At 39.5% G+C, this 243,793-nt stretch overlaps 12 protein-coding genes, 1 long non-coding RNA gene and 1 pseudogene across 18 annotated transcripts; 8 read left to right on the forward strand and 6 right to left on the reverse strand.

The window, feature by feature from the left end:
* The first annotated feature begins 2,764 nt into the window (after window positions 1-2,764).
* Window positions 2,765-38,964, forward strand: LOC116051230 (SLIT-ROBO Rho GTPase-activating protein 3-like). Of its 2 annotated transcripts, none has more exons than XM_031301475.2 (22): window positions 2,765-3,267; window positions 11,370-11,565; window positions 17,451-17,613; window positions 19,852-19,914; window positions 22,865-23,056; window positions 23,338-23,466; window positions 23,596-23,817; window positions 23,949-24,050; window positions 25,945-26,142; window positions 26,248-26,332; window positions 28,024-28,051; window positions 28,982-29,084; window positions 30,534-30,594; window positions 31,901-31,978; window positions 32,321-32,455; window positions 32,529-32,634; window positions 32,707-32,934; window positions 33,830-33,903; window positions 34,209-34,389; window positions 35,151-35,297; window positions 35,472-35,787; window positions 36,255-38,964. In XM_031301475.2, the coding sequence occupies exons 1-22, from the start codon at window positions 3,201-3,203 to the stop codon at window positions 36,717-36,719; spliced, it is 3,339 nt and encodes a 1,112-aa protein (XP_031157335.1). In that variant the 5' UTR covers window positions 2,765-3,200; the 3' UTR covers window positions 36,720-38,964. The 2 variants fall into 2 exon arrangements, with proteins under 2 accessions (XP_031157335.1, XP_031157337.1); XM_031301477.2 differs by lacking the exon at window positions 28,982-29,084 and adding an exon at window positions 30,084-30,114 and having other exon boundaries at window positions 2,766-3,267.
* A 6,186-nt stretch (window positions 38,965-45,150) lies between these two features.
* LOC116051605 lies at window positions 45,151-54,042 on the forward strand (annotated as a pseudogene).
* A 7,172-nt stretch (window positions 54,043-61,214) lies between these two features.
* Window positions 61,215-64,651, reverse strand: LOC116051231 (green-sensitive opsin-like). The gene is made up of 6 exons (XM_031301478.2): window positions 64,156-64,651; window positions 63,886-64,054; window positions 63,506-63,671; window positions 63,124-63,363; window positions 62,921-63,034; window positions 61,215-61,380 (listed from the first exon to the last, which is right to left on the reverse strand). Exons 1-5 carry the CDS (start codon window positions 64,538-64,540, stop codon window positions 62,936-62,938), a joined length of 1,059 nt encoding a protein of 352 aa, XP_031157338.1. The 5' UTR covers window positions 64,541-64,651; the 3' UTR covers window positions 61,215-61,380; window positions 62,921-62,935.
* Window positions 64,652-87,734: 23,083 nt separating this feature from the next.
* LOC116051377 lies at window positions 87,735-99,458 on the forward strand. Its single transcript, XR_004105337.2, has 3 exons — window positions 87,735-88,242; window positions 92,278-92,285; window positions 99,448-99,458. It is a non-coding gene; the product is annotated as an uncharacterized LOC116051377 (long non-coding RNA).
* A 14,687-nt stretch (window positions 99,459-114,145) lies between these two features.
* Window positions 114,146-120,519, forward strand: oxtrl (oxytocin receptor like). Its single transcript, XM_031302086.2, has 3 exons — window positions 114,146-114,476; window positions 114,609-115,721; window positions 119,536-120,519. Exons 2-3 carry the CDS (start codon window positions 114,797-114,799, stop codon window positions 119,772-119,774), a joined length of 1,164 nt encoding a protein of 387 aa, XP_031157946.1. The 5' UTR covers window positions 114,146-114,476; window positions 114,609-114,796; the 3' UTR covers window positions 119,775-120,519.
* A 2,087-nt stretch (window positions 120,520-122,606) lies between these two features.
* Window positions 122,607-124,734, reverse strand: zgc:172270 (uncharacterized protein LOC100136849 homolog). Its single transcript, XM_031302088.2, has 3 exons — window positions 124,383-124,734; window positions 123,953-124,140; window positions 122,607-123,140 (listed from the first exon to the last, which is right to left on the reverse strand). Exons 1-3 carry the CDS (start codon window positions 124,608-124,610, stop codon window positions 122,990-122,992), a joined length of 567 nt encoding a protein of 188 aa, XP_031157948.1. The 5' UTR covers window positions 124,611-124,734; the 3' UTR covers window positions 122,607-122,989.
* Window positions 124,735-131,043: 6,309 nt separating this feature from the next.
* On the reverse strand, window positions 131,044-136,751 carry si:ch211-213o11.11 (probable G-protein coupled receptor). The gene is made up of 2 exons (XM_031301482.2): window positions 136,041-136,751; window positions 131,044-133,516 (listed from the first exon to the last, which is right to left on the reverse strand). The coding sequence occupies exon 2, from the start codon at window positions 133,401-133,403 to the stop codon at window positions 132,123-132,125; it is 1,281 nt and encodes a 426-aa protein (XP_031157342.1). The 5' UTR covers window positions 133,404-133,516; window positions 136,041-136,751; the 3' UTR covers window positions 131,044-132,122.
* A 120-nt stretch (window positions 136,752-136,871) lies between these two features.
* Window positions 136,872-140,777, reverse strand: LOC116051236. Of its 2 annotated transcripts, none has more exons than XM_036002106.1 (6): window positions 140,489-140,777; window positions 140,005-140,151; window positions 139,755-139,911; window positions 138,738-138,913; window positions 137,792-138,020; window positions 136,872-137,671 (listed from the first exon to the last, which is right to left on the reverse strand). In XM_036002106.1, the coding sequence occupies exons 2-6, from the start codon at window positions 140,110-140,112 to the stop codon at window positions 137,475-137,477; spliced, it is 867 nt and encodes a 288-aa protein (XP_035857999.1). In that variant the 5' UTR covers window positions 140,113-140,151; window positions 140,489-140,777; the 3' UTR covers window positions 136,872-137,474. The 2 variants fall into 2 exon arrangements, with proteins under 2 accessions (XP_035857999.1, XP_031157343.1); XM_031301483.2 differs by having other exon boundaries at window positions 140,005-140,182; window positions 140,489-140,774.
* Window positions 140,778-140,911: 134 nt separating this feature from the next.
* Window positions 140,912-148,183, forward strand: rrp9 (ribosomal RNA processing 9, U3 small nucleolar RNA binding protein). 2 transcript variants are annotated; one of them, XM_031301480.2, is made up of 15 exons: window positions 140,912-141,148; window positions 141,305-141,399; window positions 141,522-141,634; window positions 141,717-141,784; window positions 142,297-142,338; window positions 142,455-142,581; window positions 142,759-142,883; window positions 142,979-143,071; window positions 143,193-143,293; window positions 143,388-143,522; window positions 145,654-145,716; window positions 145,831-145,988; window positions 146,252-146,331; window positions 146,482-146,555; window positions 148,032-148,183. In XM_031301480.2, the coding sequence occupies exons 1-15, from the start codon at window positions 141,065-141,067 to the stop codon at window positions 148,132-148,134; spliced, it is 1,461 nt and encodes a 486-aa protein (XP_031157340.1). In that variant the 5' UTR covers window positions 140,912-141,064; the 3' UTR covers window positions 148,135-148,183. The 2 variants fall into 2 exon arrangements, with proteins under 2 accessions (XP_031157340.1, XP_031157341.1); XM_031301481.2 differs by having other exon boundaries at window positions 140,914-141,148; window positions 145,831-145,976.
* Window positions 148,184-148,963: 780 nt separating this feature from the next.
* Window positions 148,964-181,000, reverse strand: grm2b (glutamate receptor, metabotropic 2b). Its single transcript, XM_031301479.2, has 6 exons — window positions 180,233-181,000; window positions 176,028-176,655; window positions 161,220-162,057; window positions 155,138-156,201; window positions 151,464-151,674; window positions 148,964-149,988 (listed from the first exon to the last, which is right to left on the reverse strand). The coding sequence occupies exons 2-6, from the start codon at window positions 176,535-176,537 to the stop codon at window positions 149,915-149,917; spliced, it is 2,697 nt and encodes an 898-aa protein (XP_031157339.1). The 5' UTR covers window positions 176,538-176,655; window positions 180,233-181,000; the 3' UTR covers window positions 148,964-149,914.
* A 3,813-nt stretch (window positions 181,001-184,813) lies between these two features.
* Window positions 184,814-225,361, reverse strand: LOC116051242 (testis-expressed protein 264). The gene is made up of 4 exons (XM_031301499.2): window positions 224,883-225,361; window positions 215,270-215,491; window positions 194,238-194,403; window positions 184,814-185,984 (listed from the first exon to the last, which is right to left on the reverse strand). Exons 1-4 carry the CDS (start codon window positions 225,135-225,137, stop codon window positions 185,704-185,706), a joined length of 924 nt encoding a protein of 307 aa, XP_031157359.1. The 5' UTR covers window positions 225,138-225,361; the 3' UTR covers window positions 184,814-185,703.
* A 1,520-nt stretch (window positions 225,362-226,881) lies between these two features.
* LOC116051243 (glutathione peroxidase 1-like) lies at window positions 226,882-228,641 on the forward strand. Its single transcript, XM_031301500.2, has 2 exons — window positions 226,882-227,523; window positions 227,944-228,641. The coding sequence occupies exons 1-2, from the start codon at window positions 227,293-227,295 to the stop codon at window positions 228,292-228,294; spliced, it is 582 nt and encodes a 193-aa protein (XP_031157360.1). The 5' UTR covers window positions 226,882-227,292; the 3' UTR covers window positions 228,295-228,641.
* A 901-nt stretch (window positions 228,642-229,542) lies between these two features.
* On the forward strand, window positions 229,543-231,302 carry brk1 (BRICK1 subunit of SCAR/WAVE actin nucleating complex). Its single transcript, XM_031301501.2, has 3 exons — window positions 229,543-229,792; window positions 230,329-230,411; window positions 230,825-231,302. Exons 1-3 carry the CDS (start codon window positions 229,675-229,677, stop codon window positions 230,849-230,851), a joined length of 228 nt encoding a protein of 75 aa, XP_031157361.1. The 5' UTR covers window positions 229,543-229,674; the 3' UTR covers window positions 230,852-231,302.
* Window positions 231,303-232,035: 733 nt separating this feature from the next.
* rbm5 (RNA binding motif protein 5) lies at window positions 232,036-241,873 on the forward strand. 3 transcript variants are annotated; one of them, XM_031301487.2, is made up of 25 exons: window positions 232,036-232,276; window positions 232,530-232,570; window positions 233,509-233,686; window positions 233,796-233,954; window positions 234,105-234,174; window positions 234,602-234,675; window positions 235,697-235,780; window positions 236,049-236,109; window positions 236,900-236,965; window positions 237,070-237,230; window positions 237,412-237,509; window positions 237,707-237,794; window positions 237,882-237,950; window positions 238,365-238,434; window positions 238,720-238,820; window positions 238,918-239,065; window positions 239,549-239,637; window positions 239,751-239,927; window positions 240,089-240,229; window positions 240,342-240,428; window positions 240,577-240,762; window positions 240,874-240,948; window positions 241,061-241,161; window positions 241,336-241,465; window positions 241,577-241,873. In XM_031301487.2, the coding sequence occupies exons 2-25, from the start codon at window positions 232,554-232,556 to the stop codon at window positions 241,700-241,702; spliced, it is 2,556 nt and encodes an 851-aa protein (XP_031157347.1). In that variant the 5' UTR covers window positions 232,036-232,276; window positions 232,530-232,553; the 3' UTR covers window positions 241,703-241,873. The 3 variants fall into 3 exon arrangements, with proteins under 3 accessions (XP_031157347.1, XP_031157346.2, XP_031157345.2); XM_031301486.2 differs by having other exon boundaries at window positions 232,114-232,189; window positions 240,345-240,428; XM_031301485.2 differs by having other exon boundaries at window positions 232,115-232,189.
* Window positions 241,874-243,793: the final 1,920 nt, after the last annotated feature.

A 243,793-nucleotide genomic window follows, 5' to 3' on the forward strand; every position in this document is an offset into this window, starting at 1 on the left:
TCGCCACTGTAAAGTAAATGGAAAAGTAAGAACAACAGCCAAACACAGACACTAACAACTAACTACAGACAAATGTAATGGAGTAAAAAAAATACAATATTTACCTCTGAGATGTAGTGGAGTAAAAATGGAAATACTCAAGTAAAGTACAAGTAACTAATTTGAACATGAGAACAGTACTTAGTTACATTCCACCACTGTTGATTAAACTGCAACAAGATGTGTACAATTTGTTTGTTTGTTTTGTATTTATTTGAATTTACTTTTTTTCATTATGTTTTAGGTTTGGGATGGGTTAACAGATTAAAACATCACATTTAAGAAAAAATGAAATTTACAGTATTTTATGATACTATTTTAAGTGTAAATCTACGGTTAATTACTGGATTGAGTTGCATTACTTAATACTGTAATTCTACTATATTATCATTTTACTATAATTTACTATGTGCTGCTAATTTACTGTGTGCTGTGAAATGAATTCAAATGGTAGCCAGTAGGCCTATATTTACTGTACATTTACATTCAAATCTTTTACAGTGAACTTTCATTGAAGTTACCTCAATGACAATATCACTGATGTAACTCTCAGAAATATACAGTATATGTACATGTATATATATATATATTTATTTATTTTTGACCTTTTTTACCTTTTTAACCTGCATACCACATAGTCTCAAGCTCTATTTCTCTCTATATCTCAGTTGCTTTTAAACACTGCAAATATGAAGAATTATCTATAACAAGTATACTATTGTATTTATAATTTGCAATTTTACTTACTGTATCTCTCTGTAAATTAGGTTATATAAAACATTAGCCCTCATTAAACATTATAATTTGGTTAATGATTAAAGTGTTAACACATAACTCAGTGTAAAGTCATCTATTCTTAAATTATTCTTAAAAATTGCATGGTGAACGTTAGGCATGATCCTGAATAACTCCACTAAAAGACTGCTGTAATTCTTACATTTTAAAGAGTTGTAGGAATCTTTATTAGCTTCCTGCAAGAAACTGATCTTTTTTTAAGGTGGACCATGTGATGATCATTCCTCCTGTAAAGGCCTATAAGTGGATGCCGGTAAAGTTTCCACGGCCTAGTTAGAAACAGCTTTTTCACATTATTTTTCAAACCCACCCCAACTTCTATCAGGCTTACTCTGAGGCCAATGATTGGTGAGTAACATTTGCTCAGGAAATGAGTGGAGATTGGATTGTGACAACTGAACGGTTCTCCTGCAGATTTCTCCTGGGCTCTCTTCCAGCTTTAACAGTTGTCACAGGCTGACAGTAGCCCACAGACTTCCTGATAATTGGGTGCAAAGGGGGATTTCTTGAAACAATTCAAATTGCAGTCTCAAAACAAGAGTGCTCAATTATCCCTGTCCTATACATCAGTTGCTTTGAGGCAAAACTACATGTTGGATAGTTGTAAAATCGAAGACATAGCACACAGTTGCACTTGAGAAGCCACAGAAAGTTATTTGACAGCATTTGTCAGAAAACTGTGCTGCAGTGAAGAGCACTGAGAGGGAAAGAGTAGGGCAGTGACACATTGTCCATTGAGCCATTCTGACTTTCTCTGGGGAGATGATCCATCAGCTTTGTCAAAGTGTTGCAGCTGTGGGGTGGAGAATGGCTTCAGATTTGTAACACCTCAGTTTCTTCCACTCAGAAATAAGTTTCTGTTATGTCAGTTAGCTGTCTCGTTCACACCTGAGAAGAATCCCCAACAATGATTTTGTGATAGTAATATGAAACTGATGTACACAGCAGGCTATACAGTAATATCAGGAATACTGTGATGAGCTTACAGCTCAACATTGGCCCTGTTGAAGGCTGATCTTTAGTGGTTCTTGGTCAGAGTTTTATCCAGAGATGCATTGATTAGTTGAGTAGTCGATCGAAAGAAAATATAGTCTGCAACTATTTTAATAATCAATTAATTGTTTTAGTCATTTCTTAAGCAACAATGCCAAACATTTGCTGACTCCAGCATGAGAGTAAACTGAAAATCTGGTCAAACAAGACATCTGAAGTCGTCACCCCGGGCTGTGGGAAATTATAACAGCATTTTTGTATTACTTTTTATAGACAAAACGAATAATGATTGAGAAAGTAATCTTCAGATGCCCTCACTGTATGGTTAGTTGTAACACATTTTGAAACTGAACTGCTCCTACAATCTTCAAGTACATAGGTCCCAATCACTAGCCTATCATTAGCCTACTTATAATTATGAGACAAACTTATCGTTTTTCATAATTATATGGTATCCTCCTAATTTTCTTCAAATGATGAGGGTTCCAGTAACACATCTTAAAAAAAATACAATAATGCATGTATTGTTTTTATTTGCATTGCAGTATAAAGATGCCAGTATTCCATCCACTTTCTAACAGTCTTATGTTCTATGTCACAAAACTATATTGTGGATGACCGGATGTACAGTTTATTAACATAAGCCAAGCATTTGAATTCTAATAAGAAAAATGGCTGAAATTGTTGGACATCTAATCCTTCTGCAATCAGCTTCATGTTACAGTTGATGTCCTGGAAACAGAGCTATCAAATCCTGATCACCAACACACTATTTAGGCTATATTTCTTCAACTGAGTAACGGTATGATAGGCTATGTAATTGGCGAAGGTTTTCATATCAGTTCACTCAAATCTTAAATCATCCAAGAGAAGAAAAGTGGTGAAGAAGGGAGGGGGTTGGGGGAGGAGTCTCAGATTGACTTTCACATCCATTCAGCCTTTTCTGCAGCAGCATTGAACTTGCAGAGAGAGGGAGAGAAAAAAGGCAGACTGGACAGTTGCAGGAGTGCAGAAGGAGCTCGGTGCTATTATCGCCGAGGCTGCCATAGCCGTTCCTTTCGGAGTTTACTCCTGGCTTTTATGAAATGTACATCAAACGTGAACTGTTTCCCGATTCATTGAAGAGTACTGGTGAAGAGGAGTGGTCGGAGATCATTATGCGCTTTTAGGTTCGACGTCGCCTAGAACGCAGCGCAACAACATCGCAGAGCCTGTGTGCGTTTCATCTCTGAAGTTGTGTCATGCAAGCGATGATACGCATCTGATTGTTGTTTAACTATCTGGAGAGGAGTGCAGACCGCAGGCAAACGCTGCATTGTGGCAACCGAGACGCTGATTCCTGCTCGAGGATTGCACAATCCGTTCTCCCCAAAATGTCATCTCATGCGAAAGTCAAGAAGGACAAAGAGATTATTGCTGAATATGAGACCCAAGTGAAAGGTTGGTAACATGCAGGCCTGATCGTATTGTTAGTCTGGGTGACAAGGCACTATTGCGTAACTTTACCACAAACTGTAGGGTATGGCTTTCAGTGTGCCGTGCTGTGGGGCGGGACAGATTACATAGTTGTAGATGCTTTTGAACATATATATCTTTGGAAAATGGCTCATACATTCACGTCATGATACGACTATTAGGCTACTTGAATCCAGTTAGACAATAATTAAGATGTAATTTGGCTGAACCTGGTTTCTGAAGATGATTGTGCTTATTAGCATGCCAAGCCCTGCATGTGTGGCCATGTAAGCTATGGGAGCTTGATGGTTTCAAAGTGCAGCTGGTATTTATGTGAAACTGATGCTGCACACCCTTCAAGGGAATGCACCAATTCACCTTGGACAATTTTTCCAGTAGACTGGAGGTCATGCACCTCAGGTAGTCATACAGAATACTTGGAGACATCTGGGTACATTCTTTACAACTTCTTCCTAGAAATGTAGGTTGAAATATAGGCCTACAAGACATTGTGGTAACCTATGTCCTTTTGAAAGACAGTATGGTGAGACATGAGAATTTCCCTGACACTCCAGGACAATGTGTAGCCTATAGTATCAGAAGGGAAAGGGAATGCTTGAGAAGATCACACAGCAAACAGTTCAGAAAGTCCATAAATAATGTATGCTTTCTGTATGAATTATGAACCATGAAAGGATTTTACTGTCTGCTGCTAAATATGTGACTGGATGAACCACCCAGAGAGAGAAAAGAGTCAGGAACAGTGCTGTATTGGAACAGACAGTGCGTGATGTGCATATAGGTGGGTTGTCCCCTCAGCCTTTTTTGGGACATCAGGCAGTGTGAATTTAAACACTTTTTTTGCATCACCCTCTCACAGTTGTGGTTTTCCTCATTGTTATGCATCATTTTATTCTTTTAGAATAAGTTACAATTTTAAACAAGGATAACTCACTGCTATACATATTAATCCTAGTGTTTAATGGACTGTAATAACTTTTGTCTGTGATTAAGCTAATTATTTCTGTATAAAACAGACTCAGCCCACTCAGATTATTCTTATACAATAACATAACAATAACAGGGTGCAATAACAGCCTCTGCTCAGACCCTTTGGTTCAAAATCACCCAACAGGATTGCAGTACTCTAAAACACCTAAACAACAAAGTTGACTTTGGCAGGGAAAACACCAATTGAAACTTCCACTGTGAACTCATGGTGTGTATTGGGGCCTAATACTTCACATAGCAGGGGGTCCCAAACTTCTTTAGTCTGAGACCCGAAAGCGATATTTAGTGTCTCCCCAGGACCAAAACCTACAAAAAAACATGAATTGCCATGACATCTACATTTATAAAATACTGATAAAGAAAACAAAAACCATGAATTATAAATACATATGAAATGTATTGCAATGCACCTCTCCACATAAAACACATTAAAGCCTTTCCTCTGCATTTTCGAATGGCTTTGGTGAAGCCAACGCTTATAAACTCATACTTGTATTTTTCATTTCGATATCATGCATGCGGTTGAGAGTGAGGGAATCACAGAAAGTCACACTCAACGTTACCTCAGCCAGAGAGCTTTAACACATTTTCTTCTATTTTAATTACGAAAATTAATTCACATATCATAGCATTGCTATGCACTTTACTCTGCTGATTGGCAACGGGTCTGCAACGCATTTTGGGCTCCGGCCCTAAAAGACTGCTATATTGGATATTGCCATCTCAAGGTGTTCGTCAACCTGGTCCACATTCCAGGTGCGGTCTATACTGTAGCAGAGTTAGCATAGTTTGTATTAGTTTGGTTCAATGGAAGTTGACAAGCCTGCTTTGCTCTTCCCCTGCTGCTATCAGTGTGTCAAAATCCCTTTGCTATGGAAAACAAGAAAAACCTCAAAACCAACAAGCTAATGTTACACACTAAAAATAAAAAAGTTTTGATGGAAATTTGAATTGTGCAATAAGGCAAGCCTGCTTGGTTCTTTCGGCGAATGATTGTAAAGAGTTACAAAGAATATGTTTACAACATTTACTATCTAACTGGGAAGTTTAGGGACTGATTGGCAAGGATTTCTAATATGAACAAAGTACACACTGCGATACACTGGTAAGAGCAAATTACATGTTACCATGTATCCAGCTAATTAAATATCTCACGTTACTGTATTGTGTGAACTACATTTAATATTTTATGTGCCGTTTTCTTTTGCGGGGTGCAAATTTTCCACCAAAACAAGTTCCTTTAGACTATTTTGCAGAGCCTCCTTTGCTGCATCCGGAACTCAGCACCGCCCAAGGCGATAGTAATTGGTTTATAAAGAAATGCAAACAATTCAGAGTAGATTTTTTTTTTTTCCTATTCTAGAATGTTTTTGTGGAGGAGCCAGACCTTACTCCACAGCACTGTGAAGATAGGTCTGGCAATGCAAGACTAAGAATTTGTATTGATTGCATGCCATGTGGACATGTAGCTCATGTGCTACAATTAAAATATAGATCATGCAGAATCTAATAAGGGGACACTGTATTTTAAGTTCAACCTTATTGTACAACGCTACAATTGTAGTGTAATTAAAGGAAAGTAGGGCAAAACAGCTACAGCTATCTTATTTCTTGGCCGGTGCAGTGACTTTCTGAAGTCAAGAAGAAATACCGGTAGTTCAGTACACAGTAAACTAGTTGTTTCCACACAGTTTTTTGTGCAGACTGAACAAACAAGATATGATGTGTTAATTAATGAGTTGAAGAGGTGCTGGTCGGCAGATTTTGTTATCTTTGGACCAGGCTAGCTGTTTACAGTGTTTTTGCTAAACTAAGCTAAGTGGCTGCTGCATGGTTGTAGCTTCATATTGAACATACAGACATGAGAGTGGTATCAATAATCTCATCTAACTCAAGAAGAAAATGGAAAAGGCTAGTTCCCAAAATGTTGTACTTTTACATTAAATATTTTACATTACTTTTTAGTTTTTATTTGGTGGTTATTAACATATTCCTGCATAAATATCCTGACCTGGAATTAACAATAACCAAATGAAGATCTTCTTATTAATTTAATATTACACCTAAATACGCATTAAACAATATAAAAATAAAAAACAAAACACCATATGTTTGTACAGTATCTCTGTCCAGCAAAAAAATGTTTAATCATATTTCAAATCCATGAAAGCACATACAAATTGGTGAAACAGTGATGAAGGCAATGTTAATATTGATGAAAGTCATTAAGTTATCTGTGCAAATATCTGTAAATATTTCACCAAAGTCAAACTCTCCTTTTACAGACCTAATTTAGACCTTACTCCTGTTGTACATAGAGTGGAAATGATCAAACCTTGTCAGCATGTGTCTGGAATGAAGGGTATGATTAGCATTTTGCAGACAGAGGTGTGGTTTACTTTCTCACTGTCATTCTCTTTGTCTGTTTATTTGTTTGACTCCTTCACTCTGTCACTGTTCCACTCTCTTTCTCTCTCTCTCTCTCTCTCTCTCTCTCTTTCTCTTTCTCTGGTCTATACACACTAGGGCTGCACAATTATTTGCAATTTCATCGAAATCAGTATAAACCAATGTATGGATTAGTGCAATATCCAAATCGCAGGGGGGGGCGCAATATTTGTTAAAGGCAAACAATGTGTCAAACCATTCTGAATTAAGTATTGTGGTGCTGCAGAGATGTCACAGCCTACAAATTATATCCTACACACTAAATAAAAAAACTTAGTTTGGTACAGATCCTCGCAAAAATCACACTATCACACTTAAATTTCAATATTTTTCAATGAAAATAAAAATAATGATACAAAAATGATAATTCCCTCCAATATCGTGAATCGTATCGCAATCGCAATATCAGTCAAAATAATCGCAATTAGATATTGTCCTCATATCATGCAGCCCTAATGTACACCAGGTTTTGGACTGTGAGAGAGTCATCACAGCTACTTCTCTCGTCTCAGTTTCAGGAAAAGCTTTTAAGCTGACATCTTAAGCTCATTTGCAAACTGGGCTTAGATCAGGTTGGAGCTGTGGGGGCTTTACTCTGACACTGACACTGGTCTCCAATAATGCTTAGTTGCTAACTGCACTGCAGTTCAATCAGGCACAAACCTAATGCACCTTGCAGTGTTTTTTTTAACATGTCACATTTCAGCAAACTGCTGGGTCTCAGTCACATTTTAACTATGATTGTTGGCGTGCTGGTGTGTGTTTTGAGCTTTACAGGTCTGGGCCTGTATTTGATTATTGTCACGTGTCATAGCTGATTCATTGATGACTGAATAGTCACTCTGATACTAATCGTGATTTTCATGATCGACGTCATCATTTAGTCATTGTCAGAAGCTGAAATTGTGTTTTTCTTGTTTGTGACCAAAACATGATTTGTCCTCCTAAATCACAGGTTTGTTTTAACAGTGTGTGGGTTCAACTAATAATTTTCCTTCTAAGGAGTGTAGTTGACCAGCCTGAGGTATCTTTAAGCTTGCTGTAGATCCTGAAACCAAAAGAAAGGGGATAGGGATAAAGGGGGATACCCTTCATCATACATCATACATTATACTGTACTTTTAGCTGTAGGCCACATTATCTTTAATGCCATTTGATCTGTTTGGAGCCAAGCCTTTTTAGTCTTATGCACAAATTGTTCTAATAGGGTATATTCTATTTAGTTTAGTGTAAGACATGTGGCAACGTTGTGTAACATTGACTTTACATTGATAGTTTTCCCTCAAACATTATACGAAGAATTGAAATAGAAAAGCATGTCATATTTGCAACATTTGTAATATTGGTGATAATCCGACTGTCACAAAGTAGCATCTCACTCCTACTGCCACCATATTCACTGTAGAGATGCATTTCATGAGGAGTATGTAGACACAGCCCTTTTGTGTGTATTATTCATAATGAAAGCATGCTTAGACTGATACTGTCTTGAAATGTCAGGGTTGCGTTATGGCAGTGAAACAATATCTTTGTTTCCAGTGTCTTGGTAACACTGTTGCTGTGATGACAGATGATGTACATACATGAGAGAGAGAGAGAGAGAGAGAGAGAGAGAGAGAGAGAGAGAGAGAGAGAGAGAGAGAGAGAGAGAGAGAGAGAGAGAGAGAGAGAGAGAGAGAGAGAGAGAGAGAGAGAGAGAGGAGAGAGAGAGAGAGAGAGAGAGAGAGAGAGAGAGAGAGAGAGAGAGAGAGAGAGAGAGAGAGAGAGAGAGAGAGAGAGAGAACCATAGCGATTACTGCATTCAGAAGACGAGTGTTCACAGAACACAGCCTTGATTTGTCCCAAATTATGTCAACGTGTCAGTCTGGGTTAAGCCACATGTGACTAGCCACGCATGGCTAACTGCAGACACAGCCCCGGAGACTGCTGCTGGCCATTGCAATAGCTGTGCTAGGCTAATTTGAGCAGGCTTCTGTGGTGACAAGGACTCCTCACTATGTGATATTTAGTGCTCTCTGTTGCAGCAGTACGGGAGCCCAACTGGTAACCCTGCAATGAAACAGTGACCAATAGCCCCCCCCCCCCTTTCATTATATTATCTGTCAGAGATCGAGGCATGTAGCCTCTACAGACATGTTGTGTTTGAACTTGGTGTGCGGACGTGGTTTGTGTTTTGAATGTGTAGAGGAAAGAGGAGGTCAAGGCTTCACAACAAGCTGAGCTCAGACAGGTACTTTCCTTTTCTAAGACATAAACCTTGAGACGTGACTAAACGATATGGGTGATGTGAACGATGTTTTAGTATTATACAGTATGTGTATGTGTGTGTATATATATATATATATATATATATATATATATAGAAATTGTTTTAGTATTCTGTATTTGGGTGGCTTGATTTTAGTTTTATGTATTCAAAAACATGTCTCTATATACAATATGATCTGTATCATACTGCATCAATATCCTAATGCTCAATCACAACCAGATTAAGCAGCTAGAGGCATTCATTTCATTTTACTCTGCTTCAAGACTCTGCAATTAATGTATGCTCAAAGTGCTTGATAAAGTCACCAGGATGTTAACCATGTGGGTTAGGAGAAAAATCAACATTACAAATGGGTAAAGTCCTATTTTTGACATTTCCACAAGCCTTTGGGGTGTGGAACATTTTATTAATTTTGTCTGCACACTGTTCCCAGGCAGTGGAGAACTTGGTATAGCATACAACTCTGTATTTCATTTAAAGACATCTGTACTATTGTTCCATCAATGAAAAGACCGAGAAGAAGCTACATTAAGCATTGAGGCTTACTTGTCCGTATATTATTCACTTGAACTCCTCGCCAGCTTCTTCGTAATTATGCATTACTCTGCTAAGGCTTGAATCATTCATCGAATGTAGCACAGTATTGCACAGTCCCTAGTAACAGTTTAAGTTCTAAAAATAACATGCTCACAGGAGAGCGAATGCAAATATCATGAGTCTATTTGATGTCTCGCTGATAAAATTATGCAGTTAAATCAAATTAGATTTGCTCATAATATTGTCCGCTTGTTCTTTTACACTGTCACTTTATGACTAAGAATGATTAAAGTCACACAGGCCAACAGATTGTGTTGTTCAGTGGTCTATTTTAGCATAGGAGTACATTGTTCTTTCTATATTAAACTTGTTTGCTTCCTCGTTCATCAGCACAGGCTGTTAATTGAGTATTTCTTAGCAGAAAAAGTTGCCCTTGTCCTTGGCCATTATGCTAAACAGACTGACTGCTGCTACTGTCAGAACAGGGAACTGGCCTGCTCTCATTGAGATGCCTCCAGAGGCATGTAACTAGGCAACTGGGCAACTATGGGGACCATGAGGGGTACATCTCCAAACAGCAAGGGACTACATATTTACTCTGTCTTTCTCGCTCTCGCTCTTTCATTCACATTTTCGCTCACACAATCGCAGATGATGGGGGAGGCATTTTTTAGATCCTTTACTGTAGATACAGAAAGAGCATTTAGAAGTGAATAAAGGGGCGTTTCTTCTGCTGGGCCATCTTTTCCATTGATACATTTTTTACAGAGTTTCTTTCAGTGTGCAGCAATCATGTGCATGGTTGAAACAGTCTTTCATAATGGAATCTTCAGTCATCTCAATGTTGCTCAACTGTTTCTAGTGTATGAGTGAAGCTTTGTTTATTGTGTGTGTGTGTGTGTGTGTGTGTGTGTGTGTGTGTGTGTGTCTGTCTATAATCCACAGATGTGAGCTCAAAATGATGTCCTGATGATACAGTATGTTCTTATGGTGTCATTGCTCTGTTATCCAAATTGATGATTGAACAAAATTAATTATTCAAGTTTTTGTTTTATACATATGAAGAGTTTGGTCTTCTGTAATGCATAGCAGTGAATCAGTTTATTGCTTTCAGCATCCATTTGATTTTTTTTAATGTACATTTGAAATATTGTGACACAAAAGACTTTGGAAAATGTCCTCGTGAATATCCCGATAGTGTATCAAATATATCACTCAGCCCTAGGCTCTGATATGATTTATGGTTTTATAATTTGTATATATAATATTTGTAAATGCCATATCAACCATATTTTCGAAATATATTTTTTCTTCATTCTCAGACTATGAATAGTTTCCAAGCAGAAAACCAAAGCAGTCTTGTAATCGAAAGAATGTCCGCAATTTGGTTTTTTTTTCAAGACAAACTCCTCTGAAGGATCGCTCACCACAATGCATTTCGAGAAGCTGACCTATTTTATATTTTCCGTGCTGTCTGCTGCAATCATCAGACATGCATCTCATATGCACGTGTGCAACCCCAGCATTTGGACACCCCCGCACTCCATCCCGCTACATGCACATATAACACACACACATAAACACAGTGGAAAAATGCCCTTTGACATCACGTTTAATCCAGTTATGATGACTTTGTTATTTTATTAGTGCCTGTGCTTGACTGTATCCTCACATAGTTGTATATCCACTGCTAAAAGAATGTGGGTTCAATTTTGACCTGCAGTGCTGTTTGGCAGGCAGAAGTGAGGCCCAGCATGTAAGCCAATTTCCCCTGAGAGGCTTTATTTATTCTGAAGGTGGTATCTCCCTTTTTGATATGCAGAGATCCGTAACCAGCTGGTAGAGCAGTTCCGTTGTCTGGAGCAGCAGTCTGAGTCCCGGCTGCAGCTGCTGCAGGACCTGCAGGAGTTCTTCCGTCGAAAGGCTGAACTCCAGCTGGAGTACTCCAGAGGCCTGGACAAACTGGCTGAGCGCTACTCCGCCAAGATCCGCACCTCGAGAGAGCACCATCACTTCAAGTGAGTCTCACCACTGTCTGTCTGCTAAGCACTGGAACGTCTGTATCCAATGTGTTTGACTGATAAACAACTGTTACATATTTAATACTGATCACTGGCACGGCACAGAGAGATGGAAAAAGAGAGATGAAGGCAGAGGAGGGATAAGCAAGAAAAAGGAGAGAAGGGATAAGAGCAGAATAAATGACCTGAAATAAAGCCAGGGCCAAGGAAGCGTGTGGCCTCAGGCTGCTGTGTTCCTCCCAACTAGGTCAGACTCTTTATATACTCCCCCTCCTCCAGCCCCCTGTCTTTTCTATGTGGCTGTCATTTAATTTCCATTCTTACACGTCATGCTGGACTGCTACCCAAATACTAATATTTTCTCAATGGACAGAGAAAACAAATTAGAGCTTCAGTTAGGAGTCTGAAGAAAGCAACAATGTGGGCTATTTTACTCAGATTGACCTCAAATGTTTGAAATGTTTGTGTACGGGAGATCTGTGGTCATGAAACAAACATACCTTGCAGCATGTTGAGGAATTGCTGCTAAGATGCTCTGACCAGCCTGCAGCTGGCTCTGACTTCCAGATCATTTTCTAACTGTATATGCTGCCCATGGCCATGTGGTTAATTTGAATTAGTAGCCACAAATAAAGAGGAAATGAATGATCAGAATTAATATGAATACATTTGAGTTTGTTCAATGACAATTTTAAGCCTAAACGTTTGCTCTTCACCTTGGAAATAGACCAATGAAGGCTGCCAAATGTGCTTGAAACCTCCTGAAAAAACTAATAAATGGACAGCGTTGAGTTAAGATGAATTTGTCAAATTACAATCTTCTTGAAGAATCTGCTCTTCTCTAATACCCAGTGTAGCAGTATTGAATTAGCAGTGCAAGAAATCAAACGTACAGTAAAGGGGCTATAATTGATACGTAGGCAGTTTCGCACCCTTTCATGTGACCTGGCTGGGTCAGGCATGCGTAATAAACACGTTAGTTTATTCAGGAGAGGTCTCTCCGTCTCTCTTTCAGTCTCTCTGGCCAATTGGACATAAAGCGTAATCGTGGCAGAGAGCTCCCGTCACTGGGACGTTGATAAATGGAGCATTCCCTCAAAGGGAGACCCCTGAAAGAGACTCACATTGCATGACTTCTCTCTGCACCCTGCTGTCCCAGATTCTACCCCGTCACATTAAATGGTCATCATTATATTTGTCTGTCAACGGCTAGATTCACACTCAAAGCCTACATGGACCGACAAAGTCTCTATCATTAATAATATCATGTGGTCGTCTGGCTCTGCACTCGCTGTCTGTTGTTTCAATTAAAATTTTTTTCAACTGCAAAACCTTAGTGCCCTTCTTTCTTATCTGGGATCTGTTCAGATTTTCATTTCTGATGACAGATCTAATAGAGCAGCTGGCAGGAGATTGTCAAGGAACATTTTCAAAACTGCCTGTAATAGACAGATGCAGCAAAAAATATGATTATAAGAGAATATGACGCTGTGTACCTGTTTTGAAAAGACAATATACGTATATCCAACATGTTTTACAGTAGTTAGTACACGCAGTATGTTTTTGTATGATGCAGAGACCTTGTTGTGAAACAGGTATTGTTGTAGTTATTGTAGGCTGTCGCGTAGAAAACCTCCTTCTGTCGTCTTCCATGAGCAGTTCTGCATCAACTCTTTTGTGTCCCGAATACTACTATAGTCTTATCCTTATTCAAGAGCAGCCAACAGCCAAAGACGTACAGTCTGGTTCCTGGCATCCAATGTACAGGATCAAACACCGGCTCTGCTTGAAACAAGGTCCTATGGGAATAGCTTGTTCATGTTTTTCTATCAAAGTGTTAAAGGATGAAAGGAACGGAGATGCTGATGCCCAGCTTTCTGGATTACTGTACCTTCAGCATCACAAGTGCAACTCTTTAAACTTGCTGTTGACACCAAACTTTTTAGATTACTGTTCTGTCATACTAAGATTGTGCTATTTTTTCAACATCATTCATCCAGATAGAAGGATAGAGTCATGCACTGAACTACAGAGTCAACACTATGCATGAAAAGCCAACATTAGTTTCCGAGAATATAGATTACAAATGTGGCATTCAGGCCTGGAAAAAATAACAGATAAGGTACATGTAAAAGTGATCTGAATGTGGTTTTACCGCCGAAAATATTATATCAAAGAAACTTGTTTCTAAAATATCAGTGCAACTCAACAGATTTTGGTATTAAAGCTGTAGTGCATAACTTTTTGATATTAATGAATGTCCATTACATTCAAGCCATTGCCAAATGAGTTGCTACAAAGCTAATTAAGACTATCAGCTCCACACAACTCTCTCTGTATTTCTCAGTATGGCTATGTTCAGAAGATTGTGTCATCCGGCAACTTTCGTACCCAGAAATGCAAGTGAAGATAATTACCTCTTCTGAAGAGTCCATCATGTTTTTTTAATCCTCCTGTCCTTCTTGGCTATTAGCAACTGCGTGGAGGAGGGGTTTGGGCAGTGCACGATCACAGAAGGCTTGTATCATGTGGACGCGCCGTTTTGTTGTCATTACTTAGAATTCCTCATGGGGGAGACAGAAACTACGCACTATAGCTTTAAGGCCAGTTTCTGCTTTAATTTCCGTATTGTTTTAGATACATGGAGGGAACTGCAATGTGGCCCATATAATCTCATTTTAGTATAGCGCGGACGCTACACTAGCTTCACCAAGACAGCAAAACATCATAATTCACTTCAAAAAGAAAAGTAAAGTATGAATAAACCTCTCCAAGGATAAAATGATGAAAGTTTTGAAGCAGTTGACAGAAAACAAGTCAGGACTTACTCTTTCAGTATGATCTTCAAAACTGAGATGAGAGTCAAAAATAACTTCTGCATTTCTGACTACAGTTCAAGCTACAGTTGAAGATGCTGCCATGGATTGCTTTTTCATCAGATGATTTGCAGAGAGTCCAACAAATAATATAAAATCATTGCTTTCTAGACATCATTTGTTGTTGTTTCAGTGTGGCAGATTGCAAATAGCTAGTGAGGCGTAAATGTAGCTAGCCCACTAACCATTCATGAAAATGAATAGGTCACTTCATAATCATTGCATCACTCATCTTTGCTCAAGAACACCTTCCTTGAGTTTGCTACCTGAGGTTTAAGAAAGTAAGGATGTTGATGCAGATGGAGCTCGGCCTTTGTGTGCATTGGTTTCTTGCCAAAATAAGGAGGAGTGGGCAGCCTTAAGCTAGGGTGACCAGATTTCCCGGAAGTAAAACCGGGACACTTTGCGCGTGACCATAGTGCTCGTGCACGCCCACGCTTTTTAACATGAACATGTGCCAGCCCAGGTCAGACATAGACACAGACAGATTAGACACAATTTTGCCAACAGCACACGTAGGCCTGCTGCTCACAACATCATGGGGTATCTCAGTTAATATTCATGAATTTTCTTGGTATGTAGCCTACATATCTAAGAAATAGTATTTAAAGACATTGGGTGAGTTTCGTGTGGGACCAACTTTATTTTTCAGAATTAAAGTATTCTTTTGGGAAATGCACCCACTGAACTTGTGAAAAACTTTGTGAAAAGGTATTTTTCATTGCATGGAACTAAACAAATTATTTGGAACTGCTGCCACAGGCTTGAACTAAAGTTATGGTAAGACTTTACAGTAAGGGTACATGAATTATGAATGAATGCATTAATTCATGATTTGTGCATTACTTTATTGCTTTATATCTTATGAATCATCAGGAATTGACATGAGTTCGTAGCCTCTCATTCATGACCTCATGCATGAACACATCAACTAAAGCATTAGGTAAGGTGGCTACATCATTATGCACAAGTTGTGTTCAAATCAGAATTTGCACAGTGATGACCAAATTTTTTTTGCAGAAAAATAATCATGATCATGCTTAATAATTCATAATGATGTACCACGTACCTAATGCTTTCGTTGTGTTGTTAATGTATGAGGTTACGAATGACTATGTACATGTCAATTCCTGATGATTCATGGGATATTAAGGAATGCCGTAACACATAAATAATTAATTACATAATGCATAATAATACATAGCCTACGTCAATTAATTCATGCATGAATTCATGATAATTCATGTACCCTTACCGTAAAGTGTTACCAGTGTTATTCTAACCAACAACACACACACACACAAATGTAATCTCATTTGATAGAGCATGCAGGTAGCTTCCCTATTGGAAACATTAATTCTGTATATTTGTTAGAGGAGTGAATTTGCTCAAGAATCAATTTGTTGGCTGAAAGCCTACTGTGAAATTGCGCACAGGTGTCAGCAAAATTGGCCCGTGTGATGAGTAGCGTTTTTAAGGTGGCAACGGTCATGCGGTTCCTCTCCTCAGTCCATGTGTTGTTCATGAGCGAAAAGATCCGCTCAACGGGAGCATTTGTGCCCGGTAGACACATGGCGAACTGACAAAGGAGACCTACATTTTTGAACGGAATCTCCTTGCTTTTTAACATTTCCACCCAGCACTCGTCCGCTGACTTTCCAGCGGACCTAGAGGGACTTGTTAAAACGAGACAGATAAGAAGAGGCATTGCAACAACGTTTACAAATATACATTGTAATGCTGGCTGCACAGATTATGCAGATGCAGACCGCTACGATTGACTGACACACACACATTGTTAAAATCATACGCTGGACGCTTCTTTCTACATGGGTTTAGTTAATGATCAGGCTATAATAAGACCACGTCGGCTATGTAATCGCTGACAACCGGGACAATTTCATAGTGGTTGGTGAAAACCGGGACATTTTAGCGTCCCGACAGGCTTTTGTCGGGACTCGGGACACGCAACTCAGAATCGGGACTGTCCCGGTCAAATCGGGACTGTCCCGGTCAAACCGGGACGTTTGATCACCCTACCTTAAGCAAGTTATATTTACAAGTCACAAGCAACATAATTGTATTCAATATAATATGTTTCAATGTTTTTTTTAGATATTATATTTAGATATTCGCAGAGCTTTGCTGCCATTACTCCTTCTATAGCTACTGACTGATTGTGTGATATGATAAAAGATTATTTGGGTGCAAATCAGCAGAGATGGCTATCAGTGTGTGTGTGAATCTCCTTCCTCCTATCTACATGCAAATGGTTAAAAATCATTCATCTTAACTTCCCTTTTCTCCTTTCAACTGCCATTTAAAAAAAGTTGGATTTGGATCGGATCCCAGCGTAGGTCAACTATCAGCTAAGAACAAAAGGTTTTACACAGCTTTTAAGCAGGCTTCATATTAAAAGTAGGATGCAGCATTTTTATGTTGTAGTCACAATTGGTGGAGATCAGAAACAAAAACAGTTAAAAGCTCTCTAAATACAAAAGATGGAGACAAACAACAAAGTCTATGGTGTGAGGATAATTGAACTCACATGCTCCCTCGAGCAAGGAGGCGAGGGCAGTCAGCATGCCTTCTGTGTGTGTCTTCCTCTATGTGTGTGCGTGTGTGTGCACAGCTGCCTTCTTTTTATTGCTGATTCATCTCTACATGTGTAGTGACCCCTTGATCTCTAATACGTAAAGCCCCAGAGCTGCTACAAATGGATCGAATGTAAGATCTGTGCGGCCTGTAGGACAGTCTTCATCCTGTTTTATGTTAAAGTACACAGACATGAAACCTGATTACCAAGTATTTTCATAAGAGTTTAACTAAGCACAAAACAATTTGTATTTTCAAAACAACAACCCAATGTTCTTACTTATGGGCAATATATTGTTTGGTCTGAATATTGCAGTTGTATTTAGTGTATGTCGGGCAGCTTTGAAGAAATTAGTAATTGAAACTGATAGACATTTTCATCTTTGTGAAGTCTTTCCTTGGCTGTTTCAGAAAGGACCAGAATCTCCTGTCCACTGTGAACTGCTGGTATTTGGTCTTGGACCAGACCAGGCGGGAAAGCAGAGACCATGCCACTCTCAGCGACATCTACAACAACAACGTCATTGTCCGTCTGGCACACGTGGGCGAGGATGTCATCAGACTCTTCAAAAAGGTCAGAATCTGAATTAATTGGATGAGGGCATGTAACCCTGACCGTTACTAACGCACACTGTCACAGAATTTATCTGATCAAATCGCATGACTGATGCCCACAGCTGGGAACTTGACGCCACACCAACAAAAACATGTAAAAATATGTTGAATTGTATCAGGACACATTCAATTTCATACAGAATATTTCTTCTGAGGACTAAGCTAAAACATTTCTCACTCATATGATTAGTTTTACTGTGTCATTGTCTCTTGCTGTGACCAATGATGTTTAATCAGTCCTACAATACACAGTACATTGTTTGCATGCAAGGTTCTCCCAACTACTTCATAGTCTGGTTTCAAATGATGGCCATTAGGTAGACTATTCCCACCCATCACTGAGGTTTTTCCTACCTAAAATTGCACCACTTTAGCCTTACAGTAGACCCTGGCTACCATGTACCATGTGTCTACAGTAAAGCTTAAAGGACAATTCCGGCGCAAAACAAACCTAGGGGTTATTAACTGTTGTGTACCTACTCTGTCGCTCTCTGGGACATGTTTTCATGCTAATCGAATGACTTTGGAGCTTTAACGAGGCTACCGCGGACCGCTGGTTAGCTTACAATGCTAGTATGTAGGGCATGGGGACACTCAAATTAAATCGCTATTTAATACCGCTAAAAAGGCTCGAAACATCACCACACTTTAACGTTAGCATAATTAGGGACCCTAAATGTGAACCGAAGCATTGACAACGTTGTAAGTGTACAGATAGTTTATTAAAAAGATAGATTATAAAGACAGTCGCGTTCATGTTTACTTGCGGTAGACAGCTTGAAAACCAGTCATGACTAGTCGAACGCCGTGCAACGTGGAATCTCCATAGACAGTATGGGAATTCCACGTTGCACGGCGCTGGAATTGTCCTTTAACACGGTTGGTGAGAGATTCCGTTTCTCTTTTTAACCTCCCCCCATTCATCAAGCGCATTGTCATTCTCAAAACCATGCTCAGTTTGCTCCCTATTTAGATCACTAACCTTTCTTTTATGCTCTTTACACCTCATCACTCTTTCCCACTAATTTCATTTCACTCCAAATTTACATTAACTAGGACTCATTCAGTAACCTGCAGAGAGAATCAGATGTACCTTGTTTATTGTATTCAAAATGTTAACCTCATGGAATACATTTGTGTATGATACACAAATGGTAATGCCAATGAAGCAGGTACTTGTTTCATTGGCACATTTAAAGGACACATTTGTGTATGATACACAAATGTATTTTTTTGTTGTTCTTGGTTTTACTCTCATATCTCATAAAGCATATGTACTGTATGTAATGTATGGTACATGTGAGAGTAGCAGAGTGCCAGTGGTTCAGGGGCGGTGCCTTGGGGATCTCAGATCAGTGTCATTTGACAGCGGCATGAGTCTACAGTAATTTAGGTCCTCTAGGGGCCTCTGCACTGTCACGATGGAAGCCTTTATGAGACTGTGATGACTTGCGGCCAGCATAAAGAGGAAGAATAATAGCTGCCTGCAGAAAAACAGTCTCCCTCTGCAAGAATTTATCTTAAATTGTGACAAACATCTCCAAAACAATAACCCTGTTATGCTGTAGCATCCTGGTTCAGCTGCAGTGCAGTCTCTCTGTTAATGAATGACACATGCGGGGAAGGGAATGAATCAACTCTGCCGTATGTTAAGCCAAAGTTTAAATGTACTGAATGTGCTGAAATTAAATTCTTGTCATATGTGAAAATGCAAGGTTGCTGTTTTGACAAGTGGTCCCTGAGAGGTGGCAAAAAACAGGATTGATTGGGCTAAGCGTCCCTCCATATCCTCTCAACAGGATTTCCAGAGTCACTCTCCGCTGGCCCCATTCCTCCTCCTGGGCTATAAGCTCTTTCATGGGACATGTCCAATTCATCATAGGCTCTTAGACCCTGTTATTGAGCTGAAACTGTGACACAACTCCTTGGGAAATGTTCTGCAGTTACTGCACTATACTATTAGTGCATGTGCACTTTGGACATTGTATTAGATCTTTTCTGGTGCAGAGTAATGACAGCATTTCAACGCCTGCTGACATCCCTCACATACAAAATATAACTGGCACACAGCCTTCAAGTTTTTCACTGGAGGGGTAGGCAATTCTATTAGATAACCCAGTTTTTAGTTTTAGATGTTTGAATATGTGTCCTTTTTAAATGTGCCAATGAAACAATTACCTGTTTTTCTCTTTTACAGAGCAAAGACATTGGGGTGCAGATGCATGAGGAGTTAGTGAAAGTCACCAATGAGCTCTACACTGTGAGTTAGACAAATATCATTGTCCCTACCTAACCTTTCTTTGTCTACACCAGGTTGCCTGTTTTGCCTTCCCTCTATGTTAGCCTGTGTATCGTCAATCCTGAGCTTTTTCCACGCCAAAACCAGTAACCTGTGAAGCAGCTGGCCTGACACTGCACATGGCAGATATGCCTTATCAGCAGTGCAGTCTCTAATAGGTCATTTCTTCCATCTCCTGAGGTCGTGAAAGGAGAAAATTTGCATTCTTCCTCCCACTGTAAATTTCTACATCAGTTGAAGGGGAGAGTGTTCTTGCCCCTGGCAGTGCCTCAAGCGGACGCAGCACTCTCTGCTGCAGAGGAGCACACAGCAAACATGAGCTGCTGTAATAGTTTCAGCTAACGTTACATGTAATCGTACACAAACGTTTGTCTGTTGTCACTCCTTCTATTGTTAGGTTGTACTGTAAATACAATAGACCCCCCCCCCCACTACTTTTAGTAGTATTTTTAGGCAAGCAGGGGAACTGCAGGTTGTGAAATGAAATATCCTACATCATATCCAAAATCCAGGCCTTAATTGGCTGTAACCTCAGTTTAATATAGCATATAAACTTTTAAAGGTCCCATGGCATGACAATTTCACTTTATGAGGTTTTTCAACATTAATGTGAGTTCCCCTAGCCTGTTCCCCCAGTGGCTAGAAATGGTGATAGATGTAAACCAAGCTCTGGGTATCCTGCTCCACCTTTGAGAAAATGAAAGCTCAGATGGGCCGATGTGGAATCTTCTCCTTATGACGTCATAAGGAGGAAGGTTACCTCCCCCTTTCTCTGCTTTGCCTGCCCAGAGAATTTGGCCTGCCCATGAGAAAGAGAGAGACATCATGGCTTGAAAACAAGCGAAGCATGGCAGATGGTCAAGGCCACACCCCCACCCTCCACCTTGCCCCCCCCCCCCTCTCCTCCTCAATAGCATTTAAAGCTACAGACACAGAAATGGCACATCATAAGTAAAGCTCATTGTGGGACTGGCTCTAGTGGCTATAATTCTGCAACAAGGCTGAATTTCGGGAAATAGACTTCAGATCCAGTATTAGGGGACCACTAAGGCCTATATAAAACCATCCAAAGAGCAGCATGTCATAGGACCTTTTAAAATGAAGTTTGATAGGTCTTAAACATTTCCATCACAAATAAGCTGAGTCACACCTCGATACTCCAATATTGGCATTAGTTTTCATTTTGAGATGCATTGTAATTTGATCATACTGTTATAGCGACTAGCTTAGGTATTATAGAATTTAACTTTATACAGGTGAAAAAAGACTAGACACTCCCATTCTGTTTAATTAATTATTTTATTTAAAAAAAACTCCACTTTTGGCTATTTATTGCACACTTAATCATCTGCATTTCATCTAGAATGGTATTGAGTAAATAATGTAAGTGATAAATCAAAGATAATATGTGCTTTATATTAAAAAAACATATTATAATTAAAAGACTTTGGGCAAAGTTAGGTCTTTTATTTTAGACACATTTATCATGGTGCTGTAAAATTGATTGTGACCTATACTATAACTATAAATAATGATCGCCCCAAAGCTAAACAGTCTTCATAATGCTTTTAAGTGAAATATTTGAAGTTTGGAGTTAAGACAGAAAGCTGCTTAGTGCTGATATGATCTTTTGCAGAATTTAGCATAATTAATTACTGTAAGTAGGATTCTGTAACATGGTTTGTGTTTGTTTACATAAGTAACTTATAAAAGAGATGTGAAACATCATTTTCATTTTAAAAGGATGTTTGTTACAGGTGAATGTGCAGCAAAAAAACATGTAAAAAAACACACTAGAAATATTCTCACATGTAACACTATACAGCACTTTACTGATATTGATTTTTTTCCTCTTTCTGATTCATGCATTATTAAATGCCCGTCTGCAGCTCCTGAACACAGCATAAGGTATTGCAGTAGTCTGTTAAGATTTGGGCTACATAAAGTTATATAGTTTAAATGAACTTGTATAATTAGTTTGTATTAGCAGTTATGACTTAAATGCAAAATTAGGTATTAGGTATTTTTTTCAGCCTGCTGGTCTCTGCTATTGATCTACAGCTGGATGTTTGTGGAAATCAAGTAGTTTCTTGTTTCGCAGGTTGCAGGAAAGGTTGCTCACTGTGACTTTGTAACCTCCTTCCTCCCCTGCTGATCGATCTCGCTATCATTTGCACGTCCGCTTCAGTCAGGGTTGCTAGGAAACCAAAAATTGAGAGTGAGTGATGAAGGAGCAGATGTTGTTTGATTGTACTGCTGATGCAGGGTTACTAGTTAAACATTTACATGTGGTCTCTTAAATAACACCACAAATCATGAATCTGTTTATGACACTTAAGGACAAATTCCTCTAAAGCAATCTGAACGGTTGGAATGTACATTGTATTTTGAGCAGTTTTATTGAAACCTTTTCACATATGTTTTTGTTTCACACCCCTTTGGTTTTATTCCAGTAGCCATGACTGCAGTAAAAGAGATGGTCAGTTTACTTTGTGTAGACAAGTGATGAATACACTTGCCCTTTTTGCACTTTTTGACACAATGTTATAAATGCTACTGACCTTAACCCTTTTTCTTTTTACTTTTAATATGTACAGTATCATATTTAGTATTTTCTGATTGTTTAATGCTTGTGAATTAATTGTCTAGCGTTTGCTAACCAGCTTCCCTAGAATTGACCATTGAGGGACAAATAAAGTGCTTTGAATTAAACAGAACAATTTCAAAATGAGGCAGATTTTAAGTAATATTCACTTAAAAAATTACAAGTAATTATATGTGACGGATAACAATATTTTAGCATGTGGTTCTGCATACATCTTTTCCTCCACATCCATTTTAACAAGTTCTTGTTTGACTATGATGTCCTTGGTCCTTAGTAGAGTTTGACAGGACATGTATGTTGCTACAGGTGATGAAGACGTACCACATGTACCACACTGAGAGTCTCAGTGCTGAGAGCAAGCTGAAGGAGGCAGAGAAACAGGAAGAGAAGCACATTGGTAAGGCCAATGACATTGGGTCCAGCCTGCTGCGGTATGGTCATGATGAACGTCCACAGCGACGGAGCTCTGTCAAGAAGATGGAGAAAATGAAGGAGAAGGTCTGTTTTGGTTGACTGGTTTATAAATGATATTGTATGTTTTGCAATGCATTTGTAATGAACGTCTTGAATGTCACCAGTTGCTGTTTGCACAAATGGCATTGGAAAATGAAGTTAATGCTACAAGGAGGCCATATCTACATTGTGCAAAGTAATACATATATATTGACAGAGTATGTAAGATAAAATCAGATTGATGTAGTAATGCATTATTTGAGTACATTAGGAATCAATTTTACATCCTGACATTGATGGGACTACCTCTTCCCCTCTCTCCCTAGAGACAAGCCAAGTACTCTGAAAACAAGCTGAAATGCACAAAGGCCCGGAACGACTATCTTCTCAATCTGGCAGCTACCAATGCCCTGGTGGCCAAATACTACATCCATGATGTCTCAGACATGATAGATGTAAGTAATTACTATCTGAGCCAAAAGTGCAAATGTTGAAATAACTACCTTCTCAGTGCTTCTTTTTCAAGCTCTAGGCATTTTATTGGTTTATAATTACTATATGTATGTTTTACGTCTTGTCCTCAGTGTTGTGACTTAGGTTTCCATGCAAGCCTGGCACGCACCTTGAGAACCTACCTGTCTGCAGAGTATAGTCTGGAGACTTCTCGCCACGAGGGTCTGGATTTGCTGGAGGGAGCAGTAGATGCCATGGACATCAGAGGAGACAAGCTGAAGTTTATGGACACACACAGCCAGATCTTCTGTCCTCCATCACGCTTTGACTATCAGCCACACATGGGGGATGAGGTGAGTCACTAGAGAATAGTTCTGCAAGAATGGTTTGTTTGTAGGTCTAAGCTCTTGATAAAAAAGTGAATCTCATCACATTCTCTATGTTTAATCCTCCTGGTAAACTTCCCTTTCTTTCTTAATCCCAGGTGTGTCAGGTGAGTGCACAACAGCCTGTCCAGACAGAGCTCTTGATGCGCTACCACCAGCTGCAGTCTCGCCTGGCCACGCTGAGGATAGAAAATGAGGAGGTGAGGGAGGGCACACAAGTCTCAGAAGGCTGAAGGTAGCCAGTGTCAGCGTTTCATTTCAAAATGAAGCAAGCCCAATGCAAGTGTGCTATGCACAGTAATGTTTTTTTCTGCTGACTCAGAAGAGGACATATGGGCACATATACTCAGTATACCAATCATATACTGAGTCATATGTTCTCATTTACAGTAAATGCATGGTTTCCTCCAGGGAGTTGTTAAGCTGAGGTGTTAAGCCAGTCAGATCTTGATCTAAGTCATCCATTGAACCATTTAGTATAATGGGTCAATAGCCACACTCATTAAATATGTGGCTTTTGCCACGTGAAATAACACCTCTGCTCTTTTTACCGTGAAGGTTAAATTTCTTTTTAAATAAAATGTTTTAATTTTGATGATGTTATGAGAGATGGTCTTTGTGACCCACTTCTGCAGGAAAACATTGCAGGAAACTTGTGTATGTGTGTACTGTATATACAGTGTGTATATGACTGTATATGTGGCATGGTGATTGAGATGGGAAATGACTTTAGATGACAACGTTGAAAAGAACCATCTTGTGTCCCAGATGCATCTACCAAAGCACAAAGAAATTCCAATGTGAAAGCTTGATAATCAGTTAAAGCATGAACATCTAGAATGTTGGTGAAAAACATAAAAAGACAAACTGCTGTAGAGTAACATGGAGGTGTCCACATAACGTCTGAGTTGTAGACATTTGAAAATGCAGAGGCCATTGCATATCACCAGGTTATTGCGAAATACTGTGGCAGGAAATGAATGTCTTATCTTTAAAACTATCAAATCAAGTGAGACCACATGTAGCAGAAAAGGAAGATGCTGCTCTATATAGTCTACAACACACTGTTAAAAAGGCCCTGAGACTTTTTACAGACTTCCGGTGATCCAATATGTAACAGTTTTATAGGAACAGTTTGACAATGACATTCCAGGTGCTGGCAGGCAGATTTTGATACCAGGCTGTTTCCCCCCGTTTCCAGTATTTATGCTAGGCTAAACTAGCTGGCAGCTTGTGTATAGTTTCATATTTGGCATGATAATGTTATGAATCTTCTCATTCATCTTTCAGTTAAAGAGAATGAGGGCATTTCCCAAAATGTCCAACTACAAAAACATTTGAAAAGCTGCTTCTCTATTAGGACCCTCTAATTGGCAGATAATCTCTATCATGTTACCGCAATTACCCACAGTTTATCACTGTGATACCTTCTTTGGCTTTGCTCTGCTTTAAACTGGAAATAGCAGCCAACACCCTGATCTCTGTCACACTAACATGTAACAGCAAACAACCAGTCTTCAGGACTGTCACACTGCATTTATGTTCATTTTTAATCTGACACTGACCTGTGGGGTCAACTCTCATCCAGTCTCCTGCCTCCAATGGGGGGGGGCGGCGACCCCAGCATGCTCCCTGGCCTGCTGGCCTGGAGTAACTAAGGCCACTGTGACTCACATAGACCTGTTTAAAGGTCACCAGGGTGTGTATGTGAGTCAGTGGATGTCTGTTATGAATATGGAAATGCACACTGCCTTCCTGTCTGCTTCACATGAAAGGAACATAGTAAATCTTTCATGTCACGATGCCTCATGCTAGGTAGCTAATTACTCTGTTGTTTAGGGTGTCAGTCAAACTGCTGTGAAAATGGCCTGCAGTGATTTAATCTTAGACTGTGCTGGCTTGTTTACACCACGCAGCTTGTTTGTGACAGTAAGAAGATGTATTGGAAGTATGCGCATTAGTTGTAATTACAATATTCCTTGTTGTTTTAATCTAATTAATTTCATACCGATTTCTTATATTTATATGTAACAAAATGTGTAATTAGGGATATTGTTAGAAGTCACAATCGTGTTTGTATGCTGTGTGTGTCAGGTGAGAAAGACTCTTGACGCGACCATGCAGACCCTTCAGGACATGCTCACAGTGGAGGACTTTGATGTTTCAGAGGCCTTCCAGCACAGCCAATCCACAGAGTCGGTCAAATCGGCTTCCTCCGACTCCTACATGAGCAAGGCAAACATTGTTAAGAGACGTGCCAATCAGCAAGAGACTGAGGGCTTCTACTTTACTGTAAGTTCTCAGATGAGAGCACAATGGCACTGCAGCATGGGGCACATCCATTATAACTGGAAATAACCATGTCACTTGTTGTCTTTTAATGTATTTCATCTGCAGAAATACAAGGAATACTTGAATGGCAGCAATCTCATTATCAAACTGCAGGCCAAGCATGACCTTCTGAAGCAGACGCTAGGAGAAGGTGAGACTTATTGTGCTATACAGTACATTAGTGGAATGGAAATTGCTGGTACTAGTTGGTTTCCTCCATGTTTTTGGAAATAGAATACAGAATTATGTTGCACTGAATTTATCATTTCCTTGACAACTTAACCATGTTTGAACATTAAACAAACCCTACATTTCATGATGAAAAGTACTTTGCTTGAAGGCTATGACATGCCATAGTAACCACCTGTTGAGTCAAAGTCAAAGTATCTTTATTAGTCTCCCCAAGGAGAAATTCATTTTGGACACAGAGAAATTGCTGCAAGAGTTACAACAGACACACAACACGCACAGGGTTAAAACAGTTAGAAGACAAATGTACATTGAACATCTAGGCTACTCAAAGAGCTGTGCAAATTGCAAATTACCATTTTCTATAGGCTACTTGTGCAAAAAAAAGCCATCCTTCCTACATTCCTCTGTTCTACCATACATGCCTTACAGTCGTTCCTACTTCCATAAACATCCATAAAAAATTGTTATTTTTGACATTCATATCCATACATACATTCAGTCACAGATATACAGAGATCAAAATGAAGGCCGAGTTTGAAGATGGGTGTGGTCCGAGCAAGGGCGTCAGAAGTAGGCTGGTAGGAAGAGCGAAGGGGCAACTGCCCCCCATTTTACGCCCCTAGCCCGATCCCATCGCAAGGTGGTCTCCATTTCTTTAAACATTTTTTTTTTTTTACATTTAATGCACATAAACCTGAGCCAAAAGTTTTAAAAGGCCTATGTCAGTGTGTTGCTACTTCAAAATCTTACAAGCATCTGCTTTTGGTTATATATTACATTTGGGTCAGTACATCGTTTTTCAGACTATATGGACATATACTGTATAGCTCATATAGTCAATGATACAACCTTTGTGGATATACAGGAGTGTTTATGGTTGAAAATGATTGATTGAAATTGAATAAAAAATTGTGTTATAATACTGAAGTTGTCATTCACTTGACAGCTTGTCAATGTGTAGACCTAAAAGAAGGTCACAGGGTAGAGAAGACAGAAAAAAGCAACCTTGAACTAGTACTAATGTACTTGAAGGGTATTCATATATTCATCATATTTAATATGCATTTACCAGGTCAAAAGAGTAAATAAAAATGTGTATGTTCCATTGTGTTTCTACTTCAGACTCAAACAATCTGCTTCAGGGTTGGAATTGTGTGTGTTTGACGTAAAGTAGGATTGTGAACATGACGTGATCCTTGAACAAACATTCCTGATTGACTAATCAAAGTGAGGCCTTAATTAGTTTGCGTAGGAGTGAGGTGTGTGTGTGTGTGTGTGTGAGAATGTGGTGCAGATATCATGAAATCATCAGACTGTACAAATCAGCTTCCACAGACCTCCCACTCTTGTTGCCCCTGGATACATTTTCACTTTGCAGAGCGAGTATACAAGCTATCCCCTTCTGGGGCTAATGTGCTGTTTCTAGGGCAACCGCTGAATGACTGCTGCCTGGCAGTGAGTCAAATACAGCCATGGCGCTCACCCCATTGAGCCTGCCTGAATAGATGCCCGTTTTCTCATAACACCCCTTTCCGTCTCCATCTGCCAGCCTTGTATAGTCGGCCAGCACTCAACCGTACAGCTAACTTCTGTGATTGTAAAACTAGTGTATACTAATTTTGGCCCTTTCTCTGCTGTTTTTCCTTTTAGGGGAGAGGGCTGAATATGGAACAACAAGGTAAGATGTCCAGTGACAAGAGGGTGAATAAAGTAGGTGATGGTGTGTAAAAGCCTTCCTGTGTCCCTGGATGTGGCAGGAATGAGATCACAGTGTGGGAATATGAGTGTAGTCTTAACTTCTCTCTTTATTTGTTGAACGAAGGGTTTATTTCTAATTAGAGAAGGCGGTGCTCTGAGTTGTTCTTCCCAGTTTTGATCTATACAAATATGTTAAGACTAAGAAAGGAAACGCCAGTGAGATGGATCATGTCCTGCTGTTGTTCTATTTATAAACAAGAAAATTAACAAATATTGACAAGCCAGGCTCATGACTAATTGAACACAAGTGTTTGGCTTTGACCTATTTTGAACTATAGCACATTCCGTTAAATGCAATCAAATCTTAATTGAATTTTGTGTGTGATAATTACTTGTAATAATTTTTCTTGACATTGATCAAGTTTGCTACATCCGCTCTGTCTACGAGTCAAGTTATAGGAATAGTTTGACATTTGGGGAAATATGCTTATTCGCTTTCTTGCCAAGAGTTAGATTAGAAGATCAATACTGCTCTCAGGATTTTACACTGTATATGAAGGTAGAACTAAAAGACCATTAGCTTAACATAGCACAGAGATCGGAAGCAGGGGGAAACAGCTAGCCTTAAATACCTAGTATAAATTTTTTTACCTTTTGTACAGATGAAACAAACGATCCAGGCAAACTGTTTCCCCCTGTTTCCAGTCTTTGTGCTAAGTGGTATTGATTTTCTCATCTCATTTAAATATTGTGTTTTTGAGGTGCAATTTACTGTGTGAAAGACATGGCAACAAAAACATTTTAGAAAAAAATGACTGCATTTTAATGTGTAAAATTGCATTATATTATTAATTGCTTTATTATTTATATTTACCCTGTACCAACCGTACACCCCCCACCATCTCCCCAGGCCCCCCACTCTTCCCCCTAAACCCCAGAGAATGCGGAAGTCTAGACCTCGCTCCATTTTTAACCGTAAGCTGTTTAACGGCAATATGGAGGCCTTCATTCAGGTATTAGCCCATCTGTGCTCTTTGTCTCTCCATGAGCTCAGCTGTCTCGCTAGCGGTCCTTGGGGGTTTTCTTGCCTTTGACCACTCTTTTACCCAAATGTTGGCTCACTCATGCACTTTCCTCTTGCTCATTGCCTTGTGTTCACAGTCTTGTAATTTAGGAAAGACAGGGTAAGATGAAAACCTATCAAACAAATTCTGGAGATGGTTTGATTTCATAGGCACTGCACCGGTGCTGGGCCTGCTCTTAACATCCTTTCTCCTGTGATCCCCAGACTCCAGACACTGAATTAATTTGGCTTTATGTATGTCAGTTGGCCAGGCACCAGCCATGTCAGGCTATGCAAATAAACACATGGCCACATCCACTCTAATGCTCAATCGAACAGGGACAGGCAGACAGAGTGTGCATCAACAGCATTGGAACAGTACAGCTAAAACGATCAGTCGATTGGCAGAAAAAAAAGCGATTAAAATAATTTTTCAAGCAAAAATTCCCATTCCATGTTCCTACGTTTTGAAGATTTTTGACTTTTATTCATAGAAACATTTACTGAATATCTTGAGCTTTTAGAGTGTTGGTTGAAAAAAAATAAGTCATTTAATGATGACACTTTTGGCTTTAAGAGATTGTAATGGGCATTTGTTACTAGTATATTCTGACATTTTACAGAACAAATTATTCAACCAAATAATCGATATACTAATGGACAGATTAATGGATAATCAATAATGGGTTAGTTGCAGCGCTTGGAAAATGCCTGACTGTATGTATAGCTCTGATCCCCATCCTCTCAGGTAGCATTCTCCCTTCACCAGACTCCCCCTGCCCAGCGATGTTCTCCTGTTTCACACCCCACAAGGCACTGATGCTTTGGCTATTCTCTCAGGACAGGCCTCCTCTTTTCTCTCTCTGTATGGTCTGTCTCTCTCACTAACATGTTGTGGTTCTTGTTGCCTCTCTTCCTCTGTCTACGTGCCTTTCTGCTCTCTGCCCAGGGGACGACGGAATGTCCGTGCGAGGAGTCAGGTACTCTGTCTTATAGCAGGGCGGGATAATCGCACTGTGTTCAGTATGCTAACCAACATTTCTGTGCCCCTGCCCTGTTGGCATTCCTGTGAAAATACTGTAGTATTATATAACATATGTATGGTGGTGCAAACACTAACACTATTTTGTTCCACTTATTTTTGTTCTATAGACTTAACATCAGTTATTTAAATAATCATAAAATTAACAATGTTACTTTGTGTAAGCTTAGTTTAGTTTATTGGGATCCCCATTAGCTACAGCAGGGCTGCAACTATTCTTCCTTGGGTCTGTAATTAATTAATTTGAGGGGCTGCCTCTATAAGCTTCTGATGTTATCAACCTGCTGGCATGACTATTTGTCTTCTATTGTTTTCTGGGTATGTGCTTCCAATTTATCATTTAAATGTGTCCGGTAGGACTCAGGGCAGCCTATACCAGTGGTGGTTGAGAGCTGCGTTCGATACATCAATCTGTATGGTAGGTTCCTGTTGTCTGTTTATATGTTGTCTTTCCACAAAATGACAAAACCTGTGCTGTCTCATAATCTGTCTATCTCTCTCTTTATACAAGCTATAATTTTTTGGTGTGAAACCTATTAATTTGAGCAGTTGTGTCAGGGAATCAAAAAAAGTATACAAATTAAAAATGTATTTAACAAAGCATACTATCTACCATATTCTCAATAGGAATGTCCTAGACTGAAAAATAAGTCTTTAGTCTACAAATAGCTATTTTCCACCATAGAAACCTTTCCAGGTACCAGAAAGGTAATTATTACCTGCACCATATTTCCTGGTACAAAAAAACAGTCATTTCTAATAGCCTAGGAAATATTGGGGCAGAGTTTGCAGTGCTGGACATCACTGATTTTTACAAACACAAAACAGCTTCATTCATACAATAGGAAAACACTGGGTGCCACTTGTATCAATATTAGGACAAAGGGTGGACACAACACAATGACTTGTTTTGTCCTGATGTAGAAATGTTTCAAAAGCCACTCATTTTTTAATCTGTTACAGACTCATTTGCCTAATCTTCATGGTTCTTTTTAGATGCGGTTGAAAGGCAAACAGAAAAACGCTAAAGGGGACTTTTAGTTCCTGTTGTTGTTCCTGTGGCTCTATAGTTCCAGGAAAAAAATAGTTGAAAAGAGCCTAAATATTAGCATTTTTGACTAATCAATTTGTTGAATTAGCTGACAAAATCGGTCAAATTGTTTTTTCAGTGTTACTGTCCCATCACTGCAGAATACAGTAATGTTGAGGGATCTTATAAAATCAAGTGCTCATTAATGACAAAAGCGTGTTTATGAATATTACAGTGAAGACAGACATGTGATTATCATTTCAGCTAGTAATGAGTAAAAACAAATACTGAATTTACCATAAAAGGACCAGAAAAACAACTAATTCAAAAAAGAAAGTTGACCAAGACCTTACTGACCAATTTCCTAGAAATCTTCTTGCAAGGGGCCGCCTTAATCTCATGACACCTTCTTTCATTTATGTGTTGCTGCTGCACACTGCTCTGCTCTTTCATATCCAGTCTCACAGCATTTTTCACCATTTCGGTCACACACACAGTATATCCCCACACTCACATTGTAGCCTAAACTAACATTTGTTGTTTGCTTTTTTAAATTAGTTTGTTGTGCTTTAACATTCAGGCTTTAAATGTTGTGCCTATACTGTGAGGACTGGTTACTATTCTTTAAATGTGCAAAGAAATTAAATTAAAGGACATTTGTACATTTTACACTAACGGGTCTATCTGTCCACAGGTCTTCAGCAGCAAGGTATATTTCGAGTTCCTGGCTCCCAGGTCGAAGTCAACGATATTAAAAATGCATTTGAAAGAGGTTAGTCCCAGTGCGCTTGGCCATCTTCTCTTGATTGATTTTAAATTGCGTTTTGTCCACCTCAAAAGCCACAGTCTCTTTCACAGGCCTCTAAAGTGTCAATAAAGAGCCCATATGTTCATTGTAACCCCTTAATGGACATGCAAACCATTTTAGATGTATAATACCTAAGATCAACTTCTCCGAGTAATAATGAATGAGGAAACCTAACTGCACTCTTAATGTTTATATCAACCTCCCAACTTGAAATACGCATAAAAAAACTGCATCAGTGCCGTGTTACATGAACACTGATAGTGATGAATGATTAATGAGTGGAATAAATGTGTGCTATGTACATAGGAGAGGATCCACTGGTGGATGATCGGGCTGATCATGACATCAACTCTGTGGCAGGCGTTCTTAAGCTCTACTTTAGGGGGCTGGAAAACCCGCTGTTCCCTAAAGAACGTTTCCTCGACCTCATATCTACAACCAGTGAGTCACGTTCCAGATAAAACATCTGATAAATGTAAGCTTTTTGTTGAGTCTAGCTTTCTTTTTATTTCAGAGCTTGACTCAGGAGCAGAAAGAGCTCATCATCTTCAGCAGATAATTGTGACTCTTCAGCGGCCTGTGATCATCGTCATGAGATACCTGTTCGCATTTTTAAATCAGTAAGTCCTGCCACAACCCATTTCACGCATTCGACACTCATAAAGTGATACTAATTGCTTCTGTCTTTCCAGTCTTTCTCAGTACAGTGATGAGAACATGATGGACCCCTACAACCTGGCTATTTGCTTTGGCCCCACATTGATGCCAATACCAGATGACCAGGACCCTGTGGCCTGCCAGGCGCATGTTAATGAGATCATTAAGACCGTTATCATCCACCATGAGGTCATCTTCCCGGCCCAGCGTGAGTTGGATGGACCTGTGTATGAAAAGTGCATGGCTGGTGGGGAAGAGTACTGGTAAGTGCAAGACAAGGTGTCCAACATACAGTATGTGTGGGTGAATGAGAGGCAAATAGTGAATATATGTGTGTATAGTTTATTCTATTGTGTGTCTGTTTGTGGGACACTTATTAAAGAGCCCCAATTATACTCATTTTCAGCATCCTATCTGTACTCTTGGGGTCTACTAGAATAGGTTTACATGCTTTGGTGTTCAAAAACATATCAAGTTTCTCATACTGCCCATTGCTGCAGCTTCTTTGCCTGAAACACTTTGCCCGCCTTCCCGAAAAGCCCAGTCTGCTCTGATTGGTCAGCTGGCCTACTCTGTTGTGATTGGTCAACCAAATTCAAACAAGCCACTGGGCAGCCTGTGCTTGCTCAGGCAGCACCAATGGGCAGCACATATGGAAAACTGGCTTGGCTTTCTCAATTAATGACATCATTAAGGGATTAATGACATCATTAATTGAGGAACAGTTAAAAAAAGTGCTGTCTGTGGGTGAGAAAGCTCCATTTACAGTGAAGTGTTTTTTTTTTTTTTTACTTTATACATCTATTAAATACACGCAAAAAACTATATAACACACTAAATACGGGAATAATCCAAAAAAGCATAATAGGGGCTTTTTAAGCAGCAGCATTTTATTATATTTGTTTGTTAAGCTTTGTTAAAGTTTAGTTTGAGTAGACTAATAACCATAAACATGGCCATAGTTATACAATTTGGTCTTAAAACTGTATCCCACTGTGCATGTATTCTTTTGAGGCAAATTATGCAAAATGATTTGGTAATTTGGGTTTTGTTTTCATTTTCTGTATTTAGTTTTTAGTGTTGTAAAGATTTGAAAAAGGTTGACATTTTAACATTTGTATTTCAATCATCTGACTGTCTCCATATTTCTCCATTCAGTGAAAGCCCCCACAGTGAGCCAGGAGCTCTTGATGAGGTAGACAATGGTACTGGACCCAACACTAGTGATGAAGGTGAGACACAAAACACAGTCAGTCCACTGCAAAGACTGCAGCCGTACCTACAGAGCCCCCCTGGGGTCAGCTGAGAAAAAAAAACCTAAACCGTGCGCACGGATTATGAATCCGTGCGAACAGTTTATGAAACCGAGGGAACGGATTTTTATTCTGTGAGCACGGTTTAGTTTTTTTTTTTTCTCAGCTGACCCCAGGGGGGGGCTCCGTACATATCTGTACAGTAAGTGAAGAAATAATCAGAAGTTTCAAATTGGATTCCGTCACATTTCTTTGTGTTGCACATTGTATTCTTTGAATTGCAGAGTTGGAGCAGATCGAGGCAATCGCAAAGTTTGATTATGTGGGCCGAAGCCCGAGAGAGCTTTCCTTCAAGAAGGGAGCCTCTCTGTTACTCTACCTACGAGCCTCTGAGGACTGGTGGGAGGGCCGACATAACGGTGTGGATGGGCTGATTCCACATCAGTACATTGTTGTACAAGACATGTGAGTAGGACACATGTAGGACAATTAGATTTTTGTTATATCGAACAGACATTATTTTAGTATATAACTGCATCAGAAAAGTGACCTAGTCAAGATGTCAGTTACCTGGTTCTGCTGCAGGGCAGCAGCTACTTTGGGCTTTGTCATTATTTATGTTGCTCTATTTTCCCAAAATGCATGTTTCTATTCTTACCGTCCCCGCGAACTGTGATGTGTTTTCAAGAAGCTTGGCCTTATACGTTTGCAAAACCTGCGCCTTTATACGGGTCAATGCAAAGAAAATAATCCTTTTTTCCTGAATGATTTTCTTGTTTTCTTGACACAACTAGTTGCAATGAAAAGAAAACAAATGGCCCCCTATCAGCAATTGGCTGTAGAGATTTAAGGAGGACCAGCACGTAGGTCACTTCCCAAATAAAAGCTTTAATTTCTTCTACGGCCTTATACCTGATAACCTCTCCTGCATCACAGAGCAAGTAACCAAATTAAAGCTAGATTCAGAAGAGAAGTGATGGATGTACTGCCAACAGTGGCTTCCAGGGACTGATAAGTGATTAATTATGCCTGTAAAAGTAATGAGGCTCGCAGTGCTGGTGACATTTTTGTGTTGTTTTTGTGGCAAGAATGTAATTGTTAAGGATTCTTATGTGCTGTTCGAGAGAGTTGCAAAATTCAATCTGTCAAATTAAAAGCCAATATTACCATTTCCCTAGGTCATAAACCATTAATTGAGATCAATCTCTTCTGTCTGTCCATATCAGGGATGATGCCTTCTCAGATAGCATTCCGAGGACGGATAGTGCGGCCAGCAGTGGACCACACCACGATGAAAGAGCCTCGTCCAGGAACGACCACCAATCTCCTTGCGAACACACACCTGAGCGCCGCTTTGGAGCAGCATTTGGAAGGTTACTTAAAACTCCATGGGCACACACAATACAGGCAGTGAATGCATACTGTAGACACGAGTATAGCTTTTTAATGACCAACAAAAATTCAATCTTAGCATTTAAAATCCCTGTGCAGGTATTCAGAGTCAAGACATTTAAACTGATAAAGGATCAAACTGTGATTTTTCTTAGGGTGAGGGTGCGATCAGATGGAGCTGCAGGTCCGCGCCACAGGAACAGCGCTGACAGTCACAGCCCCACCAGAGCTGCAGACCAGCCTCCTAGGGTTATGCCTCGGCCCTGCAGCCCACATAAAGTAGCAGTTAGCAGGGGCCCAACAGACAGTCCGGAGAAATGGCGTCTCGCCACATTTGGCAGTGCTGGCTGCATCAACCACCCAGACAGAAAGGCCTTCGTGGACAGCCACTCTCAACGATCTTCACCCAGCACCATTCGGCACGCAAGTTTAGGAGATCACAAAACCCTTGAGGCTGAAGCACTCGCTGAGGTGAGTGTCAATACTTGAATAGACTTTGAAATAGACAATTTAATACAATATTAATACACTAACTCTCCTTGAAATAATTTTGTTTTGTACTTTGGTATATCAATTAATGTTGTACATCTTCATTAAAAAGAACACTGTCCGGCAAAGAAAGTAAGCTAATCACTTGCTGCTTATTTTAAACATTACTGCTCTATGGGCACGGTATAACTGAATTTAAAGCATTTATTCATCCAAAGCCCTTTACTGTTTGCCTATCATTTACACAGTCACTCACACACATCTGGTTTCTGGGGCGAGAAAGAGGACAATATTTAGAAACCAAACTAAATCAAACTAAAACTGTAAAAGTGTGGGGGACATGTCTCCCCCACCCTCAGTGGAACTTGGTTTTAGTTACTCCTCGCCTGATTGTTTGATTTTCATTTCTAAATGCCAACATACATTTCCCTTCTGCTTATGTTTGTCAGGACATAGAGAAAACAATGAATACAGCTCTCCATGAGTTGCGTGAGCTGGAGCGACAGAATGTAGCCAAACATGCCCCTGATGTTGTTTTGGACACATTGGAGCCCCTCAAACACCCCGGTGGAGCCCAGGATCCGCCTGGCAGCCCTCTCCACACCATGGTGATCAGGGATCCAGATGCAGCCCAGCGACGTAGCAGCAGCAGCTCCTCCTCCGAGACCATGACCACTTTTAAACCTGCTATATCAGCACGTAGACCAAGTGCACCTCTAAGGCCCCCGCCTGTCAGACCTGTCCGGCCTGCTCCTGTGATTGGACAGGGCCAGGGACCACAGCGCTCCAGCAGCTCTAGTTCCTCTGGTCTGGGCAGCCCAGGCATCACACCCACTGACAGGGTCTTTCCCAAACCTCCCTCCCCATCACCATCCACCTCCTCCTCATCCTCGGACAAACAAGGTAACATGTAGCTCCAGTCAGTCACAAGTCAAGTAGGAGAAGAACACTGTGGATACCAAGTGATTGTGATTACCATCACACCCCTGCACCTCTTTTTTGACAGCAAAACAAACATTGACACCTGGTCTGTATGATGAATATTTACCACTGATCTTCTATAGTGTAGGACAGCTACTGCTGGTTTCTGACAACTGTGTGCCCACACATTAACTTGTTGGTGGACAACTTGATGTACTGTATTTCAATATTATACACAACAAAAAGGTTTGAATCTACGAGCATACTTTTATAGAACACTACCGTGCTGGACAGCCATGCTGGATAAAAAAGGGATGCACTGGAAAATGCTTCTGTTTACTGAAATCTGACAAAGAATCACCTCATGTTGTTAGGTTACAAAGATGCTGTGAGCTTGGACTTTGTATCTGGTTTCATGTTCCATTATGAGGGAACACTTATGGGAACATTTCACCACTAATTATGTAGACATCCAGTGGTTGATGTAGTCTATTAAAACTACAACTCCTTGGGACCATTTTCCTCAGAGAGCCAGTCCCACAATGCCAGCATATACCAGCAAATTTTTGGGTTTTCAGCATCAGGAGAACACCGTGGCTGTGTCTGAAATCACTCCATTTACTATATATTGCACTATATTTACAGTTAAACGCCATTTTATTTCAGTGTATGAATTCTGAGTGGGAAGAAAATAAAAGTCTTATAATGTTATGAAAGTGTGCATGGCATGTACAGTAAAGGCTTTTCTGCCAAAAATCCCACAATGCAACGCGTCACATTTTATAGATGCAAAGTTACAGTTACACCTGTTAGTGATTACGCTAAATGATGCTGACTCATATGTGTTGGAAATCTCAATTTATTGTTCATTATAGAGTAAACTATTGAGTGTCTGTTTTATGGGGAGATGTGATTGAGGGAGATTTCAGACACAGCCAATGACTGATTGGTAAAACTAGAGAATTGCAATAAATTGCAGTTTATTCTAAAGGCCACTAGATGCTGGCTTCAAGGACAGTTTGTCTGTATTAGAGCCACTATGTGAAAACAAATCTGGTAGTATAAAAAACAGACCGTGGAAAACAGCAGTGCTTGCTACACCCCACACCAATCCAGCTCCAGGATACTGAGTACCAAAGGCTGAAAGCAACTACACGACATTGGTCACTTTTTCTTGGATTGGCTAATTTTTCTGTAAACAAATTTAGCAGAATCATTTGAAAAATTCTACAATTATACAAACATATTAATGGATTTTAGGTAAATTGAAATATCCTTCAACTTTTCTCTTAAATTGCTCAATTATTATTTTTGTCCCTGTAAGAGTAAGAAGTTCCAAAGAAACGGTCCCAGTAAAACTCACCAAGCACCGTTGTAATCAGAACAAGTGGTGCTGCTGCTGTCTGACCACTTAGTGACCAGCCTGAATGGCAGTAGCAGCATCACTGGCTAATAGCTTGGGTTCGGGCCAGGTTAACTGATAGCAGTGCAGCAGCGCAATCAGCAACAACCTGAGACTCTGCCTTGTTGCATTTTCTTAGCAGTGGACCAGGGCAGGAGACAAGAGTCAGTATCTTAGCCCAAACTATGTTTTTTCCTTCATTCATTAATCGCAGAACAGGTCAGTGGACGTCAGAAGTAGACCAGGCCAGATGGCTACAATTACGCAGAGAACATTGACAATTATTGTGGACATTATAGACATGCCACCCCTATAACTAATACAAGGAAATAAAGATGAAATCAGCAAACTGTTCTTATAATATAGTCATCTCTCTATATAAAAGATTAGCTGTGTTACCTCAATAAACAAGTAAAACGTTCAACAATTCAAGTGACTAATGCACTTATAAACACTACAGGGAACTGTGCTGCATTTGTAGGTTCTGTGTTTTCATTTTGATGAAGTTGTACTAGGAACATGATATAGCACATCAGTATCATTGAAGCTTACTTAATGTCTAGATTGCACACGGTCAGATCAGGCTGTGTGGGTGTTTAGATGAACTTGTTTACTGTTGGTGGTGTTTGTCGTCTGTCTTATAAGGATGATCAATATATCTTTAAAGTGTAATAGGTACATTGGATTGAATATATACATACAGTTAAAGGATACTTGTATAAATAACATTGTATAATAGGAACAGGATATATTATCATGTCTAGTCTGTTGATTTTTGTAACTCTTATCCTTGCACAAACATTAACAAACAATAAATCAGTGAAACCTTGCTGAAATTTCTCGTCTTATTGTCTTGTGACGTACAATAAAATGTGAAGTGCTTTAATGTAGATGACTGAAAATGAACAGTGGCCAATGATTCGTGATGAGTTATTGCAGTGTACCATATTCATATCCATAGTCCTTGTTACACTGAACATCTGTGGTTAAGAGTTGCATGAACATACATGACTATCTGACTTCACACAGCACAGTTCACTCATACAGTACATGCACTGACTAGCGTGGCTTTGCAGTGCCATCTACTGGTCAGCAGAGATTTTTCGCTCATTCTGTTAAAAGATGGGTATCTGTTCCAAATCAAGGAAATACTACCATAAAATACACCATGAGCTGCCAGATGAAGATTAGCATACATTTACTCAAGCAACGTATTTAAGTACAGTTTTGATGTAGGCCTACTTTCCTTGAGTATTCCATTAATTGTTATTTCAGAGGCAAATATTGTAATTATTACTCAACTACATTTATCTCACAACTTTCGTCACTACTTGATTTGCAGGTTCAAATTTCACGTGCAAAAAACATGGTCAACACATGAGGTTTAATACAGAGGTTTAAAAAAAACTATCAAACTACTGTATATATAAAGTATTTAAAATTTACTAATTTAGGGAAACTACTAAATCAAAATGTTGCTTCACATCCATGCATTCATGATAATACTCTAAAAGGCTGTTCTGCATAATGAGTACTTTTACTTTTAATACTTTAAGTATATTTTGCCGACAATACATTCGAATGCTTAACTTTGACTTGTTATGCAACATTTGTAGACTTTTACATCAAGTCCATCACTGATAGTCATGCACTTGTTGACATTTCTTACATACTCATCCAGACTTACAGTTACCATGTGTGCCCTGTGGATGGAGGCATTGTCATCCTGGAACTCTGAACAAGAGATACATTATTTACCATGGGATAAAAGTGCAGACTCAAATTTGCACAGGACAGCAGTCACATCCAAATAAGGTGTTTTAAATAGGCCTATTATATTATATGTTTTGATGTAAAATCTTAAAAATCTTCGAAAAGTCATTAACTATAGTTGTCAAACAAATGCAGTGATGTAAAAAGTACAATTGTATGTAGTAGTAGAAGATGAATCAACTCAGGTAAAAGTACCCCAAAATTATATTTAAGTGCAGTGCTTGAAGGTCCTATGACATGCTGCTCTTTGGATGCTTTTATAGACCTTAGTGGTCCCCCAATACTGGATCTGAAGTCTCTTTTCCGAAATTCAGCCTTGGTGCAGAATTACAGCCATTAGAGCCAGTCCCACAATGAGCTTTCCTTAGGATGTGCCATTTCTGTGTCTGTAGCTTTAAATGCTATTGAGGAGGAGAGGATGGGGCAAGGTGGAGGGTGGGGGTGTGGCCTTGACCAACTGCTTGTTTGCAAGCCATGATGTCTCTCTCTTTCTCATGGGCGGGCCAAATGCTCTGGGCCGGCAAAGCAGAGAAAGGGGGAGGTAACCTTGCTCCTTATGACCTCATAAGGACGAGATTCCAGATTCGCCCATTTGAGCTTACTTTTTCTCAAAGGTGGAGCAGGATACCCAGGGCTCGGTTTACATCTATTGCCATTTCTAGCCACTTGGGGACCATAGGCAGGCTGGGGGAACTCATATTAATGTTGAAAAACCTCATAAAGTGAATTTTTCATGCCATGGGACCTTTGTGTAAATATACTTAATTATTTTCCACCTCTGCTTTATTCTTTGCACGACCTCAGTTGCAAAATACATGTTAGGTGTAATATAGGGTCCAACAACGGTGTCCCTCAGTGTTCTGAATTGACTCCTCAAACGTTACACTGACATTTTTTCCTCTCAACTGATACAAAGCTGCTTTTTTATTTTTCCCTACATCTTGAACCAATGTAATCGTCATTGTTGAGTAAAGCACCTCAGCCACTGTTCTTTAAACAAGTTCATGCTTGTATGTGTTTTTTGACTCTGTAAGGCTTGTGAGGACGTGCAGCCCTCCAACCTCACCCCCGCCCCAAGCTCAGCCACAGATATTTTAATCATTTCAATTGGATGCCTTAGAGGTCAATGTCCTTAGAGAAATCCTGAGCTGAGAGAACTGATTACTGATTGATTATTACAGATCATCTCTAGCTAAAATGCATGGTTTGGATATAAAAAAGAATATATAAAATAGATATAAATGTCTAATATCTAAAACAGATGTACACGGGCTTCTCTGTCTTATTTTGTTTTCCCTATATCCTTATCAAGATAATTAGGGCCTGAGCGCCGACAGCGGTGAAGGCCCTATTGAAACTGAAGGAATTCTTCTTTCTTCCGGCAAATGAATCGCCTTTTTGAGTATGGAGCTAAATCAGGGCCAAATGTTTTGTTAATTTGAAAAAAATATATATAGTTGAAAAACTAAAGCTTGAAATTGAAAATTTTAGTTTTGGTCTAAAACTTGACAAATAAAACCATGTATTCAAACTAAAAATAAGTGTACCAATTTTTCTTTCAGTTTGAATAAAATTTAGATTAAATTCTGGAATTATTTTGAATAAATTATTAATTTTCATTTTTCACTTTTATATTTGTTTTCAGTTCCACATTTATGTTTTCAGATTCAAAACTTATTTTTTTTACGGCTTCAATTTTTTCATTTTTTTTCAGTTTCAGACTTTTGGCACTGATTTTGCATAGGGGGCGTGGAATTATGAGTGACAGCCTAACAAAGAAGGCAGAAAACTCTCATGTTGCCTTCAGGAAATTGTGTTACTGCGAGAACTATGACTGAATGCTTTCTATCCACTATATATGTGATTTTTACTAAACAAACTGATGCCAGTGACAAAGTTCCATTTAAAAAACTGTTTTGGACAACACGTGGTACCAATTACACTATAAGAGCAATAAACTGTGCCAGATTGTGCAGTTCAGCAGGAACAATGACTTCTCCCACTTCCACGTACGACTTTGAATGTATGCACCACAGTAGTCACTCGTATGGAACGCCAAAAAGCTCACATTACTTCACTTTCCTACCTGTTTTGAACGGTCAGGACGTAGTTTTTTACGTCATCTAATGACAAAACGGGAAAATAGGTGGACAGCTGGACAAAGCTGGAAATGAAACATTGCTAGCACTAAAGTTAGCATTAACTAATGTTAGCTTCACACTAGCTGGTGTTTTTACACTAATTTCAGTGTCCAGCTCAAGTTTTTTGACTTTAACATGTAGTGTCTTTGTTAACCTCTGTTTGTCAGAATGACCATAACTCGACAGTGGCTGCGATGCTTCATTTCCAGCTTTGTCCAGCTGTCCACCTATTTTCCCTTTATGTGTTAATGACAAAAAAATGCCACTGCGGGGATAATGTTCCAAAGTATCTATTCAAAAATGCTAATATCTTTCACGTCTTACCTGTGCGCTGGTGCCAGGGTTGCCTTGGTGGAGCGGACGCCATGCTGACTGCCGAGTGTATGGAACGCCAAAAAGCTCACATTACGTCACTTTCCTACCTGTTTTGAATGGTCAGGACGTCGTTTTTTACGTCGTCTAATGACAAAATGCCGTAAAAAGCGCCGTGGAATGCTCATCTAATGCCGCTTTTTACGTGGCTCAATACGCGTAACATAACGCTTCAAAAGACACATAGTATATATGATAATGAGCTCCACCCTGTCTTTTCCAAAGCCAATACATTTGGACTGTTATCACCCAATCAGTAAAGAACAACAACAGACCACATTAATCCAACCCAGCACAAGTATGAACAAAGCTCGGTGGATTTACTCCCACAACTAAAGCAGGTTGTTAGAGAAAGTTTAAAGATATGTAGGCTGGTGAAATCACCTTTTTAAAATATATATATATATATATATATATAAAAACTCTTTAAATAAGGCTTTTTGGAAAATGTATGGGAAATTTAATTCCGGAACCTGAACCGCAAAATAAGGGGGCGGTCACTTTTGAGCTCTATTTAAGGATAACGCTACAGTCTGTTTTTAATCAAGAGAGAAGAACGACGACGACGACTACTACTAGCTACTAGCTACTAGCTACTACGGCTACTGTTACTACCATAGACAGTATATAAGGGTTACTACTACTTTTTTTTTTTTTTTTTTTTTTTTTAGAAAGGTGATTTCACCAGCCTACATATCTTTAAACTTTCTCTAACAACCTGCTTTAGTTGTGGGAGTTAATGAACAGAAAACCACCTAAATGAATTTCAAAGAATATGTGTTTCACTTCCTTTAATTGTTTAATGCTATAGCCTGACAATACCCTACACCCAGTCTCAACTCTTCAAAAGTCTAAAATGTAGCAGCTTATAGGCTACTGATTGGTCTTTTTAAAAGTCCAAGTAATAACAGTTTGTTGGTGGAAACATCCCTTGTACCATTTATGGACAACTGGGGTTAAGATATGTTCTTTTGTTAACTTTTAATTTTAATCCAACAACTTTACTTGAGCTCTTAAATGAAGCCATTGTGTAGCGATACAGGTGCATTTCATAAAATTATAGTATCGTGGAAAAGTTTATTTCTGTAACTTTATTCAAAAAGTGAAACTTTCATATATTCTAGATTCATCACAGAAAGTTTATCAGTTCAGGTTTCTTTTTTTTAAATCCTGATGATTGATTCTTCTCACGTCCACATTTCTGTATTATACATTCTTTGTTATAATATTCTAATATTTTGAGGTACGGATGTTTCATTTCCATGAGCTGTACGCCGTAATCATCAAGACTAAAACAAAAAAAGGCCTTTTATGCGTAATGAATTTAGAATATATGAAAGTTTCACTTTTTGAAAAAAATAAAAATAAAAAATAAACTTTTCCACTATATTATAATTTTATGAGATGCACCAGAGTCATTTTAGGTGGCAAGTTTTGAACCTACATCTGTTCACAACTCCATCCTTGATTAGGAGAGTGAGAGCAGATGGGAATAAGCACAGACTAACATTTCTTTTAGTAACATTTTAAAATATGTGCTTAAAATGATTAAAGTGGATGGAAACCCAGCTTTTCACAGGCCAGGAAGTCCATCCACAATGTCATGAAGGTGGCTGAAAACATAATCAGATATGCTCTTTGTGGAGAAGTTCTACCAGACCAGGTTTCAAGGTGCACCATGTAGGAACACACTTGCTGTTCTGCCTCCAGTGGTCCAATCGTCTGTGCTGCTGCATCCAAACCAAGACCTGCAGAATGAAAGCTGATACACAAGTTGTGCATTTGCTGAACAGTCAGTTGCACACACCAATATAGGCTACTCCCAGTTGAAAGCCTATAATTTCACTATTTACTTTATTATCATTAGGCCACTTACTTGTACTCTTACCTACATCTCCTAATAATGTAGGAAGTAGGCCTAAGCATGTTGGTGAACTTGTTACATCAATACATTGTTGGTACGGATGTATACACTTTCTTTAAAGCCTGTTAAAAACGAATTTCTAGTGGGTGAGTGTCCCCTAGTGGATATATTGCATTATGTGTGGATTGTGGCTCTTCAAATCAACTGGATGGTTCTATTGGTTCTATTATGTTAATAAAAGTAGGGGGAAACACAGACGTTATTTACTTAATATGTAGCTACAATGCAGCGATATCAATCAAAACTAGCTCATTCATTTTGCTAGATGAAAGTCCGTGGTTTTAATTGTTGGAGGTTGGTGCACTTATTTTACCAAGAGCGAGTTAGGACAATATCAGTGGCCTTTAGTTAATTATATCTGCAGCAAACCTTCCACAAATGATAACCTATTCAATGAAAACACAATACAGTTTATTTGCCTACAATTTTAGTTTACCGATTGCCAAACTAATAGAAAAATAGACTGTACAAAAAAAACCTCTCCCAAATCCACCGAGCTTTGTTCATACTTGTGCTGGGTTGGATTAATGTGGTCTGTTGTTGTTCTTTACTGATTGGGTGATAACAGTCCAAATGTATTGGCTTTGGAAAAGACAGGGTGGAGCTCATTATCATATATACTATGTGTCTTTTGACGCGTTATGTTACGCGTACTGAGCCACGTAAAAAGTGGCGTTAGATGAGCATTCCACGGCGCTTTTTACAGCGTTTTGTCATTAGACGACGTAAAAAACGACGTCCTGACCATTCAAAACAGGTAGGAAAGTGACGTAATGTGAGCTTTTTGGCGTTCCATACACTCGGCAGTCAGCATGGCGTCCGCTCCACCAAGGCAACCCTGGCACCAGCGCACAGGTAAGACATGTGAAAGATATTAGCATTTTTGAATAGATACATTATCCCCGCAGTGGCATTTTTTTTGTCATTAACACATAAAGGGAAAATAGGTGGACAGCTGGACAAAGCTGGAAATGAAGCATCGCAGCCACTGTCGAGTTATGGTCATTCTGACAAACAGAGGTTAACAAAGACACTACACGTTAAAGTCAAAAAACTTGAGCTGGACACTGAAATTAGTGTAAAAACACCAGCTAGTGTGAAGCTAACATTAGTTAATGCTAACTTTAGTGCTAGCAATGTTTCATTTCCAGCTTTGTCCAGCTGTCCACCTATTTTCCCGTTTTGTCATTAGATGACGTAAAAAACTACGTCCTGACCGTTCAAAACAGGTAGGAAAGTGAAGTAATGTGAGCTTTTTGGCGTTCCATACGAGTGACTACTGTGGTGCATACATTCAAAGTCGTACGTGGAAATGGGAGAAGTCATTGTTCCTGCTGAACTGCACAATCTGGCACAGTTTATTGCTCTTATAGTGTAATTGGTACCACGTGTTGTCCAAAACAGTTTTTTAAATGGAACTTTGTCACTGGCATCAGTTTGTTTAGTAAAAATCACATATATAGTGGATAGAAAGCATTCAGTCATAGTTCTCGCAGTAACACAATTTCCTGAAGGCAACATGACTGAGGAGAGTTTTCTGCCTTCTTTGTTAGGCTGTCACTCATAATTCCACGCCCCTGAGTTGAAGCTACGCAATGCTATGCAAAATCAGGGCCAAAAGTCTGAAACTGAAAAAAACTGATCTGAAACTGAAAAAAAAAGATTTGAAGCCGTAAAAAAAATAAGTTTTGAATCTGAAAACATGAAATGTGGAACTGAAAACAAATATAAAAGTGAAAAATGAAAATTAATAATTTATTCAAAATAATTCCAGAATTTAATCTAAATTTTATTCAAACTGAAAGAAAAATTGGTACACTTATTTTTAGTTTGAATACATGGTTTTATTTGTCAAGTTTTAGACCAAAACTAAAATTTTCAATTTCAAGCTTTAGTTTTTCAACTATATATATTTTTTTCAAATTAACAAAACATTTGGCCCTGATTTAGCTCCATACTATGCTTTGCTGTCCTGTAAAAATTATGTATCTCCAAAACATCCCTTTTTCATGAGTTCATATAAACAGGCCTGTTGTCAGCTTTTTAACAGTGCGTTTTTCAGATAATCCAAGGTTTTTTTAAATAGTCTATATAATTTCAGAAGTATGAGAATGTTCTCCCTTTTTCCCCAAAAGAACACATAATCCTTCGGTTTATCTGAATAATTCAAAATCACTAAATGTGGAGAAACATACTTTCACCTGCAGCGACAAAATTCTGCAGCAGATATTTGTCTTAGTTTCATGTTTCTGATGAAGCCTTATTTAGAAAAAAGATCTTTTGAAAGCAATGTCTTATGGTCTTACAATAACAAGTAAACGACCTATTCGCAGACATTCTCTCAATTATGGTATTTATAGTTTATTGCAGTATTTATGAACAAATATAGAGGTACGGTAAAACCTCAGACTCCTCCCTGGGGATGATATCTATTTTCAGCCCTCCCCTCCACTGGAAGAGTCACTCTCTTTTTGTCCGTCTACATCAGTGGTGTTTCGACCCTGATGACTAAAGCTGTCGATACTGTGTGGAGCTGGACTTGAGATCTGTGATTTTTAAATGTATATGGTTATATTTGCTAAACAAGAGACTTACATCTTCAAATTGAATCTGTACTGTACTGCTGTGGCCACCCTCCAGCGCACAGTAAGCAGCTCCGTTAGTTGTCTTCCGACCTAAATTATTCAGGTTTTGTTTTCAAACCAATTATAAATCTCAATAATCAGACCAGTAGGCTAATTTATTAATGTGTAGTATGCAGTAAGCTGCTCTCCCAGACCTGATATTGGATCAATGAATAAAATATAAATATCAACATATCAATAAAATATCAACCGATACTGATCCTTTTCTATTTTTGTTTGTTTTCCTAGATTTTTGCCATCTGTGCTTTTGCAACATGTGGAGGATACTATGGTCATCTCCAGGTTAAAGTGGACTGTTCAGACAGGAGGCAGAGTAACCTCAGCATCGACATTGATTTTGGCTATCCTTTCAGGTGAAGTAGTTGTTTGTGCTTTCCTTTGCATACGTCCTTTGATCTCATTAGGTAATTCACTTTGTTTGTATTACATTTAGTTTCAACAGCAATTGCTTTTATTACAATAATGAACAGTTCAATAGTTTAGTTAAGACCGAAAAACAATTATCAATAATCCACTTTAACAGCAGAAGCCTATATGCTAACTTTCACAACATTAAACATTATCTAAATCAGTTCAAACAGCCTTTCAATATAATTGCTATATCGGAAACTTGGATAAACAGTGAAAAGGGCTCAGATTTTGAAATTAAAGGATATGAAATGTGTTGTATTAACAGAGAAAGCAAGAATGGGGGTGGTGTGGCTTTGTATGTGGACCAGAAATTCAATTACAAGGTGGTGGAAATAATGTCAACAGTGGTGGATGATTTACTCAAATGTGTTACAATTCAATCAGGAGAGACTGTTTGCAGATATGCAAAATGTTTCATTGAACAAGAGCATGATTTGAACATAATATTGGAGATTGAACTCCATCGTTATATTAATACATTTGTATTAATACATTAGATATATTAATACATTTAATATATAGGGGTAGGGAACCATGATGTAACCCCCCGATGGAATCCAGACACCGGTGGCGGTGGAGAAGACCGGAAGACCAGGCCGAGGGGGCACTGGAGTGACAGCCGTAGAACCACCAGGACGGGAGGTGGAAGGGGAGGAGGAGGGACGACGCCTTTCTGAAATGACAGCTGATAGCACAGGGAGAGAAAGCGCTTTTAAACATGTTGAGACGCTGTGATTGGCCTATGAAATCTTTGGCCTTTCCTATTTGGATTATCAGAAGGAGAGCGCCTCAAGCGCTGATTCGCTTTAGAAGAGACTGATTATTGTTAGGTCTTCCTGAAAGAATTTACGCTGAGCTACATTAGAAGTTTGTAGGGAAAAAAAGAAAAATGTTATTGTAAGTTGCATCTATGGATCACCAGGTTCTAATATTGATTTATTCAAGGATTGGATGGAGGAAAAAATTACAAAAACAAATCAGAAAGCGATGTTCATCTGTGGTGATTTTAACATTGATTTGCTAAATCCAAATAAGCACAATATGACATATGAGAGGACTTTATCAGTACAGTGTATTGTCTGGGCTTTTTTCCCAAAATTACCAGACCCAGCAGGATTACTTCCCACAGTGCAACATTAATTGATAATATTTTTTCAAATGACATAGATAACAATAACAGATACAGTGAGTGGACTATTAATAAATGACATCAGTGACCACTTACCAGTTTTTACAGTTTACAACAGTAACTATACATCTAAAAAGGACAATAAACCTCTATTCAGAACAGCAGAGTCTATGGTTGCACTGAGAGATGATCTGCTTTCACAAGACTGGGAAATAATATATCAGGAAAAAGATATTGATAAAGTATATGATGAATTCCTAAGAATATTTAAATTATTATATGATAAGAATTGTCCGATAAAAAAATAATGCAGAAAACAAAAATATAGTGATAGACTGTGGATTTCAAAAGGATTACAAAATGCCTGTAAAAAAAAAAGAATACACTTTATAGAGAATTTATTAAACACAGAACTATAGAAGCAGAAAATAAATATGAGAAATATAAAAATAAGCTAATTAAGATTATGAGAACTTGTAAGAGAAAGTAAAGTGAAGTAAAAATAATATGAAGGGTATATGGAATTATACTAAATAGTATTATAAGAAAGGGCACGAGACAGTCTAATTATCCCCAGTATTTCACTTGTAATGAAAAGAACATTAATAATATGGAGGACGTGGTCAATAATTTTAATAAATATTTTACAAATGTTGGACCAGATTTAGCTGTAAAAATTCCTATTCCGTAGCTAATCGATAACAGATATAATGATCTTATTGAAAGAAATCAATGTTCAATGTTTCTTAAAGCAGTAAAAGAAAAAGAAATAATAGACATTGTTAAAAAATGCAAAACTAAAGCATCCACTGATTGTAATGAAATAGATATGAAGATAGTACAAATTGAGGGGATCTCAAAACCATTAACTCATATTTTTAATTTGTCATTCCAAACTGGTAAATTTCCAACTAAAATGAAAACAGCAAAAATCATACCTTTGTACAAAACTGGAGATAAACACCACTTCACAAATTACAGGCCGGTCTCTATACTGCCTCAATTCTCAAAAATTCTAGAAAAACTCTTCAATGACAGATTGGACAAATTCATTGATAAATACAAATTACTTACTGATAATCAATATGGATTCAGAAAAAATAGGTCAACATCACTAGCTTTAACTGATCTCATTGAAGAAATCACAAATTCCACAGACAAAAAGAAATATGGAGTTGGGGTATTTATTGATTTGAAAAAAGCATTTGATACAATTAATCATGAAATATGAATTAATAAATTGGAACGGCTTGGGATTAGGGGGGGGTAGTGTTGAATTGGTTAAGCAGTTATTTAAAAGACAGGCAACAATTTGTGAAGTTGGGAGATTATACATCTGAATGTTTGGACATTGCGTGTGGTGTCCCCCAGGGGTCAGTATTGGGACCAAAACTATTTATCCTCTATATAAACAATATATGTAAAGTATCTGAATTACTGAAATTTGTATTATTTGCAGACGACACAAATATCTTTGGTTCTAGTCAGAATTTACAGCAACTCCTGGACATAATCACTTCAGAATTCAGAAAAATAAAACGTATAATAAAATAAAAATAAGTTATCATTAAATGTGAATAAAACCAAATTCATATTTGGCAATCGTAAATCAATCAATCAAGTTCAGTTACAGATAGAAGGTTTCAATATAGAAAGGGTATACGAAATGAAATTCCTTGGAGTGATTATAGATGACAAGATTTGCTGGAAGGTTTGGGGAAACACATCAAAATTCATTGAAATCGTTAATTATACTTCAAAAAAGAGCAATAAGAATAATTCATAACACTGGACATTTGGAACACACCAATTCACTATTTTCACAGTCTAAAGCAGGGGTGGCGAACCTGTGGCTCTTGAGCCGTATGCGGCTCTTTGCCTGCTCCTGTGAGGCTCTTACTGTGTGGCTGGGGGCTGTGTCATTGGTTGATTGTTGTTTTTAACTTTTCTGAAACATACAGTATTTCAGATAAGTAAAAAAAAAAAACACATTTGAATGCATCTGCCAATACTGCCATTACATTTGCCAATTATTTTAAAATGGAAAATAATGCAGCAGAATTTTGAGGACAGATTCTGCAACCTGAGGAAAAACAGCGGCCACAGATCACCTTCCTCGTTAACCCGTTCACTGCTGAATCCGATTGTTTGAAAGCCCCTTTAGTGACAAACGAGTGAGAGAGTTTCTTCGAGTGGCCACAACCGAGTTCAAGCAAGACCTGAAAAGGATTGTAGATAACAAAGACTGTCAGGTTTCCCACTGAGTCAATCTAAGTGAGAAAAAAAACTATGAAAACTGCTATGTATTATGACATTGTCATCACATCTGGAAGACACTGTTGCTGTTGTAGTGTGGACGTGCATGTGTTGTGTGGCTTTTTGCTATGGTGCGTTTTTTTTTTGTGGCTCTTTATACCTAACTGGTTGGCCACCCCTGGTCTAAAGCATTAAAATTACTTGACCTAGTCGAATTTCAAATAGCAGTAATTATGTTCAAGGCGAGAAACAATTTATTGCCTGGCAATATACAGAAAAGATTTTCTGAGATGTTTGAAGGACGAGAAAAGAGTGATTCTATTTCTCATCCGTATTGCTATTTTAAGTGAAAGGACTCATTTAAACAGAGCTATAATAGATCATCGTTTAGTTTCAGTGTTCACAGTGGAAACAAAATCTATTCGCCCATGAATTAAATAAAATTACAGTTGGATATTACTCATCAGCTCCATACAAAAAGTCAAGCCAAAATAAAATGGTAATGAGTTGAATTTCACAACAGTAAAATATAAAGACATTGTTTAACTGAACGACTTCTTGGAGAGTGACTGGCCACCATAAATATTTCATTTGGATGATGAATGGTGTGGTGTGTCTGTGGGTGTGAACTCTCTGGTCTTGTGGTCGACCACCCCAAACCCTGTCTGTCAGAGTCAGTGATGGCCAAGCTGAACTGTTAATTAGTAAGTAAGTAAGTAAGTAAAGTTTATTTCTATAGCACATTTAAAAACAGCTCGCTCTGACCAAAGTGCTGTACATAGCGCATTAGCCACAGGGTCATAAAATAAAAATAAAATACACTTACAAATCAGTGATTTAGGCTAAAACGACATCAAAAGACAAACACTTATTTACAAACATAGCAGGATAAGACAATTAAGATGCATTAGTTGTCTCATTAACAGCTCAGTTGACTTGACACTGGTGTTGATGTGTTAGTTCAGTGGTACCCACTCTAATACACAATGTAAAAAATCTCCCCACAAATATAGTAACAAATATTTAAAAAATTATATAAATGGTCAACCCTGCCATTGAATGCCATAATTCAGGGGTGGCGAACCTGTGGCTCTTGAGCCGTATGCGGCTCTTTGCCTGCTCCTTTGAGGCTCTTACTGTGTGGCTGGGGGCTGTGTTATTGGTGGATTTTTTTTTTTTTTTTACTTTTTGAAACATTTCAGATAAGTGCAAAAAAAATGGAATGCACTTGCCAATACATTTGCCAATTATTTTAAAATAAAAAATAATGCAGCAGACTTTTGAGGACAAATTCTGCAACCCGAGGAAAAAAAATCTGCCACAGATCACCTTCCTCATTAACCCTTTCACTGCTGAATCAGATTGTTTGAAAGCCCCTCTAGTGACAAACGAGTGAAAGAGTCGCTTCGAGTGGCACAACCGAGTTCTAGCAAGACCTGAAAAGGATTGTGGATAACAAAGACTGTCAGATTTTCCACTGAGTCAGTCTAAGTAAGAAAAAAAACCTATGAAAACTGCTATGTATTATGACTGTCATCAGACCTGGAAGTCACTGTTGCTGTTGTAGTGTGGACGTGCATGTGTTGTGTGGCTTTTTGCTATGCTGCAGGGTTTTTTGTGGCTCTTTATGCTGAACTGGTTGGCCACCCATGCCACAATTAATCCTCATTTGGAGATGTTGCTACAGTATGCTTCCTTTTGTCACATAGAAAAGCCAAGTTGCAGCACTGCTTTTTTTACTGGCAGCTTCTTCATGAATCGTGGCATTTGTCCCTTTGTATGCGACACTAAACAAAGGTTTCTCTGCTGTGTATCTATGGTTTTTGAGGTTGAACCATTTTCCCTACAGACTGAATCTCCTTACATTTCATTTTTCTGTCTTGTAGACTACAAGAAGTGCATTTTAAGGCTCCCTTGTGTGAGACAAAGAGGGAAGAGATCCTTTTCCTGGATGGCGACTTTTCCTCCGCTGCTCAGTTTTTCCTGACTGTTGGTGTTTTTGCTTTCCTGTACTCTCTGCTGGCAACCATCGTCTATGTCTTTTACCAGAACAAGTACCTGAAAAACAACAGAGGCCCGCTTGTGGTCAGTGAGTTTATACCTTCAACAAACATTCCTCCAATCCTCTAATGTCCACATCTGAATTAGATACAATATGGTGTGATAATGTTTGTGTTTGTATGAGATGAAACACACCAAATTGACTATTTTTCCATTCTACTCTTTTGTCCTGAGCAGGATTTTGTCGTTACAGTCATCTTCTCCTTTATGTGGCTGGTCAGCAGTTGCTGTTGGGCCAAAACTCTTTCTGATATCAAGACGGTCACCAACCCAACACAGGTGCTTTTGCTCAGCAGAATAAATGTATGGCCACCCGGGAGCCTCTCTGTCACAACTTAATACATCTGTGGTAGGTGTTCGCTCAACAAATGAAGCACTGAAACCCAAACTGATAAACTTTATAATAACCATAACTAAAGCAATAATTATTTTACTGTTAACAAACAATGAAATTACAATTAATAATGTTTACTGATTACTAGTAATACTGTCATTTATGTTATTTTAACAGTTGATTGTTGCACACGTCATACAATTTGATATATTATATTAAGTATGTGTTAATGATTACCAAATGATCTGTAAACCTTTAAGAATTCATTTGTAAACAATTAATAAACATTATTTGGATCGTTATTATAAAGGTGCAACAGAAGATTACAATACCTTGTTAATGAATGCATTTTATAATTTGATAATTAACTTAAAATCCCCATCCAGACACATTTTAAAGTATGTAAAAAATACTCTGTTATGATTCACATTTTGTTTAACATGCTTTTCAGACACGAAAAGTAAAAAACTCTGAAAAAGGAACCGGAAGCACATCTTCTCTTTCTCCCTCATTGAGCAATTCTGGATCTGGCTTCGTGCTACCCAACACCACTGCTCACGCAGACTCATTCAGTGACTACATTCTAGCATCTACCTTAGTTTTGTTTATGTCTTTTGTTACCTTGTTAGCTTGTAACTGGCAGTGGCTGACACAGTTACGATTACAGTGTGTTTTTCGCTCCCGCCGTCTCCCCGAGCTGACATCTTGGTGCAGCTGCTGTGGCCGAGGCGTCGCTCTCCAGGAGGTGTGTTTCCGCATCCCTTCCACTACCTACAGCTTGTGGCTATCCGGGGTGCGGTCTAAACAACCCACCAGGGGCAGTGGGACTGCTCAAGAGCGCACGTCTACTATTGGCTGGGAGTTGTGATCTGTGCAGTTGATATAACTCCCGGCGGGACAGCCAAGGCTTAACGGTCATGGCGGAGACAGCACAGCAATGTTGTTCTGTGTGCGCGGTCAGAAAAGCGTGCATGGACCTGGATCGGGGAGATGGTGGTGTGAGCCTCTGTCAGCCGAAAAAAGGGGCCTTCAGAGGTAGGATGGAGGCCAAGCTCTACCGCAGTGGCGGGACCGCTAGGAACTCCATTTCCATGTCGCCTTGAGCCCTGATGAATGGTGCATAGCGAGACACCGGAGCCGCCCATCTCCCGTGTTCGGGGAATGCTACTCAGCATTTACACAGGTCGAGAACAAAATCCTTAGTGGTGGGCAGAGAGCCCGCCTGCTGCGGAGGAGAAAAGCCGCTGGTGCGGTGCTCCCCTTCTGGAAAATGGAGACAGCTGAGTGGCAGGGCTCCGTAATCCTCTGCTGTTTCGAGCTCCAGTTCTCCCAACAGGGAGGAGCGAGAGCCGGCAAGAGAATCGTCTTCGGGGGGATTGAGTCAGCGGACTCGTGCCCGCCAAAGAGGTCCCTTCCGGGATGGCCAGGTGTCGCCGCTGGTGGTATCCTTACCTTACCTGACTGTCCGGCCAGCTGCCATCATCTGCCGCTTCGGTTCCTCCGTCGGTAAGCGGACGCAGAACTGCTGAAGAAAAATAGGGAGCAGATCTATGGTCGCGCAGTTGTGATACACAGTAACTGCGGACGTAATAGAGGCCTGTGCAGGGCACCAGGGCGCGAAAGAAATCTTCACGATTGCGCGTGCGCGAAGGGATAAACCCAATAGCAACAGCCCTTCGAGGGCAAAGGCTATACGAAGAGAACAGGATAATCTTAACTGTAAAGGCTGAAGGGATAATCCCTCAGGTTTAATCTTGTTAGGACAGTTAACATAATTCTAACCAATGCCCGAAACCTCTTACCACTCTGGTACAGCCTGTAGAGTTTAAACTATGTCGATGAGAAAGATTTGGGTTGCTTATGTGTGTTAATGAATCTCATCAGTAAAGTATAGCAGTACTGCTATTAAATTAAAGAGTTCACAGAACGTGAATTAATGATCTTATGTTAATCATTTGACTGAGTGGTGGCCACAAATCATTGCTTTATTTAGGTAAATTATTTATGGGAAGAGTCAGCAGGCTCCAACTACACATATTTCTCATTGAATAAAAACTGTGTTCATGACCCATGGTGATGATGTATCATAAACGTTTTGTTCATCGTCAATTTAAAGGGGCACTCCACCAATTTAACACATTAAAGGGAAAATATGCAGTTTGTTTAGCTTAATTTACATTAACTGAACAGCTTCGGAGTTATATGACTTTTTTCGGGTTGAATGGTGGTCGTCTCGCTTCCCCCTAGCGCCTGTGAGCGGAAAAACCACCCTTGCAACTTTGGGCCGGCGAGCCGCCGGCCTCAGCGTCAGGAAGTATTGCGTGAATGTAACGAATTGCTTCACGGCACTGCACAGATACACGCCCCCATCCAAGAACCGGCTAGCTATAAGAACAAGATAGCGATGAAGTTTTTCACACTATCGTCATGGCTGAGCTGGCAAAAAAAGAAGCAGAAAGCTAGGAAAGCATTGTCGGAGGAACAGAGAAAGAGGAAACGGAAGACTGACCAAGCGAGGAGTTAGACACGAGTAAACATTGGACCTGCGTTTTCAGAATGGCGAGAACTGAGACAAACAGAAGCCTGCAAATCTGATGCTGACCTGGCGTTCTTGCTGTTGCACTTGTAAGTATCTTTGATCAGAAACTTTATCTGCCACAAAGTTTCTTGTCAGCTTGATGTTGACAAACGCAAGTTGCTTCTGCTCCGACAGCGTTCTAAGGCCATTGTAGGAAAAAAGAATAATGTTACGGGGGAGAAAATGGGAGGGGGGAGAGTCGCCAGCGAGTTTTTACGACAGCGTTGCCAAATATCTATTCCGAAGCTGTAGGTGGAGCTCTATAGAGAAACCTGCGAGCAAAAAGTGAGAAAACAGCGAAGAAATTGCCAAAACTACATAGCGCCCCTTTAAGTTACTCACCATGAGTACTGCTCTTTTTCTCTTTTGTTTTTGAGATTGTCCTCGTCGACTGTCTGAACACTTACAGATTGTAAAGCCCTTTGACGAAGGAAATATGATTTGGGGCTTTAAATATTTTATTTAGTTTACTTCAAAAGTAACAAAAGATTAAATGCCAAAAAAAATTATTCTCAACATCATCTGCTATTGTTGTAGCAAGCTGATAGCTGACAGTTGTGTAATTTTCTCAATCTGTAATAATCAGACTGATATTCTTCTCTGCTTTTGTTCATTTTTCAACAAGGCTTGAAATGTCATGCCTGGCACTAGAACTACTATATTGTTAAATATTGTTGCTAAATATTTTAGTCAGTTTAGTTATTTGCCATTACATAAAGGAGGACATCAAATGACACACATCTAATAAATGTCAAGGATAACACCATACACACAACACACCTCCGAAATATATCCAGTGCATCCCTACGTTTGTTATTAAGGCCTCTGTATGCAGCTTCTCCTATCTGATCTGAGCAATTAGTAAAAACAGAGCCGATGCTTGTCTCAGCTGGTCCTTGACAGAGACACTAAGCACATGCAGGTGTCCAGGGAAGGCTCTTTGAAGAAAATTACAGTGTGTGCACCCACAGCATAACAATTAGGGTCAGGTTATCGGCAGGCTACATCATGAGATAGATGACCTATCGGGTATGGAAGAAGGGTGTAATTACAATTTTTTCACTTCTTTGTAGACACCTGCAGTGGGCATTATCTGCCTGTATATCATCTGAATGCTCTCCAAGAGCCAAGAGAGGATCCAGCTTGTTTAAAATGATTTAAAAAAAAAAAAAAAGATAAGTTCTTTACTTTACACATACACCATAGTTTACTCTAGAGCATAAATTATGTGGGATGCACGGAATGCTTAAATGATACATGAAACCACATGCACGTTGCAATGCTCTGCAGATGTTGGGGTTAATGTATTGACGTTGACCTCAAAGGGGTAGTATATCATCACACCAGAAATGTAGAAGTCTCTGCAGGGTTCCTACAGCGGATGCATGATAAACAGTGTTAATCATATTTTTCCACCTGGACAACAGACATTTTTTTTCATTAAATTGTCACCAACATATATATATATATATATATATATATACTGTATATATATATTGACACCGCTCCGGCTGGCTTGTTTATTTTCAGTAATTTTACTTTTTCTCACGAATACATCGATAATTTAATTTGATTTTCATACTCCGTTCATTAGCAAAGTTCAATAATTATATATAGCTACGCATTTTATCATCCCTCCACCGTATTTTGTTTTATACAGGGTTGGAGTCTGACATGATGCCTGACCTGCGTCTTCGACCGGAGGTACAAGTTAAGTTTACCGCAGTAGCCTAAGCCTACAGCCCACTAGGACTACCTACCCACAACAACTTCATGCATAGCATAGGCTACATCTGCTGGAGTAAGGATGAGGAAATATTTAATAAGTGAACTTTACCGGCTATGGGGGAACTATGCACCTTCTGTGGAGCTTCTGTGTCAATGCGACATTCTCCGACGCCCAAAGTATGTCCACCGAGGATCTCGTCGCAACAAAATCTACGTGGCTTGCAAGGATGGCAAAATATTCCCCTGTCTCTGGACAGCGGAGCGATGATTTCTTCCACCTGAACCAAGCAGTCCCGCATGGATTTGTTTGCATCTGTAAACCCCCGCTCATCCGGGAGGGGAGGTGGTCTCGCACTGCTCTATCGCGAGAACTGGAAGTTTACATCCCTGCCCGCTATTATAATAAGAGCTTAAAATGATTAAGTTTGTATCTAGTAAAGTGTTCAAATTCTAAGCTCTGACATACTGAAGTCTGCCATCTGTCTTTCTGACTATTATGTCTTATGAGTTATCTGTTGCTTTAAACTTGGTTCATGTTACCCAAAGTCAGTAAAACTACTGTCAAAGGATTAAATCTAACACAACAACCTGGTTGAGCAGCAGTTTTTGGAATGCCCTCTGTTTTTATTTACCATGAACCGCCTTGCACGGGAGTAAGGGATTAGAGTGGGACACTGTGACTTGACGCCAGGGCCAGAGTGGGACTCATTTTCAGCCCTGGAGTGTTATGCCTTAGACCTGCTCGCTTTACTTCACAACTGACTTTATTAAAATAATGTGATTAAAACCTTAGTACATAAGTCAGCATTAGCGTACTGTTCTCTATAGCCTTGTAATTCAGTGTATTTTTGTAAAATATCACCATTTCCAATTCAGTGCGAATACAGTTAGTGTTGCTTCACAATGTAGATTTATTAGAAGATGTTGTTAACATCTTTACAATAACGCAATGATACAATATCAGAATCTATGCTCTGTGCAACTAAGTGTTCACAGATACCCAAACCTTGAAATGAAATAAAATAATTAAAAATATTACCTTCATCCTATTCACTTTCAGTCGTGGGCTTAGTATATTACTATCTTACTTTCGATGATAAAAGGCATAATGGGTCACTAGTAACTAGGGCTGGGCGATAAATCGATTTTATCGATTAACTCGAATGTGTAGTTAACGTTGATTTGTTTAAATGAAAATCGATTTTCTCCTTAACATCCGCCGACGCTCCCCTCTGGGCTCCCATAGCTCCGAACGGGCTCAGCCCTCGCCCCGCGCGTTTGCCATAGAGATACACAAACAACATGGCAGCGACAGGGACTAACATTAATTCTTTTCTTAACTAGTAGTTTCATTACTTACTTATCCGTAATCTCCGCCGAAATGACCGGCAGCTCGCGGTGCTCTGTCCCCGGCTGAGAGTCACCTATTCTCGGATAACTGAACCACCAGCTACCGCTGACCTAAAGGACCACCATGCGGGGCACCAGAGGCGGTGTTGAGGAACTCTTTTGCGGCTCAACACATCTACTAAATGCCGCTGATACGACCGAGCTGTGATGGAGGTCTGTAGCGGCTTAAACAACTAGCAATCGCCGCTCTGTAGCACGGAGCTCCTCTTCGACGTTTGTTTCTACCGCTAGTTACTACGAAGGAGCTTGCTACAGGTATGCTACATTCAAGAGACCATGGGATGTTAATGTACGTTACTCAGCAACAGGTGAAAATAGGGGCAATGTTGCGCAATAACGTTAAAATGATTTGAACTTTTAGCGAGGAACGAGAAGTGAATTACCTGTATGTGTGAAAACAGCTTTATCTCACGCATCCGTTTGTTTGTTGTTGAATATATAGCACCCCCCATCCAAAAAAAGGGAAAACACTCAAACCAATTTATATTTCCACAAAATTGGCATGAATAATCATAATGGTATACATGCCCCATGTGTGTGCGTGTGTGTGAGTCAAAACAAAATAAAGTTAAAACTTGTTTTGAACAATTTCTTTGTCATCTGCAGATTGTTTTTAAGTAGGGGGAGAAGAAAAACGATTTAAATCTTAAATCGGATTTTTTTGGAAAAAATCTGGGATTTTATTTTTAGGTCATATCGCCCAGCCCTACTATTAACATTTGGGCATGGAAAGTGGGTATATTGTAACTAATCTGATCATGTTTGCTTGTTCACACACTGTACCACAGCTTACAGTAGATGTGCCCTTCACACTGACAGCATCTATGCACACTACTGGTTCTGCTTCTGACACTAAATCCAATTTTAAAAATTGTCATAACTCTCAGCACAAATCTCCTCCTCTCTTCTGGGATTGTTAATTATCTCTGGGCATTTTTTTAAATATAGAACAGGTCTACTTTACACCATACTATTTATTAATAATAATTCTAGTTCTTATTATATTCACTCAATGAGCAACCCTGCCTGCCCACTTGGGAGTTATGGGCTCATGGTTTGTGCTTGGTACTGGCTCTTCATTGTCACTGTTAGCAGCAAACTGGACTAGTGACTGCAACTCAAGAGCTACAAGAAAAAGTTTAATTCATAAACATGAACGGTGGTTTGCAGGCCACGCTGTATTGTTTTGTTTGACTGCTAGCATCTTGCACCGCTCCTAATAGCTTAGCTTTCTCATTGTCTTCACTTGGCTTCACTCTCAAACTACGAGCTGGTTTTAATGAAGAAGTTGCTCAGTTTAGCCGCGTCACTTTCTAGAGCTTTACTTTTTTAATTGACGCCTTTTCTGCGTCGTTTTTGCGCTTATTATTTTTATAGCTTATTTTTGCTCACAGTCGCATCCTCTAACAAGCACCACTGACTGAAGTGTACGAGGTGACGGTTTGTTTGTTTTTGAGCAAGGTGCCGCCGTCAGAGAACCAAAAACATAATCATGTCATAATGACCTCTGCGAGTTGGCTGTATGAATGTAGAGAATGGTGGGCTGCAAGAAAAAGAAAAAAAATAAACCAATGAAAAGAGCGGGCTGCGAGTGCAGGCAGCCTAGGGACAGCATCCATTATATATTTTAAATATGATTTCAACGCAGTACCATAACTGAACACTGCCGGCCCTCGCAATCAAAAAACAGACTGGCCACCCGGCTAGCCATTTCAGGCCTGATGCAAAAGGGTAGTTACAGTATTGACACTATGGACCTCTTTCTTCCGATTGCGAATGACAAGATATGAATGGAAATGTTTTACATTTCTAAATTGAATTCAAAAGCAAATACGACCACCGCAGAGAAAAAAAAAAAGGATCCCTCCTCTGTTCTTCCTGTTTTTTTCAATTACTGACTTAAAAGAACTTTTGGGGCTAAAGAAATGTATCTAACTTGACTTGACATACAGGGAAAACCACACTAGCTGGTTTACAAATATGTTTCTCAAATCTGTGAATGTGTAGGCTACTTTGGTTTAAACAACAGGTAATCAAACCAGCATGTATTGTGTTAAATGAACACAGGAGTACATTTATTTTTATTAATGCATGTATTGTCTAGTCTATCCCATATTTTTTTTGTCTTTTTCATATTGCTTGCTTTCATAATACATTAAAATTATGCTACTGGTAGACCAGTAAAACACTTAATTACAAGAAAAGTGACTCATCATAGCGACAGTGGTGTCACATTTGAAGTGTTTTGAATGTCATTAAATCCTGCATACGAGTCACAGTTCATTCACACTTACTTGCTCACTCTCTCACTTAATCACCCGCTCACTCACTCACTCACTCACTCACTCACTCACTCATATGCCCTTGCACACACAGACACAAATGCTGTGCAAGATAACCTCCATAGCAAATGCTTTTCATTACAGTTGTTAGTTGAGACAGAATCCCTCAGCGTGTTTGGTCCAGAGTCCGTTCATCATATCCATTAATCTGTTTGGCAAAAAGAAAAAAATCTTTTTCAAAATCTGGAAGGGATCATTAAGAAAAATGTCCACAGATTTGAGGATGACATTGTGATTAAGGCGTGACACCCCAGGCAAAACCATCATTTTTCAATTTTGAGTTTCGGGGCTATTTTACTTCCATAGCATGTCTTCTTTCAGACTATTGGGGAAAAAAACATCCAAAATACACATTTATGTGTTTATTTTACTACACTTTGTGTATTTGCACCTGTGAATTTCTCGTGAATTCAGCAAAAGTTTGCATTAGATAATGCCTCATTTACATATTTTATCAAAACATTTCAGAAAACTTTTAATGCAAAAATATATGTCTTAATGTAAGTAATTAACTGGGAAAGGGCCATGTTGATATATGTTAGTTTCTTTTTTTATCCTATTCACCTGTAATGTCTTGCAAAATGTCTGGTATTTTATAATCTATATCTTCAAAGGTCATTTTCTCGAAATGGGTTTTCTCAAACTCTAAGCCAGAAATCTCCACTTCAGTAGCACTTACATACCCCAAACTTTTCAGATACATTCCTATCTATATTGCAAAGGTTTTTACTGAGGGGTTTGTTCAGATATCATTCATAGCCTAATTTATGTAACATTCTATACCTAAAAACGTGGTGAAAATGGATTTTTCATGGCTGTTGACACCATATTCTGATTTATGTAGTGATAAAAGGAGATATCTAAAATCCCCTCGTAAAAACCTTTTGACTCTAATATGTCAACAAAATAAAAGAAGAATTTTGAACCTGGCTTTTTCCAATGTTCAGATTTCTGCTCTAGAAATGAATGCAAATTAGCGCATATATAACAAGATAATGCTTAATTTCCATGTTTAAACATAAAATTCCAGAAAACTTGTAATACAAAAGATATTTGTCTTAAAGGGATGGTTCAGAGTAATTTCACCCTAGGGTCCTTTGCACCATGACCTTGAGCCAAACACCCCCCTCAGAAGCTTTTTTCCCTTGGTCTAACATTGGTCGAGTTAGCGCTATCAGCCGAATGGCTTAGTGCAGGAGCTAATGGAACCAAAGGTGTATCTCGTAAATTACCCCACTAATAATGCCCGGAATGGTACCAAACTTCTACAGTAGTACAAATCGGTTCTGTGCTCATAAAACGAGGCATTGGAAAGTTTGTAAGTACACCAGGAGTTTATTTAAATAACACTTGCCTGATGGCTTTGGTCTCTACGAGCAGCCGACAGTAGTCCCTGCTTAGGGACCGTCTACAAACTACAACACCGAAAAGAGATACAAGAAAAATATTTATTAATTTAACTTATTTTTTAAAAGTAAGTGCTGTAGTACAACTAGTTATAATTGAGGTAAGTTTGAAGACACTACCTTATTTAATCATTAAATTAATAAATATTTTTCTTGGTTTGGCTCAAGGTCATGGTGCAAAGGACCCTAGGGTGAAATTACTCCGAACCATCCCTTTAATGTAAGTAATCAACTGGGAAAGTTTCATGGTAATATCTATTAGTTCATTTCTTTCCTATTCACCTGCAGTGTCTCCCCTTAAGACACAGAGGACACTTCTGTCTTGCTGGCAGAGACTGAGGTCTCATCATCCACCGTGCCACCCATTCCAACAGAGCTCAGCATGCAGTTACGGAACTGAAAAATAGAGCAAAGACAGGTTCACTGTTCTGGATTGAACAAAGAAGAAAAAGCAAATACTAGAAACTAGACAGTATTGAGCATACCTGTTTGTTCAACAGCACGTAGATAATAGGGTTGTACAATGCTGAGCTCTTTGCAAAGAAGGCGGGTATAGCTGCTGTCAGGGGGGAGAAGTAAGCTCCCTTGTTCAGGAAGATCCAACCGGCGAAAGAGGCATATGGCACCCAGGCTACCAGGAAGCCCATAACCATCAAGAAGCACATGCGTGTCACTTCCCTCTCTGCCTTCTGGGTGGACTCTGACTCCTGCTGCTTGGCTGCAGCCTAAGGTAAATAAAGTAAAATGTCAGTTCATTCAATAAGTTCTACAATATACAGTGGTGGCATTTTTAGTTTAGTTAGTTTATTTGAATGTTAATAATAGATTCAAATTTTTTTTAAAACAAATAACTTAAACTTCACTTACAGCTTTGACTGTCAGCACAAGGCATCCATAACTGAAGAAAATGATGGAGACGGGAGTGAAGAAGTGGACGACAAACATGTAGATGACATATGATTCATTGTTGAAGCCTGGAGCCAGAGTGTAGTAGTCAGGTCCACAGGAGCACTGCATGCCCTCAGGAATGTACCTGTGTATGGTTTAAGGGTTGGGTTTAAGAAGAACAAATCATGCAGACATTCATCAATGTTTTATGACAACAGAAATTTACCTTCTGCATCTAAAACATCTGAATGGTGTGTTTGAGTAGTTAAGAAATATTAGACATTTTTGCATACCAGTTTAAAATATGAATTCATATTAACTTAAAATCTAAGGTAAAAGAAAAATAATGTGGACATTACCTGGACCAGCCAAACAGTGGGGGTGCAGCGCATGCAAGAGCCATGATCCAGGTGAAAACCACTCCAGCTCCTGCATGAGTTCCACTGAACTTGAAGCTTCCCATGGGTTTGCAGACGACAATGTATCTCTCAACAGCCAGGACTACAAGGGACCATAGAGCAATTTCACCTGCAGAAGAAAGGTATAGATTAATTCATATTATGCAATTTCTTTTTTCAAACACACTGAAGACACACTAAAGAAGGTTTCTCCTGATACGCCATTCTTACCTCCAAGTGTGGCCATGAATCCCTCAATAGCGCAGGAAGTGGCTCCGAGAATGAAGTAGCCGCTGAAAGCAGATATGATGGTGATAGTGAACCCGAACAGGCACATGATCAGTCCAGCCACAGCAAGGTTGACCAGGATGTAGTTGAGAGGTTGCCGGAGCTTTTTGTTCGTAGCCGTTACATACAATGTCAGAGCGTTGATGGGAGTTCCAGTGCAGATCAAGAAGAACATGTAGAAAGCTAGAAGCTTGAACATGATGGGATCTACCATATAATACTGTTCATATTCATAAGGACTTCTAACAACCCCAGTCTTGTTGGACATAGGGATGTAGAAGTTCTTGCCTTCTGTGCCATTGGCCTGGAATCCTCCCTCCCAAACCATTTTCAGTTACCTTCTTTGCTCAGGCTTCAATCGATGGACAGTAGCAATAGTGTGCACAGTCACACAGTAGTCACTAGTAGTGTAAGCCAACTCCCACAGCTTATGTTGTCCGGTTGTCTGTTTTATACCTTCCCGAGTTTATCCACAAATTGGCAAAACAAGATTACAAGAGGATTGTGACGAAGTGGACAGCTCAAGTTTTATTGATATTTGACCTTAAGAAAGTGACCTACCTTTCTACATTTGACATGTTTTCTTAATCTATATGTTTTTGGAAAATAAAGGAGAAAGTGTTGCATTACATTATAACAAGTCCTACTATGAGAACAACTTTTTGTCTTTTTATGGTAGGCTATGTTTAAATTCTCACAATTATAGAAGTTAAGTAGAAATAATTCGTATTTTCTTATTAAATTTTAACTGAAATATTAGGATATTAAATATATCTTTAAGATAGTACTAACTACTTATCTTACTCCTGTTGAACATTAGAGTGGAAATGATCAAACCTTGTCAGCATGTGTCTGGAATGAAGGGTATGATTAGCATTTTGCAGACAGAGATGTGGTTTACTTTCTCTCTGTCATTCTCTTTGTCTGTTTATTTGTTTGACTCCTTCACTCTGTCACTCTTCCACTCTCTCTCTCTTTGTCTCTTTCTCTGGTCTATACACACTAGGGCTGCACAATTAATTGCAATTTTATCAAAATCGCAGTATGGATTAGTACAATATCCAAATCGCAGGGGGGGCGATATATTTGTTAAAGGCAAACAATGTGTCAAACCATTCTGAATTAAGTATTGTGGTGCTGCAGAGACGTCACAGCCTACAAATTGTCCTACACCCTAAATAAAAAAACTTTGTTTGGAACAGATCCTCGCAAAAATCACACTATAATCATTTACATTTTTTAAATTTTAATATTTTTCAATGAAAATGAGAATAATGATACATAAATGATAATTCCCTCCAATATCGTGAATCATATCGCAATCGCAATATCAGTCAAAATAATCACAATTAGATAGTTTCCTCATATCATGCAGCCCTAATGTACACCAGGTTTTGGGCTGTGAGAGAGTCATCACAGCTACTTCTCTCGTCTCAGTATCAGGGAAAGCTTTTAAGCTGACATCTTAAGCTCATTTGCAAACTGGGCTTACTGTAGATCAGTTTGGAGCTGTGGGGGCTTTACTCTGACACTGGTCTCCAATAATGCTGAGTTGCTGACTACACTGCAGTTCAATCAGGCACAAACCTAATGTCTAATAATATCTATACTATCTTTAAGCTTGCTGTAGATCCTGAAACCAAAAGAAAATGAGGCGATACCCTTCATCATACATCATACTGTACCTTTAGCTGTAGGCCACATTATCTTCTAATCTATCTCTAATGCCATTTGATCTGTTTGGAGCCAAGCCGTTTTAGTCTTATGCACAAGATGTTCTAATAGGATATATTCTAAACCGTTTAGTGTAAGATTTGCTGTTGCTAAGGGAACATGTGGCAACGTTGTGTAACATTGACTTTACATTGATAGTTTTCCCTCAAACACTATACGAAGAATTGAAATAGACATAGCAACATTTGTAATATTATTGACAATTTGATTGCCTCACATCTCACTCCTACTGCCACCATCTTCACTGTAGAAATGCATTTCATGAGGAGCATGAAGACACAGCCCTTTTGTGTGTATTACAGTATTCATAATGAAAGCATGCTTAGACTGATACTGTCTTGAAATGTCAGGGTTGCGTTATGGCAGTGAAACAATATCTTCGTTTCCAGTGTCTTCAGCGCATTCAGAAGACGAGTGTTCACATAACACAGCCTTGATTTGTCCCAAATTATGTCAACGTGTCAGTCTGGGTTAAGCCACATGTGACTAGCCACGCATGGCTAACTGCAGACACAGCCCCGGAGACTGCTGCTGGCCATTGCAATAGCTGTGCTAGGCTAATTTGAGCAGGCTTCTGTGGTGACAAGGACTCCTCACTATGTAATATTTAGTGCTCTCTGTTGCAGCAGTACAGGAGCCCAACTGGCAACCCTGCAATGAAACAGTGACCAATAGCCCCCCCCCCCCCCCCCTTTTCATTATATTATCTGTCAGAGATCGAGGCATGTAGCCTCTACAGACATGTTGTGTTCGGACACAACGTCGACCTGGCAAGCCAGAAAAGCTTCCGTCCGCCGTTGAAGCTCTTTAGATGGCAGGCGGGCGCAGAACTGGCAGGAGGCCCGGGGAGTGAGTGCCGTGCCGGCGTGAGCGGCACCGAGGCAGGTCTCGCAGCGGGGGTGGAGATCCGACGGCAGGATGTAGCCGGTCCGGCAGCAGGGGCAGAGGCGAACGCCGCTGGAGATGGAGGTGGAGGTCTTCATACTGCTAGCTTGAAGAAAAAGTGGGAGATGAACAATGGGTCCACTCTGTTTATATACAGTATCTGCGGACGTAGTTGAAGCCCATGCAGGACGCAAGGGCGGGAAAGAAAATCTTCTCGACTGGATAAACCCAATAGCGTAGCCTTAGAGGGCGAAGCCTATACGAAATAGAACCACGTTAGTTTGAAACTATTTTCAAAGTTAGTAATCTAATGCAACCTGTAATGCATTGTACTTACTCGAATCCTGTAAGGGTCGCATTTCGCTTCCCCGTAAACAGATCAGCGTTGGCAGCACGCCAAGGTATTAGCTCCCTCGTATCTTCGTCCATCCCTAAAACAGATTGAAATACCTCGATTAGATAAAAGGAACACTTACCTTGCCTGTCAACAGTACAAGTGATATCTAACGTTACAATGACACAACACCGTATTCGCCAGCATATAATCTAAAATTGTCACGAAGCTATTACTAATGCTGTCCATTGCTACCGTTCACATTTATAACATGCTCGTCCCAATGGCTAGCTTAACGTGCTAAGTAGCATTAGCATGTAACGTTACGCTAATTAACTCAACCAAATTAATATGTCAGCTTCAGTCAGTGAGGGACATGTAAGTAATGCATTAGACGACAGTAAAATGTTTCGTATTACCACTGTTACTTACATTTGTACGATTGAGTTGTCTTCGCTGTCTCGGTTGAGTCGTCCGCCATTTTTTCAAACTTTTTTGACAAACTTGCCGAGGTCCCTGGTCCCTCCCCTTCCGCTTTGTAGTCAATATGGTGCCCGTTTAGTGCGCGTAGGGTCCATTGTTCTACACTGAACTTTTTGACCATTTTTAGGGGGTCATCCAGGTACTTTCAGTGCACTGACTTTTTGCGTTATCTACACTATATACTTAAAACTAAGTGTTTGTAGGCGTAAGTAAGTAAGTGTGCAAGTAGGCGGTTTGAGACACAGCCAAGGAGAGGGTTATTAACTTTTCCTGCTAAAGATTTCCCACCGTGGTCAGAAAGCACAGGGGAGACACTTTTTTTCTCTCACTATGACTCTAGAGTTGGTACTCGCTCCGAAGCTAATCGCCGTCACTCTCTCACTTCTCCCTCGCTCTACCACACACTCCCCACACACATGCCGGCTCGACGCACATACCCGCGCACAAGTATAAACATCAGGCCACTTACGTAGGTTACGGTGAAAGCTCTGCGTGGAGCCTCCGCAGAACCATAAAACAGCCTTTACTCAACTTTCAAAGGCCATTTTTATACAACGCTGAAGTTGGCTTCCGATTCGCAGCTTCCGATTCAGCAGTTAAGGGGAAATTTAAAACGCACTGAAAATGCAAACGCAAGACTTTTGTGGAACTCCAACAGGGAATAAAGACTAACAAGACAGATAACAACATTGAACACTACACAAACAGCAGTTTATTTTTTTCATTTAGGCGATTCATTTTTCATAGTGACACAGGAGGTGCCGCATCCAATAAAAAAGGTTCCGGATCCAATGTCGTAGGTGCCGGAACATGTTCCGGCTCAAATTAAGCCCTGCAATTACCTATTTTTGAGGGGGAAATAAACTTTTTTCGGCGCAAAAATTTCACCGCGAAAGCATGAACTGTCCTCTGGAGGACATCCACCAGACCAGCGGGCGCCTGTGGATTGTTGTCGGCCGCAGCAGGTGAGGAAGGCGGGGAGGAATTAGAAGGATGCCGGTCGGCCCTGCTAGCCTGGCTAAGGCAACTAACACACAGTTCGCCACTGCAGAGACTACTATTCACCAACGCCAGATGGATCGCACACAAAATGGATATACAGTGAGGAAAATAAGTATTTGAACACCCTGCTATTTTGCAAGTTCTCCCACTTAGAAATCATGGAGGGGTCTGAAATTGTCATCGTAGGTGCATGTCCACTGTGAGAGACATAATCTAAAAAAAAAAAATAATTCAGAAATCACAATGTATGATTTTTTAACTATTTATTTGTATGATACAGCTGCAAATAAGTATTTGAACACCTGTCTATCAGCGAGAATTCTGACCCTCAAAGACCTGTTAGTCCGCCTTTAAAATGTCCACCTCCACTCCATTTATTATCCTAAATTAGATGCACCTGTTTGAGGTCGTTAGCTGCATAAAGACACCTGTCCACCCCATACAATCAGTAAGAATCCAACTACTAACATGGCCAAGACCAAAGAGCTGTCCAAAGACACTAGAGACAAAATTGTACACCTCCACAAGGCTGGAAAGGGCTACGGGGAAATTGCCAAGCAGCTTGGTGAAAAAAGGTCCACTGTTGGAGCAATCATTAGAAAATGGAAGAAGCTAAACATGACTGTCAATCTCCCTCGGACTGGGGCTCCATGCAAGATCTCACCTCGTGGGGTGTCAATGATCCTAAGAAAGGTGAGAAATCAGCCCAGAACTACACGGGAGGAGCTGGTCAATGACCTGAAAAGAGCTGGGACCACCGTTTCCAAGGTTACTGTTGGTAATACACTAAGACGTCATGGTTTGAAATCATGCATGGCACGGAAGGTTCCCCTGCTTAAACCAGCACATGTCAAGGCCCGTCTTCAGTTTGCCAATGACCATTTGGATGATCCAGAGGAGTCATGGGAGAAAGTCATGTGGTCAGATGAGACCAAAATAGAACTTTTTGGTCATAATTCCACTAGCCGTGTTTGGAGGAAGAAGAACGATGAGTACCATCCCAAGAACACCATCCCTACTGTGAAGCATGGGGGTGGTAGCATCATGCTTTGGGGGTGTTTTTCTGCACATGGGACAGGGCGACTGCACTGTATTAAGGAGAGGATGACCGGGGCCATGTATTGCGAGATTTTGGGGAACAACCTCCTTCCCTCAGTTAGAGCATTGAAGATGGGTCGAGGCTGGGTCTTCCAACATGACAATGACCCGAAGCACACAGCCAGGATAACCAAGGAGTGGCTCTGTAAGAAGCATATCAAGGTTCTGGCGTGGCCTAGCCAGTCTCCAGACCTAAACCCAATAGAGAATCTTTGGAGGGAGCTCAAACTCCGTGTTTCTCAGCGACAGCCCAGAAACCTGACTGATCTAGAGAAGATCTGTGTGGAGGAGTGGGCCAAAATCCCTCCTGCAGTGTGTACAAACCTGGTGAAAAACTACAGGAAACGTTTGACCTCTGTAATTGCGAACAAAGGCTACTGTACCAAATATTAACATTGATTTTCTCAGGTGTTCAAATACTTATTTGCAGCTGTATCATACAAAGAAATAGTTAAAAAATCAAACATTGTGATTTCTGGATTTTTTTTTTTTTTAGATTATGTCTCTCACAGTGGACATGCACCTACGATGACAATTTCAGACCCCTCCATGATTTCTAAGTGGGAGAACTTGCAAAATAGCAGGGTGTTCAAATACTTATTTTCCTCACTGTATATGCTACAAATACACAGGGAACTGCTGCGTGATGATTATTACCGAAGCCTGGCTGAACACTCACTCATCCCAGACGGCAGCTCGCAGCTAACAGGGTAGGTGAATTTAAACAATGTCTGAGTTGAAAACGCATCTTGTTGTCATGTAAAGGCCCTGTTCATGTTGCACAGACATTTTAATTGCATTTTGTGTCTGTTAAGAGGCACAAAGGCACTCTTAATGATATGCCCCCAAAACTGCCGTTCTAGCTAAGTGGGAGCTCTCAGCATTAGCTGCAGCAGCTCCAGTTAGCTAGCACCGATTCGGCTCGTTTTTTTTGCTATCGACAGTACTCACATACTTATAGCGATCAAGATTAACGTAAAAATTGCCCGGAGTTCTCCTTTAACTACTACTGTTAAAAAAAAGCTAATACAGGCTACTCTTTTTGCACTTGCGCTTTTTACTTCTCCTGAAAGTGACCAGCCCCCCCAGCTGATATAGATTGCACTTTGCCCCTGGTGTAGATTGCATTTGAGGTTTAAAAAAAATGTCATATTGTATTCTATTCACAGACTTTCAGAATCGGGTTCTCATGTAGGGGCAGTTCTTTTTTCCATTGAAGCTGGGGTAAAGATGCTAGATACAGCTTCCTGCACAACGGAGCAGTGCAAGTGGCTGATGCCATCACATGTGAAAAAGGTAGGGTGACACGTTCACAGCAAACCAAATGTGGGACAGAGAATGTTATTTTTGGGACACTGTGTAACAGTAGGCTAAATTATGATGTTAATAAATTAATGTTTATATTGTGCCCCTTTGGTTATGTCTTTGCTCTGGTTAATTCATGACACAATATACAGTAGACAAGTAGATTGCTTGTCTTCGTCTACATGTCATCTTCTTTGAGGGGATTTTCATTATATTCCATCATACCTATATGTCGGGGATAATTAAAGTATTTCTATTTATTCTATTCTATATTCTGCCTAAATCTGTGTAGCTTGTGACATTGTGGTCAGTCACAATTTCCCTGTTGGGCAAAGAGGAGCTAAGACAGCAGAGACCCACATAAACACAGTTTGGCATCTCAATCCTGTGATGATGGCCTTACCTGTTTTCCTCACAGCCATCGGATAAACGCCAGATTTATACTGCATATAGATATGTTATGGACCACAGAAATGTGGACTTAAAGGTGCAATATGTAATACTGACAGCTAGTGTTTAAAATAGTTACTGCAGTGCAAATTCAAAATACTGGAGAGAGTCGTCTCCCCTGCCCCCTCCGCCCCAGATTTGAAGTTCACATAGGTAGCCAGGCTGAGACTGGAGCATCCAACAATGTTGCTAGACGCTTGTCTCACATAGCCAGACATTCCTCCACAGCGGAGTAGCTAATGTTAGATGCTGGCTATACTGACAGTCATCAAAGCCCGTGCTCACGCGGAGCTCTGTACCCAACTGACACGTTTTTGGCTTAGAATTACAGTAGGAACCGCTGAAAACCCCACAACCTCGCTGTCCTCTCCACACGCCAGACAGACACACTTCCTTGGCTTAGAATTACGATACTGCTAAAAATACCACTACCTTGCCATCCTTTTCCACCCGACTGAAATACATGCTTTATTGGCTTAGAATTATGGCAACAATCGCTAAACACACTGCAAACTCACGGTCCTCTCTTTCCGATTAACAGTCCCCCCCTCTTGGCTTCAAATAACTCACCTTTGTCGGCTACGGCTGCTGAACAGGCTACACGTTGTAAACAGCGTGGACCGCTTGCCTGGTCCTCCGGTAACGTTAGCAGTTTGCAGGGTTAGCATGGCGGCGTTAGCCAGGACCCGTCGGGATCACTTTACTGGCTGTGTCTCAATTGTTTTTGCAAGTAACCAACTCAGGTACTCTAGCTCTATAATTCAATGTGAGTAGCTACACAAATGTTGAAATGATATAAAATGCCCGTCCCTAGTAGCTGTGATAAATTAGCCTGAAGCTAATGCTTACCTTTTCAGGAGGAAATTAGCCAACTTGGCGTCCTTTTGGGCTCTAAGCTGTCTCCATCTTTCAAAAAAATCTCCAATATTTACCCGGGGTTTTTTGCGTCTCTGGTCACGCAGCTGTTAGAAACATGCCGTGTTTTGTTAGGTTGGGTAGAATCTATCTCCGTTGATCCTGTTTGTTTGTTTGCTGCTTTCATGGCTGTAACGTTACAGCTGTAGCGTGCTGGGTTTACGTTTTTACAGGTATATCTGGCAGCCCTGCCTGGCTGTCAAACTGGGCAGTTGATAACAATACACAAGCCAAAACACAAACATAAATTCCGTCACGGAACGGAAATTTCAAAAGGAGAAAATACTGGCATTAACGTTGTCAGAAAAGATAGTATTTCAACTTAGCATGTTTCCTTAATATCTGATGACGCATTGGTGTAATTTTTGGATTTATTACAGTAAATATATTACATATTGGATCTTTAATGATCTTCTTTGTTAACTTATTTTCAGATTCCTGCTGCTCCAGTAGCTCTGATTGACTTCTCCTCGGCAAAATCCAAAAAACTAAAGCTTGACAGTTCCACTGATGGCAGGACAACTGAAAACAAGGTTGGGAAATCACTTCCATGCCCAAGAGTGAAAAGAGGGTCAGAAACATATGCTAGGTTTTTTGAGAACTTAAGCAAAAACTGTCCAAGGAGTGCAGCCCTGATGGCTAGGGAGCCTTACCACAAAGAATTCATCCCCAAATCTAGCATGCTTCCTAAAACTGTTCTTGAATACAAAACACCAGAGGCTCTGCATCGACCCCCCAAAGAGCTTGGTGAGCTATGCCAGGATTTCCAGCTAGAAGAGCTCACCCTGTCCCAGGTCCAGGCTGTAGAAAGGGCAACTCGAAGTCAGAGTGCAAGCAAGATTTGGTTTAGGCAAAGAGCTGGACGCATAACTGCCTCTAAGCTGAAATATTATTATTTATCACAGCTACTAGGGACGGGCATTTTATATCATTTCAACATTTGTGTAGCTACTCACATTGAAAACACGACGGCGAATATGAAAACACGACGGCGAATATGAAAACACGACAGCGAATATGAAAACACGACAGCGAATATGAAAACACGACAGCAAATAGGAAAACACGACAGCAAATAGGAAAACACGACAGCAAATAGGAAAACACGGCTGCAAATAGAAAAACACGACGGCAAATAGGAAAACACGACAGCAAATATGAAAACACGACAGCAAATAGGAAAACACTTCAATAAATCACAAAACACAATGGCATTAACTTCTACCGGAAAAGGTAGGGCCTATCTAGCAGTGGACGGACCCTCCTGATTGGACAGACGCACTGTCTGTCTTTCGCGCTCCCAAATCACCCACAATCCTATGCGCGCGGCTTTGCCAGCTCGTTAAAAAAAACAACAACAATGGCGGACCTAAGTGGGAGTTGGAGCGGCATCGCTGATGGGACAATTAACATTTAAATGTAAGTATATTTAGTGTTTGCCGTACATTTGTTATCACCGTTAATGTGTTACATCAATGTCAAGTGTTACGCATTAATACTGGTACAAATTGCTATTGTAATTAGGTAGATACACCCCGAGCTAACGTTAAGCTAACTGAACCTATCATTTAACATTAGGCTGTTAGCTAGCTAGCTGTGTTGCTGTCTTTTATGCCATTTGTGTTCGTAAAGTTTAATGTCCGGTGGCATTTTCATCTCTTTTTGTAAGCCGTTACTGTATATGCGTAATGTTAGCAGAGATTTAGAAATTGGTTTGTTTATCAGTTGTAGCTGCAGGATTGGAGGTAAAGCTGCACCTTGTTAACTTCACTAGCAACGTTAAATGAAAGCTAAAATGTATGAGTAGTTTCCCATGTAACAAGTATAACATTCCGTTATAGCATTTATAATGGTAAAGATCTTTTTCTTGTGTTTGCTGTCTTTTAACAGGGACTAAGGAACAAATGGAGGCTGCACTACAACGCTGAAGTTGGCATCCGATTCGCAGCTTCCGATTCGGCAGTTAAGGGGAAATTTAAGGGGAACTTAAAACTGTCCGATTCAGCAGGGAAACATAATTTACATTGCTAAGTGACTGATCCTCCGTTTTTTGAACCTCTTACTGTATTGAATGAGTGTTAGTCATTAAGGTAAATTATTAATTATGTCTAAAACACACTTTTAGATTTGTGAAAGATTTATTGTCTTTATGAGAACACAATAAAGGGAGATTTCACCGTTTTTCTAAACTTGTCAAATCAGGACTAAATTATCCCAGAGAGTCTAAGGAGTCTTAAAAACACAGTTTGAGATTTGTGAAAGCTTTATTCTATTTGTGAAAATGCAATAAAGGGAGATTTTACTGTATTTTTCACATATAGACTACATTGGACCAGGTTCAGATCCAAAACCACAATACTTAAGACTTGTCAAATCAGGACTAAATTATCCCAGAGAGGCTAAATAAACTGTTTTATTTTATTGCCACAGCATGGCCTTTGCTAATTGACATTCAACGTACAAGTCCACGTCTCTCCATGTCATTTCTTATATCCATGAGCAGGTCTTCCTTCTCACTTCAAAAGAAAAGTAGAAAAAGTTTTTTTTACCTTTTGGAAATCAATCCAAATATCCTCATAGATTTGCCAGTGGTTTAATTTACTCTTCAAATCCTTCTCCTTCAACATAAATGTTGTTTTCTCACCTTTCCTCAGAAAAAGAGGCAGGACTGAGTATTTATTAAGATTTTTTTTTTAATTCATACTTCATAGGCCATTGTCTCAGGTGAGGAGCAACCCCACTTCTGGGGAACGCTGGGTCCCGATCTTCTTTGATGATGAAACCCAGCTGGACAGGATTGTGAAATACCTGTCAAACTTCCTCGACAGCTGTGACACACTCTCTGATAAAGTGTGCACCATGGTGTCTTCTGACAGGATCAAATACATCCTAAATGTGTTGCTGTCAGAGATAGGTCCACAGCAGTTCCACATTATATTCATGAAGACACATTATATTCATGAAGACATTTTTTTCTATGACTTAAAGTGGCTATATGTAACTTTCAGTTTGTGTTAATTCTAGCGGCCACTTTGGACAAAAGTGGTAGTATTTTCACCACACCTGCTGTCGTAAAGGTCTTTTCTTTACGGTGCTGTATTGCCCACTGTAGATTACCAAGTTTGCGTTACCGTGTTTACACAAGTACAGGGGAAGACCTGCTCATGGATATAATAAATGACATGGAAAGAGTGAGTTAATTCTTGTCCAGTTTTGACAAGTTTAGGTATTGTGGTTTTGGATGTGGACTTGGTCCAATGTGGTCTACATATGCAAAAAACAGTAAAATCTCCCTTTATGGCATTTTCACAAATAGAATAAAGCTTTCACAATTCCCAAACTGTGTTTTTAAGACTCCTTAGCCTCTCTGGGATAATGTAGTCCAGATTTGACAAGTCTAGGTGGATCTAGACCTAGTCTAATGTGGTTTATATGTGAAAAAAAACTTGTGTTCTCATAAAGACAATAAAGCTTTCACAAATCTAAAAGTGTGTTTTAGACATAATTATAAATTTACCTTAATGACTAACACTCATTCAATACAGTAAGAGGTTAAAAAAACAGTTTTAAGTTCCCCTTAACTGCCAAATCAGAAGCTACGAATCGGATGCCAACTTCAGCGTCGTGGCTGCACTAGCGTCACCAGAAGGGAGAGATGAGGAGGAGAGGGAAAGCAAAAGACAAGCAGGGAGACAGAGGCCAAAAAGAGATGTTGAATAGATTATTTGCTATATTAGAGATTGCCATTCAAAAAATAAATGCATTAAATTAACTAGTTTGTCTGTGTCTTTTAAGTTTTTGGGTGTGTATATAATATAAAATGTTTTTCAATGTTTTTTTCCATCAAATTATGACCTGGACACAGGAAACTTCTGAGTAATTATATTCAGATGCTACCTGTTTTAATTACTAGTTAGGTATACAAGCTCTAAAAAGACATTAATGAAACATGTATCTTTATTATAACATTTATTCAAACATTACTATATACTGCACACAAGTATATTCAACATGAAGCGGCGATCAGACTCAGCTCCCGATGATGGTGTTGCTTCCGGACTGCAGACAGAAGGAGAAAGATTAGGTTAGTCCAGTAGTTATCCAACCTGTCCTGGTAAGATTAGAATTGTATCACAAGTATATTTAAGCATACTGAAACATGAAGGTACTTCATGTAACTGTGTAGTGGTGTAGTTTCTTCATCATGGTCTTAACTGACAACTGTTGACCATTTAACACACACCTACCTTTACTGTATTAGTGGGTGTTTATCAATGGAGGTATTATGACTTTTCATATGTTGGTTGTAGCTTGTGTGTTTACAGTACTATTTACCCTTTCTCACTTGCAGTTTAATGCATATCATACTGCCTGTGGTAGCTCATTAGCTGGTAGCGTTTACCTTGTAGTTGCTTACTGCATTTGTCTGAAAGCTAGAAGCTACTGGACAATGAGCTAATGTTGCATACATACAGTAAACTGCAAGCTAATGTAAACGGTTAGCTACTGCAATTCTCCTTACCGGTAAGTGTTATGACTACTGTACAAACATGAACTCCCACGAGTTTTTAATTTATTGACATGGGATAAATAAGACAAAAGACTATTGCTTACATTAAAGCCTATCGGTGTCGGTAACGTTACCTACCTTTGCACGTTGCGAGCAAAGTTCCTGACAGAATATTCTCCTCCTGCAAGCAGACTGACGCCGATTCACCAACAGCACAGTTCATAGTTCCACATCCATTTCGTCCAGTGTTTTGAAATGAGAAACAGCTAGTCCGTCTGTTAAAAGGCACTTTTATTTTTTCACCTCTCCTTCCTGTCAAAAGACAGACAGTGCGTCTGTCCAATCAGGAGGGTCCGTTCTCTACTAGATAGGCCCTACCTTTTCCGGTAGAAGTTAATGCCGTTGTGTTTTGTGATTTGTTGAAGTGTTTTCCTATTTGCCGTCGTGTTTTCCTATTTGCCGTCGTGTTTTCATATTTGCCGTCGTGTTTTCCTATTTGCCGTCGTGTTTTCCTATTTGCCGTCGTGTTTTCCTATTTGCCGTCGTGTTTTCATATTTGCCGTCGTGTTTTCCTATTTGCTGTCGTGTTTTCCTATTTGCCGTCGTGTTTTCGTGGAGCTTGATCAAGGTCATATGCTACCCAGAAGCATATAGGTTCCACAGCCGCTACAAGGTATTTAGGGTTTGAATTAGGGTAAGGCAGAGGTAAGATTTGGGGTATGTCCACATTAAGAACTGTAACTAAAAAAGTGTTCTATGAAGTAGGAGGAGAGTCCATACCACAACTATAAAGCTGTGGTCCATACTCTGCCATCTACTGTAGGCCTTCTTCAGTTAGAACAAATGTTTACTGTTTTCATAGTTAATTCATGGTATGGACAGCCCTGAAGGGTCAACATTAGTTATAGAGTTATAAGGTTAGGGTTATGCAGGAGTAGAACTAAGTATAGGGGTTAGGGTAATGGCATTTAAATCACTGAACTGGCTCTACACATCCAATACTAAGTAATAATTTCCTTTTCATGTTTTGCATGTGTACTGTGTACAGTTATGGGTGCAAACATGAAGATCAAGCCAGAAGAGTGTATGAGAAGCTGATGGGTCGGGAGCACGCAGGCTTCTTCTGTATGGACAGTGGTCTCTGGCTGAACCCCAAGTGGCCATACATGGGGTCCTCCCCTGATGGGATTGTCGCTTGTGACTGTCACGGAACTGGCATCTGCGAGATTAAGGTAACATTAGAGTCTCTGTTGTAGTAAGGTCCCTAAATCTCGAGGTCGAGTCTCAAGTCCTCAACTGAGCAAAAAGGCAGAAAATATCTTTGGTAATCTATTGTTCACATGTCCTTCTCACTGAGATTTTAATGCCCACACTCTCACCAAGATGAAGCCAATCTGCGCTTGTGTGCTGGGGGAAAGGGCTTCTGCCTCATCAATGATGGGGATAATGTCACGCTGGACCGGAGTCATGACAACTGTTCAGGCACAGCTTCACATTGTAGATGCTGAGTACTGTGACTTTGTTGTGTGGAACCACAATGACATTTTTGTTGAAAGGATTTTGCCTGATCTTGAACTTTGGGATGATGTGATTCCTAAAGTTGAGTGCTTTTTTAGAAACTTCCAGTATACTTCCAGAAATACTGGGACAGCAAGTTACAAACTTACATGCGTAATGTGATGAAAGGATATGAACTTAGGTCCAGGCACTCTTCAAAGTGGGCTGTGTGATATATTGCTGTTATATCAATACTGTTGTATGAGACAAGATGACATTTTGAATATTGTTATGACATGAGTGTGGTCTTTGTGAGTTCTGGCTGTTGTATAATTTGACTTGACATACTAGTCATTATATTCACATTACTTATCAGAATAGGTTCATATCTTGTGAGAGCACCAATTGTCATCAAGTTGTATATTGAGTAGCACTACACAATTTGGAAGATGTTTACTGAAAAGATTAAATGCCATTGAGAAGAAGAATAATACATGGTGGTTTATTTACAAGATTAGATTTTTCAACAATTGTTATAATAACTACAAGAACATGGTGTGCAATAATAAATTGGAATCCATTTCATTACATATATAATACATATCGCCTGTACAATTGGACTAGTGGATAAAAATATTACATTTGAAAACATATTTACAGACTGATGTGTGTCAGGGCTCAGGTACTACTTATACTCCACCCTGTCCTCCTACTTATCATCAGCAGCAGAGCCAAGCAGCAGGGATCAGGTACTGGACACTACTACTATACTCCTCCATCTTGCCCCTTCTGTGAGCCAAGCAGGTGTTCCAGACCAACATGTGTGAGGGCTCAGGTGCTGGACTGACTGATTATCCCTACCCCCCTCCCTCCTCTCTTCTCTTCCCCCTCTTCCCCTCCTCCTTACTCCAATTGGACGACAGAAAGATTGGACTCAGCAAATAACCCCAATCTTGTCAATCAATGCTAGTGCCTCACCTGGTTTTGTTGCCATGTGTTCTATGGGCATAGCCCTCCTTTGCAGAATCTTCTTCTGACTAAACCGAAGACTCTCTCAACATGAATACGCAAATTAGCTATTTTTCTAGTTTCTGCCACCTCATACGCTGACAGCTCTTTTCTCCCCTCGGTATCTGTAGTGAAGCACAGTAAAATCCCACACTCTCACCAATATTGAACCCACGGTCTGCTAGGACAATATCTCCAGATATCAGTTTTTTTAGGAGGCCACTCTCTATTGTGATCGGTTTATCGCTGACTCTCCCTCCCCAGGCACAAGATATGTAAGTGACATAGTCTTGGGGTGCAACACCAATCAGAAATTTTACAGTATGGTGATGCTTGTAGTTTGACCACATTTGTGCTTGGACTAGTAAATTAGAGGGCTTCTCAATAAAAACTTCGAAACAGTCAACTATCACAGCAACTTTACATCCAAATGCCTGTCTGAATCCCATTGGCATTGTAGTTTGAAGTACATGTCGCTCTGGCCACTCAATTTGGAATTCTAACCTTTTATGAAGTATGTCAATTACCTTATGCCAAACTCTAGAAGCAGTGGGCAGAGAGATCTTCAACCTGAAAGCTAAATATTTCAGCGGGAGATTTAGTCAGCCTCAGCAAAACTAAAATGAACTGTTCAAATTTAGACAGCACAGACATAGGACCACAGGTGATGTAGGGTTCGCTCAGCTCAAAAATCTGAATTAAAACTAAGAAGTTGGGGAGCCCCGTGTAACTTTTCAAAGGACTCCTGGTTGAACTGTGTGTCCAGTGCTTTGGTTCAAAGATCTCCCAGCTCTGTTGTGTTCTGTCTCAGAACATCCTCCATCTTCTCAGTGTCATCCATCGTTAGCTCAGTCTGGCATCCAGCATCTGCATAGCCTGCTATATAGCAGTGGGGAGCATAATTAGTTAATTCATGAATATGAATTATGTGAATTGTTGTGAAGTTATCTTTTTGACAACCTTTTTACAAACATGCAAGTTCTCTGGTCCAATTATACAGGGTGATTTTCTGACAATCACATTTGTAACATTTAATAATAATGCTGGTTACACATCTTAGTACAATAATTTACCTTGATAATTTAATGTCCCATTCCCACTGATGCCCTCTGATTTAAAAGAAACAATCTTTAAAATCAGGTCTCACAACAGACATATTGAGTATTGTTTTACTAACTAGCATAACTACTCTTAAAAGCATTGAATCTCTATTTAAGAAAGCCATAAAAACTTTTGATAATAAGGCATTATTATTTCACCATTGCGATATCTTAGAGAGACATACATTTTTAAGTTTTGAAAATTTTAAACATTTCAGGTATGCTTGTTTGATATATAAAGTGTTATATAATCTTGCCCCCCCTCCGCTGCATGGCTTCATTTGAAGACTTGAAAGCGGAGGAAGTACATGTGCCTCTGTAAAAGGGGACTGTGTGATACCATTTAGACGTACCACTTTTGGACAAAACGTATTGTCAATAATAGGACGTAAACTCTGGAATAGCTTGCCCCTCCCAATAAGAGAGTGTCCTACATTCAACACTTTTAAAACTCATTTAAAACAGTGGCTTCTAGAAAACCAGAGATGCACTCACTTTTAACAGTCACACATTTCTTTACCCATACACTTTTACTGGTAAATCGTATGCAGTATAGAGGTGGATGAATAACGTCTTTGTCATGTATCATGCATCATGTATTTTTGTTTTGTTTTGCTTGTTTGTTTTGTCAATGTCACTATTATGTGCACCTTTTAATGTATAGTGAATGAGCGCTGTATGATTGCTGGTTGTCTCTGTTAGTCTTATGTCACCTGCCTAGGAACTGCAGATGGAAAGTAGTTATTTTAACTAATTCTGGCATATTTACATGGTGTTTTTATACAACGTTCATAAATATGCATGGTCCCTATCAAATAAACCAATCAAAATAAAATAAAAATAGATTGTGGGTTGTTGTCAGCTGGCTGCTTCGGTTCGGAGCTCTCAGCTGTCTGTGTCAGAACCAGGCTCATACCCGGGCTCTCAGCTGTCTGTTGGAGATCCAACATAGCCTCTGCACATTCTGACCGTCTTTGTTGGTCTTCCTTGAGCTTCATCCTCTGCTCTCGTTGAAGAGATGCCTCTGATTTGGGCTTAGTTTTTTGGTAACCGAGGTTGACCGTCGGAGCCCAGTCTACAGACTCAACGTCACCCAAAGCGCTAGGGCAGCTTAAAAAGTCCCAATGAAGTCCATATTAGACTACCGGGAACTTAATAATCATTACTAAGTAAATGAACATTTAACGACAACCTAATGCTATATAAACACAGCCACAAAAACCAAGTTAGCTAGCTAACATACCTCCGACGAAGTGGTCGCTGCAGACACGGGCATTAGCAGACTCTGCTCCTCCCGACCATTTTTCACGGCGTTGTTCTGTGAGCTTTTTACATTTCTCACCTTTATGAACGACAATCTTTGCTACTCCATAAATCCCTTTTCCTTTTCTCGGTCAGAACGATTGGAGCAGCCGTAAACTACGCAAAACATGGGCATTTTTTCAGATGGCAGATCCTCAGCTACTTCACTTCCTGCCCTCCATCTCAATTTCGCGCTCTCGTGAAGCAGCAATGTGACGTCACGTGAAACCAACCTATTGGCTGTAGAGATTTAAGGAGGACCAGCACGTAGGTCACTTGCCAAATAAAAGCTTTAATTTCTTCTCCGGCCTCTTGCCTGATAACCTCTCCTGCATCACAGAGCAAGTAACACAATTAAAGGACAATTCCGGCACAAAATGAACCTAGGGGTTAATAACATATCAGTCAATCTTTCTCTGGGATATGTTTTCATGCTAATCAAATGTGTTTCTAGCTTGAAACAAGCTACCGCAAATTGGTGATTAGCTGCTAACGCTAGCTTTCGGGGCAGAGGGTAAATCGCTATTTTATACCAGTAACAAGGCTCAAAATAGCACCACACTTTAACGGTAGCATAATGAGAGTCCCTACACTGTGTTTCCTGTTTTCCCGCGGCCCGCCACGGTCAAATTTCTGCCGCCACAGTATCAGAAATAGGGCAGACGCACAACTGGGTTTCCGCTATGTACACCACGCACCGCCGCTCCTTCAGCTGTTTATGAAAAGTCATAAAGTCGTAATTACATGACTCTGCAGAGCCGCGTGCTCTACTGAACTCAAGCGAACTGTCATCCGCTCTCTCTTCCCTTAGGGTGAGCAACTGGAACAGTGACAGGACGTCATCACTCGCAAAGTCATGGCAACCAAATAAACAACAGGGCGAGTACTACTTGTCACCTAATCTTAGGCAAAGTGACAAACAGCGACGAAAGCCGCGACATGAAATCTGCACTCACACGGGTCCCGTGAAATATGACAGCTACAGTTTATTGGAAAATAGCATTGTGGACACTGAATTTGATGAAGAAGCTAACATTAGCGAACGCGGCGGTGATGGTCCCTCTGCCTTTGACTCCCCGCTGCAGGAGACGCTGTATTCCTCCGACACGCTGTATTAACGTTACTGTTTTAAAACCGTTTTCCAGGTTAGTGGGAATGCATATCGCCCAAAACCAACATGAAAAACTTAGCTAGTAATGTTCACTCAAAACCAGATGTATGTACATTTGCGAAAGTAGCGTTATCAGCGCCATGGCCAACCCGCAGAAAGCGCACGCTGTGATACATCAGCTTACGTCGTATTTACCAAACCTGCAGTTCATCGGGTAATCGGCGCCTTTCTCCGCCCACTATACCGTAAATTGCGCTCCACCTGCTCCACCTGTACGGTCCAAGCAGCACATGCGGCATTTCAAGACCCCAAACATGCGCTCAATCACCCCCCTCGTCTGAATGTGTCCCCGGTTGTAATTTTGCTGAGCTGATGTTGTTGGTTTGTGTAATGGGGTCATTAGCCATGGTTGTTATTTTGCATTAGTGGTGGGGAAATGTATGTATTGACTAGTGCGCTGTAGCAAAGCGGTCTCTGTGGCACGCAACAACAGGGACATGAAACGCCACAACAACGGGACGATTGAGCTTAGGAAAAGAAGAAATGGGAAAGGTACTGTCACACGCAAGACACACCAACAACAACGGGATGGTTGTGGTTATGGAGGAGAATAACGCTGAAAGGAACTGCAACACGCCGGATGCGATCCCCGGTCTCCGGGGTGAAAGTCCTGTAGTCCTATTGTTCCTTTATTCTTATTGTTATTTGACCCATCCACCACCCCGACCAACCCTACGCGGATTTTATGCTTTTCATACTACTCCCTACCTTTGTCGTGCTGTGGTTACGAAACATGCTTCCCATTTAAATACATTAAATTAAAAGTCATAATCATCACACGAAAAAAATCAATCAATAGATTCAATAACGTAACAATTTCACGAACTGCCACGAGACTGGGCTGGGAATGTAATGTGAAGGCTGAGTCGGAGATTCAATGTCATCTTTGATTTCTTCCAGTAACTGTTATATTGCATGGCTGCTTAATCTGTAACGCTTAATGATTTTGTGTTTACTCAACTGAAAAAGTGTGATCCTTGTGGCAAAAGTCCGTTCAGCTAGTCTCTTTGACCTATGTCTTCGTCTTGCTTGGATTACTGCTGCCATTTCACCTGGAGGCATATGTGAGGAAACCTTGAGGCTAGTTTACACCTGCTTTTAAGAGGCGGACAATTTTCACCGCAAAATAGAAGCACGCTGTCACAGGAGGTTTTTGTACATACCGCGGAATACATAATTAGGCGCACTTTACACTTCCCCTCCCATCTCTTTATGGAAAACTCCCACTTTCCCCTTGACTCTCCCGTGAGTGCATATGCACATGGAAAAGCGCAATTTGCCATTTTCAGTTTCTGCAACAGGCAGTCTGCGCTTTTACCTCAGTGTGGCCTGTTTGTACATACCTCGCCATGCTTTTACACGTACGCTGCAAAACAAATACGCCTGAAGTCGGTGCAAAAGCGTTACATCTGGCCCTCAGCATTTTGTTTTGTTGTTAAACTGTGTGTAAAATGAGCGGTGACGTTAAATCACCCTATGGTACCGTCTATTTGCTGGATGGTTTGAAGGTAACGGTCGGTAGCTAACATTAGCAGATAAGCCCGTACTTTTTGACGTTCTTTGACGAATAACTTTACATCTGAAGCGTTTAAAGACTCTATTTGTCCATTGTTTCTTTCTAAAGAAACACGACAATGTATAAAAGGCTCCATTACCTTGTATCTCATGGCTCTGTAGCAGACGTTTTTGTAAAAATAGGCTAACGATTGTGTCATAACCACGTGACTTACTGTTGCATAGTAGAGGAATTACCGTATAGTACAGGAGAAGCTTGCAGGCAGTTTCGACTTACATTAGCTGTTTAAATTTAATTACTAATGTTAATGTAATTACCCTAAATAGAATCTAATTCTGTGGGAAACACTGATGCACTATTTTTAGACTTTTACATCAAGTCCATCACTGATAGTCATGTACTTGTTGACATTTCTTACATACTCATCCAGACATACAGTTACCATGTGTGCCATGGAGGCATTGTCATCCTGGAACTCTGAACAAGAGATACATTATTTACCATGGGATAAAAGTGCAGACTCAAAATTGCACAGGACAGCAGTCACATCCAGATAAGGTGTTATAAATAGGCCTATTATATGTTTTGATGTAAAATCTTAAAAATCTTTGAAAAGTCATTAACTATAGTTGTCAAATAAATGCAGTGATGTAAAACGTACAATTATATGTAGTAGTAGAAGATGAATCAACTCAGGTAAAAGTACCCCAAAATTATATTTAAGTGCAGTGCTTGAGTAAATATACTTAATTATTTTCCACCTCTGCTTTATTCTTTGCACGACCTCAGTTGCAAAATACATGTTAGGTGTAATATAGGGTTTATGTACTTCAAACCAACAACGGTGTCCCTCAGTGTTCTGAATTGACTCCTCAAACGTTACACTGACATTTTTTCTCTCAACTGATACAAAGCTGCTTTTTTATTTTTCCCTACATCTTGAACCAATGTAATCGTCATTGTTGAGTAAAGCACCAGCACCTCAGCCACTGTTCTTTAAACAAGTTCATGCTTGTATGTGTTTTTTTAATCTGTAAGGCTTGTGAGGAACACGTGCAGCCCTCCAACCTCACCCCCGCCCCAAGCTCAGCCACAGATATTTTAATCATTTCAATTGGATGCCTTAGAGGTCAATGTCCTTAGAGAAACCCTGAGCTGAGAGAACTGATTACTGATTGATTATTACAGATCATCTCTAGCTAAAATGCATGGTTTGGATATAAAAAAGGATATATAAAATAGATATAAATGTCTAATATCTAAAACAGACATACACTGTCTTCTCTGTCTTATTTTGTTTTCCCTATATCCTTATCAAGATAATTAGGGCCCGAGTGCCGACAGCGGCGAAGGCCCTATTGAAACTGATGGAATTATTTTCTGCAAATGAATTGGCTTTTTGAGGGGCTTAACATATTCAAAAACTTACCAAAATTGGCGGTCGCATCAAGGCTGGTGAAAATTCACGTATTTTAAGGGTTTCGGGAATGCGCACAAAAATGGCTCGCTAGCGCCCCCTACAAAGTTAAAAAAATTGAGCGCCTGCAGTGCGTTTATCGTAGACTCACGTAAGTTGGTACACATATGTAACATGTCAGGATGTACAAAAAACGTCATTGGAGCCATACCCTATACCCAACAGGAAGTCCGCCATTTTGATTCCAATGTTCAAAATTAGTGTGATTTTTGCCATTTCCACATGTCGTACTTTAACGAACTCCTCCTAGAGATTTCATCTGATCAACTTCAAATTCGGTCTGTGCCATCTTAAGACATTAAAGATGAAAAGTTGTTAAAAGAAAAACTTTTCGTCATAGGGCGTGGCCGTGGCGGGGTGGCCATTTTGTGCGTTTCGCCATCAAAACAGGAAGTGGGTGTAACTCGAGTGTACATTGTCAAATTGGCTTGAAACTTTTCAGGATTCATAAGAGTCCAACCCTAAGGACAAATAAAGGCCGATATTTACTTAAAGTCATAGAGCCCCCTAGTGGCAACAGGAAGTAGGCCTAAAAGTCAAGGTGCTATACGTTAACGAACTCCTCCTAGAGATTTCATCCGGCGGACTTCAAATTTGGTCTGTACCATCTCAACACCTTAAAGATGAAAACTTATTAAAAGAAAAACTTTTCATCAAACGGTGTGGGCGTGGCGTGGCGGCCATTTTGAGTGTTGCGATGAACAAAGACATTGTTGTAACTTGAGTGTACATCGTCGTATCTGCCCAAAATTTCTCACGATTGACAAGGGTCCAGGTCTGAGGACATCTACAGGCCAATATTTACTTTTGGTCATAGCGCCCCCCCGCTGGCGACAGGAAATGCACCTTATATGACAAACATCATCCGATTTACATGAAATTTATAATGTGTGGTCGACATGTGATACTGAGCCGCCCCCTATACTTTAACCACGCCCACGTACTTAGGCCACACCCCTTTCATAACATTTGAACCGTTTAAGGTAGAGTCTTGTGTGAGGTGTCATTGAACTCAGCAGAGTTTCTTCTTCATTGGCGATGGTTTGGCCCGCCCCCTATGTTTAAGCAACGCCCCCTTTCATAAATGCTGACCCATCCAAGGTAGAGTCCTGTGTGAGGTATCATTGAACTCAGCAGAGAGTTCCTTTTTAATTGGTGATGGTTTGACCCGCCCCCTATAATGTAGCCACGCCCCTTTTCACAGCTAATGAACTGTATGACGTAGAGTCTTGTGTGAGGTATCGTTGAACTCGGCAGGGAGTTCCCTTTTCATTGGTGACGATTTGCAGTGTCTGAGTGCCGCGCAAATGCCCGGTCGCAGGGAGCGGCATCCACCAGTAACCCCGACACGCGCAGAGGCGCGAGGGCCCGTCCATCGCTGTTTGCAGCTTTAATTCTGGTTGTATTTCTTCCATGGTCAGCTCTCAGAGATTTAATTCATGTATGTGTGTTTATTGAGATTAAAGTGGGAATAAAATCAAATTATGACCTTTCCCAGGACCTGAATGACCAAAAGGGGAACGGACCACCTGTGGCCTTAACAACCAGCTTTCCGGCTGTGGTTTCCTAGTTCAAAAGGCCTTTTCATTAGTGATGTGATATCACTAATGTAAGTAAGGCCACCAGAGCCGCTGTTAACACAAGGTTGGGGATTGTGGTATCAATCCTCTCAGGGTTTCCAAACAATGCATCACTTCGATCCCAGGGTATTAGGATAAGTGTTGTAGTACTGTTAGAATGGCCGCATAGCACTTGGATAATTACAGCAGGAGGCTTGAGGCAGAGGTATGGTGCAGATCAACAGGTGTTTATTTCCCCAACAATTAACACAAACATGGACGCCATGATCACAACCAGCAAACTGAACACCACAGGCAGCATGTGGTCCAGACAGCAGTAGTGCTAGATGGAAACTGGCAGCCTTTTATATCCTGCCACTGACCTTATCTCGACCCTACCATAGTACAAGTTAAGTCTGAAATGTACTTAATTTGAACAATTATACAAAATACAACAACCACATCAAATACATTTCTACTTCTCTACTGTTATCTCAATGTACTTGCATTATGTTACCTAATACAATCAAACATAGTTAGTTTAGCAAGTACAGTCAATTAAAGTACTCCAACACTCCTTCGCTACATGAAACATGGTATCTCCCGGAACCTTTAAAATGGGGCTCGATACACTGGGGACTCTTTTAGCCTGAACACTCTGGAGAGGAGACACAACAGAGGTGAGTTACTTGAACACAAACTTTACTATTGTACAAACAGCAACTGTTAACCTGCATTCAATTAATCAGGCAAAGACTATACCATACTGCACATGTGTAGGTAACCAAACTAGCAAACTGAGTACATGTGTTTCTCTTGACAGGGCTGGCCTCCAATCAACACCAGCTGCAACCTTCACAAAACAAATTGTTAATATTTTACAATAAACATTCAAAACTGTTGTGCCTCATTTTATTTACCCGTAACATAATGAGCTACAATGTACTAATGCTACAAAATATTAGTGATGAAGAGGACCTTCATTACAAGTACACAAATGAGTAAATAAAGTAAATAGAGACTTGTTTATTGTGGCACCTCTTGATATGTTACAGTCCTTGTTCTGTAAAGCAGTTTAGAGTAATGAGCCTCGGGCCAAAACATAAATGTTCATTTACACAGTATTTATTAGGCGCTTTTAATTATCTACTTAACTGATGCTTCTGGCATATTAACTATAGCCATGCAAGCACAAAAAAACATTGTCAGTTTATGTATATTAGTAGTGGGAATGAAAGCAGTCCCTTTGAGGGCTTTTCTGATACTGTAAATGATGCTGAACAACTTTAAATAGAAAAACACTGGAAACAAGGTTTGAATGGATCTATTTGTAGTTTCCAATATAGCACACTGTATTTTAATAATTACTTGATATATGTTGATCCCTGTTTCTCTCTTTATCATGCCTATTGACAGAAATCATCTTCTAAAACAGGTTCAGCAGCCTAATATTCCAAAATGCCCAGTTTAAATACATATCTGCAATTTAACAGATTTTTTTGGCCACTTGGGGGCATTGGACACAAGCTCTAAACATGACACTGATTGAGATACTTTTAAGTTGATATGGCAAACTTGTAGCAAACATTTGCCCATGTAAACATCCAGCAGACACTGATGAATAAATAGACAGGTGATAGAGTCTCTGTGGGCTCTTCACTACGAGTGCTATCCGCTTTGATACAAAGCATGGTTCACTTGGGGCCCCCTCATCATCACAGGGTACATGTATTTGAGTTGTGAGTGACTCAACCCCTCAGATTTATCTTGTGACCCTCATGTTAGGAACCATGACTCTTAATTACAAGTACTGATTTAATTTGTCCATAGCACGAGATAAAGCAAAAAATAATTCCAGATATTTAGCCATGTAATTTGTAAACGCTGCTAATGCAGACTCATTTCCTCCAGGAAATCTGTTTGTGGTTTGATCAGGTCTGTTTGTGTGTTAGTCAGAGATAGGTATGTGTTTGTAGCATTTGTTTGACAAAGGCAAGCAGTTGCTGATTTCAGTTGTGGCTCGCTTGATCTATTGGCCTGTGTTAAATCAACCAGTTAAACCCATTTAATGTCATGTATAATTGATTCAACCCAGTGGTCATTTGACATGCAATTGATAAGATCCAAAATCAACAAATAGCTAAGACTTAAAACTGTAATGTGCACATTACCATGGGTTTTTGATCTTGTTTTTTTCAATATGAAACAGGGTAAGAGGGAAAATGGGTTTATTAATCTCATATAGTAATATGATATGGTGTACACGATATCATTCATGTTGAGATTTAGGCTAAAAACTGTTCATCTTGTGTTCACTCAAGCTAAACAAACTATTTTTCTGTACAATAAGTTACATGAATAGAATATGATGCTTTCATTTTTCCTGCAATCAGATGACATTGTAGAAGAATGTTTCTGTGACTAAAAGAAACAATCCATGTTACACCGGGTCCAGTTTGAATTCTTTCTTACAGTCCAACTTGGTTCACTCGCTGGTGCAAATACCCCAGAGTCATCTCAGTGTCCTAAATGTGATTAACTCCATGTTTCTGTTTGATCAGTGCATTTTCAATGTTCAACCTGGCAGGAAAAAGCAATTCACACACAAATGGGTTGAAAGTAATTGAAATGATTAAGCTTGTATTCAAACTAAAATGCTTTAAACTCTTTCAATTTTCTTTTTTTAAAGTGTTGCCATGTGACATAATTCCCAAAAGTTGTATTCAGAAAATAAGTAGAAATGTAAGGTACTTTGAACAATGTGGACCAATGAAACTTGCACTTTATGCAATTTGGGATTTTATATCAAGTATGCATGACTTTCTATATTTACTGTACCAATCATGTTCTCTAACCCCTCCACATCCCATCTGCCACACCATTAGGTTTCATTAGAGCGTACTGTTTCAACTGAGCTGAACAAATGGCTGACCACAGACCAAACATGTAATGTGACTCTGAACATACTTCTACATTTCCTGCATGCTCACTGTTACCCTTCATACCTCATAGTCAAACACAAAAACTGACAAACTGCAAACATCATCTTTTGCACTAATAATGCTTGCAGGATACGACAATAGGACATTAACACGAGGCAAAAACCAACAGATCCAGCAGATTGTAATCAGAGTATTTTGCTACAAATGGTCCCTTGTTTCTTGTTCTTGTTTATTCTCAATATTACAACATACGTTTTTATGGAAAAGTTACAAAATATAAAATATTTAGAACGACCTGAAACTGGAATGCAGACTTTGTCTAGAGAACATCTTTCTATCTCACTTTGACAGGAGGTGACTGCGATAAGGCAAAAAAACACAGGCAGTGTATTTTTCTGTTTCACCTGGTCTCACCTGTTTCTGATTTGACACTCAGGATGATGTCTGACCTACAGGCAACTAGTTACATTCCCTTGTCAAGGCTGTATTTTATATTTTATGGGTGGTTAGAATAACAGCATGATTTTCATCCACAGTCTGGATGAAAACAGCTTACAACAAATGTCTTGTTACGTTGTCTTTGTGCTCTTCAGATACACTCCTGAATACTGTATGTTTCCTTTCATCTCTGCTCTCCTAACTAGCTGACTGGGTCAACCTTAAAACAAAGGTGCTGCCGGCACTGAAAGTCTATCGTTTTGTTTAACTTTAATTCAATCAGACAAGACTGCAAATTAAATTAAAACCTTATTTTACTAACGATGATGGATTGAAGAGGATGCTGAGAGGTACTGGTTTAATTAAACAAACAGCTTCGAAGGAAATTATAGCCAGACAGAGACAAGATGCAATGTAAAAGAAGATCCAGCTGACACAGTGTAGCACAATGAAAAAGTCCCATCCTGAGATATTTCCAGAAATGAGAAAAATGTCAGAAATACAAATAGGCCACATTGTTAACAGGTTAGTTCAATAATGTGAGAAATATGCTTATTTACTTTTTTTCTGAGCGTTAGATGAGAAGATCAAAACAATCTCATCTGTGTTACAGTGAGTAAGGAGCTAGAGCCAGGAGTCGGTTAGCCTAGCTTAGCATGAAGACTAGAAGCAGGGGGAAACAGCCAGCCAACACCTACCAACACTTAGTTTAGTTTATTTGCACATGCAAATATATATAAAAGCCAGAAATAATTGTGCAAGAGAGGTTAGAAGCCAAAATTGACATCGACAACATTTCTTTCTGTCATCAATATGGCCTAAATAACCACTATTGCTCCTTAGTAACTGTTGTGGAAGTCCCAGATACGTCGAAAAATCAAACAGCGTTGTGTCTGGATTAATAAAGTCTTTCGGAGGAAACAAAGAGCATGGTGTAAATGTTACATCTGGATTAATGCCACTTCCAGCGCTATTTGAGGTACAGATTTAGCTGTTTTTTAATTGCAATAAACATAAAAAAATATGCCGAAATAACAACATCATGCCGATTTGTAAAAAGTAGCAATTCATACTTTGTCTGGTCTGTCCGCAAGATGACAAGCACACTACTTTTAAAATACTTGTTTTCTGAATAAGTTTGGCTCAATGAGGGCTTTGTTAATATTGTAGCTGCTCCATCAACACAACAACAGACAGAATCACAGAACTTACCAGCTAGTCCAACTTCCCCGCTTACTTTTCCCCAAGAAGTCTCTGTACAAATAAAGAGGTATATAGAGCTCTGGGTGCCCACAGACAGCTTTAATTTGTTCCTCCATTATTCATTTAACAACATCAGGACATCAGGTGAATCGAAAAACTGATACGCTTTCACGACACAGTGTCACATGAAATTTCTCTTTCGAGGTAAAATTATTTCCACTCGTGACGTGAATGTCGCGTCTTTGAAGTCTATTCGTCTTTGGAGTGTCTTGTGGAACTTCTAAAGCTCATTAATTAACATTTTGTTTCTCGTTAGTTTAAATTCTATACACAAACAGAAATGACTACTCATGGTTAAAGGGGAGTTATGGACTTAAACAATGTCTTGACAACATACCCAGTACGTCGGTGCAGAGTGTTGTTCAGCAACCAAACTGTGAAGGCAACACTCTGGAATGTCACTGCGCCTCGCTGTTGTAAAGAAATAGTTCCAGCACATACAGTAAGTCCCAATAAAACCATAAATAGTTATATTACATTACTGTTTGTGTACAAGTTAAACTGAGATATGTGTAAATTAGTGAGCTTTAAAGAGTTGATAGTGTAATTTTTAGATGAGAGCTGTTTCCCCTCTGCTTCAATACTACCTGGGCTGACAGCTAACTAACTTGCTCTCTGAAAGAAAGAGAACAATGTGTTTCCCAAAATGTTGAACTTTAAAATGTGTATAACATTTTTTTTCTTTAATTTATGGTAGATCATATGAGTATAGATTACAAGTCTTTAAACCAATAAAACATGCAGGCCGATATAGATGTAGCATTAACCAGCAGCCACTGCACCAGGATTCCAGTTTTTGTTTCCATTTTATCCTTTTATATCCTACCTCAGTCATTTGCCAATAAAGATCAAGCTTTTGTGGCAAATGGTAAAAGGGTGTTTTTTTTCTGGTTTCATAACAGCACCTCAGACAAGTGTTTAAGTGGTGCTTTGACTTCAAATTAGCTGCAGCTAAAGGGTACATTTAGTGAAAGAAAAATCGACTGTTCAGACTAATTAGAGGTGAAGACACTGTTATCTGAACATTGAGACCTGTGCAAACAGCCCATGGGACAGAAGCACTATGCTTTTACTTGTCGAAGGTGAATGGGAGAGGGAAACACAGGGTCAATGGTGGTCACAACGTGTACTTTTCTTATCTAATTGAATAAAAAGAAGATGAATTTTATGAGGACAGTTGGAAGCCCAGAAGAAAAAATCTATTTCCTCTCTTCAGCACTATTACTGAACTATCAGCAACCAAGAAAAGCATTTGATAAAATCTTTGCAGAGCATAGAACTGCAAAAAGTGAAGTTGTGAGTTGAAAATATTTAACTTGTATCAAAATTGTGCCAATAACAATTTGGAAATTAAATGTGAGCCTCTGCCTCCTTCAGCCCCTGCAGTGTGAGAGGTGCAAACATCCCAGTGTCTGTTTCCAATCAGAAGGACATGGTGCAGGGATTCACCCCCCCCCCCCCCCCCTTATGCTCCCATGCTCTGCTAGATATAACCGGTAACAACTGGAAGGTGCTGAGGTAACTGTTAGGAGATGTAAGGGTTTGATCAACAGATCTCTCAGAAGGCAGGAATTTTGGCCTAAGAGGAAAAAGGAGAGAAAACAGTTAGATAAATAACTTGTGACCGGAGGCAGACGTCAAAGTGCCAAAATACTCTTGGCAGGTCAAAGTGATTAATATTTAATTCAGTAAGTCTCAGGATCCATCACTGGTGGAACTAATGCGTTTATGGAAAAATGCAGGTTATCTGTATCCTGGAGGTGAGGGATATATTGGATTTGGATAGAAAGAGAACATTTCTCCTCTTAAAACTGTTCATGCAATTTTTGAATGTCGCCTTGTTCTTGAGAAACTGATTTCATGATACTCTGTATCTACACAGTGTTGTAGAGGGCACAGTAGCTAGTTTCTATGGAGCAAATGGTTCATTGAAACTTTACAGTACATATAAGTACTTAAGTACTTAAAGGGTAACTACCGTTTTTTTCAACCTAACCCTAACCCTTTCCTGTGTTTTTGTGTCTAAGTGACTGATGGGAACAACAATATTTGAAATTGGTCAGTATTAAGCAAGATCACTGCAGTCGGCAGCGGCAAAACAAGCTACAATGTAAGTTAATAGGGCAATTGTCCAGCTTGTATTTACCTTCACAAAAGTGCTTGTTTTGCCGCTGACAGGCTCAGATTAATATTCGAAGTGTCTGACAACATTATGGAAAGGATTTCTAAGGAGGTCGACCTTTCTGTTAAGAGTAAGATCCTTTTTTTAAACATAAAAACATCTGTGAAATTGTGTTTGTTTAACCCACCTGACCCCATGTAAATAAACAGCAATTTTAGCATCGTAAAATACACTTCATTCAAAGTCGACAGAAACAAAATAAAACTATGAAATGATGATGGGAACAACAATCTTTGACATTGGTCAGTCACTTACACACAAAAACATAGGAAAATAGGGTCCAGGTTGAAAAAAACGGTAGTTACCCTTTAAAGCTGCACTAATCAATATATCTATATTATACCTGCAATAACTAATTTTTTGGCCACTTGGTGGATAATATTTCATCACCTTTCAAGTTGATATGGTGAACTTGTTAGTGAACAGTTGCTTATTTACATATCCTTACTGTTAGAGAGCAACAGTAATTTGGAGTTGTGTTTCTTGCCACCTGGCAAACGTAAAGCCAATATTCTCTTTTAGCTCTGATTTTGGTCTCTCCCGACTAATAATCTGGCTCCTCAGCTGCTAAATGCGTCGCCAAGATTGTTAACTTTAACGTTTGGTCATTTAGGCTGACAACGATGCTATGAGAGCAGTGAGAGTGAATCAACAGTAAAGTTAGACCGGACAGCTAAACAATTACCCGAAACGCTGTATGAAGCTCAATACAGCCAAGCGGAGCTGCATGTTCAGCTAATAAATCTCTGAAGTCGTATCACTATGAGTGAACCCTTTTACATTGTCTCATTGTTTTCACATTATCATGTGATACATTGTTATGATAAAATTAGCGATTATAGCTTTTCTTTTAAATGGATCAAATGACTACCTGTAATGTGAAAGGTGTTGCTATTAGTGATGAACCCACAGAGAAACTCTCTTCAGTTCCCCTTTGCTCTATAGCATTTTGGAGTCTTTTCGTGTATTGTTGTGGCTTTACGGACTTACTGTTTAGGTTCACTCTCACTGCTCTCACCAGCTTCGTTTTGTTAGCCACAGTGGGCTGTTTTTAAGTCGAAAAGCTCTAAAAAATCCACTATATGCTGAATTATGGACTTTTTAACGGTGGATCTTTAACTACTGTGTAACTGCTACTTTTACTTCTTCCACCACTGTTAAAATGGGAGGCCAAGGTCAAGTGTGTTTTAAAGAGTTAAGGTGATACTTCCTTTGAGAAACAGAATGTTATCTCAGAAGCCGGCATGTCGTCAGGGGCAGCAATCAGTCTCCATTTCAAAATGCATGAAAATATTTCGTTGTTTCTATAGACTGTGTTTTTGACACATTTTGACACTGGGATTATCTCACTGCATGAGAACTCACTAACCTCCATCTGTTGAACATCTAACTGGAAATTCTGTCATTTAAGTATAAAGTCCAGTTGGTCTATTATGTAAATGGCCAGGGACAGCACAAATTGAGATTTGATATGGATAGACTTTCTGAAATCTCAAGAGTAGCTTGAAGCCGTTTCAACATTACACTGCTGAGAGCTTCTTCGGTATTGATTTCATGGATATCATATGTCTCTGTTTAATATGAGATACAGATGTAGGATCTCTTTCCCACATTTGATATGCCATTATACATGAAATACTGCAGCAGGGGATTGTTTATTTGCTTAGCCTCTGCTCTTCCTGTGGACAAGACGTGGGCAGCCACAGTGGACAGTAGCATCAAGCTGCAAGTCTCATGGTTAAAAAGCATTGAAGGATGAAGGATTAAATGTGTTTAGACATCCACCCCAACTACCACAGTTTACTCTGTTTTCCTGACCTTGTGTAAGGATACTCAAAGAAAATAACTTTCTCAGATGTTGATTATATTTATAGTAAATAATTCCTTTATGCTTAATGTTTTAATAACTAAAAATTAAAAAAATGTATAATGTTGGAAACACAAATTTGCTGTACACCCAATTTTCCGTCTTAGCCACACCAGCAGTTTGACAATGTCAGTCTGTCAGTTGGTCAGTCAGTCCACCATTTTGGTCCACATTGAATTATCTCAACAACTATTAAATTGATTGCCATGGCATTTGGTACAGACATTCATCAGGATGAATCCTAATGACTTCCCCTGACTTTTCCTCTCCCACCAGTGTCAGGTAAAATGTCCAATTTATGACCAAATACCTGCAAAACTATGATGACATTCCCATTTACCTCAGCTGTACTTTGTGTTCTCCGACCTGACAGTGTTTGTTGAACTACCCCATGCTTTTATCTAATGAAACATAAAAAACACATCTAAGTCCTCTTCCATGTCCAGATTTCCGAAGCTGCATTAAAGCAACTCGAAATGCTCAAGCAAACCTTTTTTCATTGTGCACAAAGTAATTACTTTTGAAGCCTAAAAAGGCCATTAAGATAGTTTTCTTTAGGCTTCGGTGGTCATGTTGAGGAATACAAATCATGTCAGACCCCATTCAGCTGGCAAAAAAAGGAAACACAGAGCCATAATAAGCATCAGATAATAGCTAAACACCTAGCTTGTAAATTGAACCAGGGAACCAGGAATTGAAGGTTGAGTTTTCCTTTATTTCTCTGCTCTTCCAAACATAGTGTGTTTGCAATTTTCCTGAGAGCTTTGGGGTGCTGTTTATTGTCTAAATTTATTTGCTCAGCTCTAAAGCAGCAGAACTGGAAAACCTGATTATGTGTGTTTATTTATTGAGATGACCACCAGTCTGCAGAAATCTGCTGGGAAGAGACTACACGATACCAGGATCTAAAACCATTTTGTGATCTTCTTCTTGGTTAAATTATTGCATGCTAACTGAAGAAGATCATTTAAATCAAAGAAGGCGTTTGCTTTGATCTGTTAATGAAGCTAGATTAGGGCAAAGTGTGTTCTCAAACAATGTGTACATGCAAACAATCATAACTATCATACAATATCTATTTCTATCAAGAAAACATCCAACTTTGATATACTTTTGTTAGTAAGACAATTACAAATACAGATCAGTTGTCAACTACCAAGCTGATTAGTAGATGTATCGGTGAGTGTTGACATGTTAGGTCTGGGCTTGGTAATACCATGTCTGTGATTTGAGGCTTTTTAGTGAAGTACTATATATCTACAGCTCTTATCAAAGGGTATATGAGTTAGTATAGTCTATGTAATTAAATAGGAAATAAATCATTGTGCAGTTACATATCTAAATAACTAAATAAAAAATGGAACCAAGCAATGCAATCATGACGTGAATTCTCACTTGGGTGATAAATTACAGACTTTTCAGTCAATATGTAGGTCTAAGACAGAGAAAATTTGGAGCCGTTCGCCAAACGACCAACCAATCAGCGTTGGTTTTGAGGCGGGTTTAGGTGTGACGCCACGAGAAGCGAGAAACAACATGGCGGCTTCCACGGATGAGATGAGCGTAGCTATCGCACAAGTTTTATCCAAATTAGAAAGTATTCCTTCATTGAAAGAAGAGCAAAAAATGGCACTGGAGGCTTTTCTCTGAGGAAAAGATATTTTTGCTCTTCTCCCGACTTCTCCCGACTGGTTTCGGCAAGAGTTTGATATATCGTTGATCTGATTGATTGATTTGGCCCGTCTATCACCAACATAGGTGGGGATAGACAGATGGTTTATCCAATCAGCTAACCAGTATTTTTGCCCCTTCCCAAAAGTTCTTCAACGGAAAGTTCCCAGATGGATATGCCGAGCAAATGCGAAGCAATCCATCTGGCGGAGTCAGGTTAGGTGTGTCTTATCTTTTTGTATAACAGCAGCATGTGAATACGTAATTCTTATTTCCTCCAGTCTTGTGTGATGTAGTGATAAGTTACAGGCAGAAAAATAAAACAAGAGTTGATGAGAACAACTTTTAATTAAATCATGGTGATGTTTTGTTCAGCATTTTTGGCCAGCAAAAAGGAAAAACGAAATATTTCATCCCTGCCTATAAACAACATTTATTGTATCATTATCACGGTATCTCTCTTCAATATTGTAGATAAACAGTATATTTTACTGCTACAGCATTTGATTTGTGGTCAATTAACTTGAACTGTAAATGGAAAAACAGCAGAGGTGTCGGACTGGGGGTGGAAAGGGGACTGAGTACCCAGGGCCCTCATGTGAGGAGGGCCCAAAAATATGCTAGAATGAATACCTGTGGATGTGGGGAGGGGAGGGGCCCATGGAGAATGCCTTTCTACAGGGCCCAGAATTTTGTGCTACGCCCCTGAGAGATTCGGCAACAGTTTTGGCAGGGCTGTAGTACTTGAGTCCAGACTCAGACTCAAGTCTGGACTCCAGACGCTTTTCTGTTGTCTCGGACTTGTCTTGAACTCATTGGTATTTGGACTTGGACTTGTCTCAGACTCGGCCATTGGACTCGCCAAATATTCGAGTTGGTCTTGACTGAGTCCAGCACTATATGCTTTTTTTCTAAAGTAACTTCCTCATTCAAAATAAAACCATTGATGAAGCGTGCTCATTCCGAAAACAGGTATAAGAATGGGCATTGACATTGGTCCCCTGGTATACACCTGGCTGCATAATATACCTCAAACATCAGGCATCAATCCTTTTCATTTTGGCCACAGACACTGTCAGCGAGCCCCAGATCAGAGGCATTGGTGGCTCACAAATCAGAGCTCAAGCTCTATGTGTGAACTGTAAAAGACGCAAGCCGAGACGTGAGCCACATTGCAGATATCTATCAAGCTAAATATCTGGGCCTGTTGGGGAATCTGTCTGAGAGCTATAGCCAATGAGCGGCAAGACACGATTAAGGGGAAGCCGGTAGGGGTTGTCTGTAACAATAGAAACTTTACTGTATGTGTTGCATTTGCAACATGGACCAAAGTTGTTTTTGCACCTAGAGGAAACAGACTAAAACTAGTAAAGATGTGTGGAAACCACATATAGGTGGAAAAAGATTGGAGAATGATTACAAGGACAGTTCCGTGGATTGCTTGATCAAAAAATCCTGTCTCACGCATGGTATTACGTCATTTCCTGAGTCACTTCTCGCTTGTGTTTTTGTGACAAAATATGAAGCAACTGTCTCTTTTGGATGTTTGTGGTAAAAAAGGATGCAAAGATTGTGACTACTTTTGGTATCATTCTGCTTGTTGCACAAAACGATGAATCAACTTGACGTCAGTAATAACAAACACACACATATCAAACATATTTTATTATTTAATAATCATTTTTGTTCACAGACAGATGTTAAGAATGATATGAAACAGCCTCACTGAAGGATAGGCTATAAACAGCAGGGTAATGGGCACCATATGTAGCAGGCCTTGAGATTTCACTGAAGATTAACCACTTATTCCCAAAATGTTGAGCTGTAAATTGAATTTTCCTGTTAAAATTTAATCAGCCCAGAATGTTAAAGAGGGTGTCATAGATCCATCAGGATCTTATTTTTAGCTTATATTCTGATAAAAGTCTTCTCACTGACCAAATCCGGGTATTAAATTAAAATGCTGCTACTATATTGCTATGAAAGTGTATGTGTCTGCTCTATGAAAAATGTTAGTGTTGGACTTCAGTTTGTCTGCAATACATTGGGCTTTTAAAACAATCTGAAGCCAACATATTGACTAACTTAATGTTACAATAACTACATGAACAAGTTGTACTTGTTGAATGCATGCAGTTGATTTGTTTCATTGTCTTTAAGGACAAAACAAATGTTTTTCATAAAAACAAATCATTTCCATTAAAAGTAATGGTGCAGGCAGCCATAAAAAACTATTGGCTTGCCTTGGTTCACTCAATGAAGTGCTGGAACAGGCAGATACAAAATATGTAATGTTTTCATACATGGAAAATATTTCTTTACACATGGGGACATTTTCAGAAGAAAAAAAGTGCATGGTTTCGGTCGCCCCCATGAGGAATCTAAATAATGACAACAAAACTGTCGGCGTGTCCACATGATACAAGCCTTCCGTCGCGCACAGCTTCCACGCCTCCTCCACGCAGTTGCTGGTAGCCAAGGAGGACACGGAGTATTAAAAAAACTTGATCGACTCTTCAGAAGAGGTAATTATCTACACTCAATCTTCTGAACATAGCCATACTGAGAAATACAGAGAGAGTTGTGTGGAGCCGATTGAGTCTTAATTAGCTTTGTAGCAACTCATTTGGCAATGGGTTGAATGTAACGGACGTTCATTAATATCAAAAAGTTATGCACTAAAGTTTTAAAAGCTAAAACATGTATGTTCTGATTACACCTACTTGCTTATCAACCTACCAAACTATATGTGCTGTCATCACATTATATGACATAATAACTTTAATAATACATTTTTCACATACAGTACTCTTGGGCTGGGTGAACCAGAGTGTGTTGGTTTTCCATTTTGGTACAGTCTGACTCTGAGGAAAACATCTCAGAGGACAAGGTTAACGAAGTTAGACTGACCTCTGAAAGACACCCCTTAAGCTTTGACAAACACTGATTATACAGAAAAAAGATTTTATTTTCAGTACAGCTGGTTATCAGCTGGTCGCCAAATAGTTAAAACTTGGCCAATACAATTAATTTATTCAATGGAACATGCACCTGTGTCAGTTCATGTAAATGTTGGAAATAACAGTACCATAATATTAAGGCTGAAATATGGTACATCAAAGGTATTAAATCCAGAGTTTTGTAGAATACATACAGATGTGAAGACAATTCAAAATGTTTTGAAGTGAAATCGAGTTATTGGGTAGCCTGTGTTGACCTAAAGACTTATAAAGAACATTGATCTTCATAATGTCAAGTAATCCGAGTGATGAGCCAATTAACTGGCATGTATACTACTGTATGCAACTGTAACGAAGACACATTATTAAATAGGTTCAGAATAATTATGATTTAAGAATGATATAGATAAGTTATTTGGGAACAGGCTGTACAGTGTTAATGAACATAATTAATAGCTGCTACTGTATGGTTTCAAATTAATTCTGAATCAGGTCCTAAATGGCACAAAAACAATAATACTTCATATCATGCACTATATATATTTAGTGTTCTCTCAAGTAAGGTGCTGCATCAGACTGAGATGTTAGTAAGAATCATTAGATTGTAACTACAGTACCACTGTCAACAACTATTGGAGGAATTTGTACGGTGGCCAACAGGGGCAGACGCCCTGCAACTTAAGAAAACACACGCAAATAGACAAAACACAAGCAAATTAAGAAAAGAACTTCATTAATTTGACAACACATGTGCAGCATTCAGCAAACGTGCTGCAAATGCACACAACACAACCAAATACATAAACGCACTGCAAATAAAAAACGATGCAAAAAGAAAAGCACGCAAACCCCGAAAAAAGAAGCGATGCATAAAGAAAAACAATTTCATTAATTTGACAACATATGCGCAGCTTCAGCAAACGCGGTGCAAATACACACAACACAACCAAATACATAAACGCACTGCAAATACACACAACACAACCAAATACATAAATGCGCTGAAAATACACACAACACAACCAAATAGATAAACGCGCTGCAAATATGAAACGATGCAAAAAGAAAAGCACACAAACCCAGACAACAAATGCAACAAAAAAAACGCTACATCCAGATTACACAACGGAAGTTCTCCAGACCCCTAGAGGGAGCAGCTAAGTGGAACAGCTGGATTTTCGACCCCACGGGGAGAGAGCGCTCTGCCTTTTTATTAGAGTCGGGTATGGCTGCAGCCTGGAGAATTCCATAGACTGTATATTAAATTCATATTATTATTAATAACATAATATATTATTAATATACAGTCTATGCTCCCGTCTCATGCCATCCCGGCTGGTGCTGTCCCCGAGCTTCGGCTTTTTAAAATAAAAGCTTGCGTCTGGTCCGCTATGTCTTTTTACTTTGGTGTGTTGGATGTTTGTGAACTAAACAGTACAGCAATCATGCTAATGAATACAATAACTTTTTCGGCAGATGTCTTACTTACAACACGTTGGAGTTAGCAAAGCAGTTTTGTGTTTATATGTGCGAGCGGGATTTATTCAGTTTGATAAATCCCACGGTAAATTGGCTGGTTTACTAAACAGGGAGGGACTATAAATCTTGTCTGTTTTTTGTATTTCAAGAGCGAATTGCTCCACAATATGAATACAGATTGATCACTTATTTTGTTGGTAATCGTTGTTGTATAATCACAATATTACACTTGTGGAGGCCTATACTTCAGTAATGCGCCTTTCGGACCTCGAAATTAAACCCTCTCATGTAATATGGCTTAAACAAACGTTAACATTAAACGCTGATGCAGTTTTAAATGTTTTATCACCACGAGTTTACAGACGTTTCTGCTGATTGAGTATCACCTGTGACCTGAGCCAAGACACACCCACCAAACGAGAGAAAACATATCTCAAACATAGACTTAATATTTACAGTCTATGCTGTTTCTCTCTCTCTCTCTCTCTCTCTCTCTCTCTCTCTCTCTCTCTCTCTCTCTCTCTCTCTCTCTCTCTCTCTCTCTCTCTCGTGGGGTCGAAAATCCAGCTGTTCCACTAGCTGCTCCCCTTAGGGGTCTGGAGAACTTCCGTTGTGTAATCTGGATGCTGCGTTTTTTTGTTGCATTTGTTTTCTGGGTTTGTGTGCTTTTCTTTTTGCATCGTTTCATATTTGCAGTGCGTTTATGTATTTGGTTGTGTTGTGTGTATTTGCAGTGCGTTTATGTATTTGGTTATGTTGTGTGTATTTGCAGTGCGTTTATGTATTTGGTTGTGTTGTGTGTATTTGCAGTGCGTTTATGTATTTGGTTGTGTTGTGTGTATTTGCAGCGCGTTTATGTATTTAGTTGTGTTGTGTGTATTTGCAGTGCGTTTATGTATTTGGTTGTGTTGTGTGTATTTGCAGTGTGTTTGCTGAATGCTGCATGTGTTGTCAAATTAATGAAGTTGTTTTTCTTTTTGCATCGCTTCTTTTTTCGGGGTTTGCGTGCTTTTCTTTTTGCATAGTTTTTTATTTGCAGTGCATTTATGTATTTGGTTGTGTTGTGTGCATTTGCAGCACGTTTGCTGAATGCTGCACATGTGTTGTCAAATTAATGAAGTTGTTTTCTTAATTTGCTTGTGTTTTGTCTATTTGCGTGTGTTTTCCTAAGTTGCAGGGCGTCTGCCCCTGTCGGCCACTGTAGATAGGCTCCTTAAAGCAAAAACAAACATGTACAAATTTCCTTTTGTCCCTTGTGCAATTAAAACTGTGAACTTGCGCAACCCTTGAATGCGCAGTTCTTATTAGTGTCACTTTAGACCTTCTCAGTGACACTTTAAGAAATTACTTTTCCAGACAATCTCAAGTGATATTACTTGACACTGTTCACTTTTAAGTGATGAAATTGTTCTTATCAATCTATTGGTTGTGTGCTTCTAAAATGTTTCTTGCCTTGTTTATTGTGTTTTTATTGTTTTTTTACATTGTTTTTTGTACCGCCAACTGCGTTGAGGGATAATAAAGAATTCTGAACTCTCTGAGCTCTGAACTATTGGATGGGTTGAGATCAAATTTGTTTTTTGCTTTGATGGATAAAGAATATTTTGTAGATCAAGCTTTCTAACTCAAACTCAAATTCCTGGTCAGCTTAGCTACAGTAATACTTCTCAGATTGAGCTCCATTGCTAAAGGAAAATCCTCCTCTTCTTTAACACTCATTGCCTGCGGATTTCTTTAAGAATTCAAATGTAATCTCCATATTGTTTCCATTTTACATGCTCTCAGTGCAACAATCTGTAAACACGATATCTTCTTTCCTTGGTACAATACACAGATGTGACTAAAACCAAGTGAGCAGCCAAGAAATGTTTCAGTGATGTGCACTGCTCAATGTGGCAAAGTATTCCACCGCTAAACTGAATAAATCAGGTTAAAATTATGTTAGAATAAAATGCCCTCAATGTGGAGCCAGAGGCCAGAGGTCTTCTCTTAATTGTCACGAATAAAGAAGAATAAGTCAAGTGTTAAATCAAATTAAATCAACATCAGCTCTATTTTAGTTTATTTTAGCTCTATTTGGTTTCTTTTTTACCATAGTTTACCTACACAGTCTATCCTAAGCAAGTTAAATATCTCTACAATTTCCATGTCAATAGCCATTTTTTCATTAGAGACTTTACTAACAAAAAAATAGTCATTCCTTGAACGTGGGGTGAATTCTTACAACAATACATAACATTTTCAATTCAATTTGTTTTATTTGGAGATTCACATTACAAGCTCACTCTTGCAGTTGTTGCTATTGGCTGCCCAAAGCCATTTTCCATGAACTGTAATTACCACATTTCACGGAGGAGGGTACAGTACTCTGTGTCTCTCAGCACCACCAACACATCTTATCCTGGCTCAGCCCCATCTGGTATAATTTAATGGTCGCAAAGCAGACTGTTTGAATTTAAACTGGATACATTTTCCCTCTCCCCTCCTCTTACACTGATCTCATGGTTTTATTAAATCTTCAACCATGTCTCAATATCTATGATAATTCATCAAGTTGTGACAAAATAATGGTGGTTAGATGGCTGTAATTATAATAACAAAAGGTCAGTTCCTATGGCCACGTTCCCATTTGCATTCGCAATGGGAAAACCGGTTTTGGGGGAGAGTAGTTAGTAGAACTGTTTAGAAGTGGACTGTTCCTATATCTACGTTCCTGTAACTACTTGGTCGGAAAGAGGCTATTGTTGTGTTAAATTTCTCTAAGTATTAGCATAAAAAAATCCCTATGGACAGTTTTCAGTGTCTGTGGTGTGGCTGCCCACTGCCCCCAAACAATTATTTCAAATGCAGAGGAGGAACTTCCCCATAGGTACTACATGAGTATTAACATTGGACAGAAGAACTCTCTGAACTGTGGCATTAGTGTGCGGAGAATCTGTAACCATGTTACTTGAAGAATTACTCTAAATTGCAGGACAAGACAATTTGCATTTCAAATTTCTTTTTCGGGTGTGTTGCTTCAGGTACTGGTGAGACATGAAATACAATTCAGGAAGTTCAGTTTGAGTGAGAGGATCATGAATGTGAAGGCTTATCAGACACCAAAACACTGCAGAGTGATTTATAGTAATCACAGAAATTACTTACAAATGTTATCACAGTGGCAACTATTTTATCTTTCTTATCAACTTTAGGGCTGCATTTGTTCAAACAGAACTGAAGTTGGTTTAAAATGAGTGTCTGTATCAAGGGGAAGATGGTCATCATTTTACGTTGGGGATTTAGAACAGGTTGTAGTGTTCTACTGTAACACTATGTAACTAACATGGAGCAGAAGGGCATGAGCTCGCTTGATCTAGATTTTTAGTATGTATACAGACTGTGAAAGCGGGGCCTCATGATCCTTTTGACTTTTTGAGTTTTAATCTGTAAGGTTATATATTATGTTGCCATTACAACAATTTAAATTCAATTCAATGTTATAATGTCAAAATATTACAGAACTAATCTCAGGACACTTTAGAGCACACTCTAAAGTGTATAATTTACAGAGACCCATCAATTCCCCCAAGCATTTGGTGTGATAGTGGTGAGGAAAGACTTTATTTTAATAGGCAGAAACCTTGAACAGAACCTAAGGGGGTGGCCATCTGTCTTGAACAACAACTTTCCTAAAATTGAAAATCACATTTATTCCACACAGGTATGGACAAGTGCTTTCTATGAGGTTATCAAATCAAGCATCGGCCACTTTAATCTCCCTCCAACTCAGTTTGACAAGGCACAACCTTGAAATAAATGTACTCAGGGGAAGTATTAATCCCATGTCAAGTCAAATTGTCCTGAAAAAAATTATGTGATTTGGGGCTACATCTGCAGTTAAGGTAAGACAGCATGGGAAACAAGAACTTACAGTGTTTTGTAAACAATCCAAACATTTGAGTAAAATAGGGTATGATGCTCTCAAAGCCTCTCCACTAAATCCACTAAATTTTGAGTGGTAAAGGAATCATACCAGAGAATAATGAGCTCACACACAAGGCACACTTTTGCAAAAGGCAAATCACCAAAAGGAAGAATACAACCCCTCTGCTTGGGTATGTCAATGATTCTCCATTAATTGAGCTAAGCTGCAGATGCTGCGAGTAGTATGCTATCCTCTAAGAAATAGTGCCAGAGGCTGGTAGCGTATGGATTCTCTGAGGACTTGGCTTTCATCCCTCTTAATGTAAATTGTGACCAGATGCTGGAGCAGTTGTTGAAACCGTTGTTCTCACACGTTGTACACTTTTGAATATCTAATGAGAAACGTCTAACTCTTTTTAGCCCTTAAGTCATAGAAGTACAGAGTTATCTTTTGTTAGTAGCTCTGCAAGAATGACATTTCATTAGTTAAGAATTTACAATACTCATGTACTGTTACATTCATAGAAACAGATGGTCCATCCATCCATCCATCCATCCATCTTCATCCGCTTATCCGGTATTGAGTGACCGAGGAAGAAATGTAGTGACCCTGCCCGGAGGAAGCCCGGGGCCCCCGTCTGGAGCCAGGCCCAGATGGAGGGCTCGTCAGCGAGCGTCTGGTGGCCGGGTTTGCCACGGAGCCCGGCCGGGCACAGCCTGAAAAAGCTACGTGGCATCCATCTCTCCATCCCATGGGCCCATCACCTGTGGGAGGAACCGCTGGGGTCAGGTGCGCTGCCACACGAGTGGCAGTGAAGGTCAGGGGCCTCGACGGACCAGACCCGGGCAGCAGACGCTGGCTCTGGGGACGTGGAATGTCACCTCTCTGTGGGGGAAGGAGCCGGAACTGGTGCGGGAGGTGGAGCGCTACTGGTTAGATCTGGTGGGGCTTACCTATACGCACAGTCTCGGTTCTGGAACCATACTCCTGGATAGGGGTTGGACTCTTTTCTTCTCTGGAGTTGCCCAGGGTGTGAGGCGCCGGGCGGATGTGGGGATACTCACAAGCCCCCGGCTGAGCGCCGCTACGTTGGAGTTTACCCCGGTGGACGAGAGGGTCACCTCCCTACGCCTGCGGGTTGTGGGGGGGAAAACTCTGACTGTTGTTTGTGCATATGCACCAAACAAGAGTTCGGAGTATTCGGCCTTCTTGGAGACCTTGAGTGGAGTCCTGTATGGGGCTCCAGTGGGGGACTCCATAGTTCTGCTGGGGGACTTCAACGCGCACGTGGGCAATGATGGAGACACATGGAGAGGCGTGATTGGGAGGAACGGCCTCCCTGATCTAAACCAGAGTGGTTGTTTGTTGTTGGACTTCTGTGCTAGTCATGGATTGCCTATAATGAACACCATGTTCGAACATAGGGATGCTCATAAGTGTACTTGGTACCAGAGCACCCTAGGCCAAAGGTCAATGATCGATTTTATAATCGTTTCATCTGATCTGAGGCCGTATGTTTTGGACACTCGGGTGAAGAGAGGGGCAGAGCTGTCAACCAATCACCATCTGGTGGTGAGTTGGGTCAGGGGGTGGGGGAAGACTCTGGACAGACCTGGTAAGCCCAAACGGGTAGTACCACCAGCAGGTGTAGCCAAATCAACTAAAATCCTAAGAATTATCACTTTAAAAATGTAATTGTGTTTACTACTTACTTGTGGAAATCAGACTAAAAACGTGTATGTATTTTTTATCATTTACAGGCATAGTCTAAAATGTAAAACCATCCTGCCATACACACAATACATTTAAGTGAAAGAAGATTGTCTTTTAGAGGCAGCGTTTGTTTTGGTTTGCGGTGTTCACACAAACCTTGTGTTAGTCATGCTAACGTGATTTAGTTCTGCATGTGATTTCTGACCCTACCACCACCACACACATGCTTTCGGTTAGGAACAAGAGAGTGACTGCTGGTTTATACCTGTGCGAGTGCACAGAAACCACAGGTCAGCTGTACCAACACACTGACTTGTTATCCTTGTTATGCAGTGGCCCTAATCTGCTCAGGCATTCCCACAGCATGCCCCTACACTTACATCACCAAGTCAAACGACTGTCACAACACGCCAACTTGATTTTAAAGTATACTGATGAACTGAGAAAGTGTATAGATGCCAAGTGCACTTGCACTCATGACAGACAGACTTTATGTGTGGTCAGGATCCTGTCTCTGTCTATTTACATGTCAGTCTCCATGCTGACGAGCCTTCATTGTGACACTCATCTGTTTCATGTCAAGGTATTTGTGTGAAACAAGATATTTTTTCTCTATATATTTTCCAGTTCTATGGAATAGAGTATGTGCCCTGGTTTACTAATGTAATTTATCTGTGCTGCTATTGATGGAGTTACAGTAAAATTACCATGAGTGTATGGCAAATATAACAAAAACATATGCTACATACACTGTAAGCTGGCAGGTTTCTTATAAACCAAATAAAGAATGTGTATGTTTGAGATATTTTGTTATAGTGCTGTTATGTTGTATTCAGGTTTGGTTATTTTCAAATAATCTGTATCAATTTATATTCCATGTTGCAAATAGGACAGACTAAGAGTGTAGCTATTGTATTATTGTACTAGTGTACTATTATACTAGTATCACAATGTGTACCGCTCAAGCTTGTATTTCTTTTACATGATTATTCTCTATGTGCCTCTGCAAATTTCCCCCCAGGAACAAATAAAGTGTTTTAAATGAAATTAATTAATAATGTTTAATTGGTGTAGTTTTTGATATGAAGAATTTACTTCTAATCTAAAAGTACCTGTGAAGGTTGATTGTCACTAATTCATTTTCAAAGGTAAATGAATGGTTATAGTATATTTGTCTGCAAACTCCTTTTGATGCAGATAAATGCAGTAGAATTCAAAAACAAAGTATGCCATCGCAAAAAATTACATTTAAAAATCCCTTTTAACCAATTAGAATGTGCTATTACATTAAGTCTTTTCACAGGAGAATATTAAGCAATGCATCATCTCTGAATATAAGATGAATTGCCCATTGGAAGTAATGTCTGGCAGATCTTCGTTATTAGTATTCACCTGTCTCTGCCAACGTATTAAGATGGATTATCTCTCATATAAAGATGAGTCATTCTTGTACAGGAATAATCGCTGGCCATAGCATTTGAGGCAGGTTTATTTTTAAAACAAAGTTTCTAATGAATACCAAACCCTAATGTAAGAAGAGCTGGGAGTCGAAACAGAGATGGTGTTATCGAAAGATTTTCCCCAGTAAAAATGTAAATTCTATCTTATTATGTGGGTATTCGTTTTTGTCTCATAAAAGTCCAAATGTTTTTCTAAAGGTTAGGTTGTGGTTTCATAACTAAAACCTACTTTGCAATAAGTTTACATAACATGTCATAACTTTTACAACCATTATGTTAAAGTAGGGTGACCAGACGTCCCCGGCTGGAGTTGTCCCCGGAAATGTCCCTGGTTTTCACTGTGACTGACAGACCCGAAAATGGAATGAAAGAAAGAAAACATTGACCAAATTTGGTCAATGTTTTCACGCTACACGTGCTGGCTCAAGACAGCCAGAGGCTGAGAGAGGTTTTTCTGACAACTTTTTTCTGAGGCTGAGAGAGGTTTTTCTGACGCTGAGGCTTTGGCTTGAAGCAGTTTCAGCTGAGGGACATTTTTCTGAGACATGACACCTTTTCATCTGACAATTGACTTTCATAGACTTGACAGAGATTTTTCTGAGACTGACAACTTTTGGTCCGAGGCTGTTTTGTCTGAAGATGGTCTGAAGAGGTTTTTCTGAGACTGAGTGACTTTTAGGCTAGTCCGATGCCGATTTGCCTGTGACCTGATGCCTTTTCATTCGAGACCTGATGCCTTTTCGTTTGAGTCTGACACCTGAGTCTGAGATCTGAGGATGTCCTAAAATGAACACTGTGTGAGTGCTTATGGACTGTCTACAAACTACAACACCGAAAAGAGATACAAGAAAAATATTTATTAATTTAATGATTAAATAAGGTAGTGTCTCCAAACGTACCTCAATTATAACTTGCCTCCTGCTAGTTGTACTACAGCACTTTAAAAAAATAAGCATATTCATAATTTTGGGAAATATTTTTTGCCAAAAACATTTCATATTTTAATAATTAAATACAGTCGTGTCTCTAAAGCATCGTACAAATGAGCTGTGTCTCCTTAAAATATGTACACAATATGTGCCAATGCTTAGGGGGGTTGCCCAGCTGTATACAGTATCAGGGTTCAATCAACCTTTATGTACAACACAGTAAAAACCGAAATTATATGGGCCGTGGTGCAAGATACTATTTATTTAGGCATTACATAATGTCTGACACCTAATACTCTATTATGTTAGCTATGATAAATCAGTGATGTCTTAAGATGAATGAATGATAAACACTTTGCACAGCCCTTTGGCAGATACAGTCGGAGCCAGCCTGAGGTATAAACTAGGGCCAGTGGTGGCCTAAAGGTTAAAGAAGCAAGCTTGTGACCGGGAGGTCGTCGGTTCAATCCCCAGACCGACAGGATAAAATCTGGGTGGGGGAAGTGAAAGAGCACCACTTGTCCCTCCATCATTACCACAACTGAGGTGCCTTTGAGCAAGGCCCTTAACCCCAACCACTCCAGTGGAGCTGCTCAGTGGCCAGCAGATCAGACTGTGGTTGTACTGGGCAGATTCCAGGTATGAATGTGTAACTGTGTGAATATGATTAGGGTGTTCCTGCAAAAGAGAGGTTGTCTCTCAATGAACCTTTCCTGAATAAATAAAGGTTTAAAAAAAACAACAACAAAAAAACTTAGTGGCTGCCTGGGGCCTTGCAGTCATAGTTTAATATAACCAACCACATGAGCATCCTGGAGGATTAAAAAACTGATTTTTTCTGCTTTTGGTAGTTTTTCCATGTTCCATGTATGCTGGTGCTTCATGTATTGTGTGTGAAGATGTGTGATGTGATACTACAAGTGGTAGGGTCCTAAATGAACATGCAATTTTCTGCTAAGGTCTTTGGTTATTTTACATGAGAGATTTCAGTTTTGTGTTTTTATCTGAGTTCAGTTAGGAAATGGTACATACCATCCAATCACCAATCAAGATGTAGCACCAATAAATCAAACTGTGACGACAGTTGCTTATTTATATTGCCAAGTCACTGTCAATCTAATCTTTTTTTTTTTTTTTTTTTTAGATTATTTTTTGGCCATTTTAGGCCTTTTATTTATAAAGGACAGCTGAAGACATGAAAGGGGAGAGAGAGGGGGAATGACATGCAGCAAAGGGCCGCAGGGCGGAGTCCAACCTGCGGCTGCTGCGGCCAGGAGTAAACCTCTACATATGGGCGCCTGTTCTACCAGGTGAGCTACCCAGGCGCCCACTGTCAATCTAATCTGATCAAGCCACACCTACACAGACAATTTAGTTGTTTTTTTTGTGTAAACTCATTTATAAATTATACCTAAAGATTTTTTTTCCCCAAACCTTTTGAACATTTTGATCATTGCTTATTTAGTCATGACTATTCAACATACAGAAACATATATGTTCTTAGGGGCTTTAACGGCACATATGTCCAAAAGAACAGAAAAATGTTGACACGTTTTACATGCAACTTCATCAACTTGTTTTTATGAAATTTTTGATGATATATTGTCCACAAATGTCTATTTGATTCACCAGAACATGCATATGGAAAGTCTAGCAGTTCACACATCCCTGATTCAGGAAAAAAAATGTACGTGTCTGGCATGTGTCTTGAAAAAATACCGCAACATCTCAGAAACTATCTCTCTACTTTTCTATTTAGTGAAAAATGGGCTGTGTGCTGCAAAGTCAGTAAATTATTACCCTTCATTTTGCTCTTTTATTCATTTCACTTTGCTTTTCAAAAATATCTCTGTATCAGTAAAATACACTTTCACCTCATCTGCAGATCCTTTTCTCACTCTTTGATCTCTTATTGAATTTTTGTCCCACACATCCTGGGTTTGTCCCACAGTCCCCTCACCTGAGAATCACCTGGAAGGCTTTCACATTAGTGTCCAAGCCATCTCAACTGTTCTTGCAGCAAAGAAGTGCCATCTTTACTCCAGCAGGTCACCTTGGAAACAAATAGTCACCTTAAGAACCTCATGCCTTAAAGTAAATCAATTATTATTTATATATTATTATGTTATATTGTTTTTTTAGTAAATATATTGAAAAAACTTCAATCCAAATGTGCTACTTAGTTGAAAAAGACAGTGATTCCCCAGATTTGCATACAAGACACTTCTCAGTAATCAATTTTTTGTAGCCATTCAAAACTGATTTAATTAAATCTCCAAATACTTTCACCTGGGAATGAGTGTTGCATAAGCAAAGTAAAACTATTTCAATTGAGTAAGTAGTTTCATTTGAGAAGCAGGAGTAAAAATACAGCCTGTTATATACTTTAAGGATTGTATGAATCACAAGGTATTACTGTATACAGTTCTATTATCTAACCCACAGATGGATGGCAACAACCCAGGACATCAGTGGGTTATGCACTCAATTATTTGCCATAGACATTAATACATTTAGAATTTTAGCCTTTTCATTTAGCCATCTAGTCATTTTACAGTCATTTCACTGTGATCTATGATACAAACAATGATTAATCAAGCAGAACAAAACCTTTTTTCATTAATTCCTTTTCCTTTTTTAATTCATTAAAATGAACAAACTCTTGTATTTATTTAAATAATTTCTTCTTGGTTTGGTTGTAGTTTATAGGACTGTGAATGAGTGCCTCACATCAGGGCTAACATCACTGTTTGTGCACAGACTTGTACTAGATGTTACATTACTTGATATTCCATTTATCTGCCATTGTGTCTGGTTAGATTGTATATAACACAAACACAACAAGACATCTCACATGAGGGCTATTCAGCTGAACAAATTACTGACAATACAGCAACTGCAAGTGTGTCAACTAAATCCAGAGGAACAAAACATTTTCACACTGTACATGTGATGTTCCCATGTTCATTTAATTTTCCTCAACCAAAAGTCACCTGTCTCTTTGTGGCTGAACAAAAAATAGAAATATCCAGTTAGTGAATCTTTACAAGTTCACAAAATAATAACAGGCTGACCAGTCTGATATTAATGTTTTATTCATATAACTTATTCCAGTTTCAGAAACATTTAAAGATAATGTTTAGTTTTTCTGTTCAGGAGGCGGTTACAGTCAGGTTATTGCGCAAATGGAATGAAAAAAACACAAAGACATGATGACTGTAAATTGGATGTGAGTAAAAAAGATTGGGTTTAATTCAAAAACAACTGACAAATGAACAAAATGAACATGTTGAATAATGGTTGTTTCGGTGATTTGAATTATCTTTTGCTTCAAAATACTGCATGGGCCTTAAACGGGGGAGGTTATTTTGAGTATTAAATTTACTGAAGAAAACATTCCTTCATGACTTCTGGGAGGAATTTGGGTTGAATATGGCCCTACTGGGAGTTTGTTATCTTTGTCAGCTGTATGGTATGGTTCTGTTCAGACACAAACAAATATTACAATCCCTCCCATTAGCCCATATTTGCTGATATTTTGTGCAACTGAATTTAATGACTCGCTGCCCTGGCACACTGATGTTTTTTTTTTTATTTTACCTGTAAACCAAAGCATACTGTTCTCCAGTATGCTCCAGATACCATACTTTTCCATATTCGGTGGCTTTCTTTGGAAAACAAGTGACCGTCTTACACTCTGTTGGATCAGAGTGGAATATTCCTCCTTCTGAATCTAACAAGGGGTCACTTCAAAAATTGAGATAGTAAAAACATTGACTCACTGCGCAATACAATGTAGCATCGCTCAAATATTGTTAAAGGTTCATTTGCTTTTACAAAGCTACTCCACAAAGTCAAAACATACACTCGATGTAGCTACAGGGATAGGGACACAGGGGGGAGAGGGAGAAAGAAAGTTATAAGGTGCATTCTGCTTAAACTCAACCCAGGCAGTTTGCTTTAGAGGAAAATAGGACGAGGGGAGGGGATTACTAACATTGGTAGGATATGCAACAGAGCTTCAGCAAACCATATCAATCTGGACGCAGTAATGAGGACTACGGTTCTCCGAGATCCCAAAATAACTGCAAGGACATAATTTAAAAGGTAGGCTTCCTTTGAACCGATTCACTTGTGTATCATGAGGTCATATATTTTTTTGTGAAGTTTTCAAATAAGGCTTGAGATGGGTGTGCAATGAATCAGAGTTTACAAGTGTTACACTGTGTTCCTCTGCAGGCGACAGCGCTGACTTTTGGATTATACAGTAATTTTACCTGAGGGCAACTAAAACAAAAAAAACGTTAACAGAGTGAGCTGGCAGTAAAATTGCGCAGGGAAACCGCACCACCATTCAGCGGATAGCGGTCCACAATCTGTTTTGTGATGTGACAGCTGGATGCGCCAAAGTGGCGCTTTTGGGCACGATGGAGGACTTTTTACTAGAGCAGAATAGTTGGGCGCAAAATGTTTCCTGGAGCAACTCAAGTCATGGAAATGACATCCATTTAGGAAACACCACAGTGAATCCTTTGAAACGCAATGAAGAAGTGGCCAAAGTGGAAGTTACAGTCCTGGTCCTGGTGCTGCTGCTCGCTCTGACCGGCAACCTGTGCGTCCTGTGGGCCATCTACACCACCAAGAACAGCCAGTCTCGGATGTATTACTTCATGAAGCACCTGAGCATCGCAGATCTTGTCGTTGCAATCTTCCAGGTCTTACCGCAACTCATTTGGGATATCACATTTCGCTTCTGTGGGTCAGATTTGCTGTGCAGGCTGATCAAATATCTCCAGGTCGTGGGTATGTTTGCGTCTACCTACATGCTTGTCCTGATGTCCATCGACAGGTGCTTAGCAATCTGCCAGCCACTTCGCTCCGTGCACAAGAGAAAGGATCGCTTCTGTGTGATGGCCTCTTGGATGCTCAGCCTGGTTTTCAGCACTCCTCAAGCGTACATATTTTCTTTGAGGGATGTCGGGAACGGTGTATATGACTGCTGGGGTGACTTTATACAGCCATGGGGTGCCAAAGCATACATTACATGGATGAGTCTCAGCATTTACATTTTCCCAGTTGCAATTTTAACCATCTGCTATGGTTTGATATGTTTTAAAATATGGGATAATTTCAATTTAAACACTAGAAGGGAGCACTTCCTGGCTCTCACTCCAAGGCCCTCCAAAGGCGCTCGTCCCCTCTGTCGTGTGAGCAGCGTGAGGCTCATTTCAAAAGCAAAGATCCGCACAGTGAAAATGACATTTGTAGTGGTCCTTGCCTACATTGTGTGCTGGACTCCCTTCTTCTTTGTCCAGATGTGGTCTGCATGGGATCCTGCAGCACCAAGAGAAGGTAAAGGCATACTCAGTGTTTTTTTTCTTTCCCAACGCACAACAGATGCAGTTTGAATCATAATTCTGGTATATGTCTATGGTGTATTCACCAAAAGCAGTGCCTCATATGTTATATGGTTTATGAAGATATTATCAATATTGTCAATCTCCCACCTCACAAAACATACATAAGTAATCCTCTTCACTTTTAAGGCAACACAATGGCAACTTCAGACTTCCAGAGTGAACACAGATGAATGGGAGTCATTACAGTCTTATCGGTTCAGAGAAAGTCTTCAGAGCCACTGGGAGAGTAAATGTACCAGGACATCAAAGGGGTTCTCTCTCTGTTTCCAGTGGTGGTTTATATAATTTCCATTTAACTGCATAGTTTGTTCAGATTTACCCCTCCTATCTTTTGAGTATGCCATTAAAGTAGAAAATAGCAGGGGATCAGATATGCTCCATACTGTAATCTTTCCAGTGGGGTTATCTGAGCAAAATTGCACAAGTGTTCATTGAGAGCAGTCAGGGATTCAGATATATGTTAAATAGGCCAGACTTAGCCAAGCTAATCATCTTCATATTCTAACTAATCATTTAAGTATTCTGTCATGCAGTTTTGCACAAAATTAGGAAAATAAACACATTAAAGCCAATAATCCATGCACTGTACTACAGAAGTGTATGTTGTCCTAGGGGCCCCCATTTTGTTTGGAGGGATGGACTCAACACTAGGCTATTTCTTATTACCATTTAGCATTGTAAACATTTGTAACTTTTCAACATGTTATTTTGCAAAGCATTCAAAAGCCTCTTAATGTGTCATTAATGTGGAAAAATGTATAAACTAGAAGGGCACTTGGAGAGTGCAGACCTCCACAGGCATACTCTATTTCACAGTATTAATGCAGTGGGAATTTTCCCAGTTGGGAACTAATTTTTTCAGATTTGGAGATACAGTACATGGTTTTCACTGGACAGCTACACTATCATAAATTGGTTACTATTTAAAATAAAACGTAAATCTAGGCTTGTGCCGTTTGGTGATCAGATCGTATATCGACGATTGAAGGGATGATCAGCAATTGGTTTCTCCTACGCCGATATTAAAGCAATTTTAACTAACTTACTATTAGAACTAAGATGTTATAAAAAATAATATCTAGAATATGCACCCTTCTGTTCATTTAGAGCCTGTTAATCCGCAAGAGTGACGAGTTTCTCTTGAGAACGATTCTCAACATTAATTATAAACCTGTTTGCCATCTCTTCTTTTATGGATCTGACACCTGATGGGCTAAGCTACTTTCAGACAATCACACAGCCTCCCAGCATCTGTAAGCAAGAAGGAAAAAATGGTTTACATAATGTGAGAGAAGGAAGAAGCAAGGGGAAAAGGAAAGATGTTTTTTTTTAAATTTGAAATATCTCAATATGATTTAAGGATTTGAAGCAGTTTCATGACAGGTGAACTGGTAGTTTGAAAATGTAAATGTCATGGATACAATTTTAAAGAAAACTTAAAAAAAGAAGCTTCTGTTCAAACCCAGTGCAGATTATTCAAATGTCACTGACCTTCTGCTCATCTTTATTACAGTAACGTATTGCATTACCTTTGAAGTAATGCCACTCAGGTTAAGACTCCATATGGATTCACTGAAGTGAAGGAGAAGCTGACTTTGTTTGTTTAACTTGTTATACTTAGAATTATCTTTAATATAGTGTGTATACTTAATCAAATAAGTAATAGCAGTATCACCACAGTCCTCCTTTTGAAATCAACATCACCCTCTTTTGATTTTCCAACTTCAATCTCAGAAGAGCTTGTACATCATGATATTACAGAAAAACAGCAAAGAGTAATGTTTTTCTTTCATTTCTGGCAGAACAAGAAAGTGGTGAATGTAGCCTACTGTAAGTCCAAGTGAAAGAAAAAAAAGGCTGCTGTCATTTTGTGGTATTTCCCCTTAGAGAACTGTGTTCCCCATGGCACCAAGAACTCACAACTCTGGACGGGGTGTTTGACTTATCTGTTGAACACGTCCATTTGCTTGGCACTTCGCACAGCACACCTCTCACAATAAAGCAAAGAACTATAGAGAGTCAGAGCACAATGAACAGAGCAGGTCAGCAGTTTCACAAGAAAAAGACATCACACTCTAAATCTCTCTCACTCCATTAAGGATTAGAAAATAGACTTGGAATTTTGGATTTTCCACTGTGCAAATTGTGTGTTTCTTCAATGTGCTCTGTGCCTTTAACGATTGGAAATTGAATCCCTTGAATAAATGAGAAAAAAGGTATATTTTTTCCATCCAGCACAGCCTCTTCTAATCAAAGCCATTTATAAAAAAAATTGTGTCAGGCAGCTGACACATACATCAACCTTCCATTTTGTTCAGATATAATCCCAAATGTTTGGGGGGTTGTCTGAAATGCTTCAGCTTCTTATATTTTCTATAAATTATCTGCAGCTGCTTTAAACTGAAATGTATTTTGTAGAAATGAAACGGAGAGTCCAAACTCCAAACCTGTCCAGTGGAGGCGTTAGGCTTGTGACATCTTATTGTTGTGCAGTGTAGTTTAACAAGATCGTACAGCCATGCTAGTGGCTTAGCCTGTTAGCATGATATCATACTAATTAGAACTAAACATAAAGTGAGGCTGAGGTCATAAAGTAAAGTATTGGAAAAATTAAAATGTTGACATGAAGAATGTGCTAGATGAAAGGTTAGGGAATAAGTAGTCTGTATCGATGTGATGCTACTGTCTAACTTTGTTCTCTTCGGGAAACAACAACACAAGCTAGCAAGCTACACGCTAAAAATGGCAAAATTTGAAGAAAATTTGGATTTCAACAAGGCAGGCCTGCTTGGTTCTTTTGGGGAATGATTGCAAAGATTTTCAAAGAATATGTTTACGGCATTTACTATCCTGGGACGTTTTAGGACAGATTGGAGGGGATTTGCTATGGACAAAATACACACGACGATACACTGGTAAGAATAATTTACGTTTAACCATGTATTCAGATAATTTACAATATCTCACGTTACTGTATTGTGTGAACAGTTAACAGAGCCATCGTCTCTGCGTCCAGAGCTTAGTGTCACCCAAGACAATTGTGATTGGTTTAAAGAAATGCAAACAACCCAGAGCGTTTGTTTTCTCCTATCATGGAATGTATGTGTGGTGGAAACAGACCTTACTCCACAGCGCTGTGAAGTAAGGTCTGGCAATTCGAGACAGGAATCCAAGTTATTGTTATTCATCCTCAGGTGGGACCATGAATGTCTGTACCAAATTTCATTTTCAAATTGTTGAGATATTTCAATAAAACCCAAAAGTGTCAACTTAATGTTGGTGCTAGAGGAAAAGTGGAGATCACCAAATTCAATAGAATAATCGCCTGGGAATCATGAATGAACCAAAGTGGCTGACCATCCCGCTATGTTGCTATCAATGGCTAAAACACTTAAAAGTGCAGCTTAAAAGACCAAACACACATACACACACACACACACACACACACACACACACTGAGTTTGGACGTAAGCCCACAGCCAGGTGATTACATCTTACTCCTGTGCTACTTTAGAAGCTTTTTAAAGATCCATCCATGTATTCCTTTTCTTAACTGCTTATCCTATTCATGGTAGTAGGGTTTTGGAGCCTATCCCAATTTTGAGCCCCAGTTTTGGTGCGTTAGCGAGTAAATAGGGTGTAAATAGGATTGACTCAAAATAAATACAGCCTTACATTCACACTGTCAGAATACACTTATTCATCAAAAATATCAAGCATATGTTCTCCTCTGTCTCTCTCCCTAGAAATGGCCTTCATCATCGCCATGTTGCTGGCCAGTCTCAACAGCTGCTGTAACCCCTGGATCTACATGTTCTTTGCTGGGCACCTGTTCCATGACCTGATGCAGTGCTTCTGCTGCTGTAGACAGTACCTGAGCACCTCCTCCTGCAGCAGTGATCGACAGTGCAGGCCCAAGAGCAGCTCTTCCACTTGCGTTTTCAAGAACACCAGCAGCAGGAGCCTCACGGGGGCGGGACACTGAAGAGCCAGCTCAAAGCCATCCAGGCTTCCTGTAGTCGAGCAATCCAGCAATCATGCAAGTCCCCTATTTCAGGCATTTAACCATCTGCAGCAAAACTGCTGTGAACTGAGCTAAATAGACAGTCTAAACCTCTTGCATAAAATACCCTGCTTCAAGTTGTTTGGTTGCTTCTGTCCTTTAGTCTTGAATATTTAAGTCTTACAGTTCTTACAGTCGTCATGATTTGATCTAAAATCTCATCTTTATCACAATAATTATATTAATGTTGCACAAGGACATTCTTTCTACAAATCAGTCAATTCTTAACTGCATTTTGCTCTATGAAAATGGACACTAATTCAGTTACTGTAAGGATTATTTACTCCTTTAAAGCAGCATTACTTTATGTAGCATTTTATAGTTATATTATTATATTATATGGGTGGTTAAATCAAAAATATTGATATGTATGAATTATAATGAGGTTGTTGAGATAATACCCACTCTTGTGGTTTGGCGTAATCCAAATATCTCAATTATAACAACACAAAAAAAATCATCAGCAAAAAAAGTTCCAAAAGTATTGCACTTTGCAAGAAGGAGGCTCTTTCAGCATGTTTTCAGTTCATTTTCCAAACAGTGTTTGTCCTTTATGATGTAGACTAATATAAAATACACTTTGTAAGTAGTTTCCACTGTTCCTTGTTTGTCCTTCATATTATATTATGAAATTCACTTTGGAAATAGTTTCCACTGCTCCTAGTTGTTTGTCTCCATGTTTTATCAACTCCATATCTTATGTTCTACGTGGTTGGTGTTTGGGTGTAACCGGTATACCTTTTGGGCTCACTAAAGCACATTTAATGTAGCTGATGCTCAAACTACAACAATAGTTCCCCCTTTTGGCCACACTGATTATTCCAACAAATAGTTATAATAGTTTCTTATGCTGTAGATTCGTGGCAATGTGAGAATTTTAGTGTCAGGATCAGATAATGTGCATTCTTGGCTTATTAGGTGTGTTTTTTGTTTTTTTTTACTTTATATGGCATGGAAGGTTGTCAAATAAAACAGTGTGGTTCCAGGCAACATCCACAGAACTCACTTTCACATACAGTTTCATTGTCAATAGTGAGTCTAACATTTGGCACAACCACAACAATTATGCTTGAATCTATCTGTCATAGCATGTGGGAGAAATTACATTTATTTAGTGTAATGAGCTATTCATATTGTACTTAAAAGTTTATTTATTTAAAGGCTCACATCAGCATAGAGTAAAAGAGTGAAATTAATGGTAAGACAGTTTTCAGATTTTGCTGTATCATTCTAAAAAAAAAAAAAGGACAACATAATTGTAATTCAATCCAGTATTATACACTAGATCAGCTCAGAATTTACACCAACAGAAAATGACAGTTATAAATCTTGCACCTTTGCGGCCTGATGTTTAATTGATCTTCTGAAAGTCAGTGAAATGTCCGGTCTTCATGCCAGAGTAAAGCAGCTGTACAGCACTTACACCGCCTTGTGTAAAACCACCCTCACACCACCCAATTTGAGCAAAAGCTTAATACTTTACAATCTGCTGTGCAAGTGCACAGTCAAATCAACCAAATATTAGGCCAAATTATCTGAGGCCTTGCTTCACCAACCCGACATTAGTGAAAGATGTCACTGTGTAAAAGAAAAAAATAACTTTGTATATTTATTTTGAGTGATATTCAGATATCTCCAGCAAAGAGTTATATCATGTTAATGGCTATTTTATGTGGCATCTATAGGACACATACATCATTTCAAGGCTTCAGTAATCTTAAAAGTTGCATCTCCCTGGTGTTGCTGTCCCTCCTGATCAGATTCTACTGGCCAATGTTAATTTCAGCCATGGTCCAGCTGAAGCAACTGAAGGAGGAGACTGAATCTGAGATAATGAAGCAAGAGAGGCTAAAATAAGAGGCCAGTGTATGGCTATAGTCAGAGCCATGGAGGGCAGGGGGAGGGAGTGGCAGTTTATGAACTGAAATGCCACTTAGTGTTTTTCCAATCTAGGAATGCCAGTAGGCAGATGCCAGCGATGACTATCTCAAACTTTTAAAGGCACTGCTGACATACCACATCAAGTATAGGACACACAGACACACACACGGACGGACACATGGACACATGGACACACGGACACACGAACACACAGGCACACGGGCACGCACACACACACACACACACACACAGCCCTAAGCAGCCATACTGCACAATAAATAGTCAGTAAATAAGTGTACGATCTATGTTGATAACCTCACCATATATGTAGATCATACACATGATGGATGTTTATTTAATTTCCACCCACAAATTGACAAAAAAAGTACTAAATACTCAAATGTTGCCTAAATAAAAACCCAAGTCATTAAACAACTTAGCAAGAATGTTTGCCTTCAACCTTAAAACAATTGCATGAGTAAATATATGGAGGTAATTATATTGTAATGTAATGATGTAATCTGTTTTAATCAAAATTATGTCAGCCATATGTTTTATTGACATTGCCTCCTTTAAGAATGGATGTAATACAAGTGTTTGTTCTTTTCTGCTGAAGTGAAATATTCTAAGGTTTGAAATCAGTAACTTCTATATTATTCAAATTAGATCCTATTGTTGTTACTCTAGCTTCAACTCTAAACTGCCTTTTAAAAATGTAACATAATATAAACCCAAACCCAATTATTATGACATAAAGATGATTTGACAATCAATGAGCATAACAAATTATGCTGAAATTACTTCAAATTAGAAAAATCATAACCCCACTGTGGCATCAGTGTTAAAAAAGTACTGCATGAGTAACAAAAAGGGTCACTTTCATCATTTTTGAAATTAATCACTGTCACATCCATATGAACTCTGATCCTATTTTGGTCTCATCAAAGCGATTTAACACACAGGATAAAATCAAGAAATATATCACCTTCTTTTGTCTCTTTGTCAGGTCCATATTATTGTTTGAACATGTCACAATCCTTGTATAATCATTAAAAGGAGCAGCAGGTGCTGTTGGCATGTTTTTCACATTTAAGATGCCTTTGGTAACAAAGGCATCTTAAATGTGAAAAACATGCAACTATAAACATTTTATTCTGAATAAAAATTTTAAAAATCAAATATCAATGCCCTCTTCGGCTCAGTCCACTAGAACACCATTGCACATAACGAACAGTAATAGTCTGGATGTGTGAGTCTCATTCTTTGGCCAGGTGAATGCTGAAGCCTCCACAGCATCTCCCAGCACTTGTGAGGAAGGGACGCACAATGACGCCCAGCACAATGCTCCATAGGCTCTGCAGCCAGCGTGCGCCAATGAGGATACAGTGGCTACAAGGACCAACCATCCTGTCATAGAAAGAAACACAACAATTACAAAGAATTTTGAACCCCCCCCCCTTTTTTATACTTATAACTTTATTATAGCTTAATTTGGGTCAATTCAGAATATGAACCCTTCTTAGTTCTCTCCAGCCAATTCACAGTTAATCTTTTTCCACAGCACAGCATTTAACTTAAGGTTATGTCATTTAAATCAAAAAACCCTTTTCCCCTCCTCTCATACACTGTCCATCTGTTGCTATCATCTTCCCGCCTACATCCTCTCAGATTCCTCTTTATTAGTCAGATACTGGAGTCCAATTAAAGTTCTTCTCCAAAGATGTAGTATTGCACTACCACAAAGCTGAGGGACTCACAGGAGACAAATGGATATAAGAACAGTCAAATTCAGTCCAGCAGAGAGGGAAATATCCTGTCTTTTAGTTTAGGATCCTTCAAAAACACGAGTTTCAGCTGTACTTTGTGTTTAGTGCTAATAAGCAACTAAAAATATGCTAGCTTGCTAAACCAAAAGGGTAAACATCAGAAACGTTATAGCCGCTAAACATCAGAATGTTAGTCTTGTCGTTGAGAGCATGTTAGCATGCTGGTGTTAGCATTTAGTTCAAAGCATCATAGTTCATAGTACAGCCTCACAGGGCCACTTGTGAGCACCACAAACAATCTTTGATTCACCCTCATGTTATTGAGGTGGAGGCAGAAATGTCAGAGTGGGATATCTCAAAACCTGGCAGAATTAAATCCAAACTATCTTTGTGACTGACACATCTAGCAGTAGGTGAGAAACAATGCCTACGGAAGGCACGATCTAAACCTACCAGATGTGGAAGCAGCTGAGGATGGCAAAGAGGAGACCAGAGATAATTGAAATGGGAATGGCCAGAAGCACTGTGACTATCCTGTAGATCCAAACCCTAGACACCTCAAACAGGGCATTACTCCAGGTCCACACTCTGTCCCCACTGCGCACTGATACTGGCTCCGCAATCACATCCTCAAATGTCACCTGGAGACACAAAGAGAAAGTGGTGCTGACGCTACAGAGGTAAACCAATAAGTCATGTTCCTGTTTGACTTGATTCCCCTTCAAGAATAAATTACTGCACTGCAATCAACTGAGCAGTCTCTTGGTTCTACATGGTGATGATTTTGTGTATTGTTTTATCAGCTTTCAGCTAATTCACTGCATTGGACAAATGCACAAAGGGTCCATAAAACAAAGTTCAATAGAGCTACTGCATGCAATACCTTGAGACAGTCATTGATACCACGGGGGTCTCTGACATTAATCAGAGGCTTGGTATCACTGATTTCCACTAGTGTGGACGTATGAATGTCTTCCTCTTCTTCCAGAGCGGGAGGGGCCCTCCACAACGTCTCAGGTTCCTCCCCATTATCATATTCATCAGGGTCACTGGAGTCCTCCAAGTCAATCTCTACTTCCGCTGAATCTTCCCCTTTCATCATGGTGTTCATCCAAACATGTGAAGAAAACACAATCCAGAGAACAGAGTTTGTGCCTGTCACTTCCCTTACAGTTCAGACTGAGGCCGCTGACCAGACCCCTCAGCTGACTGTGCAGTGAGGTTATATTGGGAACATTACTGTGCCCTGGATGGTATTTGCAGATGGTCTTTCAAGTGAAGATCATTTCCCTGGGCTGTGGGAGGGATAGGAAGGATAGGGTGGGATATAAATACTGTAAGCATAGAGATGGCTCTGTATACACTGATACACCCTAATGGGAATGCAATCGTGCAGACATATACACAGACAACATGAGACAAATCTGCATGCATGAGAGCAAATATAGATTAAAACAAATGTTTAGAGACTTCCAACTGAAATATTAAGTGATACAGGTATACTTGTAGTCATCTACTTACTGATTTCATTTATTTCCAAGTCTCATTAAACTTAAGAGTCTCAGAGAAAGGGTTGACTTGGAAGACAATACTGCCTCCCTCTGGCCTGTAAAGGAAAGGAAGTCTCTTCTTCAGAGCAATCAGATTTGCCTGTGCCCCATTCCTGTGCGACATATTGCAAGTAAGTATACAAGATTAATTTTCTCAAAAATCAGATGGCGCTAAACTTTATGAAACACTGGAGCATTATCAATATTTTTTTTGGACCCTTCCCTTGACTAGGAAAAAGAAATGCAACACTGTCCTACAAAAATATCTCAAAATAATATGACACTATTTATTTGTTGAATCGAAAAATTATGGAAAACATAACAAAATGATAACAGTCATTCTTCATTTTTTAACCAAGAGCTGTCACTTTATATATACTAAAAATCAAAAAGCCATGTACTGACATTTTGATCCTATTAGCTTAGTTGATTTTGATGAGGAAAATAAACCCCTGCTACAGAGGCACCAGTTGGCCTCATAAATCTTATTGATCCTTTTCATTCTGTCTGCTACAGAAACCAGTTTATTGTTCATCTGTGAGGGTCCATTCTTCTCTTAGTTTGCTCCTTCCAGTTCACCAACAGCATCAATCACAATGAACCAACAGGAGATATGTTGCATGTTATCACAATATCCTGTTCTAGGCCCAGCATGGAGAGCATTCTCAGGTCTCTGCACTTTGTCTGGTGTAAAGCATGTTTCGCAACATGCTTTTAAGAAAAAAACCTTTCACCTCTCAACCTTTGGACCCATTAACCAGTTATCCTCTCTGCTATTAATAGGCCGGCTATCGCTCAGCTACCCACCAAACCTTCATCACAAGACCATCTCACATTGCTCTCATCATCACCATATAATGCCCCAGTACGACAGCTAGCAATGTGATGATCTGGTAAAATAATGTAAGTACCGCCTATAGAAATGTATTTACTACCCATCCTATCCATCTGCAAAACTTAAGTATTGAGTGATTGATTGTTGGCTACATTACATAATCTTAAGAGACACCCAAGAGTTTGACCTATGCACTACTAAAAGCAAACAAAATGGAAATGTTTCAAACAATGACTGCACATAATACATAACAAACCACTACCAAATATGTAACAAACTGTACATTTATTTTGAGTTGAACTTATTGAGCTACTCTACAATGACCACAGTCTCCATGGTAATGAAAACGTCTGCTGGATGAAGACAAAGAGAGAACACAGTGTATTGATGACAGAGAGTTTCCTGTGTCTGTGCCGGAGACGATGGTATGCTAATGGCTCTCACACCTCACCAGATGGGGTTTGTTTGTGACAGTGGCTGCACAGGTGAGGTCAGAGAGAGAGAGAGAGAGAGAGAGAGAGAGAGAGTGTGTGTGTGTGTGTGTGTGTGTGTGTGTGTGTGTGTGTGTGTGTGTGTGTGTGCGCACGTGTCGGTTTTAGGCTACTAAAAGACATAGGGAGTCAGCTGTTAATTTATTTCCGGAAAGTAAATTTCTTTTAAGCTTGTTTTTCATTGGCCAAAATTAGCATCCCTACTAATATGTTAATATGAATTACGGATGCACCTTGCTAACCAAGCTAGCTAGCTAGCATTAGCTGGTTAGTGCTTGGTCCTCCTCCCCGGCTCCACCCTCTCGTCTAGCGTGGAGCGTGGACGAGAGGCTCCCAAAAACCAAGATGGCAATGGCCAAAATGACAAACTCTAGGCTTCAAAAGGTAGCCCACAAATCAATGGGTGAAGTCACAGTGGCTGAGTCTAATATTATGCTAATTTTATACAGTCTATGACGAGAACTCAAGGTTTCTCTAACATTTGTGGTCTGTGACCGTCATGACCTCAGCACAATAGTAGAATATGACAATAATCAGAAAACTGTATAGGGCACTTTATTTAAAGGGGACATATTTTCAGATTCATACTATTTTGGTTTCTACTTGAACATGTTTACATGCTTTAATGCTTTATTTTTTTAACATTATTTTCACCTGTTTCAACTCTACAACGTTGTGTCAGCCCTGGTGTATGGTCTGACTATACCGCTTATCTATTCTGGGTATAGTAAAAAGAAACGCTCTGGCTTGTGTGTGTGTACCAATCACAACCGTTCTGGGAAGTGCTAAACCCCAGATGCAACAACGATGCCCTTGCAAAATAGATAACAGTAATAATAGTGGAAGCGGAGGGACATCCGGATGTCAGGCTTTATCCCAACAATGTACATTCATTGAGCCAGACTACAAAGTATCCTATCAAGTATTCATATAGGAATAATAGTTTAACATTTGAGGAAATAAACGTATTTATTCTACTTCGTTTAAGAATGCTTGATTCTGATTGGCTGGGAGGAGGGCATTAACCCGGCAGGTTGTCCGCTGACTGAGGACAGCGTCATCAAATAGTAGATCAATACGCCACTTGTATTTTTTTTCTATCACAGAAATTTCAAACATGAGGTCCATTGTAAAAATAAACCTTGTTTAAAAAGGTTTCTAAAATGTGTCCGAAATCTATCGGAGGGTCAGTTGATATATAGTTTCGCAAGCGAGATACAATGTAGCAACTACGTTATTAAACTAACGTTAGTGATCAGATGCAGCCTTGTGTGGTTGCTATAGAAACTAATTAACGTTAGCTACAGTTGAGCTAACGTTATTTGCCGTAGTTCTAAACATTACAGTGTTTTAAAAATGGACAAATTCATTTTCAATTTTAATATATTTGGAGTAGGGAAGACATTTGAGGACTGGTTAAAGAGCGACGAGGATGACGGAATGAATGAATTGAAGACGGGGCCCTTGAATCAAACTCGAAAAAGGTAACTGCCTTTGCTATCAAGGTTTTCACTGAGTGGAAGAGCCACCAGAAGGATAGACTGACAGTGACAACTGACCCGGACACCTGCAGCGCTGAAGAACCTTGTGTGGTTGCTATAGAAACTAATTAGCTACAGCTGAGCTAACGTTATTCACCGTAGTTCTAAAGGGGACTACTTTTTGAGGGAGATGAACTCAAACAGAGTATACATTTAATAAGCATGCAATACGAATACGAAAAAGCATAATTATTAAAGTATTTGAATTGTTTTATTATGTTGGCAAGCAAGAAGTAGAATAAACGGGATAATCACCTCAAGGCAGGGTAATAAACAGTTTGATATGCCCGGTTTGTGGAAGGTAAGCCGTCCACAAGCCGGGCATATCAAACTGTTTATTGCCCTGCCTTGAGGTGATTATCCTTTACTTGCTTTCTTGCTGAGTTAGATTAGAGGATTCTTCTCTCAAATCTGACCGTTAAATATGGAGATACAGCCTGCAGCCGGTTAGCTTTGCTTAGCAGAAAAACTAAAAACAAGAGGAAACCACAATGTGACAGAGCCAGGCTAGCTGTTTCCCCGTTTTTAGTCTTTATGCTAAGCTAAGCTAACCGGCTGGCTGTACCTTCATAATTATCAGACAGATGTGAGAGACAGGAATCAATACTCTCATCTAACTCTCAGCAAGAAAATGAATAATCGTATTTCCCTAAATGTTTAACTGTTCTTCTAACATTTTAGCTGCTGGCTGGCTAACTTAACAAACAGACATGAGACTGGTGTTGATCTACTAATCTAACTCTCGACAAGAATGCAACCAAGCATATTTCCCAAAATGACGAACTATTCCTTTAAACCGTGTTTTTCAGAGGGCCTGTAATATGCACGTGTCTCATCACGGCTTTGGGCCCTTAACTAGTTTGTGGAACCTGACTGAGTGCTCTGGTCATGAGTTTGTGGTCATAGACAAATGGTTGTGCTGTGTGAAGCTCTGTGAAGATGGTTGAGCAGCTGCCATGTTATAGGCTATGTGTATATGCAATTCTGAGGGAATTCATGCTGTTACTGTTTAAGAGAAGGTCTGATAAAATAATGTGGTTCACTCTGTCGGACAACACCATCAATAGCACCACCTCCCTTTGATTCTTCAGGAGTGGTTCTCTCATTATCACTGGCAAACAGACAGCACAAGGCACAGCACACAGAAGAACATGAGGTCTTTTCATTTAGCCTATCATGAAGGACAGCCGAATAACAAATCACAGTCGACTGAGCTCTAGCCATGAATTCTCATTTTCTATAGAGTGGGCTTGTGTTTGATCTGCAATGAATATGCTTTGTAAAAGAGATGCACAGTTGATGTGATTGTCTTGATTTAATAAAAGCAGCCACTGAGATGGAAGGTCCTTCACTTTAATTAATAACTTATGAAGACTGCTTATATAGGCTAAAATATTCATTAGACCAAATTGCACACTTTGAAAGCTGGGTGATGATGGTGTATTGCATATTACATACAGTATGTCATATTCAAAAGATGTGTGTCTAAATCTTTCTGAGAGAAAAGGGGCAAAAACTTGGTTGCTTTTTCAGTTTATGTATTTCTTATGGAGTAAAAAGTTTTCTTCGTATTTTTTAACACTTCCTTATCCCTTAACATCCAGTTCTCTTACATTTCCCTTTAAAGTAGCTTTACTATAATGGTGAAAAAAATATTCTATCCCACATTGAAGCAATTTGATGCTTAGACTGAGCTAATTATTTCAAACCCATGACTATGTTTTTATGGCTGCACAACTCCATCAAATGGGAATATTCTAGGTGTCTTGTGCATTATTGTATACACATTCCCCCGAAGGTCAGCCAGACTTATTTGGTTCCTTTGCTAACCTTTGGAACATTACTAAAGTTAAAATTAAAGACTGCAGGCAGGAACAATGTTTTGGGTGCATAGCAGGTTTTTGAAATGATTGGCCAATTGCTAAACAATTCTAGACAACCTTTAAGAGTTGACTAAAGTGGACATTAAGAATACGGTTAAAACTTTCAACCTTTATGAGAAGACCAGCATAGAAAAATGACTTCATATTATCCTTTTTTTAACATACCAATAACATATCTTCTATATGATTGTGGAGACTGTGATGACATGTATGTGTGTTTGTGGATGTGGGAGATACTTGTGCACAACAAATCTCTATGCAGGTGTATCATTTGCACGCAGTGTGTGCATACATCACTGCTTGTTCTAGGCTTCCTGTTTTATTATGTTGGCTTTGATAACAGTATTTGTCTGTACTTGTTATGAAAGTTGCATCGATACTCTGCAGCACTTACATGTGTTTACCGTCAGGAACCACATGGCACTGTGTTGCCTTGCTTTTACTAACATATCCGGATGTCTATAAATGATGTGCGTGCGGTTTTAGGCTACAAAAAGACATAGGGAGTCAAAAAGAACATTTGTTTTAAGTTTTTCGTTGGGCACTACTTTCTCTCTTGACTGACATTAAAGCAGCGGTTATTTTACTCATTTACACAGTATGTTTATAATTCTAGATGTGTTTACAGGGTTAGTGAAAATGTTGCTCAGCCTGCTCTCTTCAGTTGTCGCCTATTATCATGTCTATCTGATGATATCCCCTAAATCTAATCTGTGGGAGAGCTGCAAAATATTTACCCACATCAACATTTTATCATCTGTCTTCATTCACTGATCGTAGAAGAATGATGCTTTACCCAGTTTAAAAGAAAAAACTGCATATAGGTCTACCATCATTGTATATGTACAATATTTGATAAGTAAGTCATATTCATAGGTAAATGTATGAAAATATAAACAGTTGTTGATCTGCCAGTGTACAAATATTAAGAGGATATTAGAGACAACCACTTCATCTGATGAAATGGCATTTTCTCCTTATATAATCATGTGTTAACTGGGTTCAGTCTTAGTCACAGGCCTTATAAATGTAGGATTGATACTTCATTTTGTTATATTGTATTCTATATATTATAAGTGGACACCTGGAGGACACAGAGAACAGGAGTCAAAGCTTTTCTGCACGGAGAAAAAATGTCAAACATACAGAGATGGTGCATATGCAGGTGTTGCTAATGGCTGTTTTTGAGTATTTTTGTGATCAGAGAGAGATAGGAATTTCCCTTTTACATTTGAGAGCATTTAGCTGGCACAATTTTCCAAAGCAACTGAGCTCCATGATACTTTGACAGGACACGTGATGGACTTTGATGATGGGGAGGCTGGCTGTTGATCTCATGGTTACACCCGGCTGCCCCTTCACTGTAACAGGCTTTCCCTGTAAGATTAATGATTATACATGAACAGTGAGTGTAGTAAATTATTATCTGCTGTCAGAAAATACAACAATATTGATGAAAATAACCTCATTTACGAGATTGACTAGCCAGTCATATGTGATACTTGAACTGTCTTGCCCTGAGGATACATCTAATCTGTTTAGTACAGACCAATGTTCTAACATTTACATATTGCTTGCTAGTGATGTACAGTAAGATTGAATGCTAATAAATCTACAGTATATCAATTATTAAAGTAACCAATGTTTATTTGCACATTTAAAGCGATAAGAAACTATCATTTTTTGAACAAAAGTAATGTGTCTCTTTTTTGAGTACAATAAATAAAGTTCACAAAAATTCCTGCAACATCAATACAACACAACAACACTGAATTACCTGTACAAAACAATATCGCTGCTATATTGAAGCCTCATTTTAAACTTGTGAAAAATTAATGACTGCCCACTCTCATCCTAATTATAAATTCTGATATAGTATTTACCTGAAGATCTGTATACTGATTATGTTGTCATGACTTCAAGTATAATCCAATATTTGTGCTCATTACTTTTTAATAAAAAAAATAAAAAAAATAAAGTAGCTTTGCTTAAGTAGTTAAAACAAAGGGTTGAGATTATTAACTTTATCGCTACTAGTTTTACCACAAATACAGAAACAATAATTCAAGAAACAACGTCTATTAGCTTTCTATTCCAGTATTGTTTCTAGGTATACTCTTTAGATAAAAGGATAAGAGTAGGCTATGTCAAGTTTCATAAACAATTAATTTCCTGATGCTGTATGTTAGCTTTCACTGTTTGCTATTACAGTTTACAGACATATTGCAGTCATTAAGTACTCTGGATCACTTTTTTTTAATCTTATAGCTGTAATAGTCTAGCAGGCTGCCAATGCTACGACACAACAGTGAGGTATATGTATCTAACTGAACTCTTCAGGGATCTGTCCCGGTATCCTGAAACCAGTCTGCCCAGTTTGATCCAGAGTGCTTCTCATACTGGATGTGGTAAAACTTGCACGTGTCTCTACTGTGCAGCTGGTCCTATGGAGGAACTGCAGAAAATTCTCATGGCCTGAGCCCTCATGGCTGGAGACGGCCAGCTCCACTGGCCGGGCTGAGTAGCAGCGTCTCAGCTTACAAAGTTCCTCCCGGATCTGCCGGTTAAGAAGCCCATAAAAAAATGGGTTAATAGCAAAGGAGGAATATGCCAGCCAAGTGACTGTTTCCTTCAGGTCATCGGGAATCTTGGGAGTTGCATGCAACATCAGATGGAGGTGAAAGGCAAAGTAAGGCAGCCAGCAGATCAGAAACTGGCCAACAATAACCACCAGAGTGAGAGCAGCTTTACCTCCACCAAAAGGCCGGTCACGCATAATCCTACGTGGGGTGTTGCGGGTTGTAATGATGGTAGTCTGGCTGTTTATTGAGTCAGAGCGATGTTTCACTTGACTGTTTGTCCACAAGGGTAGAGGTCCATGCTGGCGGGCAGCCACACGGGCCACTTTGTATACATTACAGTAGACAGCAAAAATCACAACAGCAGGTAGGCAGAAACAGGTGACACTAAAGAACACAGAGAAGACTCGTCTGTGGTTACTGTGGCTCCAGTGCAGTGAGCAGTGTGCAGCACTGATGGAGCTCAGGCTGCCGTAAGATGGCCACCCAAACACAGTAGACAACGCCAGCACTGCAGAGGCCACCCACACCATCACTATCACGGCTGAAGTCAGCTTCAGGGTCATCTTGACCTCATAGCGCATGGGGTGGACGATATAGTAGTAACGTTCCACACTGATGGCTGTGATGGTGAATATAGAGGCAGCTATGAGGATTACATTGAGGAAGATGTAAACTTGACACTCCAGTATAGTGAACACCACACCAGCAAAGTATGGAGAGTTGGACACAATACCAAGAGGCATGAGCAAGCTGGCACACAGCAGGTCCACTGCACACAGGTGGCACACAAAGGCAAATTTCCTGAGATGAGGAGCTTTTATGACAACGACCAGAACAGCAGTGTTGGATAGAAGTGCCAGAACATTCAGGGTCACCATGAAAAATATCCCTGTCAGGTCCTTGAAGTGTGTCTGCGGGTTGGGAAGGGTGCCCAGTTGTCTGCTGGGAGCTGAGGGCATTGGTGCCCAAACAGTGGTGCTGTCATTGTACTCAGGGTTCAGAAATGAACTGTTTTCCTCCATGATTCATAGTGAAGGTTTCATAGTAAAAGTACACATCTGTATTCCGGACTTCCCCATTGTTCAGTAATGAGGCGGAAGCATCCTTCAGACATCAAAGGAAATAGTCTTCACTCCTGTGTTGGAGAAAATAAAGTGCAATTAAATATTAACGTTTATGACAAATCATGTTTAATAAAGACTACATTAAATCTTTAAACCTGCAATAACTAAATATTTAACCACTTGGGTGCAGCGAAAACAAGCTACACCTTTTAAGTTGATATGGTTAACATGTTAGCAAACAGATTCCTATTAACACATCAAGCAGATACGGAGCTACATTCACATTCATTTGGAGATAACCCTGATGACAACACTATGTGTTCATCAGGCTTGACAAATCTCCTCCAGAGCTACAGAAGATACAGTTGTTGTTTTTCAGGCGGTATCACTTACCATGACAAGTAAACTAATATTTTGATATATAAGTAGAGGATCTCCCCTTTAAGCCCTGTCCAGTTTAGTGGTTCTGGGAAAGGCACAGTTAATATTCGCTAATGTATCAAAACAGAAATTTGAATTGATTACACTGATGCCTAATTAGGCCTACATGTTAAATATAAACATTCAGAGATCCTCACTGCAGCCTCGTGACCTTCGAAGGAACACACACATAAATACCTTAAAGGTACTGGAAAGTAAATCAATAACTGTTTGTGAGAATATTTAAGAAGGGATGCTCACTCTTTTAGTGAGCGAGGGACATGATCAATAGGAATAATTCATGGAGGACACCCTGTCTCTCCTCCATCCGTCCCCATCCTTTTGAAATATAAGATAATGAGTTTGCTTGTTGTAGCCCAGCTGCAGGGAACTGGCTGCATTGATTAGTATGTGTTCAGTGTCACCCTGCACAGCATCATCAAATAGGAAACCTCTTACCAGGATAAGTTTGACCCCTGACTATTGAGTAGTTTATTGTAAAAAACAACAACCAGAAAGCATTGACTGGATGTATATTCTGTGTGTTTACTGTGCATTTTAATTTAACAAAATTCAGCAAATGCACAAACTGAATTTCAAACATCTTCTCTGCATTATTGCTTTTCATCTCTTTGTAGCGCCTTTAATGTGCCACTACATACATCCACCATCTTGTGCTGATAATCATAATCAGGTTTCAGACTGTGGAGCATGCTGTGTCCTAAATACATGTGATCACTCGCTGCCTGTGATCCAGTGATGCTCTCCCCTGCTGTAATCTTCTCTGGCGAACAGCTATTGGCATGCCATATTTCAGTCAGATTTATCCCCAGGAAGGACTACATGTACATTCTCATGCATATTATGTAAGGGTGTCCGCATTTGTCATAATGTTGCTCTTGCAGCACATGCTACATCCTTTGTCTGCAGATTTTACTCCTGAAGTGGATGACCATTTTCAGCGTCTAGTTATTTACAGTTTATTTAATTATTTAAACATCGAAACATGCAGTGGATTTTGCCTCTGTTGTAGATGTTCTCTTTCACTATTTTTTCTACATTATAACGAGGATGACGGAATTATGCAGGTCTTTAAATCCCTCATAAATCCATGTTACAGAGTATTTTGCCCTGTCCAGAGAAACCCCATAATCTCACTCTATGTTATGACCTTCTAAATCATGTTAATAACCAATTGCAAAATGAAAAGAAAATATTGAGCATTAAATATCTAAAAGATTTCAATGTCTAAATGGACTATTGTAATACAAAATGTGTTTCAGTAGTTTCAGTAGATGCAATTTAAGTGAAAGATGAGGATGTGTTTTGCATTGCTCTACATAATTAGCCTCATTGAGAAAAAAAAGACACAAAAAATAGTATATGAATTGCAGTACATTTCCATTACTGTATATACTGTAGCAACATGTTGATGTACATATGCTAATATTGTAATTGTAGAGTGCCTCAGATTCCACCAAAGACGTCAAAGTAAAATCACAATTAAAGGCCCTATCCTACATATCCAGGTATGAGTAACCATTTGAGGGCCACAATGTGTGATGGGTGGACCTTTTTGTCCGGTCTGTTATTTGTAATGCTAAAAGTTCATGTTCAAAACCACCAGGAATTGTTTATATTATTTTAGATACCACTGGTTTATATCATCAGTTACCTCAGAGTGTTCTTAAATGTCTTACGGCCCTTGTCTTAACCCAATAGATTTCATTTCTACAATTAAAAATTTATTACTAATCAAAATTTCACCAGATTGCAATATGCCAGGATTTCGAATCAATATATGATTTGTAACATTGACCTTCAATTTTGTTGACTCAAACATCTTCCTCAATCTTTCACATTCTCAAACACATGCATGGTACTCAAACTATTCTGTTGGTAATTCTCAAGCCTCTTGTATATTTTAATGTCAGCCTCAGATATACATAACAGATAAATGATGAAAGAATTAATAAGGAATCTAAAGCTCTCAGGAATTTGGAGTGATAAGAGAAAAACATTATAGAGCCTACTTGTATTCTTTTTAATTATCAAATGCACTAAACATGTTGTCAGCATTTATATTGCTGTATATGAACCCCACTCATTATCTAAGCTTAGTCTTATAACGCCATAACCACTTACTTACACAAAAACATACCAAACAACGCTTACATTTTGACAAATTGGCTGTAGCTCCTCCAAAAGGTTTTCTCTGACTTTTGTAAAGTTGAGTACTTCCAAATTATGGTGATGACTCTTCTGTGAATCTTTTAAATCAAACTCAGTGCTCAGGTGTTGTTTTCTGGTGTATAAGAGTGCTGGTCCACCTTACAGAGATCTATTAGGAGCTAATGCAAAAACTGTGGGAAACAAAAATCGTAGAGTATCCCCCAAAAAAACAAAGACATATGAGACTTGGTAAAGGACCCCAGGGAGCGCTGACACTGACAGAGAGTTGATGTGCTGTGCTTCCACTGAGACAACACAGCTGGCTGAGCTAAAGTAGGGGGGGGGGGAGGAGCCAGCAATTGGTGATTGTTCAAATCACATCTTTCAAGACAAGATGACTCTATCAAACCACCACCCGCTGACATTAACTATGTCCCACACACACTCTCTTTCATCAGTCAGTATGTGGCAGTGACTGTCACACACTGTCCACTATGCCTGTCTTTACAGATGTTCCTCTATTCTCTTCTACAGCGCTTCAGAGAATACACACACACACACACACACACACACACACACACGCACTAAAGGATTGGTTGGATTTGCTCAGTCAATTCACCAATTTACAATCTTCTTAAAATGGAGTTAATTGTATTCCTAATTGATTGATTTTTTTTTTTTATAGTAACCATTTAAAAACAGTAGTTTGAGAGTTGATCATTGGTTAAATAGGAGTGTAACAAAAGGCTCGGCGCTGACACCTATTGGTTGCTGGGAAAACAAATGTATGTAAATGATGTAAGAAAGGGTCCAAGTTAAGATAACAGAAGGATATCAGTTCTAAGGGTTTATTGGCCCTCGCGTAGGTAAGCACAACAAACAGAGAACTGATGTAATAGATGTTGTGGAAGCAGGGAGATTAATTATCACGTACAGCATATTTTGCAACTGCAAACAAAACTATTCTAGAAACACAGTATCACTTGGTGTAATGCAGTTTGTCATGAACAACAGGGTACAAATGGCAACCCTATTTTTTAAAAACACAAAGTTATAACAGTATAAATGTTAAAGAACATCTTCACATACTTATTATTTAGACACAGCCACTTACTAACACAAATGAAATAAGAACACTTGTTTGTTTTTACCACTGACGAGTACACGTGACATTTTATAGTGCTGTTAAACGTCTTGGTAGAGTCACCAGATTAAGCTTCACACGTTTCGAACACACAACCGACAACAACAGCTGTAAAAAACGAAGAACTCTAAAAAGTGTTAAAAAAAATAACTAACTAGGCTACCTAACTTCAAGCACGAGATACCAATACTGAATAAACTACAGGACAGGTGGATTAAAAAACCTGCAACCTGTCACACATTTCTATCAGGCATCATGAAAAACTGGTGACCAACAGATGAAGGCACCAAACGTTATACCTGAGAATCATTTCTCATTTCTCCATTTTCAGGCAGGAGTGAAGCATCTTGGCAAAAGCTTTGAATAGCTTTGTTTTCAGCTTTACCCATACCCAGTCTCTTCTTTAATAGTTTGTCCTCATTATTCAACTTTGTGCGGATTGCAGTTTTTATTTGGCTGCTATCAACGCCGAATTTGAGTGTCACATGATCTGCAAGAAGAAGCAAAACAAACTATTTTAATCACCATTTTGCATTATCACATTCATAAATAATGAGCATCTACCAAGAAGGTCTGTGTGCTTGAAATTAACAAATGTTCTCTATCTTACCAATTATACTTCTCAAGATCTCAGGGGGGAGTTGAGGCTTGTGGCAATCTTCCCCGGTAAAGGTGTTCCTCCGGCCCTGCAGAGAGTGTGTGGCCAACGTTTCTCTGTCAAAAAGTATCATCAGCAGTGCCGACGTGTACTTTTTGTAGTCTGCGATTTCTGCAATACGCTCATAAAGATTTCTTGGTACACGGAGATTCTCTGAGAGATACAACAAGTTCTGATCGTCCTGTGGGCAGAGAAGAAAAATGTTAACTATAAATGTTTTAAGATGCTTTAATGGCTAAATCTGACACCATCACTTTTGTAAAATTGTCTGATACCTATTACCTGGAAAATCTTGAAACAGGAGCACTGGTAATTAGCTCTCCAACGATAACAGAATTTAAAGTGCTCATATTATGCTCATTTTCAGTTTCATAATTGAATTTAGAGTTTGTACCAGACTAGGTTTATGTGGTTTAATTTTCAAAAAACACTATATTTTTGTTGTATTTGTTTGTTGTCATTGCTGCAGCTCCTTTTTTCACCCTGTGTGTTGAGCTCTCTGTTTTAGCTACAGTGAGGCATCTCACTTCTGTTCCATCTTTGTTGGGAGTCGCACATGCACAGTAGCTAGGTCAGCACAGCTAGCTAGTCAGTTGCAGAGTATACGTAGACGTGTGTTACAAAGTGACGCAAGTTCGTCACGGAAGTAAATGCTGGACTACAATAGAGCTGTTAGAAGCAGTTTGTGAACAGTGTTTTCTGTTGGAGATGGTAAATCCCTTTGGGGTGGACTTTGTGCTTTTTCACTTTGTAAACCTATAACGTGCACAAAAAGATATATAACACAATAAAGGGAAGGGGTAAAACCAAAAAGCATAATATGAGCACTTTAAGTGAACTGAGCATTCTTCCCAAAATTGTGCCGTTATTAGAAGACATGGAGTATATGAGCACTGACCTCTGAGATATTATGATCCTCCCTCATCTCATCCTCAGGATCAGCCAGGAAAGAGATAGTTTTATCTTGAGAGTTCTGCGGTGTTGCTGCTGCCTCGCCTCCTTGGAGAACATGATCCAGAGTGACTCGCAGTTCATGTGCTGTGTGCCTCATCTGCATCATGAGAGTGTTCATCTCTGTAAAAAGTGTCAAACCACTTTAGAAATGCTGAAACAGAGTTAAGTTTATTCATACAATAGTTAACATTAGATGGCATGTAGCTCAGGGCCTTAGCTAGGATTTTAGTAGAACCCCTCCCAATGACAAAACTTTTGACATGCCAACAGCCAAAAAAAAGTATCTAGAAAATCACAACAATTTCACATTTTCATCTTTCATTTAACTGCTCATTATATGTTTATCTCTCTACATGGTGGTCTTATCCCTACACGTATTTACAGGTATGTAAAACATAATAAATCCTTTTTATTTAATTTGGTAATACTTTTTAACAGGTCTGTAATTTTCTTAGAATTTGCTAAATAATTTCCTGAAATTAAATATGCAGTTTGATACCAATTGTAAGGCCAATAGGAATATCCTTGGAAGAGGACAATTTATTCACAGATAAAGTCATTCATTTTTTCAGTAATTACTGAGTTAATTCTCAAAATACATTCAATGGTATGCTCGCCTGTAGACGGGTATAAGATCTTTACATGATCTGCTGTGCACTGACTAAAAAACTCTGTAGGTTACACTATTAACTGTAGTTACATTGACAATTAAAAGTGTCCTTTTATTTAGTACCAAATTGAATTTTTTTTTCTTTTTTCGTAGAAGCCTTCTTGCATTTAATTCCAAAATTACAGACACAAATAATAAAGCATCACCTGTAACAAAACAAAAACAAATATCTAAATATGTCTAATATTGTCTAAAACAATATCAGCATCAACCTTAAAAAGCCCAACACATGTTTTACGCCTTCCCTGGCTATATTAATTCATTAATTAACAGTCATCTTTTTCCACCCACCTTTCAGCTCCCTCAGCTCTCTCTCGGCCAAAATTCTACATCTGCGTTCATATTTGAGTTGTGCCTGCAGTTGCTCTATTTTCATGAGGAGACTGATGGTGTCTGTTCTGATGCCTGGGCTTGCAATATTTTCTTCATCAAATTCAATGGTTTCATGCTGCCAAATGAGAAGAAATCACATGAACAGATTCCATGTGTAGTAAGGTAAACAACAGTTGTTTTTTATGCACAATGAAATAGCATCTCTCACCTCGTTGTTTGGAAAAGGAGGTGAGTAGCTGGACTCCTGAGCCAACCTGTACTTATCCTCCATTGGATCACAGTCAAATTCCTGGGCATCAGGGCCGACTTTTATCATCTTGACTGGTGGTTGTGTTGGACCCGCTCCTGCGTCTCTCTTGGGTGGCATGGGGTTAAAAAAAAATAATCTGGCAGAGTAAAGATTGATCAGTTGACACATCAAGCATTGCTTTTCTGCACAAGATGGAGTCAAACTTTTGAGTAAAACTTTTTCATTCGCTCAACGTTGTTTGACTGTTCATTTTACAGTAAGTCATTTGAGACAAAGATGAAAAGTTAGTTCACGTCGCATCCCCCTCCCCCTGCCTCCTCAACCCCTCCTACTAGCTTCCAGATTGCCTCCAGCTAGAGCCACTGAGTGATACAAACTGTCTTTTCAATACATTATCAAATGCATGCGATATGTAATGTTAGGCGGTTCAGAGGAGGCTCACCTGGCCGTTCAGCTCTACTTCACGGATAAACTGTAACCACACTCAGTGAGGACAGAGCCAGCACAGTAAATGCAAATACTGCGTAGTAGAGGAAGTAGTAGTACTACTGCAGTAGTGCAGTACATAGATCCTGATGCAATTACGGCTAATTTTTAACAGCTGCGCAAAACGTTTTCGGTTAAATATGTGTGAAATACTGCTCCTGCATTGATCTTTTAGTGTGCATGGTATACATTTGTAAAAAAATTATTGTGTTGTGAAAATTATATTTTTTACAATTATGTGCGGAACAAAGCTGCGAAAACTTATTCCCCGAGGGAAGTATTTTACCTCAGTACAGTTTCCTGCTCATCTAAATTCTTGATTGAACCAATGGAAATTCTGAGTTTTAAGAAAAGGCGGGGCGCTTTGAAGGAACTGTGAAGATCAGCCAATCGCCGTCTGTCTTTAAACGTGACTTCAGCTTCCTAGTTTGGTTGCAGTGTACCCATGTGGGTTCTATATTGACTTGCTGCCTTTAAGAAAGTTGATGAGTTAACTATATCTACAGTTTACTTTGAAACGCCGCTTGTCACAATGTCTTCGCCTTTCTTTATGAAGAAAAAAGAAAACCCCAAATTTGCCAAAAAGGGGAAAAATACAGCAGTGCTGAAACGAAAGGTAAGTGAGCTGACTGTTAGCAAGTAAGCTAAACCCGAGTAACGTTAGCAAACCAGCAGGTTCACACATGCGATTTACCAGCTCTAGCTAGCTGTCCTAACTCGGTCATTCATTGTATGCCATTACAAACGCTCCCTTTTCTTTCTCCTGCTGCAGGCTGATGGGGACTCAGGTGGAAAGAGCAAACTACGAGCCAAGAAACCCAACTCCAAACACAACGAAGAGATTTCCAGCGACTCTGAGACAGAGAGGTTAATTTCTGATGTGCTTACTTGGGGTTATGCATTGATGACCGCTGTTTGGTCCCGATTTTAAAGCACTTAACTAACACAGCAGTTGTAAATTGGTTGTGCTTTTGTTTCTTATTGTTCAGTCCTGTAGTGCCCAGAAAAAGACATTCCAAGGAAGAGATTGATTATGAGGAAACACCACAGGAGAAGAAGCTTAGATTAGCCAAACTTTACCTCGAACAGCTAAAGGAAGAAGGTATGCTTGTCCAAACATCATAACTTAGAGGTCTAACATTACTTTATGACTATGTATTTATTGTGTGATCTGAATGCATCAGAGGAAGATAAAGCCGAAGAAGACTCATTTGAGACTGATCTGATTGCTGGAAGACTTCAAGAAGATGTGGTAAGACTGCTTTATGTATTAAAGTACATCATAGTGGCATAGACATCAGAGTGTAATTGCCACTAGTGACATGAGACATGACCCCCCTCACTTTTAATTATCCTGTCACTGTCCACCACCACCCCTGTACTTCTTGTGCGTTTATTTTAGTGGCCGTAATTTCAGTTTGATCATTAAATTTAATAAAACAGCTAACATAACACAGATGTGTGGATCTCTGAGCACATAAAAATGTTGATATGCTCAACTGGGTCACGTGAATGTATTAGTGTTTGCAGCAATATCATTTTTATTTCAAATTATTTCACCCCTGGTTTTGCAAGTGTTTTGGTGGGTTTGGTATCAGGTGTTTTTTGGGGGTTTGACTTCATTGTGTCTCCTCACCTGGCTTCCAAACTAAACCTGTGTCCTTGATCTTAGACACAGTATTTCTTTTGGGATTTAATGTGAGATCAATTGCCATTCACTGGTCTATGTTTTTGATTTAGCTGTGTATGTGATTTGTCCCTCAGCTTGAACAAAAAGGAAAGCTTCAGCGGCTTATTGCCAAAGATGTAAGTATGGGGATTTGTATCCCTTCAATCTCGACAACATGTCTTAATATTTCAAGGGGAAAAAAGCTGTTTATGATCAGTCTGACTCTTTATTTAATTTCTGGTCTGTCTTTTAGCTCATTCCGCCGGATGCTTCAGAAATCAGGGTGTTAAGAGGACACAAACTTCCAATTACCTGTCTGGTCATCAGCTCTGATGACAAGTTCATCTTTTCTGCTGCCAAAGACTGCTCCATCATTAAGTGTTAGTATATATTAAAATCCTGAAAATCCATGGTTTTTGATACTACAGAGAAGTATGTATGAAAATTGAGGGGGGGAAATGGAATGGATGTGGATAAATATGAAAATTGTCTGTCTGTTGCTGAGATTAATGGTCTGATTTGGCAGTTTCAATTCATGGTTTTTCTTATATCTTCAGGGGATGTTGAGACTGGGAAGAAACTGCACATAATACCTGGCGGAAGGAAAGGTACAGAGGATCGGCATGTTGGACATACAGCGCATATCCTGTGTATGGCCATATCATCAGATGGAAAATACTTGGTAAGTAGTATTCTCTCAGCATCCTGCTTTGGCCAGTAGTTTGCCAAAATGCGACATCACATTGTAACAGGACCCTCTTTCTCAACATATTTTAGGCCACTGGAGACGTGAACAAACTGATCATGATCTGGGAGGCAGAAACATGTAAACATCTATATAAATTCACAGGACACAAAGGGCCTGTTTCGGTACGTTCTCCCTCTTTCTCTCCGTTACATGGAAGAACCCTTTTTTTATCTTACCAGTTGTGTAGCTATTGTAGTGCTGAGGTCATCCTGTGAATCATATTAAATGTCTTTTCCTTCTCAGGGTCTTTCATTCAGGAAGGGAACTCATGATCTGTACAGTGCCTCTCATGATCGCTCAATAAAGGTGTGGAATGTGGACGAGAATGCGTATGTGGAAACTCTGTGAGTAACTAATCAGAAAATAATTGATCTCACTCCGAAGCAGCTGCATTTGTCTTGAAAGTGTGAATTTAACTGCGATTGTGACTCGCTGTAGCTTTGGGCATCAGGACGCCATCACAGGACTGGACAGTCTGAGCCGTGAGTGCTGTGTGACTGCAGGAGGAAGGGACCGCTCAGTGCGGGTGTGGAAGATAGCCGAGGAATCTCAGCTGGTGTTCCACGGCCACGAGTGAGTCCGTCTGTCCTTTCTCTGTTGTTTTTGTGTCTCGCTGTTTGCACCATTGAATTCATGCCTTGTCTTCTGTCAGTTCCATATGAAAACACTGTGCATTACAATAATTAAGAGGCACATTTTAATACTGTCAAGTTAGGAAGTATTACTTTTCAAAGTTAATCTTTTTCCCAAGTGAGCAGTGAAGGCTTTATCAATCAAAAAAAGTAGTGAGGTGATAATGTAAGACCAGTTTTTGTCACTTAAATGACATACTATAGACGTATATTTCATTTATAATTCATAATGTATGCACGTAATGATTGAGTCTTAAGAATTAACTTTTGAATATACATATTTTTTTAAATGAGCGTGACAATTGTCCAAGAATCTTACATTGTTTATGTTTATTCCTTAAACACTGACATAAATAGAAGAAATATTGATACAACAATAAGAACATAAACAGTTAAAAACCATGAGATGAGAGACACGCAGGAGCCGGCCCTTGAAGATTTTCCTGGGAGCAATGGTGAAACTGAAAACAGTTATTACAAATCTGAAAAATATACCGCAAACGAGACGAGTATTGTAAAAATGAGTTGCTACAGTATTATGAGTATGACCAGTGAAAGAATAATAAGTCTGAATTAGAAGTACAAAAGAGTAATCAACCCTGCAAACGTATATACATCCACAAAAGTAAAAGTAAGAAGAATAGATCATCAACAGTTACGTAGAAGGTTATATTAGTAACACATTAAATCCAGACAGCTAGTATAGAGATTGTGAAGTTGCATTAGGAAGTAACCTATTCTGATTTCCTTTTTCATTTAACGTAGGGCATTAATTTAGAACGGTAAACAGTCAGTTTCACCTGAGGCCTGTACTACGAATCAAGATCAACATGCCCTGGATTTATTTGTTACCCGGCTTCACCAAACCTAACAACCGCGGTACCGCATGAGCTGTGTCACGACGGTGGTTATCAACTAGTTCAATCAACCCAGGTATTCCAAATCCAGTGGCGCGCGCATTCACATAAAAGAGGCGGGTTTTGCACAGCCTGACCAATCGCAAACATCTACCAGAGCCAAGAGCAAACTACAATTCTACATACATCTGAAGAATACAGACAGGGTTTTACAGGCAAAACGTAATAACAGTCACTGCTTCCTAAAACGGGAAGGAAAGCTGGCAAAAAAAGCCAACGCTGTAAATGTGTAAATAATGCGTTCATTAAAAAAAACCCATCGGGGAATGTTAACGGGGTTGTCGCTCTCTAAATGGTCTAACTTTTCTGAGTCTCTCTCTCTCTCTCTCTCTCTCTCTCTCTCTCTCTCTCTCTCTCTCTCTCTCTCTCTCTCTCTCTCTCTCTCTCTCTCTCTCTCTCTCTCTCTCTCTCTCCTCTCTCTCTCCTCTCTCTCTCTCTCCCTCCTCTCTCTCTCTCTCTCTCTCTCTCTCTCTCTCTCTCTCTCTCTCTCTCTCTCTCTCTCTCTCTCTCTCTCTCTCTCTGTGTGTGTGTCGAGTGCCACAGCATCTTCTAAGAACGGTGACGCCGTTAACAATCGAGTATTGATTGGTCAGTAGGCGGTGCTTTTACACCAGTTGATCTCTAATCTCCAACATGTGTTCAGCATAAGTTACCACGGCGATTTAACCTGGTAACAAGTGATCCACCGTCGTGATACACAAAACCCTGGGTTGAACCTGACGTTACCTCGTTAACGCCAAATCTTGCTTTGTAGTACAAACCTAGTAGACCATGTACAGACTAAGTAGACCATGGTGAGAAAACACAGTGAAACTTAAACCGTTTTCATTTGTTTGATTTTCTGCTCATTCAAAGTTAGTATGATGAAGACGGTTCAATATTTTTTCATAATGACATTTATTTGTTTTACCTGTCGCAAAAGAAAACAACAAGAATCCGTATCGACATCGGCCAAATGAAAATTCTACACATTGGTATCGGCTGAAGAATTTGCAATCGGTGCATCTCTAACTGTAATGTGTTGTTAGGGTTGTCTTATGACTCCTCTTTTGCCTTCTTGGTTTCTAATGTCCTTTTTAGCTTTTATAAATAATCCTACATTTCTAATATTCAAAATAACATAATTTGCTTTGTCACTATTGTGTCTCCCTACAGGGGTTCAATTGATTGTATCCAGCTCATAAACGAGGAGCACATGATAACAGGAGCTGATGATGGGTGAGGCAGTAGCAGCTTTTACAGTCATATTTTTATTTTACATTTTTTTTCAGAATCTGACAGATTAATTTGTTTTTTCTTCTGTACCCTCTCTCAATTTCTGAACAACCTCAGCTCTGTGTCTCTGTGGAGTGTCAACAAGAAGAAGCCTCTCTGCACAGTTAAGCAGGCTCACGGTCGCCATGGTGATGCAGGGCTGGAGCAGCCTCATTGGGTCGCCTCGGTAGCAGCGCTTCAAAACTCTGATACAGTCGCCTCAGGTGCCTCTGGCTGTGAGGGTCCTCCTTACCAGCTTTTTAATATGACGCATACATTCACTTCATGTGCTGGACGCATTAAATTCTTTTCACAGTTGTCTTTTATGAATGCAAATTTAATCAATATAATTAATGAACTTTTGAATGATGAACTGATTAAGTGTCTGCAAGAACCCATATGTAGAACAGTTGATGCATTTATGTTTAGCTTAGCTATATTTAAGATGTTCTGCTGTCTGTAGTGATGTCAATTAGTTACGATGGTTTCTTCTGTGTAGGTTCACACAACTCACAGGTGCAGCTGTGGAAGTGTGGCCAGAATTACCGTGGGCTGCAGCCTCTATTCAGTGTGCCCGTGGTAAGCTTACTTCCTCCTCTTGAAAAAGGTCACATTTACATAAGATGTGTTTTTAGCCAATTATACACGTTCTTTAAAATGCATTCCTGGCCGCCATAACAGCTGTCTCAAAATATCTTATTGTGTCGCTTCCTCTGCTTTCTCTCTCAGTCCGGTTTCATCAACAGTCTGAAGTTTTCGAGCTCCGGTCAGTTCTTGGTGGCAGGAGTTGGACAGGAGCACAGGTAACTGAACTTATGATCATGTTTCCATGGAAACGGTCTGTAGAGGTCCTATCAACTTACTAAATGGCAGTGCAGGTTCATGCTCAGTAAATGAAATGCGCACTAGATGGCAGTGTTAATCCATCTCTCAGCCTTTGTCACAGGTGCAAAAACATTTCATCTGTTCCAGTATTCTTGGAAGAAGTGATAGTAGCTTGAAATGGCATCAGTTGATGGAAATGAACTCAAGAACAAGTCCTTTACATTATGTAGGTGAATTCCATAAATTGTACACATAATGATGGATGTTTATTATTTATGGTGAACAGTGGATAATTAAACAGCCACACACCTGGAATTAATAATTAATTATTCATTTAAATTGCAGAGGTTGTTGTTGCCTTTGACAGTACATCTTAACCCTTGTGTTGTTTTCCATTCGACCATGCATCGTCCTCTCATCCTCCCAGCTCAAAACCTGAAAAGCGACACTTTCTGACGTTTTTGTCTCTTTTTCGACACTCTTGGCGCTTCTTTCAATGTTTTTGTCGCTTTTTTTTTTTAACGTTTAGCGCTTTTTTTCACTATCGTGTATACACATTACTAACATCAACATATTACCACTAGTTTTGCAGTTATTTTGGGAAATTATGGTCAATAAACCTCATTTATAGGAAATTATACCTAATTCTTGAATTAAAAAAGCCAAAATTTTGAATTATTTAGACTAATATTAAGTGAAGGATAATCACAGAAGGGTCAACATTCAGTCAGGACACTCTTTTGAAAAATCTTAATTTTTTTTTTTGTTTTTTTTCAAATGCTAAAAAATGGAATAAAACACCCAAAATTCAGTGAAAGTAGAGATCGCATCTTTCGTTGTACTTGTGAAGCGCGAGGGTTAAACAGTTTTGGATGCCTCATTTGAAATGGTCATTGTGTGGGGAAATATACCAACCAATAACTCCATAGATGTGGTTTAAATCTGATTCGCAGATTTTGGTTATGAGGGTTTTTCTGCTGCATAAAGTTAATAAAGCACTCTCTTTACAATCAGAGCTGACTGTCTGTCTGAACATAACTTGAAGGCTAAAGTAACTCCAGTCACTTCTGTAATAGGAAGTCTAGCAACCAGCATCATCAGCCAGACTGGGGGGCGAGGGGGGGGTCTCAATACAAATTCTGTGATCAGTTTGAAATTATCCCACACAGATATTTTAAATATTGGGTGGTATTTGCTCTGATTTCAATGTCTGATTAACATTGATTTACTTTTTCCACAAAGGTTTGAGGCACTGCTAGAAGAGGTTAACCACCACTGTTGGTTGATCCGTTTTAAAACATAGAAAACAATCTGAAACGACAAAGGAGAGTGGATCATAAAACAAGCTTTTATTTCTTTTTCTTTTTTAGGTTTTGTTTGAAATGCTATCTGTATGATGTAGTCTGTTTGTATCTGTTACCTCTGATTCTACGTTTGTTTGTTTTTATCTGCAGGTTGGGTCGATGGTGGAGACTAAAAGAGGCCAAGAATGGGATCTATGTTATTCCTCTTAAAAGGAAACCTCCAAATCCAGAGGAAGCCAAGATGACTGAATAGTGGACTGTTAAGTGTCTTTTATTTTGTAAATTAAACGTTTAAAAACTGCCTATGTATCTTATTTTTGTATATTCTCTATTTGAGAATAAAAATCTAAATGTTAAAAACTATATTCAGATATACAGGTTTTTGTTGCTAATTTCTCCTGCGGCTTTAGTGAAGGAGTCAGCAGCGTGAGCAAGGTGGGCTGTGTTTGGATTGGGCCATAAGTGAGAAAAGGCTGTATAGTAGGCGTAGGTACATCCCATCCGAACTAACCAAGACTCATTTCTTACAATCTTATGATCCAATTTTCTTGGATGTGAAAAAGATGTAATGTAATAAATTACAATTCTGTACTCTACAGGCAAGCATTATTTTACTGTAGCTATCAATGAATGCAATTTACAGTTGCACAAGTGTGCTGAAATCCTTTTAATTACATTAGTGATTCATCAGCATAACCCCAATGTTACATTAGTGATTCATCAGCATAACCCCAATGTTATATCAGAAATAACATTACAGTGATAACCCTGGCTAGTTTAGTATTTGCACTTTTCTTATTTTTTTCTGCAGGTGTCCTTTTCACTGGTTCATAATTAGTTCTGTTACTCATACATATATTCATTATTCAATAGTTTGTACATAACTGTTTGGAGGGAATACCATTTCTACCATATTTTCCACTTTTACAGTTAAACATTGACTTCTGGATGGGCTGCAGGTTTACTTAATGTACAATCTGTAAAAACAGACCAGGCATACAGTGGTTGGGTTGTTTGTAGATGCATATTAGAATTTAATATCAGGAAACTCCAATGAGTATAATAGATGGAAAAAGTCCAAGTTGGGTGAATACATTTTATAGGCACTGTACATGTATAATTGCACATACTAGACTAGTAGTTACAGCAATAGTCACAGCTTAGAGATCTATGCATCAAATACGAGTCTTGGTAATCGAGCAGATGAAAAAAACATGCTGCGCCTGTTGGAAAAAAAATAACATCTTCAGCTGTTGCTTCTTTACTCTGGTAAAATAAGAAGCCATCCAATAAGTTGATTCAACTAAAGACATTTTAAAGTATGTTAATTTGGTTTTGAAGCGGGGAAAAAACTCAAACCCTTTGTGCGAAAGCTGTTATTGTCTCTGAATTGCTGCAGCTAGTTTGAATAGTGTCAAGAATTGCAAGGGTGAACTCAAACATAGCGGTATTTCATCTTTTAATATTTAAAAAAAAAAAAAAAACGTTTTATTTACATAAATTACAGGAAAGCACAAACTGTTATACCAGTCTACATTAACACGTCCTTTATATTGTCTAGTTGCCTACTTTTCATCATGTTCACTAAGGTTAGTCACATATTTTGTAGAACAGAATGGCTACATTTATTTCATAGTATTTTTTTTGTCTACAACATTTGGATATATTCACAGAACTGTTAAGTACAAGATAAGAACAGCCTTTTGTTTTGTATAACACTATTATTTCACAACCACCCATTTGACAACACGACTCTTTAGGACAAGGCACGATGCATTTAATCACATCTATCTGTAAACCAAGGAGATCACAGCATATTAAATCTATACAAAAATGCTTTACAATTGATACATACTGCTCGCTGTAGGAACATCATTTAGCTTTCACAGTTAAAGAGTTATCCTTGCCACTGTCAGTCAGCCTACCCAGACAGAGTTATCTCTCTGCAGCATGTTGGATGGCATGGGGGCTCATTCATACACAGCCCTGTTTGATGGCACGGTCTCATGGTGTGCTTAGAGAGGAACCTTTTTTCACAAAGAGGACGTTGTAGAGTCTACCACCTCGCGGCCATTACAAACTGCTGGCACGTAGTTAGAGGCTGATCCTGGGAGAGGAAAATCAGCAGTTAGCCAGGCAAACTTTTTCACTGTTAGGAAACAGAACTGATCAGAGACCAGACTGTGAGCTAAAGTGAGAAGCAAAAAGTGTGTGCTGGTTAGAGCTAGTTTCTTTCACAGTTCCATTATTTTTTACAAGCTTAGCAGTGGAGGAAAGTAACAAGTAACTACATTTACAGTATGATACACTAGTAGTAGGTAAGTATACTTAAGCACATTTTTTAAAATACTTAACGTTACTTGAGTGCTTCCGTTTTAGTTACTTGATACTTCTACTCCACTTATTACTTATTACATTTACTGTGTACAGCTACTTTGCTGACTAGGGCTCTGCATTCAAAACATACGACCAGCTGATAAAATATGACATTGCATTGTTACAGATTAAACTACTCACCAGTGTATAATGCAGTTACAATGAGCTCCAGCCCGACTAGATACAACACTAAAATGCTACTTAACACATGAATGCATCAGTAACAATACTCTAGTATATATTGTTACATTAAACGTTAATTTTGTATGACTAAGATGTCTTTAGTCCAGGTGAAGCAGTGACAGTTGAACTAGCCATTAAGCCTTTAAATGCACAGTTGTGGTTGAGACTAAAAGCAGTCTGAGCTCTCCCAAACTCAGTGCACTATGTAAACTTTGTGTCTGTGTTTATTTATGAAATTTGTGCTGTGAATTAGTTGTGTTTATTAATGAGCTTTAGATAAGACTTACTCTTATCCAACATGAAAAGAAACTTAATAACTGGATTTTAATTGCTTAGCCACACTGATGCAAAACCAGAGAAAAAAAATCTGAAAAAACGTACAATATTGTCTGGGTTTTAACGTATGGCGGTGCTTTACTAAGTACAACATATTGCAAGTGCTCAATGTATGAAATGTTGCAATTCTCTTGTTGATCGCATTGTTATTAATTCAAAAGATTTTAAAGATTGGCAACTGCATTAAATCGCCATGGCCCATGAGCCTTCCTTGTTCAAGTAATTCAATCTGTTAACCATTTCTAACATTAATATCTATCAAACATGTATCTTTATGTAGAACTGGACGTTTCATAAGTACAGCTTACTTAATACATTTCACAAATACAGCTAGTATTAGGATAAATTGTAAATGTTAGAGGGGAGATTTTACTATATGCCCTCTCGGGTCTCTTACCTCTCCTGCACAATCTATGCTATGTTTGTTGTTATATACTTTTGTTTTCATCACTTCTTTTTTGATACTAAATTAAATTATGTATGTCCTATTTTGGAAACGTTAACTGTTGCTAGCTATTAGGTTGCAGCTAAAATTGCAAAAAGAAAAAAAACATTGCTATGATATAGTCAAAATTTGTGATAAAATGTCCAGTCAGAAACATTCATTAACATGGATGCCTTTGTGCTGGTGTTTACAATTTCTTTAAAGTACTAGATAGAGCAATGAGTACCAGATATAGTGGATACCTTTAGAGTAGTTGGAGCCGGGAGCGGAGGCAGAGGCAGAGCCAGTGGCAGAGGCAGACACTGTGGCACTGAAGCGGTTGGCTGTGACTCTCAGTGAGACCACATTTTTCTGGGGCTGAAACAGGATGATGTGAACTTTGGGGGCAAAGAGGCAGCCGAGAACCACCGAACCACTCAGACTGACGGAGATGCACATGGTGGTGGTCTGCACCTGTGAGGAGACAGAAAGTGCGTGATGATTAACATATCAGTTGGCACTTGGCACTTTTGTCTTTAAAAAAACTAATGAAGTTTGTTCAAAGGTTTCCTGGCCACGGCACTCCAGACACACCTGTTAGTTCACTACAGCCTCTGATCCAGTCAGTTCTCACAGTTTTATTTGTTTCCTATTCTGGGGACTCACAAATATTTAATCCAATCAGTGGAATTCCCTCTTGCCCCTTTTGTAGTTATCCCCAAATCATTAAACAGTCTCTCCCAAAGCAATCGTGATCTCCCTGTCCAATTTATATACATATATAACAACAACCATAAAAAACCCTTGACTAACTAAAAGGCTCCTTGAATAGCAGAGTCTTCAATTGCTTTTTAAAAAAATTGACAGAATTCACACAATGTAGAGAGGGAGGCAAGACATTCCACAGCCTAGGAGCCACTGCTTGGAATGATCGATCCCCTCTAGTTTTAAATTGAGTGCGGGGAACCACTAATAGCCTCTGACCTAATGACCTCAGACTACGGGCGGGAGTATGAAGCTGTATCAAGTCAGAGATGTAGGAAGGAACTTGACCGTGCAGGGCTCTAAAAGTAAGGACCACGATTTTAAATTTAATTCTATACTGGACTGGTAACCAGTGAAGTGATGCTAAAACAGGTGTGATGTGTGCTCTTTTGTTAATGTGAGTTAAAAGCCTTGCAGCAGAGTTCTGCTCAGCTTGGAGACGGTAAAGCTCCTTCTTACTCAAACAGGTAAAAAGACTGTTGCAGTAATCTAAACGAGAGGAAATGAAAGCGTGAATGATCATCTCCAACAAAACACCTCTCCTCCTACTCTCACCTCACCTGGCTTAACACGTGAGTCACAAATTATCTTTATGTCCTTCATCTTTCCTACCACATCCTAACCACTCAGTTATAACCAGAATTGTCTTGTATTGCAAATAAATAAATAAAAAAATTATTAGCATTATCTTGTTGGTCTCTTTAGAAATAAATGGTGTAGGGGTATGTCTTAACTGCAACTTTGATTGGTTTCTTGTTTTCTTCAAACAAATGTTTTTTCAATAATGAACACATATGATTATATCTCATCATGTGCTTAACTGTTTTTAGTAGCTTTGAAATTTTCCAAATATTGAGGATTTGTCTGAAATTTGCCCAAAGCTGCCATATTTTGCAATCATACAAAAACAGAAATTGCTCATGTCTGTTTCATACAGTTATTATTCTAATTATTTGCAAATATTTCCATGTTTAATTATGTATGTGTGTGTGTGTGTGTGTGTGTGTGTGTGTGTGTGTGTGTGTGTGTGTGTGTGTGCGCGTGCGTGCGTGCGTGTGTGTGTGAAGTTTTCAATTATGAATATTAGCTATTCTAACTGTATCTGTATGTGCATGAATATGTGGTCAAGAAGAAGAATTAGCACAGCTTGCTGTCCTGGAAAGTCAGGGCCTTGTTAGTCATATTTGAGCTGCTAATGTGAGCTGACTGCTGGGGTCATCTTCCAGAGCAGCATCTCTTCCCACCCCACTGGTTACCCCTGCAGTCCAGGAACTTCTATTTGCAGAACCACAGCATGAAGTGAAATCCCTCCTAAACATTCCGCACAACACCAGCACTGCAGAAATATGCGAAGTCCTCTAGACAAAATGAACTGGTAAAAACACCATCAAGACTGCAGGTAATATTGCTTCACTCTTTTGTCTGCAGCTCCTTATCTCTTTATACCATGAAACTATTTCCATTTAACAGTTCTTTATACAAATAATAGAAAATACTGTAGCACTGTGTGAACCCTTCTGTTCTTACTTTAAAACTGACAGCAAAGAGAATGAGGTTACACGTTTTACTTAACTCAGTGCCTTTTTAAATATTGTATTATATTTATTAATTCATTTTATGTTTTTGTTATATAGTTTTCAACAGATATTTGCATTTTAATTTGGATATAACTGCATATTATCAATTATTTTCTATTAAATTATTTTTATTTTCTTTCCATACTGCAGTTTCTTATTTGATATTTTATTTATAATAAAACAAAATGTATGAAGGTATAGTTAACCAATATATAGTGCTCATATGTCAGGTCTTGACTGTTTGTATAGTGATTATGTTTCAAATAAGAATAAAATGTACAGGTGAAAGAGATTTGAAATAATATCCACGTTTATGAATGTAAGAGAATATCTGTTTCCATCTATGAAACCTTGAGTTCATCATGATTCACTAGGCAACAAGGCTAATCTCTCATTAGAATATGTCTGTGCTATCCAACCCTAATTTGAAATGTGGCAACTCAACCCACATCCATTATTATTGGTGTCACACATAACCAAACATCAAGGTCTCTGTTACAGTGTCAAATCTCTCATTCTTTCAATAACTCTATTTTATTCTACAATGTTCAGCCGGTCTCATAAATCCCACTGGGGATCAGGAAAGATAAAGGTTTTCGGTTCATGGTTTGGGTGCCAGGAAGGCTGATCACTACAGACATGAAAAGCCTGAGGTACCTCATGATGATACAAAGCTTGTGTGATCTAGACCTCCCCCAATCTGTTTGCACAACCAAGGCCTTGTTGCATACCCTGACCAAATGGTGTGGCAGTAGCTTTGAGTCTGCCATCGGTGCGTCAGCTTTATGCCCGTTGTCTTATATAATTTGTCTTATTTTACACTACATGGGTAAATACATTAAATTGTCCTTGCGGGTATACATTTTCTACTTGGAAAAATGACATGCATATTCTTATTTTTGGCTTGCTGCAGCATTTCAAACAAGTCCAGCAATAGTTTAGCCCATTCAATTAATGTCATTTATGAGATTCGGGTTAAAATGAGCCTTTAGCATTTGTGTAAATGCTAAAGTCTGCAAAACGTTATCCCCCTGTAACAACTCTGTAGCTGATATGTCATCTTCCCAACTAACTATTGGGGAGACAGTGTCACTAAATGAGCCAGCGCTCCATGTCCCTGCTTACAATCATATTTATTACAGGTCATAGTGGTACTTGGTGAGTCACTACATAGGGCCAGTTATGATTTAGTTTTGGCATCTAATAACAAAAACTGTGATACATCTCCAAAAATCATCATTTGCACTTGAAATGTGTCATGAAACATTTAGTAATGCCACGATTCAATGAATCAGTTTGACTGTCATTAATTATTTCTATCTTTATATTCTAGTCTGATCTGTCTCCAGAATCTTTGTTCTTGTCTTGAAAGATCCTTCAGCCCACATGAAATGAAAGCTTGCTCTTTCATGAGTCTGGGTGATGGTGATCAAATGGAATGTGAAAGTGACACCTTCTTCTATAGGAATAATACACACACTAGGGATTCATTTATATACTTTGTTTACATTATTCCACAACAGTGGGCTTGAGACATTTCTAGAAATATATATTATAAACACTAAGTTGACTTTATAAAACATTTTCATAGTTACCCTGTAGTCGCTGGCAGTTACATAGAAGATGGGTTGGAAAGCAAGCCAGATGATGCAGGTGGTGTACATGGTGAACCCAATGAACTTGGCCTCATTGAAGTTTTCAGGGCACTTTCGCGTCTTGAAGGCATAGACGGTGCAGAGGAGGATAAGGATGCAGTTGTAGGTGAGTGACAAGAGCATGCTGGAGTCCCTGCTTCTGCACTTTAGGGTGACCACGTCTCTCCTCTCCGGGCTCACCTCCTTCTGAACCCCTGGCACTTCCACCAGCAGCCAGATAACAGCCACCAGCAGCTGGCAGGAGATAAGAGCGCCGCAGATCGCTACCTGGGAGGCGGGGCTGATGAAGCGCGGTCTCTGGGCTCCATCCTTCACCCCGCTGAAGATACGAGCGATACGGTTGGTCTTGGTTAGAAGAGCTGAATAACATACTGCGAATGAGGTGCCCAGGCCTAGTCGGCGTAGGGTGCAAACAGTAGTGGAAGGTTTGGTGATGTAGATGAAGGTCATGAGGTAGCACATCAGCACTCCCAACAAGAGGATGTAAGAGAGTTCACGTCCACTTGCTTTAACCACAGGCGTCTCATTGTGCTTGAGGAACAGGCCCACTACCGACAGAGTACACAGTATACCAAGGCAGGAGATGGTGACGGGCCCAATGGCCCACACATCCTCCCACCGGATGTATTCTTCAGGCAGATCATAGCATCCAGTCAAGTTAGACAGGGGCCACTGACCGAAGCTGCAGTCAGCACAGGTGAACTCATCCTGTAGGTACTGGTAGGGCTGACAGGGGATACAGATCCAGCAGCACACATCTCCAGGCTGCATGCTCTTCACCTCGTTCTTCCTGCAGGGGTCACTGCACTGGGAGGTGGGTGGTACAAGGTCAGGCCAGGGTACCAGGGTGGTGTTCAGGGTCAGGTTCTGGTCCCAGTAGCCCACCTTCCTGTAGACAAACTTCCCCTCTTCTTTGTGGTAATGAAAGATGTTGTAGCGGCTGATGCTGTCGCCAAAAGAGTCAAAGCGCACCATGTTCTGTGTGTCCACAGGTCTGAAAGGAGCTGGTGGGAAGCAAAAATACAGTAACGTTGACTTAAAGGATCCATAAGTCTTGAGACAATAAGACAAGAATAATACAAAATAAAAACACTTGAAAAAATCATAGTCTGATCAGTATCTAAATGAGTTATGTGATGTGTGTATATACAGTACTACTATACAATCCTTCACCCTGCTGAAGGATGGTATATAGTAGTAATATTAACAATAATACCAGTGGTATTGTACTTTTTACTAGTATTGTCATTGGTTTTCAAAAATATTAAAATGAAACATAAAAAGTCACTGTCCTTGGATGTAATGTGCTAAATGGCTGTAAATACTCACCATACTTGTTTCCTGCCATTTAATCTAAATGTGAGTATTCATTCATTCAATCAATATCCAATATTCTCAATATATAGTATGATATTATCGTGGTCCATTGTGGACATAACGACATGTCCACTCGGATTCAGGAGTGTGAGCGCACAAGGCGAGACTTTACCACTCTCATTGAGGCTTTAAAAAGCACTGGGAAGTCGGTTTTTATTTCGGGCCCACTTCCATCTCTAGGTCGCGGATCATGCCTCTTTAGTAGACTACTCTCCCTTAACACCTGGCTCCAGCTCACATGCAGCATTCACAAGATAGGTTTTATTGACAACTTCAATCTGTTTTGGGAACGTGGCTCCCTGTTCAGCAGGGATGGGATTCATCCCAATACACGCGGAAGCCAGATGCTACGTGGAAATTTGCACCACGCCCTGCATACCCAGACCTCTGATTGACTGTTTACATCCCGTAAACACTCTCACAAGCACACTGACCAGACACACTCTCCCAAAGTCAATAATCAGAGATACAGCGCTACACGCCCCTCTGTGCTCCCTTCAGAGCAATCACCCATTCATAATCCCATAACCACCGTGTCTGTCCCCCGACTGAGACCGTTTAAACCAAACGCTAACAAAAGAGGTGCTATACTAAACAACCTAATTGGAATTAAAACAACCACTGCAACGATAGAACAGAATAGGAAAATCAAATGTGGACTATTAAATATTAGATCTCTGTCATCGAAAGCATTATTGGTAAACAAATTGATATCAGATAACCACATTGATTTATTCTGCCTCACCGAAACCTGGCTGGGCCATGACGAATATGTTAGTTTAAACGAAGCCACTCCTCCCAGTCATAATAATACCCAAATTCCACGAGGCTCAGGCCGAGGAGGGGGAGTTGCAGCCATATTTGTCTCGAGCCTGTTAATTAATCCTAAACCTAAACTAAATTATAACTCGTTTGAAAGCCTTGTTCTTAATCTTCAACACCCAACATGGAAAACAGTACAGCCTATTATATTTGTTGTTGTTTACCGAGCACCAGGTCCATATTCTGAGTTTTTATCTGAATTCTCAGAGTTTTTATCATGCGTAGTCCTTCAATCAGACAAAGTACTTATTGTAGGTGATTTTAATATCCATGTGGACATTGACAGCAATAGCCTTAGTACTGCTTTCAATTCACTGCTAGATTCTATTGGTTTCAGTCAGGCCACGCACTGTTTTAACCACACCCTCGACCTTGTGCTAGAATATGGCATCAAAATTGACGATTTAATAGTATTTCCGCAGAATCCTTTATTATCAGACCATTTTTTAATAACTTTCGAATTCCTACTACCAGACTATACAAAATTAAATAAAAGTTTCTACACTAGATGCTTATCTGACAGTGCTATAGCTAAATTTAAGGAAGATATTCCAACAGCACTTAACTCAATGTCATGCCTTAATATAACAGAGGACTGTTATGTTAACTTTAGTCCCTCCCAACTTGATAACTTTGTAGACGCTGCTACGGCCTGCCTACGGACTACTTTAGACTCGGTTGCTCCTATCAAAAAGAAGATGATGAAGGAAAGGAAACTAGCACCTTGGTATAACTCCCAAACTCGCAAATTAAAACAAATCTCACGAAAACTTGAAAGTAAATGGCGTTCCACCAAACTGGAAGAATCTCGTGTGGATTGGCAAGATAGTCTAAAAAATTATAGGAGGGCCCTCAGAAATGCCAGATCAGACTACTACTCAATACTAATAGAAGAAAATAAGAACAACCCAAGGTTTCTTTTCAGCACTGTAGCCAGGCTGACAAAGAGTCATAGCTCTGTTGAGCCATCTATTCCTATAGCTCTGAGCAGTGATGACTTCATGACCTTTTTTAATGATAAAATTATAACAATTAGAGAAAAAATTCATCACCTTCTGCCCACAGCTTCTAACGGCTCACCATTGGGCGCAGGAGGGCTAGAGAGAACGATAAGACCTGATACTTATTTAGACGGCTTTTATCCTTTAGACCTCCAACAATTAATGTTAAGGGTCTCTTCAGCTAAGCCAACTACCTGTCTCTTAGACCCCATTCCAACGAGGCTACTTAAAGAAGCACTACCCGTGGTCAATACCACATTACTAGATACGATCAATATGTCCTTATTAACGGGTCACGTACCGCAGTCTTTTAAAGTAGCTGTGATATTCTGAAAAAACCCACCCTCGACCCTGAGGTCTTAGCCAACTATAGACCTATATCTAACCTCCCGTTTCTCTCCAAAATCCTTGAGAAGGTAGTCTCTAATCAATTGTGTGACTTTCTGCATAGAAATAGTCTATTTGAAGACTTTCAGTCAGGATTTAGAATGCATCATAGCACAGAGACGGCACTGGTGAAAATCACTAACGACCTTCTAACTGCTGCTGACAAAGGACTTGTCTCCATACTTGTCTTATTAGATCGTGCTGCATTCGACACTATTGACCATACCATCCTCTTACAGAGACTGGAACATTTAGTTGGCATTAAAGGAATCGCACTAAGCTGGTTTAAGTCCTATTTTTCTGAGCGATCCCAATTTGTTAATATTAACGATAAACCATCCAAATACGCTAAAGTTAGCCATGGCGTTCCTCAAGGCTCAGTGCTTGGACCAATTCTATTCTCTTTATATATGCTTCCTCTAGGCAATATTATTAGGAAACACTCAATTAACTTTCACTGTTACGCAGACGACACCCAATTATATCTGTCAATTAAGCCAGACGAAAGCGGTCAGTTAGCTAAACTTCAAGCGTGCATTAAAGATATAAAATCCTGGATGACCCACAATTTTCTGATGTTAAACTCAAACAAAACGGAAGTTATTGTGCTGGGACCCAAGCACCACCGAACTTCATTATCTAAATATATAGCTACCCTAGATGGTATTGCCCTGGCCTCCAGCACTACTGTCAGAAATCTAGGAATCATTTTTGACCAGGATCTATCCTTTAACGCCCACTTAAAACAAACCTCAAGAACAGCCTTTTTCCATCTTCGTAACATTGCCAAAATCAGGAACATCCTGTCTCAAAATGATGCTGAAAAACTAGTCCATGCATTCGTAACTTCCCGGCTGGACTACTGTAATTCTTTACTATCAGGCTGCTCAAATAAGTCCCTCAAGACCCTCCAGCTGATCCAGAATGCTGCAGCACGTGTTCTGACAAGAACTAACAAAAGAGATCACATTTCTCCTGTATTAGCTTCCCTGCATTGGCTTCCTGTAAAATCCAGGATTGAATTTAAAATCCTTCTCCTGACCTACAAAGCACTAAATGGTCAAGCACCATCATACATAGAAGAGCTCTTAGTACCTTATTGTCCCACTAGAGCACTGCGCTCCCAGAACTCAGAGCTACTTGTGGTTCCTAGAGTCTCTAAAAGTAGAATGGGAGCCAGAGCCTTCAGCTACCAGGCTCCTCTCCTGTGGAACCAGCTCCCAACTTGGGTTCGGGGGGCTGACACCGTCGCCACATTTAAGAATAAACTGAAAACCATCATCTTTGATAAAGCTTATAGTTAGGGAGTGAGGAGTTGCAGCATAGTAGAGTAGAGTAGAGGGAGGCAGGAAGTACAAGCCCGTTCCGGCAGGAGAGAGTACGAGCCCGGTCCAGGGCCCCTCTCTTTAGCCTGCCTCTCTTAGTTATGCTATTATAACTCTAGACTGCTGTGGGAAGCTCCTTCCAAGGACACAATGAGCCGCTCCCTCTTCTCTCTTTTCACTTGTCTCCTTTTGTGTGCATCTTAGTCCCAGAAATGCCTGTTACTAACCTAGCTCTGGGGAGTTTTCTCCCCGGAGTCCCTTTGCTTCTTCTTCACCCAGAACATCGCCTTGGAATTGGGTGGCACCTACACCGGGGTCCTGGGTGCAGCTGACGCTATGGACTTACTACACCCTGCTACGCTCTACGTTTCCCCGCAGTGTCCGACTGCGTCCTGCCGCGTCCAACCGCGTCCACCCAGGCTGCTGTGCCACACTACACCCCGTAACGCCCTGCTGTGCCCTACTATGACATGAACTACTATGACTACCATTGTGATCACTGTTTCACTATCTTTATTATGACTATTATTGCCACCATTCACCACTTCCCCAACTGGTGCCGTCAGACACCGCCTACCAAGAGTCTGGGTCTGTCCGAGGTTTCTTCCTAACAAAAAAGGGAGTTTTTCCTTGCCACTGTCGCAATAGCTACTGCTAATGCTTGCTCTTGAGGCAACCACTGTAATAGTTGGGGCTTCGTAAAGTACAGAGTTTGGTCTAGACCTACTCTATCTGTAAAGTGTCTCGAGATAACTCTTGTTATGATTTGATACTATAAATAAAATTGAATTGAATTGAATTGATATTGAGAATTGATTGATTGGTTTCCCTCCCACTGATTCCTCCATGCTAATTCATGTATTATATTTTCGAACTGAATAATTACAAAGCCCTTTTCAGTGCTGCAGAGGAAACCATTTGATGTTTTAATCCAGTGCCATGCATATTTGCGACCCCCGTTGGCTTTACATTAAAACGTTCACAATGAACTTAATCCCATTCTCAGCTATTTAAAAACTATTTCACATGAAAAACTCACATATAACACAAGCATTCTTTTTTTCAGGGAAACCTGTTGTCTGTGTTCGCTTTCATTGCTGCTATGCTTACCTTCAAACTTGGTCTTCAAGATGAACTCCTTATAGAACCTTTTGCCATTACCTGGTTTCATGGCATCACAGACTTTGGATGTGTTAGAGCATACAGCTTGCCTCATGTTGTGTAGAGCATAGGCCATGGCATAGACTGCATTTACCACAAACATGATCTTGGACTCCTGCTCAAAGGTTCCATCTCGTAGGCTGTGTTCACTGCAGCCAGGTTCCTGGAGGCTACAGCCAAAGCGGTGCTCCCAGAACTCTTTAAACCACGGGTTCCTTGTGTTGGTGTATGGGTTGAGCTTGGTGAAGTAGTCTTCAAACTCTCTAATTGGATAGGAGGCCAGCTCGATCGTGAAAGCCCTGTCTGCTGCCGTCTCGCTTCCCCTCACCACACTCTCCTGTGCTCCCCATCCATCGCTGGCCACCCAGGTGAAGGTGGCGTTCATGCGAGCAGCAGCCACCAGCAGCTCACGGGCATCTTCACTGCGGGCGAACACGATGACCACCTTGGCGTTGGACTTCTGTTGCAGAGCGCGGATCACATTATCGTAGCCCTGGCGGTTCATGGAGCGGCTCACCTTGGCTGAAGTGGCGATGCAGATTTGGCGAGTGCGGGCCTCCTGCTGGAAGGCATCAATGCCGGTCTCACCATAGTCGCCCTCTGACGCTACTGTTGACACGTAGGTCCAGTTGAAGAAACGCAGGATTTCGGCAATGGCCTTGGCTTGGTAGAAGTCAGGGGGGACAGTGCGGGCGAAGTAGTCATAGCGGGTTTTATCGCTGAGCTTTGAACTGGTGGAGGCATAGCTGATCTGAGGGATCTGGAACAATCGCAGGAGGTTGGCCACCTGCACAAAGAGGAGGGAAATATTTCATTAGGTCACTTTTATTGGATATACGTAGTGTCATAGTATAGAATGACACAATACTTATCTGTGGGTTCATCAATACGTATACAATACTGTCACATTACACAGGTCATTTTATCCATTGTTCTAAAAATATCGATTATAGCCAATTTAATAGATCTAGAGTGATACAGTTGCAATTGCTTGTGCAGATGGCAAGCATAAAAATTGTTCAATGTTACAACATTCTTGTGGTAAAGTCATATTATCTCTCTTGATGAAATTCATAATCTCAGAATTTACTGTTTGTACTGTCTTTCAAATTGACTTCTTCAACAAAATGCTGCTACATTTCAAATCTTGTTAAGCTTTTTGCTTTTCAGTTTATAGATATCCATCTGGTTTGTAGGTGAAATGGAGCCATGAAAAGGTAGAGCTGCTGTCTGATGTGCTTCAGCTCTGAGGCAGAGACTGGCAGCGGAAACAGCGACAATTCAATGTCCCTCTATCTCAAACTGTTTACTCTGTCAGGGATCCACATCACCAGCAGCCAGTGCCACAAATCCCTTCACAGAGAGTGCTAGATAACAACAACAATGGCGCAGAGATAAGTATTTTTGTGTTTTTTAAAGCCATTCTGACAGTTTCTGCCAGATATGATGCCCACCTCACCCAGACAAGTATAATGATTTTTCTTGCGGAGATGCTAGTTGGTGGTGCTGAGTTGAACAAGGCAGGATGATAATCTATAAACCGAAAACTCAGCGAGGCATCCATGTTGGACACAAACCTGCTGAAATGATTGTCAGAGTAACATGAAATCAGGGCAATTATTTTCCCACAAAGCATTACGGAGCCAACTATAATAGAGAGCTGGTGAAAACCTGGCATTTTGTAGGATTCCTCATGAGACGCAGTGGTGATTAGTGAATACCCATGAGCTTTAATATGACTACACCCTCCCTTAGGCATCATTGTTTGCCTGGACACTTCCCAAACATGGCATCCCAATGGATGTAATTGAAACCTTCCACACTTACACTAAGTGTTATTAAAAGTATCGTGCTCTGTTACAGCATTCTCATATCTTTTCTGTGATATTATATATCACAAGTGTTTTATGCTGTATGTGCACTTGGATCAAAAGTTTTTGCATTTGGTGCATGCCCTGAACATGTTACTCAACAATCTTTTTTTAGTCATGCTTGCACCATGACTCTAGGGATGCCAAAGCCGCTATGTCGGTCAGTTAGTCAATCAATCACTTTGGTCCAGACTGAAATATCTAAAAAAACGATTGGTTAGATGTGGTACACACATTTATGTCCCACCTAAAGGTGAATTTTAATAACTTTGGTGATCTGCTGACTTTTAATCTAGCGCCACCAGCAGGTAAATGTTTTTATTTGTCTTATTATTATAATTTGTCTTCTTATTTATCTTGTTTTATGAACAAACTAATGATTTGTATCAGCTTCACCTGTATTTGCTAAATTGCAAGTGTTAGCAAGTTAACGCTAAACTTTTTAAACATTGATTAGCAAAGTTCAACATTCAGTTTACAAATGCTATTTCTTTAAATTACAAACAATACGGAGTATAATCTAACAAGAAAAATATAACACAATATTTTAAAAATATTAACTAGAAAAATCACATTCAAAAACAGATAATAAAATAATTTTGTAATAAAGGAAAACAAAATTTCCTTTATTACTATACCTTATTCAACTGTTAAACTAAGATTTAGCATGCTAACGTTAGCATTTAGCTCAAAGAACCATAAAGAACCGCTGTGCCTAAAGTATAAGTTACAACCTCACAAAGCAGCTTCCTTCAAGAGTTTTCTTGCATTGCTTTCTCATCGTACAATTCTCTCCTGACACATTCACTTTTTCATTGCTATGGCTAGCATTAATATAAAGAGAAGCATTTCTAGGCATACATTACTGGACTGAGACAAACAGAGGAGACTACTTGGCATTGAATAAACAATGCAAACACACTCTGTTTTGCCTCAGAAATTACTGACATTAACCCTGATCTGCAAGCAGCCATGCGCCTTATGCTAAAATACCCCAAAGACAAGAGCCAGGGGAAAACACAGGCACACTACAAGTTCTTGAGGGCATGAATGGAGTAAATATGATGTATTTAGACAAGCACACCACACCCTGCAGTAGTCCACTCCACTGTTAATAGCAGAATAGAGGGCAGAGGTCTCATCAAATTACCCACTGAGAGACTTGATTTCTGTTGTTCATGTATAGGAAACCTGCATTTACTGATTCATTATGTTGCCTGGGATATATAGGCTACAGTATATTATATTACTATAATATACGAGCAGCCACACTGAGTCAGTCAGTCACACTTGCATAGTCATAATTCCTCTTGCAGGATTTTCAGACAGGCAGTTGGCCTTCATCAATAGATTCTTGGAGAAGCTTGACAGCGCACCTTTCAGGACGTTACTGGAGTGTGTGACAGTAACCGTCTGTTCGTCCTCGTGTGGTGTTTCTCTCTCGCTCTCTCCATCAACAAGTCAGATAAGAACACAATCACAGTAGCCTAGTGGCTCAGGGGTATTATACTGTAAATGTGCTCTCATTGCTTGAGACTCCACAAACTCCAAACTTGCATTTCATTTCTTAATTAAGTCCTGCCACTGTAGATGGTAAAGTGTGCAAGGAACGTTGACTTTGACTGACACTAACTTATTCAAGACTTACACTAACCTTTATCATAACACATACCTAGAACTCTAGACTCTAGAGCCCAGTTTAGCTTGTTTGGATCACCACTGCAGTATGGGGAGGCACCAATTAGGTGCTCTTCACGGTCCACTGGTTTAAAATCCAAAAGAGGTCCCCAAATGTGGCATACCGTATCTTGGACCACAGTATCTAAAAAATAATACGACAGATTCACACCACAGCTTCCCTGTATACGAAGGTCCGATTAGATTTGAAGGCACACTCTTGCATATATTTTTATATAATAAAGTAATCCTTTTTTAAATTATTACTATTTTAAGATGTATAAATCATCTGAATAGTGCCCTTTTGTTCTGTGAGGACAAGTATCCACAAATATGGACAAAGAATTGCAGTATTTGCAAATCATTGCATTCATTAGATTAATGACTTTATTAGCATTAGACGTTATATCTAATATATCACAATGATTATGGCAGTACATTTGCAGTTAAGGTATTGTTTTGGTTCTATTATTTACTAGGTTCATTAGTGAAACATTGATTGTTTTCTATAATACTATGTATGTCTCGCTCCCTTCAGTGTTCCTTTAAACCCAAACTTTGAAGTAATTTAGATATGCCCTATTATATGCATTAATTGCATGATATTTTACACAAAAATGAATGCTACTGCACAAATACCATATGACATCATGTGTCAAGGCTTGCTTGGCAGGCAGGGACTAAACGTCTAGTCCTGGACTAAACATATTCAATATTCAATTAGGTTTTAATTCATTCATTCACATTAAGTGTGAATTCATGTATAGGTATTACTGTATTGCAGCTTATGTCATATTCTTCATACTGCCAACATTAATGTTGACGAGAGACTCTGTGTGTAGAGCCAGTTTGTTCAGATTTCACAGTAGACAGAAATTAAATTGCTGGTTTTCTGAATGTGATTTAACTGCCTTTTATTAAATTACATTTAGGACTATTTATTCATATCTCGCACTGCACTGTAACTGTAACTGTAATTATGTTCTGTAAATTATTTTCTTTCATTTAATCTGTTGTAGTTTATTATTCTATTATTATTATGCGTCTTTTACTATTGTCTTGCGTTTCTCTTATATATTGTCTTAATGCCTTTTATGTTTTATGCAATGCACTTTGAATTGCCTTGTTGTCGAAAGGTGCTATATAAATAAACTTGCCTTGCCTAAGATCCTATACAGAATGATTTATGTGCAGTTTTACACTAGAAGGCTGTTTTCATATTCACCTGCCGAAGGGGGAAAGTTTCTCTGTACTCACCTTAAATCTGATGTGTAATGTCAGAGCAGTATTTGTGACATCACAACTAACTTGTAAACCAATCGAGGTCCAGTTTGCAGCTGGTGAACATACAATGAGACTAGAATTTTAAGGGAAGTAGTCTTGTGTCCAGCAGATCAACTTTCTAAATGAAGAAAATGTGCATATTCTTAGATTCAGGATTTTTCAATGAGGGAGAAGTAGTAGATGTAGTTTTAAGAAATGTCACGTATTTTGTGGAGAAAACATACTTGACACAAATTATTATTCAAAGCAGAGTTTTTTCAATGTTCTAAAACCTGCCTGAAGGGGATATTTAAACAAAGAATTGCATTTATTCATGCCAACAAGAAAACACTTGAGAATCATATTTGGTCCCCTCTCCCTCACTTTTAGTATCACTTTTATACTTCTTTATGTTCCCTTTGTGAACACAAGCTTCCAACAAATGTATTAAATGACAGCCCGTGAACAATATTGTGTGCTTAATGTTTACAGCGTGCTGTGTTTAGGTCTACAGTCATCTCACACTATGTGGTAGCACTTTCCTGTGAATCTACTGCAATAACTGAGTAAGTAATACTTTAAAGTAATTAAACATGTCAAAGAAGGTGGACTGCAGTGAGCGCTGATATTTCAAGGACAAAGGATACAGGTAAGCTGGGAACGTGAGAGTATATTAGTACTGGTGTCTAGCTTTGGAACAAACTAATAAATATGGTATGTTTCTGGTATCTGTTTAGTCGATATCATAACAAAATTGATTAAAAAAACACTGCATGCAAATAACATTTTAAAGCTCCTCCTCCCCTTTAGACGTATGAATCCATAAGCTATCTGAGTTTAAAGTTAGTGCTTGGTATGATGTGTATAAGATGCATCGTGAGGAGCAGTATTATGGGATTCCAGGCATTGATGAGACAGCTGCATGGGCAGTCTCTTACTCATGTGTCTGTCATGATGTTTTTCAACATGAAAAGTCCATGTGTATGTCCCTAAGGTCCATGTCAAGCTAAGCCCTGCAGTGGATACAGTAGATGGCATGCAGAGTGAAACTTCAGGATGTAGAGTGCTAGCCCTGCCATTTACTGAAGTTCCAGAAATACATGCTATGCATAATGGATTTGATGCACATCCTTACTAAGTTTGGTATAATGTATTTTAATTGAATGTGACTGTTGGAATTAACAACAAAACATTGGTTACTAAATAAATGTCCTGTGTGAATCATAGGAGTGCACGTTTAATCACATGTAAGCAAGTAACATTGACCAACACCGTTAGGTAATGTGTTTATTGATGATATGATTTAATATGGTAGATGAAGACATATTTATTTAGGTACACAGTGGTTAATATGGAGTTGAACTAATTTAAAGGTCCAATGTGTAGGAATTTCTCCCATCTAGCGTTGAGATCATATATCGCAATGAACTCTCTCGCACCACGCAGTTCAAAGTACGTATTACAGCTACGTTAGCCTTCACGCTTCAAAAAACCGGTCTCTTGCTCTTTTCAATATCCTTTTTCTTTTTCTGGGGGAAGAAGAAGGCTCCTGTTCCTGAAATTTGGATTTTGAATATGTGTGGTCCTCCATGTTTCCTTCTTCAAACTTGCCGGGGCCGGGAAGCTACGATACCCATTAGCAGCATTAGCAGCACCTGTGAGTTTATCATGTGACAGCGAAAATGTGAAAGGTGGAGCAGTATGTCCTGTATGTCCCTTACCGGCTAACGTATTTCAAGATGGCGCATGAATATGGAGCGTCTACCCCAGTTCATGCGAATGCAAATGTAAAATTTCAAGCCAAAAGGAATACTTGGAATTGATGGTGGTGGTAAATATTCATGAAAAAGGACAAGTTTGTGAACGGGCAACACAGATTTTGATAATGAACAACTAAACACGTCACACACTGGACCTTTAACAATCTTTTTAAACAATGTTTCTTCTCAGTGCAGTCAAAATGCAATCAAATTCCAAAAAGAAAAACAGATGTTGTACAAACAGCAGCCCCAATTGTCTGTGCCAAACTTGGGTTAGGTCTAATTTGAGAATAATCTAGTACAATTTCTGAAGATGAGAAATTATTCCTGTAGAACGGAAATCACACAAAAATGCAGCAAGGAGGAGCTGTTTGGAGCAGTTTGTGAACAGTGTTTTCTGTTAGAGATGGTAAGTCCCTTTGGGGTGGACTTTGGGCTTTTTCACTTATTAAACCTATTACATGCACAAAAAAGATATATAACACGATAAAGGAAAGGGAAAAAGCCCAAAAGCATAATATGAGCACTTTAAAATCTATGCCTGTCTATCTGAAGTGGTATCAGTCCCAATGAAGATATAAGAATCCATACCTGATAATTCCAAGATAGCATGTTGAGAAAATCATTTAAACATGATTACTAGCATAAGTGGCATGCAATATAAGAAACACCAGTACACCATGGAACACCAGTGTGACTTAATTAAACATGCAACACAAACGTCTTAAACTAAAGATGCCTTTTCTGTGCCCATAGTGTGTTCTCTCTTAGACAATTTGAGGCAAACCCAATCACCAAGTATGAATCTCTTCACTATGATTGTGGTGCCTATCTCCATCCGAGGCTAATTCTTTTAAATTAGAAACAGGATCAACACCTTCACAATGCTGCACACCTCTAATACAATCACTTGTTTGCATTTGTTTTTGCCAACTGATATCTCTGCTCCAAGTATATCTTCTGTTCATCTCACTGCCAGTAGAGGAAAAAACCATAGCAATAGACTGAGACAACAGTCTCTGCCATTTTATCATATCTGCTGGATCAGCTGCCCATCTGTCCTACAGCTGATGACGATTATTTTTGTATTTGAAGCAGCTTTGGTGTATCCTGCCAGCCTAAGTTTTAAACAGGATGTAAATAGGTGTAATCTTTTTTTATATACATTATTTGTCCTCAACTAACTCCATCAATTGTCCTTCTAGGCCATATGAGAGAGAGAGAGAATGACAACTGCTTCTTGATTCTACATCGTGTTCATGCCTTTGAACATATCCCAACAGCTATCAATTTAATCATGTACATACATACATACTCCTGGACCCTGCACCCGGCTAATCCAGCTCTTGAAAAGAAATCAAATAACCGTGTATTTCCCAAAATGTCTAACAATTAGTTCAAATGCTGATGTTTACTACTACTGCTACTGCTACTACTACTGCTACTGCTACTGCTAGTGCTACTACTACTACTGCTACTGCTACTGCTACTGCTACTACTACTGCTATTACTATTGCTATACTATTTGTTTTTTTTTGTTGTTTTCATGGAAATACACAATTAACCCTGTCTCATAGAAATTACATTCATATAAGACTAATTTGCAACAGCAAATAATTTATGGCAGTGTCTTGGTGCTATGACAAACTTTTCATGTCATAACAATGCTTTTTTGTAGACTACAATCTCTCATCTTTTCGTATTAAAGGACTATAACGCCATATGGAAGTTTTTTGTTATAACAAACAACTTATGTTATGACAAGATAAGTTTGTTTTAATAAGATACGTTTAAGTACACATAAAGTGAATAGTGAAAACATGGAAAACTTGATCTTGTAAATGAGAAAAGAAAACCTAATTTATATAAGACAGGGTTAACACAATGGACATTATGTTTTGATTTGAAAAAATGGGCAATGATAAAACTCTCATGTGAGGTACTGTTTGCTGAAGGCAAGGCATAGCACATTTATTTGCAAGTAAACTCAATGTGTGCTGCATTTGCAGACACCCACACACACAAACATAGATGCACACATACAACAAAAGCCCAAACAAATGAGATTGTGTGTGTCTGCTGCATTGAGATATTCAAAGCAGCACACGCACATAAACAGATTTGTTTCATACATAGGATCATACTTCATATGTTCATGTCTGTGGGTCAGAGCTGCGACCTGATATTAGAGCTCATAGGTGGGAACGCAGCAACAGAAGGAAATGTCTTGATCTGCTTGCATGCGCTATTTCAGGCGAAGACAATTCTTCACATTAAACTTACATCTATTATTTCCTCCCACCAGCAAAAACAATGCTCACCACAAGAGCGACCTTTCGAACCACTCTCAAGTACAAGGATACATCTGAGAAAAATGTTCCTCTTTATCATCTGCTTAGCTTGAAGCTTTGAAATATCACTTCTAGCCTCTAGCACTTGTGAAATAAATTTGAAAAGTCCAGTAATTTTTCACCGTTATTGAGACTGGTGTGCAGTGATCCTGTCACACACTGTTCTAAATAACAGCCACAGGTTCTGAGCAAAAAGACTGATAATTTATTCGTGTGATACCGTGTGAAAAAGACAACAGCTCTATAGACAGACAAGATGAAGGGATGTGCATCTGGAAATCAATAGGCTAGCAATATCATTGACCGTGTGGGGTCCTGACTCTAACCGACCTTTCAGAGTCATTACAGTGTTTTCCTTCACTTTGAATGACATTCTGATGTGCTAATTAGGGAGCTGAGCTGTGTTTTCCGAATGTGCAAAACATTTCCAGTTCAAAAACAACAGTCTCTAGGAGAGGAGGGGAGCGAGGAATTCAGATATAATATCACATGATAAACAAGACCCTTTTGAAGTTAACACCAAAGCAGGGTTTTTTTTCCACCAGAAACACAATAAAGATAGAGCCCTCTCCAGTTCCTCTGCACGACACATAAACAGACTTAATAAACCACTGCAAACCAAAAATATTAAACATCAATATATGGCAGGAAAGATATGAACTCTTATGACCTGAAATTGTTGACTTGTAGACCTTCCCTGCAGCTTCAGCAGTGGTTTTACAGAGTTTGTTAATGGTCTTAAAGGATTTAGTTGTTGTTTTTGGACATCTTAGGATATTACATTTTGTGGATACTCAAGTCTCAATAACTATCATCTGAGGAAAGAATGGCTCATACAGTAGTGCAATATTACATGGAGATAGGCTGTCCTGCAACAATTCCATAGTTCTTTAGTAATTATTACTACAAATATACTTAATAAACATTTATTCTTTGTGTGCATGTTTGTTAAATTATTTAAGGATGTGTGCAAGAGTTTCAGTGTGGATTGTACTAAAAGTCATTTGCATATCGTCCATGTTAAAGACAAAATTGTGATTATGCCTCTTAGCAGATTTCAGCTTTTTGACTGTGTAAGTGTGAACGTGTTGTGGCTTGTGAATTTGAAGATACACATCTTTGTTAATGTTATTTTTGCAGGAAAATGTGTGGGAATAGTTCATAATGGTTTCATTGTTCTTTTTTTTCTCATCATGGCTCTATTTGGCTTGATGAAATTTATAACTGTCAAACGTGTAGGCTGTTAGAACTGAGTCATTATGGTCGATTCTATACAGCTGACATCCCATATGACATAAAAGACCGTTTTCACAAAATGAGAAGACTACAGGGACGACAACATACACCAGGATAAGCAAGAAGATGATGAAAGTCTCTTGAATATTGCTCGGCTAATTAAGAAGGCTGAGGAGAAACTGGCTCGTCTCCCACCATCTTTCCCACATCTCATCCTTGGCCCCTGTCACAGGCAGTGTCAGCCTCCTCTCCACACGCAGGTGGACACGTCCCTGCCAGCCAATGGAGACGCACCCCACAGATGGGAAAAGCAGCTTTTTTTTTAAAGTTCCCTGCGACCATCCCTGGCACTTGTCCTGCTCAGTTTTATAACACTCTTCATCCCCACAAAGTGCTTTTCTGGGATAAATAGGGACTGTGTAAATCAGTGACCTCTCAAAAAACTCCCACCATGGGCTTCTCTGCGCTCTCACAGCTCGATTCATTATAGCGCCCAATGGAAGTTAAGGGTGCTAACAAAGAGGCTGTTGAGTGTAGTGACAGTAGAGGTATGTATTCAAATTCAATCTCAAAAGCAGTGAGATCCTTTTTGTGACTGTGTGGTCGCTGAAGACTTATTCACAGGGAGACACACACACAGTCCTTTTCATGCTTCTTAAAAACATGCTGTTCTTTTGTCAAAGCATCATCAACGTTACAGGAGGAGAAGATCTATATTATCCACTTCATTCTAAGTGGAAAAGCCCAGAGTTTATAGGTGGCTTTGAATGATGGTAAGGTGGACATCTCCTGTCCAGTCTGTCTGACTGTTCTGTCTACTAATGTACTCTCCATTCAGCTTCAACATGCTGACATGAAACATTCATCACTACAGATTCATCACTACAGACTCATCACTACAGACTCATGGCAAGTCTCTAAGGTTGGATCATATTCAACATTGTTTTAGCAGATATTAACAAGGGAATCACAGTAGAAGAGGCGTCAATGTTCAACCTATTCTAACAATTAGTGATTTCCATATATTACTTACTGTGAAGAGATATGTGGTATTTTAAATCAAATACAACTCCAATTTGCATACTCCAGAATTATAAAAGGTTTGGTCTTTACAAGTCTTTACAGAAGCTATGTTTTAAAATGTTCAAAGGAGTAGTTTCACATTTTGGGGAAAAAAACATATTTGCTTTCTTTCCAAGAGTAAGTTGAGAAGAAGATCAATACTACTCTTATATATGATTATGATTAAACAAACAAGATAAAAATGTGTGAATTAGTAATAAACATATTTTTAACTTTTGGACTGAGCCAGGGTAGCTGTTTCCCAGTTATTCCAGTATTCATGCTAAACTCAGCTGTCTCCTGCAGCCTGATCTCACAGAAATCTGCTATGTGAAATTATTACAACCTATTAACACGGCATTGCGTGGCAAACACGTAGTGTGTTAAAATTACGTGCTTGTGGTTTAACACGGCCCTGTCCACATGGGAGAAGGACAGGGTGGATGGACAGGTCAAACAAACAAGGTACTTTCACCCAGGAGACTGCTGTTTGTGTCCTGTGTGAAACCAAAAGTAAACATTGACTAAGTTAAAATACGTAACATACTTAATTTACGTCATGTAGCCTACGTAACATACTTAACTTCTATATGTAACATACTTATTTTACCCCAAACCATGATCTTTCATGAACCTAACCAAGTTTTTTTGCCTAGACCAAATTGTTTCTAAACCTAAACCGCCACGTAATGCAGTGTTAAGAAGTCGTGGTCATTTCATGTATTTCTGTGAGGCTGTAGCTCATATTTAACAGAGAAGCACATGTGTGGTATCCATCTTCTTATTTAACTCTCTTTGGCAAATAAGGATTTCACAGAACTAGTCCTTTAAAATTAGAGCTAGCGATAAGATTTAAAAGAAATGTGAATGTTTAAGGAAAACAAAAAACAAACAAGAAAGTGTATTTGAGCTACAGTACATGGGTGAATTGTTGTAGTGAGAACTAAAAAGTCATAGCACACTGCAAACTGATTACCAAGTATAAAGTGTCTAAATAACTATGTTTCAGCATTAGTGTGAAACAAGGACTTAATAGGACCTAATGCCTGAGAGCATTGTAAGAAGTGCATAGAAATAATAAGCTGTGGCTTCAGCCTATCCATCTGTGGTTTTTGAACTTGTGTCATATTGTTTTCTATTTGGGTTAATTGGGACCAACTTCTCTTTTATGCTTTGTTATTGTTTCACATGTTATTAATGGATTAAAATACATTTCACCACCCTAAACTCCATCCCGCTGTGTGGGCTTAGCTGGTCAATACATTCTCAATCTCTCTGGACACTATAATCCATTCATCAGCATCATTATATGTTTTTGCATTAGTGATTTGAAATGCATTCCTTAACTGAACATTTTCAACAGCTATACTTATAATGCCATCTTCATACAGTAGCGTTTACACTTAGGCTGCATAAACACTGCTTATTCATAAGCAGTGTTTATGCAGCCTAAGTGTAAACACTACTACTTCAGTCATCAGGAGTTCCAGGGGTAATATAAAATATTCAATTTTATTTTTTTGACTCAAAACAGTCAATTTCCAACATTACTCATACTGTATGTGGTGTGATGAAATTGTAGGATTTAAACAAGCCACTCTGTTTCCTTAGAGCTGGGTGTGTAGCACTGCAGAAACCAAATACATTTTTGTGAAATTGACAAACCTTTGGTGGAAAAACACCATTGTACTGTATAGACACAACAATTTATACCAAATCCTACCATTTTGTCAAATAGAAGACGATTCTAAAATATCAAAGAATGTAGAAAATATAATACTTTGCTTTACCTATTCAGATATATTAGGCAGAATAACAATGGTGTTTTTGCCAGATCAGGTAAATCAGCATCATTGTAACATCTTTTGAGTTAAAATGTAATATGGTTTGAATAAATGAATTTTTATTAGCTATAGTCAACCAATCGCCACAGGTACAAGCATAAAAAACATGGTTCACTGTAATGTGAACTGAACTCATTATCTGAAAGGAAATTAAGTTTATGTGACTAAAGAATTAGGTACGGCTATGTGCTACACTGCTAATACATTCTTTATTTATATGCATATAGTTTACTGTTCCAAAGCGTTGCTACAAATTAAAAGATAGAGCTTAATCTGTGTGTGTGTGTGTGTGTGTGTGTGTGTGTGTGTGTGTGTGTGTGTGTGTGTGTGTGTAATATAATACATGTGTTGTGAACTTAATGGAGAGTTAATGGAAAGTGTAACCAAATTATACCTACACAATTTGTTTCGCCAACACTCAGTGCATCATGGTAATTATGGCGTGTGGGGGCAATCAGAATGAATTAATTATGCTCAGATGCATCGCCTCTAGCAAACTTTCATACGTGTGTGTGTGTGTGTGTGTGTGTGTGTGTGTGTGTGTGTGTGTGTGTGTGTGTGTGTGTGTGTGTGTGAAAGGTCAGTTTTCTTTGCTAGGCGTAAATGAAGTCGCTGACAAAATGATGTATGTCTCTGTGAATGTTGATGCTTCAAACAGATCCCAGGTGGATTCTTATTTAAGCCGTAGTTCAGTCCTTAATGAAACCGTAATGAAACACTGGATGAAGGAATAATTTAATGAATTAAGTGTGGACTTTCTGTGAGGTATTAAAGTTCTTCAAGTTGCAAAATATTTATGAAATACTTTAAATTACAAAATCATTGAAATAGTTGCAGGAATTCTGTAATTACAAAAAAATAAAAATAAAGAAAATGCAAATTAATGTTAGGAGTAAATATGCAGATGAAACATTAGGACTTTGGTTTGGTGAGTACGTTATAAATGGCCCCGCTCTGACCTAGTTTTAAAATTAGATCTCAGTGATCGGCTCACAAGTGGACAGCTCAAGGTATGTGTGTTCCCCCAGAATGTGTCTCCAAATGCGTCCTTAGTGACCACTTCTGATCGGATCTCACTTCTCCGCCCCATATGCAAATAAATGCGTATATCATTTCCGTTTACATATCCTGGTTGTGTGTGTTTATAAATGTCATGTTGTTACTCTCACATAAATTTTACATTGGAAACATGCGATGAATTGAAAAAGCGCTGCCTACAGTCTGTCTGTGTGCCAACATAAGGATGTCTACTGATGGGCAGCGGGACTTGTGCAAGAGAAAGATGTTTTTAAAAGCCTTAGCATGTTCAGCTACCAGTAAGCATTCCTGTTCTCCTTGCTATAAGAATGTGGACACATGCAGCTCAGACTACCTCCACCACCATGCAGTTTTAGTGATTGGATCTCAATGCATCCTTAAAGTGTTTGGTCGGATTTTACTACAAGGTGGAAACAGTGTATGTGTATGAAACAGGAATATTAAGCTAAACCAAATTCTGCTGCTAGACAAGAAAGTGACTATTGGATTCTGCAAAACCCTGGATTTACAATCATTGTTAAAAAAAAAAATCTTGATGTCTAATGCCAAGGTTTTTTAAAGTCTTGCTTTCTGCCGAATCTGTGCATCGAAACTACTTCAGGTGAGGGAAATGTTGTGGTTATGGCTTGTAAGATAAATTTATTTGCTCATTTACCTGAATTGAAACGTCACTATAGGATCCTCCGATGACCCCAGAGATGGCGAGTGGAACCTCGTTTTGGACGGGTCTGGAGCCATCTGGGCAGATAAAGCCTGGATCATGCACCTTGGTGAGGGAGGCCCTGACAAAATCTAGAGACTGCTCCAGAGCATAAGTGTCCTTCGAGCAGCTGTCCAGGATGTGGGCCCCCAGCTGGAGTCCAGGAAGGATGTGCTCGCTGGAGTTAATCTCATCAAGTGCCAGCAGCATGGCTTCCAGTCTCTGGATCCCCCTCGCCTCGTTGATCTTACCACAGTCCTCCATCCCATCACCTTTTTGGTGCACTGGGAACAGGCCCCCAATCACCAAGTCCCCTTCCATGATGATCTCATGTTTGGCCGGAGGTGGTAATCTGGAGATGTTGGGCAGGACCCCTGATATCAGCAGCTCCAGCAGGAGCATGTGGAGAGGCCAATAATGGGCCAAATTGGCCAACGACCTGGGGCATAGCACTACACTCAGCATGGCAGGATCAGGTAGCAGGGTTCAGCTGGCTGAAGTACAAAGGAGCAGGGGTTTACAGCGTCTGGAGGCAGCTCACTTTTAAGTCTTCTTTCAGTGGGTGCAGCATGTTTGATATTTCCTGAGTGAATGAAAGAAAAGCTAATTACCAAGTTAATCAAGCATGAAGTGAATATGACTTTCTATCTATCTATCTATCTATCTATCTATCTATCTATCCATCTATCTATCCATCTATCTAGCTATCTATTTTCTTTCTTTCTTTTCAGTTTTAACAGCATCCATGGGAAGAAAATACAATTTAATTACTGCAATGAGGAATGAAACAGAACTATTAACAGAGTAACAACATGACCATATATCTCAAAATGTGCATTGCTGACACCCACTGACAGCTTTCATTAGTTTCTTTCAGCTTTTCATCCACCAGGTTATTCAAACATATGAAACAGTCACACTTAAGGTATACAGCAGTATACAAGCTTCAAAACTTTCCTTGCAAGTGGTTCTTTACTGTTTTCTTAGATTTATAGAAATGTTACAGGAAAATAATGATATTGGACAGTCTAAACCCAGGACTGTTTTGTCAGGAGGCTGAAATTGGGCTTTGAATATTATGAGTTACTTTTTGAAGTGAAAAAGAAGTAGAGATTATTTCAGCCAGGCGCTCTGTGATTTCACTGTGAAATATAATCACTTAGTTATCTGAAAGACAAACTCTGCAGAGTGACCACATTAAACATTTATTGATATTTAAGGCACCTTTCAAGTGAAGCGTTATTTCCAAGCTTACAACCGAGATATCACATAGATGGCGGTTCTCCTCAATGGCTGGGGTTGCCATGGAAACGGTGGGTAAAAAATAAGGGTTGGATTGCAGGAAAGTGGGCAGTGAGACATGTATGCTAATATAGATTCCTATAATGTGGAGGTTTCAGGTTTAGGCCTCACCAGGAGTTGTTATGTCTGATTAGGGAGGTGGGCTGCCTCAATCACAGTGCTCTCAGAGAGAGGAAACCAATCGTGTTTCTTTCAAACAGTCATTCATCAAACACACACAAATTCAGTAAACAAGTTGATTTAAGCAACCTTTACAAAGAGACGATGGACTTTGAATGACTCATAACTTAGTATTTTCGGGACTATTATTAACTCATCTTTATCATAGAATATGTGTGTGTGTGTGTGTGTGTGTGTGTGTGTGTGTGTGTGTGTGTGTGTGTGTGTGTGTGTGTGTGTGTGTGTGCGTGTGCGCATGTGTGTGCGTGTGTCCTGTTGTGTGTCTTGGACAGTGTAGGTGCAGGTGTTTGATATTGCTACGCCACATTTTGCCCTATTATTAGAACCAAGGTTAGAATGTAACTTGAAGGGTTCAACATTAAGAGTCTAATTGCTCCTCTGTGCTGTCTGCTGGAGCAGATGGGGGTTATATGGTTGTAAAGACTAGGTCACAGAAGGAATTAATGGTGCAATAAGGAACAGCCAATTAGGCAGGGCTATGCAAACTAGGCCGAAGTGAGGCTTGAGGTCCAGGAGATCCGCTCAAAACCTTTAAGAAGTGCAAATAAATGCTGGAGAGGTTAAAGCAGACATGAAATACAGCTATCATATTTCACTTATTAAACGGGAGGAGTGGTATCAGCTCACAACAGACTCTGCTTAGTTGTAAAGTAGCTCCTATCAGGCCTCGATCACATCATTAAAAAACTATCTTGATGTAGAAACGGCTGTCACACTCAGCAGCTGAGAGAGTCACTCGCTCCCCAGATGTCTGAGCACAATATTCCCTCTGAAAGGCAAGTTAAAAAAGAAACGGCAGTGTGATTTACTCAGCTTTCAACCATCAGCTAATACATTACTGCTCCCGCCTAGGACAGAGAAGATTTTGCCAACAAGATGCTTTGAGAATACATTCCTTATTATTTTATCCAAATATAGCTAATGTGTAATGTATGACTCACTGCAGAGTGGCTTTCTGCGAAGATGGTGATTGGCACGTACAATTGTACTATGTACATATATGATCTATGGAGAAATACGATGCTACTCATGTTTGGAAAATGAGCTGATTTATTCAGATTTATTTTTTTTTTTTTGATAAAGAGCTAAAGACTAACCACCTGTTTGTTGTTGTGGACAAATCCACTATGATCATGCAAAAATCATAAAATCTATTTGATGTGTTATTTAATACTATGATGTATAACAATGTTATAAATGATCATTTCAGCAACATCACCTCAGGCGTTTAAGCTTTGCCCTCAGGTTTGTTTGCTCTTTTGTTGAAAACGTAGGCCTACATGACATTTAATTTAGTGTCTAATCCACTACACATGAATAATAAAGCCTGTTGAGTAATAACAGCCTAAAACACAGCACTTGTCCCATGAGATTTATCTAAAAAATATTGCTGTCCAATGATTACGTGACAAACACTGATAGGATGATAATTTATGGCAGTAGTAATTCTGTGCTCAATATTATGACAAACGCCACAAGCTGGATAATGGACAAAGTGTCATCCTTTTTCCCATGATTTTCTTTGCATGTAATATGACACTACAGATTTGTTACATTTGACACAAGAAAATGTCCTGTAGCCTACCATTTAACAGTATAACATTTAATGATCCTCTAAACAGCTGTTCAAAGCAACAAAAAAAACTATATTTACAGGTAATGAAATACAAAAAGAAAGTAAAAAACTGCAGCCATCATAACTCCACTAGTGATTTCCATTATTATGTCATCTCCAGTAGGGACACAGATTATCCCTCCACCTGGACTTGACAGCTGAAGGAATTAGGATGCCTGTGGTGGTGGCCAGCAGCCGGCTAGATTGTAAAACTAAGTATATATCAAATGCATCAAAATAGCACAGGAAATTCAGTCAGCCTGCTCTCAGAAACTAAAGATTTCTAAAATGTATTCAGAAAACCTAAAGTTTCTAAATCAAGGAGGCTACTGAGACAAAATGCCGATATGAGAATGAGAGACTACAACAGGTTGTCTCTGTTTATAAACTGTTGGTGGCACCATCTAATGATGATCACATTCATGCAGACATGGTGATGGTATTAACCAAGCTATCACTCTTTTAGAGATAAATTCCTTTGCTGCTACATCACATCTTGTCTGATCTATTGACAACTATTTGATGCATGCGATCATGGATTTGTCCATTGCCTAATCACTTTTTACTGTACTTTCATGAATTGTGCAAACTGAAAACAACCCAATAACTCTCACAGTAGGATGCTAATACATTGTTTAGGGCGCTGTCTGAAAAGAAAAGCTCTGAAAACCAAGTGCGATATTAGATCATGCGATTTTTAGTTGAGACAATTGTGACTGTGCAGAATATTCTCTCACGCTCAGGTGTTGAATGCTTTATTGATAAAGTAGTAGCCTACACACTATAGGCTAGATCAAATTCGGATGCTAAGAGAGCTGATTCACTTGTGTGCCCTGTGAAATTAAGTGCAATAAAGAGACATATGTTGATAACATTTCCATGGCAGTTAAACTGAGTTTGCGGGGTAGGCGACATGATCAAAGCCAATTATAAGGCAAAAACATTTAAAATGAAAAGGGCACGTCGGACAGGAAAATACAGAGGCAAAGTAGGCAGACTACGCGGGAAAAACATAGGCCTACCACTATGTTAAAAACAAAGTTTGTAAATGACAATTTCTTACCTGGTTGTAGCACTAGATGTCTTGCCGGATATATCTGTAGGTCTCTTTTCCACTAGCAGTGCGTCAATACACAGACAACGCGCAGAGCTTCACGTGACGAGCGGAGTCCAGATGTTGTTCACTTTGAGCATGTTTGCCAGGCAGCGGTTTGGATCTGTCCTTGGTTCTGAAGTGTTCACATTGGCAAATCTGACAAACTCCCCTCAGTGCTCTCCAACTTGTGCTCGCCAGCCACCGTACAACACGCCTTCAGACCGGAGCAATACAGCCCACCGCCCAAGTGCTCATGTGTCCACTCGCATCGACCGTAATGATGCGCGACGGATTCGTCTACATATGACTGCCAGATGGACTGAGATACAAGTGAATCTAAATTAATCTGTGATTGCACTTTTGTTTTGCATTACATTTCCTATTCATAGTCGTTTCTCTTTCGGGAAGTGAGTCAAATCAACTTCAAAATAAGAGCTGTTGAGGAATCCTAGTGCTCATGATGCAGCCACTCTTTGCAGCTCCTAATGAGTGCACCGAGTCGACGCTGCGCTCGCGCCTTTCACAAACCACATTGTGCTTCACACAACGTTTGTTTGCAAGGCAGCGAGTTACAGCACCGACAATGGAAGAACTTAAAATGTCCTATGTAAATGTGTGCGGTTTAGTATGCAGGAGTAAAGAATAAAAACAGTGACGATAGTGCATTAATCAAAATCTCAAATCCTGTTTCCAACTTCTCACATGGTCTTTTTTTTAAGTGACTCATCCATTGCATTCCCTGTGAGACAGAGTTTGTACTGGCAATCTAGCTTTTAGGCTAATGATAAAACCCCTTCCCTAAAATAATGGGAAAATTGAAAATCTTTCCAAATAGACAAAACAAGGCGCTGCAGCTCTCCAGCTAAATTTAGAAAGATGAGAAAAGAGAAATGAGCATCAACTATTTTCCCCCTCTATGAAGGCTGGCCAGCTCCTCATTCACCTCTATCTCATTAAAACTGAATCACACTCTAGATGAGTGGCACAGCACTTTACAAACTCAAGAGGCACCTTGCACCGTTTGTTTTTCACTGAAAATGCTTCAACATCCAATACACACATACAACTCTCTAAATATCATTTATTCTACAGTTTAGTTGGATGAATACTGGCATACTTAAGCTCAATGTTGAATCAAATACAGAATTTGTCCAAACATGTTGTTACAAATAACCCTTATATTAATACAAACACAATACATATAAAAATGTTTTTCACTGGCCAAAATAAATGACCCTCACAGTATTGATTCAGCCTATTAACTATTTAAAAGCTGTGCAGCCAGCAGTGGAAAACTTCAAAGTCTCACTGGTAATTACGGTTAACTATACAGCATGCTGTTCTGTAGCATGCATTCTGTAGAGGTACTATTTCATGCAATAAACACTGCACTTTTTTTCTCACCCACAACACGATTACATCAGCAACATTCCTATTTCATAATTAGTGAGGAGTGCAGAAAAGGTCTGCTGCACCAGTTTGGGTTTCTGTGTCCACCCTAGTACACCGCTGCACAACCAGTTACAATTAAATTTGGAAATATTCAGCAAGCAACATAAGTTATTTCAGTATGTATTCAGCTTCATCGCTTACCCATTTCTGTCACCTTCACATACTTTAGCACCACCACCTTTCCCCACTTCCTCACCTCGCCACTACCACCACCTTCCTCTCACCCACACATACAAAAAACATCTCACTATTTTTCTAATGTTTTCTTTTCTGCACTAACAACAGCTACGTTGCAGTTAGGGGTTTGGAAAAGAAGAACTTTTTTCTGTGTACAGTGGCAATTAAAATGACGAGCGGGTCCTGCTTGTTGCATAATTCCCCCAGCTAACACAAAGGGACCAATTTTCTCCTGAAATAGAAAGGTAGTTTACATTACAATAGTTGAGGGCATGTGGGTGGAATGCAGACTTTTAGATAGAAACATACCAATTAATGTTGAGTGAAATTATAGAGGACAGACACAAAGTGTTCCTAGCCAGTGGTCAGTGCGCATCAGTCTGACTGCTGCAGCTCTCTTAATGAACATGACAAAAAACAATCAGTCCAAAATCAACAATTTAGTTTCTCTCTGTGGTGCCTGCTTTTGTTGTTCACAATTATAGAAAACACAACATCTTGTATAGAACTACATACCCCTTTTTTACTAAAGAAATAGTCAATTTTTTCTTTCTTTTTTTACTCAAAACTGTCCATACCAAGGTCTGCAGATTGGATGGTTTTTCCAATTAATTTTCTTTCTAGTTTAAGCAGCGCAAGCTAAATTTAATTGACCTGGTTTTTGTTTGTTTGTTTCTGGGTGAACTGCCCCTTTAAGCAGCATGATTGCCTAATGACCAGATACCACCATGTAACTGGAAGGTTACAGCTTCAACAAAGGGTAATTCTGTTTTATTACAACTCGGTTCTTATTTTCATACTTTTGGCCATTATTTCTATTGGTTATGATAACATTGTACTCATTAAAGTAATTGCTGGGGACACAGCAACATGGCTACATAAAGTCCAAAGTGGCAAGAAACCCAAGCAGTCAGACAACCAAATACAAGCCAAGTCTTGTAAACAAGCCAAGAGTTTAGTCAGATCATTGAAACTACTTTATTTGGAGGTAAAACATTGTAAAGCACTTGTAATAGCGGCAATACCTCATTGCACAGGACAAAATATGTAGAGTAGGTCAAAGTTAAACCTTTTTCAGTTATGTCACCGCATTACCAGATCTCAGCTATTACCGTATAGTTATTATTGTCGACAGGAGCAGTGATCCTAAACAAGTTATAAACCAGAATGACCCTTTAAATACAGATAGACATAAAACAGTATCCCAGCTCCAAAGGCACGACCAGCCCTGAGTATTTACCCACTGAGATCATAACTGTGTCAGACCAATGATACAATATTTAAGTCTAGTTAGTTAGATTCCCTATTGCCAACAAATACTTCACAGAACAGCATGGACTCAGCAAGTTACTACCCCATTTGTATATGTCTGAAGAAGAGGAGTACACCCACAGCTCCCAGAGAGCTTTTATAATTATACACACAGAAAGCATCTCAGGGCATCACTTTTACTCCTAAATCTCATTCATCTCGTTTAACTTTATCCTCTGGGAATTTAACCCCATCGTTAGAGCAATCAGCATTTAGATTAAAAATGTAAACACTCACTATAGATCTTCCTTTTTGTCAACTATTTGTCAGGTAAAAGCTCAGCATTGTGCCAATTAAGCCTCTGAGGCAACTCCAACTCAGAGTAAATTAATGAATGAGCGATGCTGTAACAGGCTCGTTTTGTTGTTGTTTTAAAGTTTCCATGTGGAGTAAGAACATAACGGGAAATTGTCAAGAAAAATCACTCTGATGAACAGCTAGGCATCAAAAGATTTTCATAAATGCAATGTCATTTCATTCAGAGACCACACTGTCCAAAATGCAATTCAGACTAAAAACACTATGCTACTGAGGCCCAAGAAGTAGATTTACTGGGTTATATGGATAACGTTGTGTCCAAGATTTGTTCTAGGTTTCACTTGGTTATCCAGATATCTCAGGAAACAGGTCTCTGATTAGATAAGCACCTCAGTCAGTCAGAAGCTGATTGAATGTACCATCTTGAAGGTCTTTTGTATCATCTATTCAAGAACTAGGATTATGTGTTTATATTTGCTGTAAAGGTTAGGTGCACAGTTTTCAACCTAGGAGTATGTGTTGTTAATTATTATTTTAGACTGAATAGCACAACTTTTCAATAGCTTTAGTTTAAAATACCCTCTCTTCTGCAGGTTTTTCAGTCCGATTGTAATGCCAGTTATAATTAAGAAAAGCCATATTGGTGTGGTGTTTAGTCATATCAAACACACAATATTAAAGTGAAGGACAGACAAAAGCCTTTGTCTACTCATTTCTGTCCAAGTGAAAATCTGGAGAATCTTAAATTAACACGTTTTAGCTCAGAATATGCAATGGCTATTTACTTGAAATGCCATATGTGGCTTTTCTCTCACATGCACATCCCTTTAAACTGCCCACACCCTCCAAGTGAGCAAGGCTCGCTGCGACAAGCTTGGGGTGATCTCTTGTTTGTTGGAAGATAAAGGATATGGGTATGACTGGACACACATTATAGGCTGTGTGGGTCATCAGGTGGTCTTTCAGGCTGCAGCTGCCATATGTATTTCAGAGGGAAGGACAGAAAAAGAACAAAAGGAGAAAAAACAAACAGAAATTAGCCTGTGCAAAGAGATAGCAGATGGGAGAAAGTTGAGAAGGTAAAATAACACACTATAACGGCTGAATAGAAAATGAAGGCGCTGGGTTTGAATGTGTGGGGATAATGTTGATGCTAGAGGCCAGATGCAAATAAAATGTAGTCACAGAGCTTTGCTGTCAGTATAGTGAAATGAATATTAATGGTCAGCCCACTGCTTGTCATCTTTCTCCTTGACTGATCATGGCAGCAGGCTGCACACTCCCCATAATCATGTCCACAATCTCAGAGGTGCTCCGGAGGATGACACAAAGAAGGTAATTATGCATTCATTCACACCTTCCTCTTTGGAAATGAAGTACATTTTATATCAAAACTCGCATCACCAACAGAGCTATGCCAACACACAGCCTTGTAAAAGTACACAAAACGCTTCTAACAAGATGCACAAATATTCAGTCAAACACAATATCTTTAAAAAAAGTCACTCACTTTGTGAGGTCTATGTGCTCATATAATTTCAATCCTTTGTCAGTTATTAATGAATGAAACTACTGCCCTTTGTAAACATGTCAAAAAGTATCTTTGAAATGAACAGAATTCCCTGTATGTTTGTGAAACAATCCTCCAACAAACAAAAACTTATTAGAAATGCAAATAATGGTTATAGCTTCAGTACAGCAAATGAAATACCTTTCAAGTAAAATTATTTTTTTTAACAAATACTCAGTTCAGTCATCTTGTATCATTTTGACAAACATCACTACTGTTTCAAGAAACTCAGGCTACCTGAATAAGTTCTGCAGATTTCAAGTGGTTTTCTGTCAGCAAAATCTAGCAGATTTGAATGCATTAACTCTAAAACTATAATTAAAAGACTAAAAAATATGTCTGGTTATATTCTATATTTTTATTATCAACAAATCCAATAAAAGGCCAAAATAGCAATGACTTGACCCCACTCACAAGTATTGCCTGTGTAGCCAAAGCTTGATGCATATCCCTTTGCACCATAAAGGGGAAGAATGAAAGTATTAAGAAACAGACCAACACATTGCTTGTTTTGGTCTTTTCATGGGATTTGTTCACAATAACCAAAATATAGAATGTCACCTGCCTTGTCCTTTAATATTTACACATTTGGACATGGACCCATAGTGAGACACTCTTGAATTTCAATCATTTACTCTTTCATCCTCAACTAATGTGTCTCACTGAACTTTTACTCCTCTCCTCCAACGGCACCCCACCACTCCTGAGTGGGAGCCTCCAGGCTCTTCTGGTTGGAGTCTCCATGAAGCGGCTCTTCTCTCTCTGCCTGCTGTCCACCGGTCTGCTCCCAGTCCAGGTCTTTAAACGAGGTTCCCCTGGAGCTTCTCCCTCTGTTGTTTCTATCTCCTTGATCCTGGATAGGCACAGAGTGGACAGAGGACGCTGCTAGGGACGTCCCTCTGCTGTCTGACAGGAGAACCCCACTCCCTGAGCTGTATTCACTGTTTGAGTCTGCACCCAGAGCAGTGATAAAACAAAAGGGAGGGGGTGGACAGATGGTGAGAGGACTTTTATAAACAAACGCCACATGAGAAAAGCTAGGCTGCCCAAAAATCCAGTGCTGGGATCCAACCAATATCTGCATGATTGTATTTTAGCTGCAATGTGACTTCAGTTCAGAATAATTATTATCTCTTCCACTTTTACTCCAGACTCAGCAATTATTTGGAAATCATATGCATGGAGGAAATGTATTCATGAATGTATCTATAAAATAAACAACTGTTGTATCAAATCTTTCCAAATATGCTTTAGAAAGATTGTTAAAATAGTTCATGGCCATAAAACAAGACTCTACAGCCACACGAGTAGCAAACATGCTTACATGATTACAAAGACAATGCTAACATGCTTATGTTTACAATGCTTATGTTTAGTGAAGCATGTGAGCTAACAAACATTTGCTCATTACCTCTAAACATACATGAGTATGTTTATGTATAAGTACAGCTGAGGCTCATTAGTTTTGCAGGTATTAAATAAGTTGAAATTTTGACCTGATGATGGCACTAGATGAAAAGTCAGGGGACCAACAAAGTTATTACAATTCATCCTGAGGTACACATTAATGTCTTTACCCAATTTAATTTAATTTCATCCATCCAACAGTTGTTGACACATTTCACTAAAAAATAAAAATGTCAACCTCATATATTTGTGGCACAAGAGGATCACCAAAGTCCGTCGGATTTATCCTCTGTACACACATTCATGGTTCCCAAAAATGTCATATAGTCTCTTCAGTCAAAGTGGTAGACTGACCGTCCATCAGAACAATATGAGTTGCCAAATGAGTTGCTACAAAGCTAATTAAGACGGGTGACTTTCCCACGCAGAAACACCAGTGAAGAATCTATCATGTTTTTTTTTATCCTCCGTGTCCTTCTTGGCTACTAGCAACTGCATGGAGGAGGGGTGGGGGTGCGTGCACGATCACGTAAGGCTTGTATCATGTTGTCGTTACTTAGAATTCCTCATGGGGGCGGCAGAAACTACGCACTATAGCTTTAAGAGATACTGAACCTTTGCAGTGACTCAGGTTTTCACTTCTCTGTTAGCTATGATGCATAACTTATACGTTTACTGTACTATAGTTTTTGATGGTAAATCGAACCAAAATACTACCAAACTGGAGGACACAAGCAAGATCATGGAGATCACCTTTCTTTAAACTTGCAAGCCTGTAGTTTAACTGTCCTTACAATTAGAAGAAATCCTTACTCACGTGTCCCTTACACATCCAGCTTGTTTTTTGCTCATGCTGTATTCCATTGTTATATTTTCATAAATGTATATGAAAATCTACAATTTGTTTAGAAATGACAAGAACTGTTGCATCTTGCACATTCAATTCAATTTAGGATGACTATTAACAAGGAACCAGGAAATCTATACAAAGTTCAACTCCAAAAATGTAGAAGCTGGGAAATACTTAATGCTTTTTCCCCTTTTATCCATGGAATGGTGGGTGTTGTACAGTATATCGTGCCTGTCACACATTTTTCTGGTTGATAACAAGTTCATTAACTCATGGGATGAGCAGCAACACCTTGTGCAGCGACTTAAAGTCATAACTCAAAATAGTGCACTGAAATGTTGTTAATTAGAAACTCCTGTATAAGATAAAGGTTTTCTGCTCTTTAATTGGAGTGGTACTGTAAATACAAGCACTTGACTCCTCAGTGTTTTTAGTTTGTTCCTTGCAGGTTAATAAAATCAATTTCCTCCCTGTGTGCAATTCTGTCGATCTTTGTGTGGCTGTGAGTGTTTCCACATAACACTCTTCAATACTTTTTAAATCAATATCTCCTTACACTAAGCCAGCCTGTTATTTACTGGAGACCAGATGATGATACACACAAGAACTAACCTTTCACATGAAAACAGTTGACAGAAGCCAGAAGGGGGCTAATCATCATGTTAGAGGTGATAAATACATTATGACATGGGACAAATTATCAGATGTAGCTGAGATTTGTAACAGAATGACAGGATGGCAAACTAAATCTTCTCACCACTGTGCATTTCAATTGAGGAATAATGTAAAAAGTATGACGTTTTTTAAATCGTCATTAAACTACAAAAGGTAGAAAACAGAACTATATGCTTCAGAGACATGTTTAATGTCATGCTTCTAAGCTAAATTTAAGAGACTTCCAACAAGCAACATACAAAAAGAGGAAATTGTGTTACATAGCAACATGCAAATAGTAAAGAACAATAAATAATTACTCTGAAAATGTAATCAGGAGCAACTTTGCTATGTTTATAAAGAAATGCAGTTTATGTGTGCTAAGCCTGCTGCTGTGTGTGCAATAATGCACTTAGTCAAAGACGTAAAGGCTCATGCTGTTGTGTCACACGTCCCTTAGAAAAGATGAGAGATATTGCAGTGGAAATCAGTTCATTGTTGACAGTGAATATGAGATGGGGGCCAGGATGGAGCACACACATGGGAGCTTGAACAAGAGAGAACTGAATTGCATGTAAACTGCATAGCTGAATGGATGATATATTATTTATTCCAGACAATAACATTGTGTACAGCGGACTATGACTATTTTCACCTTTTGGAAGAGAAGCTGTATACATGGGGAAAACACAATGTACATATAGAATGAACTCCTATTTATCTTCATAAAAATGCATTCAAAATTAAAATAAAAAACATCCATATTTGAATCTAGCCCCAAGCTCTCGCTGATTAATTTACACCTACCTCATGTGCATGTGATAGATGGAGCCAAGGAAAAAAAAAAACAATTTATGAAATAAAACATTAATAATATGCATACTGAGCTGTGATAGAGCAACAACTTTGGTTTCGTGTTGGTTTTCCTCTGCTGGTTGAACATCTACAGCAAGTGGCAAAATTTAATCACTCAATGGGGGGAAAAAAATTCCCATTTGGATTGAAAGATACACATTAGGGATAATATCTTAATCTTAATTTATTTTTTAAAAGGGAAAACCTTCGTATTTGATTGGAGGGGTTTAGTGGTGCCTTCAGGCATCGCTCTTTACATGTGTCTGAGTGACAGTTTATTCTACTAGTATTGGAATGAGACAGAGAAAGATGCTGCAGAATTTGAGTAGGTTCAGATTTAATGTGCAAACTCCAACATAAGATAATGATCATAATAAGGCTTATATCCACTATTACAGCTGCAGTTGGTAACTTTTACTGAAACCGTCCCTATATCCTGACAGTATCACATGAGACAGATAATCTGTGAAAAAAAATCATGTTCCTGTGCCTCCGCCTATTGTACCTAATGGCATTCGCAAGATTCACTGTGCCCGAAGGAAAACAACCAATCAGAATTGAGGACTCCCTAACACAATGTCAATCACTGCTAAAAATGCCCGCCTGCCAGAGCAAACTTTTTCAAAGAGGAGGCAGAGGAACGTGATATTTTTTTTTTAAATAATCTGTCTCATGTACTACTGTCAGGATATAGTGACAGTTTCAGCAAATATGCCAAAACATTTTTTTTTTTTTTATAAAAGTTACCAACTGAACCTTTAAGTAACAAAGCTTTTAAATAATAGTTTAAAATTTTGGTAAATATGGCTGAGAATACCACTCTCATGTATGTCCAGTAAGAAGCTTAAACCATAAAGGAATCAGGGAGTTAGCCTGACTCTGTCCAACGTATAAGAAATCTGCCTACTAGCACTTTCAAACAAACTAATTACCTTGGTATTATTATTGGTCTCTGCTTGTTGCCTGGCAACCTCATGGTGAGGACAACACTCTAGGAAACCACAGCTCCAGGCCGAGAAATATTTACAGCATGTTACCCTTCATACAATCACAACTAGTTATTTTTACATTCCCGTTTGTACACAAATAAACACATATAACATAATGTTTTAATATAACTAATTAGTGAGCTGTAGAGGTACTTGTAGGCAGATTTTTGAGAATGTTTTTAACAGTCAGTTAAAAATCACAGCCAGGCAGCGATCGGACAGCAGATAGCAGGTTGCAAAATGCGAGGCGCACTGCACTAACTTCTTTTTGGCGTCTTTTTGTTATGTAAGGCAACCATCAAATCACCCATCGTCAGCCAACCGTTATTTTGCAGACAGACAGATATGAGATTGGTAATGAGTCAACATTTTCATCTAACTAAAAAAAAAGCGAACACGTGTATTTCTCAAAATGTCTAAAACTATTCCTTTGGAGGAAAATGTTTAAATGCTGTGTCATTTACAGTATATGGTCAACATTCACCTTAAGGCCTTAAAGACTAGCAATTTGATGAAGATGTGTGACATGACTTGGACTTCAGATTTTACTCAACTACTTTGCTTTGATAAAGCTTGAGATATGACGTTTATTTGCCCCACAAGATTTTAAAATAGCTCCGGTGACAACTAACAAAGAGTTAACAATGTTAATGGCCAACTAAAACTAAATGTGGCACAACATCCACTCACTTGTGAATTGTGTGGTTCCAAAGAGTGAACTATGTTAGAAAATGTTTCTAGCCTGCTGTTGTATGACAGAGAGAGGAGCCATGTGAGGAGGCTGGGTTTTGATCCGGTCACTGAGACCAAAGATGCCCCCAGTGTCCCGAATGCTCCAATGATCTGGTTTATTTGATCCCATTGTGACAGGAGCATGGCTGCCTGTCACACTATCATTCACAGTCATGGACCCAACCCATGTGTCCCACCACACCTGTGACACATAAAAACAGTGAATTTGTCATTTCAGTCAATTTCATTCTGTTTTGTAGCAAAAAGTGGAGATCCAGATAGATGTTTGAGGTATGGATTCCTTTGGAAATATGACACTTAGGGCCCTATTTTAACGATCTGAAATGCAAGTATCAAACGCCAAACGCAAGTAGCTTTGTGAGCGGATCTCGGGCGCTGTTGCTATTATACCGGCGGGATAAATGACTCTTGCGCCTGAACCAAATCTGAAATGGGTTGGTCTGAAGTAGCTACATTACTCATAGGTGTGGTTTGGGCGTAACGTGCAATAAATCAATCAGAGTGTTATCTCACATTCCCGTTCCATGGCGGATTGCTATTATAATGACGGATTTTCTAGGTGCACGCTCTTAATACATCCATGGGCGCACGCCAGGAGCGGTTTACAGCTAAGGAGACCGACGTTGATTATTGATTTTTCTTTCTGACAAAATGTAAATAAATAAATGTCACAAAAACATACTTTCCGATGTTTTGGGCTCACTCTCACTGAATCACAAGGTTATGAATGCATGGTGATATTTTTGCAATGTAGTCTAACATTAGACCGAGATTACCTCACTATAGACGATGCAGCTCTTCTGTCTTTCCTCTCTCCCGTGCTGCTGCTGGGGCATTTGGGTTAAGTGGCATCGGCACATGCAGTTCAACATCACATCTCCTTAAGTCCTCTAATATTTCCTTTTTTATATTTATGTCATCAACACATCCATGATTCATGAAAATGTTGTGTAAAACAAGGTCATATTTTTCCTTGTATTTATGTATGGTTTGCAAAAATGGGAACTGCTGGGTCGGTGAGATGAGAGAAGCAAAGTGTATGCACGGTGTGCACACTCTACATTACGGCCAAGCATGCGCCCTTAAAATAGCATCTGAATTAGGCACCACTGACTTTAGACTAGGAAAAACCTAGTCTGTGGCGGAATTGTTTTCTGAAACTGCAAAATAGCACTAGGGAACATTTGCCCCGGAACACGCCTCCTCTTTTTGCTGAACCGCCCCCGGGAGTGCAAGTTCATTCCCTAATTTACCGACGTGAGTCTGTGGAGGGAAAAGTCCGCTGTACGTCGGGTGCAAAATAGGAATGATACATGCGTCGGTGTACAAAGTCAATTACACTGGGTGCAAGATAGGGCCCTGAGTGTGAGGGGTCAAATATACAAATATATTATAAATAACCTATTCTTACAACACCTGTTGAGGTAACTGAGTGGCTTTTAAAAAAAAATGCATTTTCAGTGTAAAATCACTCATTTTACTTTCAATTTAAAGTTAAAGTGCCCATATTATGAAAAAAAATCACTTTTCTGGGATTTGGGGTGTTATTTTGTGTCTCTGGTGACGCACGCATACAAACTTGGAAAATGTTGAATGTATTCTGCCTTCAGTCTCCGGGTGAGCTGGTCAAAATCGGCAGGGCCGTCTACGTCATCGGCCGAAACATTTGGTAAGCTAATACCACATCAGCTAGCTGTTTCTCCAACTTCGGTCAGTACAAGGCAGGATTAACCGGGAGATTTCTTCTAAACGAGGGCGCACTTCCAACTTTGCGTGGAATACCTGCAGACGAGGGACATATAAGTAGTTCTATACAATTTATTTTGTAGATTAGGGTGAACTCGTGTGTGTTGTAGCAGTGTTTTGCCATTGAGAATGAGGTGGCTAACCGCCAGCAGCGGTAGCTTCTAGCTAGTAGATCTTACCTAGCTACTGCGCATGTGCGAATCACAACAAAGATGGGATAGAAGTGAGATGCCTCACTATGTAGCTAAAACAGAGAGCTCAACACGCAGGGTCAAAAGAGGAGCTGCAGCAATGTGCAGTACAACAAAAAATATGGTGTTTTTTGAAAATTAAACCCTGTAAACCTATTCTGGTACAACCTCAAAATACAATTATGAACCTGAAAATGAGCATAATATGGGCACTTTAATTATTGACGAAGAATTGCACGCAACTACTTTTGGAGAGGCAACAATTACAGAGAAATTATAGTTAATGGAATATTCTTTTAAAGTTTGCGTTTTGGCGCATAACATAATATCAAAACAATCTTTCCTACTAAGAAAGGATGACCATTACGTTTGTAGAGCATCACTAAATTTCTGGCACCATCTCTCACATCATCCTTGAGCAGATATATGGAACTTCTGGCAGTTTGAGAATAATACAAAAGCAATTTGTTGGAAATTCAAAAAGTACTGTAGATTTTCCAAAAACTGGATGTGGACACGAATGCACCCTGAATAAATCAATCATTGTGCACTGTGCTCCTCAGTGGAGATACCACTGCACCAAACGGTGGAGGTTCATACTGATATCAATGTGTGGAAATCAACCGTATCTCATCTCACTTTTAAAACAAAGGAAAGTAGCAAATCCTCACTTTTGAGAGGCTGGAGTATTTTGGCTTGATGAATGAGTTAAACAAATAATCCATTATTAAAATTGTTGCTTATTAATTATCTGTTTTTCATAATCCAATCCTTACCTGTATTGTATTTGTAAACAACATTCTGACTGACATTCAAAATGAAATTGAAACTGTAACATGTGACCCCATGATTGTTTTTTTGCGGTTATTTTACCGTGCATTTGTGTCCTTTGAGTGTCTGCTGGGCTATATTTGGATTCATTGTATAGTTTGTTTGTATTGAATTGAATTGAACAATATGGCCTCTGCCACAAAGCTGTAGCAATTAGGTGCTATAAGGCTGTTATCAAAAGGCTTATTTTCACACTTCATGTCAACTCATGATTAGACTCGCTTCATCTCGCTTAAACCAGGATTGACTTTTGAAAACACTCCTTCACAAGCTTTTATGTCTCATGAGGATAAATTAGTGTCAAGTGGAATTGTGCTAAAGTACTTGTGCGTCTTTAACATTGAAAGCAAGTTTTCCATATGGTGTTTGTATTGCTGTGGACAGCCCCTTGGTGAGTGGTAGCACACTTTCACCAGAAGCTGCTGTGTCTGGGCTTTTCATTAACACCTAGAAAGGTGTCAATCACAGTTTGCTTCTGCGGGGCTGCTCATAAACAAAACAGCAGTAGAAACAAGGTCCAATTCTCCTGGGTCCCACCCAAGCGGCAACTGCCATGGCTGAATGCTGAAGCCAAAACACAGGTGCCTTAACATGCTGCTTTAATGGCCATCAGAAAGTAGCTGACTGTATAGAACTGACGAAGAAAACATATTCTTATATTTCACTCAGGAGTTGGCAGACCAAAAAAACAAAGCCAAAAAGAGAGCAAATATTAGACTTCAAGTTGCCAGGTGGCCAAAAACATGCATGGCAACTGTTTGCTAACACATTCACCATATCAATGATAATATGTCACTGTTGTTTAAAGGTTGTTAAGGAGCAAGCCTGTGGTCCTGCGTAGATTAACTTAACAGGGCTTTGAATCCTCCTAGGTTTACCTGTAAGTACAAAAAAATGTAAATTTTGGTACAGCATGAAATATAGTTACCTGAGACTTCTGAGTCACTGTGCAATTCCTCTTGTTCTGACAGCCTCCTTTCTACCGGTCGGATTTCAGGCACGTAGAAATCTCCCTGACGGGCCAAGGGGGCCATGAACTGGATCTGACCCTCTCTGTAGATCTGAAGGAATGGGTGTGCACACAGCCTCCTTTCCTGAGAGAGATCATTTAAATTGGCGAGTATAAAAAGCAAATTCATGATTTACAACAAATATAATACATAACATTAACACACGTGTTTCCTTTAAAGTTTGGGTGTTTAGTAGTAATTTAACGGCACAATTCAGTCATATACATGCAAATTTAAATCTGAAGGTGCAAAGTCATCAATGTTATAGGGCTGCAACTAACAATTATTTTCATAGTCAATTAATCTGTTGATTTTTTTCTCGATTAATCGATTAGTTGTTTGGTCTATAAATTGTCAGAAAATGGTGAAAATTGTGGATCAGTGTTTCCCAAAAGCCAAAGATGACGTCCTCAAATGTCTTCAAATGGTTTTGTCCACAACTCAAAGATATTCAGTTTACTGTCACAGAGGAGAGAAGAAACTAGAAAATATTCACATTTAAGAGGCTGGGATCAGAGAATTTTGACTTTTGTCTTAAAAAATTACAAAATAGTTTGCGAATTAATTTTGGAGTTGACAACTAATGGAATAAACGATTAATCTTTGCAGCTCTACAATGTTAGATCAGTATCAGAATCAACTTTATTGGCCAGGTGTACTTATGCATACAATACATTTGACAGTTTAGAGTAGAGATAAAAAAAGTCCCATCAACACTTATTAACATTGTCCATAACATGTAATGGACAGAGAAAACACCATAGTAGGATACAAGCGCAGACATGTCAATAATCCCACAAGTCCAGTCAATGATGAGTGAAAATGACTTGATTTCATTGTGAGCCTCACCACTCCACCCCCTGAACTAACATTAATCTCTTTGTTTCGTCTATACACCCCACATGCAACACATCTTAGATCTGTCTTCATGAATGTTCAGCCTCCAAACGCCACCTCTGTTTAAAATGCTGTTCTTCTTCTATTACTTGCCTCCCTCCTCCAGAAGTGAGAAGTCTCACTTGACAGAGACCACTCCACTTCTCCGGGCTCATTAACCTTTCATACACCATGTTTTATTATTCCGCGCATGCACATCCAATGTCTGTATCTTTCACCCTTTTGGCATATGCTAAATGTCGAGCAAAACAAGAATCACATTGCAGCTACAGTGCAATATCTCAATGGGATACATCCTTTAAAGTTAATTTGTTTTAATTTGCTAAAATTGATGTCAGTTTTCATTAGGCCTACTAATTTACTGATGCCAAAGTGTAACAGATTTGTAGGTTTGATGCAAGTTAACAAATAAATGACCTGAATGTTGATTATTATCTGATGTGATATTTTTCCTTTAGACTAAACCATAAGCAATATTATTTTCTTATGGTGAAAAAGGATAAGGATTCAGAGAAAGTCATGACACAGAGAATTTAAAATAATGCTACTTATTGAAAGAGGGTGTGGCTGGGCTGCTGGATAGCTCACCTGGTAGAGCGAGCGCCCATATATAGAGGTTTACTCCTCAACGCAGTGGCTGCGGGTTCGACTCCGACCTGCAGCCCTTTGCTGTATGTCATTCCCCCTCTCTCTCCCCTTTCATGTCTTCAGCTGTCCTATAAAAAAAATAAAGGCCTAAAATGTCTATCTGATCTTGTCTATCTGAAAAATAAATAAAGAGGGTGTGGCTTGTGTACATTAATTTGAGAATAGAAGCATGGTATTATGGTGATGAAGACCTCTGTAGTACACCTTGTCGTATTCCTGCATCTCCGAACCCCAGGTTTCATCACTGGTTTGAACTATTTAGCCAAAGTAATTAAGACCATAAATCATTTCTTACACTATGGGAAATTAATGTCATTTCTCCAAGAGTTGACACTGATCAGATTATGATTATTTCTTGTCATATCCTAAGAGTAGTCCCTGTCCCTTACTGACTTTCCAGTTTCAAGGAAAGTGGAAGTGGTGACAGGTTACTGTTTAATGGAACAGCAACGTCGCACACGAAGGATCTGATAAGCAGGCTTGCAGACTGAACAGACACACATAAGATAGATTCTTTATAGGAGACAGCTGACTTATTTTAAACCTCTAGCCTATCATCTTGTTCACCATCTGTCTCTCAGCCCAATTATGACAGCAGTGTCGTTCCTCTCACTGCTGTCTGCAGGAACAACGTTGTCAGTTTCAGTGATTTCAGCAGCATCAACTATTGGTGCATATTTCCTACAGGAACGTCTGTGTATCCTCATTGGCTTGGCTAATCAGATACTGCTACATATTGCATATTTATGTGCACGCATACAAGCAGACACACGCACAAAGTTAACTTTTGCATTTCAGATTCTATCAATAAATGATCAAATGTGAAATTGAGGTATAGTGCAGACACACTGTTGGTACAACAGCTACATAGAGGGGTACAGCCTTAATATTTCACTGGCAAATTCTGATTTGTCACAATGTTTTTTTGCTTTTTGAGTACAATGGATGCACAAGACATTTGATTTGGGTGGTGCTGACTGTTACACAACCAAGGACTGAACAGAAACTAACAATTACAGTGCTGTAGAATAAGATTGACCAAATAAGAGCCAACTCAACAGTCTAATGACACACTTAAAAGATCAAAGCACAAAAAGCATTGTATGCTAAGGATGGGCTTTAAAAGCACTGCATTTACCCCTAAAGGACAATACTAGAAATGCCTAACTAAAAATTCATTCATTGAGCACCTAACAGAGAGAGGGGCTCTTTTATACAAATCCTGTACAGCCTACATCCTGCTAAGAATTAGCAAGGTTTTCCTGATAATTCAGGAGGCTACATAAGATGTCCAAATTTATAATGGCATTCATAACAACAATTTTGGATTTGCCTCGCCGTGTTTATAGGGTCCTGGCCCCAGGTCTCATGTCATTGGGACATTATTTACATTATGGGAAATGAAAACATTGTAAGGAAATTGAGTTTACAATGGAAATGAGGGAACATCACGCAATAATGGGACCTAATGAGACCTTCAAGACACTTCAGGTCAAAAACTGATTCTGGCTTTCTCATAATGTAAAAGAAAACTACAATAGGACAAAACAACTCATCAGGGCCTACTGCTCAGCCACCCATGTTTTGTGCTACTTGAATATAAGTCACTTGGCTTCCCCATCATTTCTCTGCGATGCTTTATTTTGTTTAAATTAAGGTATTGGTTAAATTCTTACAATGTATACTCGTCTCCAGTCCATGATCGTTGGTCATGATTTTTGAAACAAACTGCTTTCCTTGCCACATTAAATTGTTTTGATTTTGTGACCGATGCCCCCATCATTTTAGGTTTCTTGACACCTTATTTTACTTTTAACTTATGTATTCAGATAGAAAACTATTAAAACTACTGTGTTTCTGCTCAAAGCTGAATAAAGATGTGCATCTGCCTTTGTAACAGATTATTTCAAGGTTTTTCATGTATTCTTTCCATTATTTTGTTTGCCTAACCACTGTACAACCACTAAAAATGAACCCAAAGTCAAATAAATTCCTGGTAGAAACAGAAAGCAGAAGCTGCATAAGCACATTCAAGTTAATTAATTAATGAAAAAGTAAAACTGCTCCTTGGCAGGGGGTGGAGGGGTGAGTACTTCTGAGTTTTTCAGACCAACAATGACGGCCAGACAAGTGAGTGAAGAATAAAAAAATGCTAAATGCTAATTCACTCTGAATAGAATAATATTCAGCAAGAGGGTTCCCCCAGTGTGTGCTCTTAACAGAACTTGCTGTTTTTATTGCTTAATGGAAGTTCTCCAGGAAGTTAGTAACAAGGGTACTGTTTTAAAATAAAATACTTTAATTTAGCTTAAACTATGAATCAAGACATAACCAAGACATATTTTTTGCATTTAACAACCATAACTTAACTGATGCATCTGTTTAATGCCTAAAATCATTGTTATATATTTAGTTTATTTTATTAGCATGTACAGTAAATAATACACATTTAGCTAAGAATATGACCAGACTATGACCCAAGTGTCAAAGCTGTACAGAAAGGCAGATGAAATAATGTGTATGCAAAAATGAGGGAGCCTAGCCCAGCAGCAGGGCAGCAAGCATCACAATTGGGGCCTGGATTTGGGTCTCACTCTCCACCCAAGCACCAGATGTGCACTTGTACATAATGTGCATTTTTGTTTAACTTAAGAAATGTTTAGAGCTGAAATGATCAGTTGAATACTCAATTGAGATTGAGAGAAAGTTAATTGGCAATGGCAACTATCTTGATAATCAATCATTAAAGGGATTTTTCATGCAGAAATGCCAAACATTCTTTTGATCCAGCTTCTTAATCATAAGGAGTTGCTGCTTTTCTTCATCTTATGTGATAGCAAACTGAATATCTTTTGGGGTTGAACGGTTGGTCACTGAAAACAGGCATTTTGGAGATGTGATGTTAGGCTGTAGGAAGATGTGAATGTGATTTTTGCCTATATTCTGATATTTTATTCACCAAACTAATTCATTAATTGATTAATTGAGAAAATCATCAGCATTAAATTAAAGAAAATAATCATTAGCCGCAGCCCTACAGTGTTTTTTTAACTTTATAATGAGAGCTGAGAAGATCTTTATATTTTGTGCACTCACACATGGAGCATATCACTTACAGTCACTGCTAGGGGAGTAAACCAAACAGTCTATCCCAGAGAGCCTAGCTATACAGTGAGGTTAGATTATCTGTGTCTTATAGAAAACCTGGGACAGAGGGCAGGCAAATAATTGGACACGCAGTGGAATCGCTAAGACAAACTGTGAACAGTAGGCTTTTCAATTGGGTAGGGGATTGAAGATAGTGTAGTTATTGATTTTTGTCTGATTTTCTCCATACTCTTCTCCTGTAGTATCAGGGCCTCGAAAGCCCAGTAGAACACTTCAGGCAGTCCAGAGTAACAGGGTCATAGTAAGGTGATTTTTTTCTTCACATTCTCCACGGCACATAAATGGCAATATTTTTGGACAGAAAGATATTATTTAGTTGCTCAGGCATGAAAGCATTATTACATTGTAGCATTATTAAGGGAAAAGACATGGGAAATTAAAGGGCCAACAGAACATGACCTCACCTTACTTTGATTGTTTCAAAATTTGAAGAAAAGAAAGAAACTGAAGCAGAATTGGATATATCCATCTATGCTTCATGTTGCTGAACACTTGTTTTAAGTCTGTACAGACATATTGTGTCACTAAAGTCCACCCTCGCCACGAAATGCAGAACACTTGATGAATCACAAATGGGTAAATAAGATGATTCTGACCATCACCATCAATGTGTTTCAAAATTAAGACCAAATATGGAGAACAGCAGTAACCCATCCTCGCTTGTTTAGACGCATCTTCAGGAGTAGCTGCTTCACTTCACAAACTTTTTTTAAAGCACACATCAGCCCGTGCCAAAGCTGTCATGGGGAACCATTCAAAAGTACCAAGTAAGCTCAGTTAATGGGTTATAAAAAGCTTAGTCTGGCTTACCGGATGTACAGTTTTAGGATAAAGCCTGACATCTGGCGTGTGGTCCCTCCACTTCCGCTATCTCCGCTTACTTTTTTTTGAAAGGGCACCGTCACTGCATCGGGGGCTTAGCGCCGCCCAGGACAGCTGTGATGGGTTTTAAGAAATACAAACAAGCCAGAGCGTTTTGATGGGCGGTTATAGCCAGACAATACTTCAGCACTGACACAGCGACATGAAGATAGGTCTGGCAATGCGAGACCACATAAAGCTTAAATACTGAGCTAAGTCCTGAGGGAACTGGTGAAGAATGTTCGACATGAAGAAAAGGATGTGCTAGTGTCCTCTCTGTCCAGGTTCCTAGCCTAGGGAACAACATGGGCACATGTGATGTATCTGCACAGGGTTCCTGTGCAGATACATCACATGTGCCCTTGGATAAATAAGTAAAACTGTACAGGGTATTTTTAGAGCATAATACAAGATTTCTGGTCCCCCCCCCCCCTCCCAGCACATCAAAGCTATACACTTACATTTGATATGTTGCTTTTTCCTGGAAAGTCATTAAGGCTCTGTACGCCGCACATACATGTATAATTCCACAAAGCACACATTTATTGTATTCAAATGTTTACTGTTGTAGTTGGGTAATGCACTGATCACATTATGGGCCACATATTTACATGCACACTAAAACCTGATTCCTGATAATAATAAAAGAAACAGACTAAGGCAGTATTAAGGTTGAGTAAAGATTTTTACACGATTTGGAGTTTAGTTTAATAAAAGAAATGGAACTGGAGTCTTGGATGGAGCTGTCAGAGAGAAGGATACTGAGGAGTGTTATGGACAATGCTTCTCATTCCCTGCATGTCACACACTACAATCATATCAGAGCTCTTTCAGCCGTAGACAACAAGGTGCACACGCCACATCAAACTGTTTAACTCCCCCCCCCCTTCTGCAGCAAGGACAGCTGAGAACAATAACATCAACGTCAACATCAATGTGCAATATTACATTTTTATCACTTTTCAATATTATTGGCAATACTATTTTTCTATTTAAGATGACTTATTTTACTAAATGTATCTTACTTTTACTGTTAATAGACAATGGTGTCAGAATTGCTTCTTATACTCTTTACATTCATTACTCTATTGTTTTTATTCTTATGTTGTTTCTTTTTGAGCAATCTCTGGCACAAGAAAGTACTTTCATATCTTAAACCTACATTGTGTAATTTTTTTAGTTGATTCTTAGCAAAAACCCCTTTGCTCTTTCACAAATATGTGCTCATTCATGTGTAATTACTTCCACCAACTAATCAAAGTATTCTCGTAAGCGTAGAATCTGCCATTTAGAATCATTCAGAATACATATGAGCGAGTCGCTCGAATGACGGCCAGCATGTTGCACCTCCATCTTTAAAATACATTAGCCAAAGAGGGACATACCTCCGCCTTTCGCCCTTTTACACTCAGTGGCACCCCGCACCGTGACGAATGCCAGGGGGAGATTACTTGCCAGGGAAGCGAAAAAGATAATTAAAACGACAACGCGACAGGCAAAGCAACAAGACCAAAGTTAATATTAGAGTGGCTAGAACAGCTGCGTGTAAACGATGAAGATACTAAGAGCTAATTTCGGGTTCGGCCACCTTAGGACATAAAACGCGATCAGAATGGGAGGGGCTATAAAGTAATATTCAGTTGGTTGTCATATACAATTTCACTGCTAGATGGGAGAAATTCTTACACAATGTAGCTTTAAAAAAACTTAATTTTTCTTGAGTGCTATTTGTGTTTATTAATTAATCAAAACAAATTAAGCAATCAAACTAAATTGTGTGAAGGCCAAGAGCGATATGAAAGATTGACTAGCAATATAGGTATGTTCAATGGGGTCTGCTTACTGTAATTTTGATTGTAATCAGAGTAAAATAACAGTTTATGTGTTAACAGGTTATGATTATATTATTAGAGTGCATTTAAACATCTCAAAGAGAAATGCAGATTGCCAAAGAACAATATCTTTAGATATTTCCAGTTAAGACAATTACACTAACTCAATAAACCAGAGGCAGCTGAAAACATAGGTGTGCACAGGGTCAGTACATATCATTTCCTATAATTATGATTAATATAAGCTATAATCAATTTGAATAGGGCTTGTGTTTTCAAGTTGAAGAGTATATTTAAACATTGTTTACATCAATGACAAAAATAAATATGTTTTTCCCATTATTTTCATTTATTTTTTTACAGCTTTTTGTCTCAAGAATTACATGTTTAAGGTTAAATTGTTTTCCTAATCTGTTTTACTGCAATTTCCCTTAGGAGCAGCAATTCAGTGTTGGACAATAAGAAGAGTAAATTTCTCTCCAGTGAGGAGCTGGAGGGGAAGACAGCACCAAAGCGCACTCTGAGATATTTTATAAGTGCATAAAGAGGGACTCTGGGATGGTGTGACAAATATACATTTGGTCACCAGAAGAGTGTTCAACAAGGGAAAAAGAAGTCGCGTTGTCGTTTTAATTATCTTTTTCGCTTCCCTGGCAAGTAATCTCCCCCTGGCATTCGTCACGGTGCGGGGTGCCACTGAGTGTAAAAGGGCGAAAGGCGGAGGTATGTCCCTCTTTGGCTAATGTATTACTGTAGAAGCACAATAACCAAAGTCAAACCTGACATACAAATAAAGCCTACTGTATCTTATGCACAAGCTACGAGTGGTGCTTCTGTAGAGGAGCATTAACTCGCTCCCAACACACAAAGAATTATAATTAAGAGTTCCCAGGTGACTTTGGATGAATCACATCTACTTTGAATTTTCATGAATCTCCCTTTATCCGGTGGCTCGGTTTAGGAACGGCCACAAATGCATACTATATCCTTAGTCCAAATAACGGGAACCTGTTCTCCTAGGCACAACTCCCCCAAAATGACACCTTAGATGATTAGAAGATAAAGAATCATAATCAGTGGGAATAATCAACTGAATGTCAGACCCTGTGTGTAATAAAGGTGTTGTTATGTTCCAATTAGTTCCTGCAATTTACGGTTATCTTCATCAATTTATCAGTCAATTATTTATATTATTAAAGCAGCCATATTATGCTCATTTTCAGGTTCAAAATTGTATTTTAAGGTTGTACCAGAATAGGTTTACATGGTTTAATTTTCAAAAAACACCATATTTTTGTTGTACTGCAGTGCTCTCTCTCACTGCTGCAGATCCTCTTTTTACCTGGTCTCTGTTTTAGCTACAGAGTGAGACCTCTTTTCTTCTTCTTCTTCTGTACTATCTTTGATTGCACTTGCACATGCCCAGCAAGCCCCCAGGAAGAGCGCCGAGTCTAAAAGCCACCATGGGCTTAGCGGATAACGGTGGTACTGCACCCCATGGCCCAGAAAGACTTTTCACATAGACTTTGCATGGCGGAAGAAACGTCTATATTTCAGCGGATAATTTGTTTCTGGGTATATCAACTTACCAGCCCGAACACTGAAAGGGTCCTTGTTTAAAACGTTACGTTTTTAACATTTTTAACATTCACTAGAAGCGAATCCAGAATTATTAAATTTGGCATGATGAACGCGCATAGTGGATGCGAGCAGAGCCGCGGGACTGCGCCCACCCGCTCACATGACTGTTCTCCCGAGCTCATGTAGCTAGCTGTAATAATGGAGCTATATGGTTGTAATTCACCATGTGTTCTATGAATACGTTCATGGTATTATCTTATGAAGTCATGATACATCCCAGGGATGTATGTATGTAGCTGCTGTAAAGCCTGTTAGCTACGTGGATCTAACGTCATTAGCGTTTCCCAAACTGGCGGGCTATCGGCTAGCTAGCTAGTTGCTAACATCAGGGGTAGCTAGCATGGCTGTATTAAGATCTATACATAACTAGCTATATGCCTACATAACGTTACTACAGACATAGTGATTACATCGCCCGGTTCTCTCTTATGATACATCCGAGGGCTGTATGCTGTAAAGCTTGTAACGTGGATGAGAGCTGAAGCCATGGATGAGCTCTGTTCACGAAACTGCAGGCTAACAGCTAGCTAGCGCTAGTTAGTAGGTAGCTAGCTAGTAGCACAACATAATTATTAAATCTCCTTGGTTGTCTAGCTAAATACATCTACCGTTTATTTAGCTAAGCATGTAAACGATCGGGAACAACGAAAACAATGTTTAACGTTAGTGAATATTTTAGACAATGAAAACGGCGAGTTCATGAGTTCGCCACTTGTAAGAGACACGACAGAGAAGCTCATGAACGCGCATGTTGCTACCGGTTGCTACGACAACACAAACAAATTGTTGCTAGTGCGCATGCCCATCGTGAGCCAACCAGCGTTATGGGCCAACAATGCGGAAGAGCCGAGCTCCATGTTTGCTTTATGCGCTTTTGAGCACTCTCATTGGAACGTACGGGGCTTCCCGCCGAACACTGTATCCAGTTCTCTTAATACATCCATGATGCCCAGTAGCTCAGATGTAGATCATGTCAGCTAGCTAGCTCCATAGACAGTAAAAGAAAGGCTGTTTCTACAACTTCGGTCAGTTACAAGGCAGGATTAACTGGGAGACTTCTAAATGAGGGCGCACATGTAAGTAGTTCTTTTGTAGATTATGGTGAACTTGTGTGTGTTGTAGTAGGGCTTTGCTATTGAGAACGAGGTAGCATGCTAGCGTTAGCATGCTAGCGTTAGCATTAGCGTTAGCATGCTAACGCTACGAGCTAATGGTTGCGGTTAGCCTGCTCGTTTCGGCTTGTGACGTAGAAAGCTGTGCTGATTTTGAACAGCTCACCCAGAGACTGAAGGCAGGACACATTCAGAAACTGTATCTCACTCTAAACAGCATGGGTGGATTTCTTTCAAAGTTTGTATTGTGTGTGGAAGCACCAGAGACACAACATAACACCCCAAATCCCAGAAAAAGTGATTTTTTTCATAATATGGGCACTTTAATCAAATAAATTATGTATATATAAACAGAAAACAATAAAATAAATGACCAGCACTTTCTCTCACAGACCAAACTTGTTTTGTTTTGTCTGAACAATAGTCTACCACCCAGAGATATGCAACTTACAAAAACAAAGAATAGCAAAACTGTAAGTATCCAGATAAGAATCACTTCTCCACAGAAGCAAACAGGCAGTCTGTCAAACCGAAAACATGTTGACAGAGAAGCTTGCCCCTTACAGATAATGGTGATAACACCTCAACTGCCATGCCTATCAGGTTAGACGTGTGTGCAGCAGTAACATAGGGAGGAAGTGATGAAATGCTGCTCATGTAAAATCACAAAGTAACGTAAATGTAATGAAGGAAGTAGTAAAGTCACCTCATTGGAATTTTAGTTGAGATAATATTTCAATATTTTTTAAATATGTTTTAGGTTTATGTGCAAATATGTGCTCCACCCATAATTTAATTTTATCTGCTATAGAGTTCTTGCATGTGGTGGTGAGAATAATATGTTACAGAGATAACTAAGGTTTGAAATCAAAACCCTTCCCAGCATCTGACTGTGTCTAAAAGAAGCAAAGTTTGAAATGACACCAAATCCCAGGTGGCATTGCACCTCCTGTATCAGAGAGAAAGAGTCTGCCTAGATGAGATAAAGACAGTGAAACATTGATGTAGAGAAGTGAAGATCTGCTGCCCACGGGGAGATAGATGGGAGCAAAACAGCCAACAAATGATCATTCTGAGTATAGAGACGGATACCAACAACAACCTCTGCCTCAACAATGGCCCCTTGTCTCCTGAGGAGAAAGGCAAAAGCAACTGAACACTGTGCTGTCAGCAGTGAAGAAGACAGTTTATGAGACAAAGTGGTAGATAAGTGCTCACAACCATTGTAGTTTACTGGATTTAGATAATCTGCAAACATGGCTAGGGGAATCTTCAGACTGTACAAAACACTGCGTCTCTTGGGTGTTGCGACGCAACAGGTCCCACTCCGTGCAACACAGATACTCCTGTTCGGTGGCCATAGCTTCACAATGTCTGCAGGTACACCACCAGTTTCCCGAAGTACGAGACTCTGTTGCGGCATAGCTCTCTCTCTCGTAGCCCTTTCACGGAGCTCCTGCAGCTCTTCGTTCAATAAACTGTCGGTTCTCAATGCTTCGGTTAACATGTAGGGACCCTCACTATGCTACCGTTGAAGTTTGGTGATATTTTGAGCCTTTTTAGTGGTATAAATAGCGATTTGTTTTTACTTTCCCTGTGCCCCGAATACTAGCTTTGTAAGCTAACCAGCGGTCCGCGCTAGCTTCGTCCAAGCTACAAACACAATCAATTAGCATGAAAACATGTCCTTTAAGACACATAAATCCAGGGTGTACTCATGCATGTGCATACAATACTAGAGAGTCTGACATCTGAACTAGCAAGATAATGTCAGTTACAAAATATTGTTGTTGTTACAAGTGTTTGATTGGCCTTTGCCTTGTCAGGGCCACATTTCTGACTGGGAGAAAACACAGTCTAGTAGTGGAATGGAGCTGATTTTCTATGAGTGGGTCCCTGTTTTTTGTTAATCTTATGTATGTGTACGAGAACGCACAAACACGCGATACACATTCCTGCCAATGGTTTCCCACTATTCCAATGACCAACAGGTGGCGGTAACATGCCAAGAAACACAGCAATGCACCAATACAGACAGGGAAGAAGAAGACTGCTTTGCAAATGTTTTATGAAAACAGTAATGCATTCAACCCATTTGTTAGATGTGTTTTGGTGAGTAAAACTGACTGTAATTTTGTTTGTTTACAAAAAAAAAAAAACACAGGCCACCTTTAAGTATCATGTATTTTCCAAATTTAAAATCATTTTGAAAAATCTTTCACAAAATGGACACTAAATGAATCCTAGCCTGTTTTTTTCTAAAGGCAAGTTTGTATGTTTTCCTCTAATAATTACAATGCAAATTATATTATCATATGACTTTTGGATCTGGAAAGTGGTAGAATTCTTTGAGTTTTCTTGTCTTTACGAATGGATATAAGACGACCGTAGCAGGCTACCAGTGTTAAATGCATAAGAGTTATTCCTTTAGGATCCTTTCCTTTAACTGCACTGTGTCAACTTTCACATGTTAAATTTAAAGCGTTTTCCTCCAGTGTTAGTTAGTGAGGTTTGTGGCTGATGGTTATGGTTTCACAGATGAACAACATCTATTTGCAAATATACATCTTCAAAATACAACTAGTGTCAAAAGGCTTGAGGCCTATCATCCATCAAAGCTTGAGTATCCACTCAAACTTTTTGAAATTGAAAACCAAGATATAATTTGGTGCCAAATGCTGCAGGGGACACTACCAACTGCAGTAAGTCAACCTGATGGTTGATAATGACGGCAGGCTTTCCATGGCTGCAGGGAACAGAGTCTCTCTTACAGATAACATGACCACAACACCATGCCTTCTATCTTATCCCACAGGACATTGCCGTTATTCTTAACACAGAGAAAAACAGAAACTGGGAAATGGAATTGAACCGTCGCCAAAATTTGAACCCCGACTGGTACTAAAAAAAGAGCACTTAAATTGCACTCAGCACTCCGCTGACATAAATTGCAATCTTATAACATTTGACTAAAGATGGACACTTTTAGACAGATTTATCGAGATATCGTCTTTTTAATTTCACACATTCTTCTTCCTTGTCTAAACCTGCCGCCTACATTACCCACAATACAACTTGACCACCTTCAGTTTGGTGGGAGATTCTGGAGTGTTATGCTAGTAGTGGCTAATGAAGCCTCGAGCCACTAGCCTCAAGCAGAGAAGAGGAGCGGGCTACAGAGGTCTCGTAAACTCACTTCTTTCTAACTCCACACCCTCTGATATTTTTCTTTTATTCTCAAACTTAGTCTTCAGAACCAACTGCCGCTGACTCACTCGAGGCAATTTATCTTTAATTTATGCGCAGCTCCTCTTTTTTCACATATGCAGAAGTACTCCCCAAGACATGTTAACAGACTTTGATGTGTGAAATTGATGGAGTTTCAGAATTTTAGTCAGACAAAGTGCAACGGTGACCTTTGGATCGAAATGACCATCTGCTGACACTGTGTTAACTACTAAATGTGGAAATCAAGGAGCACTGCAAAGCCAACACTAGCACTCAGTGGCAACAAAGAATGTGTAATTCAGGGTGACATTTGAGCGCTTCCTGTGTGTTAATGACAGTAATCTGTAAGATTATGGAGGATACCACTCCATCAGTGGCATGGACCCTCCTTTCCCTAGCAATTTTCTTTCCCTTTATTTATTTGCCTTCACTTCTCGAACCATATCCAATAATGATTTGCTTTGTCACATGGTTATTCTGAATGTTAACACAGTAGAACTACAATAGAATTTCCTCAATAGTACGATAGTCTTTTCAGACATTTTCTAAAAGTCCCATTGCTTCACATAGAGGGGGGGGATGATGGAACATAGTATCTCTGCAGCCCCTTTATTGTCTACATTTCATTTCAAATCCCTGAACGGAAAAAGCGGTTCAAAGGGGCTGACGGCATAATGAGTGACAGTAGTCGCTACAAGTACGAACAATCCAGGTGTCACTCAAGCAACAACACTCTTTACACAGACTTATTCAGCCCTGACAAATGAACAAGGACTGTTTAAAAGTCACTGAGCTGAATAAAGCAGTTAAGTCTTAAGCCTCTTTTTTTTATCTTTCCCATTTTCATTAGCTCAGAGAGGTCCCAAACCTCTGCACCTTGGTTAGGTGCCCCCACTCTATTGTTCGACTCATACTTGAATGGTTCAAAATTGCCTCTTGGATTGCTTTTCAGAAAATCCCTCAAGAGGACACTGGAGCAAATTCATTTAATTCCCATGTCTATCTCAACAAAAGACACCACCAAATTGTTGGAATATTTTAGCCGATATAAAAGAATGATGTGTGTGTGTGCGTGCGTGCGTGTGTGTGTGTGTGTGTGTGTTCTTTTCTTCTATATAGCAGAGCCACATCACAGATATACAATCTGATTAGATGTGGGAAAGAGCTTTATGGATGCAATATGTAGTCCTAATAGAGCTAAAACTACAATTTGTAAAAGACTTTTGGATTTTGCTTTGATAATATCCAATCACAAATATGTCTGCAGCAGGTTTAACACTACAGGGTGATTTCAAAGTATGTCCAGTTTGCTTTTTGAATGCAGGAAATACATTTCTATTTTTATCCCACCCAATTATTTTTTCTAAAAAAAAAAAAACAGAATTTTTTTACTAGTGTGATTCCTGAGAGATTTGGGTTATTGAATCCTACTACAGCAAGCAGCTTATAAGACAGTGCCATATATGCTTACAGTATATCTGTATATTTTGAGGGAGTTAAGTCAAAAGACTACAGCCACAATAGTTGTTATTTACAGGGCTACTCCAGTCATTTTCTTAGCATAGCAAACTACAGGACAAACCAGGGAGCAGGTTTATCAGCAAAATCACTGACTGATGACATCAAAGTAGACAGCGTACATCTTTTAAGCATTTGCTCGATCTTCACATCCGAAGTGATTGATAAGATGGCCGATGGCACAAAATAATTTGTCCCATATCTAAAAATACCAACCCTTCTTAAATTGTCACACCATCCTGCCTGATCTTGATTCAGAGCGACAGTGCAACAGAGGATAAACTTTGAATCAGATCAATCATATGTAGATGTGACATTTAACACCAACAGTAGATTCCCAGCTGCTAGAGGATGAAAGCCATGTTTGAACACTTGACGGGCAAACTCCACAGAGCGTCCTGTGGGAAGAGTAAGCTTGCAGGGTCGTGATGCAACATACTTGATGAAAGAGGCCTAATGATTTTTTACTTTAATATAATTAATTGGTTAAAAATAAAGCAACATACCAGAGATAATGATTTTATTAAAACTATTTTGTTCTCAGCATCATAAGAAATAACACCTGCTAATAGAATGTCTGAGGTCTTAAACTTGTTAAACAAGCCATCAGGAAGGAATTTGAAAAAAATATAAGGAAGGATAACTGGGATATTAAAAGGTGTGGTACACAAAAACGTTCATAAAAATTATAGATAGACTGAGGGGATCAAAAAAAGAAAAAAGAACAAATGTGATTGGAGATGGAGCGTTCAGTAACAACGGAGACAACAACAAAGAAACAGGCATGGTACCCAACTAGTTAATATCTTACTAATAACAGTACTTACTCTTGGGAGATGAATCTTAATGATGTTTATGAAATTTTGGATAAGTCAAACTCAACTGACCTAGCCTGGATGCCAGCTGAACTTAGCCCCGCCCACGACATTTGAGGTCGGGAAGTTCGGTCTGGACTTGATCCGTTGTGGAGCAACTATGCTCAAACCAGAGCTGTTCGGACCAATTAAATTGTCAGGGCGGGCTTTATAAGATGATGGACAGATGATCAACAGTAACATAATCAACCACGTCACCAAAGAGCGTTTGGGTTGAATTTGTTTACAACAAAGATGGCTGCCGCTGGAGAATTGAAATGTGTAGATTCCGCCATCGCGTCTGTTATAGAAGATATCGACAGCGCATTAATTTTAAAAGAGGAACAGAGAACCGCGATCAAGGCATTTGGCGATCAGAAAGATGTTTTTGCCTTCCTTCCTACGGGATTCGGCAATGTCACATACTCCGTTGCTCTGATTGGTTGTAGGTCTATCCAATTGAGTGCAGAGGCATTTTCTTTCCTGGTTCGGTTGAAACACGCCCCATAATCACAGCCCAATGGAGCAGTATCAGACTCATATTCTGACTAGAATGAGTATGACGACATCAGGCTACAACTGACTATGAACCAAATAGTAAATTTGGTTAATTCTACAGCCAAGCATGGTGTTTTAAAATGTAACAGAAATTCAATTCAACATTCAATACCACATTTCAATATTAGAAGTATTTAATTTTTTTTTTCTTTGTATTTTTATTCTTTGTGACGTTATCAACAGAGATGTAGGCTATAATGTTTATCATTATAATGTGAATCACATTATTATAATAACTGTGTTTATTATTAATATGTATTGTTTATTTCAATGTTGGAATGGAATGTTTCAATGTTGGAATGGAATGGAATGAAAATTGATTTATTTGAATCAGGGACAATGCACAAATAAACATTAAACTTGTAATACAAGAGAATATGTCTTGGGCCAGGTTATAGCAACAATTGCTAATTTCCACCTGTAGTCCCTGGGAATTTAACAGGAATGTTAAGACACACATTCCTTGAAGCATGTTGAAATGTATCTTTTAGTTGCATTTTAATTAATGTGAAAGTGCATGTGCAATGTATTAGAAAGGTTTGGCTTCAGTTGGATCAAATGGAAAACTATTGGGTCAGTGAAAGAAAGAGGCCACAGCAGGTGGCAACACAAATGTTAATGAATGTAAATAAAATGTAGACATAAAAGGTTGAACATTTTCAAAAGCTCTTGTCTGACAGAAGCTTATGGAAGATAATAATTTTGTGGTTTTGTGGAAATGTAAGACTTAATACAAGTTGACAGTTTACTAATAAATCACCCATGGCTTGATTTAGTTACAACTGAAATAAGCAATATAAGTTCTATACCCCCAGAATTCCAATTCCAATGTAACCAGAGTCTAAATATTTGCCATTTTCCCATATGACACTTACCCCCATTACTTTGTCCAGCATATATAAACCCAACGGCCTTTTCTGACCTTTTTGAATATACGTCACCTTTTCTGCATGTTTAACAGGCCCTGCGGACTAGCATCTGTGCACTGCTTTGCATCACTCTTTCCCAAGCAGAAGACACTAAGAAGAATTGAGGCCTCATTCTCTATCATGCTGAGGAAGACTTTATGATCAGTGTCACACCATGTGTGTCAGTTGCTAAAAAAGGCCATTTCTAAGGAACAAAGGAAAACTTGCTTTACATTCAGCCCAGAACCTCTGTGTTGGCAAGAAACTTCAGTGCCCTGAAGCGAACAAATGTTCCATCGTCTGCCTTTCACAAACCTTTAGATCTCTGTGAATGTCAGCAATATTATTTTCCCACTCCAGTCCCCAAACAAGTCTGAAGGCCTGGCCACCGTGCTCGGTTTAAATCTCAAGATGCCAAGGCATCTGTGATGTAGCCCACCACTAAAGAGCCAAGGCACAGAAGAAAAACACTGGGGCCGATCGATGGTCTGACTTGGCAAATACCAAACCCAAACGTGGGGCAGCGACTCAAAGTGTCTGACAGGCAGAAATCATTCGGCCAGGCATGCTAAATGCTGATGAGCTTGTTTGAAAAGGTCTCACCACTTGGGATATTCGAAGTGTCAGCCATTAACAGCATGCTTTATACACTGAGAGAAGCCCATTTAGAACTGTTTTTGCTGTTAGGCTGCTTCTGTTAAATGTGAGCCATGTTTTAGTTGAAATATTGTTGTTGAATTTTATTCAGTAATAGACTATTTACAATGAAGTTAAATGTAGTGTTTTATCATTTGTTTACAGGGCATTTGCATTCACAAATATATTTGAAATGTGGTTAAAATCATCAGGGTCTATTTCTTCAACTGATGCTTCAACTCCTCTCAGCAATTTCACTTTAACTGAAGCTTTAACTGAGGACAAATGCTTAAAGTGACTTCAGCAGTTTCGAAGACATTTCAAATTCCACTGAAACCTGAACTCTTTTCAGTCCATCATTAACCAACACTTAACTCCATTTCATGCTTACATTTCAACTTCCATTGACACTTGAACTACCTTCAACTTTCTTGCTTTCAATAAGCTGGCACTTCAACTCAACCCAAAAACTAGTCACGTTATGACATTTTAACTGGTTCAAGTGTTTCGAGAAATTTTCAACTGCAGGCACACATGGCCTTTTCCAGTTTTTATATAGTTTTGCATTTTCAGATATATAGTGTTGGTAAGTTTTAGTGAGCACTGGTTGGAAAAGATATAAGGGAGCATGATAATACATGTGGCTCTTTTAAATGCTCTGACAATTTTAAAATGGACAGTTGGTTTGTCTGTTTGATGGCTGAGAAATCCCTGGATTTGCCTGACAATATATTTTTGGTGTCACTCATTGAATGTTGATATGTGAGTGTGTTCAGTAATATTATTATGATTCAATTATCAGCCTTCACAGATCAATGCTGCCTCTCAGAGAACCGTAGGTTATCTGTGTGAAGGTGCATTCTGGGAATACTGTGATGCAAGATAATAATAATAATCTCCATGAGTAACATGGTATTCAATATTACAAGATGTAAGAACTGAATGTCACTGTGAATGTTCCCAACAAAATTGACTTAAGTGTTGCACAGTGTGGTTTGAGACCGCAGGAGGATAACACCATCCCTGTGGAAAGAATATTCAAGCTTGCGCAGCTGTATTCAAATAACTACATATGGCCCTAATTTAATAACAAAATACCACAGTGCAACGCCACTTTGCAAATGTACTATAGAGTCAGAAAAGAAAGAGCCAACATCTGCAAACTCCACCTGCACTGAACAACTGTCCAACCTGCAAGTTACACCCAAAGATGTCATTTATGTTACACACATTTTAAATGGAACAGATTTCCTGGGCCTCTAAACATGGACCAGAGGATTTGGAATCAAATCTCTCACTGGATTTCATGGCTGTGGATAAAATGTGTTGTCTAATGGCAGAAATCCAAGATCCGGAACTCTTAAAACGTTTATTCCCCTTGGTCCAAGGCCTATCTATCGCTAAATTCCATGAAAATAAATTCACATTTTAGAGGTTTCCTATAGACAGACAGATGACTTGTATTTAATCTTATATTCTGCTCTCTAAGCCTCCTTCTTCCAGAACAGATCAATATGAGAGTTGCAAATCAAAAATAGCTGGAGGGGGCATCCGGATAGCTCAGTTGGTAGAGCGGGCGCCCATATACAGAGGTTTACTCTTCGACGCAGTGGGCCCGGGTTCGCCTCCGACCTGTGGCCCTTTGCTGCATATCATTCCCCCCTTTCATGTATACCCTCAGTTAATGGAGTTTATTCTGACCATCTCAAACTAAGGAAGTCTAACACAACCGCCTGCAGCGAATTCTTCCTTCATGAAGGTTATAAAGTTCAGTTTTGCTGAAACTGTTTTAGAGAGCTCATAATTAAACTTTATGGTCATTTTGAAGGCTGCTCGTGGTGCTTTACAGCATTTTAGCACTTTGCAGCATTTTACTGAGAGGTTTTTAATATTTTGTTATTTCAAAATTATCATAAAATTAAAGCAATACCTCTCTAAAACAGATTCAACAACACATGAAGGTACAATTTCTTGCAAGGCTGTTCTGCATACTTTCTGAACATAGTAAACTGGCAGCTGAGTATATTAGAAGAAATCCTATATGCTTTAAAATGTCAATCTATGTATCAAAAGTAGAGAAAGTGCGTCAAAGACCATCAAACTGTAGCTATTATTCTTTTATCTGATTCAATAAGTATCTATTCACGTTAAAGATTTTGTGAGAGGATTCATTAATTCTAAAATGTCATAATGCTTCCAATTATATAGAGCTAAACAACTACAGCTAACTACAGCCAGTAAGTGTTGAGACAACACAGTAAATTATATGTAGCAAGTGTAGAAACAATGATCAGAAGAGGATATACTATTGCTGTAAAAGGAGACATATGTCCACTTTGATGGCTGTGAAAGCTGACCTCTCAGACAGGCTAAGTGTCACTGGAGCGGAGCCAGATTTAAACAGCGTCCAAGCAGATGGTAGAGGCAGCCAGACAGGACACACAAACACATTCCTCCAGCAGAAGCAGAGTGATTGAGACAACCTGTGGTGTTACCACCTGTTTGCAGCACACTGCATAATTAAACTACATCCACAAAACTCTCGGCTCATCGCAATGACTCACTTTCCCAGCGTCCCTCAAGCAGCACTCAGTGAGATCATCCGTTATAAAGTGCTAATAGGAGCTCAAATTGTTCTCTTTATTTCTTCTCCTTTGTCTTCAAGTTCACTCCACGCCTCCATCTTATCTCCAACCATAAATCTCTTCCTGCTGTACTACCTAACAAACACCTCCCAGCCCACCAGGGGACGTAAAGAAAAAAATTTATGACCTCAGCTTTTCACAAAACACATTTTTAACTTTTTGCTGCCTGAAAAAAAACATGCCTGATGCATAGAAAACATCTGTCCAAGCACGGGTAACAGTTATGTATACAGCGTGTTCATGTAAAAGTATACTTTACCTCCTATTTGTCATTAGTTTCATAATATCATATTTTCCTAAATGGGGCAAATTTGCCATTTCTTGTTATTTAAATAAACAAATGCTTATTAAAAAATCTGTTACTTTCAAGATTATATGTAGTGACATACAAACGTGTTTGTGAGTGTTTGGTGATTGGTAGAAAGAGTCTAAAAGGCATAATACCTTGATGTAGTGCTCTAGCCGTGGGTAAACTCTTCTTACTCCCAGGATGACAGACAAATGCGTCCTGTGGGGGAACGACGTAGCGACCACGTGTGTGACTTCAGGAAAGGAAAAGACATTAAAGCCTGATGTCTCATAGCTCTTCAAAAGTTCCACGTCTGCCTGGTTTTTTCCCTCGCTCAGAATACTGCCGACAGCATAGCGGCACTGTGGTCCTGGGACCTAGAAACAGGGATCAAAGGAACAAATAAATAAAGATCGCTAGGAGAGATCATAAATTATAAACGATATAGACTGATAGATAGTTTAGATAGATCAGATAGAAAAAATGCTCACATTCTGTAGTCTTAGCAGCATTTGACCTTACCCTTTTTTCTCATTACGGTGATTCTAAATGCCATAATTATACAGAGGCCTCCAATATGACAACAGCAGCACTGACAGATTAATGCTATCAAGCACAAAATGCTATCTAGCTATTTCAGAACAATTTCTAACGTTTGCCTTGTTTTTGTGCAGGAACCGATTGCACAAAACACTACATATTTCCTCTTGACATTCAGTCTCCCTGAAAAAAGGGGAGAAATTCTAAAATGTCGCCTACCATCAACATTATCCAAGTACCCATCTCTGAAGATGGATGAGTCGTGAACACTAGGGTGTAATGTAAGGTAATTTTATGAGTAGTTCATAGCATGCATTAAAAAAAACAATGGGTTGTGCGCAAAAAAAGTATCTTTTACTGATGTCAGCCAGGTGCCAAATTTAAGGAGAAAATATCCTCATTAATCGGAGGTCTAATAGGAGCATTTGGCAGTGCAGCAATTACTGCTCCTTCCTCCATTCAGAGCAACCCAGTGCCCATTAAAAAAGAAGAAAAGGGAGACACTCTTTACAAATGAATACTCCTGGGACATCCAAGATTTTCTCCCCACTGTGCTGAGAACCGCTGAAGGCTCATGTAATAAATAAGCTGGAATGGTCCAATTTGTCTGTAAACCTATCAATGCTACGCTTCTAGCACAGCCAGTGTGTCTGAGAATGCCTATTTTCTCCCCTATACTCCTCCACACGCAAGGCCAGTCATGGGTAGAAGTGTGGTGTTCACCCTGCACTGCAAACTAAGCTAATTTTTCACAAAACCACACATTCAAAGTTTTATATCTATCATACATATCTGACCTAAGATTTGTTTGTTATCAGCAGATGAACAACATATGATCTTTAAGTATTATTATGAATATAGTGTAGCTGACTTAAATCTTGGCTAGACTGATTTTGAATCATGATGAGTGAGAATAATTTTGTGATGAATTCTGATGATGAGAATCAGTTCTTAATCTGATTCTATAGTGCAATCACTAGCTTTACTCAGGGCAGAGCTGCAACAATTTATCAATTAATCAATTTGAATCAATTTGTTTGAGCTATTTTTAAGCAACATGACAAAACTTCAAAAACCCTATGAAAAAACGAGGTAGAGATGGAGTGACCCTGCCCGGAGGAAGCCCGGGGCCCCCATCTGGAGCCAGGCCCAGATGGAGGGCCCGTCAGCGAGCGCCTGGTGGCCGGGTTTGCCACGGAGCCCGGCCGGGCACAGCCCGAAAAAGCTACGTGGCACCTCTCTCTCCAACCCATGGGCCCACCACCTGTGGGAGGAACCGCTGGGGTCGGGTGTGCTGCCACATGGGTGGCAGTGAAGGTCAGGGGCCTCGACGGACCAGACCCGGGCAGCAGACGCTGGCTCTGGGGACGTGGAACGTCACCTCTCTGTGGGGGAAGGAGCCTGAACTTGTGCGGGAGGTGGAGCGCTACCAGTTGGATCTGGTGGGGCTTACCTCTACGCACAGTCTCGGTTCTGGAACCATACTCCTGGATAGGGGTTGGACTCTTTTCTTCTCCGGAGTTGCCCAGGGTGTGAGGCGCCGGGCGGGTGTGGGGATACTCACAAGCCCCCGGCTGTGCGCCGCTACGTTGGAGTTTACCCCGGTGGACGAGAGAGTCGCCTCCCTACACCTGCGGGTTGTGGGGGGGGAAACTCTGACTGTTGTTTGTGCGTATGCACCAAACAAGAGCTCGGAGTATTCGGCCTTCTTGGAGACCTTGAATGGAGTCCTGTATGGGGCTCCAGTGGGGGACTCCATAGTTCTGCTGGGGGACTTCAACGCGCACGTGGGAAATGATGGAGACACATGGAGAGGCGTGATTGGGAGGAACGGCCTCCCTGATCTAAACCAGAGTGGTTGTTTGTTGTTGGACTTCTGTGCTAGTCATGGATTGTCAATAACGAACACCATGTTCGAACATAGGGATGCTCATAAGTGTACTTGGTACCAGAGCACCCTAGGCCAAAGGTCAATGATCGATTTTATAATCGTTTCATCTGATCTGAGGCCGTATGTTTTGGACACTCAGGTGAAGAGAGGGGCAGAGCTGTCAACTGATCACCATCTGGTGGTGAGTTGGGTCAGAGGGTGTGGGAAGACTCTGGACAGACCTGGTAAGCCCAAACGGGTAGTGCGGGTAAATTGGGAACGTCTGGAGGAGGCCCCTGTCCGACAGACTTTCAACTCACACCTCCGGCGGAGCTTTTCGTGCATCCCTGTGGAGGCTGGGGGCATTGAACCCGAGTGGACAATGTTCAAAGTTTCCATTGCTGAAGCTGCGGCAGGGAGCTGTGGTCTTAGGGTCTTAGGTGCCTCAAGGGAGTTCGGAGAAGACATGGAGAAGGACTTTCGGTCGGCACCAAGGTGCTTCTGGAAAACCGTTCGCCACCTCAGGAGGGGGAAGCGGGGAACGATCCAAGCTGTGTACAGTAAGGATGGGACGCTGTTGACCTCAACTGAGGAGGTAATAGGGCGGTGGAAGGAGCACTTTGAGGAACTCCTAAATCCGACTAATACGCCCTCTATGGTAGAGGCAGAGCTGGAGGATGATGGGGGATTGTCGTCAATTTCCCTGGTGGAAGTTGCTGAGGTAGTTAAACAACTCCACAGTGGCAAAGCCCCAGGGATTGATGAGATCCGTCCAGAAATGCTTAAAGCTCTGGGTGTGGAGGGGTTGTCTTGGTTGACACGCCTCTTCAACATTGCGTGAAAGTCGGGGACGGTGCCTAAGGAGTGGCAGACCGGGGTGGTGGTTCCCCTTTTCAAAAAGGGGGACCAGAGGGTGTGTGCCAATTACAGGGGTATCACACTTCTCAGCCTCCCCAGTAAAGTCTACTCCAAGGTGCTGGAAAGGAGGGTTCGGTCGATAGTCGAACCTCAGGTTGAAGAGGAACAATGCGGATTCCGTCCTGGTCGTGGAACAACGGACCAGATCTTTACTCTCGCAAGGATCCTGGAGGGAGCCTGGGAGTATGCCCAACCGGTCTACATGTGCTTTGTGGATCTGGAGAAGGCGTATGACCGGGTCCCCCGGGAGATACTGTGGGAGGTGCTGCGGGAGTATGGGGTGAGTCAGTAAGTCGGACTCGTTTCAGGTGAGAGTTGGCCTCCGCCAGGGCTGCGCTTTGTCACCAATCCTGTTTGTAGTATTTATGGACAGGATATCGAGGCGTAGTCGGGGTGGAGAGGGGTTGCAGTTTGGTGAGCTGGGGATCTCATCGCTGCTTTTTGCGGATGATGTGGTCCTGATGGCATCGTCGGCCTGTGACCTTCAGCACTCACTGGATCGGTTCGCAGCCGAGTGTGAAGCGGCTGGGATGAGGATCAGCACCTCTAAATCTGAGGCCATGGTTCTCAGCAGGAAACCGATGGAGTGCCTTCTCCAGGTAGGGAATGAGTCCTTACCCCAAGTGAAGGAGTTCAAGTACCTTGGGGTATTGTTCGCGAGTGAGGGGACAATGGAGCGGGAGATTGGTCGGAGAATCGGCGCAGCAGGTGCGGTATTACACTCAATTTATCGCACCGTTGTGACGAAAAGAGAGCTGAGCCAGAAGGCAAAGCTCTCAATCTACCGGTCAGTTTTCGTTCCTACCCTCACCTATGGTCATGAAGGCTGGGTCATGACCGAAAGAACGAGATCCAGGGTACAAGCGGCCGAAATGGGTTTCCTCAGGAGGGTGGCTGGCGTCTCCCTTAGAGATAGGGTAAGAAGCTCAGTCATCCGTGAGGAGCTCGGAGTACAGCCGCTGCTCCTTCGCGTCGAAAGGAGCCAGTTGAGGTGGTTCGGGCATCTGGTAAGGATGCCCCCTGGGCGCCTCCCTAGGGAGGTGTTCCAGGCACGTCCAGCTGGGAAGAGGCCTCGGGGAAGACCCAGGACTAGGTGGAGGGATTATATCTCCAACCTGGCCTGGGAACGCCTCGGGATCCCCCAGTCGGAGCTGGTTAATGTGGCTCGGGAAAGGGAAGTTTGGGGTCCCCTGCTGGAGCTGCTACCCCCGCGACCCGTTACCGGATAAGCGGAAGAAGAAGATGGATGGATGGATGACAAAACTTCTCTGGTTGCACCTTCTTCAATGTAAGGACTGGCTGTTTCCTCTGTTTTATACTATTGTAAACTGAATATCTTTGTGTTTTTATGATGACGTCAACAGGGACTCTTGGGAAATATGATGAGCATTTGTCATTACATTCTAACATTTTATAGACCAAAAGATTTATTGATTAATTGAGAAAATGGTCTGCAGATTAAACGATAATGAAAATAATTGTTAGCTACGGCTTCAGGATTTTAGGAAAAGGATCTCACATTATCTTTGTAATAAGGGAAACAATAATCAACAGGCTAGAATTCGTGACTTTTTTTTCTCTATGTAATGTCAGTTTCCAGCTCTATTCCAAGGTAGAGAATCTTCAGTTTAAGTCAAGGTGTGGGGAAATAAACTGCATTCAGTCTGACTTGAGACCATTTTTAAGCCTATATTACGTGCATTGTTTTCTCGCCAGTGGTGTAAGTTATAGATTTTTCCTCCCATGTGTTGGCATTGTTGTCACACATGAAGCAACAAACAACTCCTGGTTGAACACAGGATGCACATTATAAATTATAGATGACAAGTAAACCACACCTTGTTTGTCCAGTAAGCCTAGTACCTAGGCATGGGCCGGTATGAGGTCTGATGGTACGATAACCCTCAGCAAAAATATCTCAGTTTCACGTTATTATGGCATTGCAATGACAGCTATAAATGTATTATTTTTTAAATGTCTGGATAAAAGACAACAACTTTTTTTCCATTGAACACAATGTATTTTATTTTGAAACACACTGCACACTGGTAGGGAGAGGGATTTCTAAACTGCACTTTCTGTCCTTGAAGACTCATAAAAAAACAGCTCATACCTCAGGAATGATATGACAGAAAATGTTAGTGGTTTTGAAACCATGACTATTGCAAACCACGGTATACCTTGAAACTGGTAATCCGCATGCCTACTTCCATAATGCTTTGGATGCTCAGTGAAGCCCTGAAGGGCAGATTCAATAAAGACTCATGGAAAAAGAGATAATCTCAATCAAATGTCCACAATTCCTAAATAAACATCTACTCACCACTCCATAATCAATAGCGACTGTCACTACAGTCAGGTTCTCAGTGGAGCACGCCAAACTAAGATATAGGCTAGTGTGTACAAAAGACATTGATTTTAAATATCTGGTTAATGGCTTGTACCAAAAGTACATTTGAGAAACTTTACACGAGGATATTTTTGACACTTTGGATGTTTTTGGGGCTCACAGTGGGGAGTCTGAGCCAATTGGATTTATTACAGTAATCGTTACAGGGCTTCATGTAAGGAGTCAAAAACAAAGAACCAGAGCCAAAAGCACAAACCTCTGTCCACAGTCTTTGTTTTGCTTCTCTGCACTCATCACGACACAAGGGTGCTGTCTTTTGATGTTTCTTCGATACACTGACAGCTCATCTGAAGCAACAAAGTTTCCGAAATTCAACTGAAGAAACGGGTTTGTGTCTATGTTGCACATGGGCTGAATTGACTTTGGTAAGGCAACAAAGTAAGAAAGGCAAACTATCTTCATCCGCATACAAAGTACTTTCCATCCATGCTCAGATTCAGTGAGGCTTAATGATTTTTTTACGACTTTCACAAAGGGCAAGTATCAGAGAGATTTTTCTACTATTTCATCATTCACCACAAAGACTGACATTCAGACTGACACACATTTCCTTCAGCTGCCATGCCCACAGCTTTCATCATTTTGTGACCCAAACATGGGTCCCTGACGATAGGCAGACACACGTGTCATTTCACCACCACTCCACATGTCACACAGCTTCTTATTTAGACAATCTATGTCTCAAGGACTGCAAACCCTGACCCTGATTGCTTACTTGGAATATCAAGTTTGACAGAAAACTACACGGTTCACCCCCGTTACCTGCTGACGTTTGTCAAAGTTGGACACAGAGGGGAGAGGAGGAGAAGAGAGCGGCAGGGTAGAGGTGAAGTAGGAGCAATGGGTCAGAAACCCCCCTGCCTTTGAAACTGTGAAGAGGCTGGAGGAGGAAAAGGGTTTATTAAGTGGGGCCCAGAATATGTGTTAGCCATTTGAAGGAACAGACAGAGCCGCTCCAGCCCTGTATCCATGGCAACCATCTGAGGAGCAACTCGAGTCCTCGTTGAGGTCTTTTGTTTCTCCAGAGGAAGTGATTAAAGGAGGTAAAAGTGAGAAAACTGAGAACAGAGGATGAGAGAGCCACGCTGACACTTATCCTCTGTCAGCTGCACTTTTGAAAATCTTTCTCACTGCAAATATCAATGAACAGTGTGTAACACTTTGGACACCAAATACCAGTCCTCCTATCTGAGAGCAGTCTCTGGGGCTCCTGACGCTGGGACTGAATGGCATCCTGAGGCTCGGACGCTAATGAGCTGAGATCATTACGCCAATTATTTTAACTTAGATCAGGACTTGGCTGTGACTGTGCAGAGGAACTAGGACCCACTGCTAGCCTAATTGCCGGCTTGGGAAAAAAGAGAATGAGCATAACAAAAGTGTTTTGAAGCAGAGCTGAAGACTCCATCACTGAACTCTGTTTGGATTCCATCAGGTTGTTGAGCACCAGGCTATGGCAGGTTTAAGTAGCACCACTTAAGTCAATACTGTTGAAAGGCAGCTCTGTAAATGGCAGATATCAGCATATTTCAGAGATAGAGAATCAATGCAAATATTAGAGGTGAATACTGACAAAGGTAATATCACAGTATAGTCGACTAAATACTTCAATATTGATAGTTTGACAATGTTTGGTTCTGACTATTGGTGCTATATCCTTTAAAAATGTTTCTTCTAAAATACAAGTATGTAACATAGAAAGAAATATTCTCTAATAATGGCCAGGCAAGATGCTGATGGATCCTTCCACTCAGCTAGAGTTGCTAATTTGTAACTTTGTTCTACAAGTACAGTTTGTGGTGCTGTTGATTTGCGTTATACTGACAAATGTTTTTTTTTTTATTTTGTACACCCCATTTACACCAATAAAGATAGGTTTAAATAACAGAAACACCACTCTGTTTGATCATCTATGAAAACAATTGTTTTATTATCGATTAAGTTATGGATTTCTTTTAATTGACTGATTATTCATTTAGTCTATAAAATGACAATACATTGTGAAAAATGTCCAACTCATCTTCCCACTGCTTGTTTTACCCAACCAACAATCCAAAATGCAAAGAGTTTACAATAAGATACAACAGAGAAAAGCATATATCTATTCTTCAGAAGTTGAAACAAGACTTTAGCTTAATAAATGGCATTGATTAATTCATTGTTTCAGCTCTTACATGTAAAGGCGTTTAATATTTTAATACTACAATATTCAAAATATCTTGATGATATCTAACCTCATATACAGTATGTCCCAGCTTTCCAATGCATTCTCCAATGGAGGTCATGTAGAATAGCAGCTATACAGTTCTAGTCAATATCAGCTTATGCTATAGCCAATTTCTAAAAATCCCCTGTTTTCCACCCTTGTTACCTGAACCTCCAGACCCCCCACATTGCAACAAACTGTACTGCTTAACCTTTTAAAAGGTGCTACTCCTTGTCTCATTCCTTCTCGTTCTGTTTGGGCAGAGCCTATTGAAAAAACAACTCACGCTGGACTCGCTTTAAAATGTGGGAACTAGCACTGCATGATTTTGGAGACCCCGGAGAGTGAGCAGGATTATGTATCAGGAAAACAGATCTAGCAGATAATATTTCCTGCTGCTTCTAGACACTGAGATTTTGGGATGGATGGAGAACAAACTAGGAACGGTTGGGAATGTAAAACATCTCACAGAGAGATCCAACTTATCAATTGTGTTTTTAGCAGCAAAGGAGACCACAAGAGTTTCTGTCACATTCACATAAGTGTTGTAAGCTTCCACATTTAGACCTTTGATCTTTATGGAACAAGACAAGCTAGTCATAAGGCATGGGCCCGTGTGAGATTCTGACGGTATGATAACCTTCAGGCAAAATATCACAGTTTCACGGTATTGCAATTACAGCTTAAAATGTATTATTTTGAAATGTCTGTGTAAAAAAAATTTTTTTCATTTTAAACAGTGCACACTGGCAGGTAGAGGGATTTCTAAACTGCACTTTCTGTCCTTGATGACTCATAAAATGACAGAAAAGTTTAGTGGTTTTGAAACCCTGACTTTTTTTATATACCCTGAAACCTGTAACCGGCCCATGCCTAGTCATCTGACTGTCAAGGGTGAATTCAACATAGCCTGCATGGAAAGTTGTTTGATGATGGAATATGTTTGATAATTAAAAGTAAACTATAACTCTGCACAGCTGTAGCTGCAGTCCCTAGTGGCTAATTTGCATTGTGGCCCTCCAACATTCAACACATCACAAAACAATAACACAATTCTAACACACATATTACTTTAGCAGTTGAAGAGAGAAAAAAGTGAAAAAAGATCAATATCATGAAATTAAATGTTGTAGTAGTTTTTGATAATTTGTTGATTTATTGTGAGCAATATTGTTAGCAAGTGACCATAGTGTATTGCTTTGCTTCAAAATGTTTTGTATTTATTGAAATATAACTCTTTATTTTGTGATGCAGGCCTATTGTTAAATATTAAACATGTTGGGGTCCCATAGAGCTTAAGTTAAGCTCTAGTTTACGTCTCAGATGAAAAATGCACATGGATAATATTTTATGACATCTGTGACATGACATCTATGAATTCCCAAAAACACCACACCCTGCCCTGATGTGCTATGACATTGCTTTAAGGGAAAACACAAAAAAACAGTCAGTGCCAAAAGTCTGTGCTGTAAAATGCTGAGAAAGGTGGAAAGAAGACAGGATGTCAAGACTACATTAAATGCCACTAAACTGACTTATTATTTATTGTGAATACTAACATGTTTAACTGGATAAATGAAATGTTTGAAAACATCAACTGTTATCTGCTGAGAAGTAATTCATCTTCGACCACTTTAGTTTCATCCATAGACTGTATAGTCGCATCAGAGAATGGCGTTATCGCCATCTAGCGGTCGACTACATTACCTATAGTTAACATATTAAAATCTGCCTTATTTTTAAACTAAAATATTGAGTAAAGTGCGGGAAAATACAGGTAAAAGAGTCTGGTATAAAAGTGTTGTGTAATGAATGTTTAGCTACCTTTTTAGGGTCATCATAAAATACTCCGATACATGAAAGCTTTGGTCCAATACTGTGAGACTCCTTAAAAAGTTGTCCGCAGTTTTTGTACGGTCCTTCTTTGAATTTGTAGGCGAATGTAATCTTCTTTACGGGAGGAGAGCCAGTTAGTACGATAATGTCTGTGAGGAGTCCCGAGTACAAAATGTAACCAGCTACTGTAACAAGACTTATCAACAGGCTAATGACCACACATAGACTGACCCAGTCAGGCATGGTATCTTAACGGCGGAGCAGGTAACGTTACCGTTATTTAACTTCGTCTGAACCCTTGACACAGTTGTTATAATTTCCTGTAACAGTCTAACATTTTAAAGAAAGCGTGTGCTCGTTTTCAATTGCCATTTGTCCTTGGATGAATATGGATGTATAACTAATAAGAACTTAAAACCTATGCTTAAAACACTACAGATACACATTGCACACGACTTCCTGGAAAGTACCATTTTTGCCGACTAAAGGGGGGATTTGTTACAAATAAACTTGCAAATTCTTTCAAAGAAACCATGTCGATAACATTTTTATAGTTCAGATTTACTGATGTGTGTGTAGGCTTACAGTCAATATTCGCATATGTCATTTGATAAATGTTTGATAAGTGCAACTTGTGATGCCACTTTTTAATGTCTGTTGCTTATTTTGAATGGAAGTTCCAAGTCAGTTAACTCGAGACACAGTCAGTTCAGAAGCTGTTGTCGGTACACGATCCGTTCTGCCTGCACGATCCGTTCTGCACATGCGCAAGATAATACTGTTTTACGTATCCATACGACCTGCACGATCTGTTCCACGCTAGCCTATGGCTAGCCTCCACCGGGAAGCTAACGTTAGTTTAGCTAACAGCTAATTCGGCTAACCGCTAGCTGACAGCTAGATTCAGTCTAAAATAACGTTAACTCAAACGTAATGGGAAAAGCAGGCTACAGCTAAATTAAGACTTCACAGTAATAACAATAAAGACAAGTATTGAGTGATTGTATTTTAAATGAGCACAAGTAAAGTAGAACTGATGTAACAGCTGTTATATATGTTAGGTGTTTGTCATATATGTCAACGTTTATTTTCAAGTTTTATTTTGAGGGTCTTTTAAAGTTATTACATGCTGTCTCAGCTAGCAGGTAACCGAATTAGCTGTTAGCTAAACTAACGTTAGCTTGGCTGTCGACCGGAAGCGTGGAACAGATCGTGCTGTCGGTACACGATCCGTTCTGCCTGCACGATCCGTTCTGCACATGCGCAAAATGTTCGCGCATGCGCGGTTGTACGAGGATTTACGACACTGCACGATCTGTTCCACGCTTCCGGTCGACAGCCAAGCTAACGTTAGTTTAGCTAACAGCTAATTCGGCTAACTCTGCTAGCTGAGACAGCATGTAATAACTTTAAAAGACCCTCAAAATAAAACTTGAAAATAAACGTTGACATATATAACAAACACCTAACATATATAACAGCTGTTACGTCAGTTCTACTTTACTTGTGCTCATTTAAAATACAATCACTCAATACTTGTCTTTATTGTTATTACTGTGAAGTCTTAATTTAGCTGTAGCCTGCTTTTCCCATTACGTTTGAGTTAACGTTATTTTAGACTGAATCTAGCTGTCAGCTAGCGGTTAGCCGAATTAGCTGTTAGCTAAACTAACGTTAGCTTCCCGGTGGAGGCTAGCCATAGGCTAGCGTGGAACAGATCGTGCAGGTCGTATGGATACGTAAAACAGTATTATCTTGCACATGTGCAGAACGGATCGTGCAGGCAGAACGGATCGTGTACCGACACGTGCAGTGTCGTAAATCCTCGTACAACCGCGCATGCGCGAACATTTTGCGCATGTGCAGAACGGATCGTGCAGGCAGAACGGATCGTGTACCGACAGTCAATGTCAAGGATCCTTCCTTGGTAGGAATAGTCCTTCCAAGGAAGGATCCTTCAGAGGTTAGGCCAGGCTCCTCCTTAGCATTCGGAGAACATCTACAATGGAACAGGCTACCAAGTGCACGTAATTGCGTCATTATTAGTTATTAGTATTATTATTAGAGACTTTATTAGTAGTGAGTGATTAGAAACACATGTAGTAGGCCATTAATAATGCGGGGACGTCATGGTAGGCTACTTACTTGATTTGTTGTGAGTCCAAGAATCGCAAGTCATCCGACTTTTTTGTGATTGCATATGTATAGGAGCTATTGTATTGCACCAAAACAAAGTTGAAGTCATTTGAAATGACCTTGAGAGTTGTGTATATTTGTCCCACCCCACTAAAAACATGAGGGCTGGACTTGCAGGGAACTTGTTGAGATAAGCTGAACGTTTTTCTTCTTAAGTCGACTAACCTGTGTGTAACCTTATAATAGCCTACATCCGGAATTCATGAGAATGGCTGGGAAAGTGAGAAGGTTTTACGACCTGACAGCTAAACTGCTTTCTGGAGAAAGCTTCAGTTTCTCTGGTCTGACGGGAAAAGTTGTTCTCATTGAGAATGTAGCGTCTCTATGAGGAACAACAACCAGGGACTATACTCAGATGAACGAGCTCAACAGTCGTTACTCCTCCAAGGGACTCGTTATTCTGGGTGTGCCCTGTAATCAGTTTGGACATCAGGTAGGCCATGTGTGATTTCAAAAGTGGCTGACATATACGACTGTTTACCCATGGGAGGATAATACATTTTTAGAACATGATGTGTCTCTCTAATGTAGGTCTATTGATGATATGACTTGATGAATGATAAGGTAACATTGTACCTTTTGTAGATGGTATTGGAGCTAATTTTAACTACTTTATATTTTATAACTTGATCATAGGTTTTGTATGTACAAATCTGAATATGCAAAATAACCAGTAACTGCAGCTGTCAGATAAATATAGGGAGTAAAAAGTACAATGTTTCCTTTTAAAATGCAGCAGGGAGTATAGAAGTATAAAGTAGTATAAAATGGAAATACTAATGTAGGCTTAATCAACCAGATTGCATACGGTCCATATTTAATGTATTTCATGTTTCTGTCTTTTTTATAACAGGAGAACTGCAAAAATGATGAAATCCTAAGGTCTCTGAAGTATGTCCGTCCAGGGAATGCCTTTGAACCCAATTTCCAGCTCTTTGAGAAGGTGGATGTGAACGGAAAGGATGCCCACCCTTTGTTTGTATATCTGAAAGAAAAGCTTCCATTCCCCTGTGATGATGCCATGGCTCTCATGACTGATCCAAAGTTCATAATTTGGAGTCCCGTCAGTAGGAATGACGTGTCTTGGAACTTTGAGAAGTTTCTGATCAGTCCTGATGGGGAGCCTTACAAGCGCTACAGCAAAAATTTCCTTACCATTGACATTGAGGCAGATATTAAAGAGCTACTTAAGAGGGTCAAGTAAAGTGTGCTACAACACGCTGGGTGGTTGTTAAGGGATATCAGTTATAACTAGCCTGGCCAAAAAGATTAATCATCAGTTTTGATTATTTCATATAGTTTTTCCACCTTCACTGTTAAACTCAATTGCAACACTCCTAAATTTGTGATATTTCCAGTGCCGTATGGTTGTTCAGCATGTTTACTAAATGAAGAAACTCTTTGAAACCTTGTTGTAAGGGAGTTTCTGATGAACATGTAAAAGACTGACTCTGCCACATGTCATGTGTATATCACAAATATCTTCATTGGGTAGACTTAAAGAGGAGAAATAAAAATGTAATGTCATATAAAGTGCTACTGTCATTTCAAGATTCAAGATACTTTATTGTCATTGTATGAACACAACGAAATTTCGTTGGTGGCAATCAGTGCAGCAGCAGTAAATAAATAATAAAAACAAGATAAAAAAAAGACATAAAAAAAAGCAGTGCACATATACTCATGAGCATTTGCAGAGTTTTTAGTTTTGTTTTTAGTTTTTAGTTTTGTTAAAGTGATATTGTGCTTTCATGACAGTAGTCCTTAGCAGCTACAGGTTGTATTTGTGTGCTTGTGCATGGAGAGGGGGGCGGGGGTGATGGAGACCACAGCTCTGAGGAAGAAGCTGTTCCTCAGTCTGTTAGTCTGGGTTTTGATGGTTCTGTATCTTTTTTCATATTTTATATATTTTTTATTTTATTTCTGCAGATTGCATACAAACACATACGATTCTAGTATTCCTATGTGAAAAATGCATTTACTTTGAAGTTTTAAAGTAGGCTACTTGATAGTGTTTGTTTATATGAACAACATCTAGTTTTGACAGTAAGAAAGATAGCTAGTTTAATATTTAGACTAGACGTGGTGATAGTTGAATTCGCACGTAAACGTAGGTGCAAAATATTTTGGTGGCTGCAAATTAGATCACAGACCCCCATTTCATAACATTTTGTCCCAGGATCCCCCACCGGATAGGATTTTTGCTTTTAGATGTTTTAGAAAGCGTATGAAACCCATTACCAAAATAGTCATACATTGTCATTGTGTTATATATGGATGTAATTTAGCCCTATAGTGAAAATAAATGATCCCCTTTTTGCTGGGGACCCCCTGGAACCCCCTCAAAGACCCCTGGGGGTCCCCGGACCCAACTTTGAAAACCACTGTTATAGTAGGCAATATAATGGTAATACGCAAATTGTGTTATTTAAAAGTAGTCTGCGAATTGTATTAATTATTATTAGGCTACCCATTGATTTAAAACAGCAACAGCAGCACTTTAACCGTATAAGCTGTGCTTCCTGGTTGGACGCAGGGGGCTAACGTTTGATTGAACGCTACGCTAAACTGCAACTCGTCCAAAATGGCTGGTCAGGAAGATCCAGTGCAAAGAGAGATTCACCAAGATTGGGCGAATCGAGAGTATATAGAAGTTATAACGAGCAGCATAAAAAAAATCGCCGACTTTCTTAACTCTTTTGGTAAGTTTTTACCGAACAATTGTACAGATACGAGCACTAATGTGGATGCCTTGGGTAACTAGATTGGGCTAGCTAGATTGATGCTGTCAATGCCACTCCCAGTTAGCAATTAGCTTTAGCGTTAGCTGTGAGCTTGTTATTGTTTTCTCGTAGAAGTACCGTGGCAGTTTGGGTTCGAGTCACCTTAAAGTTTCATTTTGTTTCGCTTGTTAACTCATGCTAGCAAGTGGCAAACCATTAAATTAAAAGACTCACGTTAACGTAACTGGATTCAAGTGTTGAGACGGCTAATGGCTGTTAGGCCACTGCAAATGCTAGTCTTTCGGCTGACAGGAACGTTATACCAGCAGCAGCATAACCCCCTGAATTGAAATAATGATCTCTTAGAAATTGTTGCCAGTAACAGTCAGTGACGTTGTTCATTATTGTCGAGTGAACGTGATTGTAATTGACAGCATCGACACGCTACGCCTCATATTAAATGTCATGAGTTTTTGTGGTTAACGTTACATGTAAATACAATTTATCGCACTCAGATATGTCGTGTCGATCCCGCTTGGCCACCCTCAATGAGAAGCTGACAGCGTTGGAGAGGAGGATTGAATATATTGAGGCGAGAGTAAGTATACTGCATTGTAATATAGCAATCCATTGGTTATTTATATTTGAATATTTCAAAATGATATACCCACATTACATCAGAATGAGATGTATTGCCAAAGTAAGTTTTCACTTGCATGGAATTTGCCTTGGTGTGTTTGGTGAATACAATACACATACGAAAAGGGAATAAACAATAGAGCAAGTACTGCAACAGTCAAGAACATAAATATAAAATCGAAATATTACAATAAATATGTACAATATAAATGTTTTAAGGCTGTAGCCCTAGCGTTTTGTGCAGGGTGTGCAAAATATTAATTAGGGGATGTGCAAAAGTTCACAGTATATATAATATGCGCAATGGTCAGGGATAATAGTCCAGGATGTGTGTTAATATAACCTGTAACATAATTATTTGTCTCATTACAGGTCACGAAAGGAGAGACCTTGACCTAGAAATCATCATGGGAATTCATAGCATCCCAGACCTACCTGCCCACCCCCCCTCCCTGAATTCTTTGGATTGAGTGTGATGGATTCCACCCTCCTTTTTTGGGACCATATGGACCATTTTTATATTATAAGGCTGAGTTTTGTGGTGATTTATCTCATGACACATCTGTATAGAAAATATGGCTCGGTTTTGGGTGTCAGTGACTCGAGCTTCATCAATGTTACAAAACAAAAATAAGCTTTATTGGTTTCATAAAATCTTGTGAAGCTCTATTATGGATCATTACAACTTGTTGACCATCTGCAGTGTCATTACCACATCAGAGATTTCTGAGAGAATAACATCCTTGTGTGCCAAGTTGAACAATTAATTATGTAGTCATTGTTATTGACCTGCTTGTACAGTAAACTGTTTTGTGATGATTTAAATTCTGTAATAAATGATTAACAATTACCTTGTTTTATGTTGTAGCTTTCCTTAGTCAGATTAAACTTTATTGACCAGGTACTGTATGTTGACACATTCAATGAGTTTACTTTAACAGACTAGACAAGTTAGCAGGAAGATACAAATATCGACAAACCGCTAAACAAAGTAAACACAAACATGTAAGGTAACGTTAAGTATTATACATGCTATTGTACAGGCGAGAGCTGGACACCAAACAGTATAGTAGGTCAAATTGTTTTCAATTCAATATCACAGCACTGGCATGACTGCTGGAATTAATTAAATTGTAAATAAATATAGTATGAACAATAAATTGTATGGTTTTGTGATTAGGTTAAACGCTAGAAACTGCAATTGAAATTGCCCAGATAAGAGCTACACATTCAAAAGTAGAGTGGGATTTATTAGTAGTTTATTTCAATTTGCTAAATGATCCAACCTACTGAAAGTCTAATGTGAAAATGTTGCTAATCTTTAAAAAGCACTAAATGATTACATAATGAAAACACCATACAGGGCCTACTGTCTGCAAATGTGGCAAGCTAAAAAGCTACATACCCAGTAAAATGGCCGACATGTGATACAGTGGTGCCCTTAGGTTGGCCTTTCAGGCAGTACAAACGCTGGACATTGAGATGTTAAGGTAGCATGCCTACTTCTTTAGCATTGACAGGCAGATAGCTGTAACAATCTGAGACCGAGATCTTAATCTCTTATACTAAATATCATTAATTGTTGGGGCCGACTAAAGAGACAAAGAGCTCAGGACCAAGTGCTGCCTGTGAGACAAATACAGGGCGAAGGTTTTAATTTCCCAAAATGCACCGGGTGCACCAATGCATCTTGGGACAAAGAAGGTGTCGTTGCAGTGTTGTGAGAAGTCCTTGAACGTGAGATGAATTTTCTTAGCCACGATTTTTCAAATACCTTTTTGAAAAACTACTAGTGGGTAATAACATTATTAAAAAACTACACTGGTGAGTTATTGTACATTCAGACTGGAAACTAAAACAATTTTATGACTTCTATGTAAGTTATGTCTGTTTGCTAACGTCAGACTGGCGGATCCATGTAACGTTAGCTAGCTAGCTAGCTATGTTAACGTTAATGGTTTACAAGCAGTTTGTTGTGCTCATTATTCGACTGTAGTTGAACTGTTGCATGTTAATAAACTAAAAACACATCAGAGTGTTTGTTTAAATCGAAACTCTTGGCATTTTTGCTTCCTAGAGTCGTGTTTGTGCAGTTGGGACAATGGGAGCTGATAAACGGTAAGTAACGTTAAGCGTTGTTCGCCATGGTAGGTGTGGCTAACTAAAATGGCAGTGTTCTTTTTAAGTTGGTTCAAATTCCTTACACGAACGTTAAATAGCACCCAGAACGCCTATAAACAATAACGCTAACGTTAGCCTTTAGTAAATAGCGTCCAGATGTTGTCAGGCCATTTCAGTCAACTGTGAAACCTAACCTTACCATTTCATCGTAACAATTGGGTCCCTCTTAAAGCCAATATGAAAATAATTGTACTACTATTTTAGTCCATGAATCCAAATGGCGTATTGATTATTGGAAGTAAAATTCTAAACATTAAATTAACGTGACACAGGGAAATTATAAATGTTGAACTGGTATAATATAGTAATGCAATGACCCCTCCCTTTGCTTGTTTAGCAGAGCTAAGCATTGTGCTCTCCAGTCTGAGAGAAAGTTGCATGTCAGGGCTGTTGATGTATCCAACTCCTGAAACGAGACAGTGACCACTGACTCATTTAGTGGTTACGTTGTTACACAGTTGCCCAGCATCTCTCTGCCCACCTTACAAAAATCAAGAAATATTAGACAGGCAGAAAATCCTGCTGTGTGTTGAGTGTTTTCTGGAAATATTTTGGAGTACCAGAATACCAAAAACATTGTTTAAGGTTTTATAAAATTTAAACAAATGTATAATTGAACATTTTTGCTATGCAGAAGCACTGTAACACACACTGTAAATGTTGAAGCGTTTTCGTGTAAATATTTGACCACACTTGAGGCAGTGCCTCTACAACATGTGGAATAAATCATGCTTATTTTTTGTGTAATGTTAATCAAGGAATTATGTTAGTCAGTTTGCTGATAAAATTGTATTTGATTGATCTAAGGAATATTGTGCAAGTGCAGACTAGTTGTACTGATGAGTTGTTCTGCCTTTCAATGTCCTCCCGAATAGGATTAGTAGGACGGAACGTAGCGGTAGATATGGCTCTAACCAATCCCGCGATGAATCAGAATGGCGCGACAGGCGAGAGAGGGACCAAGAGCGTGATCACAACATGCGCCGCTGGGGCGAAGAGAGACGCAGTGAGCGTTTTGAAGGAGATCGTCGAGGATCAAGAGACAGTCCAGAGGTAGTTATTCTAACATCAGTGATTTTTAATGGTAGTATAATGTATTATTAAAAATACTTGTTGTTTGACATCCACACTTAACTGATGCACCGATATATTTATTTGAAAGCAAAGAGAAAGGAAACGACGCAACAGCGATAGATCAGAAGATGGTTATCACTCCGATGGCGACTATCCAGAGCAGGATTACAGAAGGGAGCCTGGGGAGGAGAAGAAGAGCAAGACCATCATGCTCTGGGGTCTGTCTCCTCATGTCACTGAAGATGATGTAAGTATTTAGTTTTGTTCAGCAGACATGCAACCTTTTTAGTGTTTAGTTTGGTTTAATGTATGTGCACCACTCATTCTAAAAGAAATGCCTTTGAAAGTGGCAGGTTTTGAATCATAATAGTAACATACCATCTGCACGTTTGTTCAGATTTGTTTTGCCATAGACCAACTGGAGGGGCCGCAGCCAGTGGATGTTAGGCTGATGAAAAAGAAAACAGGTGAGAACCAGATATATGACGGACCTCAGCCTCCCCCCAGTCTTTGACCATAGGGCAAATCTGCTTCCATTCAGACCCATTTCCCATAGCAGCTAGGAAAGAATAGTATCAAGGTACTTGAAAAAGGTTTTGAAATGTTGATTTAAGACTTATAATTTCACTTCAATGTGGATCCTTTTTAAGGTAAGTAAGTGCAGCAATTGCAGTTTTTACAAAAAACCCTATTGGCAGACACACTTTGTTTTTGAGTGTGTTTTCAAAAGTGGTATTCAGAAGGAATTCTTGCTATGGTAAAACTCCTAAGGAGTGGCCTATTGTGTACCAAACAGGGCCTGGGTCGTGAAGCAGTTTGTGGAAGAGTTTGAATAATATGCCCATGGACTCTTAACTAACACGCCTCCCGTCTATATTTGAATGCTGTCTCTAGGTATAAGCCGTGGTTTCGCCTTCGTGGACTTTTATCACTTGCAAGATGCTACCCGATGGATGGAGACCAATCAGGTTGCTTCACAATCGCCAAGTCTAGTTTTAATCTTGGGGATATGGAAAAATAACCCAAAAGGCAACCAAAGTGCATAAAATAAATAGTGTTGAAACTACAGATCTTTTTGAAGTATGCCACAGAGCAAAACTATTTGATTTGTATTCTAGTAGAGATTATTATAGACATGATTTACAACTTAATGTTAACTTAACAAATCTTCTGTTTAGTTAATTGCAATGGCAGTAGCAGCAAAGCTGCAGATTTGACTCCTATTCTCAGGTTACCTCACAAGATAAGGGATACTTTGCCAATTTGAAACTAGCTCTGTGTCATGTTTCTGTGGTCAGTGTGTTTAGATGAACAGTGTTTGGCTTTCTTCTGTGGTGCCAGTGCGCTGAGCAGCGCAGGGTCTGCCAAGATCTGCCAGATGATGCAAAACTCCGGCGGACTTCTGTGACGTGCTTCGCGCCATCCAGCGGATCTCGGCAGACCTTTGCTGCCCTGCTGCGTGTGGAGCTATGGAGCTCTGTTCGCTAGTGCCATGGAGGGATGCCGAAACACTTTTCATCTAAACACAATGCCCGCACCGACACAGAGCTGGAGTTAAATTAGCAAAATATCTCTTTAAGGAATCTGCATTTAAGATAATACTATCTAACACTATCTTTATCTTGCTGATAAAGGCATTATCAAAGATAATTCAGAGTTGAATTTAAGCTCAGCCTATTCTATTTAAGCCTACTCCTCAGTAGATGAGGTTTCTTTTAATCCTTTTTTTTCTTTAAAGCAGTCAAAGATGTCTGTTAGGGTCACATTGTACACTTTGTTCCAGCTCAGCCTGGGCACTCGGGTCCCAAACACCTAAACCCCTCTATACATCATGCTCACATATACATCATGTGCCTGTCTCGTCTTTAACACAAAGGCTATCTGTTGGGGGTCCCTCTTCCCCTTCTCTCCCTTCCAACACTGCTTGCTCTGTTGATGAGATTGATGCTCGCCAGGAATGCTTGAGTGACTTTTGTCGTCCTCTTTCAGAAACGTCTGACCATCCAAGGCAAAAGCGTGGACATGCACTACAGTCACCCCAGAAACAAGTATGAAGACTGGCTCTGCAACACTGTAAGTTAATGATCTGTCTTGGTTTCATGGCCATTTTATCTGAACAATGCTACTACAGAACACGTCATACACAGAGGCCTATTACGTATGTTAGGCCCATAAGTTAAATTGTTGCAGTCCTGTCAGCTTATTTTGTGGTACACCGACATTTGAATAAGCAGTAAAGGTTAGGTTGTGTGTCAGGTAAGTATGGTATGCTGCACCAATATAGATTGGTTCAGGGCTTTAGTAGGTGTATAATAAAAATGATGTGAACGGTTACTTGCAGTGTGGCCTGTACAATTTCCGGAGGAGGCTGAAGTGCTTCAGGTGTGGAGCAGCCAAAGCCGGTAAGTAGTTAAATCAATAAGAGGCCACTGACTGCAGACATCCGGGCAGCCTGTGGCAACATTGCTGGGATGCAAAGCAAAGTTTGTGTTTTTGGTGTTGTAAAGGCCTAGTAAACCAAAAGATATGGATTCATAAGTGTCGCCACTGTCAGATGTAGGCAAAATGCATAGATGGGAAACAGCATGCATTCTTTCCTTGCTACCTGACAATAATACAAAATGGGGACAAAACACAATACATAATGGAGTTTATGAAATAGGCTATCCAGTGTTTCCCATACATTGATTTATTTGTGGTGGCCCGCTACAAAGCAACGTTGACCGCCACATATTGATTTTCTATTTGTTTAATATTTAAAATGGCTAACATTTTATTTCATCATTGATTTGCTCAGCCGCTCCTTGACACTCTCTCTCTCTCGCTCTCTCTCTCGCTCTCGCTCTCTCACTCTCTCTGAACACATTTGGACCCGTGACAGGAATTTAATTATTTTTTTTTTGACAGAGACAAAAAATCTGAAGATTGTCATACAAAAACACATCACAATGCTAAAAAATATCATAATAAATAGTTTTGGAACTGCTTATCCCCCTCCACCCCCTGTCAGCCACCACCACAAATACACTCTAATTTTGTGGGAAACACTATCTGATATTGTAAATTCCGACTCATTTTAGCTTAGTGACACTTTTCGACAATTATCACTTTATACCCCATTTCCAGTTCTTTGATTGAACAGTTCTGAACGTTTTGTTAATGGACCTCTTACTTCTGTCATTTTTTCAACAGAAAGTGAAACCAGCAGTAATACTGGAGTCTCTGAAACTCAACCCAGCGGAGATTTCTATGGCGACAGTAAGGACTTCTCTTTTATATATGCAATGTCCTACTTAGTTTAAAATGAAAAATATCGCTGTCCATGGTAGATTGTTTTAAATATAGACTTTTGTCCTGCACAGCAATCATCCTGAGAAATATTGCTGCTATGACCAACGTGGAAGCCATCTTGACATCCCTGGCACCATATGCTAATCTTTCATCTAACAACATTCGCCTCATCAAGGACAAGCAGACAGGCCAGAACAGAGGCTTTGCGTTTGTACAACTGTCCTCTCCTCTGGTAAGGCATTCTTTTAACGTGCACAAATGAACATTGTCACAATTTACCGTTATAATAACCAACCACTTAACAGTGGCTTCCATTTGCCTTTCTACTGATCTTAAATATTTCTCCTTGATGAACTTGACACCTCATTCATGCCTTCATTTCACTTAAAATTGTATATCACTCCTTTTTATAGGAGGCCTCTCAGCTGCTAACCATCTTACAGGGACTGCAGCCGCCTCTAAAATTGGATGGTAAAACAATTGGGGTGGATTATGCTAAGAGCGCTAGAAAGTGAGTATAAAAGTGTATAATTTGCCTTGGTTTTGTGTTAGATGAAAACATTTTACCTACACCAATATTGGTAACTTTTTAATTCCCTTGGCAAATTGCCGATTTTGATCCACATAAAGAGAAGAGCGATTCATCCACGCTGAAATTAAAGGTGGGAATAAACTTGTTGGCATTTGTTTGCCCTTTGCCTGTTTTAGGGACCTTTTACTACCTGATGGGAATCGTGTCAGTGCCTTCTCTGTGGCCAGCACAGCCATTGCTGCAGCCCAGTGGTCTTCAAGTCAGGTAGGTCCATTTTCTGTCAACATCCTGGGATTTATCATCTACCAGTGTTATTGTAACAGGCTCATAACCCATGCTTGACCTTTTCAGCCACAGCAGAGCTTAGAGGGAATGTCAGAGTACAGCTACCTGCAAGAAGGCTATACTCCAATGTCACAGGTTAGTAGAACAAATGACGCAAACATTGTAACTGATCATCTGTAACTTGAGAGCAGAGGCTTTCTGATATATTTCAAATTGTTTGCTTTAAAGATGCGTTCAATAAAAAAATGTCTCTTTAGTAACACCTAGTGGCCGCTATAGGAGACTACAACACGAACAGAGAAATAATTGTCTGTATTTGATTCACCATTGTCAAGCTTACTGACCATTATATACAGCGCCTCAGAGATAAGACATGAGGCTGTACCTTTAGATCATAACAATGTTTTAAATATTCAGCCAATGTTACAAAGTTTACAATGGCAAGTATCCATATCCTCCTTTGGGTAAAAAAACTGACTTAGTTAAAGGAAGTTTCTCACTACTGATATTAAAAAATTATGTATTTCAATGAATGACGTCTTTCAACAGGAATACCAGGTGTACTACCAGCAAGCAGCAGCAGCAGCCAGCACCTCCCAGGGAAATGGGATTCTAGGAGGTATGAGATGCTTTCACATCTTAAGTAGATGTTGATACAGATACTATCAATATTGGAAAAATGTGATATTTATGCAATGACATGCAGCTTAGATTACAGCATATTCTGACATTTGTTCATACTACGGTTGTAGGAACAACAAACACAGCAAGTGGGTAAACCCTGCTTTTACAAGCAACAAGCACAGACAAGAGTTTCTGCTAGATTCTGAACAACTTAATAATTTGACTCTGTTTTCACTGTGATGTTGAGTGTTGTCACAGAGCTTTGCTTTTCCAATTTCAGCTGCCCCAGGTGTAAAGATTGTTCCAACTGTAGCTGGAGTAGTAATTGCACAGAGTGCACAAGTCTACCAACCTCATGTAATTGCGCAGCCAGCAGTTCAGGTAACATACATTTTTGTTAATTCTGTAATTGTACTATGGTACTATTGTTAAAATGCATGGTGTAACAATCTCTAAATAACCATTACATTAATTGCAGGCATTGTCACTTGCCCAGCAATTGGAGGCGAAAGCCCACACAGGACATCTTTCAGGCATTGAAGCTGCGTCTGTGCCTGGTGGCCTTGTAGCTTCTGCCACTGTTACCGCTGCCAATACATTAGCAGCCTCAGCTGACGCAAGCACTGGTATGAGCACACAAGATCCCTTAACACCTGTCCTGTTGTAGTGTGATATGCATAAAGAGAAGATCCTCTTGTGGTCACTGTCATGTCCATACTGTATGTAGTATAGAGTACAGCTTGAAACACAGACTTGTGAATTTGGTGCGGCCTGTAGTTTAAGAGCGATATGTCCTGAATTAAAAAATGTGCTCAATAGCCAACTGATTCAAAGTGTTACATTTACAAACAAGACAGCCACGACTAGTCATTCATCTGACCGACTGAAAATATGTGGGCTGTCACCATGCAGCATTACCTTTTTGTTTTTATTACTGCTAAAGCTGATCAAAAGGCCTTAAGAGTGACTTCAGTGTGGAAGGCTATGAATACTTAAGGCTGGGGCCATTTATTGATTTAGCAATAATTCAGTAATATTGGTTAGTAAAATGTTTTATAATGCATGAACACGTTTCCAGTTTTCTACAGTAGTTGTTAATGTTTTGACAGTTCCTGATACGTCCACCTATCAGTATGACGAGTCCTCTGGCTACTATTACGATCCTCAAACTGGCCTCTACTATGACCCAAGCACTCATGTAAGTAGTGCACTGCCACCATGTGTGAGTCACTTGGTTTTCTGTCATGTTGCTGAGAGTCACAGGAGTTCACATTGTTTTGATTATGTACATTGGTGTTTGTCTCTGTTCAGTATTACTACAACTCTCAGACCCAGCAGTATCTGTACTGGGACAGTGAGAAGCAAACATACGTACCTGCCTCAGCCGACGCAAATGCTGCACTAAATGATAACACAGCGGCAGGCAGCAAAGAAACTAAAGAGGGCAAGGAGAAAAAAGACAAGCCCAAAAGCAAGACTGCTCAGCAGGTATTGTGATAGGAATTCTATATCAGCACATATTGTCTGTTATGTATGGCTTCTTCTATTTCAACTTCTATGTAGCCTTTTCTGAATATTTTTAATCATCCATTTTATCATTATCATTTTTAAACTTTAACCTCTTTTTCAAATCTCTTTGCTTTTTATAGATTGCTAAAGACATGGAACGGTGGGCTAAAAGTCTCAACAAGCACAAAGACAACTTCAGGAGTAGCTTTCAGCCCATTAGTCAAGAAGAGAGGAAGGAGGCAGCAGCTGCTGATGCTGGCTACATACTGTTTGAAAAGAAGGTAATCCAGTAAAATTCAATATCTTCTGAGACCGCATGTGTAAGCTTTAGACTTTAACATCCTAAATGGACTGATTTTATTTATGTTTTATATGTTATTTATTATATTTTAGCAGGCAGGCAGTCTAGACAGACTCATTCCAGAAGTACCAAGGGGCCCTGAGGAGGAACCACCAACCAGCTCACTCAACACTTCCAAGGTGAGTGTTTTCTGCATCCCTTTTCCTTTGCTGTGTTAAAGCTGTTCTTGTCACAGCTGTTTTAATTGCATTGTAAATATATGCACTGCCATATGTGTTATTTATGGTAACATTTACGCCTGCCTTTTTCTATCCATGGTTTGGTTAGTGTGGCCTTGTGGCAGCCTACAGTGGCGACAGTGACCCTGAGGAGGGGGTAGCAGAGCCTGATGGGGGTGAAGGAGGCCAGGACAAGCTGACAGACTGGACAAAGTTGGCCTGCTTGCTGTGTAGAAGACAGTTTCCCAACAAAGAGAGTCTAATTCGACATCAGCAACTCTCTGACCTCCACAAGGTAACATCACACAAGATTGTCTTCAGGACTAAGTAGGGGGGAAAAAAGAGTGTCATTAAAGGAAAGCATAAGACCATGAGTTCATGGAGGTATTCATTTCATCTTTCTTAGAAAAACATGGAAGTTCTCCTCAGATCCAAAATGACCGAAGCAGAGCTGGAAGAGTTGGAGAGAAAAGAAACTGAGGTTTGTATTAATACAGAATTGCCCAGCTGCTAAAGAGTCCTGTGGTTGCCCTACTTACTGTATTGTGACTGCATTTTAAAAAGCTTTTTGTTTTTGTTCTTCTGGTAAATAGCTGAAATATAGAGACCGTGCGGCTGAGAGGAGAGAAAAATATGGCATCCCTGAACCCCCAGCGCCCAAAAAGAAGAAGTTTAGTCAACCAACACCAGTCATGTAAGCAACTTACTTAGTTCTGTTAAATTACTGATTTGTGTGAAATGCTATTGCCTGTCTCTGCGGGGACAGCAGGGACAGGCAATTTGTTGTTAATTTGTTGTTAATTGTGTGGGTTTTTTTTTTTTTTAGTAATGTTGTAATCATTAAAATGTCCCTTTTTCTGCTGTGCAGTAACTATGAACAGCCCACTAAAGACGGTCTTAACAGTGACAATATTGGGAACAAAATGCTGCAGGCCATGGGATGGAAGGAGGGTAAAGGTCTCGGTCGCAACCAACAAGGCATCACTACACCAATTGAGGTATTCACAACAATTTACCTGGTGGTGTCGGGTGTATCCAGTACCTATCAGCATCAATAACTGTATATATGTCAAGTACAAGGTACTAAGGTTTATGGTTTTCCTCCTCAGGCACAGTTGAGAACAAAGGGAGCTGGACTTGGCACTTCAGGCACCAACTACACTCTCTCTGCTTCAGACACGTACAAAGACGCAGTCCGCAAAGCTATGTTTGCACGTTTCACTGAATTGGAATGAGTCATTAGTCTCAAACTCAAATTATTTATCGTCATGGTCTGCAGATTATTGCTTTTTTTTCTTCTGCATCAACAATGTAGTGAATTGGCATGGAAGCAAAAGAAAGGTTCTCCCTTAAGGATGTCTCTCCATGTGTGGTGATTATGCCTTTTTGTCAAAATGTTTAAAGCAGACAATAGAAAAAATCAGTAATTGAGGCTTATTAAGATGTTGAAGAATATAATTTATAAATTGTACATAGGTTAAAAAGTAAATTTACTTCCCTCGTTTACATATTTCCTGTGTTAATGCCTTTTTTTTTGTCTCGGCATGTTATAAAGATTGTACAGTTTATACAAAGGTCTTGTCTGTTTGTACAGAAAATAAATGACATAAATGATTGTTGGTCTTTATCATATTTTATCACCCTTAGCAGAATCTTTTGACATGCTACTGTTTACTATTTGAAGACTGGTGGTCTCAATGTGCGGTGCCGTTTTTAATAATTTTTTACAACATTTTTGCTGTGTGCATGTCTTCTGTACAAGTTATTAGATGTTGTAGTGAGACTGTCCTTCCACTAGATGACACAGGTCTAAAGCCATTCACTCTACTGGGGTCTCCTTAAGGAAGACACAAAATGCTTTCCAGCTCCTGCAATTAGGGATCCAAGCCTAAGGGGGCGGAGCTGGGATCCCTATTGAAACTGCTAAGGTTTTTATTCTTCCATCTATAAAAGTCAAACTGCAGCCTACACCGTACAAGTTATGCAAGTGAAACTTTCAGGGGCGGTAGAGAGTGTGACGCATAACTGGGAAAGGAACAATTACACATATCCACCAGCAGGGGATGCTATAAAAATAAGAATGGGTTTTACCCTATAACTCACATCGTACATTCAAAAACCTTATATCCACAAGTTCCCTGAATGGAGCTGAATCTCTTATAGGCCACATTTCCGCCTAGACTTTCGTAGCAGTAAAGTTGCGATTGATTTATTTTTATTTAACTTCTCCTAGGCTGTGTCCGACCGACCTGACAAAAATTTATCAAAAGAATTTTGGTCCGTTCAGAAATGCTGAATTATGTACAAACAAATTTGTGTAGCTAGCTACAAAAACAAACATTTGCATATCTAGGCCAAACAAAATGCCATCAAAGCAAAACTTTAGATTATTGTTCGACATGCCACTCCGAGGATTTGTTGGACACATTGACTGGCCAAAGGACAAATGGCGCAACCTTCTGTGGACTGATGAGAGCAAAATTGTTCTTGTTGGGTCTAGGGGCCGCAGACCGTTTTTCCGAGGACCCCCATGCACTGAATTCAAGCCACAGTACGCTGTGAAGACAGTAAAGCATGGTGGTGCAAAAATCATGTTATGGGGATGTTTCTCATACTGTGGTGTTGGGCCTATTTATCACATACCAAGGATCATGGATCAGTTTCAATACATCAAAATACTTGAAGAGGTCATGTTGCCTTATGCTGAAGAGGAAATGCCTTTGAAATGGGTCTTTCAACAAGACAATGAGCCAAAACACACCAGTAAGCGAGCAAAGTCTTGGTTCCAGATGAACAAGATTGATGTTATGGAGTGGCCAGCCCAATCCCCAGACCTCAGTCCCATAGAAAACATGTGGTGTGACATCAAAAATGCTGTTTCTGAGGCAAAACCCATTAATGCAGAGGAATTGTGGAATGTAGTTCAATAGTCTTGGGCTGGAATACCTGTTCACAGGTGCCAGAAGTTGGTCGACTCCATGCAACACAGATGTGAAGCAGTTCTCAGAAATAATGGTTATGCAACTAAATATTAGCGCAGTGATTCAAAGTAAAGCAAACCCTTGAGACATTTTTCAGTTTATACAGTAAATGTTTGGGTTTGTAAAGAAAAATGCAAAAAACAGCCTAATATTCCTTTTTCTTCACTTTCTGTAAAGGTATAACACAAACTTGATCAATTTTGGTCATGTTTTGATTTGGAATTGAATGTGCAGTGTTCCCAATGCATTGATATTATGGAATTAAAAGCTATTCTAAGGATTTTGAGCATTATTCACTTTTTTAAACAGCCTGCTATTATTCTGAACACAACTGTATCTTTAATG

This window comes from Sander lucioperca, chromosome 6, assembly GCF_008315115.2.
Source record: "Sander lucioperca isolate FBNREF2018 chromosome 6, SLUC_FBN_1.2, whole genome shotgun sequence".
NCBI lineage: Eukaryota > Metazoa > Chordata > Actinopteri > Perciformes > Percidae > Sander > Sander lucioperca.

Bases quoted from the DNA above. Each gene is read 5' to 3' on its own strand.
- LOC116051231 (XM_031301478.2), bottom strand. From the start codon at position 64,540: ATGGTTTGGGAGGGAGGATTCCAGGCCAATGGCACAGAAGGCAAGAAC. The intron at 64,055-64,155 runs GTAAGAATGGCG...TTTCTTCTGCAG, and splicing joins ATTCATGGCCACACTTGGAG to GTGAAATTGCTCTATGGTCC. The intron at 63,672-63,885 runs GTAATGTCCACA...AACCATACACAG, and splicing joins CCACTGTTTGGCTGGTCCAG to GTACATTCCTGAGGGCATGC.
- si:ch211-213o11.11 (XM_031301482.2), bottom strand. From the start codon at position 133,403: ATGGAGGAAAACAGTTCATTTCTGAACCCTGAGTACAATGACAGCACC.
- oxtrl (XM_031302086.2), top strand. From the start codon at position 114,797: ATGGAGGACTTTTTACTAGAGCAGAATAGTTGGGCGCAAAATGTTTCC. The intron at 115,722-119,535 runs GTAAAGGCATAC...CTCTCTCCCTAG, and splicing joins TCCTGCAGCACCAAGAGAAG to AAATGGCCTTCATCATCGCC.
- LOC116051242 (XM_031301499.2), bottom strand. From the start codon at position 225,137: ATGCCTGACTGGGTCAGTCTATGTGTGGTCATTAGCCTGTTGATAAGT. The intron at 194,404-215,269 runs GTATTATGCCTT...GATCTCTCTCAG, and splicing joins GGCTAGAGCACTACATCAAG to GAAAGGAGGCTGTGTGCACA. The intron at 185,985-194,237 runs GTAACTATATTT...CTCTGGGTGCAG, and splicing joins CAGTGACTCAGAAGTCTCAG to ACTCAAACAGTGAATACAGC.
- rbm5 (XM_031301485.2), top strand. From the start codon at position 232,136: ATGCATCTTGGGACAAAGAAGGTGTCGTTGCAGTGTTGTGAGAAGTCC. The intron at 236,110-236,899 runs GTAAGTAGTTAA...TTTTTTCAACAG, and splicing joins GTGTGGAGCAGCCAAAGCCG to AAAGTGAAACCAGCAGTAAT. The intron at 238,821-238,917 runs GTAACATACATT...CATTAATTGCAG, and splicing joins TTGCGCAGCCAGCAGTTCAG to GCATTGTCACTTGCCCAGCA.
- LOC116051230 (XM_031301475.2), top strand. From the start codon at position 3,201: ATGTCATCTCATGCGAAAGTCAAGAAGGACAAAGAGATTATTGCTGAA. The intron at 24,051-25,944 runs GTGAGGGAGGGC...TGTGTGTGTCAG, and splicing joins TGAGGATAGAAAATGAGGAG to GTGAGAAAGACTCTTGACGC. The intron at 35,298-35,471 runs GTTACTTAAAAC...GATTTTTCTTAG, and splicing joins TTTGGAGCAGCATTTGGAAG to GGTGAGGGTGCGATCAGATG.
- zgc:172270 (XM_031302088.2), bottom strand. From the start codon at position 124,610: ATGAACACCATGATGAAAGGGGAAGATTCAGCGGAAGTAGAGATTGAC. The intron at 124,141-124,382 runs GTATTGCATGCA...TTGTGTCTCCAG, and splicing joins GTATCAATGACTGTCTCAAG to GTGACATTTGAGGATGTGAT. The intron at 123,141-123,952 runs GTAGGTTTAGAT...TTTCTATGACAG, and splicing joins CTCAGCTGCTTCCACATCTG to GATGGTTGGTCCTTGTAGCC.
- LOC116051236 (XM_031301483.2), bottom strand. From the start codon at position 140,163: ATGCCACCCAAGAGAGACGCAGGAGCGGGTCCAACACAACCACCAGTC. The intron at 138,914-139,754 runs GTGGGTGGAAAA...CACTTTTTACAG, and splicing joins AGAGCTGAGGGAGCTGAAAG to AGATGAACACTCTCATGATG. The intron at 137,672-137,791 runs GTAAGATAGAGA...TTCTTCTTGCAG, and splicing joins GATCTTGAGAAGTATAATTG to ATCATGTGACACTCAAATTC.
- brk1 (XM_031301501.2), top strand. From the start codon at position 229,675: ATGGCTGGTCAGGAAGATCCAGTGCAAAGAGAGATTCACCAAGATTGG. The intron at 229,793-230,328 runs GTAAGTTTTTAC...TATCGCACTCAG, and splicing joins CGACTTTCTTAACTCTTTTG to ATATGTCGTGTCGATCCCGC. The intron at 230,412-230,824 runs GTAAGTATACTG...GTCTCATTACAG, and splicing joins TTGAATATATTGAGGCGAGA to GTCACGAAAGGAGAGACCTT.
- rrp9 (XM_031301480.2), top strand. From the start codon at position 141,065: ATGTCTTCGCCTTTCTTTATGAAGAAAAAAGAAAACCCCAAATTTGCC. The intron at 141,149-141,304 runs GTAAGTGAGCTG...CTCCTGCTGCAG, and splicing joins CAGCAGTGCTGAAACGAAAG to GCTGATGGGGACTCAGGTGG. The intron at 145,989-146,251 runs GTGAGGGTCCTC...TCTTCTGTGTAG, and splicing joins CGCCTCAGGTGCCTCTGGCT to GTTCACACAACTCACAGGTG.
- grm2b (XM_031301479.2), bottom strand. From the start codon at position 176,537: ATGCTGAGTGTAGTGCTATGCCCCAGGTCGTTGGCCAATTTGGCCCAT. The intron at 162,058-176,027 runs GTAAATGAGCAA...CTCTTTGTGCAG, and splicing joins ATAGTGACGTTTCAATTCAG to GTGGCCAACCTCCTGCGATT. The intron at 151,675-155,137 runs GTAACTATGAAA...GTCTCCTCACAG, and splicing joins TAACTGCCAGCGACTACAGG to GTGCAGACCACCACCATGTG.